At 45.4% G+C, this 231,971-nt stretch overlaps 2 protein-coding genes across 4 annotated transcripts; both read right to left on the minus strand.

Annotated features, from left to right (window-relative positions):
* Positions 1 to 11,847: 11,847 nt before the first annotated feature.
* LOC311136975 (TBC1 domain family member 23) lies at positions 11,848 to 129,449 on the minus strand. 3 transcript variants are annotated; one of them, XR_014613910.1, is made up of 20 exons: positions 129,388 to 129,449; positions 103,792 to 103,963; positions 100,920 to 101,025; positions 97,992 to 98,199; positions 93,280 to 93,403; positions 92,648 to 92,772; positions 90,084 to 90,130; positions 89,901 to 90,004; positions 88,032 to 88,154; positions 87,767 to 87,859; positions 87,392 to 87,562; positions 87,174 to 87,216; positions 86,970 to 87,055; positions 80,494 to 80,633; positions 76,128 to 76,172; positions 58,216 to 58,304; positions 53,745 to 53,880; positions 50,751 to 50,945; positions 16,573 to 16,750; positions 11,848 to 12,139 (listed from the first exon to the last, which is right to left on the minus strand). XR_014613910.1 is itself a non-coding variant. In XM_084171311.1 (19 exons), the coding sequence occupies exons 1-19, from the start codon at positions 129,423 to 129,425 to the stop codon at positions 16,666 to 16,668; spliced, it is 2,130 nt and encodes a 709-aa protein (XP_084027437.1). In that variant the 5' UTR covers positions 129,426 to 129,449; the 3' UTR covers positions 14,216 to 16,665. The 3 variants fall into 3 exon arrangements, 2 of the variants coding, with proteins under 2 accessions (XP_084027437.1, XP_084027438.1); XM_084171311.1 differs by lacking the exon at positions 11,848 to 12,139 and having other exon boundaries at positions 14,216 to 16,750; XM_084171312.1 differs by lacking the exons at positions 11,848 to 12,139; positions 76,128 to 76,172 and having other exon boundaries at positions 14,216 to 16,750.
* Positions 129,450 to 147,526: 18,077 nt separating this feature from the next.
* LOC311137489 (mitochondrial import receptor subunit TOM70-like) lies at positions 147,527 to 203,492 on the minus strand. Its single transcript, XM_084172026.1, has 12 exons — positions 203,234 to 203,492; positions 191,320 to 191,493; positions 186,028 to 186,154; positions 183,818 to 183,927; positions 179,430 to 179,578; positions 178,601 to 178,808; positions 172,225 to 172,359; positions 171,885 to 171,992; positions 160,508 to 160,624; positions 159,058 to 159,155; positions 155,791 to 155,913; positions 147,527 to 149,016 (listed from the first exon to the last, which is right to left on the minus strand). The coding sequence occupies exons 1-12, from the start codon at positions 203,465 to 203,467 to the stop codon at positions 148,863 to 148,865; spliced, it is 1,737 nt and encodes a 578-aa protein (XP_084028152.1). The 5' UTR covers positions 203,468 to 203,492; the 3' UTR covers positions 147,527 to 148,862.
* Between the last annotated feature and the right edge of the window lie 28,479 nt (positions 203,493 to 231,971).

Consider the following 231,971-nt stretch of genomic DNA (forward strand, 5'->3'; position numbering starts at 1 on the left):
ACTTTACCCCTACCTACATGTACAAATTACCTCGACTAACCTGTACCCACGCACATTGAGTCGGTACTCCAAAATGTTTTGGGACACTGTAAAGTCCATGGAAAATAAGAGCACCTCCTCCCAGCTGCCCACTGCACTGAGGCTAGGAAACATTGTCACCACCGATAAATCTACAATAATCGAGAATTTCAACAAGCATTTTACTACGGCTGGCCATGCTTTCCACCTGGCTACCACTACCCCGGCTACCAACTCTGCACCCTCCGCTGCAACTTGCCCATGCCCCCCCCGCTTCTCAAATTCAGACAGCTGATGTTCTGAAAGAGCTGCAAAATATGGACCCCTACAAATCAGCTGGGCTAGACAATCTGGACCCTTTCTTTCTAAAACTAGCCGCCGAAATTGTCGCAACCCCTATTACTAGCCTGTTCAACCTCTCTTTCGTAATGTCTGAGATCCCCAGAGATTGGAAAACTGCCACGGTCATCCCCCTCTTCAAAGGGGGTGACACTCTAGATCCAAACTGATACAGACCTATATCCATCCTGCCCTGCCCTTCGAAGGTATTTGAAAGCCAAGTTAACAAACAGATCACCGACCATTTCGAATACCACCGTACCTTCTCCGCTATGCAATCCGGTTTCCGAGCTGGTCATGGGTGCACTTCAGCCACGCTCAAGGTCCTAAACGATATTATAACCGCGATCGATAAAAGACAGTACTGCGCAGCAGTCTTCATCGACCTGGCCAAGGCTTTCGACTCTGTCAACCACCGCATTCTTATTGGCAGACTAAATAGCCTTGGTTTCTCAAATGACTGCCTGGCCTGGTTCACCAACTACTTCTCAGATAGAGTTCAGTGTGTCAAATCGGAGGGCCTGTTGTCTGGACCTCTGGCCGTCTCTATGGGGGTGCCACAGGGTTCAATGTGGACAACTACAAATACCTACGTGTCTGGTTAGACTGTAAACTCTCCTTCCAGACTCACATTAAGCATCTCCAATCAAAAGTTAGATCTAGAATCGGCTTCCTATTTCGCAACAAAGCCTCCTTCACTCATGCTGCCAAACATGCCCTCGTAAAACTGACTATCCTACGGATCCTTGACTTCGGCGATGTCATTTACAAAATAGCCTCCAACACTCTACTCAGCAAATTGGATGTAGTCTATCACAGTGCCATCCGTTTTGTCTCCAAAGCCCCATACACTACCCACCACTGTGACCTGTACGCTCTCGTTGGCTGGCCCTCACTACATATTCGTCGCCAAACCCACTGGCTCCAGGTCATCTATAAATCACTGCTAGGCAAATCCCTGTCTTATCTTAGCTCACTGGTCACCTTAGCAACACCCACCCGTAGTCTGCGCTCCAGCAGGTATATCTCACTGGTCATCCCCAAAGCCAACACCTCCTTTGGCCGCCATTCCTTCCAGTTCTCTGCTGCCAATGACTGGAACGAACTGCAAAAATCTCTGAAGCTGGAGACACTTATCTCCCTCACTAACTTTAAGCATCAGTTGTCAGAGCACCTTACCGATCACTGCACCTGTACACAGCCCATCTGTAATTAGCCCACCCAACTACCTCATCCCCATATTGTTATTTATTTTGCTCATTTGCACCCCAGTATCTCTATTTGCACATCATCTTTTGCACATCTATCATTCCAGTGTTAATACTAATTGTAATTATTTTGCACTATGGCCTATTTATTGCCTTACCTCCATAACTTGCTACATTTGCACACACTGTATATAGATTTTCTGTTGTATTTTTGACTTTATGTTTTGTTTACCCCATATGTAACTCTGTGTTGTTGTTTTTATCGCACTGCTTTGCTTTACCTTGGCCAGGTCGCAGTTGTAAATGAGAACTTGTTCTCAACTGGCTTCTTACCTGGTTAAATAAAGGTGAAATATTTATTTATTTTTTTAAACAAGAGAAAAACTGCTGATGCACAAACCACATTTCTTACCTTGATGTGTTCTACAGTATATTCTACTATTCTTGATGTGTTCTACAGTATATTCTACTATTCTTGATGTGTTCTACAGTATATTCTACTATTCTTGATGTGTTCTACAGTATATTCTACTATTCTTGATGTGTTCTACAGTATATTCTACTATTCTTGATGTGTTCTACAGTATATTCTACTATTCTTGATGTGTTCTACAGTATATTCTACTATTCTTGATGTGTTCTACACTATATTCTACTATTCTTGATGTGTTCTACAGTATATTCTACTATTCTTGATGTGTTCTACAGTATATTCTACTATTCTTGATGTGTTCTACACTATATTCTACTATTCTTGATGTGTTCTACACTATATTCTACTATTCTTGATGTGTTCTACAGTATATTCTACTATTCTTGATGTGTTCTACACTATATTCTACTATTCTTGATGTGTTCTACACTATATTCTACTATTCTTGATGTGTTCTACACTATATTCTACTATTCTTGATGTGTTCTACAGTATATTCTACTATTCTTGATGTGTTCTACAGTATATTCTAATATTCTTGATGTGTTCTACAGTATATTCTACTATTCTTGATGTGTTCTACAGTATATTCTACTATCCTTGATGTGTTCTACAGTATATTCTACTATTCTTGATGTGTTCTACACTATATTCTACTATTCGTGATGTGTTCTACAGTATATTCTACTATTCTTGATGTGTTCTACACTATATTCTACTATTCTTGATGTGTTCTACAGTATATTCTACTATTCTTGATGTGTTCTACAGTATATTCTACTATTCTTGATGTGTTCTACAGTATATTCTACTATTCTTGATGTGTTCTACAGTATATTCTACTATTCTTGATGTGTTCTACAGTATATTCTACTATTCTTGATGTGTTCTACACTATATTCTACTATTCTTGATGTGTTCTACAGTATATTCTACTATTCTTGATGTGTTCTACAGTATATTCTACTATTTTTGATGTGTTCTACAGTATATTCTACTATTCTTGATGTGTTCTACAGTATATTCTACTATTCTTGATGTGTTCTACAGTATATTCTACTATTCTTGATGTGTTCTACAGTATATTCTACTATTCTTGATGTGTTCTACAGTATATTCTACTATTCTTGATGTGTTCTACACTATATTCTACTATTCTTGATGTGTTCTACAGTATATTCTACTATTCTTGATGTGTTCTACAGTATATTCTACTATTCTTGATGTGTTCTACACTATATTCTACTATTCTTGATGTGTTCTACAGTATATTCTACTATTCTTGATGTGTTCTACACTATATTCTACTATTCTTGATGTGTTCTACAGTATATTCTACTATTCTTGATGTGTTCTACAGTATATTCTACTATTCTTGATGTGTTCTACAGTATATTCTACTATTCTTGATGTGTTCTACACTATATTCTACTATTCTTGATGTGTTCTACAGTATATTCTACTATTCTTGATGTGTTCTACAGTATATTCTACTATTCTTGATGTGTTCTACAGTATATTCTACTATTCTTGATGTGTTCTACACTATATTCTACTATTCTTGATGTGTTCTACAGTATATTCTACTATTCTTGATGTGTTCTACAGTATATTCTACTATTCTTGATGTGTTCTACACTATATTCTACTATTCTTGATGTGTTCTACAGTATATTCTACTATTCTTGATGTGTTCTACAGTATATTCTACTATCCTTGATGTGTTCTACACTATATTCTACTATTCTTGATGTGTTCTACAGTATATTCTACTATTCTTGATGTGTTCTACAGTATATTCTACTATCCTTGATGTGTTCTACAGTATATTCTACTATTCTTGATGTGTTCTACAGTATATTCTACTATTCTTGATGTGTTCTACACTATATTATACTATTCTTGATGTGTTCTACAGTATATTCTACTATTCTTGATGTGTTCTACAGTATATTCTACTATTCTTGATGTGTTCTACAGTATATTCTACTATTCTTGATGTGTTCTACACTATATTCTACTATTCTTGATGTGTTCTACACTATATTCTACTATTCTTGATGTGTTCTACAGTATATTCTACTATTCTTGATGTGTTCTACAGTATATTCTACTATTCTTGATGTGTTCTACACTATATTCTACTATTCTTGATGTGTTCTACAGTATATTCTACTATTCTTGATGTGTTCTACAGTATATTCTACTATCCTTGATGTGTTCTACACTATATTCTACTATTCTTGATGTGTTCTACAGTATATTCTACTATTCTTGATGTGTTCTACAGTATATTCTACTATCCTTGATGTGTTCTACAGTATATTCTACTATTCTTGATGTGTTCTACAGTATATTCTACTATTCTTGATGTGTTCTACACTATATTCTACTATTCTTGATGTGTTCTACAGTATATTCTACTATTCTTGATGTGTTCTACAGTATATTCTACTATTCTTGATGTGTTCTACAGTATATTCTACTATTCTTGATGTGTTCTACACTATATTCTACTATTCTTGATGTGTTCTACAGTATATTCTACTATTCTTGATGTGTTCTACAGTATATTCTACTATTCTTGATGTGTTCTACAGTATATTCTACTATTCTTGATGTGTTCTACAGTATATTATTACCCTCAACAGGAAGTTGAGACCCCAACTGAGTTCCAAAATAATAATATACATGCACATGGGCATTGATGTCTGTGTACACGTCTGTGGTGTGTGTCTGTGGTGTGTCTGTATGTGCGTGTGTCTGTGGTGTGTGTGTGTGTGTGTGTGTGTCTGTGGTGTGTGTGTGTGTGTGTCTGTGGTGTGTCTGTATGTGTGTGTGTCTGTGGTGTGTGTGTGTGTGTGTGTGTGTGTGTGTGTCTGTGGTGTGTGTGTGTCTGTGGTGTGTACAGTCATGGTCAAACGTTTTGAGAATGACAAGTATTGGTCTTCACAAAGTTTGCTGCTTCAGTGTTTTTAGATATTTTTGTCAGATGTTACTATGGTAGACTGAAGTATAATTACAAGCATTCCATAAGTGTCAAAGGCTTTTATTGACAATTACATTACGTTTATGCAAAGAGTCAATATTTGCAGTGTTGACCCTTCTTTTTCAAGACCTCTGCAATCCGCCCTGGCATGCTGTCAATTAACTTCTGGGCCACATCCTGACTGATGGCAGCCCATTCTGGCATAATCAATGCTTGGAGTTTGTCAGAATTTGTGGGGTTTTGTTTGTCCACCCACCTCTTGAGGATTGACCGCAAGTTCTCAATGGGATTAAGGTCTGGGGAGTTTCCTGGCCATGGACCCAAAATGTCAATGTTTTGTTCCCCGAGCCACTTAGTTATCACTTTTGCCTTATGGCAAGGTGCTCCATCATGCTGGAAAAGGCATTGTTCATCACCAAACTGTTCTTGGATGGTTGGGAGAAGTTGCTCTCGGAGGATGTGTTGGTACCATTCTTTATTCATGGCTGTGTTCTTAGGCAAAATTGTGAGTGAGCCCACACCCTTGGCTGAGAAGCAACCCCACACATGGATGGTCTCAGGATGCTTTACTGTTGGCATGACACAGGACTGATGGTAGCGCTCACCTTGTCTTCTCCGGACAAGGTGTTTTCCGGTTGCCCCAAACAATCAGAAAGGGGATTCATCAGAGAAAATGACTTTACCCCAGTCCTCAGCAGTCCAATCCCTGTACCTTTTGCAGAATATCAGTCTGTCCCTGATGTTTTTCCTGGAGAGAAGTGGCTTCCTCGCTGCCCTTCTTGACACCAGGCCATCCTCCAAAAGTCATCACCTCACTGTGAGTGCAGATGCACTCACACCTGCCTGCTGCCATTCCTGAGCAAGCTCTGCACTGGTGGTGCCCCGATCCCGCAGCTGAATCAACTTTAGGAGACGGTCCTGGCGTTTGCTGGACTTTCTTGTGGACATTGCCTGACTAAACAGATTGGATGCATGCTATGGCTATTTTTCTGTGGGTGACGCAGGCACAAATAATCCATGAATAGCAGTAGCATTAATCTCAGTGGTGATTTTAGCATGTACATCTTGGTGGGGCAAACTGCCCCCCAAAATGTGGGACACATGCCAGCAAAGCCACAACACAACACTAAACAATACATTAATTGTACTATAACGGTGACAAACGGTGCCCTGTTAGGACCTCCATTAAGCCGTCCCAACAGCAGAGCTTTCTTTTCAGCACCATGGAGTGAATCCTTACCACTGCTCAAATCAAATCAAATGATATTGGTCACATACACATATTTAGCAGATGTTATTGCGGGTGTAGCGAAATGCTGGTGTTCCTAGCTCCAGCAGTGCAGTAGTATCTAACAATTCACTACAATACACACATCTAAAAGTAAAAGAATGGAATTAAGAAATATATCAATATTAGGATGAGCAATGTCAGAGTGGCATTGACTAAAATACAGTAGAATAGAAAACAGTATATACATATGAGATGAGTAAAGCAAAAATATGTAAACATTATTAAAGTGACTGGTGTTCCATTATTAAAGTGGCCAGTGATTCCATGTCTATGTATATGGGGCAGCAGCCTCTAAGGTGCAGGGTTGAGTAACCGGGTGGTTGCCGGCTAGTGATGGCTATTTAACAGTCTGATGGCCTGTTTTTCATTCTCTCGGTCCCAGCTTTGATGCACCTGTACTGACCACGCCTTCTGGATGATAGCGGGGTGAACAAGCAGTGGCTCGGGTGGTTGATGTCCTTGATGATCTTTTTGGCCTTCCTGTGACATCGGGTGCTGTATGTGTCCTGGAGGGCAGGTAGTTTGCCTCCGGTAATGCGTTCGGCAGACCGCACCACCCTCTGGAGAGCCCTGCGGTTGTGGGCGGTGCAGTTGCCGTACCAGGCGTTTATACAGCCTGACAGGATGCTCTCAATTGTGCATCTGTAAAAGTTTCTGAGGGTCTTAGGGGCCAAGCCGAATTTCTTCAGCCTCCTGAGGTTGAAGAGGCGCTGTCTGTGTGGGTGGATCATTTCAGATTGTCAGTGATGTGTACGCTGAGGAACTTGAAGCTTGCCACCTTCTCCACTGTGGTCCCGTCGATGTGGATAGGGGGGGGTGCTCCCTCTGCTGTTTCCTGAAGTCCACGATCAGCTCCTTCGTTTTGTTGATGTTGAGTGAGAGGTTATTTTCCTGGCACCACACTCCCAGAGCCCTCACCTCCTCCCTGTAGGCTGTCTCGTCATTGTTGGTAATCAGGCCTACTACTGTTGTGTCGTCTGCAAACTTGATGATTGAGTTGGAGCCGTGCTTGGCCACGTAGTCATGGGTGAACAGGGAGTACAGGAGTGGGCTGAGCACACACCCTTGTGGGGCCCCAGTGTTGAGGATCAGCATAGTGGAGGTGTTCACCACCTGGGGGCGGCCCGTCAGGAAGTCCAGGACCCAGTTGCACAGGGCGGGGTTCAGACCCAGGGCCTCGAGCTTAATGATGAGCTTGGAGGGTGCTATGGTGTTGAATGCTGAGCTATAGTCAATGAACAGCATTCTGACATAGGTATTCCTTTTGTCCAGATGGGATAGGGCAGTGTGCAGTGTGATGGCAATTGCATCGTCTGTGGATCTATTGGGGCGGTCAGAAAATTGAAGTGGGTCTAGGGTGACAGGTAAGGTAGAGGTGATATGATCCTTGACTAGCCTCTCAAAGCACTTCATGATGACAGAGGTGAGTGCTACGGGGTGATAGTCATTTAGTTCAGTTACCTTTGCTTTCTTAGGTACAGGAACAATGGTGGACATCTTGAAGCAAGTGGGGACAGCAGACTGGGACAGGGAGAGATTGAATATGTCCATAAACACTCCAGCCAGCTGGTCTGCGCATGCTCTGAGGACGCGGCTGGGGATGCTGTCCGGGCCGGCAACCGCGTGAGGGTTAACACACTTAAATATCTTACTCTCGTCGGCCATGGAGAACGAGTCCTTGGGAGCGGGCCGCGTCGGTGGCACTGTGTTATCCTCAAAGCGGGCAAATGTGTTTAGCTTGTCTGGGAACAAGACGTGGCTGGTTTTCCCTTTGTAATCCGTGATTGTCTGTAGACCCTACCACATATGTCTCATGTCTGAGCCGTTGAATTGTGACTCCACTTTGTCCCTATACTGATGTTCTGCCTGTTTGATTGCCTTACGGAGGGAATAACTACACTGTTTGTATTCTGCCATATTCCCAGTCACCTTGCCATGGTTAAATGGGGTGGTTCGCGCTTTCAGGTTTGCGCGAACGTTGCCATCTATCCACGGTTTCTGGTTTGGGTAGACCATGTTACACCTGGCTATCAGCAGAGCCTTGTCTGGCAGCGAAACAGTTCATTCAGCCTCATTTACTGCCTTTAAAAAACACATAGCTGATATGGCTGACTTGCTTAAACAAATGTGGTTTCTACTGACAATTGAGCTGTACAAACTACGGCATAAGGGGACGACGAGCGGAGAAGAGGCAATCCATAATTTAGATTAAGACATTAATGAGCGAGCTAGGATGGACATAGTCAATATAACTATTTGTTCAGCACTTTTGAAATGTACAGCGACAGAATTCAGAACATGGGTCATTCTTACAGTATTCTCCCTGTACACCAAGTCAGAACAGTAGGATAAATAAAGGGGGCATATATAGTGCATTTGGAAAATATTCAGACCCCTTGACTTTTTCCACATTTTGTTAGGTTACAGCCTTATTCTAAAAAAAAATGTTTTATGTCCTCATAAATCTACATACGATACCCCATAATGACAAAGCGAAAACAGTTTTTTTGAAATGTATGCAAATGTATAAAAAATGTAAAACAGAAACACCTTATTTACATAAGTATTCAGACCCTTTGCTATGAGACTCGAAATTCAGCTCAGGTGCATCCTGGTTACATTGATCATCTTTGAGATGTTTCTACAACTTGATTACAATCCACATGTGGTAAATTCAATTGATTGGACATGATTTGGAAAGGCACACACCTGTCTATATAAGATCCCACAGTTGACAGTGCATGTCAGAGCAAAAACCAAGCCAAGTCGAAGGAATTGTCCGTAGAGCGCCGAGACAGGATTGTGTCGAGGCACAGATCTGGGGAAGGGTCTGCAGCATTGAAGGTCCCCAAGAACACAGTGCCCTCCATCATTGTTAAATGGATGAAGTTCGGAACCACCAAGACTCTTCCTAGTTGGCCGCCCGGCCAAACTGAGCAATCGGGGGAGAAGGGCCTTGGTCAGGGAGGTGACCAAGAACCCGATGGTCACTCTGACAGAGCTCCAGAGTTCCTCTGTGGAGATGGGAGAACCTTCCAGAAGGACAACCACCTCTGAAGCACTCCACCAATCAGGCATTTATGGTAGAGTGGCCAGACGGAAGCCACTCCTCAGTAAAAGACACATGACAGCCTGCTTGGAGTTTGCCAAAAGGCACCTAAAGACTCTCAGACCATGAGAAACAAGATTATCTGGTCTGATTAAACCAAGATTGAACTCTTTGGCCTGAATGCCAAGCATTACATCTGGAGGAAACCTGGCACCATCCCTACGATGAAGCATGGTGGTGGCAGCATCATGCTTTGGGGATGTTTTTCAGCGGCAGGGACTGGGAGACTATTCAGGATCGAGGGAAAGATGAACGGAGCAAAGTACAGAGAGATCCTTGATGAAAACCTGCTCCAGAGCACTCAGGACCTCAGACTGGAGCGAAGGTTCACCTTCCAACAGGACAACGACCCTAAGCACACAGCCAAGACAACGCAGGAGTGGCTTCGGGACAAGTCTCTGAATGTCCTTGAGTTGCCCAACCAGAGTCCGGACTTGAACCCGATCGAACATCTCTGGAGGGACCTGAAAATAGCTGTGCAGCGATGCTCCCCATCCAACCTGACAGAGCTTGAGAGGATCTGCAGAGAAGAATGGGAGATACTCCCCAAATACATGTGTGCCAAGCTTGTTGCGTCATACCCAATAACACTCGAGGCTGTAATCGCTGCCAAAATTGCATCAACAAAGTACTGATTAAAGGGTCTGAATACTTATGTAAAACATTTTTTTTATTTTGAATACATTTGCTACAATTTCAAAAAATTATGTTTTTGCTTTGTCATTATGGGGTATTGTGTGTAGATTGCTGAGGGAAAAAAACAATTTCATCCATTTTAGAATAAGGTTGTAACGTAAGAAAATGTGGAAAAAGTCAAGGGGTCTGAATACTTTTTTGATGTCTTCACTATTATTCTACAATGTAGAAAATAATAAAAAATAAATCTCTTTAAAATATATTTTCCCCTAACCCTGCCACCCCTCCCCTAATTGAAGTAAACTAATGGACAACAACACTTAGGCTTCTACTTCCAGCTTAAACATACTATTTACATTTTACGGACACAGTATATCTTACATTAGTTATCTTGTTGTTATTAGTCCCATCCTTCAGCTCCACTCAACCCTTCCCATCTATCTCTTAACACCATCCCATATTGGATTTCTATATGCCAAATCAAATGATCTAATGATTCTATCTCTTCGCAGCAAAATCTGCAGAGCTGGGATGGTTGTATCCCCCAAATATATAACATTCTATTGGTTGCAAGATAACAAAATAACTTTTTTGGGTTCGCTTACAATGATGTTTTGATTCTTGCGTGAACAGTTGCTAAGATTATATTTGGTTGTGATCTTTGCAAAATAACTATTTTGGATGCAGTAGTTGTTAGCTAGAATGCTAATGCTCATTGACATAGGCTGTAGCAAAAGCTAGCCAAAGAGCCCTTTTATTGGTTGAAGTTGAAGTAATTTTAAGTATAATGCAGTTGATTTGCGATGATGACAGAAACATTATATTAAGCAGGACATTCATATGAGCCTTAAAACCCAATTATAATCCAAAAGTAGGGTGCAATGCACTTATAAGCGACATGTAAATAGAGGCTTTTTTTTGCAGGTGTTCTACAAGAACTCCCCCTTGTTCTGCCACCAATTTGCGCGCATCGCCCTCGTGTGGCAAAGGGAAGTAATCGACGTCCTTGCAGCTTGAATGGAGGATGTCGCCGGGGAACACGAGTGTATAGCCGGCTGCATACATTCCAGTTGGACGCGATAACAAACGATGTAAAAGGAAATAACGTCATCTGTCATCTGTCGGACGGTTGTGCTAGTAGCTGCCACCCTGACATGTATAACATTTTGTTGCATTTTCATTTACAAGTAATTATATTATTTTACTAATAACTAACTGTAAAGGGTTTCTGGGAAAATCAGTCATGCTTTTAATTTGAAATCCACCATGGGGTGTGTTCTCAGGGTCACTGGGGGATCTTGGGAGTTGTAGTTCCCTTGGACCCAGGCTTAAACAGTTTTTATTTAGATTTACGTGTTTTTATTTCTCCCCTCAACATTTGTGAGAACAGTAACTGATTGTATAATGTAGATTATAATATTTGTCAATGAAAATCAAGGTTGAAGTTCACTTCATTTTACAAATGTATTAAAACAAGTGGTTACAAAAAACAACCGTATACCTGTAGTAAGGTGCAATTAATTAACAGAAGAAAATGTACAAGGACTTTTAAAAAGCAAGACTATTTTGGTCAAGGCCAATTGAAAATCTTTGCTCCATCTTCCTGTAGCATCAACCTGAACCTATCTGCGTCACCCATAATGTATGATATATGATAACGTATCAAAACAATGCCGGTGATGGGCCCTGTTCAAAAGCAGTACACTATAATGGGAATAGGGTGTCATTTGGGACGCATGTTTTATTATAAACACCACTACATTTAGCAGAAGCTAAAAAGATACATGGAGTACAGCTAAATGAAGAATGACCAGTTATCCAGTGTTCAGTTTCAAGTTTTAATGTTACTGATGTTAACGATCCTGAAGATTCAATCATGACAATATCCCATCTCAGAATACCTGCCAGAGTTACGGACCAAACCAGGGGTGTATTCATTCGTGCACACACCGTAGCAAAATAGTTTTGCAACAAAAACAACTTTCTTATTTGACAGTTCAGGTCCCTCCCAGTTCAGGTCCCTCCCAGTTTTGTGGCGTTCGCTTCTGTTTGGTTCCTGGTGAATCCACCCTCAGTACTGCATATTATACAGCTTCCCTCTTCATAAGAGATGAGTCTAGTGTTGGACAGGATGAACATAAAAGCAGAGACGGTGTCTTTCAGAAACACTTTATAAATGTTTTACAGTTTAGTAAAGAAACAGGAGACCATTAGTGGAGGCTTCTATGAAACAGATTAATTAGTCTTTCAACAGGTTAAACATCACCCTGTCCTAACCTTCTGAATATAACATGGGCAGGTTTCCCCAGACACAGATTAAGCGTAGTCCAGGACTACAAATCATTCTCAATGGAGAATCTAAATTGAAATAGGCTTTTATTCTAGGATTAGGTTTAATCTGTGACCGGGAACCCATTGATATGGAGCAGTGCGTTTATATACTGAACACAAATATAAACGCAACATGTAAAGTGTTGGTCCGATGTTTCATGAGCTGAAATAAAAGATCCCGGAAATTTTTCATACGCACAAAAAGCTCATTTCTCTCAAATTTTGTGCACAAATTTGTTTACATCCCTGTTAGTGAGCATTTCTCTTTTGCCAAGATTTCCTTATATGAACTGTAACTCAGTAAAATCGTTGAAATTGTTGTATTTTGCATTAATATTTTTGTTCAGTATACATTAAATATTGATAAACATCCTCATTACTATTTAAGGCTGTGTGCTGGAAAAATACTACTTTCTCAATGACAAAGTATCTAAAAACAGTTGTCACATGACATCAAAGAAGATCATTCAATAAAAAAAGAGCTACCAGATACAGTAGATATTCACTACATGACAACAGGATGTGGACACCTGCTCGACGAACATCTCATTCCAAAACCATGGGCATTAATATGGAGTTGGTCCCCCCTTTGCTGCTATAACAGCCTCCACTCTTCTGGGAAGGCTTTCCACTAGATGTTGGAACATTGCTGAGGGGACTTGCTTCCATTCAGCCACAAGAGCATTAGTGAGGTCGGGCACTGATGTTGGGCGATTAGGCCTGGCTCGCAGTCGGCGTTCCAATTCATCCCAAAGGTGTTCGATGGGGTTGAGGTCAGGGCTCTGTGCAGGCCAGTCAAGTTCTTCCACACCGATCTCGACAAAACATTTCTGTATGGACCTCGCTTTGTCATGCTGAAACAGGAAAGGGCTTTCCCCAAACTGTTGCCATAAAGTTGGAAGCACAGAATCATCTAGAATGTCATTGTATGCTGTAGCATTAAGATTTCCCTTCACTGGAACTAAGGGGCCTAGCCCGAACCATGAAAAACAGCCCCAGACCCATTATTCCTCCTCCACCAAACTTTACAGTTGGCACTATGTATTGGGACAGGTAGTGTTCTCCTGGCATCCACCAAACCCAGATTCGTCCGTCGGACTGCCAGATGGTGAAGCGTGATTCATCACTCCAGAGAACGCGTTTCCACTGCTCCAGAGTCCAATGGTGGTGAGCTTTACACCACTCCAGCCGACGCTTGGCATTGCACATGGTGATCTTAGGCTTGTGTGCGGCTGCTCGGCCATGGAAACCCATTTCATGAAGCTCCAGATGAACAGTTATTGCGCTGACGTTGCTTCCAGTGGCAGTTTGGAACTCCTAGTGAGTGTTGCAACCGAGGACAGACGATTCTTACGGGCTACACGCTTCAGCACTCGGCGGTCCCGTTCTGTGAGCTTGTGGGGCCTACCACTTCATGGTTGAGCCGTTGTTGCTCCTAGACGTTTCAACTTCACAATAACAGCACTTACAGTTGACCGGGGCAGCTCTAGCAGGGCAGAAATGTGACTGACTTGTTGGAAAGGTGGCATCCAATGACAGGTGCCACGTTGAAAGTCACTGAGCTCTTCAGTAAGGCCATTCTACTGCCAATGTTTGTCTATGGAGATTGCATGGCTGTGTGCTCGATTTTATACACCTGTCAGCAATGGGTGTGGCTGAAATAGCCGAATCCACTAATTTGAAGGAGTGTCCACATACTGCTGTATATCTATCTAGTGTAACTAGTGGACAGGTATGTATAGTGTAGGTGATGGTACATGTATGTTTGCCTGTATGTCTAATGTCCAATCTGTCATTGTGATTGCAGTACATGTCTTTCGGAACCTCAAAAATGACTTTGTAAACAAAAAGGTTGAATGACCATTGCTTAAATTAAGGTTTAATGAATGTCCTCATTTAACTAAATGCCACTGGTCCATAACCAAAAATACTGTATGTTCAGCTGTAAAAGATCAAAAACAAAACCTAAGAACGGGAAGCATAGAAATAGCTCACATAGAACAGATCTTCAGTTTCTTAGACTTGCTTTCAATGAGTGACAGATCTATAACTCACATTTCTATGTGAATTTGGTCGGGTCACCCAAAAAGTTAGAGGGAGAATTACTAGAGCAAATCATGTATCTTTTCAAAACAAATAAAAACGATTCCAACCAAAAGTATTCAGACCCCCTTGACTTTTTCCACATTTTGTTACGTTACATCCTTATTCTAAAATTGATTAAATAAATAAAAATCCTCATCAATCTACACACAATACCCTATAATGACAAAGCGAAAACAGGTTTGTAGAAATGTTTGCAAATATAAAATACCTTATTTACATAAGTATTCAGACCCTTTGCTATGAGACCCAAAATTGAGCTCAGGTGCATCCTGTTTCCATTGATCATCCTTGAGATGTTTCTACAACTTGATTGGAGTCCACCTGTGGTAAATTCAATTGATTGGACATGATTTGGAAAGGCACACACCTGTCTATATAAAGTCCCACAGTTGACAGTGCATGACAGAGCAAAAACCAAGCCATGAGGTCGAAGGAATTGTCTGTAGAGCTCCGAGACAGGACTGTGTCGAGGCACAGATCTGGGGAAGGGTACCAAAAAATGTCTGCAGCATTGAAGGTCCCCCCAAGAACACAGTGGCCTTCACCATTGTTAAACGGAAGAAGTTTGGAACCACCAAGACTCTTCCTAGAGCTGGCCGCCCGGCCAAACTGAGCAATCGGAGGAGAAGGGCCTTGGTCAGGGAGTTGACCTAGAACCCGATGGTCACTCTGACAGAGCTCTAGAGTTCCTCTGTGGAGATGGGAGAACCTTCCAAAAGGACAACCATCTCTGCAGCACTCCACCAATCAGGCCTTTATGGTAGAGTGGCCAGACGGAAGCCACTCCTCAGTAGAAGCACATGACAGCCCGCTTGGAGTTTGCCAAAAGTCACCTAAAGGACTCAGACCATGATAAACAAGATTCTCTGGTCTGATGAAACCAAGATTGACCTCTTTGTTCTGAATGCCAAGCGTCACATCTGGAGAAAACCTGGCACCATCCCTACGGTGAAGCATGGTGGTGGCAGCATCATGCTGTGGGGATGTTTTTCAGCGGCAGGGACTGGGAGACTTGTCAGGATCGAGGGAAAGATGTACAGAGAGATCCTTGATGAAAACCTGCTCCAGAGCGCTCAGGACCTCAGACTGGGGCGAAGGTTCACTTTCCAACAGGATAACGACCCTAAGCACACAGCCAAGACAATGCAGGAGTGGCTTCGGGACAAGTCTCTGAAAGTCCTTTAGTTGCCCATCCAGAGCCTGGACTTGAACCCGATCGAACATCTCTGGAGAAACCTGAAAATAGCTGTGCAGCGACGCTCCCCATCCAACCTGACAGAGCTTGAGAGGATCTGCAGAGAAGAATGGGAGAAACTCCCCAAATACAGGTGTCCCAATCTTGTGCATCATACCCAAGAAGACTCGAGGCTGTAATCGCTGCCAAAGGTGCTTCAACAAAGTACTGAGTAAAGGGTCAGCATACTTATGTAAATGTGACATGTCAATTGAATTATTTTTATTAATTTGCAAAAATGTCTAACTACCTGTTTTTGCTTTGTCATTATGGTGTATTGTGTATAGATTGATGACGGGAAAAAACAATTTAATCCATTTTAGAATAATTCTGTAACGTAAGAAAATGTGGAAAGAGTCAAGGGGTCTGAATACTTTCCGAAGGCACTGTATGTCAGTCAGGATGAGGAGACCAGGATGGTGAATAAGGAGCATCTCAGTCTCTCTCCACACAGTCAGGATGCATCCCAAATGGCACCCTATTCCCTATATAGTGCACTACTTTAGACCAGAGAATGGCACCCTATTCCCTATATAGTGCACTACTTTAGACCAGAGAATGGCACCCTATTCCCTATATAGTGCACTACTTTAGACCAGAGAATGGCACCCTATTCCCTATATAGTGCACTACTCTTGACCAGGCCCGAAAGGACTATATAGGGAATAGGGTGCTGTTTGGGACTCAGTCACAGTCAGTCAGTCAGTCCCTCAGGTCCTCAGCAACCAGGGAGGGAGAGAGACGACACCCTCAGCCCCACAGACAGGGAGGGGTTAACAGTCAGTCAACACTGGATCTGTCCTGGTCCTCGCCTGGCTGGAAAGAGGAGGAGGACAGAGAGAAAGGGAGAGATATATATAAATAGAAAGAGAGAGCACCCTGCCCTCAGCTGACAGACACACAGACGTCTTCCCTCCCTGCAGTTCCCCTTCCGGCCAGCTGGGGGGGCTCTCATGTATCTCTGTCTGTCTCTAGGAACTCTCCAGGGCATCCAGAACCTTCATGATCTGCTGTTTGATGGCCTTGGTTGCGTCGCCCGCGTTGGGGATTAGATACCTGCAGAAAGAGAGAGGAGGAGAGGAACAGCACAGAGACTGTTAGACTGATAGCACAGAGACTGTTAGACTGATAACACAGAGATTTAACACTGACAGCACAGAGATTGTTAAGACTGACAGCACAGAGACTGTTAACACTGACAGCACAGAGACTATTAAACTGACAGCACAGAGACTGTTAAGACTGACAGCACAGAGACTGTTAAGACTGACAGCACAGAGACTGTTAAAAATGACAGCACAGAGACTGTTAGCCTGACAGCACAGAGACTGTTAGCCTGACAGCACAGAGACTGTTAGACTGATAGCACAAAGATGGTTAGACTGACAGCACAGAGGCCCCATAGACTGTTAGACTGATAGCACAGAGACTGTTAGACTGATAACACAGAGATTTAACACTGACAGCACAGAGATTGTTAAGACAGACAGACAGCACAGAGACTGTTAAGACTGACAGCACAGAGACTGTTAACACTGACAGCACAGAGACTATTAAACTGACAGCACAGAGACTGTTAAGACTGACAGCACAGAGACTGTTAAGACTGACAGCACAGAGACTGTTAAGACTGACAGCACAGAGACTTCTAGACTGACAGCACAGAGACTTCTAGACTGACAGCACAGAGACTTCTAACTGACAGCACAGAGACTTCTAGACTGACAGCACAGAGACTTCTAGACTGACAGCACAGAGACTTCTAACTGACAGCACAGAGACTTCTAGACTGACAGCACAGAGACTTCTAACTGACAGCACAGAGACTTCTAGACTGACAGCACAGAGACTTCTAGACTGACAGCACAGAGACTTCTAGACTGACAGCACAGAGACTGATAGACTGACAGCACAGAGACTGATAGACTGACAGCACAGAGACTGATAGACTGACAGCACAGAGACTGATAGACTGACAGCACAGAGACTGATAGACTGACAGCACAGAGACTGTTAGACTGATAGCACAGAGGGACTAGAGACTGTTAGACTGATAGCACAGAGACTGTTAGACTGATAGCCCAGAGACTGTTAGACTGATAGCCCAGAGACTGTTAGACTGATAGCACAGAGACTGTTAGACTGATAGCACAGAGACTGTTAGACTGATAGCACAGAGACTGTTAGACTGATAGCACAGAGGGACCAGAGACTGATAGACTGACAGCACAGAGACTGTTAGACTGATAGCACAGAGACTGTTAGACTTATAGCCCAGAGACTGTTAGACTGATAGCCCAGAGACTGTTAGACTGATAGCACAGAGACTGTTAGACTGATAGCACAGAGACTGTTAGACTGATAGCACAGAGACTGTTAGACTGATAGCCCAGAGACTGTTAGACTGATAGCACAGAGGGACCAGAGACTGTTAGACTGATAGCACAGAGACTGTTAGACTGATAGCCCAGAGACTGTTAGACTGATAGCACAGAGGGACTAGAGACTGTTAGACTGATAGCACAGAGGGACCAGAGACTGTTAGACTGATAGCACAGAGACTGTTAGACTGATAGCCCAGAGACTGTTAGACTGATAGCACAGAGGGACTAGAGACTGTTAGACTGATAGCACAGAGACTGTTAGACTGATAGCCCAGAGACTGTTAGACTGATAGCCCAGAGACTGTTAGACTGATAGCACAGAGACTGTTAGACTGATAGCACATAGACTGTTAGACTGATAGCACAGAGACTGTTAGACTGATAGCCCAGAGACTGTTAGACTGATAGCACAGAGACTGCTAGACTGATAGCCCAGAGACTGTGAGACTGTTAGACTGATAGCACAGATGGACCAGAGACTGTTAGACTGATAACACAGAGACTGTTAGACTGACAGCACAGAGACTGTTAGACTGACAGCACAGAGACTGTTAGACTGACAGCACAGAGACGGTTAGACTGACAGCACAGAGACTGTTAGACTGATAGCCCAGAGACTGTTAGACTGATAGCACAGAGACAGTCAGACGGACAGCACAGACTGTTAGACTGACAGCACAGAGACTGCTGGACAGACAGCACAGAGACTGATAGACTGACAGCACAGAGACTGATAGACTGACAGCACAGAGACTGATAGACTGACAGCACAGAGACTGATAGACTGACAGCACAGAGATTGATAGACTGATAAAGACTGTCAGACTGACAGCACAGAGACTGTTAGAGACTGACAGCACAGAGACTGTTAGCCTGACAGCACAGAGACTGTTAAAAATGACAGCACAGAGACTGTTAGCCTGACAGCACAGAGACTGTTAGACTGATAGCACAAAGATGGTTAGACTGACAGCACAGAGGCCCCATAGACTGTTAGACTGATAGCACAGAGACTGTTAGACTGATAACACAGAGATTTAACACTGACAGCACAGAGATTGTTAAGACAGACAGACAGCACAGAGACTGTTAAGACTGACAGCACAGAGACTGTTAACACTGACAGCACAGAGACTATTAAACTGACAGCACAGAGACTGTTAAGACTGACAGCACAGAGACTGTTAAGACTGACAGCACAGAGACTGTTAAGACTGACAGCACAGAGACTTCTAGACTGACAGCACAGAGACTTCTAGACTGACAGCACAGAGACTTCTAACTGACAGCACAGAGACTTCTAGACTGACAGCACAGAGACTTCTAGACTGACAGCACAGAGACTTCTAACTGACAGCACAGAGACTTCTAGACTGACAGCACAGAGACTTCTAACTGACAGCACAGAGACTTCTAGACTGACAGCACAGAGACTTCTAGACTGACAGCACAGAGACTTCTAGACTGACAGCACAGAGACTGATAGACTGACAGCACAGAGACTGATAGACTGACAGCACAGAGACTGATAGACTGACAGCACAGAGACTGATAGACTGACAGCACAGAGACTGATAGACTGACAGCACAGAGACTGTTAGACTGATAGCACAGAGGGACTAGAGACTGTTAGACTGATAGCACAGAGACTGTTAGACTGATAGCCCAGAGACTGTTAGACTGATAGCCCAGAGACTGTTAGACTGATAGCACAGAGACTGTTAGACTGATAGCACAGAGACTGTTAGACTGATAGCACAGAGACTGTTAGACTGATAGCACAGAGGGACCAGAGACTGATAGACTGACAGCACAGAGACTGTTAGACTGATAGCACAGAGACTGTTAGACTGATAGCCCAGAGACTGTTAGACTGATAGCACAGAGACTGTTAGACTGATAGCACAGAGACTGTTAGACTGATAGCACAGAGACTGTTAGACTGATAGCCCAGAGACTGTTAGACTGATAGCACAGAGGGACCAGAGACTGTTAGACTGATAGCACAGAGACTGTTAGACTGATAGCCCAGAGACTGTTAGACTGATAGCACAGAGGGACTAGAGACTGTTAGACTGATAGCACAGAGGGACCAGAGACTGTTAGACTGATAGCCCAGAGACTGTTAGACTGATAGCACAGAGGGACTAGAGACTGTTAGACTGATAGCACAGAGACTGTTAGACTGATAGCCCAGAGACTGTTAGACTGATAGCACAGAGACTGTTAGACTGATAGCCCAGAGACTGTTAGACTGATAGCACAGAGACTGCTAGACTGATAGCCCAGAGACTGTGAGACTGTTAGACTGATAGCACAGATGGACCAGAGACTGTTAGACTGATAACACAGAGACTGTTAGACTGACAGCACAGAGACTGTTAGACTGACAGCACAGAGACTGTTAGACTGACAGCACAGAGACTGTTAGACTGATAGCCCAGAGACTGTTAGACTGATAGCACAGAGACAGTCAGACGGACAGCACAGACTGTTAGACTGACAGCACAGAGACTGCTGGACTGACAGCACAGAGACTGATAGACTGACAGCACAGAGACTGATAGACTGACAGCACAGAGACTGATAGACTGACAGCACAGAGACTGATAGACTGATAAAGACTGTCAGACTGACAGCACAGAGACTGTTAGAGACTGACAGCACAGAGACTGTTAGCCTGACAGCACAGAGACTGTTAAAAATGACAGCACAGAGACTGTTAGCCTGACAGCACAGAGACTGTTAGACTGATAGCACAAAGATGGTTAGACTGACAGCACAGAGGCCCCATAGACTGTTAGACTGATAGCACAGAGACTGTTAGACTGATAGCGCAGAGACTGTTAGACTGATAGCCCAGAGACTGTTAGACTGATAGCCCAGAGACTGTTAGACTGATAGCACAGAGGGACCAGAGACTGTTAGTCTGAGAGCACAGAGACTGTTAGTCTGACAGCACAGAGACTGTTAAAGACTGATAGCACAAAAACTGTTAGACTGATAGCCCAGAGATGGTTAGACTGATAGCCCAGAGACTGTTAGACTGATAGCCGAGAGACTGTTAGTCTGACAGCACAGAGACTGTTAGTCTGACAGCACAGAGACTGTTAGACTGATAGCCCAGAGATGGTTAGATTGACAGCACAGAGGCCCCATAGACTGTTAGCACAGAGACTGTTAGACTGATAGCCCAGAGATGGTTAGACTGATAGCCCAGAGACGGTTAGACTGACAGCACAGAGGCCCCATAGACTGTTAGACTGATAGTCCAGAGGGACCAGAGTGTTAGACTGATAGCACAGAGACTGTTAGACTGATAGCACAGAGACTGTTAGACTGATAGCACAGAGGGACCAGAGACTGTTAGACTGATAGCACAGAGACTGTTAGACTGACAGCACAGAGACTGTTAGACTGATAGCACAGAGACTGTTAGACTGATAGCCCAGAGACTGTTAGACTGATAGCCCAGAGACTGTTAGACTGATAGCAGAGACTGTTAGACTGATAGCACAGAGACTGTTAGACTGATAGCACAGAGGGACTAGAGACTGTTAGACTGATAGCACAGAGACTGTTAGACTGATAGCCCAGAGACTGTTAGACTGATAGCCCAGAGACTGTTAGACTGATAGCCCAGAGACTGTTAGACTGATAGCACAGAGGGACCAGAGACTGATAGACTGACAGCACAGAGACTGTTAGACTGATAGCACAGAGACTGTTAGACTTATAGCCCAGAGACTGTTAGACTGATAGCCCAGAGACTGTTAGACTGATAGCACAGATACTGTTAGACTGATAGCACAGAGACTGTTAGACTGATAGCACAGATACTGTTAGACTGATAGCACAGAGACTGTTAGACTGATAGCACAGAGGGACTAGAGACTGTTAGACTGATAGCACAGAGACTGTTAGACTGATAGCCCAGAGACTGTTAGACTGATAGCACAGAGGGACTAGAGACTGTTAGACTGATAGCCCAGAGACTGTTAGACTGATAGCCCAGAGACTGTTAGACTGATAGCACAGAGACTGTTAGACTGATAGCACATAGACTGTTAGACTGATAGCACAGAGACTGTTAGACTGATAGCACAGAGACTGTTAGACTGATAGCCCAGAGACTGTTAGACTGATAGCACAGAGACTGCTAGACTGATAGCCCAGAGACTGTGAGACTGTTAGACTGATAGCACAGATGGACCAGAGACTGTTAGACTGATAGCACAGAGACTGTTAGACTGACAGCACAGAGACTGTTAGACTGACAGCACAGAGACTGTTAGACTGACAGCACAGAGACTGTTAGACTGACAGCACAGAGACTGTTAGACTGATAGCCCAGAGACTGTTAGACTGATAGCCCAGAGACTGTTAGACTGATAGCCCAGAGACTGTTAGACTGATAGCACAGAGGGCCCAGAGACTGTTAGACTGATAGCACAGAGACTGTTAGACTGACAGCACAGAGACTGTTAGACTGATAGCGCAGAGGGACCAGAGACTGTTAGACTGATAGCGCAGAGTGACCAGAGATTGTTAGACTGATAGCACAGAGGGACCAGAGACTGATAGACTGATAGCACAGAGACTGGTAGACTGATAGCACAGAGACTGTTAGACTGATAGCACAGAGGGACCATATACTGTTAGACTGATAGCACAGAGACTGTTAGACTGACAGCACAGAGGGACTAGAGACTGTTAGACTGATAGCACAGAGACTGTTAGACTGATAGCACAGAGACTGTTAGACTGATAGCACAGAGACTGTTAGACTGATAGCACAGAGACTGTTAGACTGATAGCACAGAGGGACCAGAGAATGTTAGACTGATAGCACAGAGACTGTTAGACTGATAGCCCAGAGACTGTTAGACTGATAGCACAGAGACTGTTAGACTGATAGCAGAGAGACTGTTAGACTGATAGCACAGAGACTGTTAGACTGATAGCACAGAGGGACTAGAGACTGTTAGACTGATAGCACAGAGACTGTTAGACTGATAGCCCAGAGACTGTTAGACTGATAGCACAGAGACTGTTAGACTGATAGCCCAGAGACTGTTAGACTGATAGCACAGAGACTGTTAGACTGATAGCCCAGAGACTGTTAGACTGATAGCACAGAGACTGTTAGACTGATAGCCCAGAGACTGTGAGACTGTTAGACAGATAGCACAGATGGACCAGAGACTGTTAGACTGATAGCACAGAGACTGTTATACTGATAGCACAGAGACTGTTAGACTGATAGCCCAGAGACTGTTAGACTGATAGCCCAGAGACTGTTAGACTGATAGCACAGAGACTGTTAGACTGATAGCCCAGAGACTGTTAGACTGATAGCCCAGAGACTGTTAGACTGATAGCACAGAGGGACCAGAGACTGATAGACTGATAGCACAGAGACTGTTAGACTGATAGCACATAGGGACTAGAGACTGTTAGACTGATAGCACAGAGACTGTTAGACTGATAGCCCAGAGACTGTTAGACTGATAGCACAGAGGGACCAGAGACTGTTAGACTGATAGCACAGAGACTGTTAGACTGATAGCACAGAGACTGTTAGACTGATAGCACAGAGACTGTTAGACTGATAGCCCAGAGACTGTTGGACTGATAGCACAGAGGGACCAGAGACTGTTAGACTGATAGCACAGAGACTGTTAGACTGATAGCACAGAGACTGTTAGACTGATAGCACAGAGACTGTGAGACTGTTAGACTGATAGCACAGAGGGACCAGAGACTGATAGACTGATAGCACAGAGACTGTTAGACTGATAGCACAGAGACTGTTAGACTGATAGCACAGAGGGACCAGAGACTGTTAGACTGATAAAACAGAGACTGTTAGACTGACAGCACAGAGACTGTTCGACTGATAGCCATGAGACGGTTAGACTGATAGCCCAGAGACTGTTAGACTGATAGCACAGAGGGACCAGAGACTGATAGACTGATAGCACAGAGACTGTTAGACTGATAGCACAGAGACTGTTAGACTGATAGCACAGAGACTGTTAGACTGATAGCCCAGAGACTGTTAGACTGATAGCCCAGAGACTGTTAGACTGATAGCACAGAGGGACCAGAGACTGTTAGACTGATAGCACAGATACTGTTAGACTGATAGCCCAGAGACTGTTAGACTGATAGCACAGAGGGACCAGAGACTGATAGACTGATAGCACAGAGACTGTTAGACTGATAGCACAGAGACTGTTAGACTGATAGCACAGAGACTGTTAGACTGATAGCACAGAGACTGTTAGACTGACAGCACAGAAACTGTTCGACTGATAGCCCAGAGACTGTTCGACTGATAGCCCAGAGACTGTTAGACTGATAGCACAGAGGGACCAGATACTGTTAGACTGATAGCACAGAGACTGTTAGACTGACAGCACAGAGGGACTAGAGACTGTTAGACTGATAGCACAGAGACTGTTAGACTGATAGCACAGAGACTGTTAGACTGATAGCACAGAGACTGTTAGACTGATAGCACAGAGACTGTTAGACTGATAGCCCAGAGACTGTTAGACTGATAGCACAGAGACTGTTAGACTGATAGCACAGAGACTGTTAGACTGATAGCACAGAGACTGTTAGACTGATAGCAGAGAGACTGTTAGACTGATAGCACAGAGACTGTTAGACTGATAGCACAGAGACTGTTAGACTGATAGCAGAGAGACTGTTAGACTGATAGCCCAGAGACTGTTAGACTGATAGCACAGAGACTGTTAGACTGATAGCCCAGAGACTGTGAGACTGTTAGACAGATAGCACAGATGGACCAGAGACTGTTAGACTGATAGCACAGAGACTGTTAGACTGACAGCACAGAGACTGTTATAATGACAGCACAGAGACTGTTAGACTGACAGCACAGAGACTGTTATACTGATAGCACAGAGACTGTTAGACTGATAGCCCAGAGACTGTTAGACTGATAGCCCAGAGACTGTTAGACTGATAGCACAGAGGGACCAGAGACTGATAGACTGATAGCACAGAGACTGTTAGACTGATAGCACATAGGGACTAGAGACTGTTAGACTGATAGCACAGAGACTGTTAGACTGATCGCCCAGAGACTGTTAGACTGATAGCACAGAGGGACCAGAGACTGTTAGACTGATAGCACAGAGACTGTTAGACTGATAGCACAGAGACTGTTAGACTGATAGCCCAGAGACTGTTAGACTGATAGCCCAGAGACTGTTAGACTGATAGCACAGAGGGACCAGAGACTGTTAGACTGATAGCACATAGACTGTTAGACTGATAGCACAGAGACTGTTAGACTGATAGCACAGAGACTGTGAGACTGTTAGACTGATAGCACAGAGGGACCAGAGACTGATAGACTGATAGCACAGAGACTGTTAGACTGATAGCACAGAGACGGTTAGACTGATAGCACAGAGGGACCAGAGACTGTTAGACTGACAGCACAGAGACTGTTCGACTGATAGCCCAGAGACGGTTAGACTGATAGCCCAGAGACTGTTAGACTGATAGCACAGAGGGACCAGAGACTGATAGACTGATAGCACAGAGACTGTTAGACTGATAGCACAGATACTGTTAGACTGATAGCACAGAGGGACCAGAGACTGTTAGACTGATAGCACAGAGACTGTTAGACTGATAGCACAGAGACTGTTAGACTGATAGCCCAGAGACTGTTAGACTGATAGCACAGAGGGACCAGAGACTGTTAGACTGATAGCACAGATACTGTTAGACTGATAGCCCAGAGACTGTTAGACTGATAGCACAGAGGGACCAGAGACTGATAGACTGATAGCACAGAGACTGTTAGACTGATAGCACAGAGGGACCAGAGACTGATAGCAGAGACTGTTAGACTGATAGCACAGAGACTGTTAGACTGATAGCACAGAGGGACCAGAGACTGATAGCACAGAGACTGTTAGACTGACAGCACAGAGACTGTTATACCGATAGCACAGAGACTGTTAGACTGACAGCACAGAGACTGTTAGACTGATAGCACAGAGACTGTTAGACTGATAGCCCAGAGACTGTTAGACTGATAGCACAGAGGGACCAGAGACTGATAGCACAGAGACTGTTAGACTGATAGCACAGAGACTGTTAGACTGATAGCACAGAGACTGTTAGACTGATAGCACAGAGACTGTTAGACTGACAGCACAGAAACTGTTCGACTGATAGCCCAGAGACTGTTCGACTGATAGCCCAGAGACTGTTAGACTGATAGCACAGAGGGACCAGATACTGTTAGACTGATAGCACAGAGACTGTTAGACTGACAGCACAGAGGGACTAGAGACTGTTAGACTGATAGCACAGAGACTGTTAGACTGATAGCACAGAGACTGTTAGACTGATAGCACAGAGACTGTTAGACTGATAGCACAGAGACTGTTAGACTGATAGCACAGAGACTGTTAGACTGATAGCCCAGAGACTGTTAGACTGATAGCACAGAGACTGTTAGACTGATAGCACAGAGACTGTTAGACTGATAGCACAGAGACTGTTAGACTGATAGCAGAGAGACTGTTAGACTGATAGCACAGAGACTGTTAGACTGATAGCACAGAGGGACTAGAGACTGTTAGACTGATAGCACAGAGACTGTTAGACTGATAGCCCAGAGACTGTTAGACTGATAGCACAGAGGGACTAGAGACTGTTAGACTGATAGCACAGAGACTGTTAGACTGATAGCCCAGAGACTGTTAGACTGATAGCACAGAGACTGTTAGACTGATAGCACAGAGACTGTTAGACTGATAGCACAGAGACTGTTAGACTGATAGCCCAGAGACTGTTAGACTGATAGCACAGAGACTGTTAGACTGATAGCCCAGAGACTGTGAGACTGTTAGACAGATAGCACAGATGGACCAGAGACTGTTAGACTGATAGCACAGAGACTGTTAGACTGACAGCACAGAGACTGTTATACTGACAGCACAGAGACTGTTAGACTGACAGCACAGAGACTGTTATACTGATAGCACAGAGACTGTTAGACTGATAGCCCAGAGACTGTTAGACTGATAGCCCAGAGACTGTTAGACTGATAGCACAGAGGGACCAGAGACTGATAGACTGATAGCACAGAGACTGTTAGACTGATAGCACATAGGGACTAGAGACTGTTAGACTGATAGCCCAGAGACTGTTAGACTGATAGCACAGAGGGACCAGAGACTGTTAGACTGATAGCACAGAGACTGTTAGACTGATAGCACAGAGACTGTTAGACTGATAGCCCAGAGACTGTTAGACTGATAGCCCAGAGACTGTTAGACTGATAGCACAGAGGGACCAGAGACTGTTAGACTGAAAGCACATAGACTGTTAGACTGATAGCACAGAGACTGTTAGACTGATAGCACAGAGACTGTGAGACTGTTAGACTGATAGCACAGAGGGACCAGAGACTGATAGCACAGAGACTGTTAGACTGATAGCACAGAGACGGTTAGACTGATAGCACAGAGGGACCAGAGACTGTTAGACTGATAGCACAGAGACTGTTAGACTGACAGCACAGAGACTGTTCGACTGATAGCCCAGAGACGGTTAGACTGATAGCCCAGAGACTGTTAGACTGATAGCACAGAGGGACCAGAGACTGATAGACTGATAGCACAGAGACTGTTAGACTGATAGCACAGATACTGTTAGACTGATAGCACAGAGGGACCAGAGACTGTTAGACTGATAGCACAGAGACTGTTAGACTGATAGCCCAGAGACTGTTAGACTGATAGCACAGAGACTGTTAGACTGATAGCCCAGAGACTGTTAGACTGATAGCACAGAGACTGTTAGACTGATAGCCCAGAGACTGTTAGACTGATAGCACAGAGACTGTTAGACTGATAGCCCAGAGACTGTGAGACTGTTAGACAGATAGCACAGATGGACCAGAGACTGTTACACTGATAGCACAGAGACTGTTATACTGATAGCACATAGACTGTTAGACTGATAGCCCAGAGACTGTTAGACTGATAGCCCAGAGACTGTTAGACTGATAGCACAGAGACTGTTAGACTGATAGCCCAGAGACTGTTAGACTGATAGCCCAGAGACTGTTAGACTGATAGCACAGAGGGACCAGAGACTGATAGACTGATAGCACAGAGACTGTTAGACTGATAGCACATAGGGACTAGAGACTGTTAGACTGATAGCACAGAGACTGTTAGACTGATAGCCCAGAGACTGTTAGACTGATAGCACAGAGGGACCAGAGACTGTTAGACTGATAGCACAGAGACTGTTAGACTGATAGCACAGAGACTGTTAGACTGATAGCACAGAGACTGTTAGACTGATAGCCCAGAGACTGTTGGACTGATAGCACAGAGGGACCAGAGACTGTTAGACTGATAGCACAGAGACTGTTAGACTGATAGCACAGAGACTGTTAGACTGATAGCACAGAGACTGTGAGACTGTTAGACTGATAGCACAGAGGGACCAGAGACTGATAGACTGATAGCACAGAGACTGTTAGACTGATAGCACAGAGACTGTTAGACTGATAGCACAGAGGGACCAGAGACTGTTAGACTGATAAAACAGAGACTGTTAGACTGACAGCACAGAGACTGTTCGACTGATAGCCCAGAGACGGTTAGACTGATAGCCCAGAGACTGTTAGACTGATAGCACAGAGGGACCAGAGACTGATAGACTGATAGCACAGAGACTGTTAGACTGATAGCACAGATACTGTTAGACTGATAGCACAGAGGGACCAGAGACTGTTAGACTGATAGCACAGAGACTGTTAGACTGATAGCACAGAGACTGTTAGACTGATAGCCCAGAGACTGTTAGACTGATAGCCCAGAGACTGTTAGACTGATAGCACAGAGGGACCAGAGACTGTTAGACTGATAGCACAGATACTGTTAGACTGATAGCCCAGAGACTGTTAGACTGATAGCACAGAGGGACCAGAGACTGATAGACTGATAGCACAGAGACTGTTAGACTGATAGCACAGAGACTGTTAGACTGATAGCACAGAGACTGTTAGACTGATAGCACAGAGACTGTTAGACTGACAGCACAGAAACTGTTCGACTGATAGCCCAGAGACTGTTCGACTGATAGCCCAGAGACTGTTAGACTGATAGCACAGAGGGACCAGATACTGTTAGACTGATAGCACAGAGACTGTTAGACTGACAGCACAGAGGGACTAGAGACTGTTAGACTGATAGCACAGAGACTGTTAGACTGATAGCCCAGAGACGGTTAGACTGATAGCCCAGAGACTGTTAGACTGATAGCACAGAGGGACCAGAGACTGATAGACTGATAGCACAGAGACTGTTAGACTGATAGCACAGATACTGTTAGACTGATAGCACAGAGGGACCAGAGACTGTTAGACTGATAGCACAGAGACTGTTAGACTGATAGCACAGAGACTGTTAGACTGATAGCCCAGAGACTGTTAGACTGATAGCCCAGAGACTGTTAGACTGATAGCACAGAGGGACCAGAGACTGTTAGACTGATAGCACAGATACTGTTAGACTGATAGCCCAGAGACTGTTAGACTGATAGCACAGAGGGACCAGAGACTGATAGACTGATAGCACAGAGACTGTTAGACTGATAGCACAGAGGGACCAGAGACTGATAGCAGAGACTGTTAGACTGATAGCACAGAGACTGTTAGACTGATAGCACAGAGGGACCAGAGACTGATAGCACAGAGACTGTTAGACTGATAGCACAGAGACTGTTAGACTGATAGCACAGAGACTGTTAGACTGATAGCACAGAGACTGTTAGACTGACAGCACAGAAACTGTTCGACTGATAGCCCAGAGACTGTTCGACTGATAGCCCAGAGACTGTTAGACTGATAGCACAGAGGGACCAGATACTGTTAGACTGATAGCACAGAGACTGTTAGACTGACAGCACAGAGGGACTAGAGACTGTTAGACTGATAGCACAGAGACTGTTAGACTGATAGCACAGAGACTGTTAGACTGATAGCACAGAGACTGTTAGACTGATAGCACAGAGACTGTTAGACTGATAGCACAGAGACTGTTAGACTGATAGCCCAGAGACTGTTAGACTGATAGCACAGAGACTGTTAGACTGATAGCACAGAGACTGTTAGACTGATAGCAGAGAGACTGTTAGACTGATAGCACAGAGACTGTTAGACTGATAGCACAGAGGGACTAGAGACTGTTAGACTGATAGCACAGAGACTGTTAGACTGATAGCCCAGAGACTGTTAGACTGATAGCACAGAGGGACTAGAGACTGTTAGACTGATAGCACAGAGACTGTTAGACTGATAGCCCAAAGACTGTTAGACTGATAGCACAGAGACTGTTAGACTGATAGCACAGAGACTGTTAGACTGATAGCACAGAGACTGTTAGACTGATAGCCCAGAGACTGTTAGACTGATAGCACAGAGACTGTTAGACTGATAGCCCAGAGACTGTGAGACTGTTAGACAGATAGCACAGATGGACCAGAGACTGTTAGACTGATAGCACAGAGACTGTTAGACTGACAGCACAGAGACTGTTATACTGACAGCACAGAGACTGTTAGACTGACAGCACAGAGACTGTTATACTGATAGCACAGAGACTGTTAGACTGATAGCCCAGAGACTGTTAGACTGATAGCCCAGATACTGTTAGACTGATAGCACAGAGGGACCAGAGACTGATAGACTGATAGCACAGAGACTGTTAGACTGATAGCACATAGGGACTAGAGACTGTTAGACTGATAGCCCAGAGACTGTTAGACTGATAGCCCAGAGACTGTTAGACTGATAGCACAGAGGGACCAGAGACTGTTAGACTGATAGCACAGAGACTGTTAGACTGATAGCACAGAGACTGTTAGACTGATAGCCCAGAGACTGTTAGACTGATAGCCCAGAGACTGTTAGACTGATAGCACAGAGGGACCAGAGACTGTTAGACTGATAGCACATAGACTGTTAGACTGATAGCACAGAGACTGTTAGACTGATAGCACAGAGACTGTGAGACTGTTAGACTGATAGCACAGAGGGACCAGAGACTGATAGCACAGAGACTGTTAGACTGATAGCACAGAGACGGTTAGACTGATAGCACAGAGGGACCAGAGACTGTTAGACTGATAGCACAGAGACTGTTAGACTGACAGCACAGAGACTGTTCGACTGATAGCCCAGAGACGGTTAGACTGATAGCCCAGAGACTGTTAGACTGATAGCACAGAGGGACCAGAGACTGATAGACTGATAGCACAGAGACTGTTAGACTGATAGCACAGATACTGTTAGACTGATAGCACAGAGGGACCAGAGACTGTTAGACTGATAGCACAGAGACTGTTAGACTGATAGCACAGAGACGGTTAGACTGATAGCACAGAGGGACCAGAGACTGTTAGACTGATAGCACAGAGACTGTTAGACTGACAGCACAGAGACTGTTCGACTGATAGCCCAGAGACGGTTAGACTGATAGCCCAGAGACTGTTAGACTGATAGCACAGAGGGACCAGAGACTGATAGACTGATAGCACAGAGACTGTTAGACTGATAGCACAGATACTGTTAGACTGATAGCACAGAGGGACCAGAGACTGTTAGACTGATAGCACAGAGACTGTTAGACTGATAGCCCAGAGACTGTTAGACTGATAGCACAGAGACTGTTAGACTGATAGCCCAGAGACTGTTAGACTGATAGCACAGAGACTGTTAGACTGATAGCCCAGAGACTGTTAGACTGATAGCACAGAGACTGTTAGACTGATAGCCCAGAGACTGTGAGACTGTTAGACAGATAGCACAGATGGACCAGAGACTGTTACACTGATAGCACAGAGACTGTTATACTGATAGCACAGAGACTGTTAGACTGATAGCCCAGAGACTGTTAGACTGATAGCCCAGAGACTGTTAGACTGATAGCACAGAGACTGTTAGACTGATAGCCCAGAGACTGTTAGACTGATAGCCCAGAGACTGTTAGACTGATAGCACAGAGGGACCAGAGACTGATAGACTGATAGCACAGAGACTGTTAGACTGATAGCACATAGGGACTAGAGACTGTTAGACTGATAGCACAGAGACTGTTAGACTGATAGCCCAGAGACTGTTAGACTGATAGCACAGAGGGACCAGAGACTGTTAGACTGATAGCACAGAGACTGTTAGACTGATAGCACAGAGACTGTTAGACTGATAGCACAGAGACTGTTAGACTGATAGCCCAGAGACTGTTGGACTGATAGCACAGAGGGACCAGAGACTGTTAGACTGATAGCACAGAGACTGTTAGACTGATAGCACAGAGACTGTTAGACTGATAGCACAGAGACTGTGAGACTGTTAGACTGATAGCACAGAGGGACCAGAGACTGATAGACTGATAGCACAGAGACTGTTAGACTGATAGCACAGAGACTGTTAGACTGATAGCACAGAGGGACCAGAGACTGTTAGACTGATAAAACAGAGACTGTTAGACTGACAGCACAGAGACTGTTCGACTGATAGCCCAGAGACGGTTAGACTGATAGCCCAGAGACTGTTAGACTGATAGCACAGAGGGACCAGAGACTGATAGACTGATAGCACAGAGACTGTTAGACTGATAGCACAGATACTGTTAGACTGATAGCACAGAGGGACCAGAGACTGTTAGACTGATAGCACAGAGACTGTTAGACTGATAGCACAGAGACTGTTAGACTGATAGCCCAGAGACTGTTAGACTGATAGCCCAGAGACTGTTAGACTGATAGCACAGAGGGACCAGAGACTGTTAGACTGATAGCACAGATACTGTTAGACTGATAGCCCAGAGACTGTTAGACTGATAGCACAGAGGGACCAGAGACTGATAGACTGATAGCACAGAGACTGTTAGACTGATAGCACAGAGACTGTTAGACTGATAGCACAGAGACTGTTAGACTGATAGCACATAGACTGTTAGACTGACAGCACAGAAACTGTTCGACTGATAGCCCAGAGACTGTTCGACTGATAGCCCAGAGACTGTTAGACTGATAGCACAGAGGGACCAGATACTGTTAGACTGATAGCACAGAGACTGTTAGACTGACAGCACAGAGGGACTAGAGACTGTTAGACTGATAGCACAGAGACTGTTAGACTGATAGCCCAGAGACGGTTAGACTGATAGCCCAGAGACTGTTAGACTGATAGCACAGAGGGACCAGAGACTGATAGACTGATAGCACAGAGACTGTTAGACTGATAGCACAGATACTGTTAGACTGATAGCACAGAGGGACCAGAGACTGTTAGACTGATAGCACAGAGACTGTTAGACTGATAGCACAGAGACTGTTAGACTGATAGCTCAGAGACTGTTAGACTGATAGCCCAGAGACTGTTAGACTGATAGCACAGAGGGACCAGAGACTGTTAGACTGATAGCCCAGATACTGTTAGACTGATAGCCCAGAGACTGTTAGACTGATAGCACAGAGGGACCAGAGACTGATAGACTGATAGCACAGAGACTGTTAGACTGATAGCACAGAGACTGTTAGACTGATAGCACAGAGACTGTTAGACTGATAGCACAGAGACTGTTAGACTGACAGCACAGAAACTGTTCGACTGATAGCCCAGAGAATGTTCGACTGATAGCCCAGAGACTGTTAGACTGATAGCACAGAGGGACCAGATACTGTTAGACTGATAGCACAGAGACTGTTAGACTGACAGCACAGAGGGACTAGAGACTGTTAGACTGATAGCACAGAGACTGTTAGACTGATAGCACAGAGACTGTTAGACTGGTAGCACAGAGACTGTTAGACTGATAGCACAGAGACTGTTAGACTGATAGCACAGAGACTGTTAGACTGATAGCCCAGAGACTGTTAGACTGATAGCACAGAGACTGTTAGACTGATAGCACAGAGACTGTTAGACTGATAGCACAGAGACTGTTAGACTGATAGCAGAGAGACTGTTAGACTGATAGCACAGAGACTGTTAGACTGATAGCCCAGAGACTGTTAGACTGATAGCACAGAGACTGTTAGACTGATAGCCCAGAGACTGTGAGACTGTTGGACAGATAGCACAGATGGACCAGAGACTGTTAGACTGATAGCACAGAGACTGTTAGACTGACAGCACAGAGACTGTTATACTGACAGCACAGAGACTGTTAGACTGACAGCACAGAGACTGTTATACTGATAGCACAGAGACTGTTAGACTGATAGCCCAGAGACTGTTAGACTGATAGCCCAGAGACTGTTAGACTGATAGCACAGAGGGACCAGAGACTGATAGACTGATAGCACAGAGACTGTTAGACTGATAGCACATAGGGACTAGAGACTGTTAGACTGATAGCACAGAGACTGTTAGACTGATCGCCCAGAGACTGTTAGACTGATAGCACAGAGGGACCAGAGACTGTTAGACTGATAGCACAGAGACTGTTAGACTGATAGCACAGAGACTGTTAGACTGATAGCCCAGAGACTGTTAGACTGATAGCCCAGAGACTGTTAGACTGATAGCACAGAGGGACCAGAGACTGTTAGACTGATAGCACATAGACTGTTAGACTGATAGCACAGAGACTGTTAGACTGATAGCACAGAGACTGTGAGACTGTTAGACTGATAGCACAGAGGGACCAGAGACTGATAGACTGATAGCACAGAGACTGTTAGACTGATAGCACAGAGACGGTTAGACTGATAGCACAGAGGGACCAGAGACTGTTAGACTGACAGCACAGAGACTGTTCGACTGATAGCCCAGAGACGGTTAGACTGATAGCCCAGAGACTGTTAGACTGATAGCACAGAGGGACCAGAGACTGATAGACTGATAGCACAGAGACTGTTAGACTGATAGCACAGATACTGTTAGACTGATAGCACAGAGGGACCAGAGACTGTTAGACTGATAGCACAGAGACTGTTAGACTGATAGCACAGAGACTGTTAGACTGATAGCCCAGAGACTGTTAGACTGATAGCACAGAGGGACCAGAGACTGTTAGACTGATAGCACAGATACTGTTAGACTGATAGCCCAGAGACTGTTAGACTGATAGCACAGAGGGACCAGAGACTGATAGACTGATAGCACAGAGACTGTTAGACTGATAGCACAGAGGGACCAGAGACTGATAGCAGAGACTGTTAGACTGATAGCACAGAGACTGTTAGACTGATAGCACAGAGGGACCAGAGACTGATAGCACAGAGACTGTTAGACTGATAGCACAGAGACTGTTAGACTGACAGCACAGAGACTGTTATACCGATAGCACAGAGACTGTTAGACTGACAGCACAGAGACTGTTAGACTGATAGCACAGAGACTGTTAGACTGATAGCCCAGAGACTGTTAGACTGATAGCACAGAGGGACCAGAGACTGATAGCACAGATACTGTTAGACTGATAGCACAGAGACTGTTAGACTGATAGCACAGAGACTGTTAGACTGATAGCACAGAGACTGTTAGACTGACAGCACAGAAACTGTTCGACTGATAGCCCAGAGACTGTTAGACTGATAGCCCAGAGACTGTTAGACTGATAGCACAGAGGGACCAGAGACTGATAGCACAGAGACTGTTAGACTGATAGCACAGAGACTGTTAGACTGATAGCACAGAGACTGTTAGACTGATAGCACAGAGACTGTTAGACTGACAGCACAGAAACTGTTCGACTGATAGCCCAGAGACTGTTCGACTGATAGCCCAGAGACTGTTAGACTGATAGCACAGAGGGACCAGATACTGTTAGACTGATAGCACAGAGACTGTTAGACTGACAGCACAGAGGGACTAGAGACTGTTAGACTGATAGCACAGAGACTGTTAGACTGATAGCACAGAGACTGTTAGACTGATAGCACAGAGACTGTTAGACTGATAGCACAGAGACTGTTAGACTGATAGCACAGAGACTGTTAGACTGATAGCCCAGAGACTGTTAGACTGATAGCACAGAGACTGTTAGACTGATAGCACAGAGACTGTTAGACTGATAGCAGAGAGACTGTTAGACTGATAGCACAGAGACTGTTAGACTGATAGCACAGAGGGACTAGAGACTGTTAGACTGATAGCACAGAGACTGTTAGACTGATAGCCCAGAGACTGTTAGACTGATAGCACAGAGGGACTAGAGACTGTTAGACTGATAGCACAGAGACTGTTAGACTGATAGCCCAGAGACTGTTAGACTGATAGCACAGAGACTGTTAGACTGATAGCACAGAGACTGTTAGACTGATAGCACAGAGACTGTTAGACTGATAGCCCAGAGACTGTTAGACTGATAGCACAGAGACTGTTAGACTGATAGCCCAGAGACTGTGAGACTGTTAGACAGATAGCACAGATGGACCAGAGACTGTTAGACTGATAGCACAGAGACTGTTAGACTGACAGCACAGAGACTGTTATACTGACAGCACAGAGACTGTTAGACTGACAGCACAGAGACTGTCATACTGATAGCACAGAGACTGTTAGACTGATAGCCCAGAGACTGTTAGACTGATAGCCCAGAGACTGTTAGACTGATAGCACAGAGGGACCAGAGACTGATAGACTGATAGCACAGAGACTGTTAGACTGATAGCACATAGGGACTAGAGACTGTTAGACTGATAGCCCAGAGACTGTTAGACTGATAGCCCAGAGACTGTTAGACTGATAGCACAGAGGGACCAGAGACTGTTAGACTGATAGCACAGAGACTGTTAGACTGATAGCACAGAGACTGTTAGACTGATAGCCCAGAGACTGTTAGACTGATAGCCCAGAGACTGTTAGACTGATAGCACAGAGGGACCAGAGACTGTTAGACTGATAGCACATAGACTGTTAGACTGATAGCACAGAGACTGTTAGACTGATAGCACAGAGACTGTGAGACTGTTAGACTGATAGCACAGAGGGACCAGAGACTGATAGCACAGAGACTGTTAGACTGATAGCACAGAGACGGTTAGACTGATAGCACAGAGGGACCAGAGACTGTTAGACTGATAGCACAGAGACTGTTAGACTGACAGCACAGAGACTGTTCGACTGATAGCCCAGAGACGGTTAGACTGATAGCCCAGAGACTGTTAGACTGATAGCACAGAGGGACCAGAGACTGATAGACTGATAGCACAGAGACTGTTAGACTGATAGCACAGATACTGTTAGACTGATAGCACAGAGGGACCAGAGACTGTTAGACTGATAGCACAGAGACTGTTAGACTGATAGCCCAGAGACTGTTAGACTGATAGCACAGAGACTGTTAGACTGATAGCCCAGAGACTGTTAGACTGATAGCACAGAGACTGTTAGACTGATAGCCCAGAGACTGTTAGACTGATAGCACAGAGACTGTTAGACTGATAGCCCAGAGACTGTGAGACTGTTAGACAGATAGCACAGATGGACCAGAGACTGTTACACTGATAGCACAGAGACTGTTATACTGATAGCACAGAGACTGTTAGACTGATAGCCCAGAGACTGTTAGACTGATAGCCCAGAGACTGTTAGACTGATAGCACAGAGACTGTTAGACTGATAGCCCAGAGACTGTTAGACTGATAGCCCAGAGACTGTTAGACTGATAGCACAGAGACTGTTAGACTGATAGACTGATAGCACAGAGACTGTTAGACTGATAGCACATAGGGACTAGAGACTGTTAGACTGATAGCACAGAGACTGTTAGACTGATAGCCCAGAGACTGTTAGACTGATAGCACAGAGGGACCAGAGACTGTTAGACTGATAGCACAGAGACTGTTAGACTGATAGCACAGAGACTGTTAGACTGATAGCACAGAGACTGTTAGACTGATAGCCCAGAGACTGTTGGACTGATAGCACAGAGGGACCAGAGACTGTTAGACTGATAGCACAGAGACTGTTAGACTGATAGCACAGAGACTGTTAGACTGATAGCACAGAGACTGTGAGACTGTTAGACTGATAGCACAGAGGGACCAGAGACTGATAGACTGATAGCACAGAGACTGTTAGACTGATAGCACAGAGACTGTTAGACTGATAGCACAGAGGGACCAGAGACTGTTAGACTGATAAAACAGAGACTGTTAGACTGACAGCACAGAGACTGTTCGACTGATAGCCCAGAGACGGTTAGACTGATAGCCCAGAGACTGTTAGACTAATAGCACAGAGGGACCAGAGACTGATAGACTGATAGCACAGAGACTGTTAGACTGATAGCACAGATACTGTTAGACTGATAGCACAGAGGGACCAGAGACTGTTAGACTGATAGCACAGAGACTGTTAGACTGATAGCACATAGACTGTTAGACTGATAGCACAGAGACTGTTAGACTGATAGCACAGAGACTGTGAGACTGTTAGACTGATAGCACAGAGGGACCAGAGACTGATAGACTGATAGCACAGAGACTGTTAGACTGATAGCACAGAGACGGTTAGACTGATAGCACAGAGGGACCAGAGACTGTTAGACTGACAGCACAGAGACTGTTCGACTGATAGCCCAGAGACGGTTAGACTGATAGCCCAGAGACTGTTAGACTGATAGCACAGAGGGACCAGAGACTGATAGACTGATAGCACAGAGACTGTTAGACTGATAGCACAGATACTGTTAGACTGATAGCACAGAGGGACCAGAGACTGTTAGACTGATAGCACAGAGACTGTTAGACTGATAGCACAGAGACTGTTAGACTGATAGCCCAGAGACTGTTAGACTGATAGCACAGAGGGACCAGAGACTGTTAGACTGATAGCACAGATACTGTTAGACTGATAGCCCAGAGACTGTTAGACTGATAGCACAGAGGGACCAGAGACTGATAGACTGATAGCACAGAGACTGTTAGACTGATAGCACAGAGGGACCAGAGACTGATAGCAGAGACTGTTAGACTGATAGCACAGAGACTGTTAGACTGATAGCACAGAGGGACCAGAGACTGATAGCACAGAGACTGTTAGACTGATAGCACAGAGACTGTTAGACTGACAGCACAGAGACTGTTATACCGATAGCACAGAGACTGTTAGACTGACAGCACAGAGACTGTTAGACTGATAGCACAGAGACTGTTAGACTGATAGCCCAGAGACTGTTAGACTGATAGCACAGAGGGACCAGAGACTGATAGCACAGATACTGTTAGACTGATAGCACAGAGACTGTTAGACTGATAGCACAGAGACTGTTAGACTGATAGCACAGAGACTGTTAGACTGACAGCACAGAAACTGTTCGACTGATAGCCCAGAGACTGTTCGACTGATAGCCCAGAGACTGTTAGACTGATAGCACAGAGGGACCAGAGACTGATAGCACAGAGACTGTTAGACTGATAGCACAGAGACTGTTAGACTGATAGCACAGAGACTGTTAGACTGATAGCACAGAGACTGTTAGACTGACAGCACAGAAACTGTTCGACTGATAGCCCAGAGACTGTTCGACTGATAGCCCAGAGACTGTTAGACTGATAGCACAGAGGGACCAGATACTGTTAGACTGATAGCACAGAGACTGTTAGACTGACAGCACAGAGGGACTAGAGACTGTTAGACTGATAGCACAGAGACTGTTAGACTGATAGCACAGAGACTGTTAGACTGATAGCACAGAGACTGTTAGACTGATAGCACAGAGACTGTTAGACTGATAGCACAGAGACTGTTAGACTGATAGCCCAGAGACTGTTAGACTGATAGCACAGAGACTGTTAGACTGATAGCACAGAGACTGTTAGACTGATAGCACAGAGACTGTTAGACTGATAGCAGAGAGACTGTTAGACTGATAGCACAGAGACTGTTAGACTGATAGCACAGAGGGACTAGAGACTGTTAGACTGATAGCACAGAGACTGTTAGACTGATAGCACAGAGGGACTAGAGACTGTTAGACTGATAGCACAGAGACTGTTAGACTGATAGCCCAGAGACTGTTAGACTGATAGCACAGAGGGACTAGAGACTGTTAGACTGATAGCACAGAGACTGTTAGACTGATAGCACAGAGACTGTTAGACTGATAGCACAGAGACTGTTAGACTGATAGCACAGAGACTGTTAGACTGATAGCCCAGAGACTGTTAGACTGATAGCACAGAGACTGTTAGACTGATAGCCCAGAGACTGTGAGACTGTTAGACAGATAGCACAGATGGACCAGAGACTGTTAGACTGATAGCACAGAGACTGTTAGACTGACAGCACAGAGACTGTTATACTGACAGCACAGAGACTGTTAGACTGACAGCACAGAGACTGTTATACTGATAGCACAGAGACTGTTAGACTGATAGCCCAGAGACTGTTAGACTGATAGCCCAGAGACTGTTAGACTGATAGCACAGAGGGACCAGAGACTGATAGACTGATAGCACAGAGACTGTTAGACTGATAGCACATAGGGACTAGAGACTGTTAGACTGATAGCCCAGAGACTGTTAGACTGATAGCCCAGAGACTGTTAGACTGATAGCACAGAGGGACCAGAGACTGTTAGACTGATAGCACAGAGACTGTTAGACTGATAGCACAGAGACTGTTAGACTGATAGCCCAGAGACTGTTAGACTGATAGCCCAGAGACTGTTAGACTGATAGCACAGAGGGACCAGAGACTGTTAGACTGATAGCACATAGACTGTTAGACTGATAGCACAGAGACTGTTAGACTGATAGCACAGAGACTGTGAGACTGTTAGACTGATAGCACAGAGGGACCAGAGACTGATAGCACAGAGACTGTTAGACTGATAGCACAGAGACGGTTAGACTGATAGCACAGAGGGACCAGAGACTGTTAGACTGATAGCACAGAGACTGTTAGACTGACAGCACAGAGACTGTTCGACTGATAGCCCAGAGACGGTTAGACTGATAGCCCAGAGACTGTTAGACTGATAGCACAGAGGGACCAGAGACTGATAGACTGATAGCACAGAGACTGTTAGACTGATAGCACAGATACTGTTAGACTGATAGCACAGAGGGACCAGAGACTGTTAGACTGATAGCACAGAGACTGTTAGACTGATAGCCCAGAGACTGTTAGACTGATAGCACAGAGACTGTTAGACTGATAGCCCAGAGACTGTTAGACTGATAGCACAGAGACTGTTAGACTGATAGCCCAGAGACTGTTAGACTGATAGCACAGAGACTGTTAGACTGATAGCCCAGAGACTGTGAGACTGTTAGACAGATAGCACAGATGGACCAGAGACTGTTACACTGATAGCACAGAGACTGTTATACTGATAGCACAGAGACTGTTAGACTGATAGCCCAGAGACTGTTAGACTGATAGCCCAGAGACTGTTAGACTGATAGCACAGAGACTGTTAGACTGATAGCCCAGAGACTGTTAGACTGATAGCCCAGAGACTGTTAGACTGATAGCACAGAGGGACCAGAGACTGATAGACTGATAGCACAGAGACTGTTAGACTGATAGCACATAGGGACTAGAGACTGTTAGACTGATAGCACAGAGACTGTTAGACTGATAGCCCAGAGACTGTTAGACTGATAGCACAGAGGGACCAGAGACTGTTAGACTGATAGCACAGAGACTGTTAGACTGATAGCACAGAGACTGTTAGACTGATAGCACAGAGACTGTTAGACTGATAGCCCAGAGACTGTTGGACTGATAGCACAGAGGGACCAGAGACTGTTAGACTGATAGCACAGAGACTGTTAGACTGATAGCACAGAGACTGTTAGACTGATAGCACAGAGACTGTGAGACTGTTAGACTGATAGCACAGAGGGACCAGAGACTGATAGACTGATAGCACAGAGACTGTTAGACTGATAGCACAGATACTGTTAGACTGATAGCACAGAGGGACCAGAGACTGTTAGACTGATAGCACAGAGACTGTTAGACTGATAGCACAGAGACTGTTAGACTGATAGCCCAGAGACTGTTAGACTGATAGCCCAGAGACTGTTAGACTGATAGCACAGAGGGACCAGAGACTGATAGACTGATAGCACAGAGACTGTTAGACTGATAGCACAGAGACTGTTAGACTGATAGCACAGAGACTGTTAGACTGATAGCACAGAGACTGTTAGACTGACAGCACAGAAACTGTTCGACTGATAGCCCAGAGACTGTTCGACTGATAGCCCAGAGACTGTTAGACTGATAGCACAGAGGGACCAGATACTGTTAGACTGATAGCACAGAGACTGTTAGACTGACAGCACAGAGGGACTAGAGACTGTTAGACTGATAGCACAGAGACTGTTAGACTGATAGCACAGAGACTGTTAGACTGATAGCACAGAGACTGTTAGACTGATAGCACAGAGACTGTTAGACTGATAGCACAGAGACTGTTAGACTGATAGCACAGAGACTGTTAGACTGATAGCCCAGAGACTGTTAGACTGATAGCACAGAGACTGTTAGACTGATAGCACAGAGACTGTTAGACTGATAGCACAGAGGGACCAGAGACTGTTAGACTGATAAAACAGAGACTGTTAGACTGACAGCACAGAGACTGTTCGACTGATAGCCCAGAGACGGTTAGACTGATAGCCCAGAGACTGTTAGACTGATAGCACAGAGGGACCAGAGACTGATAGACTGATAGCACAGAGACTGTTAGACTGATAGCACAGATACTGTTAGACTGATAGCACAGAGGGACCAGAGACTGTTAGACTGATAGCACAGAGACTGTTAGACTGATAGCACAGAGACTGTTAGACTGATAGCCCAGAGACTGTTAGACTGATAGCCCAGAGACTGTTAGACTGATAGCACAGAGGGACCAGAGACTGTTAGACTGATAGCACAGATACTGTTAGACTGATAGCCCAGAGACTGTTAGACTGATAGCACAGAGGGACCAGAGACTGATAGACTGATAGCACAGAGACTGTTAGACTGATAGCACAGAGACTGTTAGACTGATAGCACAGAGACTGTTAGACTGATAGCACAGAGACTGTTAGACTGACAGCACAGAAACTGTTCGACTGATAGCCCAGAGACTGTTCGACTGATAGCCCAGAGACTGTTAGACTGATAGCACAGAGGGACCAGATACTGTTAGACTGATAGCACAGAGACTGTTAGACTGACAGCACAGAGGGACTAGAGACTGTTAGACTGATAGCACAGAGACTGTTAGACTGATAGCACAGAGACTGTTAGACTGATAGCACAGAGACTGTTAGACTGATAGCACAGAGACTGTTAGACTGATAGCACAGAGACTGTTAGACTGATAGCACAGAGACTGATAGCCCAGAGACTGTTAGACTGATAGCACAGAGACTGTTAGACTGATAGCACAGAGACTGTTAGACTGATAGCACAGAGACTGTTAGACTGATAGCACAGAGGGACTAGAGACTGTTAGACTGATAGCACAGAGACTGTTAGACTGATAGCCCAGAGACTGTTAGACTGATAGCACAGAGGGACTAGAGACTGTTAGACTGATAGCACAGAGACTGTTAGACTGATAGCCCAGAGACTGTTAGACTGATAGCACAGAGACTGTTAGACTGATAGCACAGAGACTGTTAGACTGATAGCACAGAGACTGTTAGACTGATAGCACAGAGACTGTTAGACTGATAGCACAGAGACTGTTAGACTGATAGCACAGAGACTGTTAGACTGATAGCCCAGAGACTGTGAGACTGTTAGACAGATAGCACAGATGGACCAGAGACTGTTAGACTGATAGCACAGAGACTGTTAGACTGACAGCACAGAGACTGTTATACTGACAGCACAGAGACTGTTAGACTGACAGCACAGAGACTGTTATACTGATAGCACAGAGACTGTTATACTGATAGCACAGAGACTGTTAGACTGATAGCCCAGAGACTGTTAGACTGATAGCCCAGAGACTGATAGACTGATAGCACAGAGACTGTTAGACTGATAGCACATAGGGACTAGAGACTGTTAGACTGATAGCACAGAGACTGTTAGACTGATAGCCCAGAGACTGTTAGACTGATAGCACAGAGGGACCAGAGACTGTTAGACTGATAGCACAGAGACTGTTAGACTGATAGCACAGAGACTGTTAGACTGATAGCCCAGAGACTGTTAGACTGATAGCCCAGAGACTGTTAGACTGATAGCACAGAGGGACCAGAGACTGTTAGACTGATAGCACAGAGACTGTTAGACTGATAGCACAGAGACTGTTAGACTGACAGCACAGAAACTGTTCGACTGATAGCCCAGAGACTGTTCGACTGATAGCCCAGAGACTGTTAGACTGATAGCACAGAGGGACCAGATACTGTTAGACTGATAGCACAGAGACTGTTAGACTGACAGCACAGAGGGACTAGAGACTGTTAGACTGATAGCACAGAGACTGTTAGACTGATAGCACAGAGACTGTTAGACTGATAGCACAGAGACTGTTAGACTGATAGCACAGAGACTGTTAGACTGATAGCACAGAGACTGTTAGACTGATAGCCCAGAGACTGTTAGACTGATAGCACAGAGACTGTTAGACTGATAGCACAGAGACTGTTAGACTGATAGCACAGAGACTGTTAGACTGATAGCAGAGAGACTGTTAGACTGATAGCACAGAGACTGTTAGACTGATAGCACAGAGGGACTAGAGACTGTTAGACTGATAGCACAGAGACTGTTAGACTGATAGCCCAGAGACTGTTAGACTGATAGCACAGAGGGACTAGAGACTGTTAGACTGATAGCACAGAGACTGTTAGACTGATAGCCCAGAGACTGTTAGACTGATAGCACAGAGACTGTTAGACTGATAGCACAGAGACTGTTAGACTGATAGCCCAGAGACTGTTAGACTGATAGCACAGAGACTGTTAGACTGATAGCCCAGAGACTGTGAGACTGTTAGACAGATAGCACAGATGGACCAGAGACTGTTAGACTGATAGCACAGAGACTGTTAGACTGACAGCACAGAGACTGTTATACTGACAGCACAGAGACTGTTAGACTGACAGCACATAGACTGTTATACTGATAGCACAGAGACTGTTAGACTGATAGCCCAGAGACTGTTAGACTGATAGCCCAGAGACTGTTAGACTGATAGCACAGAGGGACCAGAGACTGATAGACTGATAGCACAGAGACTGTTAGACTGATAGCACATAGGGACTAGAGACTGTTAGACTGATAGCCCAGAGACTGTTAGACTGATAGCCCAGAGACTGTTAGACTGATAGCACAGAGGGACCAGAGACTGTTAGACTGATAGCACAGAGACTGTTAGACTGATAGCACAGAGACTGTTAGACTGATAGCCCAGAGACTGTTAGACTGATAGCCCAGAGACTGTTAGACTGATAGCACAGAGGGACCAGAGACTGTTAGACTGATAGCACATAGACTGTTAGACTGATAGCACAGAGACTGTTAGACTGATAGCACAGAGACTGTGAGACTGTTAGACTGATAGCACAGAGGGACCAGAGACTGATAGCACAGAGACTGTTAGATTGATAGCACAGAGACGGTTAGACTGATAGCACAAAGGGACCAGAGACTGTTAGACTGATAGCACAGAGACTGTTAGACTGACAGCACAGAGACTGTTCGACTGATAGCCCAGAGACGGTTAGACTGATAGCCCAGAGACTGTTAGACTGATAGCACAGAGGGACCAGAGACTGATAGACTGATAGCACAGAGACTGTTAGACTGATAGCACAGATACTGTTAGACTGATAGCACAGAGGGACCAGAGACTGTTAGACTGATAGCACAGAGACTGTTAGACTGATAGCCCAGAGACTGTTAGACTGATAGCACAGAGACTGTTAGACTGATAGCCCAGAGACTGTTAGACTGATAGCACAGAGACTGTTAGACTGATAGCCCAGAGACTGTTAGACTGATAGCACAGAGACTGTTAGACTGATAGCCCAGAGACTGTGAGACTGTTAGACAGATAGCACAGATGGACCAGAGACTGTTACACTGATAGCACAGAGACTGTTATACTGATAGCCCAGAGACTGTTAGACTGATAGCCCAGAGACTGTTAGACTGATAGCCCAGAGACTGTTAGACTGATAGCACAGAGACTGTTAGACTGATAGCCCAGAGACTGTTAGACTGATAGCCCAGAGACTGTTAGACTGATAGCACAGAGGGACCAGAGACTGATAGACTGATAGCACAGAGACTGTTAGACTGATAGCACATAGGGACTAGAGACTGTTAGACTGATAGCACAGAGACTGTTAGACTGATAGCCCAGAGACTGTTAGACTGATAGCACAGAGGGACCAGAGACTGTTAGACTGATAGCACAGAGACTGTTAGACTGATAGCACAGAGACTGTTAGACTGATAGCACAGAGACTGTTAGACTGATAGCCCAGAGACTGTTGGACTGATAGCACAGAGGGACCAGAGACTGTTAGACTGATAGCACAGAGACTGTTAGACTGATAGCACAGAGACTGTTAGACTGATAGCACAGAGACTGTGAGACTGTTAGACTGATAGCACAGAGGGACCAGAGACTGATAGACTGATAGCACAGAGACTGTTAGACTGATAGCACAGAGACTGTTAGACTGATAGCACAGAGGGACCAGAGACTGTTAGACTGATAAAACAGAGACTGTTAGACTGACAGCACAGAGACTGTTCGACTGATAGCCCAGAGACGGTTAGACTGATAGCCCAGAGACTGTTAGACTGATAGCACAGAGGGACCAGAGACTGATAGACTGATAGCACAGAGACTGTTAGACTGATAGCACAGATACTGTTAGACTGATAGCACAGAGGGACCAGAGACTGTTAGACTGATAGCACAGAGACTGTTAGACTGATAGCACAGAGACTGTTAGACTGATAGCCCAGAGACTGTTAGACTGATAGCCCAGAGACTGTTAGACTGATAGCACAGAGGGACCAGAGACTGTTAGACTGATAGCACAGATACTGTTAGACTGATAGCCCAGAGACTGTTAGACTGATAGCACAGAGGGACCAGAGACTGATAGACTGATAGCACAGATACTGTTAGACTGATAGCCCAGAGACTGTTAGACTGATAGCACAGAGGGACCAGAGACTGATAGACTGATAGCACAGAGACTGTTAGACTGATAGCACAGAGACTGTTAGACTGATAGCACAGAGACTGTTAGACTGATAGCACAGAGACTGTTAGACTGACAGCACAGAAACTGTTAGACTGATAGCACAGAGACTGTTAGACTGACAGCACAGAAACTGTTCGACTGATAGCCCAGAGACTGTTCGACTGATAGCCCAGAGACTGTTAGACTGATAGCACAGAGGGACCAGATACTGTTAGACTGATAGCACAGAGACTGTTAGACTGACAGCACAGAGGGACTAGAGACTGTTAGACTGATAGCACAGAGACTGTTAGACTGATAGCACAGAGACTGTTAGACTGATAGCACAGAGACTGTTAGACTGATAGCACAGAGACTGTTAGACTGATAGCACAGAGACTGTTAGACTGATAGCACAGAGACTGTTAGACTGATAGCCCAGAGACTGTTAGACTGATAGCACAGAGGGACCAGATACCGTTAGACTGATAGCACAGAGACTGTTAGACTGACAGCACAGAGGGACTAGATACTGTTAGACTGATAGCACAGAGACTGTTAGACTGATAGCACAGAGACTGTTAGACTGATAGCACAGAGACTGTTAGACTGATAGCACAGACTGTTAGACTGATAGCACAGAGACTGTTAGACTGATAGCACAGAGACTGTTAGACTGATAGCCCAGAGACTGTTAGACTGATAGCACAGAGACTGTTAGACTGATAGCACAGAGACTGTTAGACTGATAGCACAGAGACTGTTAGACTGATAGCACAGAGACTGTTAGACTGATAGCAGAGAGACTGTTAGACTGATAGCACAGAGGGACTAGAGACTGTTAGACTGATAGCACAGAGACTGTTAGACTGATAGCCCAGAGACTGTTAGACTGATAGCACAGAGGGACTAGAGACTGTTAGACTGATAGCACAGAGACTGTTAGACTGATAGCCCAGAGACTGTTAGACTGATAGCACAGAGACTGTTAGACTGATAGCACAGAGACTGTTAGACTGATAGCACAGAGACTGTTAGACTGATAGCACAGAGACTGTTAGACTGATAGCCCAGAGACTGTTAGACTGATAGCACAGAGACTGTTAGACTGATAGCCCAGAGACTGTGAGACTGTTAGACAGATAGCACAGATGGACCAGAGACTGTTAGACTGATAGCACAGAGACTGTTAGACTGACAGCACAGAGACTGTTATACTGACAGCACAGAGACTGTTAGACTGACAGCACAGAGACTGTTATACTGATAGCACAGAGACTGTTATACTGATAGCACAGAGACTGTTAGACTGATAGCCCAGAGACTGTTAGACTGATAGCCCAGAGACTGTTAGACTGATAGCACAGAGGGACCAGAGACTGATAGACTGATAGCACAGAGACTGTTAGACTGATAGCACATAGGGACTAGAGACTGTTAGACTGATAGCACAGAGACTGTTAGACTGATAGCCCAGAGACTGTTAGACTGATAGCACAGAGGGACCAGAGACTGTTAGACTGATAGCACAGAGACTGTTAGACTGATAGCACAGAGACTGTTAGACTGATAGCCCAGAGACTGTTAGACTGATAGCCCAGAGACTGTTAGACTGATAGCACAGAGGGACCAGAGACTGTTAGACTGATAGCACATAGACTGTTAGACTGATAGCACAGAGACTGTTAGACTGATAGCACAGAGACTGTGAGACTGTTAGACTGATAGCACAGAGGGACCAGAGACTGATAGACTGATAGCACAGAGACTGTTAGACTGATAGCACAGAGACGGTTAGACTGATAGCACAGAGGGACCAGAGACTGTTAGACTGACAGCACAGAGACTGTTCGACTGATAGCCCAGAGACGGTTAGACTGATAGCCCAGAGACTGTTAGACTGATAGCACAGAGGGACCAGAGACTGATAGACTGATAGCACAGAGACTGTTAGACTGATAGCACAGATACTGTTAGACTGATAGCACAGAGGGACCAGAGACTGTTAGACTGATAGCACAGAGACTGTTAGACTGATAGCACAGAGACTGTTAGACTGATAGCCCAGAGACTGTTAGACTGATAGCACAGAGGGACCAGAGACTGTTAGACTGATAGCACAGGTACTGTTAGACTGATAGCCCAGAGACTGTTAGACTGATAGCACAGAGGGACCAGAGACTGATAGACTGATAGCACAGAGACTGTTAGACTGATAGCACAGAGGGACCAGAGACTGATAGCAGAGACTGTTAGACTGATAGCACAGAGACTGTTAGACTGATAGCACAGAGGGACCAGAGACTGATAGCACAGAGACTGTTAGACTGATAGCACAGAGACTGTTAGACTGACAGCACAGAGACTGTTATACCGATAGCACAGAGACTGTTAGACTGACAGCACAGAGACTGTTAGACTGATAGCACAGAGACTGTTAGACTGACAGCACAGAGACTGTTAGACTGATAGCACAGAGACTGTTAGACTGATAGCACAGAGGGACCAGAGTGTTAGACTGATAGCCCAGAGACTGTTAGACTGATAGCACAGAGACTGTTAGACTGATAGCACAGAGGGACCAGAGACTGTTAGACTGATAGCACAGAGACTGTTAGACCGACAGCACAGAGACTGTTAGACTGATAGCCCAGAGACTGTTAGACTGATAGCCCAGAGACTGTTAGACTGATAGCCCAGAGACTGTTAGACTGATAGCCCAGAGACTGTTAGACTGATAGCACAGAGGGACCAGAGACTGTTAGACTGATAGCACAGAGACTGTTAGACCGACAGCACAGAGACTGTTAGACTGATAGCCCAGAGACTGTTAGACTGATAGCACAGAGACTGTTAGACTGATAGCACAGAGGGACCAGAGTGTTAGACTGATAGCCCAGAGACTGTTAGACTGATAGCACAGAGACTGTTAGACTGATAGCACAGAGGGACCAGAGACTGTTAGACTGATAACACAGAGACTGTTAGACTGATAGCACAGAGACTGTTAGACTGATAGCCCAGAGACTGTTAGACTGATAGCCCAGAGACTGTTAGACTGATAGCCCAGAGACTGTTAGACTGATAGCCCAGAGACTGTTAGACTGATAGCACAGAGGGACCAGAGACTGTTAGACTGATAGCACAGAGACTGTTAGACCGACAGCACAGAGACTGTTAGACTGATAGCCCAGAGACTGTTAGACTGATAGCCCAGAGACTGTTAGACTGATAGCCCAGAGACTGTTAGACTGATAGCCCAGAGACTGTTAGACTGATAGCCCAGAGACTGTTAGACTGATAGCACAGAGACTGTTAGACTGATAGCACAGAGACTGTTAGACTGATAGCACAGAGACTGTTAGACTGGTAGCACAGAGACTGTTAGACTGATAGCACAGAGGTACCAGAGACTGTTAGACGAGTCCGAGAGAGAGACAGTACCCATACGATCAGTTAGTCAGTACCTCTCCACAGCAGAAATCTCTATTCCAGCAGTGTTGCTGTTGCCGAACTTGAAGGTGATGAGTTCTGGGTGTTTCTTCTTGGAGGTGATCTTGACCACGCTGTTGAGGGCCTGTCTGGACTGGATATAGGCAAAACCCTTCCTGGACGCGATCTCCCTCAGACAGTACATGTGGGTCGCTGTGATCAGCAGGTGACTGGTGAAACAGGAACCATATTACATTAGAAACAGGAACAATGTTGCATGTTAGTTCATCTAATTAATGAAGGTAACCATTAGCGGATCAGGGATAATCTTTCTGGGTTCATGTACTAAAACATACAATAGACAAGACAATATAAATAAGAAACTGGTAATGGCGTCATCAAACTGCTATGGATGAGTTCTCTCTCTCTCTCTACGTAGAGGGCTGTCTCCTGACCATATCTCACTGACTATGCAGCACTGTTGATGGCCTTACAATCAAATCTAATCTAATGATTTTTTTTACTAAGCCCTTTTTACATCAGCAGTTGTCACAAAGCGCTTTACAGTTAACTGGCCTCACCTGGGGAGCATGTCTCTATTGTAACAGGTAACTCACCTGGGGGACATGTCTCTATTGTAACAGGTAACTCACCTGGGGAACATGTCTCTATTGTAACAGGTAACTCACCTGGGGAACATGTCTCTATTGTAACAGGTAACTCACCTGGGGAGCATGTCTCTATTGTAACAGGTAACTCACCTGGGGGACATGTCTCTATTGTAACAGGTAACTCACCTGGGGAACATGTCTCTATTGTAACAGGTAACTCACCTGGGGAACATGTCTCTATTGTAACAGGTAACTCACCTGGGGAGCATGTCTCTATTGTAACAGGTAACTCACCTGGGGGACATGTCTCTATTGTAACAGGTAACTCACCTGGGGAACATGTCTCTATTGTAACAGGTAACTCACCTGGGGAACATGTCTCTATTGTAACAGGTAACTCACCTGGGGAACATGTCTCTATTGTAACAGGTAACTCACCTGGGGAACATGTCTCTATTGTAACAGGTAACTCACCTGGGGAACATGTGTTTATTGTAACAGGTAACTCACCTGGGGAACATGTCTCTATTGTAACAGGTAACTCACCTGGGGAACATGTCTCTATTGTAACAGGTAACTCACCTGGGGAACATGTCTCTATTGTAACAGGTAACTCACCTGGGGAACATGTCTCTATTGTAACAGGTAACTCACCTGGGGAACATGTCTCTATTGTAACAGGTAACTCACCTGGGGAACATGTCTCTATTGTAACAGGTTACTCACCTGGGGAACATGTCTCTATTGTAACAGGTAACTCACCTGGGGAACATGTCTCTATTGTAACAGGTAACTCACCTGGGGAACATGTCTCTATTGTAACAGGTAACTCACCTGGGGAACATGTCTCTATTGTAACAGGTAACTCACCTGGGGAACATGTCTCTATTGTAACAGGTAACTCACCTGGGGAACATGTCTCTATTGTAACAGGTAACTCACCTGGGGAACATGTCTCTATTGTAACAGGTAACTCACCTGGGGAACATGTCTCTATTGTAACAGGTAACTCACCTGGGGAACATGTGTTTATTGTAACAGGTAACTCACCTGGGGAACATGTCTCTATTGTAACAGGTAACTCACCTGGGGAACATGTCTCTATTGTAACAGGTAACTCACCTGGGGAACATGTCTCTATTGTAACAGGTAACTCACCTGGGGAACATGTCTCTATTGTAACAGGTAACTCACCTGGGGAACATGTCTCTATTGTAACAGGTAACTCACCTGGGGAACATGTCTCTATTGTAACAGGTAACTCACCTGGGGAACATGTCTCTATTGTAACAGGTAACTCACCTGGGGAACATGTCTCTATTGTAACAGGTAACTCACCTGGGGAACATGTCTCTATTGTAACAGGTAACTCACCTGGGGAACATGTCTCTATTGTAACAGGTAACTCACCTGGGGAACATGTCTCTATTGTAACAGGTAACTCACCTGGGGAACATGTCTCTATTGTAACAGGTAACTCACCTGGGGAACATGTCTCTATTGTAACAGGTAACTCACCTGGGGAACATGTCTCTATTGTAACAGGTTACTCACCTGGGGAACATGTCTCTATTGTAACAGGTAACTCACCTGGGGAACATGTCTCTATTGTAACAGGTAACTCACCTGGGGAACATGTCTCTATTGTAACAGGTAACTCACCTGGGGAACATGTCTCTATTGTAACAGGTAACTCACCTGGGGAACATGTCTCTATTGTAACAGGTAACTCACCTGGGGAACATGTCTCTATTGTAACAGGTAACTCACCTGGGGAACATGTCTCTATTGTAACAGGTAACTCACCTGGGGAACATGTCTCTATTGTAACAGGTAACTCACCTGGGGAACATGTGTTTATTGTAACAGGTAACTCACCTGGGGAACATGTCTCTATTGTAACAGGTAACTCACCTGGGGAACATGTCTCTATTGTAACAGGTAACTCACCTGGGGAACATGTCTCTATTGTAACAGGTAACTCACCTGGGGAACATGTCTCTATTGTAACAGGTAACTCACCTGGGGAACATGTCTCTATTGTAACAGGTAACTCACCTGGGGAACATGTCTCTATTGTAACAGGTAACTCACCTGGGGAACATGTCTCTATTGTAACAGGTAACTCACCTGGGGAACATGTCTCTATTGTAACAGGTAACTCACCTGGGGAACATGTCTCTATTGTAACAGGTAACTCACCTGGGGAACATGTCTCTATTGTAACAGGTAACTCACCTGGGGAACATGTCTCTATTGTAACAGGTAACTCACCTGGGGAATATGTGTTTATTGTAACAGGTAACTCACCTGGGGAACATGTCTCTATTGTAACAGGTAACTCACCTGGGGAACATGTCTCTATTGTAACAGGTAACTCACCTGGGGAACATGTCTCTATTGTAACAGGTAACTCACCTGGGGAACATGTGTCCGGTCTCCTTGACCTCATTACAGGGAACATGGTGCTTCACGTCTGGCTTGTTGATCCACGTCTGGATGTTTACGATCTCCTTCCTGTCATCATCCGACATGGACGAGCTGTCAATCTCATCTGAACAGACAGACAGAGAGAGAGTTACAGCCATAGAGTTAAAACTAGATCAATAGTTAGGTCAACTAGTGCAGGGGTTCCCAATAGTTGTTGCTTTCTGATCCACCAATTGAGTTGTCTGTTGAGTCACGACCCCACATCAGGGTGAGAGGTGACCCCTGCCGTGACCCACAGGTGGGCACCGACCCACAGTTTGGGAACCACTGAACTAGTGGTGAGTAGGGCTGTGGCGGTCATGACATTTCGTCAGCCGGTGACTGTCAAGCAAATAACTGCCGGTCTCACGGTAAATGACCTTTAATTAACATAAAACACATTTAGCATCTCCTGTCTTCCACACATAGCCTACAAGCCACTGATGCAAACCTTTGGAACATCTGCATTTTAAAAAGTCTAATAAATCCATGTAATATAGCCTACACCATCACAATATATCCATTATCGTCATGATATGAAACTAATTTATATTTCAGAAGAACAGAATAGCATACTCTGAGTTGTCCTTATGTTACGTCCTGATCTGGCTATGCCAAATGGCTGTGGGCTACACTAGTTCATTTAGCAGACAAGAATTCCGTGGCATTATTTTATAGTATGAAGAATACAATCGAACAAAGCTGAATAAAATAAAAATGATATATTCTCCAAACGATTTGAGGGAGTGTGCACATGCTGCTGTGATGGAAAATGTTATGTTTGTGCTTTTCTAATAACCAATTTCTGTGTTCATGCAAGTGACTGATTGAACGAATCCTCACTATCAGTATCTGCAATTTGGCAGTACGCCAAGAACCTTGTTTTGAGACTGAAATAATATCTCTGTTTCAAGGTCTCAACTTAGAGAGAAGAAGCCTTGAAGTATTGGTCGGTCACATGCATGCACCAAACGTTATATGATTAATTAATTATGAATGCTGAATAAGCTAAATCATGCCTACAGTTGAAGTTTACATAAACCTTAGCCAAATATATTTACAACTCAGTTTTTCACAATTCCTGACATTTAACACTAGTAAAAATTCCCTGTCTTAGGTCAGTTAGGATCACCACTTTATTTTAAGAATGTGAAATGTCAGAATAATAGTAGAGAGAATGATTTCTTTCAGCTTTTAATTCTTTCATCACATTCCCAGTGTGTCAGAAGTTTACATACACTCAATTAGTATTTGGTAGCATTGCCTTTAAATTGTTTACTTGGGTCAAACGTTTCGGGTAGCCTTCCACAAGCTTCCCACAATAAGTTGGGTGAATTTTGGCCCATTCGTCCTGACTGAGCTGGTGTAACTGAGTCAGGTTTGTAGGCCTCCTTGCTTGCACACGCTTTTTCAGTTCTGCCCACAAATGTTCTATAGGATTGAGGTCAGGGCTTTGTGATGGCCACTCCAATACCTTGACTTTGTTGTCCTTAAGCCATTTTGCCATAACTTTGGAAGTATGCTTGGGGTCATTGTCCATTTGGAAGACCCATTTGCGAACAAACTTTAACTTCTTGACTGATGTCTTGAGATGTTGCTTCAATATATCCACATAATTTTCCTTCCTCATGATGCCATCTATTTTGTGAAGTGCACCAGTCCCTCCTGCAGCAAAGCACCCCCACAGCATGATGCTGCCATCCCCGTGCTTCACGGTTGGGATGGTGTTCTAGCCTATAGAAAGCTGATGGGATCCTCATCTTTTTAATAGAGGCCATCACTCTGTTTTGTCATGCGATTGCATAGCCTATAGACGTAGCAACATGAGCACGTGGGCTCTCATGAAGTGTTGGATGATATTTTCGAATACATTTGCATTGATGTCAGAGTGATTAGAGGGACAATAGAGTGCTGAGTACCAGGCAGGTAGCAAGTTTGGTAGGCTACTAACAGTGGTGTAAAGTACTTAAGTAAAAAATACTTTAAAGTACTACTTAAGTCGTTTTTTGGGGTACCTGTACTTTACTATTTATATGTTTGACTATTTTCACTTTTACTCCACTACATTCCTAAAGAAAATAATTTACTTTTTACTCCATACATTTTCCCTGAAACCCAAAAAGAACTTGTTACATTTCGAATGCTTAGCAAGACAGGAAAATGGTCCAATTCACGCACTTATCAAGAGAACATCCCTGGTCATCCCTACTGCCTCTGATCTGGCGGAATCCCTAAACACAAATGCTTAGTTTGTAAATTATGTCTGAGTGTTGGAGTGTGCCCCTGGCTATCCGTAAATTTAAAAAACAAGAAAATCGTGCCGTCTGGTTTGCTTAATATAAGGAATTTTAAATGATTTATCATTTTACTTTTGATACTTAAGTATATTTTCGCAATTACATTTACTTTTGATACTTAAGTATATCTAAAACCAAATACTTTTAAACTTTTACTCAAGTAGTATTTTGCTGGGTGACTTTCACTATTACTTGAGTCATTTTCTATTAAGGTATCTTTACTTTTACTCAAGTATGACGATTGGGTACTTTTTCCACCACTGGCTACTAATGACCATCATCAGCATCAGAGCTTGGAGAAGCCTAGTTACCGTGACTAAACGGTCACGTGGAATTTGACTGCCTTCATGACTCGTGACCGCCGGTGTGGCGGTAATACGGTCACCGCAACAGCCCTAGTTGTGAGTCAGGTCTACAGATGGAGAGGAGAACCGGTCTGAAGGAAGGACTGATTGGGGTTCCAGGGTTGTACTAGTATTGTACTAGTTTTGTACTAGTATTGTATTATTGATTGTAGTACTGTAGTATTGTAGTGGTACTTAAGTATTATAGTAGTACTTATTGTAGTAGTAGTGTAGTTTGTATTAATATTGATTGTAGCACTGTAGTACTAATGTAGTAGTATTGATTGTTGTATTACTGTAGTAGTATTGATTGTAGTAGTACTGTAGTAGTATTGATTGTAGTAGTACTGTAGTAGTACTGATTGTAGTAGTGTAGTAGTATTGATTGTAGTAGTACTGTAGTAGTATTGATTGTAGTAGTAGAAGTAGTATTGATTGTAGTAGTGTAGTAGTAGTGATTGTTGTAGTACTGTAGTAGTATTGATTGTGGTAGTGTAGTAGTATTGATTGTTGTAGTAGTGTAGTAGTCTTGATTGCTGTAGTAGTGTAGTAGTATTGATTGTAGTAGTGTAGTAGTATTGATTGTAGTAGTGTAGTAGTATTGATTGTTGTAGTACTGTAGTAGTATTGATTGTAGTAGTAGAAGTAGTATTGCTTGTAGTAGTGTAGTAGTATTGATTGTAGTAGTGTAGTAGTATTGATTGTAGTAGTGTAGTAGTATTGATTGTTGTAGTACTGTAGTAGTATTGATTGTTGTAGTACTGTAGTAGTATTGATTGTTGTAGTACTGTAATATTATTTATTGTTGTAGTACTGTAATAGTATTGATTGTTGTAGTACTGTAGTAGTATTGATTGTTGTAGTACTGTAGTAGTATTGATTGTAGTAGTACTGTAGTAGTATTGATTGTAGTAGTATTGTAGTAGTATTGATTGTAGTAGTACTGTAGTAGTATTGATTGTAGTAGTGTAGTAATATTGATTGTAGCACTGTAGTACTAATGTAGTAGTATTGATTGTTGTAGTACTGTAGTAGTATTGATTGTAGTATTACTGTAGTAGTATTGATTGTAGTAGTAGAAGTAGTATTGATTGTTGTAGTACTGTAGTAGTATTGATTGTTGTAGTACTGTAGTAGTATTGATTGTAGTAGTACTGTAGTAGTATTGATTATAGTAGTACTGTAGTAGTATTGATTGTAGTAGTGTAGTAATATTGATTGTAGCACTGTAGTACTAATGTAGTAGTAGTGATTGTAGTAGTGTAGTAGTATTGATTGTTGTAGTACTGTAGTAGTATTGATTGTAGTAGTAGAAGTAGTATTGATTGTAGTAGTACTGTAGTAGTATTGATTGTAGTAGTGTTGTAGTATTGATTGTAGTAGTGTAGTAGTATTGATTGTTGTAGTACTGTAGTAGTATTGATTGTAGTAGTAGAAGTAGTATTGATTGTAGTAGTATTGATTGTTGTAGTGTAGTAGTATTGATTGTTGTAGTACTGTAGTAGTATTGATTGTAGTAGTGTAGTAGTATTGATTGTAGTAGTGTAGTAGTATTGATTGTAGTACTGTAATAGTATTGATTGTAGTAGTACTGTAGATGTATTTAATTAATTATTAATATGCCATTTAGCAGACGCTTTTATCCAAAGCGACTTACAGTCATGCTTGCATAAATTTTTGTGTATGGGTGGTCCCGGGGATCGAACCCACTACCTTGGCGTTACAAGCGCCGTGCTCTACCAGCTGAGCTACAGAGGACCACAATTTCACAGTAGTTACCTGTATCATACTCTTCCTCATCACCGATGCTGAACACTGGCTTCACTCCTCTGTAAGGTTTTCCAACCCGGTCACTACTGCTCACATGTCTGTTATATAGAAGAGACAAACAAGTCAGACAGGGTTGTTCTTCATTCCTGCCACCCAACATGACACACGCACAGCCACACGCACAGCCACACGCACAGCCACACCCACAGCCACACCCACAGCCACACCCACAGCCACACCCACACCCACAGCCACACGCACAGCCACACCCACAGCCCATCTGGGATTAGTCAGGCAGCTATGCAATGTTACTGTTAGAGGAAGAAGAAATCAGTTAAAGCAGTGGTTCTACAATTACAGCATATTATTAGTGGTGATATCTATATAGATATATATCCAGGGAAACAGTGAACCATAGACCTGGTTATCACCTTGGAGAACAGTGAACCATAGACCTGGTTATCACCTTGGAGAACAGTGAAATAGTATAACATACTAAAAGTGAATGTCCACGCAAACAGTGGCGAGGCAAAGATCCAAGATCCACTATAGACTACTCATATAGTTAGACTAGAAAGAGCGACAGTGACCTACAGACAGTGACTACAGATAGTGACCTAAAGACAGTGACCTACAGACAGTGACCTAAAGACAGTGACCTACAGATAGTAACTACATATCAGAGCGAGTAGCTCCAGTGTTGACACATGGATAAGAGCTGTAGGTAATACGTGGAAGCATAGAGATACAGTGATCAGAGAGCAGTACTTCATCACGGAGCCAGCGTGTGGACTGGAGACATGGTGTGGGGATAGGAGCAGTGTGATAGGGGACATGGTGTGAGGATAGGAGCAGTGTGATAGGGGACATGGTGTGGGTAAGGATAGGAGCAGTGTGATAGGGGACATGGTGTGAGGATAGGAGCAGTGTGATAGGGGACATGGTGTGAGGATAGGAGCAGTGTGATAGGGGACATGGTGTGAGGATAGGAGCAGTGTGATAGGGGACATGGTGTGAGGATAGGAGCAGTGTGATAGGGGACATGGTGTGAGGATAGGAGCAGTGTGATAGGGGACATGGTGTGGGTAAGGATAGGAGCAGTGTGATAGGGGACATGGTGTGAGGATAGGAGCAGTGTGATAGGGGACATGGTGTGAGGATAGGAGCAGTGTGATAGGGGACATGGTGTGAGGATAGGAGCAGTGTGATAGGGGACATGGTGTGAGGATAGAAGCAGTGTGATAGGGGACATGGTGTGGGAAAGGATAGGAGCAGTGTGATAGGGGACATGGTGTGAGGATAGGAGCAGTGTGATAGGTGACATGGTGTGAGGATAGGAGCAGTGTGATAGGGGACATGGTGTGAGGATAGGAGCAGTGTGATAGGGGACATGGTGTGAGGATAGGAGCAGTGTGATAGGGGACATGGTGTGAGGATAGGAGCAGTGTGATAGGGGACATGGTGTGAGGATAGGAGCAGTGTGATAGGGGACATGGTGTGGGAAAGGATAGGAGCAGTGTGATAGGGGACATGGTGTGAGGATAGGAGCAGTGTGATAGGGGACATGGTGTGAGGATAGGAGCAGTGTGATAGGGGACATGGTGTGAGGATAGGAGCAGTGTGATAGGGGACATGGTGTGGGTAAGGATAGGAGCAGTGTGATAGGGGACATGGTGTGGGTAAGGGAATGGAGCAGTGTGATAGGGGACATGGTGTGAGGATAGGAGCAGTGTGATAGGGGACATGGTGTGAGGATAGGAGCAGTGTGATAGGGGACATGGTGTGAGGATAGGAGCAGTGTGATAGGGGACATGGTGTGAGGATAGGAGCAGTGTGATAGGGGACATGGTGTGGGAAAGGATAGGAGCAGTGTGATAGGGGACATGGTGTGAGGATAGGAGCAGTGTGATAGGGGACATGGTGTGAGGATAGGAGCAGTGTGATAGGGGATATGGTGTGGGTAAGGATAGGAGCAGTGTGATAGGGGACATGGTGTGAGGATAGGAGCAGTGTGATAGGGGACATGGTGTGAGGATAGGAGCAGTGTGATAGGGGACATGGTGTGAGGATAGGAGCAGTGTGATAGGGGACATGGTGTGGGAAAGGATAGGAGCAGTGTGATAGGGGACATGGTGTGAGGATAGGAGCAGTGTGATAGGGGACATGGTGTGAGGATAGGAGCAGTGTGATAGGGGACATGGTGTGAGGATAGGAGCAGTGTGATAGGGGACATGGTGTGAGGATAGGAGCAGTGTGATAGGGGACATGGTGTGAGGATAGGAGCAGTGTGATAGGGGACATGGTGTGGGTAAGGATAGGAGCCGTGTGATAGGGGACATGGTGTGGGTAAGGATAGGAGCAGTGTGATAGGGGACATGGTGTGAGGATAGGAGCAGTGTGATAGGGGACATGGTGTGGGTAAGGATAGGAGCAGTGTGATAGGGGACATGGTGTGGGTAAGGATAGGAGCAGTGTGATAGGGGACATGGTGTGAGGATAGGAGCAGTGTGATAGGGGACATGGTGTGAGGATAGGAGCAGTGTGATAGGGGACATGGTGTGGGTAAGGATAGGAGCAGTGTGATAGGGGACATGGTGTGGGTAAGGGAATGGAGCAGTGTGATAGGGGACATGGTGTGGGTAAGGGAATGGAGCAGTGTGATAGGGGACATCGTGTGAGGATAGGAGCAGTGTGATAGGGGACATGTTGTGGGTGAGGATAGGAGCAGTGTGATAGGGGACATGGTGTGGGTAAGGATAGGAGCAGTGCGATAGGGGACATGGTGTGGGTAAGGATAGGAGCAGAGTGATAGGGGACATGGTGTGAGGATAGGAGCAGTGTGATAGGGGACATGGTGTGGGTAAGGATAGGAGCAGTGTGATAGGGGACATGGTGTGAGGATAGGAGCAGTGTGATAGGGGAAATGGTGTGGGTAAGGATAAGAGCAGTGTGATAGGGGACATGGTGTGGGTAAGGATAGGAGCAGAGTGATAGGGGACATGGTGTGAGGATAGGAGCAGTGTGATAGGGGACATGGTGTGAGGATAGGAGCAGTGTGATAGGGGACATGGTGTGAGGATAGGAGCAGTGTGATAGGGGACATGGTGTGGGTAAGGGATAGGAACAGTGTGATGGGGACATGGTGTGAGGATAGGAGCAGTGTGATAGGGGACATGGTGTGGGTAAGGATAGGAGCAGTGTGATAGGGGACATGGTGTGAGGATAGGAGCAGTGTGATGGGGACATGGTGTGGGTAAGGATAGGAGCAGTGTGATAGGGGACATGGTGTGGGTAAGGATAGGAGCAGTGCGATAGGGGACATGGTGTGGGTAAGGATAGGAGCAGTGTGATAGGGGACATGGTGTGAGGATAGGAGCAGTGTGATAGGGGATATGATGTGGGTATGGATAGGAGCAGTGTGATAGGGGACAAGGTGTGAGGATAGGAGCAGTGTGATAGGGGACATGGTGTGAGGATAGGAGCAGTGTGATAGGGGACATGGTGTGAGGATAGGAGCAGTGTGATAGGGGACATGGTGTGGGTAAGGATAGGAGCAGTGTGATAGGGGACATGGTGTGGGTAAGGATAGGAGCAGTGTGATAGGGGACATGGTGTGAGGATAGGAGCAGTGTGATAGGGGAAATGGTGTGGGTAAGGATAGGAGCAGTGTGATAGGGGACATGGTGTGGGTAAGGATAGGAGCAGAGTGATAGGGGACATGGTGTGAGGATAGGAGCAGTGTGATAGGGGACATGGTGTGAGGATAGGAGCAGTGTGATAGGGGACATGGTGTGAGGATAGGAGCAGTGTGATAGGGGACATGGTGTGAGGATAGGAGCAGTGTGATAGGGGACATGGTGTGAGGATAGGAGCAGTGTGATAGGGGACATGGTGTGGGTAAGGATAGGAGCAGAGTGATAGGGGACATGGTGTGAGGATAGGGGCAGTGTGATAGGGGACATGGTGTGAGGATAGGAGCAGTGTGATAGGGGACAAGGTGTGAGGATAGGAGCAGTGTGATAGGGGACATGGTGTGGGTAAGGATAGGAGCAGAGTGATAGGGGACATGGTGTGAGGATAGGAGCAGAGTGATAGGGGACATGGTGTGAGGATAGGGGCAGTGTGATAGGGGACATGGTGTGGGTAAGGATAGGAGCAGTGTGATAGGGGACATGGTGTGGGTAAGGATAGGAGCAGTGTGATAGGGGACATGGTGTGAGGATAGGAGCAGTGTGATAGGGAAAATGGTGTGGGTAAGGATAGGAGCAGTGTGATAGGGGACATGGTGTGGGTAAGGATAGGAGCAGAGTGATAGGGGACATGGTGTGAGGATAGGAGCAGTGTGATAGGGGACATGGTGTGAGGATAGGAGCAGTGTGATAGGGGACATGGTGTGAGGATAGGAGCAGTTTGATAGGGGACATGGTGTGGGTAAGGGATAGGAACAGTGTGATAGGGGACATGGTGTGGGTAAGGGATAGGAACAGTGTGATAGGGGACATGGTGTGAGGATAGGAGCAGTGTGATAGGGGACATGGTGTGGGTAAGGATAGGAGCAGTGTGATAGGGGAAATGGTGTGAGGATAGGAGCAGTGTGATGGGGACATGGTGTGGGTAAGGATAGGAGCAGTGTGATAGGGGACATGGTGTGGGTAAGGATAGGAGCAGAGTGATAGGGGACATGGTGTGAGGATAGGAGCAGTGTGATAGGGGACATGGTGTGAGGATAGGAGCAGTGTGATAGGGGACATGGTGTGAGGATAGGAGCAGTGTGATGGGAGACATGGTGTGGGTAAGGATAGGAGCAGTGTGATAGGGGACATGGTGTGAGGATAGGAGCAGTGTGATAGGGGACATTGTGTGAGGATAGGAGCAGTGTGATAGGGGACATGGTGTGGGTAAGGATAGGAGCAGTGTGATAGGGGACATGGTGTGAGGATAGGAGCAGTGTGATAGGGGACATTGTGTGAGGATAGGAGCAGTGTGATAGGGGACATGGTGTGAGCATAGGAGCAGTGTGATAGGGGACATGGTGTGAGGATAGGAGCAGTGTGATAGGGGACATGGTGTGGGTAAGGATAGGAGCAGTGTGATAGGGGACATGGTGTGAGGATAGGAGCAGTGTGATAGGGGACATGGTGTGAGTAAGGATAGGAGCAGTGTGATAGGGGACATGGTGTGAGGATAGGAGCAGTGTGATAGGGGACATGGTGTGAGGATAGGAGCAGTGTGATAGGGGACATGGTGTGAGGATAGGAGCAGTGTGATAGGGGACATGGTGTGGGTAAGGGATAGGAACAGTGTGATAGGGGACATGGTGTGAGGATAGGAGCAGTGTGATAGGGGACATGGTGTGGGTAAGGATAGGAGCAATGTGATAGGGGACATGGTGTGAGGATAGGAGCAGTGTGATGGGGACATGGTGTGGGTAAGGATAGGAGCAGTGTGATAGGGGACATGGTGTGGGTAAGGATAGGAGCAGTGTGATAGGGGACATGGTGTGAGGATAGGAGCAGTGTGATAGGGGACATGGTGTTGGTAAGGATAGGAGCAGTGTGATAGGAGACATGGTGTGGGTAAGGATAGGAGCAGTGTGATGGGGACATGGTGTGAGGATAGGAGCAGTGTGATAGGGGACATGGTGTGGGTAAGGATAGGAGCAGTGTGATAGGGGACATGGTGTGAGGATAGGAGCAGTGTGATAGGGGACATGGTGTGGGTAAGGATAGGAGCAGTGTGATAGGGGACATGGTGTGAGGATAGGAGCAGTGTGATAGGGGACATGGTGTGGGGATAGGAGCAGTGTGATAGGGGACATGGTGTGAGGATAGGAGCAGTGTGATAGGGGACATGGTGTGAGGATAGGAGCAGTGTGATAGGGGACATGGTGTGAGGCTAGGGGCAGTGTGATAGGGGACATGGTGTGGGTAAGGATAGGAGCAGTGTGATAGGGGACATGGTGTGGGTAAGGATAGGAGCAGAGTGATAGGGGACATGGTGTGAGGATAGGAGCAGTGTGATAGGGGACATGGTGTGAGGATATGAGCAGTGTGATAGGAGACATGGTGTGGGGATAGGAGCAGTGTGATAGGGGACAAGGTGTGAGGATAGGAGCAGTGTGATAGGGGACATGGTGTGGGTAAGGATAGGAGCAGAGTGATAGGGGACATGGTGTGAGGATAGGAGCAGTGTGATAGGGGACATGGTGTGGGTAAGGATAGGAGCAGTGTGATAGGGGACATGGTGTTAGGATAGGAGCAGTGTGATAGGGGACATGGTGTGGGTAAGGATAGGAGCAGTGTTATAGGGGACATGGTGTGAGGATAGGAGCAGTGTGATAGGAGACATGGTGTGAGGATAGGAGCAGTGTGATAGGGGACATGGTGTGAGGATAGGAACAGTGTGATAGGGGACATGGTGTGAGGATAGGAGCAGTGTGATAGGGGACATGGTGTGGGTAAGGATAGGAGCAGTGTGATAGGGGACATGGTGTGAGGATAGGAGCAGTGTGATAGGGGACATGGTGTGGGTAAAGATAGGAGCAGTGTGATAGGGGACATGGTGTGAGGATAGGAGCAGTGTGATAGGAGACATGGTGTGAGGATAGGAGCAGTGTGATAGGGGACATGGTGTGAGGATAGGAGCAGTGTGATAGGGGACATGGTGTGAGGATAGGAGCAGTGTGATAGGGGACATGGTGTGGGTAAGGATAGGAGCAGTGTGATAGGGGACATGGTGTGAGGATAGGAGCAGTGTGATAGGGGACATGGTGTGGGTAAGGATAGGAGCAGTGTGATAGGGGACATGGTGTGAGGATAGGAGCAGTGTGATAGGAGACATGGTGTGAGGATAGGAGCAGTGTGATAGGGGACATGGTGTGAGGATAGGAGCAGTGTGATAGGATACATGGTGTGAGGATAGGAGCAGTGTGATGGGGACATGGTGTGAGGATAGGAGCAGTGTGATAGGGGACATGGTGTGAGGATAGGAGCAGTGTGATAGGGGACATGGTGTGGGTAAGGATAGGAGCAGTGTGATAGGGGACATGGTGTGGGTAAGGATAGGAGCAGTGTGATAGGGGACATGGTGTGAGGATAGGAGCAGTGTGGTAGGGGACATGGTGTGAGGATAGGAGCAGTGTGATAGGGGACATGGTGTGGGTAAGGATAGGAGCAGTGTGATAGGAGACATGGTGTGGGTAAGGATAGGAGCAGTGTGATAGTGGACATGGTGTGGGTAAGGATAGGAGCAGTGTGATAGGGGACATGGTGTGAGGATAGGAGCAGTGTGATAGGGGACATGGTGTGGGTAAGGATAGGAGCAGTGTGATAGGGGACATGGTGTGGGTAAGGATAGGAGCAGTGTGATAGGGGACATGGTGTGGGTAAGGATAGGAGCAGTGTGATAGGGGACATGGTGTGAGGATAGGAGCAGTGTGATAGGAGACATGGTGTGAGGATAGGAGCAGTGTGATAGGGGACATGGTGTGAGGATAGGAGCAGTGTGATAGGGGACATGGTGTGAGGATAGGAGCAGTGTGATAGGAGACATGTGTGAGGATAGGAGCAGTGTGATGGGAACACGGTGTGAGGATAGGAGCAGTGTGATAGGGGACATGGTGTGAGGATAGGAGCAGTGTGATAGGGGACATGGTGTGGGTAAGGATAGGAGCAGTGTGATAGGGGACATGGTGTGGGTAAGGATAGGAGCAGTGTGATAGGGGACATGGTGTGGGTAAGGATAGGAGCAGTGTGATAGGGGACATGGTGTGAGGATAGGAGCAGTGTGATAGGGGACATGGTGTGAGGATAGGAGCAGAGTGATAGGGGACATGGTGTGGGTAAGGATAGGAGCAGTGTGATAGGGGACATGGTGTGGGTAAGGATAGGAGCAGTGTGATAGGAGACATGGTGTGGGTAAGGATAGGAGCAGTGTGATAGGGGACATGGTGTGAGGATAGGAGCAGTGTGATAGGGGACATGGTGTGAGGATAGGAGCAGTGTGATAGGGGACATGGTGTGGGTAAGGATAGGAGCAGTGTGATAGGGGACATGGTGTGAGGATAGGAGCAGTGTGATAGGGGACATGGTGTGAGGATAGGAGCAGTGTGATAGGGGACATGGTGTGAGGATAGGAGCAGTGTGATAGGGGACATGGTGTGAGGATAGGAGCAGTGTGATAGGGGACATGGTGTGGGTAAGGATAGGAGCAGTGTGATAGGGGACATGGTGTGGGTAAGGATAGGAGCAGTGTGATAGGAGACATGGTGTGGGTAAGGATAGGAGCAGTGTGATAGGGGACATGGTGTGAGGAAAGGAGCAGTGTGATAGGGGACATGGTGTGAGGATAGGAGCAGTGTGATAGGGGACATGGTGTGGGTAAGGATAGGAGCAGTGTGATAGGGGACATGGTGTGAGGATAGGAGCAGTGTGATAGGGGACATGGTGTGAGGATAGGAGCAGTGTGATAGGAGACATGGTGTGAGGATTGGAGCAGTGTGATAGGGGACATGGTGTGGGGATAGGAGCAGTGTGATAGGAGACATGGTGTGAGGATAGGAGCAGTGTGATAGGAGACATGGTGTGAGGATAGGAGCAGTGTGATAGGAGACATGGTGTGAGGATAGGAGCAGTGTGATAGGGGACATGGTGTGAGGATAGGAGCAGTGTGATAGGGGACATGGTGTGGGTAAGGATAGGAGCAGTGTGATAGGGGACATGGTGTGGGTAAGGATAGGAGCAGTGTGATAGGGGACATGGTGTGGGTAAGGATAGGAGCAGTGTGATAGGGGACATGGTGTGAGGATAGGAGCAGTGTGATAGGAGACATGGTGTGAGGATAGGAGCAGTGTGATAGGGGACATGGTGTGAGGATAGGAGCAGTGTGATAGGGGACATGGTGTGAGGATAGGAGCAGTGTGATAGGAGACATGTGTGAGGATAGGAGCAGTGTGATGGGAACACGGTGTGAGGATAGGAGCAGTGTGATAGGGGACATGGTGTGAGGATAGGAGCAGTGTGATAGGGGACATGGTGTGGGTAAGGATAGGAGCAGTGTGATAGGGGACATGGTGTGGGTAAGGATAGGAGCAGTGTGATAGGGGACATGGTGTGGGTAAGGATAGGAGCAGTGTGATAGGGGACATGGTGTGAGGATAGGAGCAGTGTGATAGGGGACATGGTGTGAGGATAGGAGCAGAGTGATAGGGGACATGGTGTGGGTAAGGATAGGAGCAGTGTGATAGGGGACATGGTGTGGGTAAGGATAGGAGCAGTGTGATAGGAGACATGGTGTGGGTAAGGATAGGAGCAGTGTGATAGGGGACATGGTGTGAGGATAGGAGCAGTGTGATAGGGGACATGGTGTGGGTAAGGATAGGAGCAGTGTGATAGGGGACATGGTGTGGGTAAGGATAGGAGCAGTGTGATAGGGGACATGGTGTGAGGATAGGAGCAGTGTGATAGGGGACATGGTGTGAGGATAGGAGCAGTGTGATAGGGGACATGGTGTGAGGATAGGAGCAGTGTGATAGGGGACATGGTGTGAGGATAGGAGCAGTGTGATAGGGGACATGGTGTGGGTAAGGATAGGAGCAGTGTGATAGGGGACATGGTGTGGGTAAGGATAGGAGCAGTGTGGTAGGAGACATGGTGTGGGTAAGGATAGGAGCAGTGTGATAGGGGACATGGTGTGAGGAAAGGAGCAGTGTGATAGGGGACATGGTGTGAGGATAGGAGCAGTGTGATAGGGGACATGGTGTGGGTAAGGATAGGAGCAGTGTGATAGGGGACATGGTGTGAGGATAGGAGCAGTGTGATAGGGGACATGGTGTGAGGATAGGAGCAGTGTGATAGGGGACATGGTGTGAGGATAGGAGCAGTGTGATAGGGGACATGGTGTGAGGATAGGAGCAGTGTGATAGGGGACATGGTGTGAGGATAGGAGCAGTGTGATAGGGGACATGGTGTGAGGATAGGAGCAGTGTGATAGGGGACATGGTGTGAGGATAGGAGCAGTGTGATAGGAGACATGGTGTGAGGATAGGAGCAGTGTGATAGGGGACATGGTGTGAGGATAGGAGCAGTGTGATAGGGGACATGGTGTGAGGATAGGAGCAGTGTGATAGGGGACATGGTGTGAGGATAGGAGCAGTGTGATAGGGGACATGGTGTGGGTAAGGATAGGAGCAGTGTGATAGGAGACATGGTGTGGGTAAGGATAGGAGCAGTGTGATAGGGGACATGGTGTGAGGAAAGGAGCAGTGTGATAGGGGACATGGTGTGAGGATAGGAGCAGTGTGATAGGGGACATGGTGTGGGTAAGGATAGGAGCAGTGTGATAGGGGACATGGTGTGAGGATAGGAGCAGTGTGATAGGGGACATGGTGTGAGGATAGGAGCAGTGTGATAGGGGACATGGTGTGAGGATAGGAGCAGTGTGATAGGGGACATGATGTGAGGATAGGAGCAGTGTGATAGGGGACATGGTGTGAGGATAGGAGCAGTGTGATAGGGGACATGGTGTGAGGATAGGAGCAGTGTGATAGGAGACATGGTGTGAGGATTGGAGCAGTGTGATAGGGGACATGGTGTGGGGATAGGAGCAGTGTGATAGGAGACATGGTGTGAGGATAGGAGCAGTGTGATAGGAGACATGGTGTGAGGATAGGAGCAGTGTGATAGGAGACATGGTGTGAGGATAGGAGCAGTGTGATAGGGGACATGGTGTGAGGATAGGAGCAGTGTGATAGGGGACATGGTGTGGGTAAGGATAGGAGCAGTGTGATAGGGGACATGGTGTGGGTAAGGATAGGAGCAGTGTGATAGGGGACATGGTGTGAGGATAGGAGCAGTGTGATAGGGGACATGGTGTGAGGATAGGAGCAGTGTGATAGGGGACATGGTGTGAGGATAGGAGCAGTGTGATAGGGGACATGGTGTGAGGATAGGAGCAGTGTGATAGGGGACATGGTGTGAGGATAGGAGCAGTGTGATAGGGGACATGGTGTGGGTAAGGGATAGGAACAGTGTGATAGGGGACATGGTGTGAGGATAGGAGCAGTGTGATAGGGGACATGGTGTGGGTAAGGATAGGAGCAGTGTGATAGGGGAAATGGTGTGAGGATAGGAGCAGTGTGATGGGGACATGGTGTGGGTAAGGATAGGAGCAGTGTGATAGGGGACATGGTGTGGGTAAGGATAGGAGCAGAGTGATAGGGGACATGGTGTGAGGATAGGAGCAGTGTGATAGGGGACATGGTGTGAGGATAGGAGCAGTGTGATAGGGGACATGGTGTGAGGATAGGAGCAGTGTGATAGGGGACATGGTGTGAGGATAGGAGCAGTGTGATAGGGGACATGGTGTGAGGATAGGAGCAGTGTGATAGGGGACATGGTGTGAGGATAGGAACAGTGTGATAGGGGACATGGTGTGAGGATAGGAGCAGTGTGATAGGGGACATGGTGTGAGGATAGGAGCAGTGTGATAGGGGACATGGTGTGAGGATAGGAACAGTGTGATAGGGGACATGGTGTGAGGATTGGAGCAGTGTGATAGGAGACATGGTGTGGGTAAGGATAGGAGCAGTGTGATAGGGGACATGGTGTGAGGATAGGAGCAGTGTGATAGGAGACATGGTGTGAGGATAGGAGCAGTGTGATAGGGGACATGGTGTGAGGATAGGAGCAGTGTGATAGGGGACATGGTGTGGGTAAGGATAGGAGCAGTGTGATAGGGGACATGGTGTGGGTGAGGATAGGAGCAGTGTGATAGGGGACATGGTGTGAGGATAGGAGCAGTGTGATAGGGGACATGGTGTGAGGATAGGAGCAGTGTGATAGGGGACATGGTGTGAGGATAGGAGCAGTGTGATAGGGGACATGGTGTGAGGATAGGAGCAGTGTGATAGGGGACATGGTGTGAGGATAGGAGCAGTGTGATAGGGGACATGGTGTGGGTAAGGGATAGGAACAGTGTGATAGGGGACATGGTGTGAGGATAGGAGCAGTGTGATAGGGGACATGGTGTGGGTAAGGATAGGAGCAGTGTGATAGGGGAAATGGTGTGAGGATAGGAGCAGTGTGATGGGGACATGGTGTGGGTAAGGATAGGAGCAGTGTGATAGGGGACATGGTGTGGGTAAGGATAGGAGCAGAGTGATAGGGGACATGGTGTGAGGATAGGAGCAGTGTGATAGGGGACATGGTGTGAGGATAGGAGCAGTGTGATAGGGGACATGGTGTGAGGATAGGAGCAGTGTGATAGGGGACATGGTGTGAGGATAGGAGCAGTGTGATAGGGGACATGGTGTGAGGATAGGAGCAGTGTGATAGGGGACATGGTGTGAGGATAGGAACAGTGTGATAGGGGACATGGTGTGGGTAAGGATAGGAGCAGTGTGATAGTGGACATGGTGTGGGTAAGGATAGGAGCAGTGTGATAGGGGACATGGTGTGAGGATAGGAGCAGTGTGATAGGGGACATGGTGTGGGTAAGGATAGGAGCAGTGTGATAGGGGACATGGTGTGGGTAAGGATAGGAGCAGTGTGATAGGGGACATGGTGTGGGTAAGGATAGGAGCAGTGTGATAGGGGACATGGTGTGAGGATAGGAGCAGTGTGATAGGAGACATGGTGTGAGGATAGGAGCAGTGTGATAGGGGACATGGTGTGAGGATAGGAGCAGTGTGATAGGGGACATGGTGTGAGGATAGGAGCAGTGTGATAGGAGACATGTGTGAGGATAGGAGCAGTGTGATGGGAACACGGTGTGAGGATAGGAGCAGTGTGATAGGGGACATGGTGTGAGGATAGGAGCAGTGTGATAGGGGACATGGTGTGGGTAAGGATAGGAGCAGTGTGATAGGGGACATGGTGTGGGTAAGGATAGGAGCAGTGTGATAGGGGACATGGTGTGGGTAAGGATAGGAGCAGTGTGATAGGGGACATGGTGTGAGGATAGGAGCAGTGTGATAGGGGACATGGTGTGAGGATAGGAGCAGAGTGATAGGGGACATGGTGTGGGTAAGGATAGGAGCAGTGTGATAGGGGACATGGTGTGGGTAAGGATAGGAGCAGTGTGATAGGAGACATGGTGTGGGTAAGGATAGGAGCAGTGTGATAGGGGACATGGTGTGAGGATAGGAGCAGTGTGATAGGGGACATGGTGTGAGGATAGGAGCAGTGTGATAGGGGACATGGTGTGGGTAAGGATAGGAGCAGTGTGATAGGGGACATGGTGTGAGGATAGGAGCAGTGTGATAGGGGACATGGTGTGAGGATAGGAGCAGTGTGATAGGGGACATGGTGTGAGGATAGGAGCAGTGTGATAGGGGACATGGTGTGAGGATAGGAGCAGTGTGATAGGGGACATGGTGTGGGTAAGGATAGGAGCAGTGTGATAGGGGACATGGTGTGGGTAAGGATAGGAGCAGTGTGATAGGAGACATGGTGTGGGTAAGGATAGGAGCAGTGTGATAGGGGACATGGTGTGAGGAAAGGAGCAGTGTGATAGGGGACATGGTGTGAGGATAGGAGCAGTGTGATAGGGGACATGGTGTGGGTAAGGATAGGAGCAGTGTGATAGGGGACATGGTGTGAGGATAGGAGCAGTGTGATAGGGGACATGGTGTGAGGATAGGAGCAGTGTGATAGGAGACATGGTGTGAGGATTGGAGCAGTGTGATAGGGGACATGGTGTGGGGATAGGAGCAGTGTGATAGGAGACATGGTGTGAGGATAGGAGCAGTGTGATAGGAGACATGGTGTGAGGATAGGAGCAGTGTGATAGGAGACATGGTGTGAGGATAGGAGCAGTGTGATAGGGGACATGGTGTGAGGATAGGAGCAGTGTGATAGGGGACATGGTGTGGGTAAGGATAGGAGCAGTGTGATAGGGGACATGGTGTGGGTAAGGATAGGAGCAGTGTGATAGGGGACATGGTGTGGGTAAGGATAGGAGCAGTGTGATAGGGGACATGGTGTGAGGATAGGAGCAGTGTGATAGGAGACATGGTGTGAGGATAGGAGCAGTGTGATAGGGGACATGGTGTGAGGATAGGAGCAGTGTGATAGGGGACATGGTGTGAGGATAGGAGCAGTGTGATAGGAGACATGTGTGAGGATAGGAGCAGTGTGATGGGAACACGGTGTGAGGATAGGAGCAGTGTGATAGGGGACATGGTGTGAGGATAGGAGCAGTGTGATAGGGGACATGGTGTGGGTAAGGATAGGAGCAGTGTGATAGGGGACATGGTGTGGGTAAGGATAGGAGCAGTGTGATAGGGGACATGGTGTGGGTAAGGATAGGAGCAGTGTGATAGGGGACATGGTGTGAGGATAGGAGCAGTGTGATAGGGGACATGGTGTGAGGATAGGAGCAGAGTGATAGGGGACATGGTGTGGGTAAGGATAGGAGCAGTGTGATAGGGGACATGGTGTGGGTAAGGATAGGAGCAGTGTGATAGGAGACATGGTGTGGGTAAGGATAGGAGCAGTGTGATAGGGGACATGGTGTGAGGATAGGAGCAGTGTGATAGGGGACATGGTGTGGGTAAGGATAGGAGCAGTGTGATAGGGGACATGGTGTGGGTAAGGATAGGAGCAGTGTGATAGGGGACATGGTGTGAGGATAGGAGCAGTGTGATAGGGGACATGGTGTGAGGATAGGAGCAGTGTGATAGGGGACATGGTGTGAGGATAGGAGCAGTGTGATAGGGGACATGGTGTGAGGATAGGAGCAGTGTGATAGGGGACATGGTGTGGGTAAGGATAGGAGCAGTGTGATAGGGGACATGGTGTGGGTAAGGATAGGAGCAGTGTGGTAGGAGACATGGTGTGGGTAAGGATAGGAGCAGTGTGATAGGGGACATGGTGTGAGGAAAGGAGCAGTGTGATAGGGGACATGGTGTGAGGATAGGAGCAGTGTGATAGGGGACATGGTGTGGGTAAGGATAGGAGCAGTGTGATAGGGGACATGGTGTGAGGATAGGAGCAGTGTGATAGGGGACATGGTGTGAGGATAGGAGCAGTGTGATAGGGGACATGGTGTGAGGATAGGAGCAGTGTGATAGGGGACATGGTGTGAGGATAGGAGCAGTGTGATAGGGGACATGGTGTGAGGATAGGAGCAGTGTGATAGGGGACATGGTGTGAGGATAGGAGCAGTGTGATAGGGGACATGGTGTGAGGATAGGAGCAGTGTGATAGGAGACATGGTGTGAGGATAGGAGCAGTGTGATAGGGGACATGGTGTGAGGATAGGAGCAGTGTGATAGGGGACATGGTGTGAGGATAGGAGCAGTGTGATAGGGGACATGGTGTGAGGATAGGAGCAGTGTGATAGGGGACATGGTGTGGGTAAGGATAGGAGCAGTGTGATAGGAGACATGGTGTGGGTAAGGATAGGAGCAGTGTGATAGGGGACATGGTGTGAGGAAAGGAGCAGTGTGATAGGGGACATGGTGTGAGGATAGGAGCAGTGTGATAGGGGACATGGTGTGGGTAAGGATAGGAGCAGTGTGATAGGGGACATGGTGTGAGGATAGGAGCAGTGTGATAGGGGACATGGTGTGAGGATAGGAGCAGTGTGATAGGGGACATGGTGTGAGGATAGGAGCAGTGTGATAGGGGACATGATGTGAGGATAGGAGCAGTGTGATAGGGGACATGGTGTGAGGATAGGAGCAGTGTGATAGGGGACATGGTGTGAGGATAGGAGCAGTGTGATAGGAGACATGGTGTGAGGATTGGAGCAGTGTGATAGGGGACATGGTGTGGGGATAGGAGCAGTGTGATAGGAGACATGGTGTGAGGATAGGAGCAGTGTGATAGGAGACATGGTGTGAGGATAGGAGCAGTGTGATAGGAGACATGGTGTGAGGATAGGAGCAGTGTGATAGGGGACATGGTGTGAGGATAGGAGCAGTGTGATAGGGGACATGGTGTGGGTAAGGATAGGAGCAGTGTGATAGGGGACATGGTGTGGGTAAGGATAGGAGCAGTGTGATAGGGGACATGGTGTGAGGATAGGAGCAGTGTGATAGGGGACATGGTGTGAGGATAGGAGCAGTGTGATAGGGGACATGGTGTGAGGATAGGAGCAGTGTGATAGGGGACATGGTGTGAGGATAGGAGCAGTGTGATAGGGGACATGGTGTGAGGATAGGAGCAGTGTGATAGGGGACATGGTGTGGGTAAGGGATAGGAACAGTGTGATAGGGGACATGGTGTGAGGATAGGAGCAGTGTGATAGGGGACATGGTGTGGGTAAGGATAGGAGCAGTGTGATAGGGGAAATGGTGTGAGGATAGGAGCAGTGTGATGGGGACATGGTGTGGGTAAGGATAGGAGCAGTGTGATAGGGGACATGGTGTGGGTAAGGATAGGAGCAGAGTGATAGGGGACATGGTGTGAGGATAGGAGCAGTGTGATAGGGGACATGGTGTGAGGATAGGAGCAGTGTGATAGGGGACATGGTGTGAGGATAGGAGCAGTGTGATAGGGGACATGGTGTGAGGATAGGAGCAGTGTGATAGGGGACATGGTGTGAGGATAGGAGCAGTGTGATAGGGGACATGGTGTGAGGATAGGAACAGTGTGATAGGGGACATGGTGTGAGGATAGGAGCAGTGTGATAGGGGACATGGTGTGAGGATAGGAGCAGTGTGATAGGGGACATGGTGTGAGGATAGGAACAGTGTGATAGGGGACATGGTGTGAGGATTGGAGCAGTGTGATAGGAGACATGGTGTGGGTAAGGATAGGAGCAGTGTGATAGGGGACATGGTGTGAGGATAGGAGCAGTGTGATAGGAGACATGGTGTGAGGATAGGAGCAGTGTGATAGGGGACATGGTGTGAGGATAGGAGCAGTGTGATAGGGGACATGGTGTGGGTAAGGATAGGAGCAGTGTGATAGGGGACATGGTGTGGGTGAGGATAGGAGCAGTGTGATAGGGGACATGGTGTGAGGATAGGAGCAGTGTGATAGGGGACATGGTGTGAGGATAGGAGCAGTGTGATAGGGGACATGGTGTGAGGATAGGAGCAGTGTGATAGGGGACATGGTGTGAGGATAGGAGCAGTGTGATAGGGGACATGGTGTGAGGATAGGAGCAGTGTGATAGGGGACATGGTGTGGGTAAGGGATAGGAACAGTGTGATAGGGGACATGGTGTGAGGATAGGAGCAGTGTGATAGGGGACATGGTGTGGGTAAGGATAGGAGCAGTGTGATAGGGGAAATGGTGTGAGGATAGGAGCAGTGTGATGGGGACATGGTGTGGGTAAGGATAGGAGCAGTGTGATAGGGGACATGGTGTGGGTAAGGATAGGAGCAGAGTGATAGGGGACATGGTGTGAGGATAGGAGCAGTGTGATAGGGGACATGGTGTGAGGATAGGAGCAGTGTGATAGGGGACATGGTGTGAGGATAGGAGCAGTGTGATAGGGGACATGGTGTGAGGATAGGAGCAGTGTGATAGGGGACATGGTGTGAGGATAGGAGCAGTGTGATAGGGGACATGGTGTGAGGATAGGAACAGTGTGATAGGGGACATGGTGTGAGGATAGGAGCAGTGTGATAGGGGACATGGTGTGAGGATAGGAGCAGTGTGATAGGGGACATGGTGTGGGTAAGGATAGGAGCAGTGTGATAGGGGACATGGTGTGAGGATAGGAGCAGTGTGATAGGGGACATGGTGTGAGGATAGGAACAGTGTGATAGGGGACATGGTGTGAGGATAGGAACAGTGTGATAGGGGACATGGTGTGAGGATTGGAGCAGTGTGATAGGAGACATGGTGTGGGTAAAGCACAGCTCCATTACCAACTGCCCTCTGATCCCCAGGCTGTAAGAGGGACAGAGCAGGAATGAGACGGGGCAACAGGCACCAGAGATCATCATGCTGCTGGGAGAGTCTTACCGGTCAGGGACCCCCTTCTCTGGCCAGGGGAGAGTGAAAGACATTCTAGCATGGAATACACAAGGCAGAGGGATGAAGGGTTAAATTAAGGTACAGCGATGAGGGGTTAAATTAAGGCACAGCAATGAGGGGGTTAAATTAAGGCACAACGATGAGGGGGTTAAATTAAGGCACAGCAATGAGGGGGTTAAATTAAGGCACAACGATGAGGGGTTAAATTAAGGTACAGCGATGAGGGGTTAAATTAAGGCACAATGAGATGAGGGGGTTAAATTAAGGCACAGCAATGAGGGGTTCAATTAAGGCACAATGAGATGAGGGGGTTAAATTAAGGCACAATGAGATGAGGGTGTTAAATTAAGGCACAGCGATGAGGGGGTTAAATTAAGGCACAGCAATGAGGGGTTAAATTAAGGCACAACGATGAGGGGTTCAATTAAGGCACAATGAGATGAGGGTGTTAAATTAAGGCACAGCGATGAGGGGGTTAAATTAAGGCACAGCAATGAGGGGTTAAATTAAGGCACAACGATGAGGGGTTAAATTAAGGTACAGCGATGAGGGGTTCAATTAAGGCACAATGAGATGAGGGGGTTAAATTAAGGCACAGCGATGAGGGGTTAAATTAAGGCACAATGAGATGAGGGGGTTAAATTAAGGCACAGCAATGAGGGGTTCAATTAAGGCACAGCGATGAGGGGTTCAATTAAGGCACAATGAGATGAGGGGGTTAAATTAAGGCACAGCAATGAGGGGTTCAATTAAGGCACAATGAGATGAGGGGGTTAAATTAAGGCACAGCGATGAGGGGTAAAATTAAGGCACAACGATGAGGGGTTAAATTAAGGCACAACGATGAGGGGGTTAAATTAAGGCACAGCAATGAGGGGTTAAATTAAGGCACAACGATGAGGGGTTAAATTAAGGCACAACGATGAGGGGTTCAATTAAGGCACAATGAGATGAGGGGGTTAAATTAAGGCACAGCGATGAGGGGTTAAATTAAGGCACAATGAGATGAGGGGTTCAATTAAGGCACAGCAATGAGGGGTTCAATTAAGGCACAATGAGATGAGGGGGTTAAATTAAGGCACAGCGATGAGGGGTTCAATTAAGGCACAATGAGATGAGGGGGTTAAATTAAGGCACAGCAATGAGGGGTTAAATTAAGGCACAGCGATGAGGGGTTCAATTAAGGCACAATGAGATGAGGGGGTTAAATTAAGGCACAGCAATGAGGGGTTCAATTAAGGCACAATGAGATGAGGGGGTTAAATTAAGGCATAAAGATTAGGGGTTAAATTAAGGCACAATGATGAGGGGTTAAATTAAGACACAATGAGATGAGGGGGTTAAATTAAGGCACAATGAGATGAGGGGGTTAAATTAAGGCACAACGATGAGGGGGTTAAATTAAGGCACAACGATGAGGAGTTAAATTAAGGCACAATGAGATGAGGGGGTTAAATTAAGGCACAGCAATGAAGGGTTAAATTAAGGCGCAATGAGATTAGGGGGTTAAATTAAGGCACAGCGATGAGGGGTTAAATTAAGGCACAATGAGATGAGGGGGTTAAATTAAGGCACAGCAATGAGGGGTTAAATTAAGGCACAGCGATGAGGGGTTCAATTAAGGCACAATGAGATGAGGGGGTTAAATTAAGGCACAGCAATGAGGGGTTCAATTAAGGCACAATGAGATGAGGGGGTTAAATTAAGGCACAATGATGAGGGGTTAAATTAAGGCACAATGAGATGAGGGGGTTAAATTAAGGCACAATGAGATGAGGGGTTCAATTAAGGCACAATGAGATGAGGGGGTTAAATTAAGGTACAACGATAAGGGGTTAAATTAAGGCACAATGAGATGAGGGGGTTAAATTAAGGCACAGCAATGAAGGGTTAAATTAAGGCGCAATGAGATGAGGGGGTTAAATTAAGGCACAGCGATGAGGGGTTAAATTAAGGCACAATGAGATGAGGGGGTTAAATTAAGGCACAGCAATGAGGGGTTAAATTAAGGCACAGCGATGAGGGGTTCAATTAAGGCACAACGATGAGGGGTTTAAATTAAGGCACAGCAATGAGGGGTTCAATTAAGGCACAATGAGATGAGGGGGTTAAATTAAGGCACAGCAATGAGGGGTTCAATTAAGGCACAATGAGATGAGGGGGTTAAATTAAGGCATAAAGATTAGGGGTTAAATTAAGGCACAATGATGAGGGGTTAAATTAAGGCACAATGAGATGAGGGGGTTAAATTAAGGCACAATGAGATGAGGGGGTTAAATTAAGGCACAACGATGAGGGGGTTAAATTAAGGCACAACGATGAGGGGTTAAATTAAGGCACAATGAGATGAGGGGTTAAATTAAGGCACAATGAGATGAGGGGGTTAAATTAAGGCACAGCAATGAGGGGTTAAATTAAGGCACAGCGATGAGGGGGTTAAATTAAGGTACAGCGATGAGGGGTTAAATTAAGGCACAGCGATGAGGGGGTTAAATTAAGGCACAACGATGAGGGGTTAAATTAAGGCACAATGAGATGAGGGGTTAAATTAAGGCACAGCAATGAGGGGTTAAATTAAGGCACAATGAGATGAGGGGGTTAAATTAAGGCACAGCGATGAGGGGTTAAATTAAGGCACAGCAATGAGGGGTTAAATTAAGGCACGATGAGGGGGTTAAATTAAGGCACAACGATGAGGGGTTAAATTAAGGCGCAATGAGATGAGGGGGTTAAATTAAGGCACAGCGATGAAGGGTTAAATTAAGGCACAATGAAATGAGGGGGTTAAATTAAGGCACAGCGATGAGGGGTTAAATTAAGGCACAACGATGAGGGGTTAAATTAAGGCACAACGATGAGGGGTTAAATTAAGGCACAGCAATGAGGGGTTAAATTAAGGCACAATGAGATGAGGGGGTTAAATTAAGGCACAACGATGAGGGGTTAAATTAAGGCACAATGAGATGAGGGGGTTAAATTAAGGCACAGCGATGAGGGGTTAAATTAAGGCACAACGATGAGGGGTTAAATTAAGGCACAACGATGAGGGGTTAAATTAAGGCACAGCAATGAGGGGTTAAATTAAGGCACAATGAGATGAGGGGGTTAAATTAAGGCACAACGATGAGGGGTTAAATTAAGGCACAATGAGATGAGGGGGTTAAATTAAGGCACAACGATGAGGGGTTAAATTAAGGCACAACGATGAGGGGTTAAATTAAGGCGCAATGAGATGAGGGGGTTAAATTAAGGCACAGCGATGAGGGGTTAAATTAAGGCACAACGATGAGGGGTTAAATTAAGGCACAACGATGAGGGGTTAAATTAAGGCGCAATGAGATGAGGGGGTTAAATTAAGGCACAGCGATGAGGGGTTAAATTAAGGCACAACGATGAGGGGTTAAATTAAGGCACAACGATGAGGGGTTAAATTAAGGCACAGCAATGAGGGGTTAAATTAAGGCACAACGAGATGAGGGGGTTAAATTAAGGCACAACGATGAGGGGTTAAATTAAGGCACAATGAGATGAGGGGGTTAAATTAAGGCACAACGATGAGGGGTTAAATTAAGGCACAACGATGAGGGGTTAAATTAAGGCGCAATGAGATGAGGGGGTTAAATTAAGGCACAGCGATGAGGGGTTAAATTAAGGCACAACGATGAGGGGTTCAATTAAGGCACAGCAATGAGGGGTTAAATTAAGGCACAACGATGAGGGGTTAAATTAAGGCACAACGATGAGGGGTTTAATTAATTAAGTCATTATGAAAATTGAATTACAGGAGTGAAGTCCATCATTATCCCCTGATTAGATATAAATAACACAAATTACTCAAGGGAGGGATGAGTCCTGAGCAAGGAAGGCTTTAATGAAGGCATGTTTTTAATATGACCATGTTAGGACAGGATCTTACCTGTCCATATTAACAGACAGTAGGAGGAGGATCTTACCTGTCCATATTAACAGACAGTAGGAGGAGGATCTTACCTGTCCATATTAACAGACAGTAGGAGGAGGATCTTACCTGTCCATATTAACAGACAGTAGGAGGAGGATCTTACCTGTCCATATTAACAGACAGTAGGAGGAGGATCTTACCTGTCCATATTAACAGACAGTAGGATCTTACCTGTCCATATTAACAGACAGTAGGAGGAGGATCTTACCTGTCCATATTAACAGACAGTAGGAGGAGGATCTTACCTGTCCATATTAACAGACAGTAGGAGGAGGATCTTACCTGTCCATATTAACAGACAGTAGGAGGAGGATCTTGCCTGTCCATATTAACAGACAGTAGGAGGAGGATCTTACCTGTCCATATTAACAGACAGTAGGAGGAGGATCTTACCTGTCCACAGGTGTAGCGGTGTTCTCCATGAAGCTTATCATCTTCTCCTTCGCTATGACAGACTTGGACTTGAGGGCAAAGGTCATCTTGTTGACCAGAGACTTGACTCCTTTATCCCCTGTGGTGCTCAATGACTCTCCCTGTGTGTGGGGGAAAGAAAGAAAGAAAGAAAGAAAGAAAGAAAGAAAGAAAGAAAGAAAGAAAGAAAGAAAGAAAGAAAGAAAGAAAGAAAGAAAGAAAGAAAGAAAGAAAGAAAGAAAGAAAGAAAGAAAGAAAGAAAGAAAGAAAGAAAGAAAGAAAGAAAGAAAGAAAGAAAGAAAGAAAGAAAGAAAGAAAGAAAGAAAGAAAGAAAGAAAGAAAGAAAGAAAGAAAGAAAGAAAGAAAGAAAGAAAGAAAGAAAGAAAGAAAGAAAGAGAGAAGAGAAGAGAAGAGAAGAGAAGAGAAGAGAAGAGAAGAGAAGAGATCATTAGCAGATGAGCTCTTGAATTTTTACATTTACATTTTCGTCATTTAGCAGACGCTCTTATCCAGAGCGACTTACAAAAAGATAGATTTAGAGTAAGATAAACTTTGATTTTTCCACAAGGACATTTACAGGATACTACTCTCCACAACATAACCTTCACTCCAAATCAAAACTCCAAACCTACAACCTGATCTTGGACAAAATTACCTGGAAGGATTTCTACTACCAAAGATTCTTATTCCCAAGGACTATACAGCAAATGCTCTGGCAAACCAACGACCATCAACAGAAGCACAACAGACACCTGAAAACACCTGAGTGAGTCATGTTTAGTCTGAAAACACCTTCCAACCTGGAACTGGGTGAGTCATGTTTAGTCTGAAAACACCATCCAACCTGGAACTGGGTGAGTAATGTTTAGTCTGAAAACACCATCCAACCTGGAACAGGGTGAGTAATGTTTAGTCTGAAAACACCATCCAACCTGGAACAGGGTGAGTAATGTTTAGTCTGAAAACACCATCCAACCTGGAACTGAGTGAGTAATGTTTAGTCTGAAGCTACTTTTAAAGCCAAGAAGAAAAATACATTACAATAATCTATTTTACTTTATAAGGACTGAATGCTAAGTTAAGGCTACCAAGCTTGCTAGGACAGAACAGATCCGGCTGCAACTTCAATTAGCACTGAGCCCTTGAGCCCAACAATGGCAGGAGAGTGTGGTATTGGTACAGGGCATCCCCAAACAGTTTCAGCTGGACTTTCATAGAATCAAAGACGGAGAGCAGCAGGAGAAGCTCTTTCTTGAGGAAGACTCCCCCACCCCACAACATCAACAGGAGAAAGAGGAAGACTCCCCCACCCCACAACACCAACAGGAGAAAGAGGAAGACTCCCCCACCCCACAACACCAACAGGAGAAAGAGGAAGACTCCCCCACCCCACAACACCAACAGGAGAAAGAGGAAGACTCCCCCACCCCACAACACCAACAGGAGAAAGAGGAAGACTCCCCCACCCCACAACATCAACAGGAGAAAGAGGAAGACTCCCCCACCCCACAACATCAACAGGAGAAAGAGGAAGACTCCCCCACCCCACAACACCAACAGGAGAAAGAGGAAGACTCCCCCACCCCACAACACCAACAGGAGAAAGAGGAAGACTCCCCCACCCCACAACACCAACAGGAGAAAGAGGAAGACTCCCCCACCCCACAACACCAACAGGAGAAAGAGGAAGACTCCCCCACCCCACAACATCAACAGGAGAAAGAGGAAGACTCCCCCACCCCACAACATCAACAGGAGAAAGAGCAGGGGAAGAACAGAGCACTAGAGGAGAGGATCAGAGTACTGGAGGAGAGGATCAGAGTGCTGGAGGAGAGGATCAGAGTGCTGGAGGAGAGGATCAGAGTGCTGGAGGAGAGGATCAGAGTGCTGGAGGAGAGGATCAGAGTGCTGGAGGAGAGGATCAGAGTGCTGGAGGAGAGGATCAGAGTGCTGGAGGAGAGGATCAGAGTGCTGGAGGAGAGGATCAGAGTGCTGGAGGAGAGGATCAGAGTGCTGGAGGAGAGGATCAGAGTGCTGGAGGAGAGGATCAGAGTGCTTTCCACCCTGGAACCATACAGCGGGTAGACGCTGTATTTCCCGTGACTGTGCCTCAAAACCAAATGTCTACCTGGCCCACCACTCCACCCTGGACGTGAACAGCCTTTAGGACCAGGTCCACCTATACAAGGCAGCAGTGCCCACCTTCACCCGGACCCTAAAGGATATCGCCCTCAACCACAGACCCAACACCTCACACAGAAGCAACAGATCAACAGACACCCCACCCAGACCAGCGAGACATTCTCCCAGACCTGCGGGACCCCACCCGGACCTACACATAGAGGACCCCCGCCGAGAGGACCTACATTCAGACCACAGCACCACCAGCCACATCCACACCCCCACCCCAACCAATCAATACCCCCACAAACCAATCATGCCCACACTCCATATAGGCCCCCCCAGATCAGACCTATGCCCCTCCTACCCACCCCATGCCCCCCACCCCCGCAAAGAGGGCCTCAACATGAAAGTCACACATATGCCCAGGCCGTGAGCAGGCAAACAGGCCCAACCCCCACTCTTACACTAGCCCAAGCCAATGGCATGTACCAGATGCTCAGCAGGCTCTGCTCACACTTACTGGCCTGAGGCCAAACCACACGACCAACAACATTAGACACTTTATGGAACACAAAGCCTTCACTATTTCATCCTGGAATATCAGGGGGTATGCTCATTTGGTATAAAGCAGACCTAACTCACTCTATTAAATTAATCAAAACAGGAACATTTTACATTTGGCTAGAAATAAATAAGGAAATGATCTCAACAGAGAAAAATGTCCTCCTGTGTGCTACCTATATCTACCCACTAGAATCCCCATACTTTAATGAAGACAGCTTCTCCATCCTGGAGGGGAAAATCAATAATTTCCAGACCCAGGGACATGTACTAGTCTGTGGCGACCTAAATGCCAGAACTGGACAAGAACCTGACACCCTCAGCACACAGGGGGACAAACACCTACCTGGAGGTGACAGCATTCCCTCCCCCATATGCCCCCCTAGGCACAACTATGACAAAACAACCAACAAAAACAGGTCCTGCAGCTCTGACGCATGCTGGGTCTGTACATAGTCAATGGTAGGCTTCGAGGGGACTCCTATGGTAGGTACACCTATAGCTCATCTCTTGGCAGTAGTACTGTAGACTACTTTATCACTGACCTCAACCCAGAGTCTCTCAGAGCGTTCACAGTCAGCCCACTGACACCCCTATCAGATGACAGCAAAATCACAGCCTACTTGAACAGAGCAATACTCAATCATGAGGCATCAAAGCCGAACAAACTGCATACTACACTGAACAAAAATATAAACGCAACATGTAAAGTGTTGGTCCCATGTTTCATGAGCTGAAATAAACGATCCCAAATGTGCGCACAAATTTGTTTACATCCCTGTTAGTGAGCATTTCTCCTTTGCCAAGATAATCCATCCACCTGACAGGTGTGGCATATCAAGAAGCTGATTAAACAGCATGATCATTACACAGATGCACCTTGTGCTGGGGACAATAAAAGGCCACTCTAAAATGTGCAGTTTTGTAGCACAACACAATGCCACAGATGTCTAAAGTTTTGAGGGAGCGTGCAATTGGCATGCTGACTGCAGGAATGTCCACCAGAGCTGTTGCCAGAGAATTGAATGTTAATTTCTCTACCATAAGCCGTCTCCAACGTCGTTTTAGAGAATTTGGCAGTACGTCCAACCGGCCTCACAACCACAGACCATGTGAATGGCGTCATGTGGGCGAGCGGTTTGCTGATGTCAATGTTGTGAACAGAGTGCCCCCATGGTGGCGGTGGGGTTATGATATGGGCAGGTATAAGCTATGGACAACAAACACAATTGCATTTTATCGATGGCAATTTGAATGCACAGAGATACCGTGACGAGATCCTGAGGCCCATTGTGAGGCCCATTTAAAAAAAATGTTATCTGTGAATAATAGACGCATATCTGTATTTCCAGTCGTGAAATCCATGGATGAGGGCCTAATGAATTTATTTCAAATGACTGATTTCCTCACATGAACTGTAACTCAGTAAAATCTTTGAAATTGTTGCATTTATATGTTTGTTCAGTTTAACTGAATTGAGAGAGAGAGATAATGAATAACAAGATAGAGGACAGGAGAAAAGACAGAGTTGAAGCTGTGAATGTAGGAACGTATCAACAAGATTCATCTGGGAATGGAAATGTCATTATAAATGGCCCTAAATCCCTTCACACATGTACTAATCATGTTTGTAGGTTCCTACATTGTCCATTGGGCTTTAACTCAGTCTTTCTCATAGAGAGAATGATATGAAGTCTGACTAACAGAATCTCCTCAGAAAGGGAATGAGGTGAGTACAGGGGACAGAACTGCTCCAGTGCACTTCTCCCTGGACAGTGGCTACCATGACCTGCTCCAGTGCACTTCTCCCTGGACAGTGGCTACCATGACCTGCTCCAGTGCACTTCTCCCTGGACAGTGGCTACCATGACCTGCTCCAGTGCACTTCTCCCTGGACAGTGCCTACAATGACCTGCTCCAGTGCACTTCTCCCTGGACAGTGGCTACCATGACCTGCTCCAGTGCACTTCTCCCTGGACAGTGGCTACCATGACCTGCTCCAGTGCACTTCTCCCTGGACAGTGGCTACCATGACCTGCTCCAGTGCACTTCTCCCTGGACAGTGCCTACCATGACCTGCTCCAGTGCACTTCTCCCTGGACAGTGGCTACCATGACCTGCTCCAGTGCACTTCTCCCTGGACAGTGGCTACCATGACCTGCTCCAGTGCACTTCTCCCTGGACAGTGCCTACCATGACCTGCTCCAGTGCACTTCTCCCTAGACAGTGGCTACCATGACCTGCTCCAGTGCACTTCTCCCTGGACAGTGGCTACCATGACCTGCTCCAGTGCACTTCTCCCTGGACAGTGGCTACCATGACCTGCTCCAGTGCACTTCTCCCTGGACAGTGGCTACCATGACCTGCTCCAGTGCACTTACCCTGGACAGTGGCTACCATGACCTGCTCCAGTGCACTTCTCCCTGGACAGTGCCTACCATGACCTGCTCCAGTGCACTTCTCCCTGGACAGTGGCTACCATGACCTGCTCCAGTGCACTTCTCCCTGGACAGTGGCTACCATGACCTGCTCCAGTGCACTTCTCCCTGGACAGTGGCTACCATGACCTGCTCCAGTGCACTTCTCCCTGGACAGTGGCTACCATGACCTGCTCCAGTGCACTTCTCCCTGGACAGTGGCTATCATGACCTGCTCCAGTGCACTTCTCCCTGGACAGTGGCTACCATGACCTGCTCCAGTGCACTTCTCCCTGGACAGTGGCTACCATGACCTGCTCCAGTGCACTTCTCCCTGGACAGTGGCTACCATGACCTGCTCCAGTGCACTTCTCCCTGGACAGTGGCTACCATGACCTGCTCCAGTGCACTTCTCCCTGGATAGTGGCTACCATGACCTGCTCCAGTGCACTTCTCCCTGGATAGTGGCTACCATGACCTGCTCCAGTGCACTTCTCCCTGGACAGTGCCTACAATGACCTGCTCCAGTGCACTTCTCCCTGGACAGTGGCTACCATGACCTGCTCCAGTGCACTTCTCCCTGGACAGTGCCTAACATTACCTGCTCCAGTGCACTTCTCCCTGGACAGTGGCTACCATGACCTGCTCCAGTGCACTTCTCCCTGGACAGTGGCTACCATGACCTGCTCCAGTGCACTTCTCCCTGGACAGTGGCTACCATGACCTGCTCCAGTGCACTTCTCCCTGGACAGTGCCTACCATGACCTGCTCCAGTGCACTTCTCCCTGGACAGTGGCTACCATGACCTGCTCCAGTGCACTTCTCCCTGGACAGTGGCTACCATGACCTGCTCCAGTGCACTTCTCCCTGGACAGTGGCTACCATGACCTGCTCCAGTGCACTTCTCCCTGGACAGTGCCTACCATACCTGCTCCAGTGCACTTCTCCCTGGACAGTGGCTACCATGACCTGCTCCAGTGCACTTCTCCCTGGATAGTGGCTACCATGACCTGCTCCAGTGCACTTCTCCCTGGACAGTGCCTACCATGACCTGCTCCAGTGCACTTCTCCCTGGACAGTGGCTACCATGACCTGCTCCAGTGCACTTCTCCCTGGACAGTGCCTACCATGACCTGCTCCAGTGCACTTCTCCCTGGATAGTGGCTACCATGACCTGCTCCAGTGCACTTCTCCCTGGACAGTGGCTACCATGACCTGCTCCAGTGCACTTCTCCCTGGACAGTGGCTACCATGACCTGCTCCAGTGCACTTCTCCCTGGACAGTGGCTACCATGACCTGCTCCAGTGCACTTCTCCCTGGACAGTGGCTACCATGACCTGCTCCAGTGAACTCACTTCAGCTGATCCAGAGGTGCTGACTATCCAGTGGACATAGTTGTCTGGTCCCTCCACATTGATGTCTGTTAGGTGCTGCTGCAGAGCTGGACAACACAACAGGATAGACATGGTTTCATTTAGGTTTGCACCCATCAAAACAAAGTAAGTATTTATATAAATGTACTTCTATTAATTGTTAAAAATGTTAATAATAACACTCACCCATAAAACCACCTTTTGCGATACTGATGTATTCTTTGTTTTTCTGTGAGAGAAAACCCCTCATTAGCACCGACAGATTGGTTGAATTGTTATAAAAGAAGGTTGAATTGTTAATAAAAATGGTTGAATTGTAATAAGAAAAGTTGAATTGTAATAACAGGCATGTAACTAATGCCCAACAGTATGTAGGATGAATCACCGTCTAATCCTTCTCCTACCTGTAGGAAGTGTGCCAGCACCATGTTCATGTACATGTCCTCCTCCTCCCTCCCCGAGCCCATGAAGCAGAGATGTTCTCCACTAGCGATGGAGCCAGACTCCAGACTCTGTTTCTGGGCCTCCAGGAGGGACTTCACTGATAGGCTGAACTCTGATGGGTTCTGCAGCATCTAGACACACACAGCAACATCTAAAAGGTTACGGCTGGGTCCCAAATGGCAGCCTGCTCCCTACATAGAGAGCAGAACCCATATAGTGCACTATATAGGGAATCCTCTCCAGTCTCCTCTCCATATTCTCCCCTCCATATTCTCCTCTACAGTCTCCTCTCCACCCCCCCCAGCCCCTCAACCACACCCCCTCCCAGGTCTCACCAGGTCTGAGTCCAGGTGAAAGGCAGTAGAGAGATGTCCAGCGTTGTACTGCTCAGCAGGTCGACAGTCCACCACAAAGAACCGAACCCCTTCCTGGGTCAGGCCGATAGAGACGTAGTAGGAATATCAAAGTCATTTGCAGTTTGGTTATTGCTACTAAAATGCTACATTAATCCTTACAGTAATTAGCCATTTGATGTTTCACTAACATTTTCAGACCAACTGAAATGCTTTTTGACAGCACCTCAGGGGTGCTGCTACTCACAGGCTGCAGCTGGTTGGCCTGCAGTATCTCAGGGACAGACACAGGGAGACAGAGAGCCTGACTCAGGTCCATGTCTTCCTCCTTCAGAGCCACCAGGCTGGACCCAAACAAGTTCTGGTTCTCCTACAGAAAGAGAGTAACAGAGTCTGGTTCGCCTACAGTCACAGAGTCTGGTTCTCCTACGGTCACAGAGTCTGGTTCTCCTACGGTCACAGAGTCTGGTTCTCCTACACTCACAGAGTCTGGTTCTCCTACACTCACAGAGTCTGGTTCTCCTACACTCACAGAGTCTGGTTCTCCTACACTCACAGAGTCTGGTTCTCCTACACTCACAGAGTCTGGTTCTCCTACACTCACAGAGTCTGGTTCTCCTACACTCACAGAGTCTGGTTCTCCTACACTCACAGAGTCTGGTTCTCCTACATTCACAGAGTCTGGTTCTCCTACATTCACAGAGTCTGGTTCTCCTACACTCACAGAGTCTGGTTCTCCTACACTCACAGAGTCTGGTTCTCCTACACTCACAGAGTCTGGTTCTCCTACACTCACAGAGTCTGGTTCTCCTACACTCACATAGTCTGGTTCTCCTACACTCACAGAGTCTGGTTCTCCTACACTCACAGAGTCTGGTTCTCCTACACTCACAGATTCTGCTTAATACAGTCACATTTCAGCTTAATTTAAAGGTGTTCTCCAAGAATGACATTTTCATAGCTTATTCGTCCCTCACAACACTGTCAATCACTGCATGGGCATGTAGCAACTTTAGTTATATTGAACAGGGCTCCATGTTAGTTATATTGAACAGGGCTCCATGTTAGTTATATTGAACAGGGCTCCATGTTAGTTATATTGAACAGGGCTCCATGTTAGTTATATTGAACAGGGCTCCATGTTAGTTATATTGAACAGGGCTCCATGTTAGTTATATTGAACAGGGCTCCATGTTAGTTATATTGAACAGGGCTCCATGTTAGTTATATTGAACAGGGCTCCATGTTAGTTATATTGAACAGGGCTCCATGTTAGTTATATTGAACAGGGCTCCATGTTAGTTATATTGAACAGGGCTCCATGTTAGTTATATTGAACAGGGCTCCATGTTAGTTGTATTGAACAGGGCTCCATGTTAGTTGTATTGAACAGGGCTCCATGTTAGTTATATTGAACAGGGCTCCATGTTAGTTATATTGAACAGGGCTCCATGTTAGTTATATTGAACAGGGCTCCATGTTAGTTATATTGAACAGGGCTCCATGTTAGTTATATTGAACAGGGCTCCATGTTAGTTATATTGAACAGGGCTCCATGTTAGTTATATTGAACAGGGCTCCATGTTAGTTATATTGAACAGGGCTCCATGTTAGTTATATTGAACAGGGCTCCATGTTAGTTATATTGAACAGGGCTCCATGTTAGTTATATTGAACAGGGCTCCATGTTAGTTATATTGAACAGGGCTCCATGTTAGTTATATTGAACAGGGCTCCATGTTAGTTATATTGAACAGGGCTCCATGTTAGTTATATTGAACAGGGCTCCATGTTAGTTATATTGAACAGGGCTCCATGTTAGTTGTATTGAACAGGGCTCCATGTTAGTTATATTGAACAGGGCTCCATGTTAGTTGTATTGAACAGGGCTCCATGTTAGTTATATTGAACAGGGCTCCATGTTAGTTATATTGAACAGGGCTCCATGTTAGTTATATTGAACAGGGCTCCATGTTAGTTGTATTGAACAGGGCTCCATGTTAGTTATATTGAACAGGGCTCCATGTTAGTTGTATTGAACAGGGCTCCATGTTAGTTATATTGAACAGGGCTCCATGTTAGTTATATTGAACAGGGCTCCATAACAGTACTTTACCTTTCTGAGAGACAGAGGGGTCTTGCTCCAGTAATACTGGGCCAGAGAGAACAGGTCCTCTACATCATCAGCCTCTAACAGGGTAGGAGAGTCCTCCAACATCTCTGCAACACACACACAGGTTACAGTCCTGCATTCAATACACAGCAGTCTAGAAGCTGAATCCAGAAACAGATCACTTACTGATGATATCTTCTTTACGGTCTCCTTCCCGTTGCAGAATGTTATCTCTAGAGGGGGAACAAACAGGATGTTATCTCTACAGGGGGAACAAACAGGATGTTATCTCTACAGGGGGAACAAACAGGATGTTATCTCTACAGGGGGAACAAACAGGATGTTATCTCTAGAGGGGGAACAAACAGGATGTTATCTCTACAGGGGGAACAAACAGGATGTTATCTCTAGAGGGGGAACAAACAGGATGTTATCTCTACAGGGGGAACAAACAGGATGTTATCTCTACAGGGGGAACAAACAGGATGTTATCTCTACAGGGGGAACAAACAGGATGTTATCTCTACAGGGGGAACAAACAGGATGTTATCTCTACGGGGGAACAAACAGGATGTTATCTCTACGGGGGGAACAAACAGGATGTTATCTCTACGGGGGAACAAACAGGATGTTATCTCTACGGGGGAACAAACAGGATGTTATCTCTAGAGGGGGAACAAACAGGATGTTATCTCTAGAGGGGGAACAAACAGGATGTTATCTCTAGAGGGGGAACAAACAGGATGTTATCTCTACGGGGGAACAAACAGGATGTTATCTCTAGAGGGGGAACAAACAGGATGTTATCTCTAGAGGGGGAACAAACAGGATGTTATCTCTACAGAGGGAACAAACAGGATGTTATCTCTAGAGGGGGAACAAACAGGATGTTATCTCTAGAGGGGGAACAAACAGGATGTTATCTCTAGAGGGGGAACAAACAGGATGTTATCTCTAGAGGGGGAACAAACAGGATGTTATCTCTACGGGGGGAACAAACAGGATGTTATCTCTACGGGGGAACAAACAGGATGTTATCTCTAGAGGGGGAACAAACAGGATGTTATCTCTAGAGGGGGAACAAACATGATGTTATCTCTAGAGGAGGAACAAACAGGATGTTATCTCTACGGGGGGAACAAACAGGATGTTATCTCTAGAGGGGGAACAAACAGGATGTTATCTCTAGAGGGGGAACAAACAGGATGTTATCTCTAGAGGGGGAACAAACAGGATGTTATCTCTAGAGGGGGAACAAACAGGATGTTATCTCTAGAGGGGGAACAAACAGGATGTTATCTCTAGAGGGGGAACAAACAGGATGTTATCTCTAGAGGGGGAACAAACAGGATGTTATCTCTAGAGGGGGAACAAACAGGATGTTATCTCTAGAGGGGGAACAAACAGGATGTTATCTCTACGGGGGGAACAAACAGGATGTTATCTCTACGGGGGGAACAAACAGGATGTTATCTCTACGGGGGGAACAAACAGGATGTTATGTCTAGAGGGGGAACAAACAGGATGTTATCTCTAGAGGGGGAACAAACAGGATGTTATCTCTAGAGGGGGAACAAACAGGATGTATTCTCTACGGGGGAACAAACAGGATGTTATCTCTACGGGGGGAACAAACAGGATGTTATCTCTAGAGGGGGAACAAACAGGATGTTATCTCTACGGGGGGAACAAACAGGATGTTATCTCTAGAGGAGGAACAAACAGGATGTTATCTCTACGGGGGGAACAAACAGGATGTTATCGCTAGAGGGGGAACAAACAGTATGTATTCTCTACGGGGGAACAAACAGGATGTTATCTCTACGGGGGAACAAACAGGATGTTATCTCTAGAGGGGGAACAAACAGGATGTTATCTCTAGAGGGGGAACAAACAGGATGTTATCTCTAGAGGGGGAACAAACAGGATGTTATCTATAGAGGGGGAACAAACAGGATGTTATCTCTACGGGGGAACAAACAGGATGTTATCTCTAGAGGGGGAACAAACAGGATGTTATCTCTAGAGGGGGAACAAACAGGATGTTATCTCTACGGGGGGAACAAACAGGATGTTATCTCTACGGGGGGAACAAACAGGATGTTATCTCTACGGGGGGAACAAACAGGATGTTATCTCTAGAGGGGGAACAAACAGGATGTTATCTCTAGAGGGGGAACAAACAGGATGTTATCTCTAGAGGGGGAACAAACAGGATGTTATCTCTACGGGGGGAACAAACAGGATGTTATCTCTACGGGGGGAACAAACAGGATGTTATCTCTAGAGGGGGAACAAACAGGATGTTATCTCTAGAGGGGGAACAAACATGATGTTATCTCTAGAGGAGGAACAAACAGGATGTTATCTCTACGGGGGGAACAAACAGGATGTTATCTCTAGAGGGGGAACAAACAGGATGTTATCTCTACAGGGGGAACAAACAGGATGTTATCTCTAGAGGGGGAACAAACAGGATGTTATCTCTACGGGGGGAACAAACAGGATGTTATCTCTACGGGGGAACAAACAGGATGTTATCTCTAGAGGGGGAACAAACAGGATGTTATCTCTAGAGGGGGAACAAACAGCGGTAAAAACAGCCAGATTTTCAAAGCAGCACATTTCACACCCCATAATGTAATATAAGAGCACTGAAGACCTTGTATTGATAAGTTTGTGATATTAGTTTGCGGTAGCTATGTGTTGTAATCTGGGTTGTATTAGTAATATGTTGTAATAGTGGGTACTTGGCGTTGACGAGGATGATGAGGAGGAGGAAGAAGATGAGGAAGGGGTCAGCCTGTTGGAGGTAGAAGTCCCACATGGCCTGAGTCACCTCTGGAAGGCAGTGACTGGAGAACAGACTGCCCAGCTGTAGGACACACAACATACCAGTCACAATCCACCATCCCACTGCAATGGAACATTTAAAACCTTATAGGCTGTACTGACATACCCAGTGTATAGTGGAGGAGTCTGGGGTTAGGGGTTAGATAGACATACCCAGGGTATAGTGGAGGAGTCTGGGGTTAGGGGTTAGATAGACATACCCAGTGTATAGTGGAGGAGTCTGGGGTTAGGGGTTAGATAGACATACCCAGGGTATAGTGGAGGAGTCTGGGGTTAGGGGTTAGATAGACATACCCAGGGTATAGTGGAGGAGTCTGGGGTTAGGGGTTAGATAGACATACCCAGGGTATAGTGGAGGAGTCTGGGGTTAGGGGTTAGATAGACATACCCAGTGTATAGTGGAGGAGTCTGGGGTTAGGGGTTAGATAGACATACCCAGGGTATAGTGGAGGAGTCTGGGGTTAGGGGTTAGATAGACATACCCAGTGTATAGTGGAGGAGTCTGGGGTTAGGGGTTAGATAGACATACCCAGTGTATAGTGTAGGAGTCTGGGGTGATCTTCTTGGTGTCGAGGAAGGAGCAGAGTTCTGGTTCATGATACTGAAGAAGCAGCCTGTACAGGTGGAACGGACGGCCCTTCGCTACACAGTCCCTGGACAGGAAGATATACCCTTCGTTACGCACAGGGTGTGTGTGTGCTGGTGTGTGTGTGTGTTACTGTGTTGTGTGTGTTACTGTGTTGTGTGTGTGTGTGTCTCACTGTGGTATATATTTATTAATGACAGCGTAGAAGCAGTTGTAGAGTTGTGTGAGTGTGTGTCCGTGTGTGAGTGTTTATATAACATTAGTCATCTCTAAATTACACTAAGTTATTATATACTCAAGTTTATCATTTAAAAGTGTCTGTAATAGAATAAACATGGTATAAACATTAAGAAATGCATATCTAGAGCTTCCTACATATTTTTTTACAATTGTCATCTAGATCAGGGTTTCCCAACCCTCTCCTCGGCCCACCAAGACAGAGCTGTTGGCTTCAACAGTCATCTAGATCAGGGTTTCCCAACCCTCTCCTCGGCCCACCAAGACAGAGCTGTTGGCTTCAACAGTCATCTAGGTCAGGGTTTCCCAACCCTCTCCTCGGCCCACCAAGACAGAGCTGTTGGCTTCAACAGTCATCTAGGTCAGGGTTTCCCAACCCTCTCCTCGGCCCACCAAGACAGAGCTGTTGGCTTCAACAGTCATCTAGGTCAGGGTTTCCCAACCCTCTCCTCGGCCCACCAAGACAGAGCTGTTGGCTTCAACAGTCATCTAGATCAGGGTTTCCCAACCCTCTCCTCGGCCCACCAAGACAGAGCTGTTGGCTTCAACAGTCATCTAGATCAGGGTTTCCCAACCCTCTCCTCGGCCCACCAAGACAGAGCTGTTGGCTTCAACAGTCATCTAGATCAGGGTTTCCCAACCCTCTCCTCGGCCCACCAAGACAGAGCTGTTGGCTTCAACAGTCATCTAGATCAGGGTTTCCCAACCCTCTCCTCGGCCCACCAAGACAGAGCTGTTGGCTTCAACAGTCATCTAGATCAGGGTTTCCCAACCCTCTCCTCGGCCCACCAAGACAGAGCTGTTGGCTTCAACAGTCATCTAGATCAGGGTTTCCCAACCCTCTCCTCGGCACACCAAGACAGAGCTGTTGGCTTCAACAGTCATCTAGATCAGGGTTTCCCAACCCTCTCCTCGGCACACCAAGACAGAGCTGTTGGCTTCAACAGTCATCTAGATCAGGGTTTCCCAACCCTCTCCTCGGCCCACCAAGACAGAGCTGTTGGCTTCAACAGTCATCTAGGTCAGGGTTTCCCAACCCTCTCCTCGGCCCACCAAGACAGAGCTGTTGGCTTCAACAGTCATCTAGGTCAGGGTTTCCCAACCCTCTCCTCGGCACACCAAGACAGAGCTGTTGGCTTCAACAGTCATCTAGATCAGGGTTTCCCAACCCTCTCCTCGGCACACCAAGACAGAGCTGTTGGCTTCAACAGTCATCTAGATCAGGGTTTCCCAACCCTCTCCTCGGCACACCAAGACAGAGCTGTTGGCTTCAACAGTCATCTAGATCAGGGTTTCCCAACCCTCTCCTCGGCCCACCAAGACAGAGCTGTTGGCTTCAACAGTCATCTAGATCAGGGTTTCCCAACCCTCTCCTCGGCACACCAAGACAGAGCTGTTGGCTTCAACAGTCATCTAGATCAGGGTTTCCCAACCCTCTCCTCGGCACACCAAGACAGAGCTGTTGGCTTCAACAGTCATCTAGATCAGGGTTTCCCAACCCTCTCCTCGGCCCACCAAGACAGAGCTGTTGGCTTCAACAGTCATCTAGATCAGGGTTTCCCAACCCTCTCCTCGGCCCACCAAGACAGAGCTGTTGGCTTCAACAGTCATCTAGGTCAGGGTTTCCCAACCCTCTCCTCGGCCCACCAAGACAGAGCTGTTGGCTTCAACAGTCATCTAGATCAGGGTTTCCCAACCCTCTCCTCGGCCCACCAAGACAGAGCTGTTGGCTTCAACAGTCATCTAGGTCAGGGTTTCCCAACCCTCTCCTCGGCCCACCAAGACAGAGCTGTTGGCTTCAACAGTCATCTAGATCAGGGTTTCCCAACCCTCTCCTCGGCCCACCAAGACAGAGCTGTTGGCTTCAACAGTCATCTAGATCAGGGTTTCCCAACCCTCTCCTCGGCCCACCAAGACAGAGCTGTTGGCTTCAACAGTCATCTAGGTCAGGGTTTCCCAACCCTCTCCTCGGCCCACCAAGACAGAGCTGTTGGCTTCAACAGTCATCTAGATCAGGGTTTCCCAACCCTCTCCTCGGCCCACCAAGACAGAGCTGTTGGCTTCAACAGTCATCTAGATCAGGGTTTCCCAACCCTCTCCTCGGCCCACCAAGACAGAGCTGTTGGCTTCAACAGTCATCTAGGTCAGGGTTTCCCAACCCTCTCCTCGGCCCACCAAGACAGAGCTGTTGGCTTCAACAGTCATCTAGGTCAGGGTTTCCCAACCCTCTCCTCGGCCCACCAAGACAGAGCTGTTGGCTTCAACAGTCATCTAGGTCAGGGTTTCCCAACCCTCTCCTCGGCCCACCAAGACAGAGCTGTTGGCTTCAACAGTCATCTAGGTCAGGGTTTCCCAACCCTCTCCTCGGCCCACCAAGACAGAGCTGTTGGCTTCAACAGTCATCTAGGTCAGGGTTTCCCAACCCTCTCCTCGGCCCACCAAGACAGAGCTGTTGGCTTCAACAGTCATCTAGGTCAGGGTTTCCCAACCCTCTCCTCGGCCCACCAAGACAGAGCTGTTGGCTTCAACAGTCATCTAGGTCAGGGTTTCCCAACCCTCTCCTCGGCCCACCAAGACAGAGCTGTTGGCTTCAACAGTCATCTAGATCAGGGTTTCCCAACCCTCTCCTCGGCCCACCAAGACAGAGCTGTTGGCTTCAACAGTCATCTAGGTCAGGGTTTCCCAACCCTCTCCTCGGCCCACCAAGACAGAGCTGTTGGCTTCAACAGTCATCTAGGTCAGGGTTTCCCAACCCTCTCCTCGGCCCACCAAGACAGAGCTGTTGGCTTCAACAGTCATCTAGATCAGGGTTTCCCAACCCTCTCCTCGGCCCACCAAGACAGAGCTGTTGGCTTCAACAGTCATCTAGATCAGGGTTTCCCAACCCTCTCCTCGGCCCACCAAGACAGAGCTGTTGGCTTCAACAGTCATCTAGATCAGGGTTTCCCAACCCTCTCCTCGGCCCACCAAGACAGAGCTGTTGGCTTCAACAGTCATCTAGGTCAGGGTTTCCCAACCCTCTCCTCGGCCCACCAAGACAGAGCTGTTGGCTTCAACAGTCATCTAGGTCAGGGTTTCCCAACCCTCTCCTCGGCCCACCAAGACGTTTCACATGTTTGTTTTAACCCTAAACTGGCACACCTGTTTCAATTAGTCAAAGGCTTGATGATTAGTTGAGTAATTGAATAAGGCGTGCTAGTTTAGGGTTAAAACAGAAATGTGAAACGTCTGGGGGAAACCCTGATGAGGGGATGACGGCTCATAATAATTGCTAGATTGGAAACCATGTGTTTGATATATTTGATACCATTCCACTACAGGCCCGTCCTCCACCAACCTCCTGTGGTCTCACCGTGGTATATATTTAGTGTAGAGGTGTGTGTGTGTCTCACCGTGGTATATATTTAGTGTAGAGGTGTGTGTGTGTCTCACCGTGGTATATATTTAGTGTAGAGGTGTGTGTGTGTCTCACCGTGGTATATATTTAGTGTAGAGGTGTGTGTGTGTCTCACCGTGGTATATATTTAGTGTAGAGGTGTGTGTCTCACCGTGGTATATATTTAGTGTAGAGGTGTGTGTGTGTCTCACCGTGGTATATATTTAGTGTAGAGGTGTGTGTGTGTCTCACCGTGGTATATATTTAGTGTAGAGGTGTGTGTGTGTCTCACCGTGGTATATATTTAGTGTAGAGGTGTGTGTGTGTCTCACCGTGGTATATATTTAGTGTAGAGGTGTGTGTGTGTCTCACCGTGGTATATATTTAGTGTAGAGGTGTGTGTGTGTCTCACCGTGGTATATATTTAGTGTAGAGGTGTGTGTGTGTCTCACCGTGGTATATATTTAGTGTAGAGGTGTGTGTGTGTCTCACCGTGGTATATATTTAGTGTAGAGGTGTGTGTCTCACCGTGGTATATATTTAGTGTAGAGGTGTGTGTGTCTCACCGTGGTATATATTTAGTGTAGAGGTGTGTGTGTGTCTCACCGTGGTATATATTTAGTGTAGAGGTGTGTGTGTGTCTCACCGTGGTATATATTTAGTGTAGAGGTGTGTGTGTGTCTCACCGTGGTATATATTTAGTGTAGAGGTGTGTGTGTGTCTCACCGTGGTATATATTTAGTGTAGAGGTGTGTGTGTGTCTCACCGTGGTATATATTTAGTGTAGAGGTGTGTGTGTGTCTCACCGTGGTATATATTTAGTGTAGAGGTGTGTGTCTCACCGTGGTATATATTTAGTGTAGAGGTGTGTGTGTGTCTCACCGTGGTATATATTTAGTGTAGAGGTGTGTGTGTGTCTCACCGTGGTATATATTTAGTGTAGAGGTGTGTGTGTGTCTCACCGTGGTATATATTTAGTGTAGAGGTGTGTGTGTGTCTCACCGTGGTATATATTTAGTGTAGAGGTGTGTGTGTGTCTCACCGTGGTATATATTTATTCATGATGGCGTAGAAGCAGTTGTAGAGGTCGGAGCGGGGCAGCTGCAGGCCCAGCAGAGGTTTGAGGAGGTGTGGCCAGGAGAGGTCAGGGGTGAAGTTGATGTTTCGGGACTTACAGTAGAACGTGATGACAGACTCTACGTCAGACACCATGTCACGCCCCTCCTCCTCCGCCACGCCCCCCAGCTGGTCTGGAGACAGGAAGCAGAGACACAGGGTCAGAGGTCAGAGGTCATTACTATGTCCATCACTCTCAGGAAACAGAGTTGAGAGAAATCCTCCCGGGGCCATATGTATCCAGCCTCTCAGAGTAGGAGGGCTGAAATCCTCCCGGGGCCATATGTATCCAGCCTCTCAGAGTAGGAGGGCTGAAATCCCCCTGGGGCCATATGTATCCAGCCTCTCAGAGTAGGAGGGCTGAAATCCTCCTGGGGCCATATGTATCCAGCCTCTCAGAGTAGGAGGGCTGAAATCCTCCTGGGGCCATATGTATCCAGCCTCTCAGAGTAGGAGGGCTGAAATCCTCCTGGGGCCATATGTATCCAGCCTCTCAGAGTAGGAGGGCTGAAATCCTCCTGGGGCCATATGTATCCAGCCTCTCAGAGTAGGAGGGCTGAAATCCTCCTGGGGCCATATGTATCCAGCCTCTCAGAGTAGGAGGGCTGAAATCCTCCTGGGGCCATATGTATCCAGCCTCTCAGAGTAGGAGGGCTGAAATCCTCCTGGGGCCATATGTATCCAGCCTCTCAGAGTAGGAGGGCTGATCTAGGATTTTCCATCATAACGAATCAGATGGACCTGATTCTAGATCAGCGCTCCTACTCCGAGACTCTATTCATATGGCCCCAGGGCTAAATGAGACTCTATTCATATGGCCCCAGGGCTAAATGAGACTCTATTCATATGGCCCCAGGGCTAAATGAGACTCTATTCATATGGCCCCAGGGCTAAATGAGACTCTATTCATATGGCCCCAGGGCTAAATGAGACTCTATTCATATGGCCCCAGGGCTAAATGAGACTCTATTCATATGGCCCCAGGGCTAAATGAGACTCTATTCATATGGCCCCAGGGCTAAATGAGACTCTATTCATATGGCCCCAGGGCTAAATGAGACTCTATTCATATGGCCCCAGGGCTAAATATGACTAGCCGCTCCTACTCTGAGACTCTATTCATATGGCCCCAGGGCTAAATATGACTAGCCGCTCCTACTCTGAGACTCTATTCATATGGCCCCAGGGCTAAATATGACTAGCCGCTCCTACTCTGAGACTCTATTCATATGGCCCCAGGGCTAAATATGACTAGCCGCTCCTACTCCGAGACTCTATTCATATGGCCCCAGGGCTAAATATGACTAGCCGCTCCTACTCCGAGACTCTATTCATATGGCCCCAGGGCTAAATATGACTAGCCGCTCCTACTCCGAGACTCTATTCATATGGCCCCAGGGCTAAATGAGACTCTATTCATATGGCCCCAGGGCTAAATATGACTAGCCAGCAAATAACCTTTCAAGCAAATGTGTCTTGTAGAAGAAAGGTCTCAGGATTGATTCTTCAACCAACTATAACATACTCTCCCTCAGTTTGTCTCTCTTCACTGTGTCACCATATGCTGGCCTACTCCTGGAGGTAAGGCCTGGGGCTTTCCTGGCTCTGTGCCCCATGAAGGGCTGCCTATTCTGGGCTGAGTCCTGGAGCAGTATCCATGTCAGTTCTGCTGGCTAACCCATCCTACTATCAGGCAGAGAAAGGACTGTGCAAAGCTGATGATAGCTGACAGTTTCTGCATAAGATCCAAACTGTATGAGAACGCAGCGTGTGCAGGTGTTTGTACTTGTGTTTCTATTGTCTGTTCTCAATATTGTGCTGCTGACAGAATTTTGACTGAGCTACGGAAGACAGAATTATGACTGAGCTACGGAAGACAGAATTACGACTGAGCTACGGAAGACAGAATTATGACTGAGAATAATCCATCCTATGAAGTGTCTTGAGCAGGGCAGGTGTAATATAATGTATACTGAACAACAATATAAACAACATGTAAAGTGTTGGTCCCAGGATTCATGAGCTGAAATAAAAGATCACAGACATTTTCCATACGCACAAAAAGCTTATTTATTTCTAATTTTGTGCACAAATGTGTTTATATCCCTGTTGGTGAGCATTTCTCCTTCTACCATAAGCTACGGACAACAAACACAACTGCATTTTATCGGTGGCAATTTGAATGCACAGAGATCCCGTGACGAGATCCTGAGGCCCATTGTTGTGCCATTCATCCACCACCATCACCTCATGTTCCAGCATGATAATGCACGGCCCCATGTCACAAGGATCTGTACACAATTCCTGGAAGCTGAAAATGTCCCAGTTCTTCCATGGCCTGCTTGCTCACCAGACATGTCACCAATTGAGCATGTTTGGGATGCTCTGGATCAACGTGTACGACAGCGTGTTCCAGTTCCCGCCAATATCCAGCAACTTCGCACAGTCATTGAAGAGGAGTGGGACAACATTCCACAGGCCACAATCAACAGCCTGATCAACTCTATGTGAAGGAGATGTGTCGCGCTGCATGAGGCAAATGGTCACACCAGATACTGACTGGTTTTCTGATCCACGCCCCTACCTTTTTTGGGGGGGGGTTTAAGGTATCTGTGACCAACAGATTCCCAGTCAGGTGAAATCCATAGATTAAAAGGTCTAATGAATTTATTTCAATTGACTTAGTTCCTTAAAAGAACTGTAACTCAGTACAATCTTTGAAATTGTTGCATTCCTATTATTGTTCAGTATATCTCTATCTATCTATCTATATATATATGAATGAGTAGGTGTTCTAAAACTTTTGACCGGTAGTGTATATATAATGTAGATACTGTATGTAACAGTCACTCACCAATGAGCTGCTGGCAGCGGGTGTGTATGACGGTCTGTTCTGGAAGATCCAGGACTCCATCCCACGAGGACAGACTGTCTCCTTTACCGGCCACGTTCAGAGCAATCTGACAAAACACATCAACTAGTTAGTAGCTGACAGACGGGACCAGATCATCAGTTAGTAGCTGACAGACGGGACCAGATCATCAGTTAGTAGCTGACAGACGGGACCAGATCATCAGTTAGTAGCTGACAGACGGGACCAGATCATCAGTTAGTAGCTGACAGACGGGACCAGATCATCAGTTAGTAGCTGACAGACGGGACCAGATCATCAGTTAGTAGCTGACAGACGGGACCAGATCATCAGTTAGTAGCTGACAGACGGGACCAGATCATCAGTTAGTAGCTGACAGACGGGACCAGATCATCAGTTAGTAGCTGACAGATGGGACCAGATCATCAGTTAGTAGCTGACAGACGGGATCAGATCATCAGTTAGTAGCTGACAGACGGGACCAGATCATCAGTTAGTAGCTGACAGACGGGACCAGATCATCAGTTAGTAGCTGACAGACGGGACCAGATCATCAGTTAGTAGCTGACAGACGGGACCAGATCATCAGTTAGTAGCTGACAGACGGGACCAGATCATCAGTTAGTAGCTGACAGACACGACCAGATCATCAGTTAGTAGCTGACAGACGGGACCAGATCATCAGTTAGTAGCTGACAGACGGGACCAGATCATCAGTTAGTAGCTGACAGACGGGACCAGATCATCAGTTAGTAGCTGACAGACACGACCAGATCATCAGTTAGTAGCTGACAGACGGGACCAGATCATCAGTTAGTAGCTGACAGACGGGACCAGATCATCAGTTAGTAGCTGACAGACGGGACCAGATCATCAGTTAGTAGCTGACAGACGGGATCAGATCATCAGTTAGTAGCTGACAGACGGGACCAGATCATCAGTTAGTAGCTGACAGACGGGATCAGATCATCAGTTAGTAGCTGACAGACGGGACCAGATCATCAGTTAGTAGCTGACAGACGGGACCAGATCATCAGTTAGTAGCTGACAGACGGGACCAGATCATCAGTTAGTAGCTGACAGACGGGACCAGATCATCAGTTAGTAGCTGACAGACGGGACCAGATCATCAGTTAGTAGCTGACAGACGGGACCAGATCATCAGTTAGTAGCTGACAGACGGGATCAGATCATCAGTTAGTAGCTGACAGACGGGACCAGATCATCAGTTAGTAGCTGACAGACGGGACCAGATCATCAGTTAGTAGCTGACAGACAGGACCAGATCATCAGTTAGTAGCTGACAGACAGGACCAGATCATCAGTTAGTAGCTGACAGACGGGACCAGATCATCAGTTAGTAGCTGACAGACGGGACCAGATCATCAGTTAGTAGCTGACAGACGGGACCAGATCATCAGTTAGTAGCTGACAGACGGGACCAGATCATCAGTTAGTAGCTGACAGACGGGACCAGATCATCAGTTAGTAGCTGACAGATGGGACCAGATCATCAGTTAGTAGCTGACAGACGGGACCAGATCATCAGTTAGTAGCTGACAGATGGGACCAGATCATCAGTTAGTAGCTGACAGACGGGATCAGATCATCAGTTAGTAGCTGACAGACGGGACCAGATCATCAGTTAGTAGCTGACAGACGGGATCAGATCATCAGTTAGTAGCTGACAGACGGGACCAGATCATCAGTTAGTAGCTGACAGATGGGACCAGATCATCAGTTAGTAGCTGACAGACGGGACCAGATCATCAGTTAGTAGCTGACAGACGGGACCAGATCATCAGTTAGTAGCTGACAGACGGGACCAGATCAGAGTTTTTCCTGGTTCCTCACCTCTAACCCCCCTAACCCCCCTCTCCATCCTCACCCTCTGACCCCCCCACCCCCTCCTCATCCTCACCCTCTGACCCCTCCACCCCCTCTCCATCCTCACCCTCTGATCCCCCCACCCCCTCCTCATCCTCACCCTCTGACCCCCCCACCCCCTCCTCATCCTCACCCTCTGACCCCCCCACCCCCTCTCCATCCTCACCCTCTGACCACCCCCACCCCAGTCCCTCAACCCCCCACCCCCTCTCCTACTTCACACTCTGACCCCCCCCACCCCCTCCCTAGTCCCCCACCCCCTCCGTAGTCCCTCACCCTCTGACCCCCCCACCCCCTCCCTAGTCCCTCACCCTCTGATCCCCCCACCCCCTCTCCAACCTCACCCTCTGACCCCCCACCCCCTCTCCATCCTCACTCTCTGACCCCCCCCACCCCCTCCCTAGTCCCTCACCCTCTGACCCCCCCACCCCGTCTCCATCCTCACCCTCTGACCACCCCCAACCCCTCGCCATCCTCACCCTCTGCACCCCCCACCCCCTCTCCATCCTCACCCTCTGACCCCCCACCCCCTCTCCATCCTCACCCTCTGACCACCCCCACCCCAGTCCCTCAACCCCCCACCCCCTCTCCTACTTCACACTCTGACCCCCCCCCCACCCCCTCTCCATCCTCACCCTCTGACCACCCCCACCCCCTCTCCATCCTCACCCTCTGACCCCCCCCCACCCCCTCCTCACCCTCTGACCCCCCCCACCCCCTCTCCATCCTCACCCTCTGACCACCCCCACCCCCTCTCCATCCTCACCCTCTGACCCCCCCCCACCCCCTCCTCACCCTCTGACCCCCCCACCCCTTCCTCACCCTCTGACCCCCCCCCCACCCCCTCCTCACCCTCTGACCCCCTCCACCCCTTCCTCACCCTCTGACCCCCTCCCACTCCTTCGCTAGTCTAATCCCTCCCCCTCTGTTAAGGCAGGCCGAACCCACGACCCCTGACCTCTCTCACCTTCCACAGCTTGGCTCTCTGCTGGGCTGGTAGCTCCTGGACTCGAATAACCCCCCCGTCCTCTTCCCCATCCAGCCCCAGCCCTCCTCCCAACCCCAGCTCCCTCTGTACATCCATCTCTAGCTCCAGGTCAGAGCCTCCAGAGTCCAGGGCCTCAGCCAGATCCTGATCCCTGCAGGACAGAGAAACAGCAACACTATCAGAGAAACATCTAACACCTATAGGGCAATGTTGCAAGACAGGACAGGTCAGAGAGCAAGACAGGACAGGTCAGCGAGCAAGACAGGACAGGTCAGAGAGCAAGACAGGACAGGTCAGAGTGCAAGACAGGACAGGTCAGAGAGCAAGACAGGACAGGTCAGAGAGCATGACAGGACAGGTCAGAGAGCAAGACAGGACAGGTCAGAGAGCAAGACAGGACAGGTCAGAGTGCAAGACAGGACAGGTCAGAGAGCAAGACAGGACAGGTCAGAGAGCAAGACAGGACAGGTCAGAGAGCAAGACAGGACAGGTCAGAGTGCAAGACAGGACAGGTCAGAGAGCAAGACAGGACAGGTCAGAGAGCAAGACAGGACAGGTCAGAGAGACAAACACTGTTGAACCGTTTTAACGCTAAATCTTTCAGCAATGTCAATAACTCTTAAGTATCTCCAATACTGATATGCTATTTGTTTGACTACTGTTTCATCTGTACACAGGGCTTTTCCAATGTCACGGGGATGTGAGGTAGAGTCTATTTCTGACACCACTGAGCATCAAACACAGCCACACCTCAACACTCACAACCTGAACATTCCATTTCCAGCTTGTGTCCGTCTCACTGCTCTGCTAGCCAGCAGATACACACTTTCCTACTGACACAGAGAGACAACAGGGGATTGGTGGGATCTCTTTTATATAGTAACTGATAGGTGTTGGAATCTGATCATATGTAAAGTACGCAGCACAAAATAATCAGATTTCTCAACAGAGCAAGAGGAGTGTGGTCAAAGTCCCCTGCTGTTACCATGGTATCCAGGCTGCCTGACACTAGCAGTAGCAGAGCTAGAAACAGAAGGCTACACTGACTTCCTGTATCTAAAATGGTCTGCAGTAACTGATAGGTGTTGGAATGTGATAATCTGGTAGGTAAGCAGCTCTAAAGAAGCAGATTGTTCTACAGAGCAAGAGGAGCGCAGATCATTTTAGAAACAGGAAGTCAATATAGCCTACTGTTTCTATACTGCTGTATCAGGATAGTACTGTGTACTGAGGAGGGGACAGAGTTCTATACTGCTGTATCAGGATAGTACTGTGTACTGAGGAGGGGACAGAGTTCTATACTGCTGTATCAGGATAGTACTGTGTACTGAGGAGGGGACAGAGTTCTATACTGCTGTATCAGGATAGTACTGTGTACTGAGGAGGGGACAGAGTTCTATACTGCTGTATCAGGATAGTACTGCGTACTGAGGAGGGGACAGAGTTCTATACTGCTGTATCAGGATAGTACTGTGTACTGAGGAGAGGACAGAGTTATATACTGCTGTATCAGGATAGTACTGTGTATTGAGGAGGGGACAGAGTTCTATACTGCTGTATCAGGATAGTACTGTGTACTGAGGAGAGGACAGAGTTCTATACTGCTGTATCAGGATAGTACTGTGTACTGAGGAGAGGACAGAGTTCTATACTGCTGTATCAGGATAGTACTGTGTACTGAGGAGAGGACAGAGTTCTATACTGCTGTATCAGGATAGTACTGTGTACTGAGGAGAGGACAGAGTTCTATACTGCTGTATCAGGATAGTACTGTGTACTGAGGAGGGGACAGAGTTAACTGCTGTATCAGGATAGTACTGTGTACTGAGGAGAGGACAGAGTTCTATACTGCTGTATCAGGATAGTACTGTGTACTGAGGAGGGGACAGAGTTCTATACTGCTGTATCAGGATAGTACTGTGTACTGAGGAGAGGACAGAGTTCTATACTGCTGTATCAGGATAGTACTGTGTACTGAGGAGAGGACAGAGTTCTATACTGCTGTATCAGGATAGTACTGTGTACTGAGGAGGGGACAGAGTTAACTGCTGTATCAGGATAGTACTGTGTACTGAGGAGGGGACAGAGTTCTATACTGCTGTATCAGGATAGTACTGTGTACTGAGGAGAGGACAGAGTTCTATACTGCTGTATCAGGATAGTACTGTGTACTGAGGAGGGGACAGAGTTCTATACTGCTGTATCAGGATAGTACTGTGTACTGAGGAGAGGACAGAGTTCTATACTGCTGTATCAGGATAGTACTGTGTACTGAGGAGGGGACAGAGTTCTATACTGCTGTATCAGGATAGTACTGTGTACTGAGGAGGGGACAGAGTTCTATACTGCTGTATCAGGATAGTACTGTGTATTGAGGAGGGGACAGAGTTCTATACTGCTGTATCAGGATAGTACTGTGTATTGAGGAGGGGACAGAGTTCTATACTGCTGTATCAGGATAGTACTGTGTACTGAGGAGGGGACAGAGTTCTATACTGCTGTATCAGGATAGTACTGTGTACTGAGGAGGGGACAGAGTTCTATACTGCTGTATCAGGATAGTACTGTGTACTGAGGAGAGGACAGAGTTCTATACTGCTGTATCAGGATAGTACTGTGTACTGAGGAGGGGACAGAGTTCTATACTGCTGTATCAGGATAGTACTGTATACTGAGGAGGGGACAGAGTTCTATACTGCTGTATCAGGATAGTACTGTGTACTGAGGAGGGGACAGAGTTCTATACTGCTGTATCAGGATAGTACTGTGTATTGAGGAGGGGACAGAGTTATATACTGCTGTATCAGGATAGTACTGTGTACTGAGGAGAGGACAGAGTTCTATACTGCTGTATCAGGATAGTACTGTGTATTGAGGAGGGGACAGAGTTCTATACTGCTGTATCAGGATAGTACTGTGTACTGAGGAGAGGACAGAGTTATATACTGCTGTATCAGGATAGTACTGTGTACTGAGGAGGTGACAGAGTTCTATACTGCTGTATCAGGATAGTACTGTGTACTGAGGAGGGGACAGAGTTCTATACTGCTGTATCAGGATAGTACTGTGTACTGAGGAGAGGACAGAGTTCTATACTGCTGTATCAGGATAGTACTGTGTACTGAGGAGGTGACAGAGTTCTATACTGCTGTATCAGGATAGTACTGTGTACTGAGGAGGGGACAGAGTTCTATACTGCTGTATCAGGATAGTACTGTGTACTGAGGAGAGGACAGAGTTCTATACTGCTGTATCAGGATAGTACTGTGTACTGAGGAGGGGACAGAGTTCTATACTGCTGTATCAGGATAGTACTGTGTACTGAGGAGAGGACAGAGTTATATACTGCTGAATCAGGATAGTACTGTGTACTGAGGAGGGGACAGAGTTCTATACTGCTGTATCAGGATAGTACTGTGTACTGAGGAGAGGACAGAGTTCTATACTGCTGTATCAGGATAGTACTGTGTACTGAGGAGAGGACAGAGTTCTATACTACTGTATCAGGATAGTACTGTGTACTGAGGAGGGGACAGAGTTCTATACTGCTGTATCAGGATAGTACTGTGTACTGAGGAGAGGACAGAGTTCTATACTGCTGTATCAGGATAGTACTGTGTACTGAGGAGGGGACAGAGTTCTATACTGCTGTATCAGGATAGTACTGTGTACTGAGGAGAGGACAGAGTTATATACTGCTGAATCAGGATAGTACTGTGTACTGAGGAGGGGACAGAGTTCTATACTGCTGTATCAGGATAGTACTGTGTACTGAGGAGAGGACAGAGTTCTATACTGCTGTATCAGGATAGTACTGTGTACTGAGGAGAGGACAGAGTTCTATACTGCTGTATCAGGATAGTACTGTGTACTGAGGAGGGGACAGAGTTCTATACTGCTGTATCAGGATAGTACTGTGTACTGAGGAGGGGACAGAGTTAACTGCTGTATCAGGATAGTACTGTGTACTGAGGAGAGGACAGAGTTCTATACTGCTGTATCAGGATAGTACTGTGTACTGAGGAGAGGACAGAGTTCTATACTGCTGTATCAGGATAGTACTGTGTACTGAGGAGAGGACAGAGTTATATACTGCTGAATCAGGATAGTACTGTGTACTGAGGAGGGGACAGAGTTCTATACTGCTGTATCAGGATAGTACTGTGTACTGAGGAGGGGACAGAGTTCTATACTGCTGTATCAGGATAGTACTGTGTACTGAGGAGGGGACAGAGTTAACTGCTGTATCAGGATAGTACTGTGTACTGAGGAGGGGACAGAGTTCTATACTGCTGTATCAGGATAGTACTGTGTATTGAGGAGGGGACAGAGTTCTATACTGCTGTATCAGGATAGTACTGTGTACTGAGGAGGGGAATGAGACTAAAGCCACTGCTTCTGTCACAGCATACTTCTCAGTCATTTTTCTTTTCAATACATCTATAGCAGTAAGTAAACCTATTACATAGAAAATATCAAATCAAATCAAATCAAATCAAATTTTATTGGTCACATGCGCCGAATACAACAGGTGCAGACATTACAGTGAAATGCTTACTTACAGCCCTTAACCAACAGTGCATTTATTTTAAACAAAAAAAGTAAGAATAAAACAACAACAAAAAAGTGTTGAGAAAAAAAAGAGCAGAAGTAAAAAATAAAGTGACAGTAGGGAGGCTATATATACAATAGAATAAAGTGACAGTAGGGAGGCTATATATACAGGGGGGTACCGTTGCATAGTCAATGTGCGGGGGCACCGGCTAGTTGAGGTAATATGTACATGTGGGTAGAGTTAAAGTGACTATGCATAAATACTTAACAGAGTAGCAGCAGCGTAAAAAGGATGGGGTGGGGGGGCAGTGCAAATAGTCCGGGTAGCCATGATTAGCTGTTCAGGAGTCTTATGGCTTGGGGGTAGAAGCTGTTGAGAAGTCTTTTGGACCTAGACTTGGCACTCCGGTACCGCTTGCCGTGCGGTAGCAGAGAGAACAGTCTATGACTAGGGTGACTGGAGTCTTTGACAATTTTGAGGGCCTTCCTCTGACACCGCCTGGTATAGAGGTCCTGGATGGCAGGGAGCTTTGCCCCAGTGATGTACTGGGCCGTACGCACTACCCTCTGTAGTGCCTTGCGGTCAGAGGCCAAGCAGTTGCCATACCAGGCGGTGATGCAACCAGTCAGGATGCTCTCGATGGTGCAGCTGTAGAATTTTTTGAGGATCTGAGGACCCATGCCAAATCTTTTTAGTCTCCTGAGGGGGAATAGGCTTTGTCGTGCCCTCTTCACGACTGTCTTGGTGTGTTTGGACCATGATAGTTCGTTGGTGATGTGGACACCAAGGAACTTGAAGCTCTCAACTTGTTCCACTACAGCCCCGTCGATGAGAATGGGGGCGTGCTCAGTCCTCTTTTTTTTCCTGTAGTCCACAATCATCTCCTTTGTCTTGGTCACGTTGAGGGAGAGGTTGTTGTCCTGGCACCACACGGCCAGATCTCTGACCTCCTCCCTATAGGCTGTCTCATCGTTGTCGGTGATCAGGCCTACCACTGTTGTGTCGTCGGCAAACTTAATGATGGTGTTGGAGTCGTGCCTGGCCATGCAGTCATGGGTGAACAGAGAGTACAGGAGGGGACTGAGCACGCACCCCTGAGGGGCCCCCGTGTTGAGGATCAGTGTGGCAGATGTGTTGTTACCTACCCTTACCACCTGGGGGCGGCCCGTCAGGAAGTCCAGGATCCAGTTGCAGAGGGAGGTGTTTAGTCCCAGGATCCTTAGCTTAGTGATGAGCTTTGAGGGCACTATGGTGTTGAATGCTGAGCTGTAGTCAATGAATAGCATTCTCACGTAGGTGTTCCTCTTGTCCAGGTGGGAAAGGGCAGTGTGGAGTGCGATAGAGATTGCATCATCTGTGGATCTGTTGGGGCGGTATGCAAATTGGAGTGGGTCTAGGGTTTCTGGGATTATGCTGTTGATGTGAGCCATGACCAGTCTTTCAAAGCACTTCATGGCTACAGACGTCAGTGCCACGGGTCGGTAGTCATTTAGGCAGGTTATCTTAGAGTTCTTGGGCACGGGGACTATGGTGGTCTGCTTGAAACATGTTGGTATTACAGACTCAGTCAGGGACATGTTGAAAATGTCAGTGAAGACACTTGCCAGTTGGTCAGCACATGCTCGGAGTACACGTCCTGGTAATCCGTCTGGCCCTGCGGCCTTGTGAATGTTGACCTGCTTAAAAGTCTTACTCACATCGGCTACGGAGAGCGTGATCACATAGTCGTCCGGAACAGCTGGTGCTCTCATGCATGCTTCAGTGTTGCTTGCCTCGAAGCGAGCATAGAAGTGGTTTAGCTCGTCTGGTAGGCTTGTGTCACTGGGCAGCTCGCGGCTGTGCTTCCCTTTGTAGTCTGTAATAGTTTTCAAGCCCTGCCACATCCGACGAGCGTCAGAGCCAGTGTAGTATGATTCAATCTTAGACCTGTATTGACTCTTTGCCTGTTTGATGGTTCGTCGGAGGTCATAGCGGGATTTCTTATAAGCGTCCGGGTTAGAGTCCCGTTCCTTGAAAGCGGCAGCTCTACCCTTTAGCTCAGTGCGGATGTTTCCTGTAATCCATGGCTTCTGGTTGGGGTATGTACGTACGGTCACTGTGGGGACGACATCATCGATGCACTTATTGATGAAGCCAGTGACTGATGTGGTGTACTCCTCAATGCTGTCTGAAGAATCCCTGAACATGTTCCAGTCTGTGCTAGCAAAACAGTCCTGTAGCTTAGCATCTGCGACATCTGACCACTTTTTTATTAGCCGAGTCACTGGTGCTTCCTGCTTCAGTTTTTGCTTATAAGCAGGAATCAGGAGGATAGAGTTATGGTCAGATTTGCCAAATGGAGGGCGAGGGAGAGCTTTGTATGCGTCTCTGTGTGTGGAGTAAAGGTGGTCTAGAGTTTTTTCCCCTCTGGTTGCACATTTAACATGCTGGTAGAAATGAGGTAGAACGGATTTAAGTTTCCCTGCATTAAAGTCCCCTGCTACTAGGAGCGCTGCATCTGGATGAGCGTTTTCCTGTTGATTAATGGCCTTGTACAACTCATTCAGTGCAATCTTAATGCCAGCATTGGTTTGTGGTGGTAAATAGACAGCTATGAAAAGTATAGATGAAAACTCTCTTGGTAAATAGTGTGGTCTACAGCTTATCATAAGATACTCTACCTCAGGCGAGCAAAACCTTGAGACTTCCTTAGTATTTGATTTTGTGCACCAGCTGTTGTTTACAAAAATACAGAGACCGCCACCCCTCGTCTTACCCGAGTCTGCCGTTCTGTCCTGCCGATGTAGCGTATAGCCTGCTAGCTGAATGTTGTCATTGTTGTCATTCAGCCACGACTCCGTGAAACATAAGATATTACAGTTTTTAATGTCCCGTTGGTAGGATAACCGTAATCTTAAATCGTCCATTTTATTATCCAAAGCTTGAACGTTGGCTAATAGGATTGATGGGAGAGGCAGTTTACTCGTTCGCCGTCGGATCTTTACAAGGCACCCCGACCTACGTCCACGGTATCTCCGTCTCTTCCTCACGCGAATGACGGGGATCTGGGCCTTGTCTGGATATATTCTCAAACATTGTAGTAATTAAATAATATTTTGTTTATCAGATATATTCCTGTTTTCCTAGCTTGACACCTTACTTTGTAGACTGAATAATAATAATAATAATGCTACATCCTTCCAGAGGAGAAATAGCGATATATTTTCCCCCTCTCTAATCCACAGAGCAGGGTGAGCAGTGGCATGGAGGTCATTGTTAACCTGCATGCTGCCCAGGGCCTCTTCTCTTCTGTTACATAAAGCAGACAGACAGCTGAATGCTGGAACACCTGGGTACAGACAGACAGCTGCATGCTGGAACACCTGGGTACAGACAGACAGCTGCATGCTGGAACACCTGGGTACAGACAGACAGCTGCATGCTGGAACACCTGGGTACAGACAGACAGCTGCATGCTGGAACACCTGGGTACAGACAGACAGCTGCATGCTGGAACACCTGGGTACAGACAGACAGCTGCATGCTGGAACACCTGGGTACAGACAGACAGCTGCATGCTGGAACACCTGGGTACAGACAGACACTGCATAATATGTTCCAGTAAACATTAGCACAGAGCTCAGATACCGTACAGTAGATCTCACGCTAACCCTAGTTACTGTACAGTATATCTCACGCTAACCCTAGATACTGTACAGTAGATCTCACGCTAACCCTAGATACTGTACAGTAGATCTCACGCTAACCGTAGATACTGTACAGTAGATCTAACCCTAACCGTAGATACTGTACAGTAGATCTAACCCTAACCGTAGATACTGTACAGTAGATCTAACCCTAACCCTAGATACTGTACAGTAGATCTAACCCTAGATACTGTACAGTAGATCTAACCCTAACCCTAGATACTGTACAGTAGATCTAACCCTAGATACCGTACAGTAGATCTAACCCTAGATACTGTACAGTAGATCTAACCCTAACCGTAGATACTGTACAGTAGATCTAACCCTAGATACCGTACAGTAGATCTAACCCTAGATACTGTACAGTAGATCTCACCCTAACCCTAGATACTGTACAGTAGATCTCACCCTAGATACTGTACAGTAGAACTAACCCTAACCGTAGATACTGTACAGTAGATCTAACCCTAGATACTGTACAGTAGATCTAACCCTAACCGTAGATACTGTACAGTAGATCTAACCCTAGATACCGTACAGTAGATCTAACCCTAGATACTGTACAGTAGATCTCACCCTAACCCTAGATACTGTACAGTAGATCTAACCCTAGATACTGTACAGTAGATCTCACCCTAGATACTGTACAGTAGATCTAACCCTAGATACCGTACAGTAGATCTAACCCTAGATACTGTACAGTAGATCTCACCCTAACCCTAGATACTGTACAGTAGATCTAACCCTAGATACTGTACAGTAGATCTCACCCTAGATACTGTACAGTAGATCTAACCCTAGATACTGTACAGTAGATCTAACCCAAACCCTAGATACTGTACAGTAGATCTAACCCTAGATACTGTACAGTAGATCTAACCCTAACCCTATATACTGTACAGTAGATCTCACCCTAGATACTGTACAGTAGATCTAACCCTAGATACTGTACAGTAGATCTAACCCTAGATACTGTACAGTAGATCTAACCCTAACCCTATATACTGTACAGTAGATCTCACCCTAGATACTGTACAGTAGATCTAACCCTAGATACTGTACAGTAGATCTAACCCTAGATACTGTACAGTAGATCTAACCCAAACCCTAGATACTGTACAGTAGATATCACCCTAGATACTGTACAGTAGATCTCACCCTAGATACTGTACAGTAGATCTAACCCTAGATACTGTACAGTAGATCTAACCCAAACCCTAGATACTGTACAGTAGATCTCACCCTAACCCTAGATACTGTACAGTAGATCTAACCCTAACCCTAGATACTGTACAGTAGATCTCACCCTAACCCTAGATACTGTACAGTAGATCTCACCCTAACCCTAGATACTGTACAGTAGATCTAACCCTAGATACTGTACAGTAGATCTGACCCTAACCCTAGATACTGTACAGTAGATCTAACCCTAGATACTGTACAGTAGATCTAACCCTAACCCTAGATACCGTACAGTAGATCTCACCCTAACCCTAGATACTGTACAGTAGATCTAACCCTAGATACTGTACAGTAGATCTAACCCTAACCCTAGATACTGTACAGTAGATCTAACCCTAGATACTGTACAGTAGATCTCACCCTAGATACTGTACAGTAGATCTAACCCTAGATACTGTACAGTAGATCTAACCCTAACCCTAGATACTGTACAGTAGATCTAACCCTAGATACTGTACAGTAGATCTAACCCTAGATACTGTACAGTAGATCTCACCCTAACCCTAGATACTGTACAGTAGATCTAACCCTAGATACTGTACAGTAGATCTAACCCTAGATACTGTACAGTAGATCTAACCCTAGATACTGTACAGTAGATCTAACCCTAGATACTGTACAGTAGATCTAACCCTAGATACTGTACAGTAGATCTAACCCTAGATACTGTACAGTAGATCTAACCCTAGATACCGTACAGTAGATCTCACCCTAGATACCGTACAGTAGATCTCACCCTAACCCTAGATACTGTACAGTAGATCTAACCCTAGATACTGTACAGTAGATCTAACCCTAACCCTAGATACTGTACAGTAGATCTAACCCTAGATACTGTACAGTAGATCTAACCCTAGATACTGTACAGTAGATCTAACCCTAACCCTAGATACTGTACAGTAGATCTAACCCTAGATACTGTACAGTAGATCTCACCCTAACCCTAGATACTGTACAGTAGATCTCACCCTAACCCTAGATACTTTACAGTAGATCTAACCCTAGATACTGTACAGTAGATCTAACCCTAGATACTGTACAGTAGATCTAACCCTAACCCTAGATACCATACAGTAGATCTAACCCTAACCCTAGATACTGTACAGTAGATCTAACCCTAGATACTGTACAGTAGATCTAACCCTAGATACTGTACAGTAGATCTAACCCTATATACTGTACAGTAGATCTAACCCTAGATACTGTACAGTAGATCTAACCCTAACCCTAGATACTGTACAGTAGATCTAACCCTAGATACTGTACAGTAGATCTAACCCTAGATACTGTACAGTAGATCTAACCCTAGATACTGTACAGTAGATCTAACCCTAACCCTAGATACTGTACAGTAGATCTAACCCTAGATACTGTACAGTAGATCTAACCCTAGATACTGTACAGTAGATCTAACCCTAACCCTAGATACTGTACAGTAGATCTAACCCTAGATACTGTACAGTAGATCTCACCCTAACCCTAGATACTGTACAGTAGATCTCACCCTAACCCTAGATACTTTACAGTAGATCTAACCCTAGATACTGTACAGTAGATCTAACCCTAGATACTGTACAGTAGATCTAACCCTAACCCTAGATACCATACAGTAGATCTAACCCTAACCCTAGATACTGTACAGTAGATCTAACCCTAGATACTGTACAGTAGATCTAACCCTAGATACTGTACAGTAGATCTAACCCTAACCCTAGATACTGTACAGTAGATCTAACCCTAGATACTGTACAGTAGATCTAACCCTAGATACTGTACAGTAGATCTAACCCTAGATACTGTACAGTAGATCTAACCCTAACCCTAGATACTGTACAGTAGATCTAACCCTAGATACTGTACAGTAGATCTAACCCTAGATACTGTACAGTAGATCTAACCCTAGATACTGTACAGTAGATCTAACACTAACCCTAGATACTGTACAGTAGATCTAACCCTAGATACTGTACAGTAGATCTAACCCTAACCCTAGATACTGTACAGTAGATCTAACCCTAGATACTGTACAGTAGATCTCACCCTAACCCTAGATACTGTACAGTAGATCTCACCCTAACCCTAGATACTTTACAGTAGATCTAACCCTAACCCTAGATACTGTACAGTAGATCTCACCCTAACCCTAGATACTGTACCGTAGATCTAACCCAAGATACTGTACAGTAGATCTAACCCTAGATACCGTACAGTAGATCTAACCCTAGATACTGTACAGTAGATCTAACCCTAACCCTAGATACTGTACAGTAGATCTAACCCTAGATACTGTACAGTAGATCTAACCCTAGATACTGTACAGTAGATCTAACCCTAACCCTATATACTGTACAGTAGATCTCACCCTAACCCTAGATACTGTACAGTAGATCTAACCCTAGATACTGTACAGTAGATCTAACCCTAGATACCGTACAGTAGATCTCACCCTAGATACTGTACAGTAGATCTAACCCTAACCCTAGATACCATACAGTAGATCTAACCCTAACCCTAGATACTGTACAGTAGATCTCACCCTAGATACTGTACAGTAGATCTAACCCTAGATACTGTACAGTAGCTCTAACCCTAGATACTGTACAGTAGATCTAACCCTAACCCTAGATACTGTACAGTAGATCTCACCCTAACCGTAGATACTGTACAGTAGATCTCACCCTAACCCTAGATACTGTACAGTAGATCTAACCCTAGATACTGTACAGTAGATCTAACCCTAGATACTGTACAGTAGATCTAACCCTAACCCTATATACTGTACAGTAGATCTAACCCTAACCCTAGATACTGTACAGTAGATCTAACCCTAACCCTAGATACTGTACAGTAGATCTAACCCTAACCCTAGATACTGTACAGTAGATCTAACCCTAGATACTGTACAGTAGATCTCACTCTAACCCTAGATACTGTACAATAGATCTAACCCTAGATACCGTACAGTAGATCTAACCCTAGATACCGTACAGTAGATCTAACCCTAGATACTGTACAGTAGATCTAACCCTAACCCTAGATACTGTACAGTAGATCTAACCCTAGATACTGTACAGTAGATCTAACCCTAACCCTAGATACTGTACAGTAGATCTAACCCTAACCCTAGATACCGTAAAGTAGATCTAACCCTAGATACTGTACAGTAGATCTAACCCTAACCCTAGATACCATACAGTAGATCTAACCCTAGATACTGTACAGTAGATCTAACCCTAACCCTAGATACTGTACAGTAGATCTCACCCTAACCCTAGATACTTTACAGTAGATCTAACCCTAACCCTAGATACTGTACAGTTGGATGGACAGCAGCAGTCGGGAGAGGTCGTGTTTTTCTCTAGCTCTCTAGCTGGAGGTAAGCAAACTTCTCATTTGGTGTTGAGTATAGCTTAACCATGTATTAGATCGTAGGTTGGTAGTTAGTTGTAGTTAGGTATTGTATTTATTATAGGTTAGTATTGTTGTTATTGTAGGTTTCCGTAGGTTATTGTAGGCTAGTATTGAAGCACGAGGCTAGCTAGCTAGCGGGTAGCTACTGGTAACGATTAGCAACGATTAGCAACGGTGGAGAGCTTCCCATATGGTGTTGAGTAAAGCTTAACCATGTATTAGATCGTAGGTTGGTAGTTAGTTGTAGTTAGGCATTGTATTTATCATAGGCTAGTTTTGTTGTTATTGTAGGTTTCCGTAGGTAATTGTAGGTTAGTATCGAAGCACGAGGCTAGCTAGCTAGCGGGTAGCTACTGGTAACGATTAGCTGTTCCCACTGTTAAATGTGCTGCTAGCCAACGTTTAATTTTTGCTGCGTTCTGCGTTATGTAAGGAACTAGACACGGACATGAATTATCTGTTTAGTGTGCTAACACACTCTTGGCAGTTTGTTGTAACCAAGTATTGGTGCTAAATTGTGTGTTAATGGATGCTAGCTTGCTAGTTAGCTACGGCGTCATAGCTAGGTATCGTGGGTAGCTACTGTGTCTTGGCAGTGTCTTCCGCCGTGCCGGCTGTAGCACGAAGCGAGCTAATTAGCCGTTTTTTCGAACAGAGTCAGAGTCAACACAGTAGCCACTGTGTGCCGGGTGTAGCACGAAGCTAGCTAGCTAGCCGTTCTTCAAACAAAGCCAACACAGTGGCCATTGCTAGCTACCCAACAAGACCAGCGAACGGTACGGTAGTAGCTAATTACAATATACTTGTCCTAGCTAGCCAACGTTGAATCATTGCTGCGTCATGAAAGGAACTTGACACAGACACGAATGATCTGTTTAGTGTGTTATCACACTATTGGTGGTTTGCTGTGACCAAGTGTTTGTGCTAAACTGTGTGTTACTGGATGCTAGCATGCTAGTTAGCTAGTTAACACACTATTGGTGGTTTGTTGTGAGTATTGGTGCTTAACTGTGTGTTAAACTGTGTGTTATTGGATGCTAGCATGCTAGTCAGCTATGGTGTCATAGTTGGCTAGCTGAATAAAGTGGGTTGAGTCTATTCCTTTAAACATTGAACAACTGTGGTTCACAACAATTCTGATTTCTAAAGGTGGAAGTTGGGAGAGTTTTTGTTCGGGTGGTTCAGTGAAACAATTTTAGTTTCTGAGGTAGAAGTTTTTGGTGAGGGAGGCCCCCCTCTCTCCTCTCCCAGATGCTTAGCTCATTTCATTCCGATCTCCTCTGCATTTTTGTAGCCATTTGCTACAGCCTGTCAACTATGCCTCTGCCTATCCCTGTTCTCTCCTCTCTGCACAGGCTACACAAACAACGCACCACACCGCGCGGCTGCTGCCTCTCTAACCTGGTGGTCCCTGCACGCACCCCTCACCTGGAGTTCCAGGTCGCAGGCAGCCTCTGGAACTGCCGTTCTGCTGCCAACAAAGCTGACTTCATCCCAGCCTATGCCAACCTCCAGTCCCTCGACTTCCTGGCGCTGACGGAAACATGGATCACCACTGAAAACACGGCTACTCCTACTGCTCTCTCCTCGTCTGACCATGTGTTCTCGCATACCCCGAGAGCATCTGGTCAGAGGGGTGGTGGTACAGGTATCCTCATCTCTCCCAAGTGGACATTCTCAATTTTTCCCCTAACCCATCTGTCTATCTCCTCATTTGAATTCCATGCTGTCACAGTCACTAGCCCATTTAAGCTTAATATCCTTGTCATCTATCGCCCTCCAGGTTCCCTTGGAGAGTTCATCAACGAGCTTGACGCCTTGATAAGTTCCTTTCCTGAGGATGGCTCACCCCTCACAGTTTTGGGGGATTTCAACCTCCCTATGTCCACGTTTGACTCATTTCTCTCTGCCTCCTTCTTTCCACTCCTCTCCTCTTTTGACCTCACCCTCTCACCGTCCCCCCCTACTCACAAGGCAGGCAATACGCTTGACCTCATCTTCACTAGATGCTGCTCCTCTACTAATCTCACTGCAACTCCCCTCCAAGTCTCCGACCACTACTTTGTTTCCTTTTCTCTCTCGCTCTCCTCCCACACTACTCACTCTGCCCCTACACAGATGGTAATGCGCCGCCGCAACCTTCGCTCTCTCTCTCCCACTACTCTCTCCTCTTCCATCCTATCATCTCTTCCCTCTGCTCAATCCTTCTCCCTCCAATCTCCTGATTCTGCCTCCTCAACCCTCCTCTCCTCCCTTTCTGCATCCTTTGACTCTCTGTGTCCCCTATCCTCCCGGCCGGCTCGGTCCTCCCCTCCAGCTCCGTGGCTTGATGACTCACTGCGAGCTCACAGAACAGAGCTCCGGGCAGCGGAGCGGAAATGGAAGAAAACTAAACTCCCTACCGACCTGGCATCTTTTCACTCCCTCCTCTCTACATTTTCTTCATCTGTTTCTGCTGCTAAGGCCACTTTCTACCACTCTAAATTCCAAGCATCTGCCTCTAACCCTAGGAAGCTCTTTGCCACATTTTCCTCCCTCCTGAATCCTCCTCCCCCCCCCCTCCCCTCCTCTCTCTCTGTGGATGACTTCGTCAACCACTTTGAAAAGAAGGTTGACGACATCCGATCCTCGTTTGTTAAGTCTAATAACACTGCTGGTCCTGCTCACACTGCCCTACCCTATGCTTTGACTTCTTTCTCCCCTCTCTCTCCAGATAAAATCCTGCGACTTGTGACTGCAGGCCGCCCAACAACCTGCCCGCTTGACCCCATCCCCTCCTCCCTTCTCCAGACCATCTCCGGTGACCTTCTCCCCTACCTCACCTCGCTGATCAACTCATCCTTGACCGCTGGCCATGTCCCTTCCGTCTTCAAGAGAGCGAGAGTTGCTCCCCTTCTCAAAAAACCAACACTCGACCCCACTGATGTCAACAACTACAGACCAGTATCCCTTCTTTCTTTTCTTTCCAAAACTATTGAGCGTGCCGTCTTTAGCCAACTCTCTTGCTATCTCTCTCAGAATGACCTTCTTGATCCAAACCAATCAGGTTTCAGGACTGGTCATTCAACTGAGACTGCTCTTCTCTGTGTCACGGAGACTCTCCGCACTGCTAAAGCTAACTCTCTCTCCTCTGCTCTTGTCCTTCTAGACCTGTCTGCTGCCTTTGATACTGTGAACCATCAGATCCTCCTCTCCACCCTCTCCGAGATGGGCATCTCCGGCGCGGCTCACTCCTGGATTGCGTCCTACCTGACCGGTCGCTCCTACCAAGTGGCGTGGCGGGAAGCTGTCTCCGCACCACGTGCTCTCACCACTGGTGTCCCCCAGGGATCGGTTCTGGGCCCTCTCCTTTTCTCCCTATACACCAAGTCACTTGGCTCTGTCATATCCTCACATGGTCTCTCCTATCATTGCTACGCTGACGATACACAACTAATCTTCTCCTTTCCCCCTTCTGATAACCAGGTGGCGAATCGCATCTCTGCATGTCTGGCAGACATATCAGTATGGATGACGGATCACCACCTCAAGCTGAACCCTGGCAAGACGGAGCTGCTCTTCCTCCCGGGGAAGGACTGCCCGTTCCATGATCTCGCCATCACGGTTGACAACTCCGCTGTGTCCTCCTCCCAGAGTGCGAAGAGCCTAGGCGTGACCCTGGACAACACCCTGTCGTTCTCCGCCAACATCAAGGCGGTGACCCGCTCCTGCAGGTTCATGCTCTACAACATTCGGAGAGTGCGACCCTGCCTTACACAGGAAGCGGCGCAGGTCCTGGTCCAGGCACTTGTCATCTCCCGTCTGGACTACTGCAACTCGCTGTTGGCTGGGCTCCCTGCCTGTGCCATTAAACCCCTACAACTCATCCAGAATGCCGCAGCCCGTCTGGTGTTCAACCTTCCCAAGTTCTCTCACGTCACCCCCCTCCTCCGCACACTCCACTGGCTTCCAGTTGAAGCTCGCATCCGCTACAAGACCATGGTGCTTGCCTATGGAGCAGTGAGGGGAACGGCACCTCTGTACCTTCAGGCTCTGATCAGTCCCTACACCCAAACGAGGACATTGCGTTCATCCACCTCTGGCCTGCTGGCTCCCCTTCCTCTGCGGAAGCATAGCTCCCGCTCAGCCCAGTCAAAACTGTTCGCTGCTCTGGCACCCCAATGGTGGAACAAGCTCCCTCACGACGCCAGGACAGCGGAGTCACTCACCACCTTCCGGAGACATTTGAAACCCCACCTCTTTAAGGAATACCTGGGATAGGATAAAGTATTCCTTCTAACCCCCCCCCCCCCCCCAAATTGTAAAGTGGTTATCCCACTGGCTATAGGGTGAACGCACCAATTTGTGAGTCGCTCTGGCTAAGAGCGTCTGCTAAATGACGTTAATGTGCCCTTGAGCAAGGCACTTAACCCTAATTGCTCCTGTAAGTCGCTCTGGTTAAGAGCGTCTGCTAAATGACTAAAATGTAAATGTAAATGTAAAATGTAGATCTAACCCTAGATACTGTACAGTAGATCTAACCCTAGATACTGTCCAGTAGATCTAACCCTAACCCTAGATACTGTCCAGTAGATCTAACCCTAACCCTAGATACTGTCCAGTAGATCTAACCCTAACCCTAGATACTGTCCAGTAGATCTCACCCTAGATACTGTACAGTAGATCTAACCCTAGATACTGTACAGTAGATCTAACCCTAGATACTGTACAGTAGATCTAACCCTAACCCTAGATACCGTACAGTAGATCTAACCCTAACAATAGATACTGTACAGTAGATCTAACCCTAACCCTAGATACTGTACAGTAGATCTAACCCTAGATACTGTACAGTAGATCTAACCCTAGATACTGTACAGTAGATCTAACCCTAGATACTGTACAGTAGATCTAACCCTAGATACTGTACAGTAGATCTAACCCTAATCCTAGATACTGTACAGTAGATCTCACCCTAACCCTAGATACTGTACAGTAGATCTAACCCTAACCCTAGATACTGTACAGTAGATCTAACCCTAGATACTGTACAGTAGATCTAACCCTAGATACTGTACAGTAGATCTCACCCTAACCCTAGATACTGTACAGTAGATCTAACCCTAACCCTAGATACTGTACAGTAGATCTAACCCTAGATACCGTACAGTAGATCTAACCCTAACCCTAGATACCATACAGTAGATCTCACCCTAACCCTAGATACTGTACAGTAGATCTCACCCTAACCCTAGATAATGTACAGTAGATCTAACCCTAACCCTAGATACTGTACAGTAGATCTAACCCTAGATACTGTACAGTAGATCTAACCCTAGATAATGTACAGTAGATCTCACCCTAACCCTAGATACTGTACAGTAGATCTCACCCTAACCCTAGATACTGTACAATAGATCTAACCCTAGATACTGTACAGTAGATCTAACCCTAACCCTAGATACTGTACAGTAGATCTAACCCTAACCCTAGATACTGTACAGTAGATCTAACCCTAGATACTGTACAGTAGATCTAACCCTAGACACTCCCTGTTAAAGAATAGACATAACCAGTCCTAGTGATTCCCTGCCTGTTATAACCAGTCCTAGTGATTCCCTCCTGTTATAACCAGTCCTAGTGATTCCCTCCTGTTATAACCAGTCCTAGTGATTCCCTCCTGTTATAACCAGTCCTAGTGATTCCCTGCCTGTTATAACCAGTCCTAGTGATTCCCTGCCTGTTATAACCAGTCCTAGTGATTCCCTCCTCTTATAACCAGTCCTAGTGATTCCCTCCAGTTATAACCAGTCCTAGTGATTCCCTCCTGTTATAACCAGTCCTAGTGATTCCCTGCCTGTTATAACCAGTCCTAGGTATTCCCTGCCTGTTATAACCAGTCCTAGTGATTCCCTCCTGTTATAACCAGTCCTAGTGATTCCTTCCTGTTATAACCAGTCCTAGTGATTCCCTCCAGTTATAACCAGTCCTAGTGATTCCCTCCTGTTATAACCAGTCCTAGTGATTCCTTCCTGTTATAACCAGTCCTAGTGATTCCCTCCTGTTATAACCAGTCCTAGTGATTCCCTGCCTGTTATAACCAGTCCTAGTGATTCCCTACCTGTTATAACCAGTCCTAGTGATTCCCTGCCTGTTATAACCAGTCCTAGTGATTCCCTGCCTGTTATAACCAGTCCTAGTGATTCCCTGCCTGTTATAACCAGTCCTAGTGATTCCCTGCCTGTTATAACCAGTCCTAGTGATTCCCTGCCTGTTATAACCAGTCCTAGTGATTCCCTGCCTGTTATAACCAGTCCTAGTGATTCCCTGCCTGTTATAACCAGTCCTAGTGATTCCCTGCCTGTTATAACCAGTCGTAGTGATTCCCTGTCTGTTATAACCAGTCCTAGTGATTCCCTGCCTGTTATAACCAGTCCTAGTGATTCCCTGCCTGTTATAACCAGTCCTAGTGATTCCCTGCCTGTTATAACCAGTCCTAGTGATTCCCTGCCTGTTATAACCAGTCCTAGTGATTCCCTGCCTGTTATAACCAGTCCTAGTGATTCCCTGCCTGTTATAACCAGTCCTAGTGATTCCCTGCCTGTTAGACTGTGTCTCTGTTCTCCCTGCCCATGAACAGTGTCTTTGTAACCACATAACAAATGACCGGAAGGAAGGATACTGAAATGAATGGATTAACCAGTGCTCATTCTATGTGAAAGGTAGCCCAAGATGTACTCTTAAGGAGCCTCCCGTTGCTTCCTCAGGTCCAAGGACCTTATATGTTATATTCAGAGGTAGACTGGCTCTGGCAGCCAAAACAGACAGATACTCTATCTAAACGTGAATCGATTCTTAATTGTGATACGGTTCAAGAAACATAAAGCCCTTTAAATTTCATCAAAATCATTTCACAAATGCTAAATACACACTGACTGTACACCAGTGAAGGTCAGGGGGCGTTTAGGATCATGGAGGAAGAGTTCTATTTTTATGGGCCTTATCTATATTATTACAGAACATTGGATGGTAAACAACAGGTGTAGACCAACAGTGAAATGCTTACTTAAGGGCCCTTCCCAACAATGCAGATACAAAATAGAAAAATTATAGAAAAAGTAAAACATCTGCAGCAGAGGTAACTCTGGGTTTTCCATTCCTGTGGCGGTCCTCATGAGAGCCAGTTTCATAATAGCGCTTGATGGTTTTTGCGACTGCACTTGAAGAAACTTTCAAAGTTCTTGAAATGTTCCGTATTGACTGACCTTCATGTCTTAAAGTAATGATGGACTGTCGTTTCTCTTTGCTTATTTGAGCTGTTCTTGCCATAATATGGACTTGGTATTTTACCAATTAGGGCTATCTTCTGTGTACCGCCTCTACCTTGTCACAACACAACTGATTGGCTCAAATGCATTAAGAAGGAAAGAAATTCCACAAATTAACTTTTAACAAGGCACACCTATTAATTGAAATTCATTCCAGGTGACTATCTCATGAAGCTGGTTGAGAGAATTGCCAAAGTGTGGAAAGCTGTCATCAAGGCAAAGAGTGGCTATTTGAAGAATCTCAAATATAAAATATATTTTGATTTGTTTAATACTTTTTTGGTTACTACATGATGCCATATGTTGAGAGCTTCAAGTTATTTGGTTCACATCACCAACAAACTATCATGGTCCAAACACAAAGACAGTCGTGAAGAGGGCACGACAAAACCTATTCCCCCTCAGGAGACTGAAAAGATTTGGCATGGGTCCTCAGATCCTCAAAAAGTTCTACAGCTGCACCATCGAGAGCATCCTGACCGGTTGCATCACCGCCTGGTATGGCAACTGCTCGGCCTCCGCCCGCAAGGCGCTACAGAGGGTAGTGCGTACAGCCCAGTACATCACTGCACATCCAGGATCTCTATACCAGGCGGTGTCAGGGGAAGGCCCTAAAAACTGTCAACGACTCCAGCCATCCTAGTAATAGACTGTTCTCTCTGCTACTGCATGGCAAGCGGTACCGGAGCGCCAAGTCTAGGTCCAAAAGGCTTCTTAACAGCTTCTACCCCCAAGCCATAAGACTCCTGAACAGCTAATCGTGGCTACCCGGACTATCACTGCCTGGTATGGCAACCAGCATGGCTACCACAGCATTCTGCAGCGATACGCCATCCCATCTGGTTTGGGCTTAGAGGGACTATCATTTGTTTTCAACAGGACAATGACCCAACACACCTCCAGGCTGTGTAAGGGCTATTTGACCAAGGTGAGTGATGGAGTGCTGCATCAGATGACCTGGCCTCCACAATCCCCCGACCTCAACCCAACTGAGATGGTTTGGGATGAGTCGGAAAAGCAGCCAACAAGTGCTCAGCATATGTGGGAACTCCTTCAAGACTGTTGGAAAAGCATTCCAGGTTAAGCTGGTTGAGAGAATGCCAAGAGTGTGCCAAGCTGTCATCAAGGCAAAGGGTGGCTATTTGAAGAATATAAAATATATTTTGATTTGTTTAACACTTTTTTGTTTACTACATGATTCCATATGTGTTATTTCATAGTTTCGATGTCTTCACAATTATTCAACAATGTAAAAAATAGTAAAAATAAAGATAAACCTTTGAATGAGTAGGTGTGTCCAAACTTTTGACTGGTACTGTATACAGAGCCTGTTGGAATGTCCTTCACTTTACTATAATGACAAATTTAGCAGAATGTCTTCTGAACAGTTTTACACTCTCCTGATTCCTGACCAAGCTGAGGAAGGCTATTGTTCAGATTAGGGCTGAGCAGTATACTGTATTTTACTATATACACCGGTATTGATTGAAGGACTGGTTTGAGTTTTTACTTTATCTTCTATAACAGTATTTTAATGTTTGGTTTGTTAAATGTAATGTTCAACTCCGCCGCGTATCATGTCAGTTTTTATAGTTTACTCTGTTTGCTCCTTGAGTCATCTCTCTCCCTCTCCTGCTTCATGCCGCTAACGCCACCAAGCCCTGCCCCCCGTCACTCAAGGAGAGAGCAGTTACTCCACCACGGAGTCACCAGCACTTTCTTGCCGTTCACTCCGCATGGTCAGATGGATGCAACAATGTTGGTGACCTGCTGCTTTCCACAAGCGCTCTATAATTACACTTAGTTTGTGTATCTTACGGTCTCCAAACTACAGTCTGCTAGTTTATTTTCTTAGCAAGGTGTTGCAAAAAAAAATTGTGTTAATGCTAATCGCTAGTTAGCTGGCAACCTAGCTTGCTAAATGTACTAAGAGTCAGAGCAAATGTAGCTAGCTAGCTAATACAGCCTGGTACCAGTGCTGGTGTAGGCCTAGATAAGCATTTTTGTGCAATGGTATCTTATCAGAGAGGAATCTGTAAGCATGAATATGTTGGTTAGCTAGCTAGTTACATGAAGTAAGAAACCATGTAATGTAACATCTAATTAGGGTCACCTGGAAACAGTGACCAACACTTTGGTTCCTACCCTATCAAGAATTTCTCACTGGCTTATTCATTCGTTGTCATGTCAAACAACAATGTACTCAAGGTGCTTCCCACCAGGGGCGGTGTGTTCATTAGGGCGATATGGGCGACGCACTGCCAAACGGGAAAAGGAAGGGATTTTTTTTCTAATCAATTATATCACGGCAACAGTAGTTATCAGTGTTCTAATCTAGACGTCTGATCTGCCACTAAATGTCCAATCAGGCTAAAGTCGTGCTTCAAATGGCCCCGCCCCTTTTGGGGCGATTTCAGTCAGGTTGAAAATCGCCCCAGAAGTCTCTCATAGACTCTCATGTAAAATCTTTTTTTTCAAATATCAGAGCTTTCAATACAATCTCTATGGGTTCCGGGAGGGCTTGCACTTACGCGCTTTCGTCATACGTAACATAACCATGAACGTAACTAAGAAAATAGCGGGTAGCAGCGTCAATCAATTCACGTACTACTGTCAAGATGGCTAGCGTTCAGTGCAACTCGATTGTCTCTTTGAAAGAAGTTCCTTTTTGTCGGCGAACAAATCAAGATAAATTGGCAACGAAACAATTAGGACCTCCCAGACCAAATTTAATAATTCAACAGGTTTCTACTAAAGGGGGAAAGTCCTACACCCGAGGATTTTCCAAAAATTGGTACGAACGAAAAACCTGGCTAGCAGGCTGCGATGTAGCTAATGCAGTCTTCTGCTACCCCTGCTTACTCTATCACCCTGAAGGCGGCACGGCAGACAGCACCGCTTGGACAGCGACTGGTGTAACGGACATGCACCATCTTTCAGAAAAGATTAAGAAACATGAGCTGTCAAAGACCCACATGGATAGCTGTTTGAGATTGTCTGCTTTGGGGAGAGTGAACATTGCCACTCAACTGGATGAGGGATATAGGCTAGCTGTCCGCCGCCACAACGATGAGGTTAGCAAGAACCGCCACATCCTCAGCCGGCTAATCCAGTGTGTGAAGTTTTGCGGAGTGTTTGAGTTAGCTTTGCGAGGCAAAGATGAAACTGAGGGCTCCACCAACCCTGCTATTTTTCTTGGACTTGTCAACTTTGTGGCACAATTAGATGAGGTGTTTTATGGAAATGCATATTGTTTATGCAGTGTTGAGGAATGTGAAAGAACACCCTTGATTATTTTTACTGTGATAACTTATTTTGCTTTTGTAAGCCAACACTTTTGAGATCAGTCAATAAATGCTTCTGGTATTGACTTATATGCTGCCCCTGTCTTCATGTTGTTGCTGGACATATCTTTTTTAAAATGTGTGTAGGTCACCTAAATCATCAGAAAAATTGCCCCCCCTGAGAATTTTTTCAGGAGCCGCCACTGCTTCCCACTATATTCCAACTATAGAATTAGAATAATCATTATATTTCAATGATTCCAACAGTTCACCAATTAACTAGGCCTTGATTTTTTTGCCCATGCTGCATGGCACAGTGTGAAAATGATAATACAAGTGCAGGAAATGCAGAAATTGATGAAAATGTTTAAAATTATTTTGGTTTTGAGTTAGATTGAACAGTATAAATGGAGAAAGACTAATTGAAATCACTATAATTTATGTGTGATCCACCCTAGGGTCATGGAATACTCAGAAAGCATATTTAGAACATTATTCAAAAACATAAATCACCGTCAAAAATATGGTGATATGATATTTTATCCATATTGTCCAGCCCTAGTTCAGATACACCTTGCATCAAAAGGTGATTTGAGTGATGTTTAGCTGTATCAGGAACAGCTCCACAGACATAAAACACTAGCTAGCCAGAACCTTCTCCAGTTTCTGTGCGCTAGAGATGTCGAGGATGAAGTGTCTGGTCTATAATGCCGCATTCAAAACAATTGGGAACTCGGAAAAATATGAGGTCAAATCATGACATCAGTGATTATTCAGGTCGGGAATTCCCAGTCCTAGAAAGAGGCCCGAGTTCCCAAGTTGGAATTCTGAGTTGGATGACTGTTCAAATAGATTTTTTCCCAGTCGGGCTCGTTTTGTTCCGAGTTCCCAGTTGTTTTGAACGCTGCACAACGCTCAAGAAGCTCCGATTCAAACTCAATTAGACAGCTCTGCATGCATTATAATGTCAAAATACGTTCATTACTCACCAAATATGGAGTTTCGCTGAGCAACCATCTTCATTTAGTCCCGTTACGGTTGGTATGTACGTCCCAAAAAATGTATAATATAACCGGAAACAAAATCATATTTGGCACCTCAAAGGCATTGTTTCGGTTGCTTGTACATTTTTATTTATCCCTTTTTGGAAGTACGGCTGGTATAGCCGTAATGGGAGTAAATTAAGATAGTTGCTCGGCAAAACTCCATATTTGGTGTGTATAAAACGTATTTTGACATTATAACGCTTGAAGAGCTGTCTAATGGGAGTTTGAATTGGAACTTCGTGGACGTTCAGAGACCAGACAGGTCATACTCATTCATCGCCGACATCTCTAGGTGCTTTCAAGACAACTAGGACCTCGAAAATAACCGAGGTCAAATCATAACGTCGGTGATCTTCAGGTTGGATAGTCATAGTTATATAAAGATGCCCGAGTTTCCGACTTCACGTTCAAAACATATTTTCCCAGTCGGAGCTCGTTTTTTCCCCGAGTTCCCAGTTGTCTTAAACGCACTAAAGTCGGAGATTTCCGAGTTCCCAGTTGTTTTGAACGCGGCATAACGCACAGATGCTGGGGCAGCCAGATCCTCACTTCACAGCCGTCAGGTATCTTCAGGACAACTTCGATGATAGGGGATGAGTGGCTAATGTTGACAATAGAAAAAAAAGCGAAGCCACAACATCTCGAGTCTGCAGCTAGCTAGCTAGCTAACGTTAGCAATATTTACACAACAAAATCCTATACAATACCAGCAGTGTCGCTCAGGAATGACAACACTAGTTGTTGTTGTTGTTGTTGTAGCTAGCTAGCATTGCAAACAATGGTTAGCGAACTGACTAGCCTAGCTACTTTTTTGTGAAAGTCTACCTAGGCTAACCAACATTAGCTGGGCTATCAGAGAAGAACATCACTCGATCTCCGGCTAGTAGTTAATCGATACAGTCCAAAACCATCATCGCCACCAAAACGGCAATGTACTTTTCCAAATGTAACGTAGCTAACAACTAGTTTTTATATTATGAAAACACTGACTCGACTGATGTCGTCAGTATCTCAGACAATAGTGATTATTATATTTAATCTTACCAGCTGCCTTCAAGAACTTCCTCCACTACATCCGCCATTGCTGTGTTGACGTCAACGTCAGAACTGCCGTCCACAACAGCATAGAGGGGATTCGATTAATGCCCCGGCCCTTCCCCGGGTGAACCGGTCTGCCTCCAGGCCATGGAGCCAGCCAGCCAGGGTCTCCGTTTTGGCCGACGGCAAAGTCGGCACAAAACAAAAGTGATGTAGGTTAATCACGTGGAGTAATGAGTAGGATTCTGTGTTTTCACATGCACAAGTGATTGGACATGCTTTATCTGCCTTTATCTGACTATGAAAATAAAACTATATTTTAATGAAAAGATATGTATATTTCTGAACGATGCATCATGCTGCGTTTTTTGACAACATGACCCAGCGGCGCACTGTTCGATTTGAGATGGGCGCTCCTCCCTCACCACCTTTGCCCGTTCACGCCATAGCCCGGTGCACCGCAGTTCAGCTTAATTGAATTCCCTCATTGTGTCTCGCGGCGTGATAAGGCAACTTGTTGCCTCGGTTGTCATTATTATTATTTTTATTTTTTTATTTCACCTTTATTTAACCAGGTAAGCCAGTTGAGAACAAGTTCTAATTTACAACTGCGACCTGGCCAAGATAAAGCAAAGCAGTGCGATAAAAACAACAACACCTCAGTGGTTGCCTCCCTTTCTCCCTAAAATTACTATTAATGAAATGATGACCCTGCTATACCAATACAGCTAGTATAGCCTCTCTTGGACATTCTCTCGGACAAAAGATAAAACATAACTGATCATTTGGTCACAAACACACTTAGACTGACACTCGCAATTCTGCACAGTCTAAACACTTTTCCGCAATCCCCACTTCCCCAAAACATGTGTAGATATTTAACTATAAATTGTGCCTTCCTGTATTATACGTACGCTAAAATGTCTATGATATTCTACTAAGCCATTTACTTTATGTTCATATTAAATCTTTTATTATTTCTTATCGTTGTTGCAATGTCAAGAAGGAACCTGCAAGTAAGCATTTCGTTGGATGGTGTATACCATGTGTATTTAGGATTTTATTTGGATCCCCATTAACTGTTGCAAAAGCAGCAGCTACTCTTCCTGGGGTCCACACAAAACATGAAACATTAAAAGACAAGAACAGCTCAAGGACAGAACTACATACATTAATAAATATAGAAATACAAAGGGTCCTGTGCAGACGAAACACTCAGAAAAAACACTCAGACAAAACAGTACTTTAAATAGACATACACTGTTATCTAGTTCAGATCCCTAGGGGTCTTGTGAGGTGTTTTATTGTTTGTTTTTTTTAAAGCTGATTTTGCTGTTTGCTTGGGTAATTTGAGATGGAAGGGTTTTCCATGTAACCATGGCTCTATACAATACTGTGCTTTGCCTTAAATTGGTTTTGGACTTGGGGACTGTGAAGAGACCCCTGGTGGCATGTCTGATGAGGTATGTATGTCTGTCAGAACTATGTTATTTTATTATACAGACAATTTGGAATTTTCATTACAGTAATATTTCTCATAAAAACAAGAAGTGATGCAGTCAATCTTGCTTCTACTTTAAGCCAAGTGAGACTGGAATGTATCTTGTTGATATTATACTAGCCCTCTTAACAGTGAAGGGCCAGACCATGCTGCTTTGTTCTGGGCCAGCTGCAGCTAAACTAGGTCCTTCTTGCAGCTCCTGACCACAGAACCAGAGGCTGCAGGACTTGTTTGTTAAAAAGTAGTGCATCTCTTTATCACAGACAGACCTCTCCCCCATCTTTACAACAATCTAATCAATATCTCCCACTTCCTGGAAAATGGAGCAGGACTGTCGCTTCTGATGGATTTAGCGGCTGATACTGTCAACATTCCTGCTGCCCAACCATGGAAGCACGTCACCCGCCGTAGGCCAAATTTGGGGAAAGTGGCCTGTGGCGAGTGGGGCTTCTTTGTCGTTGCAAAGCCCAACCCAAATCCAGTTGTCGAACAGCTTCGCCCTCCTGGCTTCGGAGGTTCCAGCGCCATCGCTGAGGGTGTCTGACGCAACGGCTACTCAGTCAGCCACAATGGGTTTTGCGGCCGGACCTCCTCTGCCATCTCCATCTCACCAGCCTTATATTTGGCAGCTCTATTTTACATTTTTAGTCATGTTGCAGACGTTCTTATCCAGAGCGACTTACAGTTAGTGAGTGCATACATTATTCACACTCTATGGTGAGAAACATCTCGGTTCCCGGGGAAAAAACCTTGTGCTATCCTGGGTCTCAGGTACAGGACATTACTAGGCTGCTTCCTGCTGTTTTACACCAGAACACGGGGGCTGTCGTGTCTGTTATGTATGGTACGACGTGCTGTACGTCGTACTGTACGTTGTTATGGTTTACGACAGTGTGCTGCTTTACGGATGAATGGGTTGTCAGAATGTGTGGCACATGTCATTAAACGACAGAGTGATGTACAATGTGAAACTGTGCAGATGTCCGTTCTTCTACAGCTAGGCTAGATATAACAGTGTCCATGTGGGATCGAATGACATTAGGGTGGCTAGCTCGGAACGGCATAAACTGGATTTTATGGCCCATTGCCATCACTGAGTCATGGCATTGAAAGATTCAGTAGGTTGCTGGCAATACATGACTGGCCACGAGTCTACTGTAGCTTTGTTGGAGTTACTTTTGTGGATAAATGTGATACCTTTTGGAAACAGAAGATGTTCTACAGAGAAGATGGGGTCCATCCAAACCATATTGGTGCCTGGACCCTGTCCTCACATTTCAAGGCTGCGCTGAGACATTGACTTATCAACACCCCAAGTCCCGCTCAGGTCATCCCAAGCATAAATGATCAGCTTTATCATTAAACTCTAGGCCCGCAACAAGTAACCATCATTGACTTCTGTTTTAACCCACGTCCTCGCTCTGGGCTGCAACTTGCTCGAGGCATCGAACCAATGGTACAGTTCTCGACCAGGGGTTCCCAACCAGGGGCACTAGGACCCCAGGGGGTACTTGGCCTATCCACAGGGGGTACTTGGCCTATCCACAGGGGGTACCTGGCCTATCCACAGGGGGTACCTGAAAAGACTCATGAGTCCAGAGGGTTACTGGGAAAACGCACCAGGGGGTTCTTCAGGGGTACTCCGGGCAGAGAAACATTCAGTTGGTGGTACGGCAACCAAAAAAGGTTGGGAACCACTGTTCTAGACAATCTTGTGTACCAATTCAATGGTATTTTCAAATAAGTGGTTACCAACTGAGCACTGTGACGCCCCTCCCACTCGGTGACGCCCCTCCCACTCGGTGACGCCCCTCCCACTCGGTGACGCCCCTCCCACTTGGTGACGCCCCTCCCACTCTGTGACACCCCTCCCACTCTGTGACGCCCCTCCCACTCTGTCTGCGTATTCTCTCTCTTTATTCTTGTTTCCTTATTAGGATGCCGGTGGGCGGAGTTGGGAGGGTCGTCAGCTACATGGGAAACACCTGGGCCGGGTGTGTCCCAGCATAAATGGACCTCTTCCACATTCATGAGGGAGACTCTCACCTTATTGATTTTTGTTGTGGTATTTTTGGTTGTTTGCTTTAGCACCTTTCAACACCTTGCATTATTACTTTTATACATGCATAACACTCACTTACACTACTGATTACTGATTACTCACACCATTGTTCATTATACTTAGTTTACTTTAGTTAATAAATATATATTTTGGTATTCCTTGTCTCCAACGGTGTCTCCCTTTTGTTACGAACTTTGAGCCGGTTCGTGACAGCATAGTTTGATGCATAGGCATAATGGTTCAGTTCTTGTATCTATTCCAATTCAACCTCATGGTCTTTTATAGTAGGGGGTTACCTCTTGAACATGGCATGTTTGTATTGGTAGTGGTCCTCTGTAGCTCAGCTGGTAGAGCACGGCGCTTGTAACGCCAGGGTAGTGGGTTCGATCCCCGGGACCACTCATACATTTAAAAAAAAATATGCACACATAACTGTAAGTCACTTTGGATAAAAGCGTCTGCTAAATGGATTATTATTATTATTAGAAACTCAGTCTGATCTGAAATCCCACAGCTGCGGCCTTGGACTGATTCATGTAAATGCCAGAAAATTGATTTTATTGTAACTCTGGCATCTCAAACCAACGTGGTGGAAATTCTGGTTATAACGTAATCTTGGCTAAAGAAGTCTATGCTCTGATGTGTTATAATGTAATGTTTGGTATAGGAGGGGGTGTGGTCATGTACACTACCGGTCAAAGGTTTGGACACACCTACTCATTCAAGGGTTTTTCTTTATTTTTACTATTTTCTACATTGTAGAATAATAGTGAAGACATCAAAACTATGAAATAACACATATGGAATCATGTTGTAACCAAAAAAGTGTTAAACAAATCAAAATATATTTTATATTTGAGATTCTTCAAATGGCCACCCTTTGCCTTGATGACAGCTTTGCATTCTCTTGGCATTCTCTCAACCAACATCATCCTCTGTAAAAATGCCCATCTGCCCACCCTTCACTTCTCCCACACTAACTTTACAGAATTCAGAATTAAAATGTTTTTCTTTCATTATTTGGTATTTTATGCATCAATATGATGGTTCACAGTTTATTGTTGGCATTTCAGGTCTGAGTTTGCCCACTTTGCCAATGAAATAGTCATTAAAATAATTGCCAATATGAAAAGGTTGTGTGATGAATGAGCCTTCTGATTCAATGAAAGATGAATTCGTCTTTCTCCCAATAAATTCATTTAAAGTACTCCAAAGCTTTTTTCCATCATACTTTATATAATTTATCTTCGTTTTTCTCTAGTTTAGTCACATCATTTCTCAATTTACAGTACGTTTGCCAATCAACTGTGCAGCCAGACTCCTTTTGCCTTGTCTCTTTCAACCATACCGTTTTTTAAATTCCTCATCAATCCACGGAGCCTTAACAGTTCTAACAGTCAGTTCTTAATAGGTGCATGCCAGTGGTGGTCGGTTACGTTTAAGATGAGGGAGGACCATTTTTTTTTTTTTTATGAGCATGGCCTTATTTCTATTGCAGCATGTTGGATGACTGTCATTCATATTCCATCCACCCAGTTCAATGTAACATCGATGGGTTTAGGCTACTACATGAAACTCTAATGTTCCCTTTACCCATCATGAGGTTGCTATAACCTAGCCTATGAATGAAAGTTTACAACGTAGGTGCAGAGGTCAAGATGACAGACATTGACCCATTCAATACCGCCTTGCACACTCTTGCCAGCATCTAGCTGATCTAAGGTGTAGTCATTAGTCCAACAGTTGCAAACGAGAGTTTCTATTGGACAAATTCAGGTATGTTTATCCCCGTTTCGTTTAGTTTGCTTCCGTTAAAGAAACGTTTTTCAACAGAATCGGCGGAATGAATACACCCCTGATCACACGCAAACACAGTTCACTTTCATAGCAGCTACACAAACAGCATGATCATTTTGCTCGCTGTATAATTCCTTCTCGCATCTACGCGCTCTCCTCCTCTCACCTTTTCCCTTGGCTTGTGGACTTCAGGGCACAACACATCAGCTGTCTGTGACCAGACGAAAAAACCTTTCCAAGCCAAAGCTTCATATCATAGCCGCTAACCACGACACACAGCCTACCTACATGGTCATAGCTACTAGAACTAACGCGTTAGTAAACCTGCTACAATCATGCAGTACAGCAAGTAGTTTAGCAGTTACACCGGCGGAACCCGGTGGCAATAAATTAATAAAACCAAAAGCTTACCTTGACATGGAAGAGTTCCAGTGTTGGATAGTCATAGCCAGCTAGCTAGCATAGCATCTGTCTCTGTTTGAGCTGAGTGTTTGAGTAGGCTAAACTATCTAGCTGCATTCCAGTGGAGGCTGCTGAGTGGAGGACAGCTCATAATAATGACTGGAACGGAGTACATGGAGTAGCGTTAAACACATGGAAACCATGTATTTGATACCATTCCACCCATTCCACTCCAGCCATTACCACGAGCCCGTCCTCCCTAATTAAGGTGCCACCAACCTCCACCACCGCATTTGCTAATTAAGTGAAATTGAACAAAAAAATACGAAAAAAATAAATAAATATCTCTCTTTCATTGTGAAGAAATGAAATTGTTAAAAACTGTTCAACTATTGTCTTTCTCTCTCTTTGAGTCAACTGCTCAGCACATTTTATGCACTGCAGTACTAGCGCTGATAGGTTGGAGGACGTCCTCCGGATGTTGTCATAATTACTGTGCAAGTATATGGAACGGGGTGAGAACCATGAGCCTCTTAGGTTTTTTATTGAAGTAATGTACCCAGAGGAGGACGGAAGCTACACCATGGTGCTACCCTACATTTTACATTTTTGTCATTTAGCAGACGCTCTTATCCAGAGCGACATACAGGAGCAATTAGGGTTAAGTGCCTTGCCCAAGGGCACATCGACAGATTTTTCACCTAGTCGGCTCGGGGATTAGAACCAGCGACCTTTTGGTTACTGGCACAACGCTCTTAATCACTAAGCTACCTGCCGCCCCAACCCTACCAACCCTACAGAGTGCTGTTGAGGCTACTGTAGACCTTCATTGCAAAACAGTGTGTTTTAATACATTTGGTGACATGTGAATATATTTAGTATAGTTTTATCTAAAAAGGATAACTTTTTTTATGTTTTAATATTTTTATTTTTATGAAATTCACTGAGGAGGATGGTCCTCCCATTTGTATTTTTATTTATTAAGGATCCCCATTAGTTCCTGCCAAGGCAGCAGCTACTCTTCCTGGGGTTTATTATGGATCCCCATTAGTTCCTGCCAAGGCAGCAGCTACTCTTCCTGGGGTTTATTATGGATCCCCATTAGTTCCTGCCAAGGCAGCAGCTACTCTTCCTGGGGTTTATTATGGATCCCCATTAGTTCCTGCCAAGGCAGCAGCTACTCTTCCTGGGGTTTATTATGGATCCCCATTAGTTCCTGCCAAGGCAGCAGCTACTCTTCCTGGGGTCCAAACACATTAAGGCACTTAGATCAAACATAAAACAACAGATAAAACAGTACATCATATGACATTATTACACCACTACCTATCTACAATACAAAATGTATTATACCACCATACAACAATATCACAATGTAGGTGTGTGTAGAGTGTGTGTGCTAGCGTTGTGTCTGTACCTGTGTGTGTGTGTCTCTTCACAGTCCCCGCTGTTCCATAAGGTGTATTTTTACCTGTTTTAAAAAATCTGATTCTACTGCTTGCATCAGTTACTTGATGTGGAATAGAGTTCCATGTAGTCATGGCTCTATGTAGTACTGTGCGCCTCCCATAGTCTGTTCTGGACTTGGGATTGTGAAGAGACCTCTGGTGGCATGTCTTGTGGGGTATGCATGGGTGTCCGAGCTGTGTGCTAGTAGTTTAAACAGACAGCTCGGTACATTCAGCATGTCAACACTACTTACAAATACAAGTAGTGATGAAGTCAATCTCTCCTCCACTTTGAGCCATGAGAGATTGACATACATGTTATTAATGTGTTCTGTTAGACAGGTAACTCTTTATCCACAATATAGCAGGGGGTGTAAAGCCATAACACATACGTTTTTGATCGATAATGTCAAAAGCCGCACGGAAGTATAACAAAACAGCCGACACAATCTTTTTATTATCAATTTCTCTCAGCCAATCATCAGTAATTTGTGTAAGTGCTGTGCTTGTTGAATGTCCTTCCCTATAAGCGTGCTGAAAGTTTGTAAATGTATTTACTGTAAAATAGCATTGTATCTGGTCAAACACAATTTTTACCAATAGTTTACTAAGGGTTGGGAAGAGGCTGATTGGTCGGCTATTTGAGCCAGTAAAGGGGGCTTTACTATTCTTAGGTAGGGGAATGACTTTTGCTTCCCTCCAGGCCTGAGGGGGCACACACTTTCTAGTAGGCTTAAATTGAAGAGATGGCAAATAGGAGTGCCAATATCGACCGGTATCATCCTCAGTAATTCTCCATCCAAGTTGTCAGACCCCGGTGGCTTGTCATTGTTGATAGACAGCAATACTTTTTTCACCTCTTACACACTCACTTTACGGAATTCAAAATTGCAATGTTTGTCTTTTATCATTTGGTCAGATATACTTGGATGTGTAGTGTCAGCGTTTGTTGCTGGCATGTCATGCCCAAGTTTGCTAATCTTGCCAATGAAAAAATCATTAAAGTAGTTGGCAATATCAGTGGGTTTTGTGATGAATGAGCCATCTGATTCAATGAATGATGGAGCTGAGTTTGCCTTTTTCCCCAAAATGTCATTTAAGGTGCTCCAAAGCTTTTTACTATCATTCTTTATGTCATTTATCTTTGTTTCATAGTGTAGTTTCTTCTTCTTTTTATTCAGTGAATGTCATCCTCTGAGGAACCTCCACTGGTGCGTATCAATACCTGGAAGAAACAATTTCATAAATGCAGCGTTTGGATGCTCCTCATTGATGACTTGACTCATGGATGCTTAATACATTACGTTTGGATGCTCCTCATTCACTAAACCAACAAATATTCTTTACATCTTCGACATAAGAATCACTTCAAAACATTTTGTTCTCTTATAAACTATTTTAGGCCCAGCCTTTGGAACTTTTGCTTTTCTAGGTATGGCTACTATATCATGGTCACTACATCCAATGGGTATGGATACAGACAGACAATACAGACAGACAGACAATACAGACAGACAGACAGACAGACAGACAGACAATACAGACAGACAGACAGACAGACAGACAGACAGACAGACAGACAGACAATACAGACAGACAGACAGACAGACAATACAGACAGACAGACAGACAGACAATACAGACAGACAATACAGACAGACAGACAGGCAGGCAGACAGACAGACAGACAGACAGACAGACAGACAGACAGACAGAGACAGACAGAGACAGACAGAGACAGACAGAGACAGACAGAGACAGACAGAGACAGACAGACAGAGACAGACAGACAGACAGACAGACAGACAGACAGACAGACAGACAGACAGATAGCTAATACAGACAGACAGACAGACAGACAGACAGACAGACAGGCAGGCAGGCAGACAGACAGACAGACAGACAGATAGCTAATACAGACAGACAGACAGACAGACAGACAAATCTGTCTATAAATAAGGCGTTTGTGTTCAAGCTTCTCAGTGTATCAAAGATCTGTATGAAGTGAAACAGAGAAGCTGGGCAGACAGGTGAGCTGCATCCACATGAAGGAGTCCCAGTACCTCCACAGGTACACACCCATCTTTCTCTGGATGGATTTACATTGTTCAGTCAAAAAGCGAAGAAGTAAGCAACTATATAACACAAGGTTGACAAGGTTTCAAATGAAGTATTTCAGTAAATTATAGCTTTATTTTCCGTGTACTGTCTCTGACTTTGGTCATGACGCATCTCTGATTAGGCAGAATAGTCAGGATACATCTCTGATTGGACAGAATAGTCATGACGCATCTCTGATTAGGCAGAATAGTCAGGATACATCTCTGATTAGGCAGAATAGTCCGGATACATCTCTGATTAGGCAGAATGGTCATGACATCTCTGATTAGGCAGAATAGTCAGGATACATCTCTGATTAGGCAGAATAGTCAGGATACATCTCTGATTAGACAGAATAGTCAGGATACATCTCTGATTAGACAGAATAGTCAGGATACATCTCTGATTAGGCAGAATAGTCAGGATACATCTCTGATTAGGCAGAATAGTCAGGATACATATCTGATTAGACAGAATAGTCATGACGCATCTCTGATTAGGCAGAATAGTCAGGATACATCTCTGATTAGGCAGAATAGTCAGGATACATATCTGATTAGGCAGAATAGTCAGAATACATCTCTGATTAGGCAGAATAGTCAGGATACATCTCTGATTAGGCAGAATAGTCAGGATACATCTCTGATTAGGCAGAATAGTCAGAATACATCTCGGATTAGGCAGAATAGTCAGAATACATCTCTGATTAGGCAGAATGGTCAGGATACATCTCTGATTAGGCAGAATAGTCAGGATACATCTCTGATTAGGCAGAATAGTCAGGATACATCTCTGATTAGGCAGAATAGTCAGAATACATCTCTGATTAGGCAGAATGGTCATGACACATCTCTGATTAGACAGAATAGTCAGGATACATCTCTGATTAGGCAGAATAGTCAGGATACATCTCTGATTAGGCAGAATAGTCCGGATACATCTCTGATTAGGCAGAATAGTCAGGATACATCTCTGATTAGGCAGAATAGTCTGGATACATCTCTGATTAGGCAGAATAGTCAGGATACATCTCTGATTAGACAGAATAGTCAGGATACATCTCTGATTAGGCAGAATAGTCAGGATACATCTCTGATTAGGCAGAATAGTCAGGATACATCTCTGATTAGGCAGAATGGTCAGAATACATCTCTGATTAGGAAGAATGGTCAGAATACATCTCTGATTAGGCAGAATGTTAGTGTTGTTTCAGTCATACAGTCAGATGTTTTTTTCTGTACCCTCAAACACCAACAGAGGCACTATGTACAGTTGAATGCATTCAGTTGACTGACTAGGTATCCCTCTTTCCCTTTCCTTTGTACTGTGCCTTCAGGAAGCATTCACACCCCTTGACTTATTCCACATTTTGTTGTGTTACAGCCTGAATTTAAAATGGATTAATTTGAGATTCTGTGTCACTGATCTACACAAAATACCCCAAAATGTCAAAGTGGAGTTCTGTTTTTAGAAATGTTTACAAATTAATTAAAAATGAAAAGCTGAAACATCTTGAGTTAATAAGTATTCAACCCCTTTAATATGGCAAGTCTAAATAAGTTACATGTAAAAATGTGCTTAACAAGTCACATAATAAGTTGCATGGACTTTGTGTACAATGATAGAGTTGAACATGTTTTTTTAATGACTACCTCATCTCTGTACCCTACACATACAGATACAGTTGAAGTCAGAAGTTTACATACACTTAGGTTGGAGTCATTAAAACTCGTTTTTCAACCACTCCGCAAATTTCTTGTTAACAAACTATAGTTTTGGCAAGTCGGTTAGGACATCTACTTTGTGCATGACACAAGTCATTTTTCCAACAATTGTTTACAGACAGATTATTTCACTTATAATTCACTGTATCACAATTCCAGTGGGTCAGAAGTTTACATACACTAAGTTGACTGTGCCTTTAAACAGCTTGGAAAATTCCAGAAAATGATGTCATGACTTTAGAAGCTTCTGATAGGCTAATTTACATAATTTGAGTCAATTGGAGGTGTACCTGTGGATGTATTTCAAGGCCTACCTTCAAACTCAGTGCCTCTTTGCTTGACATCATGGGAAATTAAAAAGAAATCAGCCAAGACTTAATAAAAAAAATGTAGACCTCCACAAGTCTGGTTCATCTTTGGGAACAATTTCCAAACGCCTGAAGGTACCACGTTCATCTGTACAAACAATAGTATGCAAGTATAAACACCATGGGACCACACAGCCGTCATACCGCTCAGGAAGGAGACGCGTTCTGTCTCCTAGAGATTAACGTACTTTGGTGCGAAAAGTGCAAATCAATCCCAGAACAACAGCAAAGGACCTTGTGAAGATGCTGGAGGAAACCGATACAAAAGTATCTATATCCACAGTAAAACGAGTCCTATATCGACATAACCTGAAAGGCCGCTCAATAAGGAAGAAGCCACTGCTCCAAAACCGCCATAAAAAAGCCAGACTACGGTTTGCAACTGCACAAGGTAACTCTTTATCCACAATATAGCAGGGGGTGTAAAGCCATAACACATACGTTTTTGATCGATAATGTCAAAAGCCGCACGGAAGTATAACAAAACAGCCGACACAATCTTTTTATTATCAATTTCTCTCAGCCAATCATCAGTAATTTGTGTAAGTGCTGTGCTTGTTGAATGTCCTTCCCTATAAGCGTGCTGAAAGTTTGTAAATGTATTTACTGTAAAATAGCATTGTATCTGGTCAAACACAATTTTTACCAATAGTTTACTAAGGGTTGGGAAGAGGCTGATTGGTCGGCTATTTGAGCCAGTAAAGGGGGCTTTACTATTCTTAGGTAGGGGAATGACTTTTGCTTCCCTCCAGGCCTGAGGGGGCACACACTTTCTAGTAGGCTTAAATTGAAGAGATGGCAAATAGGAGTGCCAATATCGACCGGTATCATCCTCAGTAATTCTCCATCCAAGTTGTCAGACCCCGGTGGCTTGTCATTGTTGATAGACAGCAATACTTTTTTCACCTCTTACACACTCACTTTACGGAATTCAAAATTGCAATGTTTGTCTTTTATCATTTGGTCAGATATACTTGGATGTGTAGTGTCAGCGTTTGTTGCTGGCATGTCATGCCCAAGTTTGCTAATCTTGCCAATGAAAAAATCATTAAAGTAGTTGGCAATATCAGTGGGTTTTGTGATGAATGAGCCATCTGATTCAATGAATGATGGAGCTGAGTTTGCCTTTTTCCCCAAAATGTCATTTAAGGTGCTCCAAAGCTTTTTACTATCATTCTTTATGTCATTTATCTTTGTTTCATAGTGTAGTTTCTTCTTCTTTTTATTCAGTGAATGTCATCCTCTGAGGAACCTCCACTGGTGCGTATCAATACCTGGAAGAAACAATTTCATAAATGCAGCGTTTGGATGCTCCTCATTGATGACTTGACTCATGGATGCTTAATACATTACGTTTGGATGCTCCTCATTCACTAAACCAACAAATATTCTTTACATCTTCGACATAAGAATCACTTCAAAACATTTTGTTCTCTTATAAACTATTTTAGGCCCAGCCTTTGGAACTTTTGCTTTTCTAGGTATGGCTACTATATCATGGTCACTACATCCAATGGGTATGGATACAGACAGACAATACAGACAGACAGACAGACAATACAGACAGACAGACAGGCAGACAGACAGACAGACAGACAATACAGACAGACAGACAGACAGACAGACAGACAGACAGACAGACAATACAGACAGACAGACAGACAGACAATACAGACAGACAGACAGACAATACAGACAGACAATACAGACAGACAGACAGGCAGGCAGACAGACAGACAGACAGACAGACAGACAGACAGACAGACAGACAGACAGACAGACAGAACAGACAGAGACAGACAGAGACAGACAGAGACAGACAGACAGAGACAGACAGACAGACAGACAGACAGACAGACAGACAGACAGACAGACAGACAGACAGACAGACAGACAGATAGCTAATACAGACAGACAGACAGACAGACAGACAGACAGGCAGGCAGGCAGACAGACAGACAGACAGACAGATAGCTAATACAGACAGACAGACAGACAGACAGACAAATCTGTCTATAAATAAGGCGTTTGTGTTCAAGCTTCTCAGTGTATCAAAGATCTGTATGAAGTGAAACAGAGAAGCTGGGCAGACAGGTGAGCTGCATCCACATGAAGGAGTCCCAGTACCTCCACAGGTACACACCCATCTTTCTCTGGATGGATTTACATTGTTCAGTCAAAAAGCGAAGAAGTAAGCAACTATATAACACAAGGTTGACAAGGTTTCAAATGAAGTATTTCAGTAAATTATAGCTTTATTTTCCGTGTACTGTCTCTGACTTTGGTCATGACGCATCTCTGATTAGGCAGAATAGTCAGGATACATCTCTGATTGGACAGAATAGTCATGACGCATCTCTGATTAGGCAGAATAGTCAGGATACATCTCTGATTAGGCAGAATAGTCCGGATACATCTCTGATTAGGCAGAATGGTCATGACATCTCTGATTAGGCAGAATAGTCAGGATACATCTCTGATTAGGCAGAATAGTCAGGATACATCTCTGATTAGACAGAATAGTCAGGATACATCTCTGATTAGACAGAATAGTCAGGATACATCTCTGATTAGGCAGAATAGTCAGGATACATCTCTGATTAGGCAGAATAGTCAGGATACATATCTGATTAGACAGAATAGTCATGACGCATCTCTGATTAGGCAGAATAGTCAGGATACATCTCTGATTAGGCAGAATAGTCAGGATACATATCTGATTAGGCAGAATAGTCAGAATACATCTCTGATTAGGCAGAATAGTCAGGATACATCTCTGATTAGGCAGAATAGTCAGAATACATCTCGGATTAGGCAGAATAGTCAGAATACATCTCTGATTAGGCAGAATGGTCAGGATACATCTCTGATTAGGCAGAATAGTCAGGATACATCTCTGATTAGGCAGAATAGTCAGGATACATCTCTGATTAGGCAGAATAGTCAGAATACATCTCTGATTAGGCAGAATGGTCATGACACATCTCTGATTAGACAGAATAGTCAGGATACATCTCTGATTAGGCAGAATAGTCAGGATACATCTCTGATTAGGCAGAATAGTCCGGATACATCTCTGATTAGGCAGAATAGTCAGGATACATCTCTGATTAGGCAGAATAGTCTGGATACATCTCTGATTAGGCAGAATAGTCAGGATACATCTCTGATTAGACAGAATAGTCAGGATACATCTCTGATTAGGCAGAATAGTCAGGATACATCTCTGATTAGGCAGAATAGTCAGGATACATCTCTGATTAGGCAGAATGGTCAGAATACATCTCTGATTAGGAAGAATGGTCAGAATACATCTCTGATTAGGCAGAATGTTAGTGTTGTTTCAGTCATACAGTCAGATGTTTTTTTCTGTACCCTCAAACACCAACAGAGGCACTATGTACAGTTGAATGCATTCAGTTGACTGACTAGATATCCCTCTTTCCCTTTCCTTTGTACTGTGCCTTCAGGAAGCATTCACACCCCTTGACTTATTCCACATTTTGTTGTGTTACAGCCTGAATTTAAAATGGATTAATTTGAGATTCTGTGTCACTGATCTACACAAAATACCCCAAAATGTCAAAGTGGAGTTCTGTTTTTAGAAATGTTTACAAATTAATTAAAAATGAAAAGCTGAAACATCTTGAGTTAATAAGTATTCAACCCCTTTAATATGGCAAGTCTAAATAAGTTACATGTAAAAATGTGCTTAACAAGTCACATAATAAGTTGCATGGACTTTGTGTACAATGATAGAGTTGAACATGTTTTTTTAATGACTACCTCATCTCTGTACCCTACACATACAGATACAGTTGAAGTCAGAAGTTTACATACACTTAGGTTGGAGTCATTAAAACTCGTTTTTCAACCACTCCGCAAATTTCTTGTTAACAAACTATAGTTTTGGCAAGTCGGTTAGGACATCTACTTTGTGCATGACACAAGTCATTTTTCCAACAATTGTTTACAGACAGATTATTTCACTTATAATTCACTGTATCACAATTCCAGTGGGTCAGAAGTTTACATACACTAAGTTGACTGTGCCTTTAAACAGCTTGGAAAATTCCAGAAAATGATGTCATGACTTTAGAAGCTTCTGATAGGCTAATTTACATAATTTGAGTCAATTGGAGGTGTACCTGTGGATGTATTTCAAGGCCTACCTTCAAACTCAGTGCCTCTTTGCTTGACATCATGGGAAATTAAAAAGAAATCAGCCAAGACTTAATAAAAAAAATGTAGACCTCCACAAGTCTGGTTCATCTTTGGGAACAATTTCCAAACGCCTGAAGGTACCACGTTCATCTGTACAAACAATAGTATGCAAGTATAAACACCATGGGACCACACAGCCGTCATACCGCTCAGGAAGGAGACGCGTTCTGTCTCCTAGAGATTAACGTACTTTGGTGCGAAAAGTGCAAATCAATCCCAGAACAACAGCAAAGGACCTTGTGAAGATGCTGGAGGAAACCGATACAAAAGTATCTATATCCACAGTAAAACGAGTCCTATATCGACATAACCTGAAAGGCCGCTCAATAAGGAAGAAGCCACTGCTCCAAAACCGCCATAAAAAAGCCAGACTACGGTTTGCAACTGCACATGGGGACAAAGATCGTACTTTTTGGAGAAATGTCCTCTGGTCTGATGAAACAAAAATAGAACTGTTTGGCCATAATGACCATCGTTATGTTTGGAGGAAAAAGGGGGTTGCTTGCAAGCCGAAGAACACCATCCCAACCGTGAAGCACAGGGGTGACAGCATCATGCTGTGGGGGTGCTTTGCTGCAGGTGGGACTGGTGCACTTCACAAAATAGATGGCATCATGAGGAAGGAAAATTATGTGGATATATTGAAGCAACATCTCAAGACATCAGTCAGGAAGTTAAAGCTTGGTTGCAAATGGGTCTTCAAATGGACAATGACCCCAAGCATACTTCCAAAGTTGTGGCAAAATGGCTTAAGGACAACAAAGTCAAGGTATTGGACTTCCGACCCACTGGGAATGTGATGAAATAAATAAAAGATGAAATAAATCATTCTCTCTACTATTATTCTGACATTTCACATTCTTTAAATAAAGTGGTGATCCTAACTGACCTAAGACGGGGCATTTTTACTAGGATTAAATGTATTTGGCTAAGGTGTATGTAAACTTCCGACTTCAACTGTATGTGTAAGGTCCCTCAGTCGAACAGAGAATTTCAAGCACAGATTCAACCACAATGACCAGGGAGGTTTTCCAATAGTTTGCAAAGAAGGGCACTGTTTATTATATTATCTATTTTCTATCCTGTTGTCACTTTACTCCCACAGTGCTATGAAAAAGTATTTGCCCCCTTTCTAATTTTCTCTACTTTTGCATATTTGTGATACTGAATGTTATCAGATCTTCAACTAAAACCTAATATTAGATAAAGGGAACATAAGTGAACAAATAACACAACAATTACATATTTATTTCATAAACAAAGTTATGCAACACCCAATTCCCCTGTGTGAAAAAGTAATTGCCCCCTTACACTCAATAACTGGTTGTGCCACCTTTAGCTGCAATGACTCCAACCAAATGCTTCCTGTAGTTGTTGATCAGTCTCTCACGTCGTTGTGGAGGAATTTTGGCCCACTCTTCCATGCAGAATTGCTTTAACTCAGTGACGTGTGGGTTTTCAAGCATGAACTGCTCGTTTCAAGTCCTGCCACATCTCAATTGGGATTAGGTCTGGACTTTGACTAGGCCATTCCAAAACTTGCAATTTGTTGCTTTTTAGCAATTTTAATGTAGACTTGATTGTGTGTTTTGGATCATTGTCTTGCTGCATGACCCAGCTGCGCTTCAGCTTCAGCTCACAGACGGATGGTCTGACATTCTCCTGTAGAATTCTCTGATACGGAGCAGAATTCATGGTTCCTTCTATTAAGGCAAGTCGTCCAGGTCCTGAGGCAGCAAAGCATCCCCAAACCATCACACCACCACCACCATGCTTGACCTTTGGTATGCCATCCTCCTCTCTTTCATGTTGATGAAACGGTCTATCACTCTGTCATACAGTACACGCTTTTATTTTTTGTTGTCCTATGCTACATGACCTAGGCTACATGGCTTGCTCGCTAGCCTAACTAGTTAATATTAGCCTTCTACATCTAGCTACATATTGAACTTCCATCCTCTCAGGCCAGGGGACAACAATGTATGAAATAATGGTTGGATCAGAAACGCCTCATATAATCATTAAGTAAAACCACAAGTCCAAATCCCTGTCTCCACCCATGGCTAATTTAGGAAAGGGCCAATTTTAGCTAGCTGGCTAGCCACCGGAGGACAACAACACAACAAGATGCAACAATTCAAGTTGTTTCTGTCAATGATGTTTGCTCTCAATGGGATTTGATAGGAGTGACGCCAAAATCCAAGCTGGCTTCCTTTGACACTTTTTTTTGCTGCGCCAGGACCAATCACAGTTGAGCTCACTCAGTTTAGCTCAACGCTGATTGGCTAATTTTGTATACTTTTTATTATCAAGTGAGGCCAAATGCTCGCTGGCTTCCCTTGCCTTCAATGCTATGGGCGGCAACAATGTCATACTCGTTTTGACCAGACAGCATCAGATAGATGGACTACACATAGAGAGACAGAGGGGCGCTGTTTCTCTCGCTCCGATGCTTTCTCCTGTGAGATACATTCAGCCTCTCGAATTTAAGGACAATTATGACACACAGAGAGACTAAATAAATGGTATGTTTTTTTTATTGGTCATTTTTTGGGGAAGCCTGGCTTCCCTTGGCATCCATGAATACACGCCACTGGGTGTGAATACTTTCTGTATGATGGCATACCTGCCCCCTGCAAAGTAAAAGTTGACTGAGCCTGAAAAAATATAACAATAATTGTCCCTTCTGACATTTTCTGAATCTACAAGCAGTTGAAAAAAAAAAAAAAAAAAAAAAAAGTGTTACATTTCGAGAATTGCTGAATTAAAGGTGTCATTTTAGGTCTAAATGCTCATTGTTATCAGGTCTAGCCTTCCCAAAATGGCCAGATGGCTTCAGACCAGTATTCAGCACGAGCATTGCATTAACACTGACTTAAAAAGAGAAATCTTACATGCTGTACAGAATATATAAAAAGGAAAAACAGGCAATCCCACCCCCCAAAATAAACAACACTTAAGGACCCTGACTTCACCTGGGCTCTTATCCAACACATAATCATATAAACTCCAGCTTTACACCAAACACAGACATCCATCATTACACACACATTTGACTAACATTTTAATCCTGCATTTAAATTAGCCATTCAATGATAATGTTACGTCATCTTGAGGATATGTCTGGACAGAAACATTTGTTAGAGAACAAGAACTAATATATAGTAACAAATGAACAGTCCATTGGAACTCTATCCAGTTCTCTCATTGTGGAGGCGACATTAGACATTTATCTTAAAATTCGTCCGAATATGGATTAGTCAGCACTGAGATGGCGAAAATCTATTGAGCGAATCTCCCTTTGATTTTAGAAGGTTGAATTATTTCTGGATGGATCCCTGGCTTCATAAGGCCATCCACATGTTCCTGGTAGAGAAAACAAGACCTTCTGGACTGGTACAGGAGGGACAATAGAGGTCGTGGTCCGGCTCAAACTAAATATCAGGAGACGGGGGGTGTGAGGGAGAGGGCCGTGAGGGTTAAAACCTCACCCTATTTACCAGCGGCTTGGGGTTCTGGTTTAAACTCCAATTCAACGTGACAAACATGGTCATAATAGATGGTCACAGACTTTCCCAACCTTCCCTCCCTGGTTTTCCAGAAATCCTGCGGTTTCACGGATTTCCTGCTTATTTCCTCATAATTCCTGGATTTCAGGAAAACCGGGTAATTCTGGGAAAGTTACTGGAATTTTGCAACCCTAGTCACATATATTTTACATTCATCTTTAACCACTGGTAGTTCTCATGTCTTGTACAAAACAAAATTACTCAAACATCTGCAGTTTTAATATGATCAGGCTCAGCAGTGGAGAGTGGGAGGGGCTTGGGTAAGGTGGGTCATGTGACAGGAGTGTTACAGCGTGGGTGGCTTCAGCCCGTACTTCCTGGCTACCTCAGTCTGGGCGTGGGCCGCGTCACACAGCGAGTACAGGTGGGCCATCTCCATCTCTGACTTGGCCAGGTTGATGGCCTTGTTGAACATGTCTATCGCCTTGTCCAGGTTCCCCCTGAAATGAGAGGGAAGTTTATCTAAGTGATAATGCCAGAGAAGCCGGTGTTTGGAGGATATATTACATTTTTTACATTTTAGTCATTTAGCAGACGCTCTTATCCAGAGCGACATTCAGTTAGTGAGTGCATACATATTTTTTATTTAATTTTAATTTTATTTTCATACTGGCCCCCCGCGGGAATCGAACACACAACCCTGGCGTTGCAAACGCCATGCTCTACCAACATCCCTGCCGGCCATTCCCTCCCCTACCCTGGACGACGCTGGGCCAATTGTGCGCCGCCCCATGGGTCTCCCGGTCACGGCCGGCTACGACAGAGCCTGGATTCGAACCAGGATCTCTAGTGGCACAGCTAGCACTGCGATGCAGTGCCTTAGACCACTGCGCCACTCGGGCGGCAAACCGAGCCAATATATCCTCCAAACACCGGCTTCGAGGGCATTATCACTTTTATACAACGGGTTACCAACATATTCATATATATTATTATTATATTCAAATAACGATTGACATATTTTCATTAAAAACGTTATTTTGATGAATTTATTCATACTATTTAATCCTTCCACAAGACATAGTCCCGACACAAATCTAGGGTTGCTACCCAAGCCGGCTGGTCGTTTGTTCCATCGGTTCGGTTGCCAGAGATGCGACCCAGTCGTTCAGTCTTTTTGTTCTGTATCTATGGACGCGACCCAGTCGTTCAGTCTTTTTGTGCTGTGTCTATAGACTCGACCCAGTTTTTCGTTGTAAATGTTCTATTGCCATACTGGCTGGCAACGTTTTTATCCCTTGCTTGCTAGCTAGCCAACTACAGCTAACTTAGTCACGTCAAACAGTGCAGCCAGAAGAACAACAGTAGCTGCATTTGTTTAAGCTGTTTTCTAGTGACATTTATTTGGATACATCCATAACAATGAGCTAATGAGGCGCGATTTCACCAGGCATAGACAATGTGCTCTCTCCTCAGGACACTGTTGTTCAGAGGAGCTAGCCAACAACACAGCTAACACAATCACTTCAAACTGAAGCTGGAAAGACTGCAAACTAGCTGCATTTCGTTTCGTTTGACCTTTTTTCAATGGACATTTCTTTGTATATATCCATAAAAAATGATGCCAGCTGATTAATAGAAACGCTGCCTGTCTGTCTCGTCCCGACTCCTGACACGTTCATTACTATGGTACACCTGGAGATCGAATTACAATATTGAAACAATGTTGATAATGCCAGAGAGACAGACAGGTTTATACACACATATATATATATATATATATATATATATATACACACACACACACACACATATACAAATCTCCACTGTTTAAAACTAAATGTTAGTCTAAAAGAAATGGGAGATAATGTCTAGATGCTTTTTATAGTGGAGATCAAGTTTATAAATTGTCTGGCTGGGCTGAAGAGACAGTGGTACAGAGTAAATAGGCATTTTAACGTCATAGATTTAGCCGGTGCTAACTTGTGGAATAGACACCGGCTGGAATGCGGTTTTAACCAATCAGCATTCAGGATTAGACCCACCCGTTGTATAAATATTATGGGTGCGTTCGTAACTTCATTTTGGCTACCTACTCCGATTTCAGAGCACTCTCGTCTGAGTGTGCCAGAGCGCAGAGTAACTGATGAATTTACGAACACTCAACACCCGTTGAATACGGCCGGTGTCAGTAAACATAGGCAAAAAAGTGTAATTAAATTGTTGCCAGCAGCACAGTTAGTCACCAACGCTCTGGATAACATGAAAACAGCCTAACCAGCTCTGCTAGGGCGAGTAAAATGGTCAGAGTCAGCTGTTCTCTAATTTGTGTCTGGAAGTAGCTAGCAAGCTAGCCAACGTTAGCCAGTTAGCTTGGGTGCTTGACTGCCGTTGTGAGGTCAGAACACTCTGATCAACCCTACTCCTTGGCCAGAGCATCCAGCGTGCGCTCTGAACACTCCGAGAGTGAAACGCTCTGAATTTACGAATGGGCAATCTGACAATGCCCTGAATTTACGAACGCCCAGAGCGCACTCTGGCACTCCAGATTTAATTTACGAACACACCCTATATATTTTTTACATGTGTTTTATATACAGTGGGGAGAACAAGTATTTGATACACATACACTGGTAGAGCAGACATTTCCATATGTTTTTGTTAGCTGCATGTGCGACATAACTCCACCAGTCCTACCGATAATATCATTTACGAAGATTATACCTTTTTTAAACATTGTCAAAAAAAAAAAAGGTTTATTATCAATTAGTATATTTGAGTTTAACCACAATATTTGTTGCATTATTTGTTCTGTCGTTTCTGGAGGATTAAATCTGAATAAAGGGAAAAAGGCCATTCTTGAACATTGGGTGAGACAAGTTCGGATTTAAGTATAACTTTTGTGTGACTGAAGCTTTTAGTGATAGGTCTAATGCTTTAATATTTAATCATTTCTGTCCTCCGAATTCATATTCATTATATAAATAGGCTCGTTTAATTTTGTCTGGCTTGCCGTTCCAAATAAAATGGAATATTTTTTTCTCATATAATTTAAAAAACTGTTCGCTAGGCGTAGGCAAGACCATAAGCAAATAGGTAAACTGGGATAATACTAAAGAGTTAAAATCAGGGTGATTTTTCCACAAATTGACAGGTATTTACCTTTCCATGGTAGCAAGATCTTATCTATTTTTGCTAACTTTCTATTAGAATGTATTGGAGTGAGATCATTTATTTCCTTTGGGATATGTATTCCGATTATATCCACATCACCATCAGACCATTTTATTGGTAAACTACATGGTAATGTTAACATTTTATTTTTTAGTGATCCAATACGTAATATAGTACATTTGTCATAATTTGGTTGTAATCCAGAGAGGTTAGAAAATGTATCTAGATCCACTATGAGGCTGTGGAGGGATTCAAGTTGTGGATTTAAAAGAAAACATGAATCATCAGCGTACAATGACACCTTTGTTTTTAAGCCCTGGATTTCTAATCCCTTGATATTATTGTTGGATCTGATTTTAATAGCTAACATCTCAATGGCATTAATAAATAGATATGCCGATAGTGGACAACCTTGTTTCACTCCTCTTGACAGTTTAAAACTTTCTGAGAAATAGCCATTATTTACTATTTTACACCTAGGGTTACTATACATGATTTTAACCCATTTTACAAGAGATTGTCCAGGCATTTATATATAAACCCCAGTCGTACTTTATCAAATGCCTTTTCAAAGTCTGCTATGAATACCAGGCCTGGTTTCCCAGATTTTTCATAGTGTTCTATTGTTTCCAGTACTTGCCTTATATTATCTCCAATGTATCGTCCATGTAAAAAACCTGTCTGATTAGAATGAATAATGTCCGACTATACCTTTTTAATTCTATGCGCTATACATTTTGCTAGAATTTTTGCATCACAACACTGAAGTGTAAGGGGCCTCCGATTTTTTTTATGGACTGGATCTTTATATTTCCCACTTGTATCCTGTTTCAGTAATAATGAAATCAGACTTTCTTCTTGAGTGTCTGATAATCTACCATTTACATAGGAGTGGTTAAAACATGCTAATAACGGTCCTCTGAGTATATAAAAAAAGGTTTGGTATACCTCGACTGGTATGCCATCCAACCCTGGAGTTTTCCTGGACTTAAAGTCTTTAATTGCATCCAGAAGTTCCTCCTCTGTAATTTCACCTTCACATGAGTCTTTCTGTATGGCTGTTAATTTTACATTATCAATAGAAAAAAAATCTCTACAATTTGCTTCAGTTAGAGGAGATGGAGGCGACTGAAACGAAAACATATGCTTAAAGTACTTTGTTTCCTCCTTCAAAATATCATTTGGCGAATCATGGGTGACTCCGTCATTTGTAACCAGTTTCAATAAATTATTTTTGTTAGCATTCCTATGTTGAAGATTAAAAAAGAATGTGGTGCCTTTTTCCCCTTATTCCATCCAGTTTGCTTTATTTTGATAATATATTACACTTGATCTTTCTTGAATAAGTTTCTCCATTTATTTTTGTTTTTCCTCTAATGTATTCTGAGCCTCTATGTTAGTTTTTATTGCTATATACAGTGGGGAAAAAAAGTATTTAGTCAGCCACCAATTGTGCAAGTTCTCCCACTTAAAAAGATGAGAGAGGCCTGTAATTTTCATCATAGGTACACGTCAACTATGACAGACAAAATGAGGAAAAAAAATCCAGAAAATCACATTGTAGGATTTTTAATGAATTTATTTGCAAATTATGGTGGAAAATAAGTATTTGGTCAATAACAAAAGTTTCTCAATACTTTGTTATATACCCTTTGTTGGCAATGACACAGGTCAAACGTTTTCTGTAAGTCTTCACATGGTTTTCACACACTGTTGCTGGTATTTTGGCCCATTCCTCCATGCAGATATCCTCTAGAGCAGTGATGTTTTGGGGCTGTCGCTGGGCAACACTGACTTTCAACTCCCTCCAAAGATTTTCTATGGGGTAGAGATCTGGAGACTGGCTAGGCCACTCCAGGACCTTGAAATGCTTCTTACGAAGCCACTCCTTCGTTGCCCGGGCGGTGTGTTTGGGATCATTGTCATGCTGAAAGACCCAGCCAAGTTTCATCTTCAATGCCCTTGCTGATGGAAGGTTTTCACTCAAAATCTCATGATACATGGCCCCATTCATTCTTTCCTTTACATGGATCAGTCGTCCTGGTCCCTTTGCAGAAAAACAGCCCCAAAGCATGATGTTTCCACCCCCATGCTTCACAGTAGGTATGGTGTTCTTTGGATGCAACTCAGCATTCTTTGTCCTCCAAACACGACGAGTTGAGTTTTTACCAAAAAGTTATATTCTGACCATATGACATTCTCCCAATCCTCTTCTGGATCATCCAAATGCACTCTAGCAAACTTCAGACGGGCCTGGACATGTACTGGCTTAAGCAGGGGGACACGTCTGCACTGCAGGATTTGAGTCCCTGGCGGCGTAGTGTGTTACTGATGGTAGGCTTTGTTACTTTGGTCCCAGCTCTCTGCAGGTCATTCACTAGGTCCCCCCGTGTGGTTCTGGGATTTTTGCTCACCGTTCTTGTGATCATTTTGACCCCACGGGGTGAGATCTTGCGTGGAGCCCCAGATCGAGGGAGATTAACAGTGGTCTTGTATGTCTTCCATTTCCTAATAATTGCTCCCACAGTTGATTTCTTCAAACCAAGCTGCTTACCTATTGCAGATTCAGTCTTCCCAGCCTGGTGCAGGTCTACAATTTTGTTTCTGGTGTCCTTTGACAGCTCTTTGGTCTTGGCCATAGTGGAGTTTGGAGTGTGACTGTTTGAGGTTGTGGACAGGTGTCTTTTATTCTGATAACAAGTTCAAACAGGTGCCATTAATACAGGTAACGAGTGGAGGACAGAGGAGCCTCTTAAAGAAGAAGTTACAGGTCTGTGAGAGCCAGAAATCTTGCTTGTTTGTAGGTGACCAAATACTTATTTTCCACCATAATTTGCAAATAAATTCATTAAAAATCCTACAATGTGATTTTCTTAATTTTTTTTCCCTCAATTTGTCTGTCATAGTTGACGTGTACCTATGATGAAAATTACAGGCCTCATCTTTTTAAGTGGGAGAACTTGCACAATTGGTGGCTGACTAAATACTTTTTTTCCCCACTGTATCTGTTCTGTTAGACCTTCTATTTCCTTTGTTAGTATGGACTCTTTTGACCTAAATTGCTTTTGTTTTCGAGGTGAGTACTGAATTCCATAGCCTCTAAAAGGCACATTTAAAGGTGTCCCATACAATAAGGGGATTTGCTGTACCTATGTTATGTTGGAAAAAATCAGTTATAAATTCCTCTTTCCTAGTTAAAAACAAGTTATCATCCAATAGGCTTTGATTAAATGTCCAATATCCTCGCCCACGTGGAAAATCAGTAAGAGTAATGTATATTCCAATGATATGATGGTCCGACCGCATTCTGTCCCCTATCAGGTGTTCTTAATGTTTTGTCCACTCAGTGTATGTCATGGAAAGAGCAGGTGTTCTTAATGTTTTGTCCACTCAGTGTACGTCATGGAAAGAGCAGGTGTTCTTAATGTACCGAGTCTTCTTTTACGTCAGCAGAATTCTAAATGTAATAACATTAATTGGAAAGCGGTATGGAATTAAAATAGAAAGTATTGTGTCACTAACAACGTCCGTGAAGTCTTTTAAAATTATTCACTTAATTAAAAAAAAAGTTTCTTTTGTCAAATTGAAGATGAAACTAATGTATATCATGTATTTGTACTAAGATTTTTTGGACATCTTGAGCATTTCCTTTTTAGAGCAACTGGTGCTAGAGTTCAGCTTGATGGGAAGGATGTTTGACTGTTATTTGATAATCAGGATTTGGATCAGAACAAAGTATAATGAATCTCTGTATTATGTATGGTCAATATTTTATACATACTGTAAATGCAAGTGGGCTAAAGAAAAGCCAAGATTCTCACTTTTAAAAACAGATGTTTTTTTATGCAGCATACAAATAAAAGATAAAGCAAAGCGAACCCTAAATGCCTGTGAAGCCTTTACTCTTGTTTAAATGTATATACCCCTGTGTATAAAGTTAGTATTTATTTGTATACTGGGTTGTAAAGTATGACTGTATATTCTGTTATATTTGTTGTTAATGTAAAAAATTAAATAATGTACTAAGATGTTATTTAATGCCTTCTAAACCAAACTCTAAACTTATTACTGGGCAATATTTTTAAAAGTATTGAACTAACCTTTGAACTTCAATAGTTCCCATGGTTTCGTAGGCAAAGTCACATTTGTTGTCGATCTCAATGGCCTTGCTGATGAGGTCCAGGCCCAGGTCCAAGTCCTGCTTCCACTGGAGCTGCAACAACCTGAACACACACAGGAATTACTACAGATCCACAGGCCTCTGCCCCTCTACCTCCTCACACCAGGGGCCTCATTTATAACTATACTCAAACATTACTACAGATCCACAGGCCTCTGCCCCTCTACCTCCTCACACCAGGGGCCTCACTACAGATCCACAGGCCTCTGCCCCTCTATCTCCTCACACCAGGGGCCTCATTTATTACTATACTCAAACATTACTACAGATCCACAGGCCTCTGCCCCTCACAACCTCCTCACACCAGGGGCCTCATTTATAACTATTGCGTAAATCTAACACTAAATATCTGCGTGCACGAAACTGTGCGTATGCATGGTCTAAAGTTTGCGGGAGGATAAGCACATTCTCATGTCAAGTTCAGTTTTTATAAATGCCAACTTTTGCGTGGAAACTGGCGCACGCATGTTTTGCGGCATTATTTGTGTGTACACAACGTTTACAAATGAGGCCCCTGGGATGCCCCTCATCTCAAGGACCAGGGATGCCCCTCCCATCCACCTCATGGAGGTTATAGAAACAGAATCCATCAATGCAATGCGTGACATTACTACAGTGATAACCCTGTTAACAGTAAAAGCAGACTGACTCACCCCTTGTGGACGTACACTACCGGTCAAACGTTTGGACACACCTACTCATTCAAGGGTTTTTCTTTATTTTTTACTATTTTCTACATTGTAGAATAATAGTGAAGATATCAAAACTATGAAATAACACATATGGAATCATGTAGTAACCAAAAAAGTGTTAAATCAAAATATATTTTATATTTGAGATTCTTCAAATAGCCACCCTTTGCCTTGATGACAGCTTTGCACACTCTTGGCATTCTCTCAACCAGCTTCATGAGGTAGTCACCTGGAATGCATTTCAATTAACAGGTGTGCCTTCTTAAAAGTTAATTTGTGGATTGTTTTTCATTCTTAATGCGTTTGATCCAATCAGTTGTGTTGTGACAAGGTAGGGGTGGTATACAGAAGATAGCCCTATTTGGTAAAAGACCAAGTCCGTATTATGGCAAGAACAGCTCAAATAAGCAAAGAGATACGACAGTCCATCATTACTTTAAGACATGAAGGTCAGTCAATACGGAACATTTCAAAAACGTTGAAAGTTTCTTCAAGTGCAGTCGCAAAAACCATCAAGAGCTATGATGAAACTGGCTCTCATGAGGACTGCCACAGGAATGGAAGACCCAGAGGTACCTCTGCTGCAGAGGATAAGTTCATTAGAGTTAACTGCACCTCAGATTGCAGCCCAAATAAATGCTTCACAGAGTTCAAGGGAGGTCAGGGGATTGTGGAGGCCAGGTCATCTGATGCAGCACTCCATCACTCTCCTTCTTGGTCAAATAGCCCATACACAGCCTGGAGGTGTGTTGGGTCATTATCCTGTTGAAAAACAAATGATAGCGGGACTAAGCCCAAACCAGATGAGATGGCGTATCGCTGAAGAATGCTGTGGTAGCCATGCTGGTTAAGTGGGCCTTGAATTCTAAATAAATCACAGACAGTGTTACCAGCAAAGCACCCCCACACCATAACACCTCCTCCTCCATGCTTCATGGTGGGAACCACACATGCGGAGATCATCCGTTCACCTACTCTGCGTCTCACAAAGACACATTGGAACCAAAACTCAAATTTGGACTCATCAGACCAAAGGACAGATTTCCACCGGTCTAATGTCCATTGCTTGTCTTATTGGTGTCCTTTAGTAGTGGTTTCTTTGTAGCAATTCGACCATGAAGGCCTGATTCACACAGTCTCCTCTGAACAGTTGATGTTGAGATGTGTCTGTGACTTGAACTCCGTAAAGCATTTATTTGGGCTGCAATTTCTGTGGCTGGTAACTCTAATGAACTTATCCTCTGCAGCAGAGGTAACTCTGGGTCTTCCTTTCCTATGGCAGTCCTCATGAGAGCCAGTTTCATCATAGCTCTTGATGGTTTTTGCGACTGCACTTGAAGAAACGTTCAAAGTTCTTGTCATTTTCCGTATTGACTGACCTTCATGTCTTAAAGTAATGATGGACTGTCGTTTCTCTTTGCTTATTTGAGCTGTTCTTGCCATAATATGGACTTGGTCTTTTACCAAATAGGGCTATCTTCTGTATACCCCCCTACCTTGTCACAACACAACTGATTGGCTCAAATGCATTAAGGAAAGAAATTCCACAAATTAACTTTCAACAAGGCACACCTGTTAATTGAAATGCATTCCAGGTGACTACCTCATGAAGCTGGTTGAGAGAATTGCCAAAGTGTGGAAAGCTGTCATCAAGGCAAAGGGTGGCTACTTTGAAGAATCTCAAATATAAAATATATTTTGATTTGTTGAACACTTTTTTGGTTACTACATGATTCCATATGTGTTATTTCATAGTTTTGATGTCTTCACTATTATTCTACAATGTAGAAAATAGTAAAAATAAAGAAAAACCCTGGAATGAGGAGGTGTCCAAACTTTTGACTGGTACTGTATGTTGTAGCGTTGTCAGACTAACTCACCCCTTGTGGACGTATGTTGTAGCGTTGTCAGACTAACTCACCCCTTGTGGACGTATGTTGTAGCGTTGTCTGGCTAACTCACCCCTTGTGGACGTATGTTGTGGCGTTGTCTGGCTAACTCACCCCTTGTGGACGTATGTTGTAGCGTTGTCAGACTAACTCACCCCTTGTGGACGTATGTTGTAGCGTTGTCAGACTAACTCACCCCTTGTGGACGTATGTTGTAGCGTTGTCAGGCTAACTCACCCCTTGTGGACGTATGTTGTAGCGTTGTCTGGCTAACTCACCCCTTGTGGACGTATGTTGTAGCGTTGTCTGGCTAACTCACCCCTTGTGGACGTATGTTGTAGCGTTGTCAGACTAACTCACCCCTTGTGGACGTATGTTGTAGCGTTGTCAGGCTAACTCACCCCTTGTGGACGTATGTTGTAGCGTTGTCTGGCTAACTCACCCCTTGTGGACGTATGTTGTAGCGTTGTCTGGCTAACTCACCCCTTGTGGACGTATGTTGTAGCGTTGTCAGACTAACTCACCCCTTGTGGACGTATGTTGTAGCGTTGTCAGACTAACTCACCCCTTGTGGACGTATGTTGTAGCGTTGTGAGACTAACTCACCCCTTGTGGACGTATGTTGTAGCGTTGTCTGGCTCCAGGTCAATGCACTTGTTGTACATCTGATCTGCCTTGCCAAACTGCTGCTGGTCAGTCAACGCCTGAATAACAGACACACAGGAGAAATGTTTCAGGGTGATTCACATACTCAAGTACATTTTAGGACAAATTTAATGAAATGAATAAAATTGAGCGAGAGATTTTAAGTTCTGTTAAACAATAAGTTTTTCAAGCAGCCATAATCTACTGCAGGTAAGATGTGATTTATTATTAGAACCTGGGTGGGTCCAGCCCTGAATGCTGATAGGCTGAAAGCCATGGTATATCAGACGGTATACCACGGGTATGACAAAACATTTACTCCTCTAAATCCATTGGTAACCAGTTTATAATAGCAATAAGGGGGTGTGGTATATGGCCAATATACCACGGCTAAGGGCTGTTTCCAGGCCTTGTGTCGTGACTAAGAACAGCCCTTAGTGGTATATTGGCTAGGAGAGACGGTGTTAATGACAGGAGAGACGGTGTTAATGACAGGAGAGACGGTGTTAATGACAGGAGAGACGGTGTTAATGACAGGAGAGACGGTGTTAATGAGACGGTGTTAATGAGACGGTGTTAATGAGACAGTGTTAATGACAGGAGAGACGGTGTTAATGACAGGAGAGACGGTGTTAATGACAGGAGAGACGGTGTTAATGACAGGAGAGGCGGTGTTAATGACAGGAGAGGCGGTGTTAATGACAGGAGAGGCGGTGTTAATGACAGGAGAGGCGGTGTTAATGACAGGAGAGGCGGTGTTAATGACAGGAGAGGCGGTGTTAATGACAGGAGAGACGGTGTTAATGACAGGAGAGACGGTGTTAATGACAGGAGAGACGGTGTTAATGACAGGAGAGACGGTGTTAATGACAGTGTACCTGACAGGTGAGACAGTGTTAATGACAGGTGAGACAGTGTTAATGACAGGTGAGACGGTGTTAATGACAGGTGAGACGGTGTTAATGACAGTGTACCTGACAGGTGAGACAGTGTTAATGACAGGTGAGACGGTGTTAATGACAGTGTACCTGACAGGTGAGACAGTGTTAATGACAGGTGAGACAGTGTTAATGACAGTGTACCTGACAGGTGAGACAGTGTTAATGACAGGTGAGACAGTGTTAATGACAGGTGAGACGGTGTTAATGACAGTGTACCTGACAGGTGAGACAGTGTTAATGACAGGTGAGACAGTGTTAATGACAGGTGAGACGGTGTTAATGACAGGTGAGACGGTGTTAATGACAGGTGAGACGGTGTTAATGACAGTGTACCTGACAGGTGAGACAGTGTTAATGACAGGTGAGACAGTGTTAATGACAGGTGAGACAGTGTTAATGACAGTGTACCTGACAGGTGAGACAGTGTTAATGACAGACAGTGCACCTGTACATACAGAGCGTATTCCTACCTGTGCATAAAGAGCGTATCCCTCGGCACACTTGGGGAACCTCCTGACGATGTCCTCAAAGCCGTCCATGGCCGTCTGCACCTGGGACTGGCTGTTCCCAGTGTATGCTTGTCTGTACTGGGGGGGAGGCACACAGACTAGCTGGTTAACCTCTATCATCAACACACATTTAGAATGGTTCATACTGCACCAACCTTAGAGAGCTATGCTCCATAATGACTTATCATAATGCTTCAGCAAATACACATTATCCCAGGGGCGTTGGAAGACACAATGTAAGTAACCTAATTTATGTCCCTCTTACTGCCCTGAATGCCTCTGCTGATCCTACAGCTATTGTATGCAGTAATCATGTGCCTATGAACCAGAGTAATACTGTTAGCACTGAGGTGGTGTGCCCTAGCAGGAAGTCCACTGGGTGCAGCTCACCCTGCACTAATAAAAATAACCTGAGTATGTCTACCTCTGCTAAGCTTCCCAGTAAAGCAAGAAAAATAATCAAGCATCCCAGGAAAGTGTTAGAAATAGCCCACGTTAACATATGTATCTTAAGAAACAAGGTTCATATTCTGACAATTTCTGAAACTCACTTAGATAATACCTTTGATGATACAGTGGGTAGCAATACAAAGTTATAACATTTACAGAAAATACAGAAATGCCAACGGGGCGGTGTTGCGGTTTATATTCAGAACCACATTCCTGTAAAGCTTAGAGAGGATCTCAAGTTAAATACTGTTGAGGTAATATGGCTACAGGTTCATCTGCCTCACCTAAAGCCCATTCTGGTGGGAAGCTGCTATAGACCACCAAGTGCTAACAGTCAGTATCTGGATAACATGGGTGAAATGCTTGATAATATATGTGATATCAATAGAGAGGTATACTTTCTGGGTGATATAAATATTTACTGGCTTTCATCAAGCTGCCCACTCACGAGAAAGCTACAAACTGTAACTAGGCCTGCAACCTGGTTCAGGTTATCAATCAACCTACCAGGGTGGTTACAAACAGTACAGGAATGAAATCATCAACATGTATTGATCATAACTTTACTAATGCTGCAGAGATTAGTTTGAAAGCAGTATCCAAATCCATTGGATGTAGTGATCACAGTATAGTAGCCATATCTAGGAAAACCAAAGTTCCAAAGGCTGGGCCTAATATAGTGTATAAGAGGTCATACAATACGTTTTGTAGTGATTCATATGTTGATGATGTGAAGATATTTATTGGTCTGTGGTGTGTAATGACGAGCAACAAGACGCTGCACTTGACACTTTTATGAAATTGCTTATTTTATTGGTCACATACATGTGTTTAGCAGATGTTATTGCAGGTGTAGCGAAATGCTTGTGCTTCTAGCTCCGACAGTGCAGTAATATCTAACAATTTCACAACACATACCCAATACACATCTAAGTAAGGAATGGAATTAAGAATATCTACACTACCGGTGAAGAGTTTAAGAACACATACTCAGTTTTTCTTAATTTTTTACTATTTTCTACATTGTAGAATAATAGTGAAGACATGAAAACTATGAAATAAAACATATGGAATCATGTAGTAACCAAAAAAGTGTTAAACAAATCTAAATATATTTTATATTTGAGATCCTTCAAATAGCCACAGTTTGCCTTGTTGACAGCTTTGCACTCTCTTAGTTTTTCAGTCTCTAGGTCGCAGCTTTGATGCACCTGTACTGACCTCGCCTTCTGGATGATAGCGGGGTGAACAGGCAGTGGCTCGGGTGATTGCTGTCCTTGATGATCTTTTTGGCCTTCCTGTGACATCGGGTGCTGTATGTGTCCTGGAGGGCGGGTAGTTTTCCCCCGGTAATGCGTTGGGCAGACCGCACCACCCTCTGGAGAGCCCTGCGGCTGCGGGCGGTGCAGTTGCCGTACCAGGCGGTGATACAGCCCGACAGGATGCTCTCAATTGTGCATCTGTAAAAGTTGAGGGTTTTAGGTGCCAAGCCGAATTTCTTCAGCCTCCTGAAGTTGAAGAAGCTCAGTTGCGCCTTCTTCACCACACTGTCTGCGTGGCTGAACCATTTCAGTTAGTCAGTGATGTGTACGCCAAGGAACTTGAAGCTTTCCACCTTCTCCACTGCGGTCCCGTCGATGTGGATAGGGGGGTGCACCCTCTGCTGTTTCCTGAAGTCCACGATCATCTCCTTTGTTTTGTTGACGTTAAGTGAGAGGTTATTTTCCTGGCACCACACTCCCAGAGCCCTCACCTCCTTCCTGTAGGCTGTCTCATTGTTGTTGGTAATCAAGCCTACTGTTGTGTCGTCTGCAAACTTGATGATTGAGTTGGAGGCGTGCTTGGCCACGTAGTCATGGGTGAACAGGGAGTACAGGAGGGGGCTGAGCACGCACCCCTGTGGGGCCCCAGTGTTGAGGATCAGCAAAGTGGAGATGTTGTTTCCTCCCTTCACCACCTGGGGGCGGCCCGTCAGGAAGTCCAGGACCTAGTTGCACAGGGTGGGGTTCAGACCCAGGGCCTCAAGCTTAATGATGAGCTTGGAGGGTACTATGGTGTTGAATGCTGAGCTATAGTCAATGAACAGCATTCTTACATAGGTATTCCTCTTGTCCAGATGGGATAGGGCAGTGTGCAGTGTGATGGCGATTGCGTCGTCTGTGGATCTATTGGGGCGGTAAGCAAATTGAAGTGGGTCTAGGGTGACAGGTAAGGTAGAGGTGATATGATCCTTGACTAGTCTCTCAAAGCACTTCATGATGACAGAGGTGAGTGCTATGGGGCGATAGTCATTTAGTTCAGTTACCTTTGCTTTCTTGGGTACAGGAACAATGGTGGACATCTTGAAGCAAGTGGGGACAGCAGACTGGGATAGGGAGAGATTGAATATGTCCATGAACACTCCAGCCAGCTGGTCTGCGCATGCTCTGAGGACGCGGCTAGGGATGCCGTCTGGGCCGGCAGCCTTGCAAGGTTTAACACGCTTAAATGTCTTAATCACGTCGGCCATGGAGAAGGAGAGGCCACAGTCCTTGGTAGTGGGCCTCGTCAGTGGCACTGTGTTATCCTCAAAGCGGGCGAAGAAGGTGTTTAGCTTGTCCGGAAGCAAGACGTCGGTGTCGGCAACGTGGCTGGTTTTCCTTTTGTAATCCGTGATTGTCTGTAGACCCTGCCACATACGTCTCGTGACTGAGCCGTTGAATTGCGACTCTATACTGACGTTTTGCCTGTTTGATTTCCTTGCGGAGTGAATAGCTACACTGTATTCTGCCATATTCCCAGTCACCTTGCCCCGTGTAGCTCAGTTGGTAGAGCATGGCGCTTGCAACGCCAGGGTTGTGGGTTCGATTCCCACGGGGGGCCAGTATGAAAAATGTATGCACTCACTAACTGTAAATCGCTCTGGATTATTTTAATTTTTGTTTACATTTATTTAACTAGGCAAGTCAGTTAAGAACAAATTCTTAGTTACAATGACGGCCTACACCGGCCAAACCCGGACGACGCTAGGCCAATTGTGCGCCGCCCTATGGGACTCCCAATCACGGCCGGTTGTGATACAGCCTGGAATCGAACCAGGTGGTCTGTAGTGACGCCTCAAGCACTGAGATGCAGTGCCTTAGACCGCTGCGCCACTCGGGAGCCCATAAGAGCGTCTGCTAAATGACTAAAATGTAAAAATGTAGCAAACTTAGGCATGACATGTCAGCAACAAACGCTGACACTATACATCCAAGTATATCAGACCAAATTATAAAAGACAAACATTGTAATTTTCAATTCCGTAAAGTAAGTGTGGAAGAAGTGAAACAAATATTATTGTCGATCAACAATGACAAGCCACCGGGGTCTGACAACTTGGATGGAAAATTACTGAGGATAATAGCGGACGATATTGCCACTCCTATTTGCCATATCTTCAGTTTAAGCCTACTAGAATGTGTGTGTCCTCAGGCCTGGAGGGAAGCAAAAGTCATTCCGCTACCTAAGAATAGTAAAGCATCCTTTACTGGCTCAAATAGCCGACCAATCAGCCTGTTACCAACCCTTAGTAAAGTTTTGGAAAAAATGGTGTTTGACCAGATAAAATGCTATTTTACAAAAACTAATTGACAACAGACTTTCAGCACACTTATAGGTAAGGACATTCAACAAGCACAGCACTTACACAAATGACTGATGATTGGCTGAGATAAATTGATGATAAAAAGATTGTGGGGGCGGTTTTGTTAGACTTCAGCACAGCTTTTGACATTATCGATCATAGTCTGCTGCTGGAAAAACATACACTACCGTTCAAAAGGTTAGGGTCATTTAGAAATGTAAAGTGGGAGATTTGTACAGGGTAAAAGGGATCTTGAAGAAGGAAGGCTATCACTTGCCATACACCCTGTGGACGGTGCTTGATTGGAGCAAATTTCCTCCTACAACATGACATTGACCCAAAGCACAGCTCCAAACTATGCAAGATCTATTTAGGGAAGAAGCAGTCAGCTGGTATTCTGTCTATAATGTAGTAGCCAGCACAGTCACCGGATCTCAACCCTACTGAGCTGTTGTGGGAGCAGCTTGACCGTATGGTACGTAAGAAGTTCCCATCAAGCCAATACAACTGGTGGGAGGTGCTTCAGGAAGCATGGGGTGACATCTCTTCAGATTACCTCAACAAATTGACAACTAGAATGCCAAAGGTCTGCAAGGCTGTAATTGCTGCAAATGGAGGATTCTTTGACGAAAGCTAAATTTGAAGGACACAATTATTATTTGTATTAAAAATAATTATTTCTAACCTTGTCAATGGACTACATTTCCTATGCATGTTGCTATATTTCCTATTCAAACTAATTTCATGTATGTTTTCATGGAAAACAAGGACATTTCTAAGTGACCCCAAACTTTTGAACGGTAGTGTATGTGTTATGGCTTTACACCCCCTGCTATATTGTGGATAAAGAGTTACCTGTCTAACAGAACACAGAGGGTGTTCTTTAATGGAAGCCTCTCCAACAAAATCCAGGTAGAATCAGGAATTCCCCAGGGCAGCTGTCTAGGCCCCTTACTTTTTTCAATCTTTACTAACAACATGCCACTGCCTTTGAGTAAAGCCAGTGTGTCTATGTATGCGGATGACTCAACACTATACACGTCAGCTACTACAGCAACTGAAATAACTGCAACACTTAACAAAGAGCTGCAGTTAGTTTCAGAATGGGTGGCAAGGAATAAGTTTGTCCTAAATATTTCAAAAACTAAAAGCATTGTATTTGGGACAAATCATTTACTGAACCCTAAACCTCAACTACATCTTGTAATGAATAATGTGGAAATTGATCAAGTTGAGGAGACTAAACTGCTTGGAGTAACCCTGGATTGTAAACTGTCATGGTCAAAACATATTGATACAACAGTAGCTAGGATGGGGAGAAGTCTGTCTATAATAAAGCGATTCTCTGCATTCTTAACAGCACTATCAACAAGGCAGGTCCTACAGGCCCTAGTTTTGTTGCACCTGGACTAAATCAAATCAAATGTTATGTCACGTGCGCCCTTAACCAACAATGCAGTTTTAAGAAATAATAAAAAATAAAAAATATCAAATAATACGAAATAAAAGTAACAAATAATTAAAGAGCAGCAGTAAAAATAACAGTAGCGAGGCTATATACAGGGGGGTACCGGTACAGAGTCAATGTAAGGGAGCACCGGTTAGTCGAGGTAATTGAGGTAATATGTACATGTAGGTAGAGTTAAAGTGACTATGCATAGATAATAAACAGAGAGTAGCAGCAGCTTAAAAGAGGGGGTGGGGGGGCAGTGCAAATAGTTTGATTAGCTGTTCAGGAGTCTTATGGCTTGGGGGTAGAAGCTGTTTAGAAGCCTCTTGAACCTACACTTGGCGCTCCGGTACCACTTGCCGTGCTGTAGCAGAGAGAACAGTCTATGACTAGGGTGGCTGGAGTCTTTGACAATTTTATAGGGCCTTCCTCTGACACAGCCTGGTATAGAGGTCCTGGATGGCAGGAAGCTTGGCCCCAGTGATGTACTGGGCCGTATGCACTACCCTCTGTAGTGCCTTGCGGTCAGAGGCCGAGCAGTTGCCATACCAGGCGGTGATGCAACCAGTCAGGATGCTCTCGATGGTGCAGCGGTAGAACTTTTTGAGGATCTGAGGACCCATGCCAAATCTTTTCAGTCTCCTTAGGGGGAATAGGTTTTGTCGTGCTCTCTTCACGACTGTCTTGGTGTGTTTGGACCATGATAGTTCGTTGGTGATGTGGACACCAAGGAACTTGAAGCTCTCAACCTGCTCCACTACAGCCCGTCGATGAGAATGGGGGCGTGCTCGGTCCTCTTTTTTCTGTAGTCCACAATCATCTTCTTTGAGCCAGGAGAGATTACTGTTCAGTCGTGTGGTCAGGTGCCACAAAGAGGGACTTGCAATTGGCTCAGAACAGGGCAGCACGGCTGGCCCTTGGATGTACACAGAGAGCTAACATGAAAAATATGCATGTCAATCTCTCCTGGCTCAAAGTGGAGGAGAGATTGACATCATCACTACTTGTATTTGTGAGAGGTATTGACATGTTAGCTGTAGTGGAGGTCGTCGGGTAAGCTTGGCGTCGGGTAAGTTTGGCTTTATACATAGCTTGGGCTTTGTCGAGTAAGGTTTAAACTATGTATTTAGATTGTAGTTAGGTATTGTAGGTAGGTATCGTGGGTTGTTGTAGGTAGTTGTTGTATGTAATTATTGTAGGTTAGTATTGTATTCGGCGGTGCCGGGTGTAGCACGAAGCTAGCTAGCTAGCTAACTCACCACCTGGACTAGCTGGCGAGTAGCTATTAGCAACGGTATAGTTGTTTCACGCCTGAGAGTGCCTGTAATTACGCCAGCTGGCTGCCTACAATAGTTACATACAATAACTGCCTACCATTCAGCTGTTTTCTAACCTCATTGTCTGAACCGTTAACGTTAGGTAGCAAGTGGCTACTGTGCTTGAAAATTAGCAAGCTTGTTGCAACCTGGATAGCTACTTGTAAACAATAGCTGGAACGACCGAGCGAACAGACGCGAACTGGCTGAGTCAATTCAGTGGCTAGCTTTGCACTTGGCTAGCTAACAGTAGCTGCTAGGGGTAAGTCATAACCTACACTTGTGTTTAGTTTTTTACATATTGATAGCCCGAGTCGCTCAAGGAATTCGGGACATGGGTGACTAGTTAACGTTAGTTTGGCTCTCTCTGTGTGTTCGTGCCGTGAAAGGAGGGGTTCTTCTTTGTCTGAAAGCACTGGCTAGCTAGTTTGCTAACTATTCTAGCTAACTAACTGGCTGAATAAGTTGACGACGGACTCGCTCAAGCTGTCGGGACTAACCCACAATGTTAGACACGGACACGAACGATCAGCTTGTGTGTTGATACACTGGTGGTTGTTGTGGCTGAGTATTGGCGCTAAACCCTGCTGCTGGAGACCGGCATGCTAGCTGGCTGTGGCGTCTTATGACGAGGTGCCCGGACGTTTTTCACGGAATAATACTGCACCTAGTTAGCTAGCTGAATAAACTAGGTTAGTCTATTCCTAGAAAACATTGAACCGCTGTAGTTTACAACAATTATAGTTTCTGAGGTGGAAGTTGGGAGAGTTATATTTGGGAGTTGTGGTGAGGGAGGCCCCGCTCTCTCCTTTCCCAGATGTTTAGTTCATTTTATTCCGATCTCCTCTGCATTATTGTAGCCATCTGCTGCAGCCTGTCAACTATGCCTCTGCCTATCCCTGTTCTCTCCTCTCCACACAGGCTACACAAACGCCTCACACCGCGTGGCTGCTGCCTCTCTAACCTGGTGGTCCCTGCACGCACGACCCACGTGGAGTTCCAGGTCTCAGGCAGCCTCTGGAACTGCCGTTCTGCTGCCAACAAGGCAGACTTCATCCCAGCCTATGCTACCCTCCAGTCCCTCGACTTCTTGGCGCTGACGGAAACATGGATTACCACTGAAAACACTGCTACTCCTACTGCTCTCTCCTCGTCTGACCATGTGTTCTCGCATACCCCAAGAGCATCTGGTCAGCGGGGTGGTGGCACAGGAATCCTCATCTCTCCCAAGTGGACATTCTCAATTTTTCCCCTAACCCATCTGTCTATCTCCTCGTTTGAATTCCATGCTGTCACAGTCACTAGCCCATTTAAGCTTAATATCCTTGTCATCTATCGCCCTCCAGGTTCCCTTGGAGAGTTCATCAATGAGCTTGATGCCTTGATAAGTTCCTTTCCTGAGGATGGCTCACCCCTCACAGTTCTGGGGGATTTCAACCTCCCTACGTCTACATTTGACTCATTTCTCTCTGCCTCCTTCTTTCCACTCCTCTCCTCTTTTGACCTCACCCTCTCACCGTCCCCCCCTACTCACAAGGCAGGCAATTCGCTTGACCTCATCTTTACTAGATGCTGTTCTACTAATCTCACTGCAACTCCCCTCCAAGTCTCCGACCACTACTTTGTATCCTTTTCTCTCTCCCTCTCCTCCAACACTACTCACTCTGCCCCTACACAGATGGTAATGCGCCGTCGCAAACTTCGCTCTCTCTCTCCCCCGCTACTCTCTCCTCTTCCATCCTATCATCTCTTCCCTCTGCTCAATCCTTCTCCCTCCAATCTCCTGATTCTGCCTCCTCAACCCTCCTCTCCTCCCTTTCTGCATCCTTTGACTCTCTATGTCCCCTATCCTCCCGGCCGGCTCGGTCCTCCCCTCCAGCTCCGTGGCTTGATGACTCATTGCGAGCTCACAGAACAGAGCTCCGGGCAGCTGAGCGGAAATTGAAGAAAACTAGACTCCCTGCAGACCTGGCATCTTTTCACTCCCTCCTCTCTACATTTTCTTCATCTGTTTCTGCTGCTAAGGCCACTTTCTACCACTCTAAATTCCAAGCATCCGCCTCTAACCCTAGGAAGCTCTTTGCCACATTCTCCTCCCTGCAGAATCCCCTCCCCCCCCCCCCCCCTCTCTGTGGATGACTTCGTCAACCATTTTGAAAAGAAGGTTGACGACATCCGATCCTCGTTTGTTAAGTCAAATGACACTGCTGGTCCTGCTCACACTGCCCTACCCTATGCTTTGACTTCTTTCTCCCCTCTCTCTCCAGATAAAATCTTGCGACTTGTGACGGCAGGCCGCCCAACAACCTGCCCGCTTGACCCTATCCCCTCCTCTCTTCTCCAGACCATCTCCGGTGACCTTCTCCCTTACCTCACCTCGCTGATCAACTCATCCTTGACCGCTGGCTATGTCCCTTCCGTCTTCAAGAGAGCGAGAGTTGCACCCCTTCTCAAAAAACCAACACTCGATCCCTCCGATGTCAACAACTACAGACCAGTATCCCTTCTTTCTTTTCTCTCCAAAACTATTGAGCGTGCCGTCTTTAGCCAACTCTCTTGCTATCTCTCTCAGAATGACCTTCTTGATCCAAACCAGTCAGGTTTCAAGACTGGTCATTCAACTGAGACTGCTCTTCTCTGTGTCACAGAGGCTCTCCACACTGCTAAAGCTAACTCTCTCTCCTCTGCTCTTGTCCTTCTAGACCTGTCTGCTGCCTTTGATACTGTGAACCATCAGATCCTCCTCTCCACCCTCTCCGAGCTGGGCATCTCCGGCGCGGCTCACTCTTGGATTGCGTCCTACCTGACCGGTCGCTCCTACCAAGTGGCGTGGCGAGAAGCTGTCTCCGCACCACGTGCTCTCACCACTGGTGTCCCCCAGGGCTCAGTTCTAGGCCCTCTCCTATTCTCGCTATACACCAAGTCACTTGGCTCTGTCATATCCTCACATGGCCTCTCCTATCATTGCTACGCAGACGACACACAACTAATCTTCTCCTTTCCCCCTTCTGATAACCAGGTGGCGAATCGCATCTCTGCATGTCTGGCAGACATATCAATGTGGATGACGGATCACCACCTCAAGCTGAACCTCGGCAAGACGGAGCTGCTCTTCCTCCCGGGGAAGGACTGCCCGTTCCATGATCTCGCCATCATGGTTGACAACTCCGTTGTGTCCTCCTCCCAGAGTGCGAAGAGCCTTGGCGTGACCCTGGACAACACCCTGTCGTTCTCCGCTAACATCAAGGCGGTGACCCGATCCTGTAGGTTCATGCTCTACAACATTCGGAGAGTACGACCCTGCCTTACACAGGAAGCGGCACAGGTCCTAATCCAGGCACTTGTCATCTCCCGTCTGGATTACTGCAACTCGCTGTTGGCCGGGCTCCCTGCTTGTGCCATTAAACCCCTACAACTCATCCAGAATGCCGCAGCCCGTCTGGTGTTCAACCTTCCCAAGTTCTCTCACGTCACCCCGCTCCTCCGCACACTCCACTGGCTTCCAGTTGAAGCTCGCATCTGCTACAAGACCATGGTGCTTGCCTACGGAGCTGTGAGGGGAACGGCACCTCCGTACCTTCAGGCTCTGATCAGTCCCTACACCCAAACGAGGGCACTGCGTTCATCCACCTCTGGCCTGCTGGCTCCCCTACCTCTGCGGAAGCATGGTTCCCGCTCAGCCCAGTCAAAACTGTTCGCTGCTCTGGCACCCCAATGGTGGAACAAGCTCCCTCACGACGCCAGGACAGCGGAGTCACTCACCACCTTCCGGAGACATTTGAAACCCCACCTCTTTAAGGAATACCTGGGATAGGATAAAGTAAACCCCAGGAAGAGTAGCTGCTGCCTTAGCAGGAACTAATGGGGATCCATAATAAACCTCAGGAAGAGTAGCTGCTGCTTTGGCAGGAACTAATGGGGATCCATAATAAACCCCAGGAAGAGTAGCTGCTGCCTTGGCAGGAACTAATGGGGATCCATAATAAACCCCAGGAAGAGTAGCTGCTGCCTTGGCAGGAACTAATGGGGATCCATAATAAACCCCAGGAAGAGTAGCTGCTGCCTTGGCAGGAACTAATGGGGATCCATAATAAACCCCAGGAAGAGTAGCTGCTGCCTTGGCAGGAACTAATGGGGATCCATAATAAATACAAATACTGCACCAACCTTAGAGAGCTATGCTCCATACTGCATCAACCTTAGAGAGCAGACTAACTAACTGAAAGATGCATGTTTCTCCCAGTTCATAAACAGCAGATTGGTGAGCTCTGGTCTCACAGCTGTCTGAAGTGTTTTAGACAGTCCATTCACCAGAGCATGTCTGTACTTCAGAACACAAGAGGACACAGCCAGTAGGATGAACCTTTAACATGAACACATCCCAAACCTACACTAAACGCTAGAGGACAGATAAACTGATAAGATTCATTTTTCTAACAGATATCCATTATATTATATTAGTGAGCTCTAACCCTAACATAGTGTATTGTACAGTGGTGTCTCCTGATCCTAACTCACCAGGGCAAAGCATTTCTGAGCCTGTGCCAGAGCAGAGTCAGGTCTGAGCAGGATGCACTCATCAAAGTCTCCCACAGCCTCCTCCACCTGGTCCAGAAGGATCTTCAACTGAAGGGGAAACAGTTCAGTCTGTTAGGGTAAACCAATGATCATGGGAATGACATGTGACTTAATGCATCGGACTGCTTATTTGCCCCAATATACATACATACATATACATCCCAATATTCACCCTATTTCCTATTTAGAGGCCTATGGGCTGAATCACCCTATGGGCGCTGGTCAAAAGTAGAAATAGGGCATAGGGTACCATAAGGGATATTGATAGAGACATCCGTACCTGTCCCCGGTGGTGGTAGACGTCTGCGTTGCGCGTGTCGATCTCAGCGGCCATGTTGAAGTCCTGCGTTGACATCATAGGCTGCTGCTGCTGCATGTACATACTGCCACGCTTGATCAGAGCATTGGCCCTCAGCTACAGGACCACAGACAGGACAGAGACAGGACAGAGACAGGGTTTTAGTCAGAGAGGTGTGTACATACTGCCATTGGCCCCCAGCTAGCAGGACTAAGAGAAAGAAGAGCTACTAGCTATATTAACTACACAGCCACCTGGTCTGGGCGGTACCACAAATCTAATTGTGATTTTACTACCAAATATTGCTATTTCACTTGCGATATACAGTTGAAGTCGGAAGTTTACATACACCTTAGCCAAATACATTTAATCCTAGTAAAAATTCCCTGTCTTAGGTCAGTTAGGATCACCACTTTATTTTAAGAATGTGAAATGTCAGAATAATAGTAGAGAGAATTATTTATTTCAGCTTTTATTTCTTTCATCACATTCCCAGTGGGTCAGAAGTTTACATACACTCAATTAGTATTTGGTAGCATTGCCTTTAAATTGTTTAACTTGGGTCAAATGTTTCAGGTAGCCTTCAACAAGCTTCCCACAATAAGTTGGGTGAATTTTGGCCCATTCCTCCTGACAGAGTTGGTGTAACTGAGTCAGGTTTGTAGGCCTCCTTGCTCGCACACGCTTTTTCAGTTCTGCCCACAAATTTTCTATAGGATTGAGGTCAGGGCTTTGTGATGGCCACTCCAATACCTTGACTTTGTTGTCCTTAAGCCATTTTGCCACAACTTTGGAAGTATGCTTGGGGTCATTGTCCATTTGGAAGACCCATTTGCGACCAAGCTTTAACTTCCTGACTGATGTCTTGAGATGTTGCTTCAATATATCCACATAATTTTCCTTCCTCATGATGCCATCTATTTTGTGAAATGCACCAGTCCCTCCTGCAGCAAAGCACCCCCACAGCATGATGCTGCCACCCCCGTGCTTCACGGTTGGGATGGTGTTCTTCGGCTTGCAAGCTCCCCCTTTTTCCTCCAAACATAACGATGGTCATTATGGCCAAACAGTTCTATTTTTGTTTCATCAGACCAGAGGACATTTCTCCAAAAAGTACGATCTTTGTACCCATGTGCAATTGCAAACCGTAGTCTGGCTTTTTTATGGCGGTTTTGGAGCAGTGGCTTCTTCGTTGCTGAACGGCTTTTCAGGTTATATAAATGTAGGACTCGTTTTACTGTGGATATAGATACTTCTGTACCTGTTTCCTCCAGCATGGTGGTCCCATGGTGTTTATACTTGAGTACTATTATTTGTACAGATGAACGTGGTACAGAGAGGAGGAACTGAGCTGCTAATAGTGATCAGGCCCTAATCTATGGATTTCACATGCCTGGGAATACAGATATGCATCTGTTGGTCACAGATACCTTTAAAAAAAAAAAAGTATGGGCGTGGATCAGATAATCAGTCAGTATCTTGTGCGACCACCATTTGCCTCATGCAGCACAACACATCTCCTTCGCATATAGTTGATCAGGCTGTTGATTGTGGCCTGTGGAATGTTGTCCCACTCCTCTTCAATGGCTCTGCGAAGTTGCTGGATATTGGCGGGAACTGGAACACGCTGTCGTACACGTCAATCCAGAGCATTCCAAACATGATCAATGGGTGACGTCTGGTGAGTATGCAGGCCATGGAAGAACTGGGACATTTTCAGCTTCCAGGAATTGTATACAGATCCTTGTGACATGGGGCCGTGCATTATCATGCTGAAACATGAGGTGATGGCGGCGGATGAATGGCACGACAATGGGCCTCAGGATCTCGTCACGGGATCTCTGTGCATTGAAATTGCCATCGATAAAATGCAATTGTGTTCGTTGTCCGTAGCCTATGCCTGCCCATACCATAACCCCACCGCTACCACGGGGCACTCTGTTCACAACGTTGACATCAGCAAACCACTCTCCCACACGACGCCATACACGCTGTCTGCCATCTGAAAATGTTGTAACCAGGATTAATCTGTGAAGAGCACACTTCTCCAGTGGCCATCGAAGGTGAGCATTTACCTTCTGAAGTCGGTCAAGACCCTGGTGAGGACGACGAGCACGCAGATGAGCTTCCCTGAGACGGTTTCTGACAGTTTGTGCAGAAATTCTTCGGTTGTGCAAACCCACAGCTTCATCAGCTGGCCGGGTGGCTGGTCTCAGGCGATCCCGCAGGTGAAGAAGCAGGATGTAGAGGTCCTGGGCTGGCGTGGTTACACATGGTCCGCGGTTGTGAGGCCGGTTGGACGTACTGCCAAATTCTCTAAAACGATGGAGGTGGCTAATGGTAGAGAAATGAACATTAAATTCTCTAGCAACAGCTCTGGTGGACATTCCTGCAGTCAGCATGCCAATTGTACGCTCCCTCAAAACTTGAGATGTCTGTGGCATTGTGTTGTGTGACAAAACTGCACATTTTAGAGTGGCACATTTATTGTCCCCAGCACAAGGTGTACCTGTGTAATGATCATGCTGTTTAATCAGCTTCTTGATATGCCACACCTGTCAGGTGGATAGATTATCTTGGCAAAGGAGAAATGCTCACTAACAGGGATGTAAACACATTTGTGCACAACATTTCAGAGAAATAAGCTTTTTGTGCGCATGGAACACGTCTGGGATCTTTTAATGTCAGCCGAAGAAACTTGGAACCAACACTTTACATGTTACGTTCAGTGTGCTTGCTGAAGGCAAAGCAACACTTTAGATTTCTTACATACTATTATTAGATTTAGATTTATTCTCCTATATATTTTAAGCTCTAGCGCTTAAACGATTTAAGCTATAAACACAAAACCAACTTTAAAAACGTACAGACGGCCCAAAACACTGATAGACTGGCTAAATAACTTAGTGTTCAGAAAATATTCAGACCCCTTGACTTATTCCACTGTGTTACACCCTGAATTCAAAATGGATTAAAGTGTTTTTTCCCCCCTCACCCATCTACACACAATACCCCATAGTGAAAACACCCCACAGTGAAAACACCCCACAGTGAAAACACCCCACAGTGAAAACACCCCACAGTGAAAACACCCCACAGTGAAAACACCCCATAGTGAAAACACCCCACAGTGAAAACACCCCACAGTGAAAACTCCCCACAGTGAAAACACCCCACAGTGAAAACACCCCACAGTGAAAACACCCCATAGTGAAAACACCCCACAGTGAAAACACCCCATAGTGAAAACACCCCACAGTGAAAACTCCCCATAGTGAAAACACCCCACAGTGAAAACTCCCCATAGTGAAAACACCCCATAGTGAAAACACCCCACAGTGAAAACACCCCACAGTGAAAACACCCCACAGTGAAAACACCCCACAGTGAAAACACCCCATAGTGAAAACACCCCATGGTGAAAACATGTTTTTATACATTTTTGCACATTTATCGAAAATTAAATACAGAAATATCTAATTTACATAAGTATTCACACCCCTGAGTCAACACGTTAGAAGCACCTTTGGCAGCGATTACAGCTGTGAGTCTTTCTGGGTAAGTCTCTAAGTCTCTTTCCACACCTGAATTGTACAACATTTAGCCATTTTTTTTTTTTTTTATTCTTCAAGCTCCATCAAATTGGTTGTTCATCATTGCTAGACAGGCATTTTCAAATCACATTAAGATGATGGTAATTCATATTAACAGAACATGCAAGTTGAGGATGCAACGATGTGCACTTTGAAGATGCTAGAATAACTGTCCACATCTACTGTTCCTCAGCCAACAAGACGAGTAACGAACAGCCAAATCATTAGCCTCGGTCAATCTACTATCCCCATAGTAGAAACGTTTACCTATTCTATTGGTCAGCTTGTCAAGAAAGAAATAGCCTATTCCAAACAGACTCTGGGAGAGTTGTGGGACGATGGATCCCAAGTTCATCCATACAGTAGACCTAGGTTACATAAAAAAAACTTTAAAAAGCAATGAGGCTGATGCAACAGATCAGAACATTTAGCTTAAAATATTGATAAACTATTATTTATTCACATTATAAGTGCAGCAATGCGCAAAAGGAAGTAGTCTACGTGTGAATGTTCGTTCCATAATGCAATTAGCGGGAAAACACCGTTGTCAAAAGCGCACTGCACGTGAGCGGTTTCATGTGACAGAGATGAAAATATCCATTAGACATCTAGAAAGAGGGGAGATCTAATATGCAACAACTAGGGTTGCTAATATGACTAGAATTGTGCCTTTGGCTACTGGACAATGATAGAAAGTTTATATAAAATAATTATCTTCACAGATAAGCCTAAATTTGGCTAGGCTACTTTGAAGCAAGGTAAGGCTTCATAGGTTTCAAACAATTAAGTATACAGTGCCTTCGGAAAGTATTCAGACCCCTTGACTTTTCCCACATTTTGTTACATTACAGCCTTATTCTAAAATGGATGAAATTGTTTTTCCCCCTCATCAATCTGCACACAATTCCCCATAGTGACAAAGCAAAAACAGGTCATTAGTTTTTTTTTGCAATATTCATGGATGCCAAGGGAAGGCCAAGGGAAGGCCAAGGGAAGGCCAAGGGAAGGCTAAATCAATCAATAATGTATCTTCTTTATTGTCTCTGTGTTTCATAAATCTCCTTCAAGAGGCTGAATGTATCTAATATAATAATAATATAATATAATAATAATATAATGAATGTATCTAATATAATAATAATATAATATAATGAATGTATCTAATATAATAATAATATAATATAATAATAATATAATGAATGTATCTAATATAATAATAATATAATATAATGAATGTATCTAATATAATAATAATATAATATAATAATAATATAATATAATAATAATATAATATAATGAATGTATCTAATATAATAATAATATAATATAATAATAATATAATATAATAATAATATAATATAATGAATGTATCTAATATAATAATAATATAATATAATGAATGTATATAATATAATAATAATATAATATAATGAATGTATATAATATAATAATAATATAATATAATGAATGTATATAATATAATAATAATATAATATAATGAATGTATCTAATATAATAATAATATAATATATGTATCTAATATAATAATAATATAATATAATGAATGTATCTAATATAATAATAATATAATGAATGTATCTAATATAATAATAATATAATGAATGTATCTAATATAATAATAATATAATATAATAATAATATAATATAATAATAATATAATATAATGAATGTATCTAATATAATAATAATATAATATAATGAATGTATCTAATATAATAATAATATAATAATAATATAATATAATAATAATATAATATAATAATAATATAATATAATGAATGTATCTAATATAATAATAATATAATATAATGAATGTATCTAATATAATAATAATATAATATAATGAATGTATATAATATAATAATAATATAATATAATGAATGTATATAATATAATAATAATATAATATAATGAATGTATATAATATAATAATAATATAATATAATAATGAATGTATCTAATATAATAATAATATAATATAATGAATATATATAATATAATATATATATAATATAATGAATGTATATAATATAATAATAATATAATATAATGAATGTATCTCAGCGGATAAACAGTGTCTCTGTCTCTGTCTGATGATGTCAGAAAGAGACATTGTTACCGCCCGTAGCACTGAATGCCTGATAAAAATGTTTAAGCCAATCAGCGTTGAGCTAAACGGAGTGAATGGTCCTGGCTTCAGACCAATCACATTACAGGCCAAAACGGAATTATTGATAGAAAAAAACCTGAATTGTTGCATCTCGTTGTGTTGTTGTCCTCCAGTGGCTAGCCAGCTAGCTAAAATGGTCCCTTTCCTAAATTAGCCATGGATGGAGACAGGGATTTGGTTTTACTTAATTCTCCATACTGGCCAATGATTATCACAGCAATTCTGATCCAACCATTAATTCATTCATTGTGCCCCTGGACTGAGAGGATGGACGTATAACATGCAGCTAGATGTAGAAGGCTAATGTTACCTAGCTGGCCAGGCATATCGTGGCACATGAAAGGAAGTTAGGTTAGGGAGCAAGCATTTTAGCCTGACCCCAGCCCCCCTCACACCCTGACCCCCCCAGCCCCCCCTCACACCCTGACCCCAGCCCCCCTCACACCCTGACCCCAACAACACCCTGACCCAAGCCCCCCCTCACACCCTGACCCCAACCCCAACAACACCCTGACCCCAGCCCCCCTCACACCCTGACCCCAACAACACCCTGACCCCAGCTCATCTCCACTACCTTGACGTTGGCGTCCTCCATGTTGATGACCCGGTCCAGGTCGGGCTGGGCGCCTGTGGCGTTGCCGATGAGTAGGTAAAAGGTTGCCCGTAGCAACAGGGCCTCAGCAGTGTACCGGCCCCCAGACTCCACCTCCTTAGTGCACTCACTGATAATCTTATCATAGTTCTCCTCCTCCATGTACTGCTTGGCCTTCAGGTAACCAGAGCTACACACAGAGGGATAGGGTTAATGTACTGGTTGGCCTTCAGGTAACCAGAACTACACACAGAGGGATAGGGTTAATGTACTGGTTGGCCTTCAGATAACCAGAACTACACACAGAGGGATAGGGTTAATGTACTGGTTGGCCTTCAGGTAACCAGAACTACACACAGAGGGATAGGGTTAATGTACTGGTTGGCCTTCAGATAACCAGAACTACACACAGAGGGATAGGGTTAATGTACTGGTTGGCCTTCAGGTAACCAGAGCTACACACAGAGGGATAGGGTTAATGTACTGGTTGGCCTTCAGGTAACCAGAGCTACACACAGAGGGATAGGGTTAATGTACTGCTTGGCCTTCAGGTAACCAGAGCTATGGACGATGGAGAGACAGGAGAGGGAAAAAGAGGAATCGGGTTGACTTTAGTATTTTTACAAAGAGCAACAAATGGCACCCTATTACCTAGTATTCATATAATTTTTATCTGCACCGTTCAGTATGTTGAACCCTGGTACAGACACTATGGTATATAGGGAATAGGGTGCCATTTGGAACGCACTTTTAGTATTTTATCCAGAGCAACATACAGGACAGGAAGTGACATCACAGTGTGACCTCTGACCTTTCTGTGACTTCTGTGGCCTCGCCTTCGTTGTCCTTGTCCTCGTCCTTCTTCTCGCCCTTCTGGAGCGGCTGGCTGATTATGTCATCGGTGAAGGAGCTGAAGTAGGACTTGATGAACTGAGGAGAAGGCATCAGGGGGTCACGGTTCTGGAGAGAGAGAAGATAATAATAATAATAATAATAATAATAATAATAATATGCCATTTAGCAGACGCTTTTATCCAAAGCGACTTACAGTCATGCGTGCATACATTTTGTTTTTGTGTATGGGTGGTCCCGGGGATCGAACCCACTACCTTGGCGTTACAAGCGCCGTGCTCTACCAGCTGAGCTACAGAGGATAGAGGGAAAGAGAAGACTATGAATTGAGGAGAAATCATCAGGGGCTCACGGTTCTGGATAGAGAGGAAAAAGAGAGCGGGAGACGAGAGAGAGAAGAGGGAAGAGGGGGAGACGAGAGAGACGAGAGAGGGAGAGGAGAGAGAGAAAATAGAGGGAGAAGAGAGGGAGAGGAGAGAGGGGAGAGAGCGAGAGAAGAGAGAGCGAGAGAAGAGAGAGGGGAGAAGAGAGAAGAGAGGGAGACGAGAGAGGAGAGAGAGGGAGACGAGAAAACAAAAGTCCATCAATGATAAAGGAGCCGTTACCGCATCAATGATAAAGGAGCCGTTACCGCATCAATGATAAAGGAGCCGTTACCGCATCAATGATAAAGGAGCCGTTACCGCATCAATGATAAAGGAGCCGTTACCGCATCAATGATAAAGGAGCCGTTACCGCATCAATGATAAAGGAGCCGTTACCGCATCAATGATAAAGGAGCCGTTACCGCATCAATGATAAAGAAGCCGTTACCGCATCAATGCCCGCTACAATAGTGCGCCCTGGAGTTTTTGTAACATTTTTGTGTATTTTCGTAAAAGTATAGAAAGTGGCAATTTTAGGGTGTTGAATAGCCAAAAAGTTGTTATTTTTTGGTGATTTGACCAGAACTTAAATACCCATCTCAGACAGTAAAGATAGTGTTCTGAAATTGGGAAGTGGGGTCACTTCTGAGTTTCTTGTAAAAGGTGTTGTCAAGCAGTTGCCTATGATCATTTACATAAACTGTCCTATCTATGAGTACAACCGACCCACCCTGCTGAGGACTGACGTATTGGATTGTAAATCAAGCAAAGCTTGTTTTTCATCCTTATTAAAATTATGGAAAGATTTGTACTCAGGTTTGTTCTGAAGGAGATCTTTCTCAACCAGTCTGCAATATGTCTCAATAGAGTGATTGCGATTGGCCGGAGGTACAAAATAACTCTTCCTTCTAAAAGGAGTCGGAGGATGTGCAGATGAGCAGCCTACATGTTCAGTTGAAATACCACGATTAGGGGAGCTAAAGTATTCCCTTAAACAGACGTTTCTGAAAAACGTAAACATGTCTACCTTAACATCGAAATCGTTGCACTGAGTTGTAGGCACAAAAGATAACCCTTTATTAAGCGAGGAGACATGGGCAGGACTCAATATCTTGCTTGATAAATTAAAGACACTCAGTCCTGTGGGTTCTTGGATCGTGTGAACGGTCCCCTCTGCCTCTGGTAGTCATTTCTTCTTACCCCGTCGGGTACGACATCTCGTCGGGTACGACATCTCATCGGTACGCGTGACCGCGGCCACCTCCGCGCTTCCGTCGGCCCAGTCTCTCGTTGGATAAAAAAAACTGGCACTGGAAGCGGATGAGGCGCTGGTTGTAGAGCGTTGGTCAGACAGGAGTGGAGAGAAGTTGGCGGCCTCCCTCCTGCGTCTGTCATGGAGAGGAGGAGCAGAACCTCGTCAGGGTTTCTCCAGAAGCAGACTCTGTCCCTTTATTTCTGTAGACAACTTGTCCTGGAGCGCTTGGTTAGTTTATCAGTTCATTGAATATGCCATCATCATTAACAGCTCCTTGCAGAGCTGTGCGTTTCTCTTCAATCGTATTCCTTTTCAATAAAATCATTTTTCAACTGGTAAACGATTAATGTCATTAAATCAATAGAGCATTTGTCCAGGATGGCACACCAGCGCTTGCAGAAGTCATCTGTGTGCTGTCCCAATGATGGTTCATTTTAGAAGTAATCTGTGTGCTGTCCCAATGACGGTTCATTTTAGAAGTAATCTGTGTGCTGTCCCAATGACGGTTCATTTTAGAAGTAATCTGTGTGCTGTCCCAATGACGGTTCATTTTAGAAGTCATCTGTGTGCTGTCCCAATGATGGTTCATTTTGCCACCTGAGTCCTTGTGGAATAATGCCTTGACTATACACTACCGATCAAAAGTATTAGAACACCTACTCATTCAAGGGTTTTTCTTTATTTTCACTATTTTCTACATTGTTGAATAATAGTGAAGACATCAAAACTATGAAATAACACATATGGAATCATGTAGTAACCCCAAAAAAGTGTTAAACAAATCAAAATATATTTTATATTTGAGATTCTTCAAATAGCCACCCTTTGCCTTGATGACAGCTTTGCACACTCTTGGCATTCTCTCAAACAGCTTCATGAGGTAGTCACCTGGAATGCATTTCAATTAACAGGTGTGCCTTCTTAAAAGTTTGTGGAATTTCTTTCACTCTTAATGCGTTTGAGCCAATCAGTTGTGTTGTGACAAGGTAGAGGCGGTATACAGAAGATAGCCCTATTTGGTAAAAGACCAAGTCCGTATTATGGCAAGAACAGCTCAAATAAGCAAAGAGAAACGACAGTCCATCATTACTTTAAGACATGAAGGTCAGTCAATACGGAAAATGTCAAGAACTTTGAAAGTTTCTTCAAGTGCAGTCGCAAAAACCATCAAGCGCTATGATGAAACTGGCTCTCATGAGGACCGCCACAGGAATGGAAGACCCAGAGTTACTTCTGCTGCAGAGGATAAGTTCATTAGAGTTACCAGCCTCAGAAATTGCAGCCCAAATAAATGCTTCACAGAGTTCAAGTAACAGACACATCTCAACATCAACTGTTCAGAGGAGACTGTGTGAATCAGGCCTTCATGGTCGAATTGCTGCAAAGAAACCACTACTAAAGGACACCAATAAGAAGAAAAGACTTGCTTGGGCCAAGAAACACAAGCAATGGACATTAGACCGGTGGAAATGTGTCCTTTGGTCTGGAGTCCAAATTTGAGATTTTTGGTTCCAACCACCGTGTCTTTGTGAGATGCGGTGTGGGTGAACGGATGATCTCCGCATGTGCAGCTCCCACCGTAAAGCATGGAGGAGGAAGTGTTATGATGTGGGGGTGCTTTGCTGGTGACACTGTCTGTGATTTATTTAGAATTCAAGGCACACTTAACCAGCATGGCTACCACAGCATTCTGCAGCGATACGCCATCCAATCTGGTTTGGGCTTAGTGGGACTATAATTTGTTTTTCAACAGGACAATGACCCAACACACCTCCAGGCTGTGTAAGGGCTATTTTACCAAGAAGGAGAGTGATGGAGTGCTGCATCAGATGACCTGGCCTCCACAATCCCCTGACCTTAACTAAATTGAGATGGTTTGGGATGAGTCGGACCGCAGAGTGAAGGAAAAGCAGTCAACAAGTGCTCAGCATATGTGGGAACTCCTTCAAGACTGTTGGAAAAGCATTCCAGGTGAAAATGGGAAAACACCCAATTGAGACTCTGCATGCAGAACTCTGCAAAAATATACTTTGTGTACAACGCAAAACCCCAAACAATGCATGCAGAGCAGAATTAGGACTATACCCGCTAGTTATTGAAAATACAGAAAAGAGCTGTTCAATTCTACAACCACTTAAAAGGAAGCGATGCCCACACATTCCACTACAAAGCCCTCACCTACAGAGAGATGAACCTGGAGAAGAGTCCCCTCAGCCAGCTGGTTCTGGGGCTCTGTTCACAAACACACCCCAAAGAGCCCCAGGACAGAAACACATTTAAGACCAAACCAACTTATGAGAAAGCAAAAAGATAACTATTTGACACAAAGGAAAGAATCAATCAAAAAACAGAGCAAACTAGAATGCTATTTGGCCCTAAACAGAGGGTACACAGTGGCAGAATAACTGACCACTGATTGTCCCAAAATTAAGGAAAGCTTTGACTATGTACAGACTCAGTGAGCATAGCCTTGCTATTGAGAAAGGCCGCCGTAGGCAGACCTGGCTCTCAAGAGAAGACAGGCTATGTGCACACTGCCCACAAAATGAGGTGGAAACTGAGCTTCACTTCCTAACCTCCTGCAAAATGCATGACCATATTAGAGACACATATTTCCCACAGATCACACAGACCCACAGAGAAGGAGAGCATTTCAGAGCAGTTAAAAGCCACCATTACTCAAGGCCTTCAGTAAGGATCAGCAGGAGAGCTGGGACATCCTCTCACCTTGTACTGGTCTTTGGCCTTCTCCTTCCCCAGCTGTTTGAGGACTTTGTCTGCTAGCAGCATACTCTGCTGGTTCTGAAAGGCCTCCAGGATACATACCGCCGTCACATCTACAGGAACAGGAGGGGGGGGGGGGGGGGGGGGAGCAGGAAGGAATATATGGGGATTCCCTAGTTACTTGACCTATTGTGGTATCATATGCCTTTAAAGAATGCCAACAGGACAGGAGAATCATTGATCACGTTCGAACTGGCTCTCTATTCCCCATATAGAGCACTTTTGACCAGGGACCACAGGGCTATGGTCAACTGTAGTGCACTATATAGGGAAAAGGGTGTATTTGGGAAGCAGCCATTGACAGTAAAGCTGAACAAGTCTGAGTAAGCCACACCTTCCACTCACTCCTTCTTGTTGTCCAGTGTGTGTGTGTATATATATATATATATATATATATATATATATATATATATATATATATATATATATATATATATATATATATATATATATATATATATATATATATATATTAGTGCTATGAAAAAGTATTTGCCCCCTATCTAATTTTCTCTACTTTTGCATATTTGTGATACTGAATGTTATCAGATCTTCAACCAAAACCTAATATTAGATAAAGGGAACATAAGTGAACAAATAACACAACAATTACATATTTATTTCATAAACAAAGTTATGCAACACCCAATTCCCCTGTGTGAAAAGTAATTGCCCTCTTACACTCAATAACTGGTTGTGCCACCTTTAGCTGCAATGACTCCAACCAAATGCTTCCTGTAGTTGTTGATCAGTCTCTCACGTCGCTGTGGAGGAATTTTGGCCCACTCTTCCATGCAGAACTGCTTTAACTCAGTGACGTGTGGGTTTTCAAGCATAAACTGCTCGTTTCAAGTCCTGCCACAACATCTCAATTGTGATTAGGTCTGGACTTTGACTAGGCCATTCCAAAACTTCCAATTTGTTGCTTTTTAGCTATTTCATGTAGACTTGATTGTGTGTTTTGGATCATTGTCTTGCTGCATGACCCAGCTGCGCTTCAGCTTCAGCTCACAGACGGATGGTCTGACATTCTCCTGTAGAATTCTCTGATACAGAGCAGAATTCATGGTTCCTTCTATTAAGGCAAGTCGTCCAGGTCCTGAGGCAGCAAAGCATCCCCAAACCATCACACCACCACCACCATGCTTGACCTTTGGTATGATGTTCTTACTGTGGAATGCAGAGTTTGGTTTTCGCCAGGCATTACTGGAACTATGTCGTCCAAAAAGTTATACTTTTGAATCATCTGTCCATAGAACGTTCTTCCAAGAGTCTTGATGATCATCCAGGTGCTTTTTGGCAAACTTGAGTCAACTTTTTGGACGAGATGGGTCCCATTTATGCCTGGCGAAAACCAAACACTGCATTCCACAGTAAGAACATCATACCAAAGGTCAAGCATGGTGGTGGTGGTGTGATGGTTTGGGGATGCTTTGCTGCCTCAGGACCTGGACGACTTGCCTTAATAGAAGGAACCATGAATTCTGCTCCGTATCAGAGAATTCTACAGGAGAATGTCAGACCATCCGTCTGTGAGCTGAAGCTGAAGCGCAGCTGGGTCATGCAGCAAGACAATGATCCAAAACACACAGTCAAGTCTACATGAAATAGCTAAAAAGCAACAAATTGGCAGTTTTAGAATGGCCTAGTCAAAGTCCAGACCTAATCCCAATTGAGATGTTGTGGCAGGACTTGAAACGAGCAGTTCATGCTTGAAAACCCACACGTCACTGAGTTAAAGCAGTTCTGCATGGAAGAGTGGGCCAAAATTCCTCCACAGCGACGTGAGAGACTGATCAACAACTACAGGAAGCATTTGGTTGGAGTCATTGCAGCTAAAGGTGGCACAACCAGTTATTGAGTGTAAGGGGGCAATTACTTTTTCACACAGGGGAATTGGGTGTTGCATAACTTTGTTTATGAAATAAATATGTAATTGTTGTGTTATTTGTTCACTTATGTTCCCTTTATCTAATATTAGGTTTTGGTTGAAGATCTGATAACATTCAGTATCACAAATATGCAAAAGTAGAGAAAATTAGATAGGGGGCAAATACTTTTTCATAGCACTGTATGTGTGTGTGTATATATGTGTGTTTGCCATACCTTCCAGACACTCCTTGTTATTATCCAGTGTGTGTGTGTGTGTGTACCTTCCAGACACTCCTTGTTGTTGTCCAGTCTCTCCAGGGCCTTGGCCCTCCTGAACAGGGCCTTGATATAGCGAGGGTTCATCTCTACAGCCTGGGAACAGTCCTGCACCACCTCGGTCCACTTCATCTGGAAACACAGACCGTTGATGTTAACACAACCACATGAAACCCTAACCCTGGGTACACCACCACATGAAACCCTAACCCTGGGTACACCACCACATGAAACCCTAACCCTGGGTACACCACCACATGAAACCCTAACCCTGGGTACACCACCACATGAAACCCTAACCCTGGGTACACCACCACATGAAACCCTGGGTACACCACCACATGAAACCCTAACCCTGGGTACACCACCACATGAAACCCTAACCCTGGGTACACCACCACATGAAACCCTGGGTACACCACCACATGAAACCCTAACCCTGGGTACACCACCACATGAAACCCTAACCCTGGGTACACCACCACATGAAACCCTAACCCTGGGTACATCACCACATGAAACCCTAACCCTGGGTACATCACCACATGAAACCCTAACCCTGGGTACACCACCACATGAAACCCTAACCCTGGGTACACCACCACATGAAACCCTAACCCTGGGTACACCACCACATGAAACCCTAACCCTGGGTACATCACCACAAGAAACCCTAACCCTGGGTACACCACCACATGAAACCCTAACCCTGGGTACACCACCACATGAAACCCTAACCCTGGGTACACCACCACATGAAACCCTGGGTACACCACCACATGAAACCCTAACCCTGGGTACACCACCACATGAAACCCTAACCCTGGGTACATCACCACATGAAACCCTAACCCTGGGTACACCACCACATGAAACCCTAACCCTGGGTACACCACCACATGAAACCCTGGGTACACCACCACATGAAACCCTAACCCTGGGTACACCACCACATGAAACCCTAACCCTGGGTACACCACCACATGAAGCCCTGGGTACACCACCACATGAAACCCTAACCCTGGGTACACCACCACATGAAACCCTAACCCTGGGTACACCACCACATGAAACCCTAACCCTGGGTACATCACCACATGAAACCCTAACCCTGGGTACACCACCACATGAAACCCTAACCCTGGGTACACCACCACATGAAACCCTAACCCTGGGTACACCACCACATGAAACCCTAACCCTGGGTACACCACCACATGAAACCCTAACCCTGGGTACATCACCACATGAAACCCTAACCCTGGGTACACCACCACATGAAACCCTGGGTACACTACCACATGAAACCCTAACCCTGGGTACACCACCACATGAAACCCTGGGTACACTACCACATGAAACCCTAACCCTGGGTACACCACCACATGAAACCCTAACCCTGGGTACACCACCACATGAAACCCTGGGTACACCACCACATGAAACCCTGGGTACACTACCACATGAAACCCTAACCCTGGGTACATCACCACATGAAACCCTAACCCTGGGTACACTACCACATGAAACCCTGGGTACACTACCACATGAAACCCTAACCCTGGGTACACCACCACATGAAACCCTAACCCTGGGTACACCACCACATGAAACCCTAACCCTGGGTACACCACCACATGAAACCCTAACCCTGGGTACACTACCACATGAAACCCTAACCCTGGGTACACCACCACATGAAACCCTAACCCTGGGTACACCACCACATGAAACCCTAACCCTGGGTACACCACCACATGAAACCCTGGGTACACTACCACATGAAACCCTGGGTACACCACCACATGAAACCCTAACCCTGGGTACATCACCACATGAAACCCAAACCCTGGGTACACCACCACATGAAACCCTAACCCTGGGTACACCACCACATGAAACCCTGGGTACACTACCACATGAAACCCTAACCCTGGGTACACCACCACATGAAACCCTAACCCTGGGTACACAACCACATGAAACCCTAACCCTGGGTACACCACCACATGAAACCCTGGGTACACTACCACATGAAACCCTAACCCTGGGTACACCACCACATGAAACCCTGGGTACACTACCACATGAAACCCTAACCCTGGGTACACCACCACATGAAACCCTAACCCTGGGTACACCACCACATGAAACCCTGGGTACACCACCACATGAAACCCTGGGTACACTACCACATGAAACCCTAACCCTGGGTACACCACCACATGAAACCCTAACCCTGGGTACACTACCACATGAAACCCTAACCCTGGGTACATCACCACATGAAACCCTAACCCTGGGTACACTACCACATGAAACCCTGGGTACACTACCACATGAAACCCTAACCCTGGGTACACCACCACATGAAACCCTAACCCTGGGTACACCACCACATGAAACCCTAACCCTGGGTACACCACCACATGAAACCCTAACCCTGGGTACACTACCACATGAAACCCTAACCCTGGGTACACCACCACATGAAACCCTAACCCTGGGTACACCACCACATGAAACCCTAACCCTGGGTACACCACCACATGAAACCCTGGGTACACTACCACATGAAACCCTGGGTACACCACCACATGAAACCCTAACCCTGGGTACATCACCACATGAAACCCTAACCCTGGGTACACCACCACATGAAACCCTAACCCTGGGTACACAACCACATGAAACCCTAACCCTGGGTACACCACCACATGAAACCCTGGGTACACTACCACATGAAACCCTAACCCTGGGTACACCACCACATGAAACCCTGGGTACACTACCACATGAAACCCTAACCCTGGGTACACCACCACATGAAACCCTAACCCTGGGTACACCACCACATGAAACCCTAACCCTGGGTACACCACCACATGAAACCCTGGGTACACTACCACATGAAACCCTGGGTACACCACCACATGAAACCCTAACCCTGGGTACATCACCACATGAAACCCTAACCCTGGGTACACCACCACATGAAACCCTAACCCTGGGTACACAACCACATGAAACCCTAACCCTGGGTACACCACCACATGAAACCCTGGGTACACTACCACATGAAACCCTAACCCTGGGTACACCACCACATGAAACCCTGGGTACACTACCACATGAAACCCTAACCCTGGGTACACCACCACATGAAACCCTAACCCTGGGTACACCACCACATGAAACCCTGGGTACACCACCACATGAAACCCTGGGTACACTACCACATGAAACCCTAACCCTGGGTACACCACCACATGAAACCCTAACCCTGGGTACACTACCACATGAAACCCTAACCCTGGGTACATCACCACATGAAACCCTAACCCTGGGTACACTACCACATGAAACCCTGGGTACACTACCACATGAAACCCTAACCCTGGGTACACCACCACATGAAACCCTAACCCTGGGTACACCACCACATGAAACCCTAACCCTGGGTACACCACCACATGAAACCCTAACCCTGGGTACACCACCACATGAAACCCTAACCCTGGGTACACCACCACATGAAACCCTAACCCTGGGTACACCACCACATGAAACCCTAACCCTGGGTACACCACCACATGAAACCCTAACCCTGGGTACACCACCACATGAAACCCTAACCCTGGGTACACTACCACATGAAACCCTAACCCTGGGTACACCACCACATGAAACCCTAACCCTGGGTACACCACCACATGAAACCCTAACCCTGGGTACACCACCACATGAAACCCTAACCCTGGGTACACCACCACATGAAACCCTGGGTACACTACCACATGAAACCCTGGGTACACCACCACATGAAACCCTAACCCTGGGTACATCACCACATGAAACCCTAACCCTGGGTACACCACCACATGAAACCCTAACCCTGGGTACACCACCACATGAAACCCTGGGTACACTACCACATGAAACCCTAACCCTGGGTACACCACCACATGAAACCCTAACCCTGGGTACACTACCACATGAAACCCTAACCCTGGGTACACCACCACATGAAACCCTGGGTACACCACCACATGAAACCCTGGGTACACTACCACATGAAACCCTAACCCTGGGTACACCACCACATGAAACCCTAACCCTGGGTACACTACCACATGAAACCCTAACCCTGGGTACATCACCACATGAAACCCTAACCCTGGGTACACTACCACATGAAACCCTGGGTACACTACCACATGAAACCCTAACCCTGGGTACACCACCACATGAAACCCTAACCCTGGGTACAGTCTTGCACCACCTCTGTCCACTTCATCTGGAAACACACATAGTTAATGTTAACACCCACAAACACACATAGTTAATGTTAACACCCACAAACACACATAGTTAATGTTAACACCCACAAACACACATAGTTAATGTTAACACCCACAAACACACATAGTTAATGTTAACACCCACAAACACACATAGTTAATGTTAACACCCACAAACACACATAGTTAATGTTAACACCCACAAACACACATAGTTAATGTTAACACCCACAAACACACATAGTTAATGTTAACACCCACAAACACACATAGTTAATGTTAACACCCACAAACACACATAGTTAATGTTAACACCCACAAACACACATAGTTAATGTTAACACCCACAAACACACATAGTTAATGTTAACACCCACAAACACACATAGTTAATGTTAACACCCACAAACACACATAGTTAATGTTAACACCCAGAAACACACATAGTTAATGTTAACACCCACAAACACACATAGTTAATGTTAACACCCACAAACACACATAGTTAATGTTAACACCCAGAAACACACATAGTTAATGTTAACACCCACAAACACACATAGTTAATGTTAACACCCACAAACACACATAGTTAATGTTAACACCCACAAACACACATAGTTAATGTTAACACCCACAAACACACATAGTTAATGTTAACACCCAGAAACACACATAGTTAATGTTAACACCCAGGGACACATTTGCATACAACAGTTCTCCACTATAAACCAGTGGTGGCTGGTGACACTTGAAAACCAGAGGATGGGCTCATGGTTTGGTTTAACTGAAACAGCATCAAACACATGATGGTTTGGTTTAACTGGGATGGAATTAATGATGGTTTGGTTTCCATGTTTGATACCATTCCATTAATTCCATTCTAGCTATTACTATGAGCCACCCTCCCCTAACCAGCCTCCACTGCTATAAACCCACATGAACACATCCAGAGCATCATAATGAGTGGTTGCCAAGGTGATAGTTGTCACTAACCTGCTGTTCGTAGGCAGCAGCTCTGTTCTGGTAAAAGGTGGACAGGTCTGTCTGGTTCTCTCTAGGACACAGACCGATGGCCTCTGTGTAACACTGGATGGCCTGCTCATACTTCCCAGCCTTGAAGTACTTGTTGCCCTTGTTCTTAGCACCCTGGGCCCGGTCCAGAGGACTCTACAGGATGGAAGGGAGGGAGACAGAGTTAGTATCACCCTGGGCCCGGTCCAGAGGACTCTACAGGATGGAAGGGAGACAGAGTTAGTATCACCCTGGGCCCGGTCCAGAGGACTCTACAGGATGGAAGGGAGACAGAGTTAGTATCACACTGGGCCCGGTCCAGAGGACTCTACAGGATGGAAGGGAGACAGAGTTAGTATCACCCTGGGCCCGGTCCAGAAGACTCTACAGGATGGAAGGGAGGGAGACAGAGTTAGTATCACCCTGGGCCCGGTCCAGAGGACTCTACAGGATGGAAGGGAGGGAGACAGAGTTAGTATCACCCTGGGCCCGGTCCAGAGGACTCTACAGGATGGAAGGGAGACAGAGTTAGTATCACCCTGGGCCCGGTCCAGAGGACTCTACAGGATGGAAGGGAGGGAGACAGAGTTAGTATCACCCTGGGCCCGGTCCAGAGGACTCTACAGGATGGAAGGGAGGGAGACAGAGTTAGTATCACCCAGGCCCGGTCCAGAGGACTATAGGATGGAAGGGAGACAGAGTTAGTATCACCCTGGGCCCGGTCCAGAGGACTCTACAGGATGGAAGGGAGACAGAGTTAGTATCACCCTGGGCCCGGTCCAGAGGACTCTACAGGATGGAAGGGAGGGAGACAGAGTTAGTATCACCCTGGGCCCGGTCCAGAGGACTCTACAGGATGGAAGGGAGGGAGACAGAGTTAGTATCACCCTGGGCCCGGTCCAGAGGACTCTACAGGATGGAAGGGAGGGAGACAGAGTTAGTATCACCCTGGGCCCGGTCCAGAGGACTCTACAGGATGGAAGGGAGGGAGACAGAGTTAGTATCACCCAGGCCCGGTCCAGAGGACTATAGGATGGAAGGGAGACAGAGTTAGTATCACCCTGGGCCCGGTCCAGAGGACTCTACAGGATGGAAGGGAGACAGAGTTAGTATCACCCTGGGCCCGGTCCAGAGGACTCTACAGGATGGAAGGGAGGGAGACAGAGTTAGTATCACCCTGGGCCCGGTCCAGAGGACTCTACAGGATGGAAGGGAGGGAGACAGAGTTAGTATCACCCTGGGCCCGGTCCAGAGGACTCTACAGGATGGAAGGGAGGGAGACAGAGTTAGTATCACCCTGGGCCCGGTCCAGAGGACTCTACAGGATGGAAGGGAGGGAGACAGAGTTAGTATCACCCTGGGCCCGGTCCAGAGGACTCTACAGGATGGAAGGGAGGGAGACAGAGTTAGTATCACCCTGGGCCCGGTCCAGAGGACTCTACAGGATGGAAGGGAGGGAGACAGAGTTAGTATCACCCTGGGCCCGGTCCAGAGGACTCTACAGGATGGAAGGGAGGGAGACAGAGTTAGTATCACCCAGGCCCGGTCCAGAGGACTATAGGATGGAAGGGAGACAGAGTTAGTATCACCCTGGGCCCGGTCCAGAGGACTCTACAGGATGGAAGGGAGGGAGACAGAGTTAGTATCACCCTGGGCCCGGTCCAGAGGACTCTACAGGATGGAAGGGAGACAGAGTTAGTATCACCCTGGGCCCGGTCCAGAGGACTCTACAGGATGGAAGGGAGGGAGACAGAGTTAGTATCACCCTGGGCCCGGTCCAGAGGACTATAGGATGGAAGGGAGACAGAGTTAGTATCACCCTGGGCCCGGTCCAGAGGACTCTACAGGATGGAAGGGAGGGAGACAGAGTTAGTATCACCCTGGGCCCGGTCCAGAGGACTATACAGGATGGAAGGGAGGGAGACAGAGTTAGTATCACCCTGGGCCCGGTCCAGAGGACTCTACAGGATGGAAGGGAGACAGAGTTAGTATCACCCTGGGCCCGGTCCAGAGGACTATAGGATGGAAGGGAGACAGAGTTAGTATCACCCTGGGCCCGGTCCAGAGGACTCTACAGGATGGAAGGGAGGGAGACAGAGTTAGTATCACCCAGGCCCGGTCCAGAGGACTCTACAGGATGGAAGGGAGACAGAGTTAGTATCACCCTGGGCCCGGTCCAGAGGACTCTACAGGATGGAAGGGAGGGAGACAGAGTTAGTATCACCCTGGGCCCGGTCCAGAGGACTCTACAGGATGGAAGGGAGACAGAGTTAGTATCACCCTGGGCCCGGTCCAGAGGACTCTACAGGATGGAAGGGAGGGAGACAGAGTTAGTATCACCCTGGGCCCGGTCCAGAGGACTCTACAGGATGGAAGGGAGGGAGACAGAGTTAGTATCACCCTGGGCCCGGTCCAGAGGACTATAGGATGGAAGGGAGACAGAGTTAGTATCACCCTGGGCCCGGTCCAGAGGACTCTACAGGATGGAAGGGAGGGAGACAGAGTTAGTATCACCCTGGGCCCGGTCCAGAGGACTCTACAGGATGGAAGGGAGACAGAGTTAGTATCACCCTGGGCCCGGTCCAGAGGACTCTACAGGATGGAAGGGAGACAGAGTTAGTATCACCCTGGGCCCGGTCCAGAGGACTATAGGATGGAAGGGAGACAGAGTTAGTATCACCCTGGGCCCGGTCCAGAGGACTCTACAGGATGGAAGGGAGACAGAGTTAGTATCACCCTGGGCCCGGTCCAGAGGACTCTACAGGATGGAAGGGAGACAGAGTTAATGGTGAAACACTTTAGAACAAAAAGGATACATTGTTTCCACAGCAATTAAATTAAAAGCACACCTATGTGGATCGCTGTGAGGCATTTTCTGATTCACAACACATAGGTTACCATTACCATCTACACTGAGTGGACAAAACATTAAGAACACTGCTCTTTCCATCACACAGACTGACCAGGTGAATCCAGGTGAAAGCTATGATCCCTTAATGATGTCACTTTTTAAATCCAATTAGATCCGTGTAGATGAAGGGGAAGAAACAGGTTAAAGTAGGATTTTTTTAAAGCCTTGAAACAACTGTGACATTCGACTTTTGATTAGGATCCCCATCAGCTGACTATTCATCCTGGGGTCCACACAAAACATGACATAATACTGATCATTAATAGACAAAAACAGCTCAAGGACAGAACTACATCAATTTTAAAAAGGCACACGTAGCCTATATATCAATAAACACACATAAACTATCTAGGTCAAATAGGGGAGAGGCGTTGTGCCGTGAGGTGTTGCGTCATCTGTTTTCTGAAACCAGGTTTGCTGTTCATTTGAGCAATATGAGATGGAACGAAGTTCCATGCAATAATGGCTCTATATAATACTGTACACTTTCTTTAATTTGTTCTGGATTTGGGGACTGTGAAAAGACCCCTGGTGGCATGTCTGGTGGGGTAAGTGTGTGTGTCAGAGCTGTGTGTAAGTTGACTACGCAAACAATTTGGGATTTTCAACACATTAATGTTTCTTATAAAAAGAAGAAGTGATGCAGTCAGTCTCTCCTCAACTCTTAGCCAAGAGAGACTGGCATGCATAGTATTTATATCAGCCCTCTGATTACAATGAAGAGCAAGACGTGCCGCTCTGTTCTGGGCCAGCTGCAGCTTAACTAGGTCTTTCCTTGCAGCACTGGACCACACGACTGGACAATCATCAAGATTAGACAAAACTAGAGCCTGCAGGTCTTGCTTTTTGGAGTGTGGTGTCAAAATAGCAAAGCATCTCTTTATTACTGACAGACCTCTCCCCATCTTTACAACCATTGAATCAATATGTTTTGACCATGACAGTTTACAATCTAAGGTAACGTCATGTAATTTAGTCTCCTCAACTTGTTCAACAGCCACACCATTCATTACCATTCAGCTGAGGTCTAGAACATAAGGAATGATTTGTACCAAATACAACGCTCTTAGTTTTAGAGATGTTCTGGACCAGTTTATTACTGGCCACCCATTCCAAAACAGACTGCAACTAAGGGTTTCAGCGACTTCATTAGCTGTGGTTGCTGATGCGTATATGGTTGAATCATCAGCATACATTTACATCATTTAGCAGACGCTCTTATCCAGAGCGACTTACAAATTGGTGCATTTGACTTATGATAGCCAGTAGGACAACCACTTTTTGTTTTTATGGGGGGGGGGGGGGTAGAAGGATTACTTTTATACTATTCCAGGTATTCCTTAAAGAGGTAAGGTTTCAATTGTCTCCGGAAGGTGGTCAGTGACATGCTTTGTTTAATGCCAGCGGCAGGTCATTGGTAAAAATAGAAAAGAGTACAGGGTCTAGAGAGCTGCCCTGCAGTACACCACACTTTGACATTAGAGAAGCTTCCATTAAAGAAAACCCTCTGAGTTCTATTAGATAGATAGCTCTGAATCCACGATATGGCAGAGTTTGAAAAGCCATAACACATACGTTTTCTCAACAACAGGTTATGGTCAATAATATCAAAGGCTGCACTGAAATCTAACAGGACAGCTCCCACAATCTTCTTATTATCAATGTATTTCAACCAATCATCAGTCATTTGTGTCAGTGCAGTACATGTTGAGAGCCCTTCCCTATAAGCATGCTGAAAGTCTGCTGTTAATTTGTTTACAGAGAAATAGCATTGTATTTGGTCAAACACAATATTTCCTTTTTGAGAACTCTGTTTATTAAGTTTTACACACACACAGACAAGACAAAGCAATATAAATAATATACTCAACTAGACAAAAATACAAATAATACATATATAAAAAAATAAAAAAAATAACTTTAAAGATACCATACTTTAGACAAGTTAAACACACCAGGCAGAAGGCTACAAAAGGTTAAAGGGCAATCTATAGTATAGGGACAGAGCAAACACCTCACCATTGTTCCTGTAAACAGTTAAGGGATGGGGTGGAGAAATGCAACCACTCACAGACAGTCAAGGCCACAGACCAATCATCCACTGGACCAAAAATAAAAAGTTACAATGCTTTAAAATAAAAAATGAATATTGATAATTTTATGTAGGCGTGAACAGAATTAAAAAAATAAAAATAACTGGGAAAAACAAGCTCACACCTTAGTCTCTGCCCGGGCGAGATGAACAAGGCATCCGCAGGTCACAATCAATAAGCACATCAACCTTAATGCCCCCCACCCCCACCCCAGAAAAAAAAACACAGAGAAATGCTCATCCAACCCCTAAGTCACAGGGGGGTCAAATACAGACTTATTTTGGTTTTAATAGGAATGCTATCAGAGGATGGACTGTTTAAAGTAAGACCGGAATGGAGCCCAAGCCTCATTAAACAGTTTGGGGTTCCCACGTGAATTGAATTTAATTTTTTCTAGTTTCAGAGAGCACAACACGTCTCTCACCCAATATTTATAAGATGGGGGAGCTGCCATCTTCCAGTTCTGTAGTATTAGCCGTCTAGCTAAAAGAGTTGTATAAGCAACGGTGTCCGACTGGATTCTTGACAGGGGGGTGCTTATGGGCAGTACTCCAAAAAGGGCTGTAAGGGGAGAGGGGTCTATAACAGTGTTATATATATCAGAGAAACATTTAAATATTAATTCCCAGAAACCTGACAGTTTATGACAGCCCCAGAACATATGCAACAGTGTGGCCGGTTCAATTTTACATCTGACACAGGTAGGATCAAAATCAGAGAATATTCTTCCAAGTCTGGCCCCAGACCAGTGGATACGGTGAACCACCTTGAATTGAATGAGGCTGTGTCTAGTGCTAAAAGAGGACGAATGCACCCTGCGCAGCACAGATTCCCAGGTGTCTTCCCCAAGTTCCTCCCCCAAATCCTTTTCCCATCGAGTCTTTAAAGGCACCAAAGAAGGGTTCTGTAAGTCATGAATGATTGCATATACATCTGAAATTGCGCCCCTAGGAAGCTTGTTCAGCTCCAGGATGCTCTCTATAGCTGTATTCACAGGCCTATGGGGAAATTCAGGTGTGTTAGCTCTGACAAAGTTCCTAGTCTGGAGATAGCGGAAAAAGTGGGATTGGGGGAGGTTGAGCCTTTCCTGTAGCTGAGCAAAAGAGGCAAATGTATCATCAAAGAATAATTGGGCTAGTGAGGAGAGGCCTAGTGAGTGCCAGATGTCAAAAGCCCCATCATTCAAAGATGGAGGAAATAAAATGTTCTGATTGATTGGGCCTGATAGAGAAAAGCCTCGGAGGCCAAAGGCTAAGCGGAACTGATTCCAAATTTTAAGAGACTGCTTTACAATTGGGTTGACACACCTTTTGCCTAGGGACACTGGGAGAGACGAGCACAACACAGAAGAAAGTGCAGCAGGTTTACACGATTCAGACTCCATCTGGACCCAGATTGGTCTAGGGCCAGTAGGATCAGTCTGCAGCCAGTTAAACACAATATTTCCAACAGTTTGCTAAGAGCTGGCAGCAAGCTGATAGGTCTGCTGTTAGAACCAGTAAAGGCCGCTTTACCACTCTTGGGTAGCAGAATGACTTTGGCTTCCCTCCAGGCCTGAGGACAAAGACTTTCCTCTAGGCTCAGATTAAAGATATGACAGATAGGAGTGGCTATAGAGTCAGCTACCATCCTCAGTAGCTTTCCATCTAAGTTGTCAATGCCAGGAGGTTCGTCATTACTGACCAATAACAATGTTTCTACCTCTCCCACATTAACTTTACAAAGTACCCACTTTGCCAATGAAGTAATCAATAAAATAATTTGTAACATCAAATGGTTTTGTGATGAATAAGCCATCTGATTCGATAAAAGATGGAGTTGAATTTGTCTTTCTGCCCATAATTTCATTTTAAGTCCAAAGTTGTTGTTTATTCCTCATTCTTTATATCATTGATCTTAGCTTCATAAGAGTTTATTTTTTATTTTTGTTGAGTTTAGTCACATAATTCCTCAATTTGCAGTAAGTCAGCCAGTCAGATGTGCAGCCAGACTTATTAGCCACTCCTTTTGCCCCGTCTCTTTCAACCAGACAGTTTTTCAATTCCTCATCAATCCATGGAGCCTTAACAGTTCTAACAGTCAGTTTCTTAACAGGTGCATGTTTATCAATAATTGGAAGAAGCAATTTCATAAATTCATCAAGTGCAGCGTCTGGATGCTCCTTATTAATCACACCAGACCAACACATATTTGTAACATCATCCACATAAGAGTCACAGCAAAATATTTTGTATGATATCTTATACACTATTTTAGGCCCAGCTTTTGGAACTTTGTCTTTCCTGGATATAGCCACTATATTGTGATCATGCATCCAATGGGTACGGATACAGCTTCAGAACAAAGTTCTACAGTATTAGTAAAAATGTGATCAATACATGTGGATGATCTTGTTCCTGTAGTGTTTGTAAACACCCTGGTAGGTTGATTAATAACCTGAACCAGATTACAGGCACTGTTTTTTTTGGTTACAGTGAGAAGCTTCCTCTTGAGCGGACAGCTTGATGAAAACCAGTCAATATTCAGGTCCCCAAGAAAGTAGACCTCTCTGTTTACATCACATAAACTATCAAGCATTTCACACATATTACAGTGCATTCAGAAGTATTCAGACCGCTTGACGTTTTCCACATTTTGTTACGTTACAGCTCGAAATTGAGCTCAGGTGCATCCTGTTTCCATTGATCATCCTTGAGATGTTTCTACAACTTGATTGGAGTCCACCTGTTGTAAATTCCCACAGTTCACAGTGCATGTCAGAGCAAAAACCAAGTCATGAGGTTGAAGGAATTGTCCATAGAGCTCCGAGACAGGATTGTGTCGAGGCACCGATCTGGGGAAGGGTACCAAAACATTTCTACAGTATTGAAGGTCCCCAAGAACACAGTGGCCTCCATCATTCTTAAATGGAAGAAGTTTGGAACCACCAAGACTCTTCCTAGAGCTGGCCGCCCGGCCAAACTGAGCAATCGGGGGAGAAGGGCCTTGGTCAGGGAGGTGACCAAGAACCCGATGGTCACTCTGATAGAGCTCCAGAGTTCCTCTGTGGAGATGGGAGAACCTTCCAGAAGGACAACCATCTCTGCAGTACTCCACCAATCAGGCCTTTATGGTAGAGTGGCCAGACGGAAGCCACTCCTCAGTAAAAGGCACATGACAGCCCGCTTGGAGTTTGCCAAAAAGGCACCTAAAGACTCTCAGACCATGAGAAACAAGATTCTCTGGTCTGATGAAACCAAGATTGAACTCTTTGGCCTGAATGCCAAGCGTCACGTCTGGAGGAAACCTGGCACCATCCCTACGGTGAAGCAAGGTGGTGGCAGCATCATGCTGTTGGGATGTTATTCAGCGGATGGGACTGGCAGGGATGCAACCTGGTGATATAGCCTGTATTGCTCCAAACGTGCATCACTGGTTCACTGACAGCCAGTAGTGATCTAAACCCCCCCCCCAAAAAAAATAAAAAATAAAAAATTCTCAACGGATATATACGAATCACGTAGGTTACCTATTTTGGACTCAAAATGGCGAATTTCGCCGGAAGGTGACTACTTTGCATCCCTGACAGGGAGACTAGTCAGGATCGAGGCAAAGATGAACGGAGCAAAGTACAGAGAGATCCTTGATGAAAACCTGCTCCAGAGCGCTCAGGACCTCAGACTGGGGCGAAGGTTCACCTTCCAACAGGACAACGACCCTAAGCACACAGCCAAGACAACGCAGGAGTGGCTTCGGGACAAGTCTCTGAATGTCCTTGAGTGGCCCAGCCAGAGCCCGGACTTGAACCCGATCGAACATCTCTGGAGAGACCTGAAAATAGCTGTGCAGCAACGCTCCCCATCCAACCTGACAGAGCTTGAGAGGATCTGCAGAGAAGAATGGGAGAAACTCCCCAAATACAGATGTGCCAAGCTTGTAGCAAAGATGCAGCAAAAATAAAATAAAAGGACCATATGCATTTCAGGTAGAATAACAACCCAATGTTCATCTCCCAGGACAAATTAGCAAGTTGCTAAATGTCCATGAATGTTTAATGTGTATTTGACATGCCCCTAAACCAGGGGTGTCAAACGTACGGCCCGCGGGCCGGATCAGGCCCGCAAACGGGTTTAATCCGGCCCGCGAGATGATAAAAAAAAAAAAAAAGTAAAGTATAAAAACGCGCTGCAATTTTTCAATAAAATAAACTGCTGTTCCAATTGCGTCCACTGGATGGCGCAATAGCAATTGTGTTAAGCAAGCAAACTGTTTATACCGGGGCAGAGCAAGTAGGTCAAGCACGTGCAGCCAATGAGCTACTTTGTTTTGCCCACAATATTTATTACGGCTTCTACTTTTAACATTATGTGCTTTGGCACCCTCATTGCCCCAATATGTCTCTGTCAAAAAAGAGAAAAGTGGACGCAGAGTGCAGAGTGTTCCAAGAAAAATGGTCATCCTATTTAATCACGGAATTGAATGGGAAAGCTGTATGTTTGGTGTGTTCAGCGCATGTTGCAGTGCTGAAAGAATATAACCTTCGTCGCCACTATGTGAGTCTTCATGCCGACAAATATGACAACTTTCAAGGACAGCGGAGATGAGAGAAGGTGAATGAACTGTTGGCGGGTCTGAAGAAACAGCAGTCTGTGTTTACTCACAGCCGAGACATCAGTGACGCTGCAGTGAAAGCTAGCTACCTCATTGCTAATGAAATCGCAGTGGCTTCAAAACCATTTAGTGAGGGTGAATTTGTAAAAACATGCATGATGAAGGCAGCGGAGATTGTGTGCCCTGAAAAGCGGCAGGCTTTTGCAAATATCAGCCTGACAAGAAACACAGTTGCAGACAGGATTTCCGATCTTTCAGTGGATTTGGACAGCCAGTTGAAGCAAAAAGTAAAGTCATTTATTGCGTTTTCGGTTGCAATTGATGAAAGCACGGACATTACAGATGTTGCACAACTGGCCATTTTTTCATCCGCGGAGTTGATGACACATTGACCGTCACCGAGGAGTTCATGGAGTTGGTGCCGATGACAGATACAACGACAGCAGCTGATATTTTTACCGCACTCGTCGGCGCGCTAGACAGGGTCGGAGTGGACTGGTCCCGCGCTGTCAGCCTGGCTACAGATGGTGCGCCCTCAATGATCGGGAAAAAAGAAGGCGTTGTGACAAAGTTCAGAGAGAAAGTGCAATCTGCAAATGGAGGACGTGATTTTTTGACTTTTCACTTTTTGACTTTTGCACCAGGAGGCTTTGTGTTGCAAGTCATTAAAGATGGATAACGTCATGAAGGTGGTCATCCAAACTGTTAATTTCATCCGATCCAGAAGCCTGAATCACCGTCAGTTTGACAGCCTTCTCAGAGAGAAAGACCACATCTATGGCCTGCCATACCACACTGAGGTAAGATGGTTAAGCCGAGGTGCTGTGCTGAGGCGTTTCTTTGATTTACGAGAAGAAATTGAACAGTTCATGGAAGAAAAGGGCAAACCAGTGTTAGAATTTCATTCCGCAGAATGGATGCCGGACCTTGCATTTATGGTGGATGTTACAGAGCACCTGAATAACTTGAACAAACAGCTGCAAGGGCGCAACAAAGTTGTCACGCAGTATTATGACAGCATACGTTCTTTCAAGTTGAAGCTGTCATTGTGGGAGACGCAACTTGCCGGTGGTGATGCAGCTCACTTCCCCTGTCTGAAAAATGTGTGCGCGACCCAACATGTGGCAGACATGAAGCGGTTCAAAGATAAAATAACGGGACTGTTACGGGAGTTTGAGCAACGCTTTCAGATTTATGTTTATATGTTTTTATGTTGATGTGCTATTGTTTTTAATTGATTTTATTTTATTTGTATATTTAACCTATTCTTGACTCTGTGGTTCTTGCACTTGTTTGGGGAACAGGATTTCATTATTTTTATCTACATTTCTGCCTGAGAAATGACACCCTGATATAGTTCTGTGATCTGTGAAACAGTTCTGTTAATCACTGAGGCATTGTGTGTTTGTGTGTTCTTTTTCTTTAGAATTTTCAAATACACTTTGATGTGTTTTATGATTAATAGTGATGTTGTGCTTGTACTATTTTGGACACACTGTCCTCAGGCTCCAGCTTTATGTTGTATGTTGATCGTATTAAAACAAAGAAAACAATCTGAAGTTGTTGTTTTTAAGTTATATACACCATGATTTTTCCGGTCCGGCCCACTTGGGAATAGATTTTCCTCCATGTGGCCCCTGAGCTAAAATGAGTTTGACACCCCTGCCCTAAACTAATACAGTTGGTTCACAGTTTACATTTTTGTCATTTAGCAAAAGCGCTTATCCAGTATGCATCTTATAAATAGTTTTCACATACAACTTGATATGTCCGAACTCAGAATCAAATCGTATTCGCAAAAATAAAATGTTACTGTGGTAGAACGTTTATTTTGATTGGCGATTTTCTAATATATTAACCTGACTAGCCACAAGAATCGCATTATTGTGTGCACCTAACCGTGCTCAATGTGGCTAAGCATGAACGGTTGGGTCGCTAACTTCTAGCAAGACAACTAGTAACAAAACTAGTATGGCAACTCAACTAACCTAATGTCTAGCCCGCCCCCATTTTAGGAGAACTAGTGAGTTAACTACCTACATGGTTTGGTCATACCACGCTGAATACTGCTGTGGATAGGATCGGTAATACATGCTTGTCTATGGCGACATTTCTAGCTAGTTAACGTTAGCTAAATAAGTCACCTAACTAGTTAACGTTACCTAGCTACCAGCCAACCGCCAAATACAGTTGTGACTCATTGACTGCCTGTGTCCTTGAATGTATTTCGGTAGTGATAAAATCCTACTCAAGCAAAAAACCTGCACGGCAGAGTGATATCTAGGAGTGTTGAGATTCATACCATGTCCTCCAGTTCGCGACGGGCTCCGTCTTGGCCCTGGACGGGGCTGGCGCTGCCTTCTGGAGTTGTCCGTACCCCATTGCTTTTCCCGGGTGTGTCCTTGGGCTTGTTGCGGTTCCACAGGTAAACGGCTCCTACACCCAGCACTATGGGGGTTCCGACCAGGAGTGCCAGCTGCCAGCGGGGGAAACCGCTCCCGGAGTGCGGCTCGACAGGCTTTGACGCGGCCATCATCCACCATGTAATGGACAGAAGCGAGCAGAACACGGACCAGTTGTCACTAGTTGCCCCAGCCACAAAGTTATAATTGGCTATATATAATTACAATTATTTAAAAAAATAATTCCCTTTTTGGTCTTAATTTAATGTTAGGCATAAGGTCAACAGAGTGGTTAGGTTTAAAATCAGATTTTAAGAAGATAAATTGTAAAAATAGGCGGGTTTTGGCATTAATTGTGACTTTGTGGCTGTGGTAACTAGTGACGACCAACTCCTCCAGTACTCACTCCGTAATCGGCGAGGTAAAGCAGAAACAGCGGAATCTTGGGATACTGGCGGGAGCTGTGTAACTGCAACCGGGGCGGGGAACTCTGTACTTCCGGACTACATGGACGAGTACAAAATTACATGGAGTGCAATGCCCCCATCTACTGTATGTATTAAATAATGCAAGGCTTAAAACGTCGATTTCAGGAAACCTACTTTTGAGTGTTATCAAAGATATTGGGATTGTGTATTATAGATAGCATTTATTGACTATGACTATGTTTATAGATGAACAATTATGAGAGTTTTATAGTGCTTTGCCACTACATGATAATGCTTTTACACTATTTTCAAATAAACGTTGTATTACCAGTATGTTTATGTTTAACAAATAATGGACATTCTCTGTATTTGATGACCCAGATATGCTACCCCAGAGTGTGTGGCATGGCCTGGTTGCGATCTATTCTGGGTCACATTCCTGTGTGTAGCAGCCTGGTGCTGCCTGCTGCCTGCCTGTCTGGTTAGACTGGTCTGGGAGGGCAACCTGCCCAACCACTCGATCAGATCTCTGCCCTCAGGGGCCATCCAGGCAGGCGGTCCTCAAACACGACAGCACAGCAGCACTAGCCTGCCATCTATTTACGTCCCAAATGCCACCCTATCCCCTATATAGTGCACTACTTTTGACCAGGGTCTATAGAGTTCTGGCCAAAAGTAGTGCACTATATAGGGAATGGGGAGGCATTTGGGACGAGCGCTGTAATGCTCCCATTCCACCTTTCATAAATAAAAATCCACCTTACTGGCAATTTACCCTATTTTATTTTTTTATTTTTTTATTTTACCTTTATTTAACTAGGCAAGTCAGTTAAGAACAAATTCTTATTTACAATGACGGCCTGCCCCGGCCAAACCCGGAAGACACTGGGCCAATTGTGCGCCGCCCTATGGAACTCCCAATCACGGCCAATTGTGATGCAGCCTGGAATCGAACCAGGGTCTATACAAGCTGCACTCGACTAACCACGCTAGCCTCACCCTCATGTGGGCACTAACAAGCTAGAAAACAAGCTAGTTAGTGCTACATATCAACAGCCATGGTCAGTCAATCCAGTAGGGGTTGGAAGCTATGGTGAGCTTTGAATGGTCACTCACGTCGAGATATTGCAGAGGATTCGAGTAAAGTTCAGCTTTCTCCAACTTTCGTCCCGCCCTGTTCAGCTCCCTCGCCCATGCTTCCTCGCCCATGCCCGCTCGCCCATGCTCCCTCGCCCATGCTCCCTCGCCCATGCTCCCTCGCCCATGCTCCCTTCGCTCAAAGGTCCCCAGCCCACTCCGCTTCTCTCGCTTTCCTTCCATTGAAAGTGAATGAATCCGATGTTTCACAGCGCAATGCCGCCTCCTAGTGTAAATGGCACTTTAGACTGAAACATTTCAATAAAGGTGTTATATATGAGGAATTTTCCTTTTCTTCATGACAACCTAAGTCAGCAGTAACCATTTACAAAGTAATAAATACACAGAGATACACACTAGTACATGTACACAGTAATAGTAGTAGTTAGGGTTGGGATGATATATGTAGTAATAGTAGTTAGGATTGGGATGATATATGTAGTAATAGTAGTTAGGGTGGGGATGATTTATGTAGTAATAGTAGTTAGGGTGGGGATGATATATGTAGTAATAGTAGTTAGGGTGGGGATGATATATGTAGTAATAGTAGTTAGGGTTGGGATGATATATGTAGTAATAGTAGTTAGGGTGGGGCTGATATATGTAGTAATAGTAGTTAGGGTGGGGATGATATATGTAGTAATAGTAGTTAGGGTGGGGATGATATATGTAGTAATAGTAGTTAGGGTGGGGATGATATATGTAGTAATAGTAGTTAGGGTGGGGATGATATATGTAGTAATAGTAGTTAGGGTTGGGATGATATATGTAGTAATGGTAGTTAGGGTGGGGATGATATATGTAGTAATAGTAGTTAGGGTTGGGATGATATATGTAGTGATAGTAGTTAGGGTTGGGATGATATATGTAGTAATAGTAGTTAGGGTTGGGATGATATATGTAGTAATAGTAGTTAGGGTTGGGATGATATATGTAGTAATAGTAGTTAGGGTTGGGATGATATATGTAGTAATAGTAGTTAGGGTGGGGATGATATATGTAGTAATAGTAGTTAGGGTGGGGATGATATATGTAGTAATAGTAGTTAGGGTGGGGATGATATATGTAGTAATAGTAGTTAGGGTGGGGATGATAGATGTAGTAATAGTAGTTAGGGTTGGGATGATATATGTAGTAATAGTAGTTAGGGTTGGGATGATATATGTAGTAATAGTAGTTAGGGTTGGGCTGATATATGTAGTAATAGTAGTTAGGGTTGGGATGATATATGTAGTAATAGTAGTTAGGGTTGGGATGATATATGTAGTAATAGTAGTTAGGGTTGGGATGATATATGTAGTAATAGTAGTTAGGGTGGGGATGATATATGTAGTAATTGTAGTTAGGGTGGGGATGATATATGTAGTAATAGTAGTTAGGGTTGGGCTGATATATGTAGTAATAGTAGTTAGGGTTGGGTGATATATGTAGTAATAGTAGTTAGGGTTGGGATGATATATGTAGTAATAGTAGTTAGGGTTGGGCTGATATATGTAGTAATAGTAGTTAGGGTTGGGCTGATATATGTAGTAATAGTAGTTAGGGTGGGGATGATATATGTAGTAATAGTAGTTAGGGTTGGGATGATATATGTAGTAATAGTAGTTAGGGTTGGGATGATATATGTAGTAATAGTAGTTAGGGTGGGGATGATATATGTAGTAATAGTAGTTAGGGTTGGGATGATATATGTAGTAATAGTAGTTAGGGTTGGGATGATATATGTAGTAATAGTAGTTAGGGTTGGGTGATATATGTAGTAATAGTAGTTAGGGTTGGGATGATATATGTAGTAATAGTAGTTAGGGTTGGGCTGATATATGTAGTAATAGTAGTTAGGGTTGGGCTGATATATGTAGTAATAGTAGTTAGGGTGGGGATGATATATGTAGTAATAGTAGTTAGGGTTGGGATGATATATGTAGTAATAGTAGTTAGGGTTGGGATGATATATGTAGTAATAGTAGTTAGGGTGGGGATGATATATGTAGTAATAGTAGTTAGGGTGGGGCTGATATATGTAGTAATAGTAGTTAGGATTGGGATGATATATGTAGTAATAGTAGTTAGGGTTGGGATGATATATGTAGTAATAGTAGTTAGGGTGGGGATGATATATGTAGTAATAGTAGTTAGGGTTGGGATGATATATGTAGTAATAGTAGTTAGGGTAGGGATGATATATGTAGTAATAGTAGTTAGGGTTGGGATGATATATGTAGTAATAGTAGTTAGGGTGGGGATGATATATGTAGTAATAGTAGTTAGGGTTGGGATGATATATGTAGTAATAGTAGTTAGGGTTGGGATGATATATGTAGTAATAGTAGTTAGGGGTGGGATGATATATGTAGTAATAGTAGTTAGGGTTGGGATGATATATGTAGTAATAGTAGTTAGGATTTAGTCAATATAGACTATACCATGTCAATATAAACTATACCAACTCAATATAAACTATACCAACTCAATATAAACTATACCAAGTCAATATAAACTATACCAACTCAATATAAACTATACCTTAGTGAAGTGTCTTGACTTGACCTATTGGTAGTGAAGTGTCTTGACTTCAGCCAATGCTAGTGAAGTGTCTTGACTTGACCTATTGGTAGTGAAGTGTCTTGACTTGACCTATTGGTAGTGAAGTGTCTTGACTTGACCTATTGGTAGTGAAGTGTCTTGAGTTGAACTATTGGTAGTGAAGTGTCTTGACTTGACTTATTGGTAGTGAAGTGTCTTGAGTTGAACTATTGGTAGTGAAGTGTCTTGACTTGACCTATTGGTAGTGAAGTGTCTTGACTTGACCTATTGGTAGTGAAGTGTCTTGACTTGACCTATTGGTAGTGAAGTGTCTTGACTTGACCTATTGGTAGTGAAGTGTCTTGACTTGACCTATTGGTAGTGAAGTGTCTTGACTTGACCTATTGGTAGTGAAGTGTCTTGACTTGACCTATTGGTAGTGAAGTGTCTTGACTTGATCTATTGGTAGTGAAGTGTCTTGACTTGACCTATTGGTAGTGAAGTGTCTTGACTTGACCTATTGGTAGTGAAGTGTCTTGACTTGACCTATTGGTAGTGAAGTGTCTTGACTTGACCTATTGGTAGTGAAGTGTCTTGACTTGAGCTATTGGTAGTGAAGTGTCTTGACTTCAGCTAATGCTAGTGAAGTGTCTTGACTTGACCTATTGGTAGTGAAGTGTCTTGACTTGACCTATTGGTAGTGAAGAGTCTTGACTTGACCTATTGGTAGTGAAGTGTCTTGACTTGACCTATTGGTAGTGAAGTGTCTTGACTTGACCTATTGGTAGTGAAGTGTCTTGACTTGACCTATTGGTAGTGAAGTGTCTTGACTTGACTTATTGCTAGTGAAGTGTCTTGAGTTGACCTATTGGTAGTGAAGAGTCTTGACTTGACCTATTGGTAGTGAAGTGTCTTGACTTAACCTATTGGTAGTGAAGTGTCTTGACTTCAGCTATTGCTAGTGAAGTGTCTTGACTTCAGCTATTGCTAGTGAAGTGTCTTGACTTGACCTATTGGTAGTGAAGTGTCTTGACTTGACCTATTGGTAGTGAAGTGTCTTGAGTTGAACTATTGGTAGTGAAGTGTCTTGACTTGACTTATTGGTAGTGAAGTGTCTTGAGTTGAACTATTGGTAGTGAAGTGTCTTGACTTGACCTATTGGTAGTGAAGTGTCTTGACTTGACCTATTGGTAGTGAAGTGTCTTGACTTGACCTATTGGTAGTGAAGTGTCTTGACTTCAGCTATTGCTAGTGAAGTGTCTTGACTTGACTTATTGGTAGTGAAGTGTCTTGAGTTGAACTATTGGTAGTGAAGTGTCTTGACTTGACCTATTGGTAGTGAAGTGTCTTGACTTGACCTATTGGTAGTGAAGTTTCTTGACTTGACCTATTGGTAGTGAAGTGTCTTGACTTGACCTATTGGTAGTGAAGTGTCTTGACTTGACCTATTGGTAGTGAAGTGTCTTGACTTCAGCTATTGCTAGTGAAGTGTCTTGACTTCAGCTATTGCTAGTGAAGTGTCTTGACTTGACCTATTGGTAGTGAAGTGTCTTGAGTTGAACTATTGGTAGTGAAGTGTCTTGACTTGACTTATTGGTAGTGAAGTGTCTTGAGTTGAACTATTGGTAGTGAAGTGTCTTGACTTGACTTATTGGTAGTGAAGTGTCTTGACTTGACCTATTGGTAGTGAAGTGTCTTGACTTGACCTATTGGTAGTGAAGTGTCTTGACTTGACCTATTGGTAGTGAATTGTCTTGACTTTACCTATTGGTAGTGAAGTGTCTTGACTTGACCTATTGGTAGTGAAGTGTCTTGACTTCACCTATTGCTAGTGAAGTGTCTTGACTTCAGCTAATGCTAGTGAAGTGTCTTGACTTGACCTATTGGTAGTGAAGTGTCTTGACTTGACCTATTGGTAGTGAAGTGTCTTGACTTGACCTATTGGTAGTGAAGTGTCTTGACTTGACCTATTGGTAGTGAAGTGTCTTGACTTGACCTATTGGTAGTGAAGTGTCTTGACTTGACCTATTGGTAGTGAAGTGTCTTGACTTGACCTATTGGTAGTGAAGTGTCTTGACTTGACCTATTGGTAGTGAAGTGTCTTGACTTGACCTATTGGTAGTGAAGTGTCTTGACTTGACCTATTGGTAGTGAAGTGTCTTGACTTGACCTATTGGTAGTGAAGTGTCTTGACTTGACCTATTGGTAGTGAAGTGTCTTGACTTGACCTATTGGTAGTGAAGTGTCTTGACTTGACCTATTGGTAGTGAAGTGTCTTGACTTGACCTATTGGTAGTGAAGTGTCTTGACTTGACCTATTGGTAGTGAAGTGTCTTGAGTTGAACTATTGGTAGTGAAGTGTCTTGACTTGACTTATTGGTAGTGAAGTGTCTTGACTTGACCTATTGGTAGTGAAGTGTCTTGACTTGACCTATTGGTAGTGAAGTGTCTTGACTTGACCTATTGGTAGTGAATTGTCTTGACTTTACCTATTGGTAGTGAAGTGTCTTGACTTGACCTATTGGTAGTGAAGTGTCTTGACTTCACCTATTGCTAGTGAAGTGTCTTGACTTCAGCTAATGCTAGTGAAGTGTCTTGACTTGACCTATTGGTAGTGAAGTGTCTTGACTTGACCTATTGGTAGTGAAGTGTCTTGACTTGACCTATTGGTAGTGAAGTGTCTTGACTTGACCTATTGGTAGTGAAGTGTCTTGAGTTGAACTATTGGTAGTGAAGAGTCTTGACTTGACCTATTGGTAGTGAAGTGTCTTGACTTGACTTATTGGTAGTGAAGTGTCTTGACTTCACCTATTGCTAGTGAAGTGTCTTGACTTCAGCTAATGCTAGTGAAGTGTCTTGACTTGACCTATTGGTAGTGAAGTGTCTTGACTTGACCTATTGGTAGTGAAGTGTCTTGACTTGACCTATTGGTAGTGAAGTGTCTTGACTTGACCTATTGGTAGTGAAGTTTCTTGACTTGACCTATTGGTAGTGAAGTGTCTTGACTTGACCTATTGGTAGTGAAGTGTCTTGACTTGACCTATTGGTAGTGAAGTGTCTTGACTTGACTTATTGGTAGTGAAGTGTCTTGAGTTGAACTATTGGTAGTGAAGTGTCTTGTCTTGACTTATTGGTAGTGAAGTGTCTTGACTTGACCTATTAGTAGTGAAGTGTCTTGACTTGACCTATTGGTAGTGAAGTGTCTTGACTTGACCTATTGGTAGTGAAGTGTCTTGACTTGACCTATTGCTAGTGAAAAGTCTTGACTTGACCTATTGGTAGTGAAGAGTCTTGACTTGACCTATTGGTAGTGAAGTGTCTTGACTTGACCTATTGGTAGTTAAGTGTCTTGACTTGAGCTAATGCTAGTGAAGTGTCTTGACTTGACCTATTGGTAGTGAAGTGTCTTGACTTGACCTATTGGTAGTGAAGTGTCTTGACTTGACCTATTGGTAGTGAAGAGTCTTGACTTGACCTATTGGTAGTGAAGTGTCTTGACTTGACCTATTGGTAGTGAAGTGTCTTGACTTGACCTATTGGTAGTGAAGTGTCTTGACTTGACCTATTGGTAGTGAAGTGTCTTGACTTCAGCTATTGGTAGTGAAGTGTCTTGACTTGACCTATTGGTAGTGAAGTGTCTTGACTTGACCTATTGGTAGTGAAGTGTCTTGACTTGACCTATTGGTAGTGAAGTGTCTTGACTTGACCTATTGGTAGTGAAGTGTCTTGACTTGACCTATTGGTAGTGAAGTGTCTTGACTTCAGCTATTGGTAGTGAAGTGTCTTGACTTCAGCTATTGCTAGTGAAGTGTCTTGACTTGACCTATTGCTAGTGAAGTGTCTTGACTTCAGCTAATGCTAGTGAAGTGTCTTGACTTCAGCTATTGGTAGTGAAGTGTCTTGACTTCAGCTATTGCTAGCGAGATAGTTGCTGGTGAAGGAGGCTCAGGAGATTTGGAAAGAGGCTTCTCTACTTCAACTTTACTAAGTATCACAAGTCACAGAGAGCCTTAGTCCTCACCTGTCCCCTAGAAACATATAGAGATTATACATAGACGGCCCACTATGACCCGAACAGGGGTCTAAGACCGTGTGTGTGAATGCTTGTGGGTGCGCTCTCATGTGCGTTTCTCTCTGTCAAGTTGTTGATTTTAATGTGACCATAACTGTCCAATCTATTGCAACACTTGGACTATAAATCTTGATTTGACACGTATTCCCAGCAAACAAGGCCCCATATGGGTGGGCATGTTGGGGAAGCTACTCTGACAATATAGTTTACCAAACTACCAGTTACTTCACACTGGAAGAAGATAAGCTACACTAAAGCTACCCTTAAGAAACATACAGTTTACTTAACTAAAGTTCTTTTGAAAAAGTAGTTCAGTACATCCAAACTACTTTGTGAAAAATTATCATATGTAAATCTGAAATGTCATACACTTAAAATGGCAAAAACAGATCACTTAGGCGTCATATGTTGACAGAATGTGTAATTTAGCCTATTAAACACAAAAACGATGTTGCAAAAAAAGTAGAGTGTAGTTCCAGTAGTTAGCTACACCACTACATGGCAAAAAAAGTAATTAACTACTGAAAACACAACCTAGATTTGAATTTAGTTCAACTACCAACAAGCTACTGCAAAATATAGTTCAATTACTAGTTGAACTATATCTAGATCACACATTTACATTTTAGTCATTTAGCAGACGCTCTTATCCAGAGCGACTTACAGTTAGTGAGTGCATACATTTTCATACTGGCCCCCCGTGGGAAACGAACCCACAACCCTGGCGTTGCAAGCGCCATGCTCTACCAACTGAGCTACAGTTGGTAGGCCCCACTGTTGGTGGGCAAGGTTGGCAGGGGATAGCCCACAGCAATCCCACATCAGCCCAACACAGGCTATCCTACACCAGCCCAAAACAAGCTAGCCCTCAACCAGCCCACACCAGCCCAACAGAGACTAGCCCACACCAAGCCCAGCACACGCTAGCCACACCAAGCCCAGCACACGCTAGCCCACACCAAGCCCAGCACACGCTAGCCACACCAAGCCCAGCACACGCTAGCCCACACCAAGCCCAGCACACGCTAGCCCACACCAAGCCCAGCACACACTAGCCCACACCAAGCCCAGCACACGCTAGCCACACCAAGCCCAGCACACGCTAGCCCACACCAAGCCCAGCACACGCTAGCCCACACCAAGCCCAGCACACACTAGCCCACAGCAAGCCCAGCACACGCTAGCCCACACCAAGCCCAGCACAGGTTAGCCCACAGCAAGCCCACACCAAGCCCAGCACACGCTAGCCCACACCAAGCCCAGCACAGGTTAGCCCAGACCAATCCCACACCAAGCCCAGCAAAGGTTAGCCCATTCCAGCCCTGCACAGGCTAGCCCACACCAGCATAACACAGGCTAGCCTACACCAAGCTCATCACAGGCTAGCCCACACGAAGCCCAGCACAGGCTAGCCCACATCACCCTAACACAGGCTAGCCCACACCAAGCCCAGCACAGGCTAGCCCACACGAAGCCCAGCACAGGCTAGCCCACATCACCCTAACACAGGCTAGCCCACACGAAGCCCAGCACAGGCTAGCCCACACCAAGCCCTGCACAGGCTAGCCCACACCAAGCCCATCACAGGCTAGCCCACACCAAGCCCATCACAGGCTAGCCCACACCAAGCTCATCACAGGCTAGCCCACACCAAGCTCATCACAGGCTAGCCCACACGAAGCCCAGCACAGGCTAGCCCACACCAAGCCCTGCACAGGCTAGCCCACACCAAGCCCATCACAGGCTAGCCCACACCAAGCTCATCACAGGCTAGCCCACACCAAGCTCATCACAGGCTAGCCCACACGAAGCCCAGCACAGGCTAGCCCACACCAAGCCCATCACAGGCTAGCCCACACCAAGCTCATCACAGGCTAGCCCACACGAAGCCCAGCACAGGCTAGCCCACATCACCCTAACACAGTCTAGCCCACACCAGCCCAACACGGGCTAGCCCACACCAAGCCCAGCACAGGCTAGCCCACAACAAGCCCAGCACAGGTTAGCCCACACCAAGCCCAGCACAGGTTAGCCCACACCAAGCCCAGCACAGGCTAGCCCAAAACAAGCCCACACCAAGCCCAGCACACGCTAGCCCAAAACAAGCCCACACCAGCCCAACATGGGCTAGCCCACACCAGCCCAACCAACACGGCTAGTGCACCAAGCCCAGCTATGTCATAACGTAGAGGCGGGGGCTCATTAGAATGTTTGAGGGCGTGGTTTGCATTAACCCCAATTCATGATGTTAAATTACAAGATAAAAAATTGCTGACACCATTCTAACCAATGAGGGTTGGGGACTTTAAAGCCAATTATCTCAGAATCATATTTTTTTCAGATAGAATCTTAAAGCTCTAAGTTACAAGGTATTTCCATTACTGAGACTGTCGTTCCAGTTGAAGTGTTCTGTTGTGTGATGTCCACATAATTGTATCTTGTACAGTGCTAATGATGAAGTCTTTAAAAACTGCATGTGACATAAGAGAAAGTGAGATAAATATGTATATGATAGGTACTTTGTTGCCTTTCAGATACAATGCTGTTCATTTTGTGGAAATGACATGGAAATAACATAGATTTAACCAGTGGGGTGGGCTTATTTCAGGAGAAGTGAGGCCTGCCCTTGGGGCCACCTGCCTTGGGGCCAGTGTGGAGCTGACGAGGAAAGGTGCATCGGTCCAATGTGAGCAGCCTACATGGGTCCATTGCTTTAACCCCCATTGGGCCCACATCATGCCAATGTGGACATGTTTGCTGGGATTGGATCTGGCTTGAGTTATGGATGGGCTGTCAGAGCTCCGACCAGACAGAACAGATCTATAGACCAGAACCCCAGAACAGGTGGGCCAGGCCACCACCCACCACCCACCACCCTGTTCAATCAGATAACGCTGGGACTGGCAGACAGGCCAGCCTGATGAGCAAATGGAGCATGGAGGACACAGCTGGGAGGGGGGGACTTGTTGTTGAACTATATAAAGGGAGTTTGTCATATCGATATCCAAAAGCAGTGAGTCAAAAGCACTTACAGTGAGGGAGAAAAGTATTTGATCCCCTGCTGATTTTGTACGTTTGCCCACTGACAAAGAAATGATCAGTCTATAATTTTAAAGGTAGGTTTATTTGAACAGTGAGAGACAGAATAACAACAACAAAATCCAGAAAAACGCATGTCAAAAATGTTATAAATTAATTTGCATTTTAATGAGGGAAATAAGTATTTGACCCCCTCTCAATCAGAAAGATTTCTGGCTCCCAGGTGTCTTTTATACAGGTAACAAGCTGAGATTAGGAGCACACTCTTAAAGGGAGTGCTCCTAATCTCAGCTTGTTACCTGTATAAAAGACACCTGTCCACAGAAGCAATCAATCAATCAGATTCCAAACTCTCCACCATGGCCAAGACCAAATAGCTCTCCAAGGATGTCAGGGACAAGATTGTAGACCTACACAAGGCTGGAATGGGCTACAAGACCATCGCCAAGCAGCTTGGTGAGAAGGTGACAACAGTTGGTGTGATAATTCACAAATGGAAGAAACACAAAAGACTGTCAATCTCCCTCGCAATAAAATGCAAATGAATTACTTAAAAATCATACAATGTGATTTTCTGGATTTTTGTTTTAGATTCTGCCTCTCACAGTTGAAGTGTACCTATGATAAAAATTACAGACCTCTACATGCTTTGTAAGTAGTAAAACCTGCAAAATCGGCAGTGTATCAAATACTTGTTCTCCCCACTGTATGTATGTGTATATATATATACACTGCTCAAAAAAATAAAGGGAACACTTAAACAACACATCCTAGATCTGAATGAATGAAATAATCTTATTAAATACTTTTTTCTTTACATAGTTGAATGTGCTGACAACAAAATCACACAAAAAGTATCAATGGAAATCAAATGTATCAACCCATGGAGGTCTGGATTTGGAGTCACCCTCAAAATTAAAGTGGAAAACCACACTACAGGCTGATCCAACTTTGATGTAATGTCCTTAAAACAAGTCAAAATGATGCTCAGTAGTGTGTGTGGCCTCCACGTGCCTGTATGACCTCCCTACAACGCCTGGGCATGCTCCTGATGAGGTGGCGGATGGTCTCCTGAGGGATCTCCTCCCAGACCTGGACTAAAGCACCCGCCAACTCCTGGACAGTCTGTGGTGCAACGTGGCGTTGGTGGATGGAGCGAGACATGATGGCCCAGATGTGCTCAATTGGATTCAGGTCTGGGGAACGGGCGGGCCAGTCCATAGCATCAATGCCTTCCTCTTGCAGGAACTGCTGACACACTCCAGCCACATGAGGTCTAGCATTGTCTTGCATTAGGAGGAACCCAGGGCCAACCGCACCAGCATATGGTCTCACAAGGGGTCTGAGGATCTCATCTCGGTACCTAATGGCAGTCAGGCTACCTCTGGCGAGCACATGGAGGGCTGTGCGGCCCCCCCAAAGAAATGCCACCCCACACCATGACTGACCCACCGCCAAACCGGTCATGTTGGAAGATGCTGCAGGCAGCAGAACGTTCTCCACGGCGTCTCCAGACTCTGTCAAGTCTGTCACATGTGCTCAGTGTGAACCTGCTTTCATCTGTGAAGAGCACAGGGCGCCAGTGGCGAATTTGCCAATCTTGGTGTTCTCTGGCAAATGCCAAACGTCCTGCACGGTGTTGGGCTGTAAGCACAACCCCCACCTGTGGATGTCGGGCCCTCATACCACCCTCATGGAGTCTGTTTCTGACCGTTTGAGCAGACACATGCACATTTTTGGCCTGCTGAAGGTCATTTTGCAGGGCTCTGGCAGTGCTCCTCCTGCTCCTCCTTGCACAAAGGCGGAGGTAGCGGTCCTGCTGCTGGGTTATTGCCCTCCTACGGCCTCCTCCACGTCTCCTGATGTACTGGCCTGTCTCCTGGTAGCGCCTCCATGCTCTGGACACTACGCTGACAGACACAGCAAACCTTCTTGCCACAGCTCGCATTGATGTGCCATCCTGGATGAGCTGCACTACCTGAGCCACTTGTGTGGGTTGTAGACTCCGTCTCATGCTACCACTAGAGTGAAAGCACCGCCAGCATTCAAAAGTGACCAAAACATCAGCCAGGAAGCATAGGAACTGAGAAGTGGTCTGTGGTCACCACCTGCAAAACCAGTCCTTTATTGGGGGTGTCTTGCTAATTGCCTATAATTTCCACCTGTTGTCTATTCCATTTGCACAACAGCATGTGAAATGTATTGTCAATCAGTGTTGCTTCCTAAGTGGACAGTTTGATTTCACAGAAGTGTGATTGACTTGGAGTTACATTGTGTTGTTTAAGTGTTCCCTTTATTTTTTTGAGCAGTGTATATATATATATATATATGCGAGACAAAAACAGAAAAAATTACATATTGGAAGTGATGCAGACAATTACAGTTACAATCTATCTACAATATTAAAGCTGATCACCCCCTAAAAAAACATTTAAAAAAAACACAGCTGATATAACCTAGAGGATTTAGGGAGAAGGGGAGGGGTCCACTAACACAGCTGATATAACCTAGAGGATTTAGGGAGAAGGGGAGGGGTCCACTAACACAGCTGATATAACCTAGAGGATTTAGGAAGAAGGGGAGGGGTCCACCAACACAGCTGATATAACCTAGAGGATTTAGGGAGAAGGGGAGGGGTCCACTAACACAGCTGATATAACCTAGAGGATTTAGGGAGAAGGGGAGGGGTTCACTAACACAGCTGATATAACCTAGAGGATTTAGGGAGAAGGGGAGGGGTCCTCTAACACAGCTGATATAACCTAGAGGATTTAGGGAGAAGGGGAGGGGTTCACTAACACAGCTGATATAACCTAGAGGATTTAGGGAGAAGGGGAGGGGTCCACTAACACAGCTGATATAACCTAGAGGATTTAGGGAGAAGGGGAGGGGTCCACTAACACAGCTGATATAACCTAGAGGATTTAGGGAGAAGGGGAGGGGTCCACTAACACAGCTGATATAACCTAGAGGATTTAGGGAGAAGAGGAGGGGTCCACTAACACAGCTGATATAACCTAGAGGATTTAGGGAGAAGGGGAGGGGTTCACTAACACAGCTGATATAACCTAGAGGATTTAGGGAGAAGGGGAGGGGTCCTCTAACACAGCTGATATAACCTAGAGGATTTATAGAGAAGGGGAGGGGTCCTCTAACACAGCTGATATAACCTAGAGGATTTAGGGAGAAGGGGAGGGGTCCACTAACACAGCTGATATAACCTAGAGGATTTAGGGAGAAGGGGAGGGGTCCACTAACACAGCTGATATAACCTAGAGGATTTAGGGAGAAGGGGAGGGGTTCACTAACACAGCTGATATAACCTAGAGGATTTAGGGAGAAGGGGAGGGGTTCACTAACACAGCTGATATAACCTAGAGGATTTAGGGAGAAGGGGAGGGGTCCACCAACACAGCTGATATAACCTAGAGGATTTAGGGAGAAGGGGAGGGGTCCACTAACACAGCTGATATAGGATTTAGGGAGAAGGGGAGGGGTCCTCTAACACAGCTGATATAACCTAGAGGATTTAGGGAGAAGGGGAGGGGTCCACTAACACAGCTGATATAACCTAGAGGATTTAGGGAGAAGGGGAGGGGTCCACTAACACAGCTGATATAACCTAGAGGATTTAGGAAGAAGGGGAGGGGTCCACCAACACAGCTGATATAACCTAGAGGATTTAGGGAGAAGGGGAGGGGTCCACTAACACAGCTGATATAACCTAGAGGATTTAGGGAGAAGGGGAGGGGTTCACTAACACAGCTGATATAACCTAGAGGATTTAGGGAGAAGGGGAGGGGTCCTCTAACACAGCTGATATAACCTAGAGGATTTAGGGAGAAGGGGAGGGGTTCACTAACACAGCTGATATAACCTAGAGGATTTAGGGAGAAGGGGAGGGGTCCACTAACACAGCTGATATAACCTAGAGGATTTAGGGAGAAGGGGAGGGGTCCACTAACACAGCTGATATAACCTAGAGGATTTAGGGAGAAGGGGAGGGGTCCACTAACACAGCTGATATAACCTAGAGGATTTAGGGAGAAGGGGAGGGGTCCACTAACACAGCTGATATAACCTAGAGGATTTAGGGAGAAGGGGAGGGGTTCACTAACACAGCTGATATAACCTAGAGGATTTAGGGAGAAGGGGAGGGGTCCTCTAACACAGCTGATATAACCTAGAGGATTTATAGAGAAGGGGAGGGGTCCTCTAACACAGCTGATATAACCTAGAGGATTTAGGGAGAAGGGGAGGGGTCCACTAACACAGCTGATATAACCTAGAGGATTTAGGGAGAAGGGGAGGGGTCCACTAACACAGCTGATATAACCTAGAGGATTTAGGGAGAAGGGGAGGGGTTCACTAACACAGCTGATATAACCTAGAGGATTTAGGGAGAAGGGGAGGGGTTCACTAACACAGCTGATATAACCTAGAGGATTTAGGGAGAAGGGGAGGGGTCCACCAACACAGCTGATATAACCTAGAGGATTTAGGGAGAAGGGGAGGGGTCCACTAACACAGCTGATATAGGATTTAGGGAGAAGGGGAGGGGTCCTCTAACACAGCTGATATAACCTAGAGGATTTAGGGAGAAGGGGAGGGGTCCACTAACACAGCTGATATAACCTAGAGGATTTAGGGAGAAGGGGAGGGGTCCACTAACACAGCTGATATAACCTAGAGGATTTAGGGAGAAGGGGAGGGGTCCACTAACACAGCTGATATAACCTAGAGGATTTAGGGAGAAGGGGAGGGGTCCACTAACACAGCTGATATAACCTAGAGGATTTAGGGAGAAGGGGGGGGGTCCACCAACACAGCTGATATAACCTAGAGGATTTAGGGAGAAGGGGAGGGGTCCACTAACACAGCTGATATAACCTAGAGGATTTAGGGAGAAGGGGAGGGGTCCTCTAACACAGCTGATATAACCTAGAGGATTAAGGGAGAAGGGGAGGGGTCCTCTAACACAGCTGATATAACCTAGAGGATTTAGGGAGAAGGGGGGGAGTTCACTAACACAGCTGATATAACCTAGAGGATTTAGGGAGAAGGGGAGGGGTCCACTAACACAGCTGATATAACCTAGAGGATTTAGGGAGAAGGGGAGGGGTCCACTAACACAGCTGATATAACCTAGAGGATTTAGGGAGAAGGGGAGGGGTCCTCTAACACAGCTGATATAACCTAGAGGATTTAGGGAGAAGGGGAGGGGTCCTCTAACACAGCTGATATAACCTAGAGGATTTAGGGAGAAGGGGGGGAGTTCACTAACATAGCTGATATAACCTAGAGGATTTAGGGAGAAGGGGAGGGGTCCACTAACACAGCTGATATAACCTAGAGGATTTAGGGAGAAGGGGAGGGGTCCACTAACACAGCTGATATAACCTAGAGGATTTAGGGAGAAGGGGAGGGGTCCACTAACACAGCTGATATAACCTAGAGGATTTAGGGAGAAGGGGAGGGGTCCTCTAACACAGCTGATATAACCTAGAGGATTTAGGGAGAAGGGGAGGGGTCCACTAACACAGCTGATATAACCTAGAGGATTTAGGGAGAAGGGGAGGGGTCCACTAACACAGCTGATATAACCTAGAGGATTTAGGGAGAAGGGGAGGGGTCCACTAACACAGCTGATATAACCTAGAGGATTTATAGAGAAGGGGAGGGGTCCACTAACACAGCTGGTAGAGGATTTAGGGAGAAGGGGAGGGGTCCACTAACACAGCTGATATAACCTAGAGGATTTAGGGAGAAGGGGAGGGGTCCACTAACACAGATGATATAACCTAGAGGATTTAGGGAGAAGGGGAGGGGTCCACTAACACAGCTGATATAACCTAGAGGATTTAGGGAGAAGGGGAGGGGTCCACTAACACAGCTGATATAACCTAGAGGATTTAGGGAGAAGGGGAGGGGTTCACTAACACAGCTGATATAACCTAGAGGATTTAGGGAGAAGGGGAGGGGTCCTCTAACACAGCTGATATAACCTAGAGGATTTATAGAGAAGGGGAGGGGTCCTCTAACACAGCTGATATAACCTAGAGGATTTAGGGAGAAGGGGAGGGGTCCACTAACACAGCTGATATAACCTAGAGGATTTAGGGAGAAGGGGAGGGGTCCACTAACACAGCTGATATAACCTAGAGGATTTAGGGAGAAGGGGAGGGGTTCACTAACACAGCTGATATAACCTAGAGGATTTAGGGAGAAGGGGAGGGGTTCACTAACACAGCTGATATAACCTAGAGGATTTAGGGAGAAGGGGAGGGGTCCACCAACACAGCTGATATAACCTAGAGGATTTAGGGAGAAGGGGAGGGGTCCACTAACACAGCTGATATAGGATTTAGGGAGAAGGGGAGGGGTCCTCTAACACAGCTGATATAACCTAGAGGATTTAGGGAGAAGGGGAGGGGTCCACTAACACAGCTGATATAACCTAGAGGATTTAGGGAGAAGGGGAGGGGTCCACTAACACAGCTGATATAACCTAGAGGATTTAGGGAGAAGGGGAGGGGTCCACTAACACAGCTGATATAACCTAGAGGATTTAGGGAGAAGGGGAGGGGTCCACTAACACAGCTGATATAACCTAGAGGATTTAGGGAGAAGGGGGGGGTCCACCAACACAGCTGATATAACCTAGAGGATTTAGGGAGAAGGGGAGGGGTCCACTAACACAGCTGATATAACCTAGAGGATTTAGGGAGAAGGGGAGGGGTCCTCTAACACAGCTGATATAACCTAGAGGATTAAGGGAGAAGGGGAGGGGTCCTCTAACACAGCTGATATAACCTAGAGGATTTAGGGAGAAGGGGGGGAGTTCACTAACACAGCTGATATAACCTAGAGGATTTAGGGAGAAGGGGAGGGGTCCACTAACACAGCTGATATAACCTAGAGGATTTAGGGAGAAGGGGAGGGGTCCACTAACACAGCTGATATAACCTAGAGGATTTAGGGAGAAGGGGAGGGGTCCTCTAACACAGCTGATATAACCTAGAGGATTTAGGGAGAAGGGGAGGGGTTCACTAACACAGCTGATATAACCTAGAGGATTTAGGGAGAAGGGGAGGGGTCCACTAACACAGCTGATATAACCTAGAGGATTTAGGGAGAAGGGGAGGGGTCCACTAACACAGCTGATATAACCTAGAGGATTTAGGGAGAAGGGGAGGGGTCCTCTAACACAGCTGATATAACCTAGAGGATTTAGGGAGAAGGGGAGGGGTTCACTAACACAGCTGATATAACCTAGAGGATTTAGGGAGAAGGGGAGGGGTCCACTAACACAGCTGATATAACCTAGAGGATTTAGGGAGAAGGGGAGGGGTCCACTAACACAGCTGATATAACCTAGAGGATTTAGGGAGAAGGGGAGGGGTCCACTAACACAGCTGATATAACCTAGAGGATTTAGGGAGAAGGGGAGGGGTCCACTAACACAGCTGATATAACCTAGAGGATTTAGGGAGAAGGGGAGGGGTTCACTAACACAGCTGATATAACCTAGAGGATTTAGGGAGAAGGGGAGGGGTCCTCTAACACAGCTGATATAACCTAGAGGATTTATAGAGAAGGGGAGGGGTCCTCTAACACAGCTGATATAACCTAGAGGATTTAGGGAGAAGGGGAGGGGTCCACTAACACAGCTGATATAACCTAGAGGATTTAGGGAGAAGGGGAGGGGTCCACTAACACAGCTGATATAACCTAGAGGATTTAGGGAGAAGGGGAGGGGTTCACTAACACAGCTGATATAACCTAGAGGATTTAGGGAGAAGGGGAGGGGTTCATTAACACAGCTGATATAACCTAGAGGATTTAGGGAGAAGGGGAGGGGTCCACCAACACAGCTGATATAACCTAGAGGATTTAGGGAGAAGGGGAGGGGTCCACTAACACAGCTGATATAGGATTTAGGGAGAAGGGGAGGGGTCCTCTAACACAGCTGATATAACCTAGAGGATTTAGGGAGAAGGGGAGGGGTCCACTAACACAGCTGATATAACCTAGAGGATTTAGGGAGAAGGGGAGGGGTCCACTAACACAGCTGATATAACCTAGAGGATTTAGGGAGAAGGGGAGGGGTCCACTAACACAGCTGATATAACCTAGAGGATTTAGGGAGAAGGGGAGGGGTCCACTAACACAGCTGATATAACCTAGAGGATTTAGGGAGAAGGGGGGGGGGTCCACCAACACAGCTGATATAACCTAGAGGATTTAGGGAGAAGGGGAGGGGTCCACTAACACAGCTGATATAACCTAGAGGATTTAGGGAGAAGGGGAGGGGTCCTCTAACACAGCTGATATAACCTAGAGGATTAAGGGAGAAGGGGAGGGGTCCTCTAACACAGCTGATATAACCTAGAGGATTTAGGGAGAAGGGGGGGAGTTCACTAACACAGCTGATATAACCTAGAGGATTTAGGGAGAAGGGGAGGGGTCCACTAACACAGCTGATATAACCTAGAGGATTTAGGGAGAAGGGGAGGGGTCCACTAACACAGCTGATATAACCTAGAGGATTTAGGGAGAAGGGGAGGGGTCCTCTAACACAGCTGATATAACCTAGAGGATTTAGGGAGAAGGGGAGGGGTCCTCTAACACAGCTGATATAACCTAGAGGATTTAGGGAGAAGGGGGGGAGTTCACTAACATAGCTGATATAACCTAGAGGATTTAGGGAGAAGGGGAGGGGTCCACTAACACAGCTGATATAACCTAGAGGATTTAGGGAGAAGGGGAGGGGTCCACTAACACAGCTGATATAACCTAGAGGATTTAGGGAGAAGGGGAGGGGTCCACTAACACAGCTGATATAACCTAGAGGATTTAGGGAGAAGGGGAGGGGTCCTCTAACACAGCTGATATAACCTAGAGGATTTAGGGAGAAGGGGAGGGGTCCACTAACACAGCTGATATAACCTAGAGGATTTAGGGAGAAGGGGAGGGGTCCACTAACACAGCTGATATAACCTAGAGGATTTAGGGAGAAGGGGAGGGGTCCACTAACACAGCTGATATAACCTAGAGGATTTATAGAGAAGGGGAGGGGTCCACTAACACAGCTGGTAGAGGATTTAGGGAGAAGGGGAGGGGTCCACTAACACAGCTGATATAACCTAGAGGATTTAGGGAGAAGGGGAGGGGTCCACTAACACAGATGATATAACCTAGAGGATTTAGGGAGAAGGGGAGGGGTCCACTAACACAGCTGATATAACCTAGAGGATTTAGGGAGAAGGGGAGGGGTCCACTAACACAGCTGATATAACCTAGAGGATTTAGGGAGAAGGGGAGGGGTTCACTAACACAGCTGATATAACCTAGAGGATTTAGGGAGAAGGGGAGGGGTCCTCTAACACAGCTGATATAACCTAGAGGATTTATAGAGAAGGGGAGGGGTCCTCTAACACAGCTGATATAACCTAGAGGATTTAGGGAGAAGGGGAGGGGTCCACTAACACAGCTGATATAACCTAGAGGATTTAGGGAGAAGGGGAGGGGTCCACTAACACAGCTGATATAACCTAGAGGATTTAGGGAGAAGGGGAGGGGTTCACTAACACAGCTGATATAACCTAGAGGATTTAGGGAGAAGGGGAGGGGTTCACTAACACAGCTGATATAACCTAGAGGATTTAGGGAGAAGGGGAGGGGTCCACCAACACAGCTGATATAACCTAGAGGATTTAGGGAGAAGGGGAGGGGTCCACTAACACAGCTGATATAGGATTTAGGGAGAAGGGGAGGGGTCCTCTAACACAGCTGATATAACCTAGAGGATTTAGGGAGAAGGGGAGGGGTCCACTAACACAGCTGATATAACCTAGAGGATTTAGGGAGAAGGGGAGGGGTCCACTAACACAGCTGATATAACCTAGAGGATTTAGGGAGAAGGGGAGGGGTCCACTAACACAGCTGATATAACCTAGAGGATTTAGGGAGAAGGGGAGGGGTCCACTAACACAGCTGATATAACCTAGAGGATTTAGGGAGAAGGGGGGGGTCCACCAACACAGCTGATATAACCTAGAGGATTTAGGGAGAAGGGGAGGGGTCCACTAACACAGCTGATATAACCTAGAGGATTTAGGGAGAAGGGGAGGGGTCCTCTAACACAGCTGATATAACCTAGAGGATTAAGGGAGAAGGGGAGGGGTCCTCTAACACAGCTGATATAACCTAGAGGATTTAGGGAGAAGGGGGGGAGTTCACTAACACAGCTGATATAACCTAGAGGATTTAGGGAGAAGGGGAGGGGTCCACTAACACAGCTGATATAACCTAGAGGATTTAGGGAGAAGGGGAGGGGTCCACTAACACAGCTGATATAACCTAGAGGATTTAGGGAGAAGGGGAGGGGTCCTCTAACACAGCTGATATAACCTAGAGGATTTAGGGAGAAGGGGAGGGGTCCTCTAACACAGCTGATATAACCTAGAGGATTTAGGGAGAAGGGGGGGAGTTCACTAACATAGCTGATTGTCACGGTTTCGGCCGAGGCTGCTCCTCTTCCTTGTTCGGGCGGACTTCGGCGGTCGTCGTCTCCGGAGTACTAGCTGCCACCGTTCGATGTTTCTTGTTCTTTTGGTTTTGTCTGTTCATAACACCTGTCCCTTATTTGTGTCTTGATTGTTCCCCTTATTTAGTTTGTGTGTTTGGGTCAGGTGTTATGCGTTATTGTTTTATGTCAGCCTGTGTCAGCTGTATCAGTCTCTCGTGGTTTTTCGAGAGTTTGCACTGCGTGCGCTTCTTTCTTGTTTTCCGCACAGTGTTTCAGTGCGTATTGGTGCGCCACCCGGTTGGGGAGGCTATTTTGTCCATTTTTGGATTTACTAAAGTGTTTAACGTCATCCTGGTTCCTGCGTTTGATTCCACACACTCACACCACTCTGACACTGATATAACCTAGAGGATTTAGGGAGAAGGGGAGGGGTCCACTAACACAGCTGATATAACCTAGAGGATTTAGGGAGAAGGGGAGGGGTCCACTAACACAGCTGATATAACCTAGAGGATTTAGGGAGAAGGGGAGGGGTCCACTAACACAGCTGATATAACCTAGAGGATTTAGGGAGAAGGGGAGGGGTCCTCTAACACAGCTGATATAACCTAGAGGATTTAGGGAGAAGGGGAGGGGTCCACTAACACAGCTGATATAACCTAGAGGATTTAGGGAGAAGGGGAGGGGTCCACTAACACAGCTGATATAACCTAGAGGATTTAGGGAGAAGGGGAGGGGTCCACTAACACAGCTGATATAACCTAGAGGATTTATAGAGAAGGGGAGGGGTCCACTAACACAGCTGGTAGAGGATTTAGGGAGAAGGGGAGGGGTCCACTAACACAGCTGATATAACCTAGAGGATTTAGGGAGAAGGGGAGGGGTCCACTAACACAGATGATATAACCTAGAGGATTTAGGGAGAAGGGGAGGGGTCCACTAACACAGCTGATATAACCTAGAGGATTTAGGGAGAAGGGGAGGGGTCCACTAACACAGCTGATATAACCTAGAGGATTTAGGGAGAAGGGGAGGGGTCCACTAACACAGCTGATATAACCTAGAGGAATTAGGGAGAAGGGGAGGGGTCCACTAACACAGCTGATATAACCTAGAGGATTTAGGGAGAAGGGGAGGGGTCCTCTAACACAGCTGATATAACCTAGAGGATTTAGGGAGAAGGGGGGGAGTTCACTAACACAGCTGATATAACCTAGAGGATTTAGGGAGAAGGGGAGGGGTCCACTAACACAGCTGATATAACCTAGAGGATTTAGGGAGAAGGGGAGGGGTCCTCTAACACAGCTGATATAACCTAGAGGATTTAGGGAGAAGGGGAGGGGTCCACTAACACAGCTGATATAACCTAGAGGATTTAGGGAGAAGGGGAGGGGTTCACTAACACAGCTGATATAACCTAGAGGATTTAGGGAGAAGTGAGGGGTTCACTAACACAGCTGATATAACCTAGAGGATTTAGGGAGAAGGGGAGGGGTCCACCAACACAGCTGATATACCCTAGAGGATTTAGGGAGAAGGGGAGGGGTCCACTAACACAGCTGATATAGGATTTAGGGAGAAGGGGAGGGGTCCTCTAACACAGCTGATATAACCTAGAGGATTTAGGGAGAAGGGGAGGGGTCCACTAACACAGCTGATATAACCTAGAGGATTTAGGGAGAAGGGGAGGGGTCCACTAACACAGCTGATATAACCTAGAGGATTTAGGGAGAAGGGGAGGGGTCCACTAACACAGCTGATATAACCTAGAGGATTTAGGGAGAAGGGGGGGGGTCCACCAACACAGCTGATATAACCTAGAGGATTTAGGGAGAAGGGGAGGGGTCCACTAACACAGCTGATATAACCTAGAGGATTTAGGGAGAAGGGGAGGGGTCCTCTAACACAGCTGATATAACCTAGAGGATTAAGGGAGAAGGGGAGGGGTCCTCTAACACAGCTGATATAACCTAGAGGATTTAGGGAGAAGGGGGGGAGTTCACTAACACAGCTGATATAACCTAGAGGATTTAGGGAGAAGGGGAGGGGTCCTCTAACACAGCTGATATAACCTAGAGGATTTAGGGAGAAGGGGAGGGGTCCTCTAACACAGCTGATATAACCTAGAGGATTTAGGGAGAAGGGGAGGGGTCCTCTAACACAGCTGATATAACCTAGAGGATTTAGGGAGAAGGGGAGGGGTCCTCTAACACAGCTGATATAACCTAGAGGATTTAGGGAGAAGGGGGGGAGTTCACTAACATAGCTGATATAACCTAGAGGATTTAGGGAGAAGGGGAGGGGTCCACTAACACAGCTGATATAACCTAGAGGATTTAGGGAGAAGGGGAGGGGTCCACTAACACAGCTGATATAACCTAGAGGATTTAGGGAGAAGGGGAGGGGTCCACTAACACAGCTGATATAACCTAGAGGATTTAGGGAGAAGGGGAGGGGTCCTCTAACACAGCTGATATAACCTAGAGGATTTAGGGAGAAGGGGAGGGGTCCACTAACACAGCTGATATAACCTAGAGGATTTAGGGAGAAGGGGAGGGGTCCACTAACACAGCTGATATAACCTAGAGGATTTAGGGAGAAGGGGAGGGGTCCACTAACACAGCTGATATAACCTAGAGGATTTATAGAGAAGGGGAGGGGTCCACTAACACAGCTGGTAGAGGATTTAGGGAGAAGGGGAGGGGTCCACTAACACAGCTGATATAACCTAGAGGATTTAGGGAGAAGGGGAGGGGTCCACTAACACAGATGATATAACCTAGAGGATTTAGGGAGAAGGGGAGGGGTCCACTAACACAGCTGATATAACCTAGAGGATTTAGGGAGAAGGGGAGGGGTCCACTAACACAGCTGATATAACCTAGAGGATTTAGGGAGAAGGGGGGGGGTCCACTAACACAGCTGATATAACCTAGAGGAATTAGGGAGAAGGGGAGGGGTCCACTAACACAGCTGATATAACCTAGAGGATTTAGGGAGAAGGGGAGGGGTCCTCTAACACAGCTGATATAACCTAGAGGATTTAGGGAGAAGGGGGGGAGTTCACTAACACAGCTGATATAACCTAGAGGATTTAGGGAGAAGGGGAGGGGTCCACTAACACAGCTGATATAACCTAGAGGATTTAGGGAGAAGGGGAGGGGTCCTCTAACACAGCTGATATAACCTAGAGGATTAAGGGAGAAGGGGAGGGGTCCTCTAACACAGCTGATATAACCTAGAGGATTTAGGGAGAAGGGGGGGAGTTCACTAACACAGCTGATATAACCTAGAGGATTTAGGGAGAAGGGGAGGGGTCCACTAACACAGCTGATATAACCTAGAGGATTTAGGGAGAAGGGGAGGGGTCCTCTAACACAGCTGATATAACCTAGAGGATTTAGGGAGAAGGGGAGGGGTCCTCTAACACAGCTGATATAACCTAGAGGATTTAGGGAGAAGGGGAGGGGTCCTCTAACACAGCTGATATAACCTAGAGGATTTAGGGAGAAGGGGGGGAGTTCACTAACATAGCTGATATAACCTAGAGGATTTAGGGAGAAGGGGAGGGGTCCACTAACACAGCTGATATAACCTAGAGGATTTAGGGAGAAGGGGAGGGGTCCACTAACACAGCTGATATAACCTAGAGGATTTAGGGAGAAGGGGAGGGGTCCACTAACACAGCTGATATAACCTAGAGGATTTAGGGAGAAGGGGAGGGGTCCTCTAACACAGCTGATATAACCTAGAGGATTTAGGGAGAAGGGGAGGGGTCCACTAACACAGCTGATATAACCTAGAGGATTTAGGGAGAAGGGGAGGGGTCCACTAACACAGCTGATATAACCTAGAGGATTTAGGGAGAAGGGGAGGGGTCCACTAACACAGCTGATATAACCTAGAGGATTTATAGAGAAGGGGAGGGGTCCACTAACACAGCTGGTAGAGGATTTAGGGAGAAGGGGAGGGGTCCACTAACACAGCTGATATAACCTAGAGGATTTAGGGAGAAGGGGAGGGGTCCACTAACACAGCTGATATAACCTAGAGGATTTAGGGAGAAGGGGAGGGGTTCACTAACACAGCTGATATAACCTAGAGGATTTAGGGAGAAGGGGAGGGGTCCACTAACACAGCTGATATAACCTAGAGGATTTATAGAGAAGGGGAGGGGTCCACTAACACAGCTGGTAGAGGATTTAGGGAGAAGGGGAGGGGTCCACTAACACAGCTGATATAACCTAGAGGATTTAGGGAGAAGGGGAGGGGTCCACTAACACAGATGATATAACCTAGAGGATTTAGGGAGAAGGGGAGGGGTCCACTAACACAGCTGATATAACCTAGAGGATTTAGGGAGAAGGGGAGGGGTCCACTAACACAGCTGATATAACCTAGAGGATTTAGGGAGAAGGGGAGGGGTCCACTAACACAGCTGATATAACCTAGAGGAATTAGGGAGAAGGGGAGGGGTCCACTAACACAGCTGATATAACCTAGAGGATTTAGGGAGAAGGGGAGGGGTCCTCTAACACAGCTGATATAACCTAGAGGATTTAGGGAGAAGGGGGGGAGTTCACTAACACAGCTGATATAACCTAGAGGATTTAGGGAGAAGGGGAGGGGTCCACTAACACAGCTGATATAACCTAGAGGATTTAGGGAGAAGGGGAGGGGTCCTCTAACACAGCTGATATAACCTAGAGGATTTAGGGAGAAGGGGAGGGGTCCACTAACACAGCTGATATAACCTAGAGGATTTAGGGAGAAGGGGAGGGGTCCACTAACACAGCTGATATAACCTAGAGGATTTAGGGAGAAGGGGAGGGGTCCACTAACACAGCTGATATAACCTAGAGGATTTAGGGAGAAGGGGAGGGGTCCTCTAACACAGCTGATATAACCTAGAGGATTTAGGGAGAAGGGGAGGGGTCCTCTAACACAGCTGATATAACCTAGAGGATTTAGGGAGAAGGGGGGGAGTTCACTAACACAGCTGATATAACCTAGAGGATTTAGGGAGAAGGGGAGGGGTCCACTAACACAGCTGATATAACCTAGAGGATTTAGGGAGAAGGGGAGGGGTCCACTAACACAGCTGATATAACCTAGAGGATTTAGGGAGAAGGGGAGGGGTCCTCTAACACAGCTGATATAACCTAGAGGATTTAGGGAGAAGGGGAGGGGTCCTCTAACACAGCTGATATAACCTAGAGGATTTAGGGAGAAGGGGGGGAGTTCACTAACACAGCTGATATAACCTAGAGGATTTAGGGAGAAGGGGAGGGGTCCACTAACACAGCTGATATAACCTAGAGGATTTAGGGAGAAGGGGAGGGGTCCACTAACACAGCTGATATAACCTAGAGGATTTATAGAGAAGGGGAGGGGTCCACTAACACAGCTGGTAGAGGATTTAGGGAGAAAGGGAGGGGTCCACTAACACAGCTGATATAACCTAGAGGATTTAGGGAGAAGGGGAGGGGTCCTCTAACACAGCTGATATAACCTAGAGGATTTAGGGAGAAGGGGAGGGGTCCACTAACACAGCTGATATAACCTAGAGGATTTAGGGAGAAGGGGAGGGGTCCTCTAACACAGCTGATATAACCTAGAGGATTTAGGGAGAAGGGGAGGGGTCCTCTAACACAGCTGATATAACCTAGAGGATTTAGGGAGAAGGGGGGGAGTTCACTAACACAGCTGATATAACCTAGAGGATTTAGGGAGAAGGGGAGGGGTCCACTAACACAGCTGATATAACCTAGAGGATTTAGGGAGAAGGGGAGGGGTCCACTAACACAGCTGATATAACCTAGAGGATTTAGGGAGAAGGGGAGGGGTCCTCTAACACAGCTGATATAACCTAGAGGATTTAGGGAGAAGGGGAGGGGTCCACTAACACAGCTGATATAACCTAGAGGAATTAGGGAGAAGGGGAGGGGTCCACTAACACAGCTGATATAACCTAGAGGATTTAGGGAGAAGGGGAGGGGTCCTCTAACACAGCTGATATAACCTAGAGGATTTAGGGAGAAGGGGGGGAGTTCACTAACACAGCTGATATAACCTAGAGGATTTAGGGAGAAGGGGAGGGGTCCACTAACACAGCTGATATAACCTAGAGGATTTAGGGAGAAGGGGAGGGGTCCTCTAACACAGCTGATATAACCTAGAGGATTTAGGGAGAAGGGGAGGGGTCCACTAACACAGCTGATATAACCTAGAGGATTTAGGGAGAAGGGGAGGGGTCCACTAACACAGCTGATATAACCTAGAGGATTTAGGGAGAAGGGGAGGGGTCCACTAACACAGCTGATATAACCTAGAGGATTTAGGGAGAAGGGGAGGGGTCCTCTAACACAGCTGATATAACCTAGAGGATTTAGGGAGAAGGGGAGGGGTCCTCTAACACAGCTGATATAACCTAGAGGATTTAGGGAGAAGGGGGGGAGTTCACTAACACAGCTGATATAACCTAGAGGATTTAGGGAGAAGGGGAGGGGTCCACTAACACAGCTGATATAACCTAGAGGATTTAGGGAGAAGGGGAGGGGTCCACTAACACAGCTGATATAACCTAGAGGATTTAGGGAGAAGGGGAGGGGTCCTCTAACACAGCTGATATAACCTAGAGGATTTAGGGAGAAGGGGAGGGGTCCTCTAACACAGCTGATATAACCTAGAGGATTTAGGGAGAAGGGGGGGAGTTCACTAACACAGCTGATATAACCTAGAGGATTTAGGGAGAAGGGGAGGGGTCCACTAACACAGCTGATATAACCTAGAGGATTTAGGGAGAAGGGGAGGGGTCCACTAACACAGCTGATATAACCTAGAGGATTTATAGAGAAGGGGAGGGGTCCACTAACACAGCTGGTAGAGGATTTAGGGAGAAAGGGAGG

This window comes from Coregonus lavaretus (genome assembly GCF_964263955.1).
Source record: "Coregonus lavaretus genome assembly, chromosome: 11".
Lineage (NCBI taxonomy): Eukaryota > Metazoa > Chordata > Actinopteri > Salmoniformes > Salmonidae > Coregonus > Coregonus lavaretus.

Coding starts and splice junctions, on each gene's coding strand:
- LOC311136975 (XM_084171311.1), bottom strand. CDS start 129,425: ATGGCGGATGTAGTGGAGGAAGTTCTTGAAGGCAGCTG. Junction 87,860..88,031: donor AGGCCAACCAGCTGCAGCCT/GTGAGTAGCAGC, acceptor GGCCTGACCCAG/GAAGGGGTTCGGTTCTTTGT. Junction 87,217..87,391: donor TGCTGGCACACTTCCTACAG/GTAGGAGAAGGA, acceptor TTTCTCTCACAG/AAAAACAAAGAATACATCAG.
- LOC311137489 (XM_084172026.1), bottom strand. CDS start 203,467: ATGATGGCCGCGTCAAAGCCTGTCGAGCCGCACTCCGGGAGCGGTTTC. Junction 183,928..186,027: donor CAACAAGGAGTGTCTGGAAG/GTACACACACAC, acceptor CTGTTCCTGTAG/ATGTGACGGCGGTATGTATC. Junction 155,914..159,057: donor ACAACATACGTCCACAAGGG/GTGAGTTAGTCT, acceptor GTGTGTGTTCAG/GTTGTTGCAGCTCCAGTGGA.